The sequence below is a fragment of the Ochlerotatus camptorhynchus genome, unplaced genomic scaffold, assembly GCF_037179485.1.
Source record: "Ochlerotatus camptorhynchus isolate MF236.1 unplaced genomic scaffold, CSIRO-AGI_Acam_v1.1 ptg000434l, whole genome shotgun sequence".
Classification (NCBI taxonomy): Eukaryota; Metazoa; Arthropoda; class Insecta; order Diptera; family Culicidae; genus Ochlerotatus; species Ochlerotatus camptorhynchus.
The window spans coordinates 2,700,405-2,988,762 of record NW_027040920.1 but is presented as its reverse complement, the minus strand read 5'-3'; the positions used below and the strand labels follow the sequence as shown (position 1 = coordinate 2,988,762).

Below are 288,358 nucleotides of genomic sequence, written 5' to 3'. Positions count from 1 at the left end.
GACGGCGAAAAAAATAATTAATACAATTGCAAAATTGCGAAGACAATTACTGTGCACAGTTTTAATTGAATTGTTACAAAGAGATCCGAGACGACGACGACGACGACGACGTAGCAACATAAAGCGAAAGTCTTCTTCTCTAATTTCATAATGCGACCAAGTCAGCAACGTCTCACCACACCAGAGCCACACAATGTTGTATACGAGTAGGTATGTAACACGAACGAGAAGTCAAAACGCGCTTCTAGCAGCCGGGCAAAGACGAAAGACGATCGATAACAAAAACATTGTCTCGCGTGACACACGACGACGATGTCGCACAGTGGGGCAGTGCACCCGTTAGCGTGGTCATAACCTCTAGCGCCAAAGCGGTATGCATTCTTCAACAAAGTTACTCAGTTTATAAAGGGTCAACTTTTGATGTTTTCTGATTAGTTCGTAGTTCTGCCGCATAGGTGGCACTCGAATCTATCTTTTAAACGGAGGGTCCTAGAAGGATGGTTTCGTCGGCAAAGTTGTGCATTTCATAGTTTTGAGAAATGTTGACGAAGACATCAAAGTCCTGTGAGTCACTTAAAGTAAGACATCGGCTTACTAAGAAAACTTATAAAGAAATGGAGAAGGATTAGTAATTTCCATTTAATTCCACTACCTTATTTGCTTATCCTTGACCGATACGAGTATTTCGTCTACAATGTGCAGACCTCTTGAGTGTTTTGTACTAATACTCGACTGAAATAACCATCGCAGCTTACTGAATATGTATTAACCCAGAATCATTTTCACTTAGAAGCTAGCTGAAGGGAAAATGTACCTAGGTTAATATATATTCGGTATGCTGCGATGGTTTCTTCAGTCGAATATTTGTACAAGATACTGCAGGCGCACATAGTAGACAAAATACGCGTATCTGTCAAGGATAAGCAAATAAGGTAGTGGAATTAAATGGAAATTACTAATCCTTCTCTCTTTCTTTATACAGGTATTCCACCAAGCCACCCTTATTCATCAGGATTAAGAAAACTTACTGTAAAAAAGGCGTTTTCATGATTTCTTCAGTATATAGGAGCAAACTAAAAGCCTTATGTACATTATATTGTCGAAATGATAGATGTAGCATACATTGTTGTAAAAATATTTTCAAAATAGCGGAATATAAAATTGTCAATAACCCAAATTAGCACAAAAAGGAGCAAGAATTCTTAACAGTGGTTAGTGTAGACTTAGTTAGATATTTCAATGGACATAGTGCAATAGGAAACATCCGGTATTTTGACATATTCTAATGACGAATCATAAACATGTTTGCTTATGCCCGTTGTGCTATTCATATTGAAATGTCCAACTAGGTCTTCATTAATAACTCTGAATACATTTTTCGATCCAAAAATAGAGTCGAGCGCCACTTATGCGGCAGGAATACGAACTAACAGAAACCACCAAAAGCTGGCTCTTTGTAAACTAAACAACTTTGTCGAAGGCGGCAAATTTGTGAGGTTTTGGCCACGCTACCGGGATCGTGGCTCCAGTGTGCGTCGACAACGATTGTGATGATGACGCGGCGTCGACGCGCGTTGTTGGTATCCGATGATTGCATCGCTAGCAAAATACTGAAATAGTCCACCGTCACAGTGGAGTTGGATATTCGATACGATGGACATTTTCAAGCGCTTATGCTTTTGAAATAATCTCTTTGATCATTTCAGAAATTGCAGTTATCAGATGGATCGATCCGGTTTTGTTTTGCTATGAATTTCAATCATTAAGTAATGAGGAATGCCTACATTCTATTGAGAGGGAGTGTGTAGACGGTTAACTCTTCGAGCACCACACTGAAAATGAAGCCAAAACTGTTTTTTAAATGATGTATCTAGGATTATATTAATCCGTTTTCTAATGTGTTTTATAAGGCCAGCAAACCGGGAAAACCGGGAAATATTCGGGAATTCGAAAAGTAACCGGGAACACCGGGAAAAACCCGGGAATTCGACGAGAGAACCGAGAAAAATAAATTAACCATACCATAGGAATACATTTTACACCAGAATTTCAGAATAAACCTTAATGATCAAATAAATAAACAGAGTGATCCTTTACCAAATGAATGTCTTGCTCTATTTGCTGCAAAATTTTCTTCAGTTTCCCGTCTTATTGCTTTCAGATGTAGATGTAAAGTGCATGGTCCTTGAATGAAAATATTGAAGATACTGGACTTTGGAAACAAATATTTGTAAAGACCGAAACTGAATTTTTCTTTTCCGGGGTTTAATTTTTCGTTGTTCAAAATTCTCATGATATGAATTCCAGAATTAACTTGGATTTCTGCTCTAAATTATCATGAAATTCTTCGGAAATTAAACAGAAAACACTCCGCGTAATAATTACCGTTGAATTATTTTTGGAATTTCCTTGAAACCCTTTCTAAGAATTTAATTGGAATCCTTCTTAGAATGCCCTTGAACCTATTCGGAGACTTTGATTCCTTTGAAAATCTTTTAAAAAATTTATCTGAACTCTATTTAAAACAACAGAAATCTTTCGAAATTTTATTTATATAGGGTTACGGTATGTAATGTGGGTCTAGTCCTTTCATTCGGCCTATCACGCAAATAAATAATTAATTAAGGAATATTACACAAAAAATAAGGAAAATATTGATCACTGATGGTTGATAAATGTGTACCACACACAAATCAATTTATATCACAACATTTCAATACATTTTCAGCTCTCGTAAGTAATAAAACTGGTTGAGAATATCACAATGTTCGGAGTTTTTAGCCGCCATGACTTATAAGGTTAAGATGGGAAGGTTGACTGACGATCATCAAATGGCCTGATTATGGCATTTATTGATTGGAATTACCTGATAATACACACTAGACGTAAAACTTACAGTTGCTGTTTGAATATTTTATGTTTATTTTAATTGTTTAACAACGTTTTCACAAGTAAAACATGGACCCAACTTTAGGGACACATTTCTTTTCTATGTTCCTAACTATGGCCCATGAAATTCATTTGACAGCATATAGCAATAAGAGTAACGTCAACAATGTTGTTTTGCATTTGGATGATAAGGAACGAACAGGAAGGGAGATTTTTTCTGCCAAACCTGTATAATGAACATCACAATGTTCTGATTTAGATATTCTGCGGTCAAAAGACGATAAGCGAAATTTTTAATTTTTAATTTTTAAATTGAGTGATTTAATGTAGTTTTCGTAAAATTTTCTCTAAGAAATGTTTTGAGGAATGAAGAGCATTAAGTTAACAGTGATAGTGATAAAAAAAAATACATCAGAAAACGTTACCAAGAGCGTTTTTTTGAGGATCAAACAAGATAGGACGAAGTTGCATCCATAAATAGACCCAATTTGGGGACAATAGACCCATATTACATACATTTCCCTCGTGAGTTATTGTCTTAAAAAAAGTAAGTTTTTCAACTTTTCGTGGTTTCTGATAGCAAACGACATGATAAGCATATCTAAGCATACCATTTAGCAGTAGAATATCGTTTGCAGGTAAATTCATTGATGAGTTATGATTAAAAACGTAATCGATGGCTGCATATTAGACCGAGGTTAGGGACGTATACCCTACCGTTTGGAGTATTATAATGATTTTTTTTTCTAATTTTGAGCAAATTATTGCCAGAACACTCTTTGAACTCTGTTTCTTGTTTAATCTTGATCATAATTATCTTGGAATTCTTCTTGAAATTCATCTGTAATTTTGCTTACGATCCCCATACAAATCTCCTCAGAATCACGTAGGAATTTTCCTTAAAGTTTTGTTTTTCACAGCTCCTTTTGAAATCTTCTAAAATTACCTTCAATTTAATTTAGAACTTGCAATCTTCTCCACAGAAATCCCTCCAAATTCATCTAACAATTTCTAAGGACTTCATGTCAGAAAATTCTCGAAATCTGCTCAGAACTTCTCCTTCGAAAACTATGCGGGAATCCTTCTCTATATTTGTTCAAGATATTGAAATTTTTCAAAGTCCCAGAACTAAGGAAAAAAAAAATAATTAAATGATTTATTTCAAGCTTGTAATTAACTTTATGAAAGATTATAGATTTTCAGTGAAGTTCCATAAGCTTCTTTACATGAGTACTGAGGAATGGAAGGAATTGCTAAGAACTTCAGTGACGCGTCACAAACAAACTGCGGGAATATAAGAGAAATATGGGGAACTTACTGGAAGCTTTACGAACCTCAAAGCGGTTCTATTAGTTTCCGAAAAACTGCAGGAACTTTTAAGAAGTTCCTAGGATTTTCGAAAAGTTTACCGGAGTCAAGAGAACTTGAGAACTTGAGGAAAATTGTGGAAACTTTAAAGAAGTTCTAAGTACCTCAGAAATGCTAGATCTAGAGATCTTTGGGGAATTTCAGACATCTTAAGGGCAGCTCCCATAAATTTAGTCCAGACTTTTGGAGCAGTTTAAAGATCTATGAGCGTGAGTGTAGAAAAAGCATAGTTCCATGATGTACTGAAAAAATATTGAAACTCTTAAGATGTTTTGATAATTTCAGGGAAGTACAGAGACCTTCAGAAAATTTGAGAAAACTTCAGAAATATTTCAGGAACTTCACAAAAGTCCAGAGAATTTCAGGCAAGTTTAAATATGTTTACAAGAATTCAATTTATTTCAGAGCAGAAAGAGCAGTTTAAATAATGTCAAGGAAAGAAGTTTGGTGGAACTCAGGGAATTTCCTAAGCTCCGAGAGAATTTCTGGAACGCACTAAAAATTATAGGAACACCCGGAAAATGTAAATGGAAATTTCATTAACTTAAAAATTTGCGAAAATTTTGCTAAGTTAATTAGAGAACATCAACAATGTTCCATTAATTTAAAAAAAATGCGAGAAATATTAAGAAATTAAGATATGTTTAGATAGTTTCATCATATTTAGTGAAGTTCCGAGTACTTCGAAGACGTAACTTCAGAAGAATCCCATTCACTTGAGGTAATTTGCAGTGGCTTACAAGAAGTTCCGTGAAATTATGGGATAATCAGAAAATTCTATGATTGATCTGAAAACTTCAGAAGCGTCAAGGAATTATGAATATATATATCAGAAAACTGACCGGAACATTAAACAAATTTAGAGACCTTCAGGTAAGCATAGAAAACTTCAGGGAAATCAAGATAAGTTCAGGGAAAATTAGTGATAAAAGGTAAAGCTCCGTGAGCGTAATGGTAAATTGTGGAAACTTCAAGGCAATTCAAGTAATTTCAGTAAAATTGCGCATTCTTAGCTTTCTTTATTAAAGCCTCTTTAATAAAAAAATAAGTAACTAACTAACTAAAAATACTGAGAAATTCAGGGCACTCCAGAAAACTTTAACAAAATTCAGAGATTTTTTGGGAAGTCTATAGACTATTGAAGAAATTATGAATTAGAGTCGATAATTTAAGGGCTATTCCATGAACTTAAGAAAAATCTTGAGAACTTCAGTAAAAATCATAGAACTGTATCAATTATTTCGTTTTGATTCCATGAACATTTCGGGTACTTGAAGAAGTTCCAGAAATATCAGAAAAATTTCGAAACCTTCACAGAAGTGCAGAGATCTTCAAACCTATTTCGAGAACTTCATAGAAGTCTATAGAATTTAAGTGAAGATCCGCAGGAACTTGTATGAACATTAGCAAAATGCGGGAGCATTTCAAAGAGATTAGTAAGCTCCAAAAGTAGGGCGAATTCCAGGGGGAGTTTAGTTCCATTCGTTTCAGAACATTAGCGGGAGTTATCAGAAGTATTTTGAGCATCAGGCAAAGAACAAAATAACTTCAAGGCAGTTTCACTAACTTCAGGAACATGTTGGGAACTTTAAAGTGGTTCTGAAGATCTTAGAATAGTTCATACCATTCCATTGTAGTTCTTCTCAGCATTAGAATTTAATTTTATTTGAATTTTCCTCGGAATTACCTTGAAAATCTGCCTACATAGGGGAAATGGCTCTAATGTTGGCCTATGGATCTAACATTGGGCCCATCGCTAAAAATCTGCTATTTATCAATTTTTTCTAGATGTACGCGTCATTGGAACGGTACTAATGGATATTTTTGGACTCTATTGAAAATTTAGTCTATTGCTGAATTTATGTATGGGCCCAAATTAGGGGCATTTAGGTCGATATTACATCCAGTTCCTCTACATAATTTTGCATTGTTCATACGCAGATTTTGATGAGTTCTCATTTTAACAAAGTTCTCTTAAATGAAAATTTCTAAAGCTACAACTCAGCTAGAAATGTAGAGTTCACATCGTATTTATCAAATCTAGATCGAGATCTAATGGCTATCATACATTGCAAAATCTAAGTCTCAATTACACTCAAAACAAAAGATATATAAATGTGTTTGAGTTTATTTAACTCGTCGAGCACCAAACTGGAAATGAACTCGACACATTTTCAAAATGATGTATCTCGGATTCTATTTATCCGGGTTCTGCTGTTTTTATATCGTTGGCACGTGCCCTCAACTTTGCATTAATTTGTTGGTCAGGCTATCTGTTTTCGTCATTGCACCGTAAAATCCTTTTTTTTTATTTTCCAAAGGCCAGTACTCTTTCAGAAGTGCAATAACAAATTAGAGTATGTAGTATTCTACTAAATATTTTTTATTAACTTTCAGAAAAAAAAAACACGAGGAGAAACCAATTAGATTTTACTTGCTATAACTTGGTTTGTAAGCCTACTAGACCGTTTGAAGGGAACGATACATCGACTTAAAAAATAGTGGTCACATATCGATACCTGGAGTTATAAGTTATAGTGATTTGATTTTCTGTGTCTAATGCACAGTAATCAATATAATTCATAAAATGGCCTTGTGTGTGAAGTCAATTTCATACAAATATGATTGAATAAGGGTTTCGATTCTTTTATTAAACTTAATTAATTTAACAGTTCTATAAGTGTAAAATACTTACTAGAAACCATTAATTCATTATCCAAAAGTGTGACCTATTTAGTATCTACTTCAAAATCTGCCTAGACTCTCGCCCACTGTGACGTTATCGTATACCAAGCGCACGTGTACTCGTATATGTGCTGGCGGGCTGCTAATGATCTGTCATACATATATGCAAACGTGTAAATAATAACAACTGCATGCATACGAATTACTCTTCTATAGATAATAGCTCGAAGACGGAAAAAAGGCAAAACACTTACCAAGTACAATTGCCGGCATTTAATCGTGATTCAGCCAGCGTCACCGGCGACGACGACGACGACGACGACGTGTGGTTGTGACCTTGCACCTCATTTTTTCTGCTTCTCGTCGTATGCCGGCGGCACGCGTAATCATCCCGGCGACGTCGTCGTCGTCGACGACGTTGTCTCTACACACATGAAATTCTCGACTGGTGGCGGCGGTGTGGTGCTGGGCTAATAATAATCGTAAGCCCGTGTGGAATTCCAGCAACGCGCGCCACCACACCAGTGAAAGCCCTACATTGTGCTATTTTTTTGTGTGCTGGCTGATCGTTGTTTTCATTTTTTCTCCTCTTTCTCTCCTGTTTTTTTTTTTCAGCAGTGCGGTGCTGCTACCCGCGCCCGTCTTGTGCTCGTACCCTATTAGTTGTTTTGTCCGCAACTAATATTGGCCACGGGAACGAAGCTACGCTGGTGGAACCTGGCAGCCACAATGTCGGTGCAGCAGTACTGTCTACGTTGGAACAATCACCAGCCGAACTTCATCTCCGTCTTCTCGACCCTGCTGCACAATGAGAGCCTGGTGGACGTCACACTGGCTGCCGAGGGCCGACAGCTGCAGGCCCACAAGGTGGTACTGTCGGCGTGCAGTTCCTACTTTCAGGTGAGTGATGGTGTTGTTGTTGTTATTGCTATAACCGTATTTTTTTTTTATTATTGCTGCGCAGTCAGTAGAGTTGCAGCGTGGTTTCGTAATAGAGGACTAATGGGCACCAGGAGAGGGCAAATCTGTTGGTACCTACTGCATTATAAATTCTGAACAATCGCACAGTGTCTGTGATGAGTTTGCGGAGAATCACCCAAGCAGGCAATGATGTTTTGAGAGTATATTACCTGGATTTTTTTTGTTAGAGGAATATGTTGGCATCAATGAAGCTAGAAATTTCGAAATTTCGTACTGATACACAAACTACTGAACTCATTTAGATTTGAATTCATTTTCGCATAAGCTTAGTAAATGCAGTAAATTTTCGTATAAAGATGTATAGAAATGCTATTGACATTTGAATCAGTGCTTATGAGGAGTACATCGTTCTGTTACGGTTTGTTTATAGTACATTTTTTAAACCTCAGAATAGAGAATGTTGATGTCAGGTGAAATTGAAATAGCTTATCATGTACGTAGAATATAGCCGTCAGTCTAATCTTACACGGCAGCAAAGTGTAGTATATATCAGCGGAGAAACCTCGAAAGCTACAGTAGTTAGGGGGCTCAGATAGCCTAGTCGGTTCAAGCACGGTAATACCAAATCGGAGACGAAGGGTTGGATTCCTGGTCCGTTCTTGGAAATTTTTCAGGTTGGAAATTTTTCGACTTCACTGGTCATGAGAATCATTTTGTGCTTGCCACACAATATTGCCATAGAAAGCTTTCAATCCATAACTGTGGAAGTGCTTTAATTAACAAACACTAAGTTAAGAGCAGGTGAAGAGAAACAGGGAGATCTCACTACTGGATCTCGAATCTTCGAAATGCATGTGCTCGGGAAATCACCAAAACCTAAAGGGATTTCAAATTCAGGAAATTTCGGTGTACCGAACATTTTCAGAACGCTGACAATATTACTGCCTCTATTCATAAACAGGCGGAAAAGATTGCTAAAATATTGAATTATGAAATGGTTCGAAATCGAAATGGTTAATATGCCATATAAATGAAGAATTCTCGCGTCACTTTTCAAAAGGTCCTAATGGCATCCAACAACACTTGTATCGTTTATTATAGTTTCATATACGATATTTTCGTGATTTAAATGTTCGATTCATGTATGGGCAGATTAAAATTCGGAACAGTAAGAATTCATGAATTATTCACAAAATTCGAGAACTCTTCAAAGTATGAAAACTTTGGAAGCATCGTAAAGTATAGAAATTTTTCACTAATTCATGGTTAATTAATATTCCTAAAGCTTCAGAAATAGCAGAGTGGGGGGCTCGGTGACCTAGTGACAACTGTTTTGCTTATTCAACTGAGCAGAAGAGCGGGGGTTAAATCACAGGCTTCTTTACAGTAGAGGTTGTCCACATTCCATGTGGATAGTTTTTTAGAGGTTTCATACCCTCGTCCTCCTACGTTGTTTATCATCCATACAAATAAAAAAAAAGTGCAATCCGTGAATATTTTCCAACGTCCTTTCCCCTCTAAACTGTCTTTTTCTTCATAATCGCATTTTAAGCTTATTGGTTATCGCATATAACCTTCTAGTGTGTTCTCAACTTAATGTTCTAGGTACATTTCCACAGTTATTGATTGAGAGCTTACGACGCCTGTACCATTGTTGCATTAGTATAATTGTGAGGCGTTGCATTATTTTTTTTAAGTTGAAGAGTTCCACACCAAAACTTAATTATATTTAAATGCAGTTCATGAAATTTTACCATTAACACCATGTGGAATTTATTGAGTGCAGGATTTCCTAAATTTTCTGTAGTACCTGTAATGTTTGGTACGTATTTCTCCAAGTACTGGTTGCTCTTAGAGTATCGAGAGTTTTTACAGTTCCGGGTGGTTTTTGAATTCCCTGTACTCTAGATTAACCTGGAAGCGTCAGAGCTTGCGGAACTCCTGTGACGTTGAGTATACTTAAAAATATATGGAACTCCACAATAAATTCTATGATATCATAATACTGACTCCAGAATTTCTTTTTTTTTTTTTTTCCTCTGTTCGGGACATAACACCACTGCGACCAGTAATTTGATCTATTGTAGTATATCCCGTGTCCTTAGTTTAGTGCATGTCGTATTACTCCATCACTATTGAGAAATGATGAAGTATTCGGTTTTGATACAGTTGTCATTCTTGCCTTCATCGCAAGGAATCGATTCTAACTGAAAGGTTCCGCTATTTATACCCTTCGGAGTTGGAACACCCTCCAAAGGCGCGCCCCTTTGTCAGTCAAAATTGGATTCCTTAACAACAAAAACAAGCTATGACACCGATAATGACCATGCATCAGAACCCTAGTCTTAACCACTTCAAACTAGGGAACAACGATTAGAAGATTAGGAATCACATAGATGAAGACTAACTAACTCATTTTTTCCATTGTTTCAAGATCATCCTCGGTCCAGGCAACCCGAGGACTTATCACTATCAACAAGGCATAAAAAGTAACAAGGACTAAGATGTGTTCCTTTGATTACTGAAAAATCCTGTTCCCTTAGTTTGAAGAAGTTAGGACTAGGAATCGGTGGTAGATCTTACATCCCGTAACGTACCACGAAAAGGTGATCTACCCACGTTACGGGGCAGTAGGTGCATAAGAACGCCTATCAATGGTTGTTGGGTTCTGCCCTGACCGGCGATTTGCGACCTCTGTGCACCTGAACTCCGATTCTTACCTCCACGCGGTGCCCGGTGGGATTGCTGGCGGTGATATTTGCCGTCAGTAATGCGAACAAGAACGGGGGATCATCGTTGTCACCAAAGCACTACTGTCAATTATCGGTAGTGCCCGTGATGACGATGACAGAGCAATAAGGTTATTGCCAACTCTCGAAGTAGCCCGTGATTATCGCTACCTGGGGATGCTAACCGGCTCGGTCTGGTTACGACTTGGCCGTCCTGAATGAACTATATCCACCTTCTCAAGGTGGTTTGTTTAAAAGGACGTTAATAAATGGAAGCACAGCTACGAACCAATGGCTCAATACTAGTTCGACCAGAATTTCTTTCACACCGAAAGTTTTTTTTTTAACGTAGACTACGCTTTATGGGCGTAAATTGAAAATCTAAAATTGCGACCGTCACGAAAAGATGTTAGGTTTTTAATGCTTATAACTTTGTCAAATGAAAAATGTCCAAATCACTTTTTTCATGAAACAAACGTTTTTCCTAACCCAGACGTCATAATCGAGTTCCACTTAGTTGCGCATAGTCCTGCTTGAACCTGTGAAGTTTTAAAGGAGCTCTGCTGTCACGGTTTCGTTCATTTTCGAATCGGATTATGATGAGTAACTATAATGCTTATTATCAAAACATTTAACAGGTAGTGAACCTCTATACTCTGATTTCGTCCTTGAATAACTTTTATAAATTTCAATGATTGTTGTATTAAGTACCTACTTATTGGAAACCAAACGTTTGATATGAGAAAAGTCACTTCTACTTCTACTGCATTTTGAATCAATATCAAGAAAAATACACGAGAAGTTCATTAAACAGCTTGACGTAGTCTACTTCAACCATGCGGAAGTGTCTGGTGCACAACCCCTCCAATTGTTTAAATTTTCATTAACTGGGTGAAATTTTGGTACTGCTTCTAGAACTCCCGTAGGTAGAATACATAAAAGAATTAATATATTTTCGGGCAAAATTAGATTCCTTGATGTTCTAAAACCCCCGTTCCCTCAGAAATTTTGAGATCCCAGATCACAAGCGTAATAGAATTTCACGATCCGGTATTTAAAGTAATTTTTAAAATAATTGACTTTTCGAAATTCTGAAATTTTACGAGATTTTGGAGATTTTTCATGGTTCGAAATGATGCGCATGTTCCCGATTTTCCCAGCTCCTCCACGCATCATACTGTTATCATATGAGCAATAATAAAAGATGAATAAAATAAATAAAACTTTCGCTGATTATTTACTCTTCTGCCAATTTTCGTGCCTATTTGTGAACTTGTTGGTCTTCTCGCGTTGTTCGCTGCTAGTCTCCTAAAAGTCTCCCATGTTATTACTGATATGTTCCACGACATTTCGACGTAATTCCATTCACTTTCTATGATGATCTTGAGTTCTTAGTTGTATATTATAAAACCGTAACACCAGTGCGGAAAATAGACAGTGTCCATCTCCGGGTATTTTCTTAACGGGCATCACTCCATTGTCGTATCGTATGTGCTCCATTTTGCTGCTCTTTCACTTTTTCTTTGTTGACTCCATGATACCGGAAAATATATATATACATTATTATCAATGCTGTCATATAACCACAACGGGATGGCCGTTCAGAATGGTTCAACGGATGTGAAATGAAGTTACATTTAAATTTAACACGATTTAAAGTAGTTCAATGCAACATTCATTTTTTTTATTTATAATAAACACATTTTGCAATATGTTATCTTATCTAATTTCTGGAATTGTTTACTTGTATTTTATACAAATAGTACCAAAGTCCATTATATTGCATCTTCAAGTGATCTTCGCAAGCGCCACATTGTATTCAGGCTCTTTGGAACTGCATGTGGTTAAATATGAAACTCGCCTTTTAAAGTGAATTGTATTTATTCTAAGAGTTCCTTAAGGCTTAATCTCAGAATTAGTTTGGGATTCTAACCAAGATTTCCTTGAATTTTCTCCGAGCTTTTTTTCATTTGTTTAGAAAAAATTTAGCATTTCATTGGGATTTGGAAATTTCTGTATAAACAATCTTCAAATTATTATGGGTTAAAACATTTTCATTATCCGTGATCTTCGTATAAAATTCATATTCCCGATAGCGTTTGAATAAAAACAAGCGGACTCGAGCTTTAAAAAAAAATTAAACATGGATTCGAAGTATCTCGAAACGTGATTTTGCAATCATTTCAACACTTTCGTTTTGACGGGAAATTTTTGAGATTCAAGCCGGAAAAACTGGGAAAACAAACCCTGGAATTTCAACACGAAAATTGGCCACCCTGGTCTTAAGTCGTGTCAGAATCCTTTAAATTTTGTTAAATGCACAATGAGAAATTAGAATTAAAACCAAACATAAACCAAAAATTTACCCCTTATTTAAAAAAAACCTAGCCCCTGATTTGAACTATTAGGAAAGGGGCGTCATTTCTATTGATCCAATGACCAAAATCGTAGCACATTGTAAAAATTTATGCAATTTTTATGTGATACGTGAACAAGAAACAATATTCTGGACTTAACTAGTGTTTCTTGCATAAAAAATATTAAAATTAATTGTGAAAAAAAAGTAAATATGTTTTACGATTTTGTCTTGAAGTGTCGTTGTGTTCATTTCAGAAAAGTTTGCTATTTTTGAAAATTGAAAGCTTATCATAAACATAAGTTTAGTTATCTATTTATTTATTTTTACGAAATATTGTGATATTTTTCCCTAAAACAGCAATACAGTTTCCTACAACTTTGTCTCAGATAACATTTCGATTGGGAAAATATGGAATACGCCATTTTGAAGAATCAGGCGAGATTCAAAATGGCCGAATTCCAGCACAAACTTGGTTCTTTCCTAGCAAAGCATTATGCGAAGTTTCATGAAATTCTGAGAGCTAAAATCTAAAATTTGTTTATTTTTTCGCTTTTTGGCCTAGAACTAGTCTACTGTAAGTAGTTGTCGCTTGGATTCTGGCAATGTTGCCAATATTCTTAGTACACTCGATTTATTTTTTTGTTTTTTAACCCTTTGTCTGTACCTTGGGGTCAATTTGACTCCAGGCCAATACAAAAGGCTGTAACTTTTCTATTTGCCGATGGATTTTACTAATTCTTTTGTTACTAGGTGTGTCCACTTAAGCTCTGTAACACTAGATGAAATCTGCACAAACAATCTTGAAAAAATGTGTGTTGGTAAAATTTGGTTGTAATACTTACGTTGTCTGACCCCAAATTCAAATTGCCGTATCTTAACGAAATTTCATTAGATTTCTGAAATTTTAAATGATTTGTAGAGTAAATTTAGTGGACTTTCTGATTTATTTTTGAAGGCAAACAAATTTAATAATAGAAGGTCTTCAAAACATTGGATAGTCATGAGTCCATGTGTACTGGCGTGCACAGGGTGGGGCAAGGTGGGGCAATTGCTCCACCTTTTATAAACAAGATTTTTATTTCCACGTTTACAAAATTATGATATAAAATAACTTTCTTGATAACTTGATTTGAAGGTAAAATAATATCATTTCATAATATAAGGGCACCTTTTATTGCGTCAATTCCTTTGCGATGGTGCCTTAAAATTGCACCACAAAGGTGTATGAAATGACAAACAGTGGTGCATACAAAAAATTTCTGGTGTAATTTTTTTTTTCAAGGTGGTTCATGCAGGATTAAAAGAAGAGGGTAAATTTAAGGTTGAAAAAACTTACCTTCGTGGTGGTAAATCGAAGAAAAAACTTTTAATTGAATATTTCTGGTGTAAAAATATCATCAAAGTGGTGCATGGAGGGACTAATCAAAATGAATAACTCTAGTGGAAAAATTGAATCACGCTAAAAATTTGGAGGTTCACATTCACATTCACATTTGTGGTGGAAAGTTCGCAGCACTGTCGTGAATGTAAAGGTTTATTCATTTTTCTGGCGCATAATTTGCATCGTTCTGATGAATGCAAGCTTAATTGAAAATTTATGGTGGAAAATTTGCACCATTTGGTGCATGAAGAGGCAAAGCCTGAAAATTGCACCCCAAAGGTGCAAGGTGAAACAAACTTCACTGACAAGTTTTGGTGCACCAATCTGGTGAATCGAGGAGCATGCTTTATTGAAAATTTCTGGTGCAAATGAACAAAATATTTCTGGTGGAAAACTTGCATTGGTATGGTAAATGAAGGCACAAGCTTTATTTAAAATTAAGCTACATTGAAAATTTCTGGTGGAAAATCTGCACCGTTCTGGTGAAAGGATGGGCAAGCTTTTCGGAAAATTTTTGGTCTTTATTTTGCATCCTTTAGCTGAATAGAGAAACAAATTTTAATAATAATTCCTGGTGTAAAATTTGCACCATTTTGATGATTGGAGAGAAGCTGCTTTACTGTAGATTTATGATGAAAAATTTGAAAATAGGGGCAATCTTTATTTAGTGGAAAACCTGCAACATTCTGATGATAGGAGAAGCAACCTATATTGAAAATGTCTGGTGAAAATGGAAAAAGGAAATCTGCACCAATCAGAAGATTGAAGAAACAATTTTTCATTGAACGTTAACGGTGGAAAATTTGCATCGTTCTGGTCAATTGAAATTTTCTGGTTTAAAATTACCTGAGGACAAGTTATTATTGAAAATTTCTAAGGTTTGCAACAATCTGCTGCATGGAAGGGCAAGCTGAATTGAAAATTCCTTATGTAAAAATTGCACAGTTCTGGTGAATGGAGGGGCTAGCTTTATTGAACATTTCCGAGAAGAACCTCAAGGGTATTGAATTCTGAGGACAGTTTCACAAGAAAAGATTTCTGGGGATGATTTCATGAAAATTCTGCGAATGATTTCTAGTGAATCCTGCAGATAGTTCCATGAAAAGAATACCGAGAGAATCAAATTTTGAATGAAATTACAAAGGGTTGTTGATGAAAATTTCAAGGAAATTCCGAGGGTAATTTCAAGCTATAATTCTTCTGAAACATTAGGGGAATTTCAGTTCCAAGGTGTATTGAAAAAAAAAGTTCAAAAATATTCCGAAAGAACCTCAAAGATATTGAATTTTTTAGACAGTTCCAAAATATTTCTGGGGAGAATTCAAAGAAAATTCTGCTGATAATTTCTAGAGCATCCTGCAGATTGTTCCAAGATAATTTTGAAAAGAATACCGCGAAAATCAATGTTTGAGTGAAATTCCAGAAGGATTTTAAGCGAAATTCCAAGCGAATTCCTAGGATAATGTCTAGCACTCTAAAAGAATTTCAGTTCCAATGCGTTCTGAGAAAAAATCATGAAGAGTTCTAAGTTTAATTTCAGTGGACCTCTGAGAAGAATTTCAAAAGAGCTCTTAGGAGAGTTCTAAAAAAATCCGAGAAGAACCTCAAGGATATTGAATTCTGAGGACAGTTCCAAAGGATTTCTGGGGAGTATTCCAAAAAATTCTGTGAATAATTTCTAGTGAATCCTGCAGATAGTTCCAAGATAATTCCAAAAAGAATACCGAGAAAATTAAATTTTGAGTGAAACTCAAAGGGATTTTGAGGAAAATTTCAAGAGAGTACCGATAATTTCTAGCTCATTCCGGGAATAATTTCTGAATAATACTGAGGAAATTTTCCTGAAACTCTTAGGGAATTTTAGCTCCAAGGCGCGTCAAAAAATGTTGTACGCTCACATGGAAAATCCGGAGTTGTCCCATCGTGCTATAGGAAAAATACCGCATATCAATAATTCAAGCGTATCAAAAGTTATAAACAGGTTCAAGGACCGGTTGACATTTGATCACAAGCACGGAGCAGGAAAGAAAAATCGGGTGCAGGAAGACGGGAGGAAAGGTGAAGGATAATTTCACCCGAAATCATAACATTTCAAAACGTGCTGTTGCCAAAAAGGTCGGTGTTTCGCAAAGTTACGTGCAGAAGGTCAAGGCAAGAGCTGGATTAAATGCATTCAAGGTTAAAAACTTCCCAAACCGCGATGAACACAAGCAAACTGTTGCCAAAACCCGCGCTCTGCCAGCTTGACCAGATACAGTGGATTATGAAACATATGTCAAATCTGACTTCCCATAAATACCAGAACAGGTGTTTAAAGCAGAAAAGATAAGTTCCAAGTGGATGATCGTTTCAAGAAAAAGAAAATGTTGAAATTTGCATCAAAATACCTTATTTGGCAGGCTATCTGCACCTGTGGAAAACAGAAGTAACAAAGGGCATCAATGGTGGAATTTACAATGATCCAATATATGTATACTCAGCTAAATACTCTCCAAATTTGGTTTTTATCTGATAAATACGTCGTGTTCGCCCTTTATCATGATTTTTAGTCGTAGGCTAGTTCATCACGTGCACTTCGAAAAAAAGGTACCGCTTCGTTATCCTCTAGAATCTAGATCATCGATTTTTAAGGTGGGGTACGCGTAGCCACACTTAACGAAGAGCACAAACAGGGTAACAAGTGAACCGGGATATAGCTGGGAAATCGAAATCACTGGGAAAATACAGGAAAAGGCCGTAAATTTCGATGACAAATCTGGGAAAAACATGCTTTATCCTCTCTAAAAAAAAGATTCTGGTCCTTGTAATGTTTTCATGGGCCTTGTACTACGCTGCATTTTCAGGATTTTGTCGCTTTGAAGAATTAGCAGCATTTAGAAGGAATTCTAGGGATAACACCAAGGTTACAGGATAAGCGACAAGCGAGTGTTGACTTGGACCCCAAGGCAATTGTGAAAAGAGCTCCAGGTGAAATTTAAGTAGAGTTCTGATCTGAGTAGAATTTTTATGTGGTTCTTAGGAGAGTTCCATGACGATTTTGAGGATGCTTTCAGGTCCAATTCTACTGATTATTCCAAATAAGTTCTCACAAGAATTTCAAGAGAGTTCTGATGAGGGCTCCAAGCAGCGTTGCCAGATTGTTTTAAAGCTTATCGGTATCAATGGTATTAAAAATCGGTATTTATCGGTATTTATCGGTATTTACTATTTAATTAATTATATATTTTTTCCGTTTTTGAAAGCGAAAATTATAACGACGATGACGACTGGGACTTGAGGGGAATTGCTATGTTTAACAGCTTTCTTTGTATTAAAACAGCCTTTGTTTTTTTTTTAATTTTATTTTAAAAATTATCGTTGTCATTAAGTGGTGGTCAAAATTGTGAGAAAAAAGTTTTTTTTTTCAATAAAATATCATTAAATGAAACCAAAACATGGAAAATCAGCCACAACAACGACTAAACTATTGACAATTACGACAAACAATATTTTCACTTGAAAAAGACCAAAATTCATGGCCTAAATGTCCAGCATATTACATCGTAGTTGTTGCAGTTTTTAAGACTAAGAAAGCCGTTAATCAAAGAAAATTTTTAGCTTTTGTACAATGATCGGAAAATTCCGGAAGAAAACTCCGGGAATGTTTGAATTAGCTTCTGAACGGAGCCGAAAAAATATCCAAAGAAAAACGAAAGAAGCTGTCTTGGATGAAGTTCGATGAAAGTTCTAAGACGAGTTGGAAAAATATCCGGGAAACTGTCAAGCCACGAATTGAGAAACTTGTGGCAAAAAATTAAATAAACTATCGGAAAAATCGCATGTAACATCTAAAGGAAGCTAGAAAAGTTTCGGAAACCAGAAGTAAATTTTCAGAGGTAGCCATTTCCAGGGAAAGCCAGAAGAAGCTTGGAAAATCTTCCAGTAGAAGTCGAACAAACTTATGGTCAAACTTCCTGGAGAAGACGAAAGAAACTTCCTGGAGACGCTGTCAGAAACTTCGTAAGGTAGATTTGAAGAAAAATCTGAAGAAAGTCGGAAGCCAGAGCGCTTACGGAACAGTCGAAAGAAACAAGGACATAATTTTGGAAGAAATAGATTTCTGGGGGATGTTCTAATGATCCAGAAAATTTTCCTGATATTCATAAAACATCCCCGAAGACTCCTGAAGTTTTCGGAACATTCCTGAAATGCACTTGGGAATATTCCATAATTCCTCGAAAATCCTTAAAAGTTCTTTTAATTTTCTTGAAATTAGGGGCTGTTTTGGAGTTCCCTGGTCATCCTCGAAGCGCTCGGAATTTTCCTGGTTATAATAAGACTACCGGAATATCTTTAATCATCTTTGAACATCTCTGGACTTTCTTGAAGATCACGAGTTTTTTTAAGTGCTCTCACAATTTTCTTGAATTTATTGTAACATCAGCATTGAAGTTCTCTGATCCTCCCGATTTTTTTTAAATTTTTAAAAGTTATCGACACTGCCATCAAAACCATAGAACTTCCCATAAAATGTTCTCACGATGTTCTTATTTTCATGTAACTTCCATTACGTTTACTAAATTTGCATGAGCCCCTCAGCACATTGCTCGGAACTGCTTTATAACATTCACAAGACAGTGTTCACTCGGCTGTCGACAAAAGCAGGCCACTCTCGATGTGTGCTACGCGATCGTCTGTTTACTCGGCAGCAACCATTGTGTGGTCCTCCTCATTGTTCTTCATCAGCAGTTCTTTCGGTCGATGCGTCGTCGACTTTGGAAAGCAACCGTTTCGTGATGATTGTGTGAGTGCTGACCACGTTTTGCGTCCATTGCTGCAATGGACGCGCTCTGACCCTCGTTGGCGTACAACAATTTACCATACAATGAAACTACTGGAAGCGGATCCAGTTCTGATGGAGGAGGCTTTTTGGATAGCGGAAGATAAAGTGTTTATTGTGTTGTACCTTTTGACTATAGTTTTAAGATGTATTGTATAGTGACCATGAATCCTCGGCTCTGTTAAGTTAATTCGGTTGAGCCTTATCAAATAAATTAATATACAAAAAAAAAAAAAAAACATTCACAAGACGCGACGCGAGACAAGACACAACACTTATCGTTCTTACAACTTTAAAATAAATTAAAATTTACCTTACTGTCGACCGGTTTCGGGCGTGATGCTGCCCATCTACGGGACAATGTCCGACTGATTACTTGGATGTTCATACGTTGTTCCGTACACGTCCAAAAAGAAAAGAAGAGAAGCTACTGGATTCTCAGATTTGTCAGGTTGAAAAGGCAGGATATAATGGGGGGTTTATCTTCATTCATTAATGGTTCAGCAGCATTGGTGATGAATGATGATTCCCAGGCGTTTAGATGTGTAGTTTTTCCGACGGATTTAATGAGTTTTGCACCTTTCCAGTCAATGTTATGGTTTAAGCTAATTGTGTGTACTGCCACAGCTGATTCATTTGATTTTCTGTTGTCTACAGCATGTTTATTTTCCTTTAGGCGGACCTTTACTTAGCGGCGCGTTTGTCCAATATAGACTGAAGGACAATCCTTGCATGGAATTTGATAAATTCCAGACTGTTCATCCGGCGGAACTTTATCTTTCAAATTACACAACAGGTCACGCAAAGTGTTGTCGCTCTTGTGTACTACCTGTAGTCCTTGTCGCTTGAGTGTGGATTTGATTGGATTCGTAATTTTGGGATAGAACGGCAGGCTGATTCTTTTTACTTCCTCTCCCATTGTTTCTAGTGTGGTTATATTTTGTTGGTGCTTCTTTCGTTTGTGTTTTCGGAGAATTTTGTCCACGAACTCCTTTTCATACCCATTCACTTCAGCCGCTTTGTAGATACGCTCTGCAAACTCGTCATCCTCCATGGGTACATTGTAAACACGGTGTGCCATGGAATGAAAAGCGGCTTGCTTTTGAGCTCCAAAGTGGTTGGAATCGGAAGTAATGTAGCGATCGGTGGACGTCGGTTTGCGATAAATACCAAATTTCAGGGTGTCGTCCTCCTTTCTGGTTATCATTAGATCCAAAAAGGGCAATTTCCCATCCACCTCTTTTTCTACCGTGAATTTTATTGAACTGTGCCGGGAGAGTAGACTTACAGTTTGTTCTAAGTAGCGTTCTTTCACTGGTGCAAAAACATCATCTACATAGCGCCTCCAAACACGTGGGAAAAACTTGTGTTTTTCAGCATCGGCTTCAAAGTCACTCATGAAGATGTTCGCCAGGAGAGGCGAAAGTTTGCTGCCCATGCTTAGACCAAACGTTTGTTTGTAAAATTTCCCTCTAAAAGTGAAAAAAATCTGGTTCATGCATACCTCAGCCACAAGCAGATAAGCCTGGATGTGATTGTGTGGCGCTCGACTGCGTTCTAGATGTTGACGCAGGCTTCTTAAAGCGTCGGCGATTGGTACGCTAGGGAATAGAGCTGCAACATCAAACGATACCAAAATCTCACCTCGTCTCAACTTGAACCCTTCTAGCTGCTCAACCAAATCTACCGAATTTTTAACACTTTTTCCATGCGTTACGGGGTAGTTCTTCATTTCATCTACTAGCCACGCTGCCATTTTCTGCTTTATAATTTAAGCAATTTAATTAATTAATTGATCTGTCCTGATGTTGCCTGAGCTTCACTAAAGTTCGTGAAAACCATTGATTTTCCCTGAAGTTCTTTGGACTTGTGAAATTTCCAAAATATTTATGATGTTTCCTTAAGTTCACTGGAGCTCGCTGGACTTTTCTGAAATTCCCGAATTTTCGAATTTTAACAGAAGTGAAACTGTCTTTAATTTATCGAAACATACACATAAGTCTGGACTTTTCTGAAGTGCCTACAGCTAGTTTGGATCCGCGATAAAAATATGATAGCATTCTTGAAGCTCCGGGAAAGTTGAAAAAACTAGCGGGAGAAGATGAAAGAATGATACGAGTGAAGGGTGAAGAAGCTTCCAGGGTAAGGTGGAAGAAAACTCCTGGGAAAATTGGATGAAACTTCAGGAAGTTAATGTTTAAAAAATATTTCTCGATTCCCTAGGAATTACCGGAAAGAGCCATTGACTATTTCTCGATTGATGGGTAGCCAAAAACAGTGAGGAAATGCAAACATTAGTCGAAAAAGTTTCAAGCATAAGGCATCTTTAGAGATGATTGTTTAGAATTTTGAAGGCTCAAAAAATATGAGGTATTCAAAAAGATACAAGTCTCTCACAAAAAATTTCTCCAAGCGCAGACAGGCAATAATAATTTTGATTATTAAAAAAAACGGTATAAATCGGTATAAAATCTTAAAAATCGGTATTCTGAGGAACCTTATCTGTATATCGGTATCTAGTTTGGAAATCGGTATAAATACCGATAAATCGGTATATCTGGCAACGCTGGCTCCAAGACCATTCCGAGGAGAGCTTTAAGGCTATTGAATACTGAAATTTTGAGCACAATTTCATGTGCATTCTACAGAGAATTGCACAGGAAACTCGGAGTAGAATATCAAAGAAAAATAATTGTGAGGATATTTTTCTCAAGGAATTCCGAGAACACTTGAAATTAAAAGAGAATATTAAGGTAAATTTTAAGATGGTTTGTGTTCTGCAAAGATTTTTTAGATTGTACAGGGAGATTTTAGAAGAAACTACAGGGAGGTATCAGAGAGATTCTCATGTGCAATCCTGCAAAGATTTCGAACCCCTTCAACCTAGTGACGTCTTCGATTCAATCGCATTAAGTTTGTTGCCTAATTAGAGCACAACCGGGAAAATTGCCAAAACTCCGGGAGTAAAACGAAACAAAAAAAAAACGGGATATTAATAATTGACATTTGCTGATCACCATGCAAAAAAAAGCGATGTAGAGCTAGGTTGATTTTAGGTGGGATACCTACCGTTGAGAATCGATGCTTTTATATCCATATCAAGCTATTACAGCTCCCAGTTAGTTACCAATGATATTGTTATACTTATAAACACTATAATTTTACACAAGAAGTAACATATTTTTCCTATTGTTCCCCTTGCAGTCCCTGTTCACCGCCAATCCCTGCCAACATCCGATAGTGATACTGAAGGACGTGCAGTACAACGACCTCAAAACGATGGTAGATTTCATGTACTACGGTGAGGTGAACGTGTCTACCGAGCAGCTGCCCCAGGTGCTAAAAACGGCAGAAATGCTCAAAATCAAAGGCCTCGCGGAAATGCCGGACGCTTCCGCGGTGTGTAAGGCCGATCCGAGCAAGCTCGAACATCCGGACCTGGTGGGCGCCGGCCTAGGTCCGGGTGGAACAGGCGGCCCGGAATCGATGTGGGGCAGTGCAGAATCTCAACAGCAGCAAGCCGCCGCCCAGCAGCAGCAACAGCAACAGCAATACCATCAGCAGCTACAAGCCCAACAGCCCCAGCTGCGAAGGACACCCTCTCCCACCACCAACATGTCTCCGGCGGCGCGGCGGAAACGGTTAAGGAAAACCTCGACGGGATCGGGTTCGCTCTCTACCGAACGCATGCAACAGCAACAGCAGCAGCAGCACCACCAGCAGCAGCAGCAGCAGCAACAACAACAGCAGCAGCAGCAACAACAACAGCAACAGCAACAACAGCAGGAAGAGCACGGTACCAATACGGACGGAACGATAAATATCGTTCCCCATCTGCACATACAGCAACAGGTAGACAACATATCGTACAGCACCAGTCACAGTGCGCTGGCGTCACTAGCCGGGGCAGCCGGTGGACCTGGTAACAATATCCGAATAATCAAGGAAAGTCCCAGTTCTGACGTTGACCAGCAGCAACATGAATCGTCGCAGGAAAGTGTGGACGAGTCAGGACACCATATTCCAAGTATCATCGTGAGTAGATCCAAATGAGGACGCGTTTCGTCGGCACGATAGACCCTGCTGTTCAGAGCTAATTGATTTTTTCCCTCTTTTCATTCCATTGCTCTTTGACAGAAAACCGAGGACTTGAGTGGTGTGACGCAAACGATACCGATGGACATTTCCGCGACGTCGAGCAGCGTGGCGGCAGTCAATATCCCCCAATCGCAATCTCAGCACAGTGGTAAGTGTTTTTCTCAGCTCCTATTATCCATTTTTCAATTGCGTTTCTCTTCTATGGAGCTTTCGTTCGTTTTCTCCCTATCTTCCATCCTTGTTTTGATGTACCGATATGCTGACGTGGTGTTGATGTTCCGAAAAGTATCATACAGTCATTTTCATTTTTTCCCCTTCAACTTCATCCCACGGACGGAATATATCCAAATTTTAATGACGCAGGATTTCACAATTATTGATGGGCTTGGCTAAATACTGGCCGGTCTGTGACCAATAACCGTTAAAACGTTTCGAATTTTGCATCGAATTGTCATAAAAATTCAAATTTCACCCCGGAGCTAAAGTCATATCACTGTCACCGAATACGCGCCTAACAATGTCCCGTTTCGTGTGGATATTATTATCTCATTCAGTCATCATTGCGTTTCTGTCATCGATCGTCTTCGCTCGTGTCGCATTTATTAACGGCGACAGTCGGGAAAAAGCGCAAAAAATGCCCAACCCAAGTCCTAGGCAGGACATGGACGGTAGCAGCGGCTATAACCGGACAGACGGTTTGCGACGCCCCGTTCGAACTTTTTGTCCATTATTTACGTCCGAACATTCGCACCAACTCACACTCGCATATAAACGCCAGTTCGATTTCTGTCATTATTTGTTGTGAGGCGGCTGCTTCCAGCATAATTTTTCGTTTCTTCAACTCGTTTTTGTGTGTGTTTCGTTTGGCATGTGCAAAACTGCAGGAATTGTCCTCTTCCTCGGATCTGCAGCACACCGCCCCAGCACATCATTCCGCTTTGTTTCTCCAACTCATTTTTGAATTCATAAAATTTTATTAATAAATATTTTCATTTTTCATTTGCTTTCTCGTGCATAAATAACGAGCTGATTTCGTCATATCTGACTCATCCTTTTGGCCGTCTGTCGTAGTCGTCGAAATTAAACATTCTCGCGGCTCTCTGACCCCCTCATTGATTCGCTTTATTTTATTTTTTACTTCTTCTGCGAAAGCGCACAATCGCGGGATCACACCTGCTACTCTAACCCCTACACAGCACCACACTGATCGACCGACCGACCGACCGGGACAGTAAAATGGGGTGTGATTGATCAGCGTTACGTGATTGGTGCTGCGATTTGCGCACAACCGTTGAGGTCAGGATGTTTTAATGGGCCTATTCAATTTGCATAAAGTTAGGGATTTTATGAAGTCGTGGTTTTATCTATTTCAATATTAAAACAAAAATTATATTATAGCGGAGGCTTATCCGTTTGATTTCTGTCAAAATTTTAAAATTCTTAATTTAATGGAAATAATAAAAACCAAATCCATTCCAGCTTTGAAGATTTGTTTTAAATATGTCCATTCTCCGAACGCTGATTTCAACATTCCTCTCAATATAATGTTATGATTTTCTCTGCTATTCCCTTTAAGTTTTATCCATAATAGTCTCTAAATTCACGCACACGGTTTAGAACTTCCTTTAGGAAGTTTTTGGATTTTACTCTCTACCTATATTTTTCGTATTCTCAAAAAATTCTCGTTTGATCTTGCTTGAATATATCTCCATAATTCTCCTTAAAATTCCTTTCGAATATGCATCAGATTTCTCCTGGAGCTTATCTCAGAATTATCCAGAAATTCCCCTCAGGTTTCTTCTCCCTTGGAATTCTATACAAAATTCCCCTGAAATTCTCCTCAAAACTTCCTTGGGAGTCTCCTGAGGGTTTGTTTGCACCTTTGTTTTTGAAATTCACTTGATGGTCTCCTTAGTACTATTCTGAGGATTCAATCATTGGTTTTTCTCCTGAAATTTCCTTCGAAATGTCTCCAGAATCATCCTGGTGTGCTGCTCAGAATTCTTTCAGAAGTATCATCAAAATTCCTCTTTAACTCTCCTGAAAATGTCACTGGAATCATCCCAGATGCTCGTTGAAATTCTGTCAGAATACTTAAGGATTATTCTAGAAATTCCCTTGAAACTAGCTTCAGCATTAGTTTATAATTCTGCATTTTTTTCAAAGGATTATTCTCAGATATCGATTCTCTCGGAACTATTATCTGTATTCCTTTTTTTCCTCATTCGAGACATAAAAACACTACAACCAGTAATTTGATCTATTGTAGTATATCCCGTGCGCTAAGGTTTAGTGCATGTCGTATTACTCCATCACTATTGCAGGGCTGCTGGCGAGTTACTTTTTAGTGACTTGGTCACTTTTTTTCAATCCAGTCACTAAAAAGTCCCCTTTAAGGCCATGTCACTATTTTCAACTTGTTAAGAGTGAATTTATTTCACGATTGATTCTTCTTGCAGTGTTTAGTATCTGATGGTCCAATCGATTTTGTTCTAATTTTCGAACAATTCGCAATCCAAACAAACAATTCCAAGGCAATCTACGCAACGCAAAACGAAGAAAGCGACGTTGAACAGATTCAATTCTCTCGGCACCGTTGTTGTAGTTTAGGTTCCAAACCGCCGAACAATACTCAAGCGTCGATCGAACAAGCGAACAATATAAAGATTTTAGACAGTAGATATCAGTGAAGTTTTTAGCTATCCTAAAAATGAACCCTAAAGTTCTTGACGCCTTATCAACAACATATGCAATGTGTTGCTTGAATGAAAGCTGCGAATCCAAGATCACACCCAAGTCTTTCACCTGATTCACGCGTTCGATTGTCGAGCCAAGCAGGTCATAGCTAAATATTATCGGTTGTTGTTTTCGTGAGAACGTAATAGCGGAGCATTTGGCTGGGTTCACTACCATTCTGTTTAACCTGCACCAACTAGCGAATACATTCAGTTGACGTTGAAGAAAGTGACAGTCAGCAATGGAGCAGATTCGTAGGAAGATTTTGAGGTCATCTGCATATGATAACCGAGGAGCTTCGATGACCAGATGCACGTCGTTGAAGTACAGTATACAAATTAACGGTCCCATGTGGCTTCCCTGAGGTATACCTGATGTGGCGAAGAAGCTAGCTGATCTGCAATCTCCTATGGCAACATTTAGTAGCCGACCGGTAAGATATGATCGAAACCAACTCAGAAGATTACCGCATACTCCGAGCCTGCCGAGTTTAGCAATCGCAATAGCATGGTTCAACTTGTCGAATGCTGCGGATAGGTCTGACAGTAAACCCATGTTGCGGCCGACAGTAAACCCATGTTGATCAGCACTCAAATACTGCTTGCAATGGGACAGCAACGGTTCCATAATCACTAGCTCGAATAGCTTCGAAACGGCACTTAACGATGTAATTCCTCGATAGTTATCCACAGCTCGTTTCCTTCCTTTTTTGTGGACGGGAAACATGTGCGCAAATTTCCAGCAAGATGGAAATATGCCACCTGAGAGAGACATTCGGAACAGGCGAAGAAGCGGAATTAACAAGCTAGCAATATGTCTCTTCAAAAATACAGATGGAACTCCATCAGGTCCAGGATTGAAGGATGACTTGAGCAGAGTCGCGGCCTTAGAAATCATTTCTGCATTAACATCAATTGCACCCAGCGTTTGATCATTTACTGGAACGTTCCTGGCAGCCAGGTTAATATGGTCGTCAGTTAGTGTCTCATTAGTGAATACACTGGAAAACTTTTCGGAAGAAAGGTGGCATATATCCTGAACAGTGGCTGCAACTTCTCCGTTGAATTCCATAGACGATGGCAGGCTCGTTCACGTAGTTCCAAAAGGATTTCGGGTGTAGCTTAAGTTTGCGCTGGATGCCTCGTTGGAAACTTGAAAAGCATTCACGACTGACTCGCTGGTCCATGTGATTCAGCCTCACATAATGTAGTTTCAGAGGAAGCGTGCTATACTTCGTAAATCTTCTCAATGCTGCTCTCTTGATTGACTTCAACCTACGTAGCTCTCTCGTCTGCCAGGGAGGGTGAGACACTTTGTGGTGAGTTCTTTTCGGGACGTGTCTGTCAATGACATATGCCAAGACATGTGAAAAGGTTTGCGCTGCAGCCTCAACGTCATCTGGATCAAGGATGTTCTCCCATACCATGCTAGACAATACATCTATGATGCTACGGTGGTCAGCTTTACGGAAGTCATAAGAAACCGTAGCAGTATAGTCGCCGAAATCACGCACGAGTTTGTCCTCAACAGTGACAATTAGAGGAGGGTGATGTGGAACCAGCGTAGTTAGTGCACAATGAGCCGAGGAAATTGATGGAGCCCTGTCCTGTGTGCTCACGAAGCAGAGGTCCAAACTACGACCATTTTCATTAACTACATGGTTAATTTGAGAAAGCGTCGCTGCGCTGTAGTTGTCGAGAAGGCTAATAGCTCCTGCGTGAAATGTAGAGCTATCAGGATCTGGATACAGGAATCCGCTATGAGATGGACTCCACGAAACGCCTGGCAGATTGAAGTCACCAAAAATGAATATCTCATCAACTGGAGTGGAACTTTCGACAACTGTGAAAACTGACCGACAGTGAGTATCGATGAGTTCATTGTCGCGGACACGATCAGGTGGAATGTACAGAGCGCATAGAAATAGTGTGCGATCACCCAGATTGATGGCTGTCCAAACCTGCTCCACATTGTTCCATGAATCGTTCTCGATGGCCTTTGCCTCCAACCCGCTACGGACAGCTACAAGGACACCTCCACCAGTAGATTTACGGCTGTTGTTAGGATTCCGATCGCAACGAAAGACCTCGTAGTCAGGACCGAAGACTTGACTGGAAAGCGTTCGATAATCGAGCCACGTTTCGCACAGGACAATAATATCGTAGCAACGATCCGATACAGCTAGGCGGTACTCTTCAACATCAGAATTCATTCCACCGGCGTTTTGGTAGAAGATCACGACGTCCTGCTTGCGGCAAGAAATCGAACGACTGCTCTCCCTGGAAATCACAGATACATCAGGCAATAACTGACCATCATCAAGTCTCATTGGATACTCGCCATAGTGAGTGGGTTGGAAGACCCCCTCTCCGCATCCGACAGCAGGTCCGGAACGACTATGATGAACGAAGGCTGCTGATGGCAGGACTGAGACGGAGGGATTGGGGGCTTCCATGGGGCTTTCTACGGCGCGTTCCGGGTTTCCAGGATTAGGAGTTACAGAGGCATCATCACAATGACTAACATAGTTAGAATTGCTGAAAATTTGATCGGCATCAGGCAGTGAATAGTTAATATATTGATTGTACTTGCTTGTAGAGGCAAGGTGGAAGACTCCTGATTCATATCCAGCCACAGGTCCAGGACGACTATGCTGAACGCTGGCGGGAATCGGCACGTCTGGGCTGGAGTAACCAGGAGCTTCCAAAGAGCGGTCTATTGTGCGTCCCGGAGATGAATTAGGATTGTTCGAACAGTAAAGCGGATGTTGTGAATGAGCAGTATCAGAAGTGCTTCTAAACTGGAAACAGCCGGCAGGTGCTTGAAGCGTTGCACTGGAACACGGAAATGAAAGGAAACGCTGAGAAATTCAGTGAAAACTGCGGCACCATAAGGGAAGTTAACATTTGAAATATATGAGGAGCTTACTGGACGCTTTAAGAACCTCAAAGCGGTTCTATTAGCTTTCGAAAAACTGCACGAACTTTTGAGAAGTTCCTGGAATTTCAAAGAACTTCACCGGAGACAACAGAATTTCTAAGTACCTCAGAAAAGCTAGAGATCTTTGGGGAATTTCAGAGATGTTAAGGGCCGTTCACGTAAGTTTTGTCCAGACTTCTGAAGCAGTTTAAAGATCTATAAGCGTGAGTTTAGAAACATGCAGTATAGTTCCACGATTTGCTGAAAAAAATTGAGAAACTAAAATTTTCCAAAAATTTCAGCGAAGTACACACTAGACATTCAGAGAATTTATGGAAATTTCAGAAATATTTTAGAAACTTCACAGAAGTTCAGAGAATTTTAGGGAAGTTTAAAGGTGTTTACGAGAATTCCATTGATTTCAGAGCAAAACCGAGATCTTCACTAGAATAGAAAGCTCAGGGTAGTCCCGAGAACATCACGACAGATCAGATAGTCGAAATAATTTGGTAGTTGAAGAAATTTAAAGGAAATTGCAGAAACGTTAAAGAAGTTTCGAAAAACTCAGGGAATGACAGCAAACTTCAGCATAAAAATACATATGATCATCCAAAAAATGTGAGAGTATTTTAAGGGGGTTTCAAGACATTTCAAGAACTAAAATTGTAAAAATTCAGGTATATTGATTAAAACGCTTCAATAAGTTAATGAAATTCTTCCTTAGATTCTACACTAATTTTAAATTTTTGCTAAGAATTCACTGAAAATTTCTTCCATGTTTTCTTTAAATTCGCTTGATAGAATTCCCATGCTATTCACCTCAGTATTGTCTTAAATTTTGTTCAGAATTAAATTGGAGTTCTCATCTAAATTCTTCCGAAATTCACTTGAGATATTCCTTAAAATTATCTAAAAATATTTTCGAAATGCACTTGAAATTATCCTCGGGTTCCCTTGGTTTTTCCCACGGAATCCTCTTCACAATCACCACGGAATTTTTCACATTGAGTTCAACCCAACAAGGAGTGCATGCAGAATAAAAGCATATGTCTTTTCAGCTAAAAAAATGACTTTTTCAACCCTTAATAAGCACAAATTGTTCAAACTCTCTTAGAGTTCATTCCAAAACTCCCTATGACATTTTCTCTTAAATACCTTGATGGTATATCTAGAACTTAATTCTAAAATCAGCTCTCTAAAACATATCACCAGAATATACTATGCTATTGAAATATTCCTCAAAATTTCTGAGAGAAACCCTTTGGTAGAATTCCTAGAATTTTCATTGAATTCATTTCAGATTTACTTTTGAATCTCACTCTTTCTCACAGATTTCTCCTCATATTTTGTTTGGCAAACTCTCCTAGACTTGTTTTCCGAATTCCTTCTTGTGGAGTTATCTTCAGATTTAATTGTAATCCTCCTTTTAGCATCCCCCTAACCCCGTAAGCATTCTCCACAAATTTCCAAGGTCTTTTGCTCCGGATTCGTTTTCTCTCACCAACTTCATGAAATTATCCTTAGAATGCCTTCATGAAATTATCCTCTCACTGCTCCTCAGAAATGCCTATGAGTTTTTATTAAAATTAGCCTTGTATTCAAGGGGCCTCATAGTCTAGTCAGTTAAGGCACGGTATTACCAAGCTGGAGGCGGCAGGCTCGATTCCCGGTCCGGTCGAGGGAATCTTTCGGGTTGGAAATTTTCTCCACTTCCCTGGACATAGAGTATCATTGTGCTTGCAACGCAATATACAATTTCATGCATTGGTATTGGCATCGAAAGCTCTCAATTAATAACTGTGGAAGTGCATTTAGAACACTAAGTTGAGAGCACGCAATAAGCTAATATGCGCTAAGCAATAAGCTTGAAATGCGAATAAGAAGAAGAAGAAGAATAAGAAGAAGAAGAAGAATAAGAAGATAGAAATTCAATTCAGGATATTCTTGAAATTCTACTTAAAACTCTTGCAGGCTTTACATGAAAGCTAAAATTCCTCGGAACTTCCTTGAAAGCAGATTGCACTTGATGTTTTTCTCGGATTTTTTTCGTTCAACTCCCTTGGAATGAGCCTTTAAAGCTGTGCAAAGAATTTGACTCCAGACTCTTGGAAATATTTTAAAGTACTATAACTTTGAACTCCAGAATTTCAAAAAACTTGTTAAAATTTAAAATTTGTATTAAATATGCTTATTACAGAACAAAAAAAAAAATATATATTTCAAGTCTCTGAATTTTTAAAATTCATGAACATAAATTCACTCTGGATCTTCAATGAAGTTCAATGTGTAAATAAAAATAACGAGGACAATTAAAATATCCATAGTAAGAAATTTATTAAATTCCTGGAGTAATGATGAGATTCTCTGAGACTTACAGGTATTTTCAGGACACCCTGGATACTACCGTGGGTTTAGTCAAAACTTTCTGTTGAATCTTTCACTTTAAAGATTCATATGGTACATATGTGTTTATGAGATACTAATTGATTTAGTCTAAATCATCAATCATTTATTATTTCTTCTCTTAGGTCACTTTTTAGTCTCTGTTTTTACAAATATATAAGTCATTACTTGGTTACTTATTTCTTCAACATGGTTACTAAAATCACTATTTTTGACAGCGTTGATCGCTATCAGCCCTGCTATTGAGAAATGACGAAGTATTCGATTTTGATACAGTTGTACAGTTGATTACTTAAAAATCCTGTTCCCCTAGTGTGAAGTAGTCAGGACTAGGAATCGGTGGCAGATCTTACATTCCGTAAAGTACCGCGAAAAGGTGATCTACCCACGTTACGATATTACCTTGAAGCTTGTAGCCAGCCCGGACGATCCGACCTAAAACGCGTGCCTTAAGCGCCACTCCACAAGGGAGACCACACGCCCAATGTAAATTTGCCCGGTTGAGACTCTCCTAAGGGCGAGTCCATTAAATTTCCTAGAAAGGATTTACGGATCAGGCAAGCCAACTAACCATCCAAACGGGAAAACCCTATTATCTCCGTAAAATTACAAACACGTTAATCACTCAGAGAGTCGGTGAGAGCTCATTTATACCAAAAAGACCTCTACGAAAGAGAATCTATCCTCATCGGCAGTCTCATCACTTGCCACTAGACGTCGCCCCGATCTGGAAGTGGACTACTCTCCCCAACATTCAAACTCTCAACAAGAGGACGGGACCCGAAAACTACAACGGAGAACGCGAAGTGATGTCGAATGCATTAAATCAATTAAAGCTAGGGAGATGGTGGATCTGGCCACATCTGGTACCAAGATCCAATTACGTAAGGGGCCCAAATACAGGGCTGTTACAACAGGCGCGGATTTCGCGAATTTCGCGATTTTCGCGGATTTGTCGCGGATTTGAATTTTCAGTCGCGAGAATCGCGGAAACAATAAATAATGTCGCGAAAATCACGAAGGGATTGATGTGCTGTCACAAAAATTGTGGAATTCATTGTAACCTTTCCGTCTCGGAATATTTTGCTGTCATCAATTTTGTTGTTCATTTGGCTCTCAATTTTTTACCGGTTCAAACCAAACACCGTGATCTCAATTCAATAGGTCACACCGGATTTACACGGAAATTCCCAGAGGTCTGTCCAATGCAAGTCATTTCCTTTTTTTTCCAAGGTGAACATAGCATTTTTCGTTGTCAAATCATAAACAAATTGTATATATGCGAGTAAATGCCATGTATACCGGATATTCTAGGTTCTCCAAATCGTCCTGGAGTTCAGTTGATTTTTTCTACTATATAAACCATGACTCCAATAATGTCTGTGGTATCGAAATATGTCCAAACAGATTCAAAGTGTCAATGTGGATTGTACCCGACCTATTGCTACGTATACAAGATGTTATAGGTTCTGAAATCATTCTGGAGATCAGATTATTTTTCTACTAGATCACCCAATCTAATTCAATATCTGTAGTATCGAAATATGCCCACACAAATTTGCAGTGTCTATGTGGATCATGCCAACCTTTTTCCGTGTATGCCAAATGTTCTAGGATTTCCAAATCGGTATTTCGATACTACAGATATTATCCTAGTCTTTGTTGATCTAGTAAAACAAATCATCTGAACTGCAGGACGATTTGGAGAACCTAGATCATCTGGTATACGTGGAAATAATTAAACATTATCCATATAGCCACTACGAATCTGTTTGCACATAATTCGATACTGCAGACTGTATCCCAGTCATGGTTGATCTAGTAGAATAAATCATCTGAACTCCAGAACGATTTGGAGAACTTAAAACATATGGTATACATGGCAATAGTTCATGCATGATCCACATAGATTCTGTGCATCTATCTGGAAATATTTCGATACTAAAGACATTGTCCCAATCTCGGTTGATGTAGTAGATCAAATTATCTGAACTCCAGGATGATTTGAAGAACCTTGAACACCTGGATTACTCGGAAATAGATCATGCATGATCCACATTGACACTTTGAATCTTATTGGACATTTTCCGATACTACAGACATTATTGCAGTCTTGTTTGATCTAGTAGAGCAAATCAACTGATGTCCTGGACGATTTGAAAAACCTATAATTTCCGGTATACATACTAATAAGTCGTGCATGATCCACAAAGTCACATATATACGATTCGGTTATGATTTGACAACGAAAAGTGCTAGGTTCATTGGGTTGAAATGCCATGTAGTAGTATACAAATGCTATTTTTAGGCAATAATTTTTTTTTGGCGTGGATTAGTATTTGAAGTCGCGGATTTCTTTTCAAAAATCGCGGATTTCGCGGATCAAATTTATAAAATCTTGTAACAGCCCTGAATAGGACACATCCTAAACCTCATGTACTGGTACCGTCCGACGGCTAAAAAAATATGATTTTCAAGCAAAAGTAAATAGACATTATGGCATGGACCAAAATGTGGATCTGGCCACATCATGATACCTGAAACCGGTTCCGGTAGGGCTCCAAAAAGGACACATGCAAAACCTCATTTACTGGAAGCGTACGATGGCTCAACATTTACGATGTTTCATCCAGAAGTAAATAGACATAATGCCATGGACCAACAGGTGGATCTGGCCAAATCTGGATATCCGGAACCAGTTCCAGCAGGGTCCTGCAAAGGACACTTCCTAACCCTCATGCGATATCGTCCGACGGTTCAAAATTTATGATTTTTTATCCAGAAGTAAACAGATATTGATACCCGGAACCGGTTCCAGCAAGGCAAAAAAAAAACACTTCCGACACCTCATGTACTGGTAAATAGACATCATGCCATGGACTCCGTCAGACGATACCAGTACATGAGGTTTAGGAAGTAGCCCTGCCGAAACCGGTTGGCATGATGACTATTTACTTCTGGATTAAAAATCACAATTTTTGAGCAGTCGGACAGTACCAGTAGGGGAAATAGATGTAATGTCGGTCTAAATGCCCCTAATTTATGCCCATACGTAAATTCAGCAGTCGACTAAATTTTCAATAGCAACCAAAAATATCCATTAGTACCGTCCCAATGACGTGTTCATCTAGATCATGGGCCCAATCTTAGATCCATAGGTCAACATTTGAGCCATTTCCCCTATATGAGTTTTTGTATAGTCACTTTAACGCTCTTGGGTCATTCGTGACTTGTCCGGGGGTGAGATTTAAAATCGTGACTTTGGCGTGAGAGGTATGGATGCTAACCACTAAGCCGCCTAAGTGTTTATGAGGTTTTGGAGATGTCTTTTTGTGCCCTATTGGAAACGGAGCTAAGTAGCCTAGGTGACCAAATTGAAGAAATCTTCGCCATTCTAGGAACCTTCATTTGAGGCCAATAGATCAAGCATCGGTTCAAAAATAGATTTTTGAGAGTGAGTTGCAGTTTGGGTATTTTTTGACTCGCTAATGCACAATGTGTAACTTTTTCCCAATGCCTTTTGGTTTGTTTTTTCCGTCGATCTTGTTTTCCGTGCTGAGCACCAATGCTACCGACGTGCCAGGAAGGCAGCTCCCACACCTGGACCCTACCTATCGACCCATCAACTCATGAACCGGGGACCAACGGCTTTACTTCCCATCCGAAGGAAGGCGTGATCAGAGATGTTATGCCTCAGAACATCCCGGCGGCGCCGACTGGGATTGAACCCAGGCCTGCTGGGGTGAGAGGTAATCACGATTTTTCCCAATGCATTAGGAAGGTTAAACTTGATCAAGTCGAACAGCGAGGATGACCCACAGTACAATGACTTCTCTCGATGATTTATAGGAATTCAAGGCGCGCTCACGCAACCAACATAACCATCGGGTAGGGGAAGACTTCCCCTACCTGATGGTGATATTGATTTGCTTGGGCAATCCTTGAGTTTCTAGAAATCATCGACAGAAGTCACTGTTTACAAAAGCTGTTACGTCCTAATCCCAGCTCTATCTAGATACAGTGGGGGAAATTCGTTTAAACGCAATGTCATTTTTGCGTTTATTTTCAACACAAAAGATCGAGACAAAAAATCAAATATAGTTTGTCATAGCCCATCAGAAGTCTCGTATTTGAGAACACAATTTGATTGGAAGTTCATAATGACTTTTGAAAAAATCCCAAAAAAGGTGATTTTGGGGGGGAAATTCGTTTAAACGCACTTTTAGTTTTATTAATCAAATCGAGTTCACAGTTCAAAAATCAACAATAAACAATAGTTAATACTTCGTTTGCTTTCCGTTTTTCTGAATAGTTTCGAAAATTCTGTTCGGCATTGATTTCACCAGCTTCTGCAGAGTTGTATCAGGTATCAAGCTCCAGGCTTCTCTTATGGCTGACTCAAGTTCACGAACTGTTTTAAACTGCCTTCCGCCTTTGTAAACCTGTCGTGCCAGGATGCCCCACAAGTTCTCGATAGGATTTAGATCCGGACTACGAGCTGGCCAATCCAAAAGACTGATGTCTCGTTCAGAAAACCATTTCAAAGATTGCTTGCTGACATGAATTGCTGCATTATCCTGTTGAAATACGAAATTTTCCGGCATAATGTCTTCAGTAAACGGAATCAAAACATCTTCCAGAAGCTCCAAGTACTTTCCCGAATTCATCCTGGTTGAAATGGTGGCAATAGGGGTCTTTCCATGGATCGAAAAAGCGGCCCAACACATTAGAGTACCACCTCCAAAGTTCCTGCTCAACTTAACCTGCGGAGATTTCCTCAAATCGTGCCAATAATATGCGGTGCAGTCTGGGCCGTCCAAATTGAATTTCTTCTCGTCAGAAAAAATAACATTGTCCCATTCCGTAGTCCAAGACATGTATTTTTTAGCGAAATTCAATCTGGCGCTAATGTGGGCCGGTTGAAGATTGGGTTTTTTTGCTTTTTTGGTGTACTTTAAGTGGCCACTTCCATGTAGAATCTGCCGTACACGCCTCTTAGAAATGGAAAGCCCCATTTCTTGCTTGATTTGCGCAGCAGAGAAGTTTCCAGAGTCTCCCATTTGTATGATTTGGTTTCGGACACGGTTGGTGATCTTCGAATTTCCCTTTGTTTTCTTTTTTACGCCATACGTCTTGCCTTTTTTCAGCAGGTTCCTGATTGCTGCTTCCGATCTGTGGATCACACGTGCAATTTTGCGATTGCTCTCACCGCGACTTTTGAGTTCTCGAACCAGTATTTGCTCCGACTGGCTTAAATACTTTCCTTTACCCATTTTGCCGAAAACAAGCAACAACTACCGCGCAACGCAAATTTAAACTCGTGTTAATGGCGAACGAGGGCTATACAGTGTAAATATGACAGATGCGCAAGATAACAGGAGCATAGGTACGCTCAATGCGGCTTTACGTTAGTGTGCGTTTAAACGAATTTCCCCTCTAAAATCACCTTTATTGGATTTTTTCAGAGACCACAATGAACTTCCGTTCAAATTGTGTTCTCAAATACGAGACTTCTGATGGGCTATGACAAACTATATTTGATTTTTTGTCTCGATCTTTTGTGTTGAAAATAAACGCAAAAATGACATTGCGTTTAAACGAATTTCCCCCACTGTATATACGATTTCAGAAAACAGAAACTAAAGGTAAACATGTAAATGCATCTTCTGTTCGGGAAATGTTCCGTTAACTTTTGAAAACGATAAATGAGTCGACTCGGTATCCAAGTGCATAACTATTCAGGTCTATTACTCTGCCCGTATAGTAGCTCAATTAACGTTTTTCAAAGGCATAGGTAATATTTTCTGGACAAAGGTACCATTACGCAGCTGCTCAGAAAAAAAAACGCTATTCTCCATTCATACTCTATCTGTTCAACTGCTCCCCACTTCACGGTACATCAGGTACCAGCAATAGTCCAAATTTGTCATGTTCCTCTCTTTCTCCACAAATACCCCTTCCAATAACTAAATACTTACCGTGCTCACTGCAGGTTGGGATTGGGACAAAGCCCTCCTCATTCCAGCACATCGTTGAGGGTACAATTTGCATATATGTCACACACATGGCTCCCGCTTTACCAATTATATTTGTGTTTTTTTTTTTTTTTTCGCTGTTGCTGTTAGTCATCCTTGCCCTCCTTGTCCACCCTCTTTCATTCGTTGTCCGTCGTCAGTCCCCTGGTAGGTGGAAAAGCCAAAAATTATCACCGCGGTGCGCGGCCTCTTCATCGGGGGTTTTCGACAACAAGGGACCGGGGCTGGGGGCTCACAAAGAAGCTTAATTTTTGGTCTATGTCCCTTTATTTCAATTGCGCATATTTTGCGGAGGGAGCTTTTTTTTCTCTCGGTGCAATTATTTTTCATCGTGATCATCATTAACGGAGTTGAGGATACACGTATAAAAAAAAAAACTTTGTTGCATGACTATAATAATGAACGTCGTAAAATGTGAGCGGTCCTGTTGTAGGGGCTACGGATTGTCAAGTGTGCACTTTTTTTTCGAGCGTAGGTCTCATACACTGGGGTCGTATAATTTGTATGAAACTTGTGTTAACTCTGGAAAAAAAGGTTATGTTGGTATCATCTGTCGTTACACTTGAGATGGATGGATGGGAAGCGATATAATCTGAGCTGGGTGATTAACGTTAACGAATACTATCCATGCTTTTGTATATTCTGGCATTCGGAGTGCATATCCAGCCCACTATGCTGTGCTGTAAAACAATTGGTTTTCTTGCACTAACGACAGAACTAATTATCGAATTAAGTTCAATCGCATTGAAGTTCTATAGATGCATGGAAACCTTCTTCAACTCCCATCGGACGCAGCCTAATTCGATCGAAAAACCACATACCATCCCATATGAAAACAGCAACGATAAATTCCGATTGTATTCTTCAAGTTTATCTCCATAATAGTGTCCCCATATGATGGCACTGCAGTCACCCTGCGTGGCACCGTTACCCCGAGTCTCTGTTCAGCATCAGCCCATGTCCGAGCCGAACGCTTTCCCCTTGATCGATCCCAAAAGTGTCATTGGATTTTAATAATAAAAATCCGATGACAACAACAGCGAATGGCCATAATATACAGAGTCGGCAGTCGGTAGCAGCAGGGTGAAGGAGAACAAGAACAAGGATGCAGTAAAAGCAGCCGAACACATAAATGAACCAAACGAACGCCGGTCAGTGGCGGCGAGAGGAAGAATAAAATAAATAAAAAAAATAAAACCGAAAAATTAGGGTTGATTGGGTGAAATTGTACGGATTCCCGTTCGCGTTCGGAAGGGAGCGGGGCGGTGTGCGCTCCCGGTCTGGTCCAAGCGTGCAGAGCGGTTTAATGAAAAATCGATTGCATTACACCCGGGAGGGACGGGTGGACGATAAAAGGGTTGGTGAAGTAAAAATAAGCAGTTTTTTTTCTCTCCTCGCTGATGTCACAAAATGTGGCGCTTGGTTTGGGCGTTGGTGTTGTTGGGTGGCGGCTGCGACGTCAATATGGATGGAGGTGGTGGCCTTCTCAGCTTCCACTTGATTATCCTTTTTTTTGTGTGTGTGGCCTTTCGCTAGTCCGTTCGTCGCGTCGCATGTTTTTCATTTAGAGGACAATTCCGATGGCGGTCTTCGTCTGACGGTGGCGGTGATGTAGTGATGATGATGATGATGATGCTGATAATGATGATGATGTTGACATGCTTTGGGCAGTCAGAGGTACAAGTTCCGGGTTCACCTGATTTACGTTTTATGCAAATGGCATCAACAATCTGAATTTTCTAATTTGAATACCTACTCAGTATTGCTCAACAACTTTGTTTAGGAATTTTTTTGGATGTCGTCCTACGACAGTGGTACTGCTCCAATTTGAATACAGAAACAAAAACGAGAAAACATATATTTAAAGAAGGTATTAAAATGTTAATGCACACTTAATCCACGATGTTCAATAATTTCTACAATGTAGGTTGTTTAAAAACGTGGTATTATTTCAAAGAAGGAGACATTCCATTTGAAAAACGATATTGTTTCATAAACACTTTAAAAAAATCTTAAGCCGAATTATTTTTCTCCTTCTTCTCCTTCTTCTTTTTTATTCTTCTTCACATTTCAAGCTTATTGCTTATCGCATATTAGGTTATTAGGTTAGCGTGCTCTCAAGTTAGTGTTCTAGATGCACTTCCACAGTTATTAATTGAGAGCTCGTAAGCCCAGTGTCGCGAAGATTTTTTGAATATTTAATCAATTATAGATTATAACTCTTCATAGGGTATCTAAGCATTTAGTTTTGGTTTTGATTTGCACAGCCGATTGCTCGGCATCAAATTTTACTGAGATCTCAACAAACATGACAAACAAACATGTGATTTCGGCAAAATATGGTTGCGAGGAGCTAGGCTGTGCAAATCTCGGCAAACAAAATTAATAGTGTATGAAATTGTCTCAAGAATTTCCCAGAACGTTTTCAGAAGTTCAGTTCAGAATTTTCTGATTCTCTCTGGCAGTCCCTTGAATGTGTTGTCCATAAAATCCTTCGCTTTATTCTGTATTCTGTATTCTGAAATCCCCTCTAGGATACTCTTAGAATTCACTCTACAATTATCTTAGTATTCCCCATAATTCTCGCGCGAGAATTCATTTAAATTTCTCTTCATAATTTTACATTGGAGTCGCTTTTTCCGCGGGAGTACGGAGGTTGACGACTGAATCGGGAAAACTGGGAGAACCGGACATCAATTTGGAACCGGAAACAGCCGGAAAATCCGGGAAATTGATTGGATCCTTAAAATATATTTGTTTATACCTATGTTAATTAGTTTCTGTTTTTTTTTTTTAATAATTCTACACTCTTATCCAGTCAGCAAGGTTTTACGGGGTTTTTAAAATGCGGAACTGTTCAGTAAAAGTATAAAACAAATCTGTGGAAAATTAAAAAAAAAGTGAAAAATTTATTCTGAACTTGCTCAGACTTACACACTTAGAAATAACTAATTTTACACGTGACGGAATCCATCTTTGACATAAAAGATGAGACGTAATCAAACATGTCATGTAATATTGAGTGCTCCGAGACTGAAAAGTTCGTTGCTGGACGAAAAGTCCGTTTGATTAAGCTATATTTCACGTCTGTTATGGCCCAAATTTATGTCAAAATTGACGCTCGTATATGCCACTCTCAAAGCACCTAAATTTACATTAATGTTTCTAAGTGTGTAGTTTTTTTAACCCCATAATGATAAAAATTAAAATTCAGTGATTTAATAATCAGCAATTGAGAAATCCAGACTCCTGGAAAATAATCTAACTGTGTAAGTTCGGTGAATATTTCTTCAACCTCAGAATTTTAACAAAAATCAAGTCTGAGCTCTAAAATAAATAGCAGGGCTAGGACCAGTGAACCGGAAAACCGGGAAAAAGGGGAAAACGGGCATTCCAAGTAACTGAAAAATGGGTTAAAAACCCGTGAATTTCGATGACAAATCGAGAAGACCCTTGGACTGGACTAAATCTTCAGGATAAAGTCACTTAGAAGAACCAATAAAATAATTTTAGCAATTTTGAGAGATTTTAGAATTAATTCTAGGGATAACACCGAAATACCTATTTCAGAGAAAATTTCCAAACGAGTTTTGGGAAGAATTTTATGAAAGTTCTGACTAGAACTTCAAGTCAATTGTGAGAGTTAACAGGACAATTTTTAAGAAGCTCTCTGGAAAATTCTATGACTTTTTTGAGAGGATTGCAGGATCCGTGAAAAATTCCAAGGAAACCGAGTTTTTAAGGGCTTAGAGTTCTAAAGGAATTATGAGGATAGTTCTGGAATCATCCTCAGAAGATTACTGCTCTGAGCTCAATTTCACAGGGCTTGTAGCGAGCACTTTTTAGTGACTTGGTCACTTTTTTCAAGCAAGTCACTAAAAAGTCTCCTTTTTTAAGATCAAGTCAGTAAAGTCGCTTTTTCTTGTAATCAGTCACTGTTAAAAAAAGTTAAATTGAATTTATTTCAAGATTGATCATTCTTCTTGCAGTGTGTAGGATAGGCCTACATTGATGGATTGGTTTAAAAATCTATAAGCGTGAGCTTAGACAAATTCAGGATAATTCCATGATGTGCTGAAATAAAATCGAGAACCCTTAAGATGATCCGAGAGATTCAGTGGTCTCTGTACCAGAAAAATTATGAAAATTTCAGAAATATTTCAGCAACTTCTCAGAAATTCAGAGAGTTCCAGGGAAGTTTAAAGGTGTTCACGAGAATTATATTTATTTTAAAGCAGAACCGAGATCTTCATTAGAATTGAGAGCTATAGGGAAGCTCCGAGATCATCAAGACAGATCATAGAATTAAAGAGCAGTTAAAAAAATTCAAGGAAATTGTAGAAACCTTAAAGAAGATTCAAGAAAATTTCCGGGAATTCGGTTAGCTCTCAAAAAATTTCTGGAACGCAATAAAAATTATATGAACATCCGAATAATGTGAGAGTATTTCAAGGGTGTTATATCATGGAAATTTCAGGATCTAAATTTTTCGAAAGTTTAGCTAAGTTGATTAGAGAACATCAACGAAGTTCCATTAATTAAAAAAAATGCGAGAACTTTTAGCAATCACCGATATTTTCAAGAAATTCCAGAGAACTTCTAGGAAATTTAGATATTTTTTAGATTGTTTCGTTATATTCAGTGAAGTTCCGAGTACTTTGAGGACGATCAGATAACATCACAAAAATCCCATTAACTTAAAGAGCGGCGCCGGTGGTGTAGTGGTAAGCGTGGTTACCTCTCACCCCAGCAGGTATGGGTTCAATTCCTGTCGGCGCCGCCGGGATGTTCTGAGGCATAACATCTCTGATCACGCCTTCCTTCGGAAGCGAAGTAAAACCGTTGGTCCCCGGTTCATGAGTTGATGGGTCGATAGGTAGGGTCCAGTTGTAGGAGCTGCCTTCCTGGCGTCGGTAGCATTGGTGCTCAGCACGGAAAACAAAATCGACGGAAAACAAATCAAAGGAAAAAAAAATAACTTAAAGAAATTAGCAGCGACTTACAAGGAGTTCCTTGGAATTATGGGATATTCCGAGAATTCTATGGTTGATCTGAAAACTTTAGAAGATTCAAGGAATTATAAATATACATCAGAAAATTTACCGGAATATTTGATAAATTTAGAGAAATTAAGGTAAGCATAGAAAACTTTAGGGCTGGACTTTCCAGGAAAAATTAGTGATTTAAGGCAAAGTTTCGTGAGCGTTTATAAACTTTATAGAACATAACGAACATTGTAGAACTTAAAGGCAATTCAATCGATTCCAGTAAAATTGTGGGTTCTTTTAAAAAGATACTTAAATATTTAGGGCAGTCTGGAGAATTTTAAGGAAATGTAGAAATATTTTGGGCAGTTTTAAAAACATCAACAAATCTTGAGATCTTCAGTGGAGGAGCTTAAAAAAGTTCCCGAAATTTCAGAATAACTTCGAAAACTTCACAGAAGTACAGTGATCTTCAGAAACATTTCGTGAACTTCATAGAAGTCTATGGAACTTAAGGGAAGATCCGAGGCATGGACATTACGGGAGCATTTCACATAAGTTTAGTAAAGCTCCATTAACAAGGGGGATTTCAGGGGAGTTTAGTTCCATTAGATTCACTTAATTAGGGGAAAATTTCAAGAGGTTCCCAAATTTTCAGAGAACTTTAGAAATGTTAAGCAAATATTTAAGTTTTCACATAAGTCCAGAAGTTCACGGAAGCTTAAACATTTTTAGAACAGTTCAAATAAATTCAGGGTAGTACAACAAGCTTCATGAGAATTGTAAACACTTTACACACTTAATTTTTTTCGCCGAGATTCCAACAGAATTCTGCAATATATTTAGCTGAGATTCAGTAAATCAATTGCTGAGACTCAGCTAACAAATAACATTTTGCTGAGATATCAGCTAACAAACAGATATTTTGCAGAGATATCAGCAAAAGTAAATGCCGAAGTAATAGGCTGTTGGAGATTTTAACGAGCTAGATTGAGTGTGTAGAGAAGTTCAGAGAACGTCAAGACAGATATTGATCTTGCTAAATAGTTAAAAAAAACTTCAAGAAATAACAAATATCCTCAGAGCAGCAAATTGTTAAAACTTTAGAGAATATTCATGATCGTTAGGAAAATTGTGCAAACTTTAGGAAGTCCGAAAAAGTTTAGGGAAGTTAAAAACAATACTGGGAAGTATTGCAAGCATCAGGCTAGTTTCTCAAACTACAGAAGAACTTCAAGGCAGTTTCATTAACTTTAGGAATATTTTGGGAACTTTCTAGTTGTTCTGAAGACCTCAGAATAGTCGATTGCATATTCAACGGAGATTTCTCATGCATCATCATTCGCTCGTATTCTCCCGAAACACTCATGGAATTATTTCAGAAATTCACTTGGGACGCTTCTCTGAATTTTCTAAAAAATATCACAAGAATATAGTTAGAATACTTCTCGCAACTATCCTCCGAATCAAATTTTCTTTTAATTTCCCTAGGAATTGCCTTGAAATTCTCCTCACTAAATTCTCCTCCTATCGAATGATACTCAGAATTTTCATTGAATTCATTTCAGATTCCTTTTTTATCTCACTCCTTCCCTTGTAATTCTACTCACGTTGAAAGCTTCCTTAGTATTCATTTTCATTTCTCCTCACAAATTTCTTAAATTTGTTTGGCAATCTCTCCTGGAATTATCTTCCGAATTTTTTTTTTGAAGATCTCCTGGAGTTATTCTCAGATTTAATTGTAATCCTCCTGCTAGCATCCCCTTCAGCTTCTTAGTATTCACCAAAAAATACGAGGAGTAGGGTTTTTGATCTTATTTCCGTCGCACTAAGCACAACCCGCGCTTTACCTCTCTTTTCTGAACGAGTTCAAACAAAAAATGGAACAGTTCTTTCAAAAATGACTTCTAAATTTATTCACCTTTCCATACGTACCGTTAGATTTGAAAAAGAGTCACAAATTGTTGAGATATTGCTTAAAATCTAATACTGCTTCTTGATTCTAAATTCGTTCTACGAGTTTCTATTCCGTCCTAATGCATTGAAACGCCATTAGATTTTCTTCGTCCTACGGATAAACGTAGAAAAAGGGGATTCGCTAGGAGCGCTTCTTTTGTTTTGAGAACAATGAGCGTAAATATTCATACAATGCGCTCTAACAGGATTTATGTTATAGCTAATGAACTAACGCATCGAAACAAACTTATTATTGATTTTTTGCACGGTGAAATCATTGATATTATTGATGTTTTCTGATCGATAGAACGGAAATGGGCGATTACGACGAAGTAGCGCTCTACCCTATTGAATGTTTTTATTTTAAAATGCATTGTTTTATTTTAATATCCTCAGTGAAAAAAAAATTAAATATCTCGAGTAATTATAAGATTCCCTGAGACCTCCAGGTATTTTCAGGAGAAATGAAATTCTCTGAAAATTCCCGGTTTTCAGGTTTTTTTCTGGCGGTTTAAACTTTCTATTGAATTTTCGCTTTAAAGGTTCCTATCGTACATATTTAAGTGTTTATGAGATTCTAGTTGAATATGTCTAAAACATCAAACATTTATTTGGTATGCCATCAGAACGACTTATTATCCTTTAAGTCACTTTATAGTCACTTTTTTACAACTATAAGTCCCTACTTATTTCTTCAACATGGTCAATAAAATCACTATTTCTGACAGCATTGATCGCTTCTAGCCCTGATTTAAATTCTGAGGTGGATTGCATGGGAATTACTAAAGAGAATTGAAGCGAATCAAAAAAATAATATTTGGAAAGATGATTCAGGGAATTCTTAGAAAAAGCTATAAAATTATGAATTTCATGATTTCCCAGAGAGAATCTAAAATTTATAAAACAAGATATGACAGATCATGACAGGGATACCTAAATTAATTAAGTGGAATTAAATGGAAGATAACCTTTTTTGCTGCCTTTTTTTTAGCGTTCCACTAACAACCCAAATTCATTACTTCACTAAAGTTTACGTTATTCTGAATTCTGAAATGAAATCTGTGAAGGGAAATGATTCTAAAGGAAGTGCATGAGAACAATCTACATAATTTTGTGTGAATTTTCAATGTAGTCTAAACATTGTGAAGACTTCGTATGCAATACCAAATTCAAGATCCAAGAAAAAGTGACCAATTCGGATCAATCGCATTCGGTTTTTACAAACTTTAAATGTGTGCAGCATAATCGGGTAAACTTATAAAATACCGCGAATCAAAACGACAAAAAAAAACGGGAAATCGTAAATCGTGATTTGTTGGTCACCATGAAATAGTCATGTCTGAGAGCTTCAAACATTTCAAGATCTTCCAAGAATTATATTTTTCTGTCCGGTATGCACTCCAGAATACTCTGAACATTCTACATTTATCTTCGTATTCTAAATAATTCTCGCAAAACTTTGATTCAATTTATCTTCATAGCTTTCCTTAGGTTTCCCTTCGAATGTTCCTCAGAAATCTCTGGGTAGGTCCTTTTGCATTCAGAAATTACTTTCCTCACAATATCTTGGATTTTTTTTTTGAATTCTCATGAAGCTCTCCTTAGAATTTTAAATTTCTGTAGAATCTCCTGGAACGCTACTAATGCGTAAAATTCTCCTGATTTCTCAACTTTGAATTCCTCTAGGAAATTCTTCTAGATTTTTTTTCTAAACTTTATTTAGGAGATTTTTAGCCTTTAGGCTGGTTCATCTCCATAAATTATCCTAGAAATTTTCTTGAACATATCTGAAATTCTGCAAAGAATTGTTTTTAGATATATTCAGAATTAGATTCTCTTGAAATTATTATCGATAATTTCTGATGAATGTTTGCGTCTTAGTGGAATACCTGTGTAAAGAAATAGAGAAGAATTCATTTAATTCCGATGATTTCTTTAGTCGAGTATTAGTACAAGACACTGAAGAAGTCTGCATATTGTAGACGAAGTACGTGTATCTGTCAAGGATAAGAAAATAAGCTAGTAGAATTAAATGGAAATTACTAATCCTTCTCTATTTCTTTATATTATCGATATTCAATTTAAGCTCTCCTGAGAATTCCCTGGTAGATTTAAATTTAAGAGATTTTCAGCCGTAGGAGAGCGGCCGGGTTGGAATTGTATCCATGTCATCATTAAGTTAGTCTTAGTTAAGTTATTCAATTTGATGACTAATCCGAATTCCTTCAAAATGCTCCCTGAAATCCCTTCACAGTAGCTATGGAACTCCCTGGAATTCTAATCATAGTCACGATAATAGTCTATTCAGATCCACCATGGAATGCATCATTCTCATATCAAATTTTTATTTGCTGGCTACTAACATAAAACCAGGAAATTTTCGAATTATTGACCAGGAAGACCGAGTAAAAACCTGGAATTTTTAAATAGAAACTCAGTTGCCACCCTGTCCCTGTCCTCACATTTGTCACATCTTATACAGCAGCGGCGAAGCACCATTCAGCGATAGCTCTGTTTCCGGGAGCGTAGCTACTAAGGTTTATTACTCTGCCAGTGTTTTTAATTACAGAAGCGTAGTAACGGCCAAACGAAAAAAAGTTAGATACCCGAGTGTGCCATGAAAAATGAAAACTGTATGAAGAACTGCGATTTTTCTAATTCTAATCATCTTATGCTGTCTGTGTTTTGATGTTGCTCCTCTCGGCCTAGACTCACTAATCAAAAAAATGAATTTGACTACATATACCTACATTTGAAATATCGCAGTCTTTAGCACCAATTAGCGGTAATTGGTATACCGATGGTATTAATCAATAAAGAGCATTTGGTTTATTTCGCTTGCCCGTCGCTATGCTCCTTCAACTAATAAAACACAGGTTAATAAACCCAAGCAGCTGCGTACTCGAATCCAGGGCTCGAGATTTTTCAAAAGTTTAAGAAACATTTCCCTATAAACGTATATTTAACCTTTTTCCGTGTAAAATGGAATTCACGTGAAAACTACTGCCATAGTTTCGGGCAGGAAGCTTAAAGCTTCTGTTAAAGTTCCACAACAGTTTAAAGCTCATTGCATTTCTGGAGCTCTTTAAAAATCGCAGAATAATTAACGGAAGACTATCTTACATCTTTCTGTAAAAGATGCTCGAAATATTTAAAAAATCATCGCTTATACAGATAATGCAATATTGTCGGATGACTTTTCAAAGAGGTTTTGAAATCAAAGCCTCAAGTGAGCGCCAAATAACGAATCGATCTGATCCAACCTTCTCCGATTTGCATTAAACTTTTCATAATTGTTTATTATGGTCTATCATTCGGCCATTTTGAATCTCTGCTCATGTTTTCTTTATGGACTTCTGACGGATGAAGAATGGAGGAGGGAGGAATAAATACGATGTCCGATTGTCAAAGCCGGAAGGATTTTTCAGTTTTTCCTGCCCGCTGAGAGTGAGTGTCACGAGTTTTATTAAGGCTGTTGGAGCGACATAATGTATACGTGACTAATTTACTTTCTTAGATGACGTCATGACGAGTACCCATTCGGTAGTCACAATAACATTGAAGAACTTTTCCACTCCAGGGTAATATGTCGCATAATGGCACTCTGTTGGTTCTTCTTGTTTGCGATGTGCAATTTCTGGTAGACCCGTGTGCCGACCCACTTAGAAACTGACGTCACACCAACTCCCGCCAATAGTGACTCAAATTCCGTCGGCTCACAGCCCTAGAACATCGACGGTATAAATCGGAACGACCATTTGTCGAGGATGTAAGAGGTAAATTGCTATCACACCTTCCAAACCGATCCACCACCCGTTGTGTTGCCAAGCAAGCGCCAACGAAGGTCCTACATTTCGATTGGAATCCCCAGTGACTGTGTCGGAGCTTCCACCATCTCCGTCCCGTTGTGTGCAGGACTGTAGGAGGATAATAAACATGCGCTTCTTCGTACTATTTCACAGTTGGTGTTGTCTTGACTCCCCCGTCGTCCCTTCTAGGTGCTTTACCTTCTTGAACTACGGAACCACGTGTGTGGGTGGTTTCGATGTTCTCATCGTTGTTGCATAATGAATGAGTGTGTTCCGAAATTAAATGGTCGATCCTCCGAACTCCATCCTTCCTCTTGCTCTTTCTGACTCTGTTCGGAGTTCACACCGACTGTGAAGCGCACGGACCACTGTTCCCAACCAAATACAGTAAGCCTTTATCTCGCCAGCAGTGAGGGTTTCTACCGGACGACTGGATGCCCGTGCGCATTCCGTGTCCAGTCTATAGCCCCGAGGTGCTGGCATTGGTCAGACTGAATACTATGGCTACAAGCGTTCGTTGGTTGTTTGGTTGGAAAAGTGAATTTGCGCTTTTGTATCTCTGTATCTGCTGCAGTAGTGCAGGTTCAATTGAATCGAGGGTGTGGGTGGAATGCGAGCTCGTGTGCAGAGGATTACTGTCGGAAAGGAAGAAGGGGGTTTTGTAAAAAGCAAATGTACTGCTGATTTGGACGGTTCCGGAGGCGATTGCTGGATGATCGGCTTCGGCGGAGCGAAATGGGAAAGTGTGTGATTGGAGGGAATGGATCAGAGGATTCGGATGAACAAACGTGCTATATTAGATCACCACCTATGTCATTCGTCAACTTTTTTTTTTAACGTTGTTACTAGTCGTATTTTCATGGTTCACTATTTTATTGGCAACGAAAATTGCTCAAAAGAAATAGAACACTACGTTGAGGGTTGTCATAAATACTAAAAGGAATGCGGATGAAGAGAATATGAATAAAGCTCCTTGAGAAATTATGGATAACTCACTGAGAGTTCATTTTTGGACTAATATAAAAAACATGGTTTTTAAAATGATTTATATGAAAAGTTCATAAGCCTTACAGAAAAGGATTTACATATCGCTTGAAAAACCGATTTTCTATCCGAGGCCCGGAAGACTCAGCTCGACGAGCTTGGAAAATGTTTGTGTCATGGTAGGTCATGTTTCTCGTAAAAAAAACCACTGAACCGAATTTGACGCAAGAACCACCAAATAAAATGTACTATAGTCCCAATTAATTTGTTGCAATCAATCAACTGGTTCCGGAGATATGGCCGGAACATGTTCTGGTTAGTATGGACTACGAGAGTAGAGTTTGCCTTATACGTGCCAAACCCATCATGCTATTTTAAATCGCATAATATTTCAATAACAAGGTGGTCATACCTAGTGCCCACAGTCACATTGGCCATATTCGGCCATGTTCCGGGTACCCCCGAGGAAATGGCCAATTTCTGACTAGAACTAAAACTCATCAAAGCAAACTTGCATCAGAATTCTAAAGCAAGATCCTGGTCAAAATGGAACATATCGAGTGTTCCAGACGACATTATTGGTCACATCCACCCCTGAGAGGGTGGCCAGCTTCAAACTAGAATCAAAACTTATCGTGTGAACCATAAAGTTATATGAGAGCTCTATAACAAGCTAATTTCTTGTCATAATTAACAGGGTGTCTGCTGCCTTGAAAAACCTGAAAATACCTGGAAATGCGGGAATCTTCGTACAATGTTCTCTAAACTTCTAAAAAATTCTGAGCTTCTTCGAAGTACTCTGAACTTTATAACATCCATAATTTTTTTTTTCGATCTTACAACATCTATCAACTTCTCTAAACTTTCGGTAAGAACCTGAACCTTTTCCTGAACATATTTACGAAACGAAGATCCCAATGCTACAAAGTTCCCTAAACTGATACGAAGATCCTTAAAGTTCTAAGAAGTTTGATGAACTTCTACGATATTTCCTGAGCTTCTCCGCAATTATTTTGAAATTCTACAAACTTTGCCGAACTTCCACAAAGTTTACCGAAATTTTAGAAAGTACATCGAATTGCTTTCCTGAATACAGTTTCCTGAACTTTAAGGGTTTTCGATGGTTTTCTGCGAAGCTTCCTGAAGTTTTACGAAGTTTCCTGAACTTCTACGGAATTCTCTAAACTTTTTCATTGAACTTTAACTTAGTACCCTGTAATTAGCCAAGCAACACATATGTTTTATAACAGTTTATATAACATTTGTATGACGGGTTTTGGTTGTATAGCAGTTTATTCAACTTTTTTTTTTATTTGTATCCATCGATCTTGTTTTCCGTACTGAGTACCAATGCTAGCGAAGCCAGGGAAGCAGCTCCCACTCCTGGACCCTACCTATCGACCCATCAACTAGTAGTATTAGTCGAGTATTAGTACAAGACACTGAAGAAGTCTGCACATTGTAGACGAAATACGCGTATCTGTCAAGGATAAGCAAATAAGGTAGTGGAATTAAATGGAAATTACTAATCTTTCTCTCTCTGAGATGTTCTCTAAGCCAGTGCTGTAAGCGGTCACTGTAGTCGACGCATTTACTGTGATAATTGACTGCCTTTGCTCCCGACATTTACAAAGAAAGCTATCAAAGTACAGTACTAAAATGTCATATGACAGTCTCTGACATTTATGATTAAAAATGGTTTAATTTACACAAAATTCAGGAATTAGAATGAAATCACACATTGTCATGTGATAGTTATTTGATAATTTTCTTTTCGCTCGAATGTTGTTCTACCGTTTGTGTTGTTTGAGAGAGACGACGGTAGAGCATGAGTGTACCAATACAAACAGACTGTCGCGCACGACAACGAAGCGAGTGTAGTAAAAAACTACAAGGGACAGCCCTATGGGGTTGTTTGCAATGGGGACGTAGGAAATACGTGTTATGTATTGCTGATTGCATCTGAAACTGGACTGTCCCAAAAATGCAAAAAGTGTGATAAAAGTGCACGTTTCCGTCAAATCGTTTTGATGTCTTCGGAGCACTTATTGCTTGCATCATAAGGAATAAGTGCACAGAAGACACCAAGACGATTAGACGTAAACTTGCAGTTTTATCACACTTTTTAATAAGTGAAAATGCGCTTATTAGTCCAATTTGGTGTGAAACGCGCAATAATAAATCTTATTTGTTAACTGCAGAAAGAGCTTGTGTTTTGTGTAGCAATAGGAATTTGAGCGGGGTTATCTCTGTTTATACTCTTCAGTATGACCCGCTTGACATAGATGGCTCATAGCGACTCACGAAGAGCTACTGATTCCGATCAATAGCTGTGCGGCTTCTTCCACCTTCTATGGATGCTCATGTGGGCTGCATCTCGCTGCTTGCAGGCAGCTTTTCGTTGTGTACTGGAGAACACCGCACTCACCACGCGGTGATTGAATAAATATAAATAGGGAAATCTCTTTTCGCAGAAAACGGTGATAATTTGAACTATCATAGCAACAGTTGCACATTCGTGCAATTTTCAATAGTGACATCTTGAAAAATGATAAAGTCTTAGATTTAACAGATGCGTAGAAATATTTCTGATCGATTGGTGATAAAATTATTGAAATTGGTCCAGGGACAGCTGAGTTATTAACGTTCAAAATCTTTCATAATTTTGTTACATGTTCTATTATCGGTTTTCACAAAGTTTACCCCCATATAGAAATCACAGACGTAGTCCTACGTCAAAACGCCCCTGCTCTTAATTTCTACCGATTGCTCTTGATGTCTAAGAAGTTCACTGGTGTGATGTTATGTTTGACAGCCAAATTTCATAATAGTCCATGCAGATCATGATGATTATGGTAGATGATTTCTCTCACGATTCTTTTTGTTAAACCTGTTTTGCTGCGCTTTAGGAGACATATACTAATAGGTATGAATAATACGTACCTGTGAATGTAAGGAATGGTTAAGAAATAACAGAGAGGGAGAGCTATGGAAGCCAAGATAGAAGTTCCTCCAGAAGGAGTAGGTATATTACAAGATTTAGCTAGCTAATTCAAGGAAGAACTGCAAATACGGAGTCCTTTAGTGGAGACTAGCTTCATGAAGTACTTCTTAACGTCTGAACAATGCATTTCTAGGGTTTTTCGATAAACTTTAAATCATGGACATCTCACGACCTGATTTTCGTCTATGTACCATCTAAATTCGCGATTGTAAAATTTTGATCAAAATGATTCGGATCAACTCTGCCGAAGACATCACCGGTTTAAATAAACAGAATCTTACGATACAGCACTACATAATATTTGCATGTGAGATGCTCCCTAGCTGCAGAATTCCGAATTGATCTGTTAACCAACATGAAGCCCTTAACCTCCTGACCTACTTTGCCAGACATTACTGGTCTAAATAGTTAGGATCTTGAGATACAGCAATACAGAATATGTGCATGTGGGATGCTCACTACCGCCGTCTTGCGACAATTTTCAGAAATTTTAAGTCCACCTAACATCAGTTCTTGACCACCTGATTATCTTTGCCGAAAACGTCACCCATTTAATCTGGATCTGGAGATGGCAGAATTCTGATATGATCTGTCCACCTCTCAACAGTCTTTCGTTTCCTGATCAAATTTGCCGAAGATATCACCCGTCTAAATAATCAGGGTCTTGAGATACAGTAGTTCTGAATAATTGCATGCTTACTAGCACCATCTAGTGGCAGAATTCCGGATTCATCTGTCCATCTCTCAGCAGTCTTTCGCCTCCTGATCAACTTTGCTGAAGGTATCATTCGTCTAAATAATCACAGTTTTGCGATACAGCAGTACACAATATTTTCATGTGAGATGGTCACAAGCGCCACCTAGTGGCGTAATTTTGAATTGATTTGTCAACTTTCCAGCAGCCTTTGACTTCCTGATCAATTTGACCGAAAACATTTATAACATATAACATAATATGGATCTGGAGATGTTCACTAGCACCGCCTTCGGCAGAATTCCAAGTTGACGTGTCCACCACTCAGCAGTCTTTCACCGCCTGATCAACTTTGCAGAAGCTATCATCCGTCTAAATAATCAGGGTCTTCAGATACAGCAGTACACAATACTTGCATGCGGGATGCTCACTAGCGCCACGTAGTGGCAGAATTCTCAATTGATCTGTAGACTTCTCAGCATCAGCGCTTGACCTTCTGATCAACTTTGCCAAAAACATTATCCTTCTATATAATCTAGATCTGGAGATAAAGCTTTGCATGTGTCAAGATCTGTCTACCTAGCAGTTTTCGACCTCCTGATCAACTTTGCCCAAGACGTCACACTTATAAATAATCAAGATCTTGAGATACAACAATACATTTTGTTTTCAAAATGGACCATGATTAACGGTTACCATTACGGGGCCAAGAATAGTGCCGGAAACCTTATAGAAATTCAGGAAATATCAGAGAAGCTACTCAGAGGTTACTTAAGAAAAGATAAGTGAGCTTCAGCGAAATCTTTAAGAAGGGATCTCGGAGAGTTCAGAAAGTTCGTTGGTGAACTTCAAAGAAACCTAACAAATCCAAGAGAGGTTCATAGACTCTCGAAACAATTTAAAGAACTCTGTATCAAAAAAGGGTCCAAGTAGGCTCAAAACAGAACTTTATGGAAATTTCAAGGATCTTGGATCCCTTTGAATAACAACTTTCGGTTTTCTGCACTTATCTACAAAACTCAACAAGCTTAATTCTAAGTTCCCAAATCATTTTCTTTTCTTCTTCTGTTCTAAACTCCCACTCCCTTCAACCAAGAAAATCATGCCATTTTTTTAAAAAGTTTTCTGAACCTGTTCTTGATTCTTGATATGTTTTTCTCAAAACTCAGTAAACTTCCGTAAAATTCTGAGGAAGCCACAACAAATTTCCAAAATAGGATAACCTCAGTGAAGTCCATGAAAACCTCTAGTTAAGGGAAGCTCAGAGATGTAAAGGAAAATCATAAAACTCTTCAGGGGACCTTCCAAAAAGACTAGGAATCTCATAAAAAATTATGAGAACTTCAGTGCAGTTCAATGAAAGATCAAAAATACAAGGAGAACTTTACACACGATCAGTAAACTAGACAAGTCAAGATGATTCTGAAAAGTTTAGGGAACCCTTAAAGCAGCTATGATTTCTATTATCAAAAATAATGGAATCTTAGATAAAGTAAAAAGAAAACTTCAAAGAAATTAAGGGAACATCAGAAAAGCTCAGGATACTTTGTAAAAATTTAGAGAAACTCATACATTTAACCAAACCTTAGAGAAATTTAGAAACCTCAGAAGGCTAAGGAAACCTTAGAGAGTTCAGCGAACCTCGAATTAGTTTTGAAAACATGCTCTAAGTAGTACAGGGAACCTTAGAGATGATCAGAGAACCTCACAGAAATTTAGAAAACCTCTAACAAGTCTAGCAAGCTCTTGCACCCTCGAGGAAATCCACAAAAAGTCTGCATCCAATTTTCGAAATTAATAAGCGTTCGCTGGGTACTAGACTGATGCAAAATTTGACTTTTTCGCTCCACAGTGCTTAAATGGTTTCAAATCGGGTCCTGATTAGCCTCCAAAATTTACAACTCATTTGGTTGGAAACAGACTTCGCACAAACCATTTGAAGTTTACATGTAAATTACTATGGGAAATCTCAACTTTTTGTTCATTGCCTTCTAGTCTTTTTCCATATTGAGCTGCGAAACAGTTCGATAGCCATTCTTATAGAAAATTTTCTCAGCTACAACTTTGCTGCAGATCATTTCTATGTAAAACTAGACAGGAAAATGTTATTAATTATTTAAGAGATTGATAAACTTATGACATGATCAAGCAGCTGCTCTGTAGGCAACACTGTATTTTGCAGTGTGACATAGTAGCCATGATTTTTGTGTCCTATTCAACGCCCTAGAAACACCAATGTTGCCTGCTGAGCAGTTGATTGAGCATGATCATAAGACATCATCGCATTGAACCATTGATTACTTTCGATTCTTGCATTTAATAAAAAAGTGGTCTTGAGCAAAGTTGTAGCTGGGAAAATTTCCTACAAGTACAGTTGAAAACTTTTGAAGCATACCGATATGGTGAATTATTAGATAGACATGAACAAAAAATTTGGTTTTACCATAGTAATTCCCATACAAACTTCAAATGGTTTGTGCCATCTTAGTTTCTCACCAAATGGGTTCAAATTTTTAGAGGTTAGTCAGGATCCGATTTGAAATCGTTTAAGTATTGTGGAGCGAAAATTTCAAATTTTGCATCACTCTACTGGGTACCTTGAAGCAATTCTAAGATTTTTTGTTATTCCATTTCAGGATATATTCTTGATCCCACATACAGCACTAGAAGATCGTAAGACGTAATTCCAGATCCAATGCCAGGTGGAATTCCCACGTGAATTACCCAAACAATCCGCTCGAATCAAGCAGAAATTGAACAGATCTGCGTCGGCACTGTCGGCTCGATTTATACGCAGTTGGTTCCACTCGAGTAGAGTGCTTCAAAAGTTGGTTTTTCAGTTGTTGACAGTGTTGCCAGTCTTCTTCAAATGCGCATATGTATCAAATGCGTGCACGGTCAGCTGTTTGACCAAATTCAATTAGCATTTCCCTTTCAGCTCTTTCAGCCAGCACGGAAGTACAAACCACCCAAAAAAGATCCCATTTGGGAAACTAGAAACGATTTTCAATGAGTTTGACCTATCCTACAGTACGCTCTTTCATTCAGTCGGAACGGAAGTTGAACTTTTTCACCAGACAAACTGACTGACCCTTTCCACCCAAGGCCAATAACTTCGACGACTCCGACGTCGACGACGATGATGATGCCGATGATGACCCGTGTGTGTATGTATGTGGATGTGAGGCCTTTTGCTTTTGGCTGACTAGAGTGGCGCAACACTTGGCCCGATTCGAATGTGTACTTCCTCGAACGAAGCACCCAACGGAGGTATTTGGTAGCATAGCTATCGTACCTAGGCGAGACAGACATTTAGATATCAGACCGACGACGACGACGACGACGACCACGACCGATGATGGTGGTGTGAGGTGTTTGCTGGCGCACTTTGGGTACGCGAAAAGGAACCTTGCATTCTAGATCTGAGGATGGGGGCTGGGTAGTAGTGGAGGCCACCCCAAGTGGAAGTACTCGGGAGCTTTAGTAATTGGATTTTTCTAATTATTTCCGATAATTGAATTATTGTACAGCGATAGGGCGAGAAGCCGGAGTCGTCGATACGCGAAGCTAACTAGACAAATAATAGTGTATTTGTTGAAGGAAGGCGAAAATTAAGCATCGATTTTTACTGGCAACGATCGGAAGTGGTGAAACACTGTCGGCGCAGTAACTAATAGTGCAGCTATTGGACGACCGCAGATAATTGCAGCAATTTTTGCTGAGCTGCGATAATTGATGGTTTTCGGAAAGGTGCGGTGTAACGGTGAATTTGGGACCAATTACGATTCGGATGAAATATGCATAATCCTTCAGCTTGATTTGAAGTTTAATTGCCCGTAAAAGTAGACTAGAACTTCCCCCGGTTCTAGTGAGAAAAGAAAAGAAGATTCATTCGCATTCTTATCAAGTGAGTCGTCTAAGTTGGATATGCTCTGGGCGGGGTAATTCTCATAACCGTCAGCCCAAATTTCCACGGTTCCGAGTCATGACGCGTGAATTGCGCACTTGAACACGAGGCAGGCAGGGAGAGAACAAAACATCAAGATTTTCCACTTGACGTGTCTGCCGGCAGGGACGGGACGGTCGGTTGGTTTGCAACACCCGCTCGAACAGTGCGCCGCAAGAAAGCGTAAAAATTGAAAAGAAAAGCAGCCGTTATGAATGATGAGTGTGTACGTTGTTCGTTGGCGAAATCAGATTCTCCCTTGGGCGTCATTATCCCGGATTTTGTTTTGGTTCGTGTCGTGAAGGACGTTCACCTGCGAGCGAGGTCGTTTCCTTTTCAATGGGTAATTGCATAGGGGTTTCTATTTTGTGACTAATTCGTTACTCGTTTCACCGCAAATAAAGGATAAGATAATAGAAGCTGGAAATTGCATTGTCAAGAGTTCACGAATTCATTTATTTTAAATAACTTGAGGTGTCCAACAATAGTCAACGAAGAACCAACATGCCAAATGGTGAAATTACTCTGTCATCCAGAGGATGTCCGTGTAATTACCGCAATATGCGTTCGGAGGACGACCGCAACCCCTTCCCCACCGCCTTTGTACCAATCATCATCACCATCTGCATTGGAGCATATAAAAAATGCAAAACCCCTGGCGAAAGCGCGACCCGGACCTGAGTCCCGGAGCCTATATCTTTGTGTGCTCACTCGCATGAGCTACCATCAACATAAATTGAAGCATAATAACCTTCACACCATGACCACAGGGAGTCAGCCATCCAATCGACCACCCATCCTACTGCCCACTACTACTCATCAGTGCGACGATCATCATCATCATCATGACGGTGACGTCGACGACAAATAACAACCCACCAAAGACCATGAAGTGGTATAGGTAATGATAGGAGCTATTTGCTAGTTTCGTAGTATGTGCCATAGACTGGTTCTCGGAAAATTGAGTCAAGAAAATCATTGAATGAAAAGGTTGTATATACAGGGTGTGGACTACCTGGGAAAACCTTGAAAATCAGGGAATTTCATTCAAATTCAGGGAAATATTTCTTACTAATAAGTATGGCTGACTTCGCTAGTTTCAAACAACTTCATTACTCGGTGTGGGTTTTCATTTAAAATTTAAAATAGAGTTGCGAACTTGTGGTTGTTCAATGCTGCATGTTGCAATCCATTTCCGTAGACGCTAGACGTTGTTAGTTGTTGCAACATTTAAGCTGCTAATGGGTGTGTGCGTCTCTTAATAGCTATTACACCTAATTGCGTCTGACAAAATTTAACCTTCGAGTAGATTGGTGCGTCTGCTCGATCCAGCTGTGTCCAACAAAAATCAATCCCTTGAGCGCGTTGGATCGCCTTTGCGTGAATGCAAGAATGGTTAAGAGTTAAGCTAAATTTAGACAAGGCAAATCATTGATCAACTCAGTTGAATTCAATTGGCTTGAAGAGTTGAGTCTGGTTCAACTTTTTTCAATACGAGTGAGTTGATCAAGTCAGTTGAGTTGTATGGTTTCAACTGAGTTGATCAATTGACTTGGCTTGCCGAAACCCAGCTTTTAGGGAAGACGATGATTTTTTGAATACTTTTAGCTATTGTTCCTTATTGTGTTATTAGCAGCTTGGTTGGCTCAGAGAATAAACTAAATAAGAATTTAGGATAATTGTCTTGCTTAAGAGGATTTTTTGATTGCTTGGAGTAGCAGTTTTATGATTGAATAATGATTCAAATATACGTAGACAAGCATTGCCTTGACAGCATAGACGGGCTTTATTGAGTATTCTAGGTCTTAATTAACCACTTCATTCGAGCAGATAAAATGACGTTTACTACCACTCGAACTTTGAAATGAAACATTATTTTGAGATTTTTTCTTCGAGAACCTCGAAAATAATAGCCAACATTTGTGCGTTTCACAAAAAAATAGAAATTAGTTGGTCCAGTTTTGTGAAATCGCTGGTAGAAAGTCACACCAAAACTGCTTGACAAAGTGGTCAATTGGAAACCTGGTTAGCTCGTAAAATTAGCTTTTCAGTGAAGTTTTAGTATAGTAATGTTGCTACTATTGCAATTTAGATTGAATTAATTTACCGAATTTTGGAGGTGAAAGTGCTGTTCTTACGTTTTCCCACTGGAGGAATCCGATTGAGCAGATTTTAGAATGAATTCTAGAGATAACATCAAAGTATTTCAGAGAATATTTTCTAGGGAGCTTTGGGAAAATCTCTAAGAGAGTTTCTATTAGAACTTCCAGGATTCGGGAAAAATACCACGGGAAGCGAATTGTGAGGGTATAATTCCAAAATAGTTTTGCGATGATCTATATAGAAAGTCTGGGGCTAATTCCAAGCTCATTTCGAATGGAATTGTTAGATAATTTTAATGAGAATTCCATGCGATTAACAGAAGAATTTAGAAGTGAACTCCAAGAGAATTCTGAGCAAAATTTGAAGACAATTCTCGGCGGTAGAATTTCCCCTGCGCGATTGCGTTGGCAGCAAGGATTCTGTATTTTCGAAACCATGAAAAGAAAATGAACCCTCCGCAGAATCGCTTCATTTCGAGCAATATCATTTTCGTGTAAGTAATTGTGTTTCTTGTTATCGAGTGACGATGAACATTTCTGCTGTCAAACATGGCTTGACTATCGCTTGGTTCGTTCGTCAAGTGCATCAGCTCATTTCATTTGAAGCAAATACTTGTTTCAATTGACCACTTTGTCAAGCAGTTTTGGCGTGACTTTCTACCAACGATTTAACAAAACTGGACCAACTAATTTCTATTTTGTTATGAAACGCACAAATGTTGGCTACTTCTCTTTAAATAATGTTTTATTTAAAAGTTCAAGTGGTAGTAAACGTCATTTTAACTGCTCGAATGAAGTGGTTAATTGACGCAATGAATGACTAGAAAACTGCTTCCTTCGTTTTTTCCACTTTCTCTTCATTTCGGGGCTCATTTGACTTGTCACGCGTCACGTCGTCAGGCATCAAAATATAGTATTCCGATAGTATCCGGATAGTATCGGCCGATAGGGAGGCATCCGGATAACATGTGGTTATAAAATGTTATTTGATATTCTTCTTCTTCTTCTTCGCATTTCAAGCTTATTGCATATCGCATATAAGCTTATTGCGTGCTCTCAAACTCAGTGTTCTAGATGCACTTCCATAGTTATTCGTTGAGAGCTTTCGATGCCTGTACCATTTTTGCATTGGTATAATTGTGTGGCAAGTCCAATCATACTTCTATGCCCAGGGAAGTCGAGAAATTTTCCAACCCGAAAAAATCCTAGACCGGACCGGGAGTTGAACCCAGCCACCTCCAGCATGATCTTGCTTTGTAGCTGCGCCTTTACCGACTGAGCTAAGGGAGACTGATATTAAACGAACATTAAATTAACGAAGCCATTCTGGAGTCCAAGATGGCGTCTATCGGGTTCGGGAAAGGTCTCAAATACGCTACAATATGGGTATTTTCGGAACGGGGATGACGCGAAGGTGTCGAAAATCGATGTCCGATGTCATTCTGGAATTCAATTTTTTTTCCTTCACACAGAGATTATTTTACTGGGGTCAGTAATTTTTTACTGGGTTTTCAAACAGCTGAAAAAGTCAGTAAACTGAAAATAACGGTCACACGTAATGCAACGAGCAATTTTAACATATTTTATTTTTATCATCAAATAAATGTAATAAGAACACAGTCTGTATAAATTTCAAGAAAAAATCACTTTTATACAATTTTTTTAAGTTTACTGACTTTTTCAGCTGTTCAAAAACCCAGTAAAAAATTACCGAACAGGGAGGCCGTGATTTTGTGTGTTGGATTTGTTTTCCGTCGATCTTGTTTTCCGTTCTGAGCACCAATGCTACCGATGCACCGAGGCAGCTCCCACACCTGGACCCTACATATCGACCCATCAACTCATGAACCGGGGACCAACGGCTTTACTTCCCTTCCGCGAAGGAAGGCGTGATCAGAGATGTTATGCCTCAGAACATACCGGCGGCGCCGACTGGGATTGAACCCAGGCCTGCTGGGGTGAGAGATAATCACGCTTACCACTACATCACCGGCGCCGCTAGGAATCCAATTTGGCGGCCATCGGGTGTCAAATACCCTACAGTATGGGTATTTTCGGAACGGTGACAATGCGTAAAAGCGAAAATCGATATCTGTTGCCATTTTGGAGTTCAATATGGCGGCTATCGGGTTTCAAAAAAGTTTCAAATACCCTACAATATGGGTATTTTCGGAACGTGGACGACGCGTAGATGCCAAAAACGATATTCGGTGACATTTTGAAATCCAAGATGACAACCAGCGGTTTTCCGAAAACGTGTCAAATATGGATATTTTCGAAACGGGGACGACGCATACAGTGTATCTCAAAATTGATTGTACACCCTAGAAGATTTTTTTAAACATGATGAATAGACGTATTTTTTAAATCGTGGTTGGTGATTGAACACATGGTTATTGATTTATTGTTATAATTTTGGTCCTTATTGGAGTAGCCTGTATGAAGTTCGGTTTATTGTAGTAAAACGCTCGATTTTCAACTTCTTACCTAGTGGATGAATTTTAGTAAAATTAGTGGCAGATGAATGATCTAAATTACGACTAAAAACGAGCAAAATTTCAAGAAGTTATGTTCATTTTATTTGAAGAAAATTAGTTTTTTATAGAGAAAAAGGCCTTTTTCTTTAAATTGCTCTAACTTTTTGTAAACTCAACCAAATGTGCCCAATACTGAGCCAATAATTGATAAATGTATGCTGAGTCAGCTGCCAAAAATTCAGAGGCGTATCTACTTGTGCTTTAAGAGCCGTTTTTCTAAGATTTAAGTACTGCTGTACGATCAATTTTGAGATTCACTGTAGATGCCGAAAACCCGACTCCATTATTGGATTACATTGGCGACCATCGGGTTTTACAAAAAGTTTCAAATACCCTAAGATCTGGGTATTTTCGGAACAGGGACGACGCGTAGATGCTGAAAATCGATATTCGACGCCATTTGTAGGGTATTTGACACTTCTTCTGAAATAGTAAGTCACTCTTTTGAATTTTAAGATCGCATCGAACATGGATTTCCGTCCTCTAGATGCCACACCGATTCCAAAAATACTCACAATGATCGGTATTTAAAAGTATTTCACACTTTTTCTCAACCAAAGCCACAATTTTAGATTATAAAATGGCGTCAAACATCGGTTTCCGACCTCTAGGCGTTACTGGGATTTCGAAAATACGCACGATGATGGGTATTTGACAGTATTTCCAACCAGGCATGAAAAATCATTTGCATTCATTTTGTGCATTCATTTAAATTCATTTGCCCCTAACTTTTTTCATCAACAGAATTCCGCAAAATGATGTATGGAGCTTTAGTAGGTTTTGTTATTAGCTACAACTTTTGTCAACAACTCAAATCCGTATCTCTTATGTATGACGAACCAGAGCGAACAGAAGACACTACTGTTTTCAGTGAATGTATTTTATATTCACTGAAAAACAGTAACAAGTTCTGCCCGCTCTAATTCGTGATGCATAAGAGATACAGATTTGAGTTTTGGGAAAAAGTTGTAGCTAATAACAAAATGCTGTTGATGAAAAAAGTTAGAGGCAAATGAATGTAAATGATTGCATGAAATGAATGTAATTGATTTTCCATGCCTGTTTCCAAACTCTTTCTGAAATCGGAAGTCTCCATCTTTCATTCCCTCTACGGCATCCCGATTACAAAATACCTATATTTATGGGTATTTGACAGTATTTCCCGCTTTGCCTGAAATTGGAAGCCGCCACCTTGGTTGAAATCCAATGGCGTCGAATATCGATTTTCATTCTCTAGATATCATCCCGATCCCAAAAATACCTATATTGATGGATGTTTGACAGTATTTCCCACTTTGTCTTAAATCGGAAACTGCCTTAAATGAACCGAGTGAACAATCAACAAAAGTCAGAAAAACTGCGTGAATTTGGATCGAAGAACTTCTCTTCAATGCGATAGTAAGTTCATTTGACAATGAAAGACGAAATGAACACGGGTCAAAACAAACAGCATGAAACTGATCGGATGTGGATCTGCTCGAAGAGAATTTCAGTTGAAAGTGATTGTTGACAGCTTCGCCGTCACTTGACGATTTTCGATTGAAAGTGACTTTGTTGGGCCCTGGTGGCAGGGAAGAGGGATTACAAGTTTAGCTCACAAAAGCTTATAGGCTCTTTTCAATTGTTGGTCGAGAATTTGAGAGGAATTGCATGGGAATTCTACGGAGAATTTCAAGCAAATTTAAATAAATCGAAGCTCCATTCTTAGAAAGAGTGTAAAATTCGGAGTGAATCTAAGGACGAATTTTAAGAAATTGTGCGAAAACTCAAAACTTGATAACTTAAAACAAATGTATACATATAGGGGAAATGGCTCTAATGTTGGCCTATGGATCTAAGATTGGGCCCACCGCCAAAAACCGGCTATTTATTAATTTTATCTATATGAACGCGTCATTGGGCCGGTGCTAATGGCTATTTTTGGTCGCTATTGAAAATTTAGTCGATTGCTGAATTTATGTATAGGCCCAAATTAGGGGCACTTAGGCCATTTCCCCTATATAACTCAAAAACGAAAAAAAAACATCGCTGATTTTTTTAAATGTTGTGTAAGAATGTCTATATTTTCAAGGAACAATATAAAACATATTGCGCCCTTTGCGGCGCCGGTGGTGTAGTGGTAAGCGAAGGGAAGTAAAGTGTTGGTTCCCGGTTTATGAGTTTGATGGGTCGATAGGTAGGGTCCAGGTGTGTAGGGTGTCCATCCAACCGGGAAAATCGGGAAATCCGGGAAAAAAACCGGGAATTCGGATTTGCCGGGAAAAATGCGGGAAAAACCCAAATAGCACAGGGAAAGATAATGTATACTCATCCTAAGTAACAATTTTGGTTTTATCATAGTCTTGTAGGTCATAATTTGGTCTTCAAGAATCATTTAAACCCTTATAAAACATGCATTTTTACATGGAATCAATATATTTTTTTTTAATATGCATAATTATATTCATTTGTTTACACTTCTGTTAAAAAATTTCACTGAGGTATAGTATCAAAATTCCTCAAAATTACAAAACAAATCTTTTCTTTTCTTTCATTTGTTGGAGCATGTGGAGCTACCAAGATAGCAAGTATTTTTTCTCTCTTTAGGTTTTTATTGGATGAACATGTTTTGAATAATTTTGCTCCGAGTAAAGTAATGTTAATATAGAGCCTTACCGAGACATACCTTGTCACGAAGCTACTTGAAGATAGAGAAGCAAATTCATGCCAATTAAAAAAAAAGTCCGATCTCAAACTCCTTGCATACCCGATCATGCTTGGCTTGCAAATAATCGACACCGTACACAATCAACGACCTTAAAAAAAATCATGAGATGATTGGTCCAGAGATAAATTAAAAATAATTTCTGCGCTTTGTGCTAATCAGGTACACAAGAATAGTCAGGATATCGTAGAATACCTTGTACAATAAAAAGATCTGAATCCATACCTCTCACGCTGAAGTCAATGTACTTGATTATCTTAGAGATAAATCATCCAGCTCAAACCTAGGGGTAATCATCATTATCATTAACTTAAATCTAACCGGGATAAGTCACGAATGATCCATGAGTGTTAAAGTTACTATTATGTATTGTATAATATATAATAATATAATATATAAATTTAAAAAAAGAATAAAGATCTTAACAATCAGGAATTTTGGAAAACCTAATATTCCAAACTACAAAAGCAACATTTTCGATTTCAATGTAGTCTCTAAGTCCATTCTAAGCCTATCAGGCCTCTTCAAAACCATGATAAAACCAAAATTGTTACTTGGGCGATTATATTACGGGGCTTCCCAAGATTTACCCATTCTATCATTAAGTCGAATCATCGTATTGATGATCTTAAATTATATTTCGAACGGAGACTCAAAATGCTCAAAAGTGGAAATCGAACAAGATATGTATTAACCTGTAAAATATCTCAAATACAATTTAAATATTTTTCTAACACATCTTTGCTAACTTCAACTCCTTGAAGATTTTAAGAATTTTTGATGCTTCATATTGATTTATGCTTTTTTCAACATACCAAAACAATAGTTAGGCTAAATTTTTGCAGGAGACCCTTTGATTGTATACAACATATTAATGCAAATCTTATCTCATATTTTTCTGCAAAATTGACGTATTGTAGAGCAATTTTTAGTTTAAGGCAGCGGTGATTTTTGGTTGTTTTTTTTTAAATAACCGGGAAAAAACCGGGAGTTGGAAAATTGGATTTGAATGGACACCCTGGGTGTCGGAGTTGCCTCCTTGGCGTTGGTAGCATTGGTGCTCAGCACGGAAAACAAGATCGACGGAAAACAAATATTGCGTCCTCTGTCTACAAACCACTAAACCCATAAAAAACAAATACAATCAATGTTTTCCGTACAAAATCCCAATATCATTATATTTTGGCTGTAAAGTCTAAAGCCTGTGAAGTCGGAGCAGTGGTTCAAAAGTTATGAATTTTTGAAAGAAGTCGTTCTTGAAAAAAAAAAGATTTTTCGCACCACCCTAACATGGAAATGGTCACCCTAATGACAAAAAAAATACGGGTCTAATATATTGCAATAAGGAACAAAAATACATTTTTTTTTAAGGAATTCTGAGCACCACTATATCGTTTTTGAATAAGGAAAATCCCCAAAGGCTTGGTAGTCATAATATTGAAGTAATTGAAACGCATAAGCCTTAAAACACGAACAAGTCTTAAAATTCAAAACAGTGTTTAAACGTAAGATCAGCGAAAAACATGAAAACATAGAAGATAAAACAGCCTTAAGCAGGTTTTTTGGCTTACATACGAGTTAGGAATGGTAGGATTGACCTAGATTATTTGTGGCTACAGAAGGGGTTCTAAAAATAGCATAAACAGTCTTACGCTCACCAACCAGTCTACCCTCCAATGTGTGCCTCCAAATGTGTGTGACATTTCGATAGCGGGGCGGTGGCCATCAGGAAGCGTAAACCGGGTAACGCCGGCATTGGCGGCAATGGTAGTTGGTGACATTTTCCTTGCCATGTTATACCCAAATACGAAATTTTCTCCACCCTCGCGACCAGTGTCGGTTAGTGGGTCGAAAAAATGAAATTGCTAACGCCCCCCTCCTCGTCGTCGTCTCCCTAGAGGGAGATTGTAGGACATTAATGCCACCACCTAACCTCTTCCCTACTACTGTGTGGTCTTCACTGACTGGACATGTGCGATGAGGCGGATGGGTAGTCTGCAGAATTCAATAAAATAATGATTATAATATAAAATTCGCAAACTGCGAATGCGTACTTTGTTCAGAAATAACGACGGAAAAAAGCTAATGGGATTGGGGAGCCATTTTTTAAATGTTTCACTGGATCGTTGAAATTATATTTAAATGAGGGCGAAGGGACGAGGATTGAATTATGTTCGCGAAAAGTTAGCATTTTTTTTGTGGCAATTCGTTTTTATTTTTACTATTGATTTCACAGTTCAAAGCTGAAATTTATTGAAATAAGATTCTAGAAAAAAAAAATGTATGATAATTACCGTCTAGTAGAATGTTGCCGGAAATGAGTTGATAGACGAATGTAGATTTTGTCAATGGTCAACCCATATGGATTTTCGTCAATTTGAAGATAATAACACTATCAATTGACATCTACTTTCATATTACGTGATCAAACTACGGGCTAAGATCATGAAAAATGTCAAAACAACATCAAGTCAGTTTGTCCCATTAAGCACAGTAATCGCATATCAATCCCAACCTAATTCAATCGTTCAAACCGCACAAGAACTGGGCTTCTCGGAGGCTTCAACTTCGCGAGTCTTGCGTCGAGACTTGGGTCTGCACCCATACAAGATCCAATTTACCCAGGAGCTCAAGCTTAACGATCATAGACAGCGCCGTGTGTTCGTTGATTGGGTTTTGGAGCAGTTGGAAACAGACCCCGATTTTGTCGGAAAAATCTTCTTCAGCGACGAGGCCCATTTCTGGATGAACGGGTATGTCAACAAGCAGAATTGTCGAATTTGGGACAAGGTCAATCCACTCGAGGGCCACCAAGTGGCAATGCATCCCCAGAAAGTCACTGTTTAGTGTGCATTTTGGGCCGTCAACGGAGAGCGCTACAGGTCGATGATTACCGACTTCTTTTGGCCTAAAGTGGACGATATGGATGTGAACGATATGGGGTTCCAACAGGACGGCGCAACGAAAATTGGACCTCTCTGAAGCACGCCACATACATAATGGAATTGATAGGCCTTTCAATCGAAAATTAAATCTCGTCAATATCTCACACACAGTGTTCACTCGGCTGTCGACAAAAGCAGGCCACTCTCGATGTGTGCTATGCGATCGTCTGTTTACTCGGCAGCAACCATTGTGTGGTCCTCCTCATTGTTCTTCATCAGTAGTTCTTTCGGTCGATGCGTCGTCGACTTTGGAAAGCAACCGTTTCGTGATGAGTGTGTGAGTGCTGACCACGTTTTGCGTCCATTGCTGCAATGGACGCGCTCTGACCCTCGTTGGCGTACAACAATTTGCCACACAATGAAACTACTGGAAGCGGCTCCAGTTCTGATTGAGGAGGCTTTTTGGATAGCGGAAGATAAAGTGTTTATTGCGTTGTACCTTTTGACTATAGTTTTAAGATGTATTGTATAGTGACCAAGAATCCTCGGCTCTGTTAAGTTAATTCGGTTGAGCCTTATCAAATAAATTAATAAACAAAAAAAAAATATCTCACACACAGTTTGTTTTATTCAACAACAAGATAGGAAACGCTTAATGGAAAACCCTTTAGTATGGAACGGCCTTTGCCTTATCCACAAGTAGTCTGTTGTTGGCAATAGTTAACAACCGCTGTCCAATTGGAGTAGGACGACTATTAGCTGACAAACATTTCGATTACGTTTGCAAGGGGCTCATCGAGTGTGAATTGGGACTTCAAGTGCGTATCTTTCCGATGATCGGATCGCGAAAACCGGCATAGCATTTATCGTCTTTCAGTTTGGAACCTAAACTCGGCACGGCTTTAGTAGTAGCATACTGTAAACCTGATCTAGCGTAACAATATTGATTGGAGAGGCATATACCTACCTATATCCATACCCAATTAAAAAGCCTAGGAAAAGTCTTCAAGAACTCTGCACCATACCACCATATTTAAAAAAAAAAGAAAGCATCAGCAGGTAGAGAGAGAAAAAAACACTGCATCCAAATATGATAGACCGAGAGCAGTGCGGAACCAACGACGGCGAAGAAGGGATGAATGGAGGCAGCCCATTCGGAAAATCGATTGCCCAACATCAATCAATGTCATCATCAAAAGCGTGTGTAATAGTAGAAGGTTGAAGGAAGAAGGAAGTCTACCCCACTCACTCGTAGCGTTGGTCGAGCCCCCATCCACAGCCCCGTAGTCAGTTGGCGACTAACGAGCGGAAAGCAAAATCACGCTCCCCCTCACCAACCAGTGGGCCTCTGACTGACTGTCAGAATCCGTTTGTGGCTGTTACTACTAGGGGACGACGGGGTAAGACGGCCACGCTAAGCTTGAAGTAAATTTGATCTATAACAGTATAAAATTAACACGATTAATTTAGTAAATATTGATCTTTATAGTACGCTGATAGTCCAATATTTTCAGAAAATTTCCTATTCATTTGATGATGTTTTAGAGAAAAAAAATGCAGGGTAAGGTTGGCCACATGTAATATCACGTGATCCTGGGCATATAAAAGGTTACTGTCTTCGGCAAAATTGCACAGGAGGTCAAGGCGGATTGGTTAGAGAACAGTAGCACAGAATTTTGTCATTCCTATATAAAATATATCTTGAGATCTTTTCGAATCAGAAAGTTCCTGTCTTCGGGAAAGTTGATCAGTTGATCAGTTCTAATTTGTGGGCTGATTAGCTCAGAATTCAGAACGGTCTGCGTGTGGACTTCACGTAGATGACGTAGATTCACGTCCTGACTTTGTAGATGGTGAGGATTTCATGTTATAGCTTATAGATGCAGGAAGTTCACATGTACACTGGCGCCGCGTAGTGAGATTATTCCAAATTTATCTGTGCACCATCACCGTTTGGAATGCCTTGATCATCTTACATTATAAGTCGGAAACAGTAGGTTCTTAGAAATTCAGAATCTAGATTTATGAATTGACTGCTTTTACGGATGTTCCGGGGCCTCCGTATTCCAACCCTGAAGAATAACACATCTCATCTAAAGGTGACTGTTTTACCCCGACACAAGTTAAACTGTAACAGTTTATGTAATACTCAATAAATTAAAGAAAACTGTATATTTGTCACTGGAGGTACATCGAACAAGCTTGTGTTTTCCTTATAGTGATGGTTATTCCGAGAGTCGAAGTGACTTTTGTCACTAGTGAAGTGAGAAAGGTCACGTCGTGGTGACGTGACTCTCCATTTGATTTGCACAGAGAGTCACGTCACCACGACGTGACTTTTCTCACTTCACTAGTGACAAATGTCACTTCGACTCTCGGAATAACCCCCATTAACTTTACTTTTACATCATAAATTATATAATAGCTCTCAAACAATAAATGCCGTAAACACAAATTACCCCCGGTAATCTGCCTGTTTTTATTCTGAATACTTTTTAGTTCAAACCCCGGTAATCTACACACCGTGCAACTAAAAATTGCTCAAAGGTTATTTAGCATATAGAAAGGGGAAATGCGAAATGGATCGATGCAATACGGAACTTAGGATCAAAACAACACAGCAAATAAGGCTACCAGAAACTCACTTAACTGATGTTCATAGGGTTACTAGAAGTCCAAATTAAAAATTGACCCCGCTAATATGCACGAAGCGCTTCATTACTTTAAGAGTTGATTGTTTCAACAATCTAAAGGGGTTGGCCGTCTTACCCCGTCGTCTCGTACTACTGGTACCTCCACTGTTGGTAAGAAGCATCACAAGTTCCCACCCGCAAGGGATGGGAGACTGCTTCCTCGGAATTGATTGAGTTGGGACTGGAAGACGTACAAAAAGAAAGTCACTGAGCGCAGGAGGAATAAAGAGAGGAACGCGTTGCAGGATATTTCCTTTACTTCGTTCAATTCAAACAAATAGATCTGGGTGAAAGTTGGTTTTGGGGAAGCAAAAAGCTTGCTCGTGAATGATAGAGGAGCTTGGTTGGTTAATGGGTGGTATTCTCTCTTTTTTTTTTACAATTTGATGGAATAAGTTTTTTTCTTCTTCTTCTCCGGAGTCGTTGGTGGAAAGGACGGCACTGCGCTCATGTCTTCGTTCCGGTGCTAGTCAAATTGGATGGTGGCTGATGTGGCACGTGGAAAGGTGATGGGATGAGGATCAGGATTGTTGTGTTTGGTTCGAGTGGTGGATGACGAGGCCAAATGAAAAAAAAAAAAGTAAATAGATGGGCAAAAGGAGGAAAGTATTCTGATTTGACTTTGACTTGCTGTGAGGGTAGGGGAGGGGTATGCAGATAATAATAAATCAAGGGTGATACACACACATAGAATTGGCGTGCGATTCTAATGAACGGGACGCAATTACGATCCAGGGAGTTGATCCGTAGACGAAATTCAAGGTAGTTAACAACTAAAAGGACGTCGTTAGAAGATGAAACAGTCTACTTTGAACACCTGTGAAAATTTTTGATCATGTTGTTTAAGTTGATAGAGGCACATTCAATACATAGAATTCGCTTCATCCGATTTACACACACATAAAGGTTGAACTTGAACACGAAAAAATCCGGACTCATTAAAAACGCTGCCAGTAATGCATTTTTGTTTTGAAAAATTGCTCAAAATTTAACTGAATCAAGCTAAGCGTGTATAGAATCACAGCAGGCATTGGTTGTCAGGATAAGTTCATTTGTTTACATCATGGCTTCACCGGACCAAGCACGTTGCGATTCGATCCTGCACTGTCGACTCGAAAAACGCGATCTATCCGCTCCTGGCAGTTTTCGATCAAATTCCTGGATAGGAATTGTATACCACATGAATGTAGAATCAAAAGAAGTTGAAATTCCCCAAAAAGTTCCTTGTTCGGCAAGCAATCTGCAGTTGTGGGCTGAAAAGCGAAACTTTCGTTACTTCTGTGACCACGAACCAACAAATTTACCAAGAGGAGTGCCTACGGAAGAGACTACTGCCTTTTCTGGAGCAGCATGAGGTGGATTTCCAAAAATAGGGTAACATAAAGTTTAAAAGTGCTATAACTTTGTAAGGAATGATTATAGCCACATACTGTCTTCAGCAAAAATATATAGTTTCACTTTGTTTACATTGGTGTAGAACATTATTTGCTCGAAGAATTATTATTTAAGCAGTTCTGTAACTTTTCCCAAGAAACTATCCTTCTATCTCTTAAAGGGAAAAAATAAAATTTTCATTTTTTTCATAGAAGGCCATGATAATGTTTTGAAATTGTAGGGTTGCGAGTAATACTTATGTGAGCAATTTCTTCGAAGACATTTTTTTGATTAAGTCAATAGTTTATACACAATTCAATTAGGTTCGTGATTTTGCCATCTCCGACCACTGTGCATTGGAAGACATTTCTGAAGAATGTAGGAATTTTTTATTCGGAGAAATATGGAAGAACCCTCCAGGCCATGTTGGAAGAAACTTCTGAGAGACTTTGGAAGAAACTTTCGAAAACCTACACACTTAGAAATACCTAATCTTACACGTGACGGAATCCATCTTCGACATAAAGGATGAGACGTAAACAAACATGCCATGTAAAATTAGGTGCTCTGAAACTGAAAAGCTTGAAAGTACGTTTGATTTAGCTGAATTTCGCGTCTATTTGGACTCAATTATATGTCAAAATTGACGCTCGTATGTGTCAGTCTCAGAGCACCTAAATTTACATAAATTTTTCGAAGTGTGTAGTATTTATTTTAATGAATATGAATCGAATTACTAGGCAATAAATAACAGGGCTGGTAGCGAGTCACTTTTTGCAAGTCAGTCACTAAAAAGTCTCCTTTTTTTTAAGGACAAGTCACTAAATTCACTTTTTCTTGTAATCAGTCACTATTTTCCACTTTTTTTAGTGAGAATTTATTTCAAGATTGTCCATTATTCTTGCAGTGTGTAGAAGCTGATAGTCCAATCAATGCCTAGATTTTGTTCTAATTTTTGTTCAATTCGAAGGTGTAGTGCATATATAAAGCTTTTTGACGTTTAGTCGTCTTTCTCTATCTACTCATTTGACTAAATGAAATTCTATGAGTTTTCCAGATTTTTCCAGAACTTTAACGGGTAATTCACAGGTCTACAATAAGAATGCTGTTTTTCTAAATGCGTTAAAAATAGGGTTAACTACCCCATTTCCGGCCTATTAAGCACAACCCACACTTAGTCTTTCTTAATCTAGCGCAGTTTAGCACCAAACGGAATGTTATTATTACTGATGGCTTCCAAATTTATTTACCTTTCCGTACGTACCCGTAAGATTTAATAAAGAGAAACCAATCGTTGAGATATTGTCAAAAGTCTAACACTACTTCTTGACGCCAAACTCGGCCTACGGATTCTAAACTCGGCCTAAGGCATTGAAACGCCAATGAATTCACTTCGGCCTATCGGATGAAGATAAAAATTGATTCGGTCGAAGCGCTTCTTTTGTTTTTGGGAATAGTGGGTGCAAGCCTTTATATCACGCGTTCTCATTGATTTCGTTCCGTAGCTTATTAACTAAAGTATCGTACCAAACGCATAATTTACATGTTAACTCTGAAATCATGGATTTATTTGAAGTTTTCTGTTCGATAGGCCCAAAATGGGCGATTAGACTGAAGTAGTTCTCTACCCTATGCATTTTTTTTTGCAAACAACAACAACGACTAGCACAAACGTTTTTAAGATATGACAATCAGTTTTAAACAAACATCTTTACAATCAAATCCAATAAATGTTGAAGTTTAACAGTTACTTAATTTTTAGCAAGTCTATGATCTCCAAATTTTCAATGTCTTGAAGTTTCGCATTCCATGTACATGTTCAAGATATAGAAAATTTTCAAAGTGCCAGGATTAAGGAAAACAAAAAATATTTATTTCAAGTTTATAATCAACTTTATGAAAGATTAGAGATCTTCAGTGAAGTCACATTAACTTCACAACAATTGCAACAACTTTACAGAAGTTCTGAGAAATGAAAGGAAATGCTGATAACTTCGGTGAAGCACTTAGACCTTCGGTGAAGCTTCACAAACAAATTGCGACAAAATAAAAGAAGTTAATATCCTGAAAATATGGGGAACTACTGGAAGCTTTGAGAACCTCAAAGCGGTTTCAATAGCTTCCGACAAACTGCAGGAACTTTTAAGAAGTTTCTAAAATTTCAGAGAATTTCACCGGTGTGTTCGTTTGACAGGAATATAGAGAACTTGAAGAAAGTTGTAGAAACTTTAAAGAAGTTCTAAGTACCTCAGAAAAGCTAGATCTAGAGATCTTTGGGGAACTTCAGAGATCTTAAGGGCAATTCCCGTATAGACTTTTGGAGCAGTTTAAAGATCGATAAGCGTGAGTTTAGATAAAGTCAGGATAGTTCCATGATGTGCATTAAAAAAAATCGAGAACCCTTACGATGTTCCGAGAATTTCAGGGAAGTACAGACACGTTCAGAGAATTTAGGAAAACTTCAGAAACATTTTGGGAACTACACAGAAGTCCGGAGAATTTCAGGGCAGTTCAAAGGTGTTTTCGAGAATTCTATTTATTTCAGAGCAGAACCCTAGTAGCACACTTGTCACATATCGGTTGTAGAAACTTCTTTACGACTTATTTCAGTCATAAACAAGTTGCTGCAACTTTTATTAACGAAAAAGTGCTACTCGGGAACCGAGAACATCAAGACGAATCAGAGAATCAAAGAGCAGTTCAAATAATTTCAAGGAAATTGCAGAAATCTTAAAGAAGTTTCGAGCGACTCAGGGAATTTCCGAAAACTTCAGCAAAGCTCCGAGAGAATTTCTGGAACGCAATATAAATTATATCAGCATTCAGAAAATGTGAGAGTATTTTAAGGGTGTTAGGGTTACGGTATGTAATGTGGGTCTAGTCCTTTCATTCGGCCTATCACGCAAATAAATAATTAATTAAGGAATATTACACAAAAAATAAGGAAAATATTGATCACTGATGGTTGATAAATGTGTACCACACACAAATCAATTTATATCACAACATTTCAATACATTTTCAGCTCTCGTAAGTAATAAAACTGGTTGAGAATATCACAATGTTCGGAGTTTTTAGCCGCCATGACTTATAAGGTTAAGATGGGAAGGTTGACTGACGATCATCAAATGGCCTGATTATGGCATTTATTGATTGGAATTACCTGATAATACACACTAGACGTAAAACTTACAGTTGCTGTTTGAATATTTTATGTTTATTTTAATTGTTTAACAACGTTTTCACAAGTAAAACATGGACCCAACTTTAGGGACACATTTCTTTTCTATGTTCCTAACTATGGCCCATGAAATTCATTTGACAGCATATAGCAATAAGAGTAACGTCAACAATGTTGTTTTGCATTTGGATGATAAGGAACGAACAGGAAGGGAGATTTTTTCTGCCAAACCTGTATAATGAACATCACAATGTTCTGATTTAGATATTCTGCGGTCAAAAGACGATAAGCGAAATTTTTAATTTTTAATTTTTAAATTGAGTGATTTAATGTAGTTTTCGTAAAATTTTCTCTAAGAAATGTTTTGAGGAATGAAGAGCATTAAGTTAACAGTGATAGTGATAAAAAAAAATACATCAGAAAACGTTACCAAGAGCGTTTTTTTGAGGATCAAACAAGATAGGACGAAGTTGCATCCATAAATAGACCCAATTTGGGGACAATAGACCCATATTACATACATTTCCCTCGTGAGTTATTGTCTTAAAAAAAGTAAGTTTTTCAACTTTTCGTGGTTTCTGATAGCAAACGACATGATAAGCATATCTAAGCATACCATTTAGCAGTAGAATATCGTTTGCAGGTAAATTCATTGATGAGTTATGATTAAAAACGTAATCGATGGCTGCATATTAGACCGAGGTTAGGGACGTATACCCTATATCATGGAAATTTCTAGTATACTTCAGAAATTTGCGAATTTAGTTAAGTTGATTAGAGAACATCAACGAAGTTCCATTAATTAAAAATAAAACCTGAGAACATTTAGCAAGCTCCGATATCTTCAAGATCGATCTACGATCAGGTAACTTCAGAACAATTCCATTTACTTAAGGAAATTTGCAGCGACTTACAAGGAGTTCCGTGGAATTATGGGATATTTCGAGATTTCTCTAATTGATGCGAAATTTCATATCATAAAATTTGCCGGAACATTAAACAAATTTTTGGCAGAAACAAGGGTTTAGAGGAAATCGGAAGCTAAACTCAAGTCGCCTCCAAGAAAGAGTTAGAAGAACTCATAAACTATGTTCCTATTAACACTTTAATGCAATCATTAAATTATTGGATGGTTCTCGGGTTTGGACATTTGAGCCTAACAAATAAAGTATTTCAATTAAAAAGAATTTCACGTAAGCATAGAAAACTTCAGGCATGGCCAGATAAGTTTAGAGAAAATTTGTGATTTAATGCAAAATTCCGTGACCGTTTATATATTTTTTATTTATTTAAGGAAAATTGTGGAAACTTCAAGGCAGTTCAATTAATTTCAGTAAAATTTCGAGTTCTTATAAAAAAATACTGATAAATTCATGGCAGTCTGGAGAAATTCAGAATCCTTTTGAGCAGTTTTTTGGCCTCCCTTAGCTCAATCGGTAAAGGTGCAGCTACAAAGCAAGACCAGGCTGGAGGTGGCTGGGTTCGATTCCCGGTGCGATCTACGAATTTTTCGGGTTGGAAAATTTCTCGACTTCGCTGGGAATAGAGTATGATTGAAATGCCACACAAATACACTAATGCAAAAATGGTTCAGGCATCGAAAGCTCTCAATTAATAACTGTTGAAGTGCATCTAGAACACTAAGTTGAAAGCAAGCAATAAGCTAATATGCGATAAGCAATAAGCTTGGAATGCAAACAATAAGAAGAAGTAGTTATGGATTAGTGTTAATAATTTAAGGGCAAATCTTGAGAAGCTCAGTGAAAAAAAAAATCAGAAAAACATCGAAAACTTCACAGAAGTGAGTAGAGATCTTCAGAAACATTTCGAGAACTTCATTGAAGTCTATGGTACTTAAGGGAAGATCCAACAACTTCATGAACATTAGAAAAATGCGGGAGCATTTCAAAGAAGTTTAGTAAGCTCCAAAAATAGGGGGAATTCCAGAGGGAGTTCAGTTTCATTAGTTGCAAACAATTAGTGGGGAATTTTAGGAAGTTCCAAGATTTTCAGAGAACTTCAGAGATGTTAAAAAAAACTATTGAGTTCAGAAGTTCACGGAAGCTTAAACATTGTTTGGAGAGTTCAATTAAATTCAGGGCAGTACAACAAGCTTCATGAGAACTGCATACATTTTAGAGTAGTTTCGAGAACTTCAGGAAAGATCAGAGAACCTCAGAGCAGTTCCGTTAACATTAGACTAATTCTATAAAATTTAAAGAAGATTAGAGAACTTCAGCGAATTGTTAAGACTTTAGAGAAGATCCATTATCGTTAGAAAAATTGAGGAAACTCTAGGAAGTCTGAAACAGTTCAGGGAAGTTTAAAAATTTGATGAGAAGTATTGTGAGCATCTGCTAGTTTCTCAAATTACAAAAGAACTTCAAGGCAGTTTCATTAACGTTCAAGTAGTTCTGAAGTCCGCAGTATAATCCTATCCTATAGACTACTCAGTTTTAGTTTTATCACGACGTTTTAAATCTAATGTCAACGTTTGCAAGTATATTTGGGTGTTTTCAGCCCGTTTTGGTGTTTTCAAGTTATTTCAGAAAACTTTTGAAGGATTAGTTAACTGCTGAAAGACGAATATGTGCACACTTTTTTGTTTTGTAAAAAACTGTAGCAGAGCCAGTATTTACCAATAAAAATTGGTGGAGTTATGTACAAGACACGGCCGTATGTTTGACGTAGACTACGTTGAGCTGTTTAGTGAACTTATCTTGCATTTTCCTTGATATTGTTTTAAAATAAAGTAGAAGTAATCTATTATTTCGATCCGTTGTACATACTTTAGGTTTATGGCAGGGGAAAAGTTGGCTTCGGCAATACCTTAGCCTATTATCGTCAGGGGGGTCTTTGTTTACCCCCCTGACGATAATAGGTTAAGGTATTGCCGAAGCCAACTTTTCCCCTAACAAAATAAATGATTCATTTCAATTTCGTAATTAACTTTATGAAAGAATAGAGATCTTCATTGTAGCCCCATTAACTTTACAACAATTGTAGGAACTTTGGAGAAGGAAATGCTGAGAATTTCAGTGAAGCTCTATAAACAACCTGCAGGAACATAAGGGAAGTTACCACGCTGAAATATGGGAAACTTACTGGAAGCTGTAAGAACCTCAAAGCGGTTCTTTTAGCATCCGCGAACTTTTTTGAAGTTCCTAGAATTTCAGAGAACTTCACAGGTGTCAAACGAACTTGATAAATTTAAGAAAACTTGAGGGATATTGTGATTTTTTTTAAGAAGTTCTAAGCACCTCAGAAAAGCTGGATCTAGAAATCTTTAGGGAATTTCAGATCTTAAGAGCAGTTCCCGTAACTATAGTTAAGACTTTTGGAGTAGTTTAAAATCTATAATCGTAAATTTAGATAAATTCAAGATAGTTCCATGATGTACTGAAAACAAATCGAGAACCCTTCAGATGTTCCGAGAATTTCAGAACATGAAGTACAGAGACCTTCAGAGAATTTATGAAAACTTCAGAAATATTTCAGAAACTTTACAGAAGTCCAGAGAATTTCAGGGAAATTTAAAAGTGTTTACGGGAATTCTATTCATTTCCGAGCAGAATCGAGATCTTCAATGGAACTAAGAGCATCATGGAAGCTTCGAGAACATCAAGACAGGGTCAGAGAATCAAAGGGCAGTTCAAATAATTTCAAGGAAATATTAGAAACCTTACCGAAGTTTCGAGAAACTTGAATTTCCGAAAACTTCGACAAAGCTCTGAGAGAATTCCTGGAACGTGATACACATTTTATGAACATCCGGCAAACGTGAGAGTATTTTAAGGTTCTTATATCATGGAGATTTCAAGAACTTAAAAAAATGCGAAAATTTAGCTAAGTTGATTAGAGAACATCAACGAAGTTTCATTAATAATAAAAAAAAAGCGAGAGCTTTTAGCAAGCAGCGATATCTTCAAGAAATTCCAGAGAACTAAATTTAGATATTCTTAGATAGTTTAATGATATTCAGCGAAGTTCCGAATACTTCGAGGATGATCAGATAGCTTCAGAATAATTCCATTAAATTCCAGATATGTATGTATGTATGTAAGGTAGCCACCATCCCTTCAAAGATCTTGTCTTGTATGCAGCTCCACTTAATAGCAAGATCAATTTGAGCTACCGATTTGAATTCACAATATCGCTGTATGAAGGGCCAAAAACGGAGGTGCGGACCCGTAAGCAGAGACACTTACACGAAATCCACGGGAATTTAAGAATCTCCTTCCAACGATACGATCCAACATATCGAATAACACAATTCGCAATACTTATTAAGCTTCCTACAGGATGGTTTGTTAAGAAGGGCGCGTCAATCTCACTGAAACTGTTGGAGTAGAATTCACACCACCACAATCGAATCGGTAGGATAAAGAAAATGATAGTGTTTACTCCCTCCTAGACTCCGGTTGTCATACCACTCCATCGTCCAGTTTCAGGTCAAATGATACCCTGATGCTCCCTCCCAACCCAGTATTTATTTATATGAAGTAAATATATGTAATGGAGAAATGAAATATATCCGAACATAACAATATGAAATAATGAAAATACATTTATGTGGATAAAATAGCTGATATTCTGCAATTCAATTAATAACTGTTTTACATATAATAAGATACAGCTTTATGTCTCCTCAGCTCACAGCATAAGGTGGATGTAACACTGAAATCTCAAGGTTATATTAAGTAAATACATATTTTTAGCTCGAATCATGCTTGATACTCTCCTTACAATAATGAAAAAAGTGTAATGTTTAGCTAACAAAACAAAAAATAAAAAACGAATCTCATCTAAATGATGTCATGCATGACGAGAAATAACCTGTATAATAAATATTTTGCATATAATGTAATACCCCGTTCACATTACAGCCTATACCACGTAACATAGGCCGTCTTGCAATGAGCACTCATACATAGGATTTCCAGAGAAAACTAGATGTATGAGTGCTCATTGCAAGACAGCGTATATCACATGATATACACTGTAATGTGAACGGGGTATAATGTTGTCGCTTCCTCTGCTTCATCAGCTTAATTTTAATTTCGATGAGTAATGCGATACAAAATAAATTTATAAATATTGAAATAAACATGAATAATTGATATCGATACGTTCAATGTATCAGATATGTTTGGGATTTTTTTTCTGAATGGATGGATTATTCTTGATGAATGTAAAAGTAAAAAATGTAATGTGTATAAAATATAAAGTGAAATACAATGTATGATAATAAATAAGGATGACAATTTAAAAACCTTATTTTTTTTGTGATTCATCTTCCCTTAACTAATTATATTTTAATGGTACTTATGCATACAAATTATACATGTGCCATAGATTGATACTGTACCCCATGCGACGTATGAATATTAGAAGTAATGAGTGGAAAAAAAGAAAAATCTAGGTTATCTATGATTGTAAATATTGAACACTCTACAAAAGTATAGTGATATGTTAAGTTAATCTGTAATGCAATGGCTGTATTAAAGAATAATTGAAATTATCTATCATGATGTAATGCGTTTTTTTTTTCAGCTGTTGGTTAATATGTAAGCAACTAATTAATTAGTAAATTCTGCACTAATATAAATTCATGTAATGTATAAGATATTATATTATAATAATATGTATTCTTGAATTAATTGTACTATCAGACAGGCTGTATGCCACAAAATAATTTAATAAGAGTATCATACTACTTATATTTATACGTTGCATGAATATTACTCGATTGATGCCCGTGAAAATCATATTACAATTTGATCTTTTAAATTTTGATGATCTGAAAAAAATAATTTTAATTCTGTTTGAAAACATAATAATATGAAGAATAAAATTAAATTTATTGATGTAATACTACATGCAGTAAAATATCATTCCTTGAAAATACATTACACGAAAACTTATATTTACTTCCAAGATCCCGGTGGATAAAAAATAATATAATGATATAAGATGTATAATATAAACGAAGAAAATAATATCACAAAATAGTCAATTCTAGTAATATAAAAAAATAGGTAATAAAATAATATTATAGGATGTTATAAAAAAAAAAAACAATATATGAAAAAGCATTCCTTGTATCCATTGCATACTGACGGGAAATAACTACAATTAATTAGAAGTTAATTTGTTGATATGTTCAACGTCAGGCCTCCAACTATAAGCATGAATATAATAACGTCAGTAATGACCTGAAAAATATTGACCGCTTCTTCTAAAAACAAGTACTGTAATAAAACAATAAAAAATTTTGTAACAATTGAGCTAAAAAAAATAAACTAATGTAAAAAAATAATGGTATCACTAATGAAAATAAATTACCTGAAATGTACAAGCATGTCTAAAACAAATGTAATAAATGATAAAAACTACTTTATATGAACATACATTGGTGGCCCTTAAATCATACAAACCAAAATACGAAAATCGACCCATTGTGCCAATCCAATAGTAACACAATACATCAAATATGACAAACAGGTGGTAAACTTTATGCAAACGTCAAACTTAAAAATACCTAAAAAAAATTTCCACAGTAAAAATAAATGTGAGTTTTTTTTTATCTGATGATTAACTCTGTTGTTTTCCATTCACTTAAGCTAATTTTTATGGATGATGATGATGACATGGAACTACCACTCACTGTAGCATGATAACTGGCCACAGACTGTGGACCATCCTCACTGCTCGACCTGATCAAGTCCAACAACCTCCAATTGCACTCCACCCGCCACTACATGAAAGGCCAAAAACGATTTGGGTGAATCCGTGGGCAACATCGCCAACGCGCATCCATGGGACAAACGATAATCTCCCTCCAACAACAGGATCACACAACCGGCCATAAAACAGGCCTTCCAACAAAGGGACGTGAGTGGAGAGAAGAACCCGCCCTCCCCTCACGAAACTCCACAAACAGGGAGTCGGCATCTCCACTCCCCCCATCCACCTCGCCTAAATCGGGTGCCCTGGTGAACCCTACCGTACCCAGCATATAATGTTTCATATAATAATGGAATGAATGTTAAGAGAAAAATAAAGGAAAGATCTCACCGGATATGTTGCAAAGGGATCCATGACATCACGATGTTTTCGAAGAGCTCCCATAGATATGCTGCCGCTACTTCTTCAACCGGTGTTAAAAACAGCACTCTCGCCTTTCCTTCCTCACACAGCAGCGGAAACCCTAAAAAACCCCGAAACTCACACTAGCTGCTCCAACTGGAGGGATCTCAGCAGAGAAAAAATGAACTGCATCCACTTTCCATCACCAATCACTCGCGACACAATGGCTTTAGTTCGCCAGCACAGTCTGTAAAACGCAGCGCCAGCACCTCACCGGCAGAATAAACTCGCGAGTGACCGAAAACAAACGCCATGGCACCCTTCGATTGTATTACTGAAACACAACCTCACACACAAACACGATGACGACAACGTTTAGCAAGCGCCTTTCGTCCGGGAGGCGGAACGCCAGCACACAGCAAGCGAAGGAGAGAAGAAAAATAAAATGCACAGACAGCTCGAGTTGAACAGCTAACGTTGACAGACAAACGCGAACTCAATTCCATTAAATTCCAGATATTAAGAAAAACTTCGGAAACTTTACAGAAGGACATTGGTCTTCAGAAACATTACTTCATAGAAATCTATGGAGCTTAAGATGAGATTCGTGAACTTCAGGAAATTTTATGAACATTAGCAAAATGCGAGAGCATTAGAATGAAGTTCAGTAAACTCCGAAAATTTGAGGAATTCACGAAAATTAGTAGGGAATTTAAAGCAGTTCCCAGATTTGCAGATAAATTTAGAGACGTAAAAAAAATTGAGGTCTTCGCGTAAGTTCAGATGTTCACTGAAGCATTTTTTTAAATTAAATTCAGCGCAGTACAACAAGCTTCATGAGAACTGCAAAAACTTTAGAGAAGTTTTGAGAATTTCAGAAAAGAACAGAGAACCTCAGAGCAGTTTCGTCAACATTAGAGAAGTCACAAAAATTTTAAAGAAGTTTAGAGAACTTCAGCGAATTGTTAAACCTTTAAAGAAGATCCATGGTCGTAAGAAAACTTGAGGAAACTTTAGAAAGTCCTATAAAGTTCAAAATTTGAGGAGAAGTTTTGCAAGCATCAGGCTAGTTTATCAAACTACAAAAGAACTTCAAGGCAGCTTCATTAACTTCAGAAAAAATTGTGATTCTGAAGACCTCCAAATAGTCCATTCTCCATATTCAACGGAGATTTCCCCAAAACCTCGATGAAGCTATCTTCAGAATTATTTTTTTTAGTTTTTCTCGGAATTACCTTGAAATTCTCCACAATTAGAAATCCTTTGGAAAGATTCTCCGAATATTCATTGAATTCATTTCAGATTTCTTTTTGAATCTCACTCCTTCTCTTGGAATTCTACTCACATTGACATTCATTGGCATTTCTCATCAGAAATTGCTTAGATTTCTTCTCATAATTTGTTTGGCAAACCCTCCTGAATTTATTTTCCGAATTCCTTTGAAGATGTTCTGGAGTTATTCTCACATTTAATTGTAATCCTCCTTTTAGTATTTTCATACAATTTCCAATGACTTGTGCTCCGTATTCATTTTTTTCCCACAAACTTTATGGAATTATCCTTAGAATGCGCTTCGAATTTTCCGGTGAAGTTCACACTAGTTGTGCTCCTCAGAAATTCCTAAGATTTTTCATTAAAATTTACGTTTGACTCAATTCAGGGTTTCTTGTAATTCTACTCAAAACTAAGGCTTCACATGAAATCTAAAATTCCTCAGAACTACCTCGAAAGCCGATTGTATTTGCTTTTCTGAATGATTTTTTGTTCCATAGCTCCCTTGGAATGAAGTCCTTAGAAATTATAATAAAATTCCTCGAGTCTTTAAAACTGCGCATGGAATTTGACTCCATATTCTTGAAAATTTATTGAAGTAGTTTAGCTGTTAAGTCCAGAACTAGATCAAATTAATTTTTTTTTAGAAAATGTGCATGTTCCAAAACCAAAAAAAAACATGATTTGTTACTGAAGATTAATCCACTGTGAATCTTTAAAGTTCAAAGTGTGAATGAAAATAACGAGAAAAATCAAATGGTTGTTATTATTTTCTTTAAAATATCCTTAGTAATTTTTTTTTAGTTCTTTGAGACTTCCAGGTAGTTTAAGGAAACAAAATTTCCTGAGGATTCCTGGTTTGGTTATAAACTTTCTATTGAATCTTTCGCTTGAAAGGTTCATATCGTACATAAGTTTATGAGATAATAATTGAATAAGTTTATTTGATGCGCCTTCTCTTAGGTCACTATTTTTACAACTACATGTAAGTCACTTTTTGGTCACTTATTTATTCAACATGGTCACTAAAATCACTTTTGCTGACAGATCATTGAACACTTGTTTTTTTTTGCTGAAAATTATAAACCGGGGAATTTTTTAAATTTGTTCCGGGAAAACCCGGGAATTTAGAAATGAATATTCACTAGCCACTCTGTATATTTTATGCAGTCTTCTTGACCTGTGTCTTCGCTCAAATACTTCCAAAACGCACGGACGTCTCACGCTGACGCTTCATCGTTGTAACTTTTGATTCTGAATCAGCCTTGCTTGACCGACACTCCGCCGAACCGTCTTTACCCCTTGATTGCTTTTCAGAATGTGCCACACCTCGTTGCTCAGAGAAATTGTGCTGCTGTAGGCTTAGAAGTGCTAAAATGATAACTGTAAAAGTATTCAAAAAAACTTTAAGCTGAAAGCAGACAGTTCCAGCAGCAAAGTCAACATCATCAAATCAATCATTTGAATTCGCTTCACCTCATTTCTATCGATTTTGTGTGTTTCTTAGATGTCATAACTGTGGCCCAGATCAACTAGCAACGTGAGTTGAATTTTTCGGATGGCTCGATCAGTCTTTCTATTAATTTCAGTTGTTAGTTCAGTGTGTTTGACTAAATGTTAATCGTACCCTACTTCATAAAAAAAAACGTGTCACGCATCCTTTTACCTCTCGACGCCCGTCGCAAAAACTCGTCGAAATATACTAGAACCATAAAATGCAATGCAAACAACCTGATACACCAAACTTCCTGCAATTAACAGCAATTTTCCGAATGAAACTCTATCATAATTAATTCCCCCATCCAAAGATTCATGCAATAGAAACCGGCACAAACAGTGCGCAAAAAAAAAAACCATTTAGCCAACCGACCAACCAACCGATGGCGCTTCAAAGCATTCACTCACTTGTAATCGCTTCCATCACGATCATCATCACCATCGCGCGCCAATGCTCATCATCAGCAGAGCACACATATCGCACCCAGTGGGCCATCGACCGACGTTAGCACGCGCCGGCCGTCGTCGGTGTCGTTGTCATCTGGTTCTCTCCGATCGGGGACCAATCGTTTTTTTCCCTTCTTCTGGTGTCCTTTTAGATAGCCTAGTTGAATCGAACGATGAAATACGAACCAAAAAAAAACGCAGCTCCTGCTCCACCTGGGCGCGCGTGGTTGTAAAAGCGCGAAAGGATGAGAACTACCTCCCCCACAATATACACCAACCCCACTTCTCCCCCTTCCAGCAGGGAATGGGGGTTCAATCCACGATCTGGGTGTATCGACGAGAGACAGAAAGAGAGAGAGAGAAAAAGAGAGAGCTCGGTTTTTATTTGTTTTTTTATTTGATTTTTTTTTCGGATGGTCCTTTTCCCGATCCGTGGACACTAGAGGGAGACAGACAGAGAGAAGAGGAGAGTAATGCAACCAGAAGGCAACACGCGATAGAAAGGAACGTAAAATCGATTAATTAATCAAAAAGTTGGATGGTGCCGGGAAAATCGAAGCAATTTTAATTTTCCCAATTTTCATTAGTTTTTTTGTTGTTGGTATGTGCGTGCATGAATGTGCTGCACTGCCCTGCCCTGCAGCACTGCACACACTATTTTCGGTAATTACGTACGGCACATTTTCGCGATCGATGATGAGATTTTTTTTTGTTTTTCCGCATTGGCAAACACAGAACGCACATGCAGTTAATGAAAAATGCAACCAATGTGGCCTATCTCTTGGCCCCTTCAGAGCCCCGCTAGTACTCACCGGTTCTCGCATCATGCAAATCAGAGCGACAATTAGGCCAATCGGAGAGACAGAGACAGAGAGACAGAAGAGACAGAGATGATGAAGATACGACAGAGGCTAGAAGAATGAATTCCCATCCGAATCAAATGCAATCGATCGTATGCCTTGATTTAGGTTATTTCCCTCTTTTGGTTCAGTAAAATAGAGAAACTAGTACTCAATAGCATTGGTTTTTAAACTATACCTCCTGCATTCCTTAGAAGAAAAATTGCATAAAACCACCCCCCACACACAAAAGATCAATGAAAAAACGAATAATAATCAAGCTCTCTTGTTCCTTCTTTTCCGTTCCCAGGTGGGCAATGGACTGTAATCGATACGAATTATTCGAGGTTCGGTATCACGTCGTGTCAGACAAACTTAGGACTCCAGCAGCAGCATGCACAGGCACAGGCTCAGGCACAGCAGCATGCGGCCGCCGCCCAGCAGCAGCACCATCAGCAGCAACAGCAAGCCGCCCAGGCAGCGCAAGCAGCGGCGGCAGCTAGTCAGCAAGCCCAAGCCCAGCAGCAGGCGGCGGCGGCAGCTGCGGCCCAGCATCATCAAGCGCAGCAACAGCAACAACAGGGTGATAGCCAGTCGCTGAGCAATAATGGCGGCAGTGGCGGCAACAACAACAGCAACAGCAGTAATCCCCTATCGAATGCCTCGACGAACAACTCCAACGCCCCGACGCCGCAGCCCACGACGCCAGTACAAATCTACCAGCATCCGTTCTCGCCGCAGATCATCTCCGTCAATCCGAACAACATGGTCAACAGCTACAGCTCGTCCAACATTTCGACGCCAACGTCACCGCAGGGCGGTAATGAATCGGCGGCTGCTGCGGCCGCCATGGTCCAAAGTGTCTACAGCCATGGTGCGAATGCAAATCAAACAACCATCGGGGCGACCAGTGCGAGTGGGACGACGACAATTCAACCGGTTAAACGGAAACGGTCCGTCAACCCGCAAGGCGACGAAAACTTCCTGCGAGCACTCGAAGCCGTTCGGTTCGGTGGCATTGGTTTCTGCAAGGCCGCTCGTCTGTACGGCGTAAACAACCGAACCCTATGGTTAGAATACAAGAAACGAGGTTACCCCATCAGCAGGCCGAGCATAAAAAGTAGGATAAAGCTCGAGCCGAACATTTCACCGCCACCCTCGACCACCCCCACTGGCGATGAGAACGCCTCGATGGAACATTACGACACCTCGCTTTCGTCCCCGGCGCTTAATATGTCCCTGCAGCAGCATCAACAACAGCAACAGCAACAACAGCAGCAACAGCAGCAGCAAGCTCAACAGCAGGCCGCCCAACAGCAGCAGGCAGCTCAGCAGCAACAACAGCAACAGCAAGCCCAGCAGCAGCAAACTCAACACCAAACGTCGAACGAGAACGCAGCAACGGCGGCGGCAGCCGCTGCAGCTGCAGCCGCAGTGGCCGCATCGTCCGCTGCTGCTCCGCTGATGTGTCCCCCGCATGCGCACCCGATGGGAGTGATGGGTTTCCTGGACACGCGGCACGTAGACTTCACGACGGCAGCCGCCGGGATACACCAGATGTCCCGGCAGAGGTATCCGGATACGACGACGGTGAACATGAACACCGGAGCGGTCAATTTGCAGGGCTTAAATTTTAACTCGATGTAAGGTGACGAGGGTGCTTCGAAGGGGCGCTGGGGGAGGAGGGCGAAAACAACGGTGGACGTTGATGGTTTGAGAAATACGGGGCTGTGCGTAGTGCGGTTGAAGGAATGATGAGATTTGGTTTCCTAAGCGCGGGTTGGAGTAACCATACCGAGAACGTCAGAAATCTGCTTTTTCCGAAAGAAATTATCAGGTAGCTTAACAAGCTTCCCCAGCGATGTTCTCTGAATGGGGCTTAGAAGTTTCCTAAATTCGATTTTCACTCAGTTTTTTTTCATTATTGTATTTTTCACACCCTTAGCAAAAGAAAATGCACATTCTATCTGACCAAAGTTGTACGTAAGCCGGTTGAAATTTAAAATGTATGAGGCGTTTATTTTTTTTATGGAAATTAAAAACTGTTAAGTTTCTTTATCGTTGACCACTTCGGTAGTGACGGAGAATCTGTTCGTCACTCGGAAGTAATAAATAAACAGTTATACACAGCACTAAAGGTCATTCCTCAATTTGCCCAATAAGAAACATTACTTTAACTGCCCTTTAACTGTCCCGCAATGTGGGTAGATCACCTTTTTGTGGTACGTTACGGTATGTAAGATCTACCACCGATTCGTCCTGACTACTTCAAACAACTTGGGGAACAGGATTTTTCAGTAATCAAAGGAACACGTCTTAGTCCTTGTTACTTTGTATGCCTTGTTGATAGTGATAAGTCCTCGAGTTGCTTGAACCGAGCATGATCTTGGAACAAGAAAAACATGAGTTAGTCTTCATCTATGTGATTCCTAATATTCTATTCGTTGTTCCCTAGTTTGAAGTGATTAAGACTAGAGTTCTGATGCATGGTCGTTATCGGTGTTAATTTTGCTGTCGAAGAATCGAATTTTGACTGATAAAGGGGTGCTCTTACTCTTCGAACGGTTAGATCAATTAGAATCGATTCCATGCGATGAAGGCAAGAATGACAACTGTTTCAAAACCGAATACTTCATCATTTCTCAATAGAGATGGAGTAAGACGACGTGCAGTAAACTAAGGATTTATCAATAAATCAAACTAGTGGTTTTATGTCCCGAATAGAGGAAAAAACGTCACTAAGGACATCGGTTTACGTCAGACTGGTTGCTGTTGTGGTACTTAATTGTTATTCAGAATCTTCTAGCATTGATCACTTCTCCCGACGTATCAAGACATTTTGAAAATTTCACATGATTAGCTTCACGCAAATCGGTTAAAATTATACCTAAGTATCACACATTGTCGCAAAAGGCACTAAGGATGAACAGTGAACCGGGAAATCGGGAAAAGCGGTAAAATGCCGGGAATTCGAATTTAGCTGACAAATCGGGAAAAATGTGCTTCGTCTTCTCTCCGAAAAAAAAAATGAGTTTTTGAACCTTGATAAAATTTAAAAACCTTTGGACTGAACTAGATATTCAGGGTATACTTGGAAGAATTTTTAAGATAATGTAAGAATTTTTTCCAACGCAATTTTTAACAAATTTTAGATTTTCTGCCACGGGTAGTTTTTAGAATTAGTTCTAGAGATAACACCGAGGTATTTCAGAGAAAATGTCTTAAGGAATTTTGGGATGAACTCTAGGACAGTTTTGACTAGCACTTCAAGTCAATTGTGTGAGTTTGGAGTATTTTTTTTTTCAAGTAGCTCTTTGGAAAATTCCATGGCGGTTGTCGGGGAATCGAATTTGGAGGGAACAATTTCAAAGGAATTGTGCGAGGGAGGTTTATGGTAATTTCGAGGGTAATTTCAACTGCATCTCAAAAGGAATTTCTAGATAATTTTAAGGAGAATTCCATGTGAATTTTCAGAAAAGTTCAAATGATAACGCCTAGATAATCCTGAGCAAAATTTGATGATACAGTATGCGTCAGAAAATAATGAGACACAAACATTTTCAATTTCATTCGAGCTTAGTAGGGCTGAGAACTACTTCGGCCTAATCGCCCATTTTGGGCCTATCGAACAGAAAACTTCAAATAAATCCATGATTTAAGAGTAACATGTCAATTATGCGTTTGGTTCGTTACTTTGATTAATAAGCTACCAAGTCAATGAGAACGCGTGATATGAAGGTTTGCACCCATTATTCCCAAAAACAAAAGAAGCGCTCCGACCGAATCAATTTTTATCTTCATCCGATAGGCCGAAGTGAATTCATTGGCGTTTCAATGCGTTAGGCCGAGTTTAGAATCCGTAGGCCGAGTTTGGCGTCAAGAAATAGTGTTAGACTTTTGACAATATCTCAACGATTGGTTTCTCTTTATTAAAACTTACGGTACGTACGGAAAGGTAAATAAATTTGGAAGCCATCAGTAATAATAACGTTCCGTTTGGTGCTAAGCTGCGCTAAATTAAGAAAGACTAAGTGTGGGTTGTGCTTAATAGGCCGGACATGGGGTAGTTAACCCTATCTTTATTATCATCTGTATTAACAAAAAATGATCGTTAAAGATTACGCTTCATTTTCATTCAATATGCCTGCCATTTGCATGTATGGCCGCTTCCAGACGGCGCCTGAAGCTATTGCAGACCTTTAAAATATAATCACATTACATTTCTCTCCAATGCTTTGTTATGGAAGTCCGCATAGAGTTCAAGTTCGGATGAGGTACTTCAATGTTCACCCAGACACTGAAATCCAGACGATTTAAGTCAGATGAGCTAAGTGGCCACATCTCTTTGGACCAGAATATATGTTTTCTTTGACGTGTGGGCACGGGCTCCGTCGTGCTGGAATACAACATTCGCATCTTTGCCGTAGGTAGATGTAATCCAAGGCAAAACATGATCCTTAAGAATTCCTAAGTACACATCCGTTTTCACTCTCACGCCTTCTTGGATGAGAACAGAGTCTATTTTTTTTTGCCATCAGACGCAACTAACCCGAACTGGATCTGGATGCTTGGTGCGAAACGTGAATTTGATGTTCTCAGGTACATCGGATGCTTTCTTCGAACTTATATACCAGTTGGTGCGACTGTTGGACACGCTATCGACACTGAACATCTTCTCGTCCGTGAAGAGAATGACGGTGGATCTCTTCTTCAGTACACTGAGTAGTTTCTTGATTCACTCCACTCTAGCTGCTTCAATTCTGTCAGTAATCAGGTATCTTTTAACTTGAGCTCTGAATTTTCCTTTTAAGTCATATTTCACCACCGTCTTCGTTCTTACCGTTGTCATTTTCCTAATGCTCCGAACGGGATTGCGAGTCACTTCCAGGTTTTCTTAGAACTATTGGGAGTCCAATTGATGCCTTGACTGTAATCTGAGAATTGCATTCTTGCGTTGATTTTTTCACAAAATCTTCCCTTATCCACACAAATACAAATACACTAATCTGTTTGTAAACAATAACTGCCATCTGGAGCCAAATTTTGCAAAACTAGGTTAAACGGCTTGAGCAGTAAGATAGTATTAGTGAGATTCTCAAAAGTTTCTGATGCATACTGTAGTTCTGAGGGGAATTTCATGTGAATTTTTAGAAAATGTTTAAAATCAAAATCTAATTACGAATTTCATGTATTTTTTTAGTGTTCTGCAGAGAATTTCTGGACTATTATAAAGAAATTTTCAAGGGACTTTCAGAGAGAATCTTAAATTTATGTTAGAAGCAGCGAATCCAAACACATAAAGCAATCAACGATTCAGACAAAACGGTTGCTACGACTACTATGACAAACTCGCTCGGTAACATAGCTCGATCGGAGCGGTAGAAGGATAATGATATATTGCTTGCCTGCTTTGTTGCAATATACACGGATGAGGACATAGCTTGATCTGAATCGAGAAAAGACATAACAAAAAAAAATCCCATTAACACACGTGTATCATCTTCGGCTTTACTTCGTGAAGCAGCTTGCCAACAATTTGCTCGTTTCCTTCTACCGCCCCGAGTGAGTTGTGTCGCACGAGCTGCTTGTCATGAAAAAAAGGAAGAAAATTATATCATTAAGCTGGGTTTAGACTAGGCAAGTCAAATGATCAACGCAGTTGAATTTAATTGGCTAGTTCAACTTTTTTCAATTCAAGTGAATTGATCAAGTCAGTTGAATGGCATGGTTTACACGTTCAATTCGCGTTCAATTCAACTGACTTGATCAATTGACTTGCGCTGGCTAAACCCAGCTTTATTGTTTTCCATTTCTGACATAGCGTTATCATTCGGTTCGTTGATCGCTTGTCATTTTGTCATTTGGAGATACTTTTGATTCCTTGGTTAGAAGAATTCTGTGAAGGGAAATGATTTTAATGGAATTGCTTGGGAACATTCAAATAAAATCCTACAAAGTTTTGAGCGAATTTTTATGGACAAAGTTGTGAAGGCGGCGAACGCAGATGGTACAGAAAAAATGTAATGACCATTTAACCTAATGATCTCTTCGGCTCAATCGCATTTCATTTTATGCTGAATTTAAAAGTATATCGCATAACCGGGAATATTTGCAAAATTCCGGGGAAAAAACTGGGAAATTGCTAATTGGGATTTGCTGGTCACTTAACTGTGACTAAACAAACTAAAATGTGAGCAAGTCATTCAGCTGCATGACATCCTTGGATGGCACATTTGGTTTGTGGTGTTCCATAAGGCTGAGTTCCAGTCCAGTAGACCGAATGTCATTAACCCACTTAGCGGTTATAAAATTTGAATTTTTAGTACGACTACTTTTAGGTCTGAGAATCTCAAGAAATTTACAAAATCTCTGTTTTTTAGGGTACCCTGAAGAATAACTTGTTGGTATCATGATTAAGAGTTGGTTTTAGTCACGTTTTGTCTACAGTCAATATTTTATTTTATGTTTTCCTGTAATTATCGTAAATATAGCTTGACCGCTACCGCTTTTGCTTACTGAATAGAAGATCGTGGGTTTATTCCCAAGCTCCTCCAAAATAAAATAAAAATACCCATCTTCTACCCATCGATCCAACTCCGTAGCATCTATGGGAGCGTCGTTTGGGGGGCTCGAGAGATGTCATTACTGAGATCCTATTTGTTTAGGTACAATCTAAAAAAACACAATTGAAGCAGTTACGTCTGTTTGTCTGTGATTATTCCATAGGTATTTCTAGATAGAGCTGGAATTATGACGTAACAGCTTTTGTAAACAATGACTTCTCTCGATGATTTCTAGGAATTCAAGTCACGTCCACGCAAACCAACATAACCATCGGAGAGGGGAAGTCTTCCCCTATCCGATGATGAAGTTGATTTGCGTCGGCGAGCCTCTAGAAATCATCGAGATAAGTAAGTGTTTACAAAAGCTGTTACGCCCTGATTCCAGCTCTATCTGAATTTGTTGTAATTGTATGTCAATTAAAATTAAGGGAGCATGAGTGGTGACTGGGTGACCTACCGTTAATTTTCCGGGGAAAGTTGGAAGACACTTCCGAGAGAAAACCGAGCAATCCCACAGGTGAAGTCAGGAAAACTTTCCGGCGAAAGTCAGATAGACTTCTCAATGAAACTTACGGAGGAAATGGGCGAAATTGAAAGAAAAATTAAGAAAGCAAGCTAACAAATAAATGTGGGGGAGTTGAAGAAGAAACTTCTGGTCAGAGTCAGAAGGAATTTTGCGAGACAACTTTGGAAAACTTTCTCGTGCAAGTCGGGAGACACTTCCAATAAAGGGAGTCAGAAGGACTTCAGGTGCTAGTTCGAACGAAACTTCTGGAGGAAGTTGGTAGCTCGAAAGAAACTTCTGGAGAAAGTTGGAAGACACTTCCGAGGGAAGCTGGAAGGGTTCCTGAGATATTTGTTTTTCCTTTGATTTGTTTTCCGTCGATCTTGTTTTCCGTGCTGAGCACCAATGCTACCGACGCCAGGGAGGCAGCTCCCACACCTGGACCCTACCTATCGACTCATTAACTCATGAACCGGGGACCAACGGCTTCACTTCCCTTCCGAATGAAGGCTTGATCAGAGATGTTATGCCTCAGAACATCCCGGCGGCGCCGACTGGGATTGAACCCAGGCCTGCTGGGAGGTTTCTGAGATATGTCGGATGAAACTTTCGGGATAAATCCGGAGAATCTTCCAGCAAAAGTTGACAGAAATTTCCAGGGAAAGTTCTGAACACTACTGCGAGAAGACGTTGGAATCTTCCGGGTGAAGTCACAACGGCGAAGTTTGAGTTTCCGGCAAAAGTCAGAAAGATTTCTCCAAGACTCTCCCGAATTTTCGGAAATAGCTCCAGGTGGAAGTAGTAGACTTTCTCTACAAGAAATAAATAGGATAATTCATCTAGTGGGAGCCAGAAGTAATATTTCTACAAAAACTTCCCGCATCTGGACCCTACTTATGGACCCATCACCTCATGGACCGGGAACCAATGTTGAGAGGCATTTACGTTTATTCTACACCACCGGCGCCGCTATGCTATGGTAAAAAGCGAGGTTACGCGATGCCACTGCCGTGAGAGGCATGATTGCTAACCACTTCACTGGGTCTGTTCCCCTTGAATTAAATTACCGGGAACGACAATTCCAGGAGCACCAGATATCGTGCCAGAATGATGTTTAGATGAAATTTTAGGAGAAAGACGGAATAATCTACCGGGAGAAGTCTGAAGAATCTTCCGGGGGAAGCCAACATATGGAAAATGAGTGGCTAAAAACTATTGAATTCAAGGTGTTTTTTGTTACTTCATACGTGAAGCTTACGATTTTCAGAGTTGGTTGGAAGCGCTATCTAACATGTAGCTTTAGTGTGATAATTTATTAGCTAGAGAAAGGTCTGAACAGGGTGGGTTGATCATTCCGCCAGAGTTCGGCAGTATGAAAATTTAATAGAAGTTGTGATTGAGTGAAGGGCCCTTAATGCGACAGTACTAGTCAAACGCACACTTCTTTACCTAACTCATACATGAATGGATGAGGAGACTTGAAGTATTTCTTAAAATCTACAGGCAAAAAACTTCGCGTTTGACATGCTCATATACTAGCTGCGGCTGTGGAATAGTTCTAGCGACGTTTCATCACTCCCTAAAGTCCCAAGTTGCATTCATGTATGAGTTAGGTAAAGAAGTGTGCGTTTGATTAGTACTGTCGCATTAATGGCCCTTCGCTCTTCAAATTCTATTAAATTTTCGTACTGCCGTACTCTAGCGGAACTATCAACCTACCCTCTTCAGACCTTTCTCTAGATAATAAATAATAACACTTAAGTAAGATAGCATTTCCAACCAACTCTGAGAACTATTGAATGCTGCATGGATCGGTCAAGCACATCACATACCTCTTCACTGGATTATCATATTCCGCGATACCCGAGAATTCCTGGGAACAGCCATTAGAAACTTGAAAGAAATTTCAACCTCCCTGCGTAGACAGTTGTTTATACTTTATCAATTGTACAGGGGTTACTCAAAATAACTAGGATAGGCAAATTTTTGGTCAACTTTGGAGTGTTGTAACTTCGTCAAATATCATCCGATTTTAAATCTTTCAAAAGCATTTGACATGAAAACTAATATTGTTCTACGGTGTAGCCACAACAATAATCCTGGTCATCGGATACCGGAGATATTCCAGGTTTCCGGAGGGCTTGTCTAACTTGCTAAATTTTTGGTGAAATTTATATATGATGCTGGTGAAATATATATATTTCTAGTAAATACAACGAAAGAAGAACCATTTCTAAAGCGAATCATATAACTAAAATCGGTCTATAATCAACCGAGATATGGCCATTTCCCTGGAATCGGTTCTGGTGGAGGGTTCTGAATGCGGGCAGATCATTTAATCACTCAAAACATGCCGTGCGACAGCTCTTTCTTCATGGTTTCTCGTCAATAGACTTTCTATAAACTTTAAATGCATCATTGACCACATTGGCCACTCTCGGAACATCCAGTATGCCCCCGGGGGAACCTGGAGCAGGGGACAATTGCATTTCTACACCAAAACATGCCGTGCGACAGCTCATTCTTCATGGTTTTTCAAGAATAGGCTTTCCATTAACTTCAAATGAATCATTGACCACATTGGCCGCTCTTGGAATCACGGGATACCCCCGAGGGATCCTGTAGCAGGGGTCAATTGCGTTTTTACACCAAAACATGCCGTGCGACAGCTTTTTCTGCAAGCTTTTTCATGAATAGGCTTTTGATAGACTTTAAATGGATTAGTGACCACATTGGCCGCTCTCGCGACCTCCGGTATGCCCCCGGGGGAACCTGGAGCAGAGGATAATTGCATTTTTACACCAAAACATGCCGTGCGACAGCTCATTCTTCATGGTTTTTCATGAATAGGCATTCATTAAACTTCAAATGGATCAGTGACCACCTTGGCAGCTCTCGGAATCACGGGATACTCCCGAGGGAACCTATAGTAGGGGACAATTTCGTTTTAACTCAAAAACGTGCCGTGCGACAGCTCTTTCTTCATGGATTTTCATGAATATTCTTTCTATAGACTTAAAGTGAATCATTGACCACATTGGCCGCTATCGGAACCACTGAGATGCCCCGAGAGAACCTGTAGCAGGGGACAATTTCGTTTGAACTCAAAAACGTGCCGTGCGACAGCTGTTTCTTCATGGATTTTCATGAGTATGCTTTCTATAGAATTGAAGTGTATCATTGACCACATTGACCTTTCCTGGGATGACCACATTGACTGGAATGCCCTGGGGGGAACCTGTAGTAGGATGCAATCACATTTTTACCCAAAACAATGCCATTGGGGAGCTCATTCTGGAACCAGAAGATGCCCCAGGATAACATGTAAGAGGAAAATTGTATTTTCACTTCACAATGCCGTTTGACAGCTCAAACTATCTGAAGTCTTGAAATGGACCATTGACTACTAGCAGACCGTAGACTCTTACCAACGCAAACAATTACATATTTAAATTTCGGCAGAATGATTCATTAGACCTAAGGGCGTTCGACCAAGTGGTATTTGGTCTAATAACCCATCACCATGGCATCACATCAGTTCACACTGGTCAAACATCAACGTTGGCGAAAAAGTCGATACCCATTTGGCACTGCCGTTTTGCATAATGGTCATTTGTCAGAAACGGGAAAATTGTATTGCCTTTATGGAATACTACTGCTTGTTTGTATTATGACCTGCTCTTCTAAAAATTAGAATCAGCAGCGCATGTTTAAATGAAAAACCCATTAGGGAAGATCCAGAGAATGACGTAGCATTTTGGGGTAACCAGCCTTGTAGAAAAATACGCTACAAGGGGGAGGGTGTCCAAAGCTTGTGCTTCATAAAACGGAAATAAACTGTGAAGCTTCTTCCCTTGTAGCGCATTTTTCTGCATGACTGCTAAAATGCTACGTAATTCCTGGACTAATTAAATTTAAAATAAAATTATATCTATTTATCGATACATATAAAGTTTCTTCCACATTTATGCCAATGGAAGAGGAGCCGAGCCATCTCCACTCACGAATTATACATAGGAAATTTAGGAACAATTTTCCACACTCTGGGATTAAGCAAACATTTTCAAGATCTTTTTTTTTTCGAGAAGAGACATTGAAGGCATTACAAAATGTTGTACTAATTTGTTTTAAAGATTATTTATTTTTTAGAAAAATATCGAAATTGGATTCTAAGTGTTAAGAACAAATTAAGGTTTTGGACCTTGGAAAAATTATACAAATTATACGGGATTTTTTGGAACATTTCTTTCAAATTGCCTCTCGTAATGCTCGAACAAAGTGGAGTATGCTTTTCTAATTAGTAATTTTGCTCAAAGTTTGTTTGTTGTACTCGAACCAACTCATCCTTCCTTTACGTCGCGCTCGCAACAGCTATCAGCTTCTTTTCGAAAAAAACGTTGACTCAAACTCCGCGTCGTATCGCATATTTCCGTCCCGATTATCTTCAAGGTTCACCCTCGAAACCGGTCAAGTGATATTGATAGCAGATCGTTAGGCAAAACTCACCCAAAAAAAAAAAGAAAACAAAAAAAGGAAATCCTGTGTGGTGAGAGAGTAAATAAGCAAATCCGTGAAACCGTGTAATAAGAAAACTCATAACGATCCATGAACGTTCGCATATTTAAAGCACTACACACTATGTACTAACTAGTTGGTACCACTAGAGACACTACTGAGCGGAAGCATCATCATTCAATTGCGACTGTTTTTAGAGAGAAAAAGAGGCAGCACCAAATCAGAGAGCAAGAACTTCGGAACAATTTTTCGTTACATGTAGAAATCGAACCGCAGAAAGATTCACTGTAGTATATATATGCCATATTCATCATCGTATGTATGTACATGTCGCAGCAGGAAGGAAACGGAAGGAAGAGAAGATCACTTGTTTTTTTTTCTCAAAAATAACTGCCTATATCTGAAACCAGGTAAATAGATTCTCGGTCTGTGAGAGCAATACTTTATCAACCAAAAAATACAAGTGTTGAAGTTCTTTTTTCATATACCATTTGACTCAGATTCATAACGAGAAACTAGAGCTTGACATGAGAAGTACTGTAAGCCCAGTGATGACCTGACTGCAACAAATGTTCGTCGGTTTCTTTTTCTTCAATCACACGTGCGTTCTGTCTCTTTGCGGAGAGGTTAAGGTGTTTCGTTGATCGCAACTAACTTGTCTTGCAATGTCACAAGGCATTATTCTTTTTACAGTAAAACTCTTTAACACTGCTTACCGGTTACACATTGGAGCAGGTCTTGAATGTTACAAATGTGCAATAAATGAGATTATTTCGACTGTTTATCAATTTGAGACTTCCGAACAAGTTCTTGTTTAGTATTTTTTTTTTAAATAAAAATTGTTAACTTTTTTCTAATGCCAACGAAGCACCCTACTTCTCAACCATCCTATCAGAAGTTGCATGTGAACCAAACTCGCATTGATAATTTTAAGGCTCGATCAAGTTCCGTTTCACTTCAAAATAAATTATCACATTCATACACTGACCACTTAAACACAGTAAAAAAAAAACAAACAAATCTACTTTTGTACATTTCCAAAATCACCGATAGAATATGGTGAGTGAGCGACAGGGAGGGACCCCCATTTTAAAAGATCGCATTCTACTGTGGTGTCAGACCGAGTAGCCAATCTGCCAATGCGAGGGTCCAATCAAAAATCATAGTTGTTTCCTTTGTTTTGTATTTTTCTTTTTCTAGCAGCAATTTACCACGGATTGGAAAAAAAACAAGTGTAAAAAGCAAAATTAGATTCCATGAGCTGGTTTTACACGACAGCAAATCAGAATTTCAAAGAGCGAAATTGATTAATAACCAGTAAAGTAATAGAGAAAAAAAAGGGGATGGTGTGCAATTTCTATACCTACACACCGCCCCTCCCTCAAAAAATTATGCAACTGTAGTGAAAACTAGTATTTTTGTTAACTCTTTTTTAGCAATTTAAATACATGTGTATATTTAACTAAATTAAATAAAAGCTAAAGTAAATCAGAAAACCTTTAATGTCAATGGAGACAAACGATGTATTTGGGAAGTGAAACGAAATACTAAGTGGTGAAATAGGACAAGATAATGCGGAGAAAAAAAAGTTAAACTATAGCTTTTAAGGCGAAAATATCAATAGCTGAAAGGAAGAAACCCAGGAAAAAAAACTGAGCAAAAGAAAACATTGCAAATATAATGGAAATTATTAAAAGTGGTAATGAAAGTACTTTAAGAAATGTATAGTAAACAATATCTTCTTAAATAAGATTAAAATATTAAATCAAGAAAACGCGAAATGACACACATACAGAGAGACACATTGTAAACTTACTTAAAAGAAGAACATTTGAGCAAATCTTGAATAAACAAAATTTCAACACACTGAAACACCCAAATGGAAAAGCAAGTATTTACTTATGTGAATAATAAAATTAATTTAAAGAAAATCTAATAAAAATACAATGAAAATCACTTGCCACGTGTGTATGTAACACAGTACGGAAAAAGAACGGAAAGAAGTTAACTAGCCGGATTCCTGCAGCTGGTTCTGCGGGGGAGGATGACGCTTCAGATGGACTTGGTTCTCTTAAGGTTCAATACTCAATGCGGAAACCACAAGGCTCACATGATGATGGTGTTGACGATGTTAATGTAGGCGGGGAAATGGCGCTGGATGAAGGTGGAAAAGAATCAGCTGATCATTAACGAACCTATTACCTCGCATGGCGGCTTAAGATCCGGTACAACCCAGTTCGGCGTAATCCACGCTAAAATTAGATACTTTTTAACACCTCCCACCCCCATCGTGGACTACACTGGACGTTTCCGGAACGCCTTCCCCACCCCCTTTAAGTCTGCGTAGACTTGTATAATTATGATTATTATTTTTTTTTAAATCGTTGTATTGTCGTTGTCGTTGTATATCAAGTTATATAATTTTAATTAGACTTTTGCAGAATATACAGGGTGTTCGGTTCCTTCGTGCAAATAGTTTAAGGAGTGATAGAAGATCACGTTGGAAGAAAAAAAAAATGTTGATCAAATTTTAAAGATTACAGAGCTATTGAACTTTTTCTATTTCGGTCTATGCTTGCCATAAATTGGCTCTAACTCAAAAAATATGCGACTTAGCACAAAATTATCGCCTCCATTGGACAATTTCCTACTGCATTTAGTTACATTTTAGAGATAAAAGTTTTTCTACGTGTTTTTCCTTATTATTTAAAAGATACGTAATAAAGTGTATCGTTTTGTCTGACCAAAAGATGCCTCTCAAAGGGCTCTACCCTTCTCTCATTGACACTAACTTTCTATCTCGTTTAGTTTTATTGCAATTTTGTTCTAAACACATCATGTTGAGTCGTTAATTAACGGTTGCATAAAACACGAATTCAACCCCACCGCGCATACACTCAAAATAATCTACACGTTGAAGCTACGTGAAAAATCACGTAAGCTCTCAGTTTTTCCTCTCCTCTCAGTTTTATGTGGCTCACGTAGAATGTATGTGAAGTCCCTTGAATTTCACATGGAGTTCCTTTTTAACACACCTACATAATCAATGAAATGTACGTGATTTTCACATAACACTGAGTCTATGTACGTTTCACGTAAAGCTTATGTGATTTCCACATCTAAAAAACGAGTGGTACGTAGGTACACTCAGAGCGTTGCAAATCATGGCGTCATCATGGTACCCTTTGTACGGTATTTTTTAAAGATAGCGGCAAGATGTAAGTATAAAATTATGGATTATTTTTTTTTCTCTTTGACAAAAACAAACTGACTGTTTCATCGTGCTCAACAGAATGATTTCAAGCTGTCCAGCAGTTTCTTTCGCTAAGGAAAAAAGTACCTCGGCCCATCCCCATGATCGTCCAGATTGTTTGTGCTTCGTATCTATTTATTTAACTGATTCCATCAACAGGCTTCAATAAGCCCCAATGATGTTAAGTAATACAAAAAACAACATGATTGTCTGTGCTTAAAACTTAAACATTTCACTGCTATTCACGGTTACCTGTGCCCGAAAATATCGAGGTGAAACTACGGCGAAGCGTCTGACGTGGTACGTGAAAATCGAACACTGAGGCAACTCTGTTGAAAACTCGCTGCAGTCCGTTTATTGCTCCATTCATTCCGTAGTTCGTGCGACGAAAGGGAAGTCTCAGCATAAGACTGTTTCTTAGTGCACGTGGTCGTACATTCAAATCGATTTTTTCGAGGATAGTAGGACAATCGATTCTCCCTTGCAATGTATCGGCAACAAGTAAAGCCCTTGCAGCGTCTCTTCGGGTCGAAAGAGTTTCCAAACCAATCAGCTGACATCGGTTTTCATAGCTAGGCAAACGGAAAGGATCTCTCCAAGGCAATCGCCGAAGGGCGAAGCGTAAGAATCGGTGTTGGACTGATTCGACTCTTTCAACACCATTGTTGTAGCTTGGATTCCAAACTGCTGAGCAATATTCAAGGACTGATCGGACCAGTGAGGAGTACAATTACTTCAGGCAATAAATATCAGTAAAGTTTTTGGTTATTCTAAAGATAAAGCCTAGTGTTCTGGAAGCTTTATCAACGAAATACGAAATATGCTGCTTATATGTGAGTTGCGAATCCAAAATGACTCCCAAATCCTTCACGTGGCTCACTCGTTCAATTGCTGAACCCAATAGGTTGTAGTTGAAGATGATTGGTTCTTTTATCCGAGAAAAGGAGATTACTGAGCATTTCGCCGGGTTAACTTCCATTCGGTTCAAGGTGCACCAGTCAGCAAAAGCATGAAGCTGGCGTTGAAGAAAGTGACAGTCGGCAATGGAACGAATCCGAAGGTAGATTTTTAGATCGTCAGCATACGATAGTCGAGGTCCGTCAAGCAGATAATTCACATCGTTGAAGTAGAGCAGGAAGATCAAAGGTCCAAGGTGGCTACCCTGGGGTATCCCCGATGTAGCAGGATAAGTATCAGATCGGTAATCGCCTATGGCAACCATCAGTTGGCGACCGGTTACATACGATCGAAACCATTGTAATAGGTTACCATTGATCCCAAGTCTGTCTAGTTTAGCAATAGCAATAGCATGGTTTAGCTTATCGAACGCTGCTGACAGATCGGTATAAATCACATCCGTTTGAGCTCGGTCAACCATGCTATCAGTTACATAAGATGTGAGGCATAGCAGATTGGTGGTGGTGGAACGACCTGACATGAATCCATGCTGATCATCACTCAAAACATGCTTGCAGTGAGAAAGTAGCGGTTCCATTATGACTAGTTCAAAAAGCTTCGATACGGTGCTCAGTGAGGTAATTCCACGATAGTTGTTGACATCTCGTTTGTTTCCTTTTTTGTGAACAGGAAACATGTGAGCAAACTTCCAGCAAGAAGGAAAAATACCACAGCGAAGCGATAATTGGAACACGTGACAGAGCGGAGTCAATAGACTATCGATATTCTTCTTGAGAAAAACGGACGGGATTCCATCGGGTCCAGGGTTGCAAAATAGTCATATCGTTGATGTCGATGCCATTTAATGTATCGCCGTGCATTGGAACGTTGCTTGCTGCGAGGTTAACATATTCGTCAGATAGGCTCTCGTCAGTGAAAACATCGGCAAATTTGAGAGAGAAGAGTCGGCAAATCTCCTGATTTGTGGATCCCACTTCGCCATTGAACACCATGGACGATGGAAGACCGGATTCCTTTCGCTGCTCGTTTACATAGTTCCAAAAGGATTTCGGATGTGATCTCATCGTGCGCTGAATTCCCTGCTGATATCGCGAATAGCTTTGGCGACTGATCCGTTTGAATTGATGGTTTAGTCGAACATAATAGCATTTTAATTGGAACGTACGGTACTTGGTGTATTTGCGTAGTGCAGCTCTTTTAGTAGATTTCAGTCTACGGAGCTCCTTAGTCTGCCATGGATGATGAGCTGTTTTCTGGTGACTTATCTTCGGGACATGTCTGTCGATAGTATACGCCAAAATGTGTGAAAACGTTCTTGCGGCTACCTCAACATCGTGATGATCGTGGATGTTTTCCCAGTCCAAGCTGGAGAGCAAGTCTGAGATGCTGCGGTAATCTGCTTTTCGAAAATCGTAGGAAACAGCAACGGGCGTTTCGTCGAAATCGTGAAGTAACTTGCTCTCCACAGTCACAATCAAAGGAAGGTGATGTGGAGTTGGTTTCACTAGAGGAGCGGGTGCACAGGAGATGAATGGAGCGACATCCTGAGAACTGACGAAACAAAGGTCCAAGCTGCGGTTGTTCTCGTTGACTACATGATTGATTTGCGATAACGTAGACGTACTGTAGCTATCAAGAAGCATAGTGGCTCCACAATGGAACACTGATCGTTCTGGATCCGGATACAGAAAACCGCTATGGGATGGTTGCCACGAGATACCAGGTAAATTGTAGTCTCCCAAGACAATAACCTCGTCAATAGCAGTTGCGCTTTCCAAGACAGCTTGAATTGAACGACAATGGGCGTCGATGAAATCTATATCTCGAGCTCGGTTTGGAGGTATGTAGACCACACATACAAACAACGTGCGATCCGCTAGGTCCACAGCTGCCCAGACCTGCTCTACGCTGTTCCACAGATCATTTTCAATTGCTCTGGCATTCAATTCAGAACCGACAGCCAAGAGGACACCACCTCCCGTTGATTTTCGGCTGTTGCGGGGGTTACGATCACAACGGAAAACCTCGTATTCAGATCCAAACACTTGATTGGAGATCGTACGGGAGTCGAGCCAAGTCTCTGTGAGAGCAATAATATTATAGCATCGGTCAGATACGGATATACGATAGTCTTCAACGTTCGAGTTCATCCCGCCTACGTTCTGATAGTAAATAGTGACGTCCTGGTTAGTACTAGCAACACGTTGAGAATCTGTGTACACCTCGCCTGAGAGGGAACTTTTGGGCATCCTAATTTCACTTCTGATAACAGCATTAGGGCAGCTTCGATGATCAAAGGCAGCAGAAGGTGGGGCTGCATCGGAGAATCCAGTGGTGCAACCCGCACTTCGAGTGTTAGAGAGTACCGATACAGTGCTGAAATTCGGAATGGCGTCAGGCGGTGAATGTTCAGAGTTATCATTGTATCGAATATTAAAGAAAAAAAATCTGATTTAGCGAATTTAGCATATATGAATAAATTAAAGGAATATTATTATATTTTACTACTATGAATACGGTAAAGATTTAATTTACATATTGAGGAAATATTTGTATGACACTGTTCATACATAAATATTGATTCTAGAATCCTCCAATACCGACCAAATCACGTAGCTTCTATGTGATAATCCTGTGACGGTTAAGCTTCATGAAATGAGTGCCACTACATGAGAATCACGTAGCTCTTATGTGAAAAGTACGATGGAAAAAAATCTACGTTTGTTTTCACGTAGCATGGACGTAAACATTATTCTTAGTGTAGCGAACTTGATCGCCGGGTGGAGGGATGGTCTGATAAGTGTGAACAAGAAATTTACGAAAGAAACAAAGATTTTAAATGAACTGATCGAGAAAAATCCCAATCGTTTTCAATTTTCATCTTGTATTCAATTGAAGCGTCAGTGCAGTGTTGGTCATGTCAAACTTAGGGAAAATGGATGTAATTTCGACCTAAATTCCCCTAATTTGAGCCCATACATAAATTCAGCAATCGACTAAATTTTCAATAGCGACCAAAAATATCCCCAATAATACCGTCCCAATGACGCGTTCATCTAGATAAAATTGATAAATACCAGATTTTTAGCGATGGGCTAGATCCATAGGTCAATATTAGAGCCATTTCCCCTACATAAATTGATATTTATGGAGAACTTCGAGATTAGGGCGTAATTGCTTTTGTAAACATACACCTCATTTGCTAATTCTCGCGAATTAATGCTCAATCTAAAAAACTAATAACACAAACAGGTGGCGGAATGGTTCCTCTATCATATGGTATAGTTTGTTCGTGAGACTGTTCTTTTATTCGCAATTTGTTCTTCTCGTTTGTTAGTTGGCTTCCACAAAACTTACGTTCAGATCAGTCATATTTTTGGTTCTACCAAGGTTTTACAGTACTTTTGTGAAAACACGATACGATGGAAATCCAATATGATAAAACATCGACTCATTAGTTTTATTTAATCAAAACAGTTTTTAAACTATTTTCTCCAGAAAATATTCGATAGTATATATGTCTTTCGACTCCTGAGAGTGACAGATACATGTTTTCAATAAAACCAAAATCGACCGCGTTACGAAAAGTGGTTAGGTTTTGACCATTTCTCTGTCAATAGCGGATGTATTTTAAAACCGGCTTGCCTGATCCGTAAATCCTTTGTAGGAAATTTAATGGACTCGCCTTTAGGAGAGTCTCAACCGGGAAAATTTACATTGGGCGTGTGATCTCCCTTGTGGAGTGTAAGCCACACTTTTAGAGACGGATCGCCCGGGATGGCTACAGACGCTCATGTGGGCTGCTCGCGGGCACCCTTTCGTTGTGTACTGGAGAACAATATTCAACGCCACGCGCCGAGAGCACTGTTGCTGCTGCCAGGGTTACTTCCACTCACTTGCTATAAAAAAATGTTTTTCAGAATTATGAAACCATGAGATGGTATAGTGATAATTAGTACTTGTAAGTTACAAGATGAGGACGTGAAGTATGTGTTTGACACATAAAATCTGTCAATATTGCTTTCAGTGCGTCACAATCAGCAATTTTACGACTCGTGAGTGCTCACTCTGAGTGAACACTCACGAATCATAAGATCGCTTATTGTGACGCTCTGAAAGCAAAATTGGCAGGTTTTATGAGTCAAACACATACTTTAAACCCTCGTCTCGTTACTTAAAAGTACAGCATATCATTATATCATCTAATGATTGCATAATTCCGAAAAATATGTTTTTATAGCAAGTGAGTGGAAGCAGCCCTGGCTGCTGCTGCTGCTGCTGATGATGACGATAGACCGGACACCACAACACATGGCGAATGAATAAGCACCGTTCGGTGAGACCGGATGGAATTCGATTTTGTAATCTGTGTTAGGGAAAGCGCTGTTTGGAGGCAATCGGTTATAATTTTGATCACGATTGCAACAGTTGGACATTGTGTAATTTTCAATAGTGACCTATTGAAAATTGATAAATTGTTCATTTAAGCAGATTCGTAGAAAAATTTCCAATCGATTGGCTTGTTTAGAATTAAAATTTATCAACTATTGACAGAGTTATAAGTGGTAAAACCCTGACCACTTTTCGTGGCGTAAACCTTCCGAAGACCAAATTACAGATTTTTTGTTCAAATCGGTAATTGAATCTTACATTTCTGTATGAACATTGAATACTACCCTCCCTCTGTTTGTTATTGATACTTCCAAAGTTGCAGAATGAAAACTTCCCGAATTCCGCCTACCGAAAGCAATCGAAGAAGATTGACATGTGGAAAATGAGAGAATACTTAAATCTTAAAGATTATAGGAATTGGAAAATTTTCAAGAACTGAGGTTTCGATAGATACTAAATTTTGGCCATTCTAATATTCTGAAGGAAATTTTGATTTTGATTAGAATTCAAACCAATTTTTAAGGAGACGTTTATGGTTTTCTGATAAATATTTATTAAAAAAAATCTTGAACAAATACATATCTAATTCTGAGGATAAATAGAAGGAAAACTATGCAGAAAATCAAAAAAATCGAACTCTGAAGAGTTTATAGCTCCGATTCTCTGGAGAAGAATTTTTTTATGAGGATTTCTAGGAATTTCTGGATAGTATTATAAGGGAATTCTAAGCATAGTTTAATCGAAATTTTTAGGCAATTCTAATGAGAGTTTCAAAAGAATTCCGAGAAGAGTTCCAAGAGAACTTGGAAGAACATTCCAAGAAAGTCCTGAAGAAAATTTCTTTGATTTGTTTTGCCCCTAATCCTAGATAATACAATAAAACATACCATGCACTAATGCGATCGTCTTTAATTTTGCTTTCCAGTTGCCGAAATGGCTAAGATTGCACTCGGTTTGACGCCCGGCCAGTCGAGTACCAGCGGAACATCAAGCCTTTCCGCCAGCCTGGAATCATCCTCCTCGGTCGGTATGGCCTCGGCTGCCAAACGTGGTCGCCTGCTGATCCGGCAGCAGCGGATAAAGAAAGAAAGCGACTCATCTTCGTCCGGTCAGCAGTACGGTTCTGATCTGGACACCCCGGACGGAACGACCATGTACTCACAAAACTTACTCTCGGTCCCGACGCATCACCGGTTCGAAAGGCAAATCTCGGAACCGATCATTCCGACGTCACCGGCCGTAGCGTCTCCGGAGGTGCGAACAGCGGCCAGTGACCGTCCCCACGGTGGCCATCATCTGTCCGTGTCGTCCCATCAGCCATATCTCGTAAAACAACACTCCCACCCACTGTTGCCTAGCCAAATGTCGAGTTCGCACGGAACGCACCAGGCGTTCCAGACCATCTCGTCATACTCACTGCAACGTCAGCTCTCTCATCCGATGACCACCGTACAAAGCCCAACTCCGCTGACCCTGGTTACCAGCAGCAGCGGTTCGACCCACTATCTGACGCCGTCCTCGTCGTTGAAGACCGACTCAGATGAAGAACCTTCTACACCTGCGTCCACAATTCCACAGATCCACCTTCAAACCGATCGCACGTCGAGTCCAACAGTAGTTCTCGTTCCCGACATCGAATCCATGCAACATCATCCCCACCATCTAGCAAGTGCCGGTACCAGTACTGGTGGTAGTAGTGCCCTTACCACAACGATCACAACCACCTCCAGTACTACCAGCTCATCCACCGCAGCAGCGCCACTAGCGGACCTGAGTTCCACGAGTTCGAGCTCGATTCGCGCCAAAGGCGAAGAGCTCTCGCGATCTGCCTCGTCACCTCTGGTAAGTGTCAAGTCGGATAATTATAATTGTTATGACCTTATGAACGTTCATCTTTCAGACAAGCAGCAGATCGACCGAAATTCCCGGCCTGGACAGCCAACGTTCGAGTCACTGTCCGGTGGTTCGGGAGGGCCCGGCACTCGGGTGCAACTTCTGTTGGAACACGATCGATGCCCATGGGCGAATATTGCGGCGCAAAACGAAGTACCACTGCCCCGAGTGCCAGACAAACTTGTGCATTGTTCCCTGCTTCCAGGAGTATCACGAACGGCAGTCAGCGGAAAATCCCGCCCCCACCAGCAACGACAACGGTGGCGGAGGTGGGGGCAGTGGGAGCGGAAGTAGTGGCAAATCCGGACTGAGAAACTATCCCAAGTCCGGTTCGATGTAAGCAAGGGACGTTTTGTGCTTCTTTTTTTGTGTGGGTGGATTGTACGCGCAAAGTATCCGTACTTTTGGGATACTTTGGCGGAATTGTGTCATTCTCTTTGTTGTTCATTGTTGTTTATCGAGTAAGAACTGGACACTAACACACACACACAGATATACAGATGGACTGTAATAGGAACTAACGAAATTTTAAAACCAACTTGGATCGCTCCCCCGATCACGCGTGCACACGCCCATTACGGTGCTGCTGCTGCTGTGGTCGTAATCTACTTTTTGTCGGTGGAGTGACCGTTGGAATTTTTGTCACATTTGTACAAGCCCTCCCGCGGGAATGCTACCAGGCCTGTTCACTGATGAAACTGCCTGGAGAAGCACGATCGCAGTTAGAAGAAGCGAAGGAGGCAAAGCAAGCAGATTTTTGTAGCAAACGAATCACATTTTGAATCTTGAAAACAAACAAGACAACCTGAGCCTTAATCAATCACTGCTTTTTGGTGAAAACGAGATCAAGCGACAGTTTTATTGAAAACAAAAAAACAGAGAGTTCTATAATGAGTGTAGGTAGGATTACTAACTGATTGTAACTTTGTAGAGTGCTGCTAGTACGATTGACGATTGAACTAGATTTCACGAATGACTTGGCTGAGCCAAATGTACCTAATCGGTAAATTTAACAAAAGGTACTGATTTTTCTGCTTCTTACAGGTGAGATTATGGGCAGCAATTATTACACATTGTTCGGTAGCTACAATGCCAGCTACATTGACGCGGTTTCTAATGGTGACGCACTCGCGGAAGCTAATATTAGAAGTGGTTTCAGGCTAAATAACGAAAAAATAAACAGATTTTATGTTTATAAATCAAAATGTTATCGATGGCGTCACGTCGTTTTTAACTGATAAAAACACTACTTTTTCAACAAGCGGCATCGGTGGCATTTGCCACCAAAAAATACGGAAGGGCAAGAAGATTGCGCCATTGTCCCTCGAACTTTCACAAAGTTTCATTATCTTTACTGCTTGAAAACCTTCTCAACTTCGTTGAAGGTCCATCAACTTCTTCCAAGTTTCATAATTATCATTTTTACACGTTCTCTCAATTCGTCCAAGATCTTAAAACATCTATGTCGTTCTCCAAAGTGCAGAAATGACCCTGAACCTTTCCTATAAATTTCGAAACTATGATCCCAAAACTTCCAGTAAGTTCATAAGCCAAACCTTGTAGTTATAAAAAGTATGCTGAACGTCTTGAATACATCTTCAGCTATTAAAAAATTCCCTAACCTCTACAAACTTGAAAGAATTTCTAAGAACTTCCTTGAACTTTAAAAAAAACATATGCAATTCTTTTGACAAAGTTCTTACAAGTCCTATGAAGTTCTCTTCACTCCTGCAAAGTTCTCGTAACTTTTTAGAATTTCGTTGGTTTGTGTAGACGTTCCTTGAGTTCCTAGATTCGAACTCTTTCTAGAATTGTCGAATATTATTGAGTGCGTCAAGTTAGGAACCGTGTCAAATATGGTGCCTTCACGGTGCCTAATTATTTGTTTTTAGGTTCTGAGGTTCTCTAGAAAATGGCTGGCTATCCCTACCGCATAGCCCAGAGTGGCTTAACACCAGACAGAGTACGTTCAATGTGAGCAGCAGATGATCAAACCATATATCTTTGTTAGATGGCAACATTTTTGTACTGTTTAACGTTCGCCGATAAAGTGTTGAGCGAAATTGTGTTCTGCCCCATGTTTTTTATTGATTCAATAACCATAAAAATCATTACTCTTGTTTATTGAATTTTCAGCTTTCTAAAGTCAGCCTTTGTGCGACACACAAATACAAAACAATAAAACAAATACCAGCACTAACTGTTGTTGTAGCCGAAAGGAAATATATACTAACTAAATCTATATTAAATTAATGGAAAGTACCTGACATTTAGGAGAATGAAAACAAAACGAGCCACAGACATATTTGAAGGAAATACCACCCCGAGCGTAAAGTGCTCGAGGATGAATAGAGGAGAAAGCTATATATTTTTGAAACCCTTTGTCACAGATCGTCCGAAATCCGGAAAGAGCTAAAACGCGACGGGAAACGTAACATCCCAGAAGCTAATTTAATTTGACCAGACCTAGACAGGTTAGCGTGTAAATCGTAGTCTGTAAACGATATCCTAGTTTTAGATAACACATCAATTAACACGTCCACAAACCGAGCGAAAAAAAAACCAGTCAACATTATTTGGGATGGGTGATGGCTCGCGCAACAAAGAAAGTTGGTTTCACTACTTAAAACGGTTATCGAAACAATTGGAAACGCATTTTGTCCGCTGTAGACACGCATGTTTTGGAAGCAAAACATTGTCGTTCTATAGCGAATTTGGTGGAAAGATGCTCGTACTTGGTTAGGAGGAGCTTTTTACGAGCAAGTTCTATTTTTTTTGGGAACAGAAAAAAGATAATTTGAAGAAAACTTAACTAACAGTTAGTCTGTAAAGATTAGTAAAATTGAATGTATAAACATATTGTATGGAAATGAACTAATTGTAAAATTATGGAACAAACTGCACGTTCGAAAAAAAGGAAATAATGCTACAGAAAATGAAACGATATATTACTAAAATAAATGGTTTACATAGAAAACAAAACTGAATCTTAACAAGGCCGAAATTTCCCTAAAAATGCTTTCGGATTTCATCAAACGATAACCGGTAGATTTGAACAGTTAATACCTTTTTTTTTATCTCACATAAACTTTCTCCATTACAGTTTCACAATCTTCGTATGCCGCGTTACGTCCTAAAATAGAAATAGTCCATCGAAAAATACCACTTTATCAGTTACCTAAAATCTATCGACAGTTACTGCTTCTGAAAACTCCCGCACAGGGAAAGTAGCTCCTCGTTTCGGAACATTAAACTGTACGCGCACCTAGGTACCTTGTAGATGGGAGAAAATTGTCTCTAAGACCTACGGACTCAACTTGAGAATACGCCTACATCCGGTTCCGTTTACCTGCTTCTAGCTCTACACGGTAAATCTACAATTGGACTAACCTACTACACTATCAACCTACTAATAAAGTCTACACACCGGTAGGAAGAAGTACAAGTCTAAAAACGTTATCCATCATCTATCTAGTCTAGTTTTTTGTTTGTTTTATTATTCAAGAGTACGTGTCGTGAGAGTGTGGCGGCTGCCAATGTTTTGAAAGGCCTCATCGGCCCCTATCAGGGGCCTGAGTAACGGCCATGTGGTTGATGATATCATCAGCCCTTGTCTTTCTGCTTCAAACAACCTTTCCACCATCTGTACGTCAAGCAGGGGCCTTACCACTTCGCATTTCACGGGCCCACATCTGGTGATCTACTTAGAGTACAAAGTTCAAAATGAATCTACATGTTTGCTGCAGAGAAGCAAGCATCGTGTTCACTTTTCAGATCTGTTGCAGTATGTCTTCTGGATGGCAAGACAGGTGCCAGGTTAAAAAACGCGAAGTGGAGGTATTCTGTGATGTAGAGATACCAGCGACCCGGCTCCTATCGTTGCGAGAAACGGATTTATTTAATTTTAATTTTGTGGAGCTTGAGCTTGAAGCCAAGCATTTCACTGAGAACACCGGACAGCGCGGACAGAATGACCACCTTGACCGTGGTGTAGAGGTACGGATTGGCGCTCAGGCCGGATATTTTGAAGGGAGATTCCAGTTCCTGTGAGGGAGAAGAAATAAAGAGGGGGTTGTAATTAGATATTATTTTGTGTGTGTATGTGTGTCAGTGTTGGGAAAAGAACACACTTGATTTTTGTCGACAGAAATTAACAAGCAAGCAACTGCTGATGATATTTCAAGCTGTGATACCGTAGCCTACGAATATAAAGCTACCAAAACTCACCAGCTACAATTCTCACCAAACCGTGGGGAGTTTCAGTTTTATGATTTTTGTTTTACATCCGAACGCGACCCGAAACCACCGTCACTGCTGGCAGCAGTAGCTTCGTGTCTGCCATCGGTGAAGAGTAAAAAGAGATAGCAAACTATTCGTTCTCTTTCTAAGAAAACGATGTGCAACGGAATCTTTTTTGTGTCGAGTCAACTCTCAGCTTGATTTTTGCATGTTGTGCTTAGTCTCGCAATTTGAGTATTTTGCCAACAATTGTGATAAACCTAAATAGAAAGAATAGTAGCTTCCATAATGTTTCCTTTTTCTTGTTTCAGAATGCGAAAAGATGGTCTTAAGATGACTAATTGTGATGGATTACTACCTTCTCTGGTTAGCTTGGTAAGTACAATTTTCGTCAATTGTTATATGAAAGCTTTTGAGTACTTAATTAGTACTTACCACCAAACACTCAACATTTGTTCAACACAAGGGGCAATCAACTCTGCACACTGTGCCGAAACACATCGTAGTACACTGATCGGCACGTTAGGGCACTCGTTGATAAGTATGAGATAGAATATAATATAACATGGCATTACTGCTTGGAGTTGACATTTTGACAAGCTTTGCGAAGGTAGTAAACGTTTGTTTACTTCAAAGTAAAGGGGAAGTTTTTTTTCAGATAATTTTTATTTTTATTTTCCAGCGAGAGTATCCTCAATCATAATAACAGATTGCACAACCGGAAGGATTCATGTTTTGGGTCAGAATAGGCCTGCTTACGTATTAACCCCAGATGGCAATAGGATACAGAATCCAGTTCCAATTGCAGCATTGATGTACGGTGTCAACAACAACCCGGTACAGAACGATCCCGCTATTCTGCAGATGCAACTGTAACCGCAGTAGTTTCTCCCGCAGAACCACTCCATTCTATGGACTGAACGATCTCGGAGATTCTATTGACTGTGGAGGCTGGTGGCATCAGTAGATCTTGTATTAGCTACATTAAGAAGGATGCTGCTAACAGAATTGTGAAGGTAACAACACCGGAGGTTACGGAGCCAATCTGAATCGCAATATTTATAAACGCGATCGAAACCGCCAGCAGGGGATAAGTATGCAATTCCGGCAAAACTAAGTAAGTATGGAAGTTATGAAGGAACAACAAGCAAATACAAAGAGAAGGTACTAATCAAACGATGGCAACCGGTATCAAGATCCTGGACCAGCATTTGCATGCTGCTGGAAATTATTTGATGGACGATGAGGATAAACGAATTAAAAGTAAAAAGTTAAGAGCCATGAGAAAGAAGAAGAGCAGCACTATTTATGTTTGTGTTGTTAATGAACAACCTCAGTGATTTCCTGGGTCTCCTGTTTATTTATTAGGGTGTTCAAAAGTTCAAAACCATGGACGCAGTCGATTGACTCTCCCACCAAAACATGTTTGGTAAATTTAGATGAATTCAGTGCTCAAAAGATAAGGCTAACACTAGGAAGCAACTGAAGGTCTACTGCTGCTTCTACTATCGCCAGTGGGAATTTTAGGTCGAATCCTTCTTGATTTCTATTTTATAGCATTGTCCGAGTACCATGACGATAATGTAGAGGTACATTCTCCACTTGCCCGGTGGGTCATAAGTACAGGTTTCGGCGAACGTCTACCAGAATGAGACACGGCAAAGAAATTTCTTGTCCTGGATGGACAGCTTCTGCCATCACTCACCCTTCTCCTTCTCGTGGAGGAGTAGAACTTAATGGTTGGCAACGGTCAGCGTATGCTGGCTAACAGTTCCAGCAGTGGCCGACTATCTCGCGTTTACCAATCTTATCACTCGTTTGGCATCGTTAAAGCAAGAGGAATGAATGTTGTACAAAGAAAAACTCATATTCGTGTTATTTGATGCACGTTTTACTTTTTAACAGGACAGGCATAGTGATTACCCTCGTATATACTATGCAATATACACAGATATAACTCGTTTAACCATCCATAAGAGCTTGTCAAAGTCATAACTGCAGGGTTGCCAAACTCATGGGATACTGAGATCGACAGCTTGATTGTAAAACTTCGGCACACTCGGTCCAATGCTTGCCTCAGCTTTCGGCACAGATAAAGTTCTCGGTACAGATTGAGGTGTGTAGAGTTGAATACCCCTTTGTTCAACACTTGTTTTAAGATCCCTTATTTATCAGCCATTTCATAGCAAAACGATGTAGTGATTCTCAGAATTTCGTAAAAATAGGTAGTTTTGTTCCTTATCGCAAAATATTAGACCCGTATTTTTTTTTATTTTGTCATTATTTGTCATGTTAAGGTGGTCCAAAAAATCAAACTTTTAAACTTGATTTCAAAGATCAAAATATCAAAAGAAAGGTAATTAAAAATACTTTTTAGAAAAAATATAATTATATTAAAAAAAGAGGATTTTGTATTGAGCAACATTGATTGTATTTGTTTTTATGGTTTTCATGGTTTGTAGACAGAGGGCGTAGTATGTTCTTATATTTTTCATTGAAAATTTAGGCTTTTTTACGCAACACATCAGCCTTTTTTTTCGTTTTTGAGTTATTTTTTTTAAGTTACCAAGTTTTGGATTTTCGCTCGATACTCCTATGTGATTAGAGTCCAGTGGTACTCAGGCCCATTTTTAAAATAGCTGTATCTTTGTTCGATGGTCATATTTTAAGTTGAATTTTGCGTATTTCCCAAACATTTTGGCCATAAATTCGAATGCAAAAAGAAATTCAAGTTGCAGTAGTTGCTTCATATGATTCTGTGACACTACCCCGAATGTCACTACCCCGAATGTCACTACCCCGAACGCCGTTACCCCGAAAGCTACTACCCCGAATGTCCTACTACCCCGAATGGCCATTACCCCGAATACCCTACTACCCCGAATGACCATAACCCCGAAATTAAGACAAACGGAAGAACAACATGCGATTAAAAGGATAAGGATTGTGCTACATTTCCCCGAATGCCATATCCACAAAAAAAAAAAGTTAGGAATTTTTCAACCTTGGCAATTTTCTTACTATATATTGAGCATAGTGAGCAGATTGCAACCCACCTTAAATTTCAAACCATGCAAATGGAAGATTTAATATGAGATTAACCCAACTACCAATTAATTTGCTTCGAGTAGCTAGAAACCCATTCCCAAAGCACAGGATGCTCACTATGCCCCTCTTTTCCCTATATTAATGTATTGAGCCGTTTAAAGCATTTTCATTTTTATATATAGAATAATAATCCAAAACCAGTATGCTTGTTTTCAGTTCATTTATTATTCATCATTATTTGATTTGTTTCTTGGAACACCGTTGAGAAATTCTTCTTTTTTTTTAGACATGAGCAGTTCTTTGGAGTTTTGAGGTTTTCATACTTTTAAACACTGGAATGTAATTGTAGAAGGAGAAAAAGTAATTTAATAAACAGTAATTGGAATTTTTTCCTTCTTTTGATCATGAGCTATTCTTTCAAACTTAATTGGACCAGAACATGATTAAAAATAATAATAAGTAATTTTAGAAAATAAATGGATATTTTTTCTTCTTTTCATGAACTATGGTTCAATTTAATACGAAAGAACAGCTCATGAAGAAATTAAGGGAAAAGAAATCTTTATTGGATATTTCTCCTTCTTTTGAATATGAGCAGTTCTTTCAGAAGGAAAATGGGAATATTCTCATCTTAGAATATTCGATTATGAAGGAATATTATTATATTTTCAATCCATTTGTTGAAGTGTCACTAAAGAGGGAAACTTCAATGCAGAACATGTGAATCTCATACACCCAGATCGCTGTGTGAAGGATTATAATGCCTTTGGAAAAAAATCTGCTTGTTTTTACTGCTAATAATACCAGTTACACTGATTCTATAACATTCCCCAGAAAACCATTCCCCAGAAAAGATGATGAAATTAGTAATTTATCACTTTTTTTGTCATTTTATATTGTTATATATTCAAAGAAGGGAATATTTCCTTCTTTATCGTATATCCAAATAATTTATTATTTCCTTTTGTTATATTTCCAAAGAAGGGAATATTCCCTTCTTTATCATATATTTAACGAATTAATGATGTTCTCTTTTATACATACACACTTAGAAAAAATCATGTAAATTTAGGTGCTCTGAGACTGACATATACGAGCGTCAATTTTGACATAAAATTGAGTCATAATAGACGTGAAATTCAGCTCAATCAAACGTACTTTTCTTCGAGTAACAAACTATTCAGTCTCAGAGCACTTAATTTTACAAGACATGTTTGTTTACGTCTTATCCTTTGTGTCAAAGGTGGATTCCGTCACGTGTAAAATTAGGTTTTTCTAAGTGTGTATGCAAAGAAGGAAATATTCCCTTCTTTATCGTATATCCAAAGAATTAATTATTTCCTTTTCTTATATTTTCAAACAAGGGAAAACCCTTTGATCCATTAAGGTCTCCTAAAACCCCTTGACCCATTAAGAAGTTTTTCTCTTCTTTTTATATATGCGAAGGAAGATTCCAGGAGTGACTATAATAAACAAAAATACAGCTTACAGCTTTTGGAAATGGATTCGGGGGTAATGGGCATTCGGGGTTGTGTACTATTCGGGGTAACGGCGTTCGGGGTAGTGTACCGTTCGGGGTAACGGCGTTCGGGGTAGTGACATTCGGTGTAGTGTCACAGAACCGCTTCATATATGTCCAAGCACCACGTGGCCATCACTGGACTAGACTATCATGCGTTGTGACCATGTTACAGTCGCTTTAAATCAAAGAAGACTGGATCTGATGATTGCTTGAGTTTAAGATATTCCATCACTCCTAAAAGCCAGATAGCCTCCGAAATAGCAGAGCTCATTGCTACATACTCCGCTTCACTTGACGATGTGGCTACGGTTACCGGTTTCTTACTTAACCACGACACAGCGTTTCCGAATACTGTAAATAAGTAACCACTGATCGATTTCCTGTCCTTCGCGTCCAATGCCCAGTCAGCGTCAGCGTATCCGACTAAGGGTTCCGTCGATTCGTCACGTATATACTGCAGATGCTTTGCTTTCGATCTTTTCAGATAGTGTACCTAACGTTTGATATCGGCCCGGAAATCCTCCTGGATTTTTTCCTGGATGGACAGCTTTTGCCATCAGTCACCCTTCTCCTTCTCGCGGAGGGGCTAATCTTCGAGTGTCATTTCCTTGAAGCGGATGATCGGCAACCGATGAATATTATCTTGGGATTAAGTTTCACGACCCTTTTCCGTCCTTGACTTGAAAATGTAAACAGATAATCTCAAAAATCATAAGTGCAGGGTTGCCAAACGCATCGGTTACTGAAAATGATAGCTTGTTTGCCACACTGCGGCACGTTCGGCACAACGCTTGACCTAGTTTTCGGCACAGATAAAGTACTTGGCACAGTTTGGGATGTGCAGAGTTGAACACCCCTTGGAAATTCCATACATACATACATTTATATGTACAACATCACATTTAAGATAAGACATAATCAACAAAAGTACGCCACAATACTTGGTTTGCGGCTACCGCTCTCCATCCTCGGTCATGCTCAATGCTCGCTAGGTCACGCTCTACCTGGTCCGCCCATCGTGCTATATGCGCTCCACGCCTTCTTGTGCCAACCGGATCAGTAGCGAACACCAACTTTGCAGGGTTGTAGTCCGGCATTCTTGCAACATGTCCTGCCCACCGCATCCTTCCGGCTTTGGCCACCTTCTGGATGCTGGGTTCGCCGTAGAGTGCAGCGAGCTCGTGGTTCATTCTTCGCCGCCACTCACCGCACACCGCCGAAGATCGTTCTTAGCACACGTCGCTCGAAAACTCCGAGTGCTTGCAGGTCCTCCTCGAGCATAGTCCATGTCTCGTGTCCATAGAGGACCACCGGTCTTATTAGCGTTTTGTACATGGTACATTTGGTGCGGGGGTGAATCTTTTTTGACCGTAGTGTCTTCTGGAGCCCGTAGTAGGCACGACTTCCACTGATGATGCGCCTTCGTATTTCACGACTCACATTGTTGTCAGCCGTCAGTAAGGATCCAAGGTTAACGAATTCCTCCACTACCTCGAAAGTATCCCCGTCTATCGTGACATTACTTCCTAGACGAATCCTGTCATGTTCGGTTCCGCCTACTAGCATGTACTTTGTTTTTGACGCACTCACCACTAGTCCGACCTTTGCTGCTTCGTGTTTCAGGCGGGTGTATAGTTCTGCCGCCGTTCCAAATGTTCTTGCGATAATGTCCATGTCGTTCGCAAAGCACACAAATTGACCGGATTTCGTGATAATCGTACCCCGGCTGTTGAGCCCGGCTCTTCGCATTACACCTTCTAGAGCGATGTTCACCCGAAATCTTTGCTCAGTTTTACACACCGTCCATCGTTGCTTTGATCAGTCTAATCAGCTTCCCAGGAAAGCCGTTCTCGTCCATGATTTTCCATAGCTCTGTGCGGTCGATACTGTCGTATGCCGCCTTAAAGTCGATGAACAAATGATGCGTTGGGACCTGGTATTCATGACATTTCTGGAGGATTTGCCGTACGGTGAAGATCTGGTCCGTTGTCGACCGGCCGTCGATGAAGCCGACTTGATAACTTCCCACGAACTCGGTCATTTTAGGTGATAGACGACGGAAGATGATCTGGGATAGCACTTTGTAGGCGGCATTCAAAATGGCAATCGTTCTGAAGTTCTCACATTCCAAATGGTCGCCTTTCTTGTGAATGGGGCAGATTACCCCTCCTTCCACTCCTCCGGTAGCTGTTCTGTTTCCCAGGTTCTGACTATCATCCGGTGCAGGCAGGTGGCCAACTTTTCTGGACCCATCTTGATGAGTTAGGCTGCGATACCATCCTTACCAGCTGCTTTGTTGTTTTTGAGCTGCTGAATGGCATCCTTAACTTCCCTCAGCGTGGGAGTTGGATCAGTTCCGTCCTTTGCTGCACTGACGTAGTCGTTTCCTCAATTGCGCTGGTCTCCCGTGCCTACGTTTTCCTCGCCATTCAGGTGCGCCTCGAACTGCTGCTTCCACCTTTCAATCAGCTTACGTCCGTCCGTCAAGAGGCTCCCGTCCTTATCCTTGCACATTTCGGCTCGCGAAACGAAGCCGTTGCGGGATGCGTTGAGTTTGTGGTAGAACTTCCGTGTTTCTTGGGAACGGCACAGCAGTTCCATTTCCTCGCACTTCACTCCTTTTCTCCCGAAAGATGTCTGCTGTTTCCGCTTCTGTTTATACCGTTCCACGTTCTGTCGGGTTCCATGCTGCTGCATTATCGCCCTCGCTGCATTCTTCTCCTGCAAAATCACTATGCACTCCTCGTCGAACTATTCATTCCGTCGACTTATTTCCACGTACCCGATGGTGCTCTCGGCTGCGTCGGTGATGGCTGCTTTTACTGTACTCCAGCAGTCCTCTAGAAGGGGCACATCGAGCTCGCCCTCCTCTGGCAACGCTGCCTCGAGATTCTGCGCTTATGCTAAGGCGACATCCGGTTGCTTCAGTCGCTCTAGGTTGTACCGTGGCGGGCGTCGGTACCGTACATTGTTGATGACGGAAAGTTTTGGGGGCAGTTTGACCATCACCAGGTAGTGGTCAGAGTCGATGTTAGCGCCACGATAGGTCCTGACGTCGATAATGTCGGAGAAGTGCCGTCCATCAATCAGAACGTAGTCGATTTGCGATTCCGTCTGCTGTGGTGATCTCCAGGTGTAACGATAAGGGAGGCTGTGTTGGAAAAAGGTGCTACGTATGGCCATGTTCTTGGAGGCAGCGAAATCGATGAGTCGTAGGCCGTTCCCGTTCGTCAGCTGGTGGGCGCTGAACTTTCCAATCGTCGGTCTGAATTCCTCCTCCTGGCCTACCTGAGCGTTTAGGGCTCCTATGATGATCTTGACGTCGTGGCTTGAGCAGCGATCGTACTCGCGGTCGAGCCATAGACGTAACTCTAAGACTAGTAGGTCCTGAAGAAACGTGCTCAACTTTTTGGCTCAGCTCTGGTACTATCTTCGGTCCCAAGCTAATCGATTTACCCCTCGAAACATAGGAAAATCCAATAATCCCTCATTTTATCTGTCAAACTTTCAAAGCGAATCAAAACAAACATTGTGTAGTACAGAATTTTGACTAGAATGGAGACGTTAATCAATTGGCTTGGGATCAATAGGCTAGTCAAGTAGTGAGCCAATTTAAAATCGTTAGTTTCGTATTGATTGTTGGTCGAGCTGCGCGTAAAATGCGTCCTTGCCATCATCAGTGCTTCCGGAATGAAGGCTGTGCACGTTGATTATGCTAAAGATGAAGAATCGGCCCTTGATCCTCAACCTGCACATTCTTTCGTCGATCGGCCACCAACCGATCAGGCGCTTCTGCATTTCGCCCATCACGATGAAAGCTGTGCCCAGCTCGCGTGTGTTGCCGCAACTCTGGTAGATGGTATGATTACCTCTAAACGTTCGCACCATGGATCCTGTCCAACACACCTCCTGCAGCGCTACGATGCCGAATCCGCGGTCCTTCAGTAGATTGGCGAGTATTCGGGAGCTTCCGATGAAATTGAGAGATCGACAGTTCCACGTGCCGAGTTTCCAATCGCAAGTCCTATTTCGTCGCTGGGGTCATTTCCGTTGGTCTCGGTTCGTATTCCTCTGTTGCTGATTTTCCGTTGCAATGCTTTTTTACGTCTGGCTCGCAGGGCCTGACACCAACCCCCTAACTTTCCGGAGGACCAGGGTGCACAGTTGTGCTTAGAGTCCTTCACTGGCACTCGGACGTAGATCAGCCGCCCCTAACATGGGGAACAGACGCTTGCCGAAGCAAACCTCCCCTTTCCCTGTCAGCCTATGACCAAAGTTCCCACCGGGGTTGGTTACCCGATCTTCCCTAAGGTTGCTCACAGTTCCCGGCCGGTACCACGGGGAGGTAGGTATAGGAGTTGCTGGAAATAGTGATCTAGGCTAGTGATCTCAATGGGATCTGTATTGCGCATTACCCAGCATTTACCGGCCTTGGAAATTCCAGTATGCGCTAAATTATGAGGGCACGTGCAATACATGGAAACGGTGTGTTGTACTCGTCGCCAGAATTAACGTAAAGGGAGCGGGACATTTCGCCGAAGGACGTTTTGCCGAAGGTCATTTCGCCGAATGGATAATTTCGCCGAATGGGTTATTTCGCCGAAGAGCAAGCCATTTTCTACGGTTTAGATTTTTTCTCAAAGCTCAGTAAATTTTGAAATCAGTCTCGAAAAAATATTAAGAAGGTTCGATTTTTTCAACTTGGCAAGCTTTCAAATGTAATACTTCTTTCTTTTGAACATGAGCAGTTCTTTTGAGTTGTACTGATTTCAGAAATTTTGAAATAATATATATTTTTGATTTATAGAAATGCTTCCTTCTTTTAAACATGAGCAGTTCGTTCGAGTTGTACTGATTTCGGAATTTTTTAAACAATCAATGTGTTAACATTTTTAGAAATGTTTCCTTCATGACCAGCTCTTTCGAGTTATACTGATTTCGTTATTTTCTAAATAATCAATATTTTTGATTTATAGGAAGAATTCTTTTAAACAAGTCCAGTTCTTTCGAGTTGTGACCCATTCGGCGAAATGTTCGTCGACAAAACGTCCTTCGGTGAAACGTCCTTGTTCGAAATGTAACAGCCCCTACCTACAGATGTGTGTAATTTAAGTATTTTAAGCAAAAGTTAGCTACATTTTGGAGGCCGTGTGAGATATAAATCGTCAGTGTTGCCAAATTCACTATAGGTTCTCTTTAATGTTTTTTAAACACTGAACTCGCCGTAGAATGAATTGTTAACCTCAAATTTTGGCACAAGAAGTATGGCGCATGGTGAGCGGTATGTTGATTGCTTGCCGATTACAATTAAAATTCCTCGAACAAGCAGCACCCTGAAGTCATCATCTTACCTTGAGTAGGTCTGCAGCCAGCTTGAGAACATTGTTGGAGATCATCAACTCCTCCTTCTTGTTTGGCTTTTGTTCAATCTGAAAAAAATAATGCACATAAGGCAATTCCGATTTTTGTCTACAAAGCCCCAAAGATCTTACTTGTACGTAGAGATTAATCTGTTCGGTGATCAGCACCGATACGCTTTTGTACTTTTTGTTGATTTTCGTACCGAGCGTCATGAACCGCAACAGGAAGGTCCCGAATGCGCATGACCAAACCAGCGCCTCCAGATTGAATTGCGAGTGCAGATGAACCGAATCCTGAAACATCAAGCGTTAGAACAGTTTTCCATGATTTACTAAGCTATGACACAAACCTTCAACCACTCGACGCTCAGGAACGCCAACAGCAGCAGCGTTATGAGAAATGCAGCCGAAACGATCACGTCGACCGAATTCTGCGGCCCACGTCGTTTCAGATAGGATCGCACGCACAACCAGGTTTTGATGTTCCGCACCTTGTTCAGTCGGAAGTGCGGAATGCTGGACTTTTGCGCCCTCCGTGAGGAAGTTAAATGTGAGAATAGCTTAGCATAGAGGAATCTCTGCTTAAAAGTACGTTCGGCAACGGCGAGCAGGAAAAACACCAAATAGGTTAGGCATATCCGGAGCGTGAAACCTAAAAATAGAACCGTTTTCTCCCAAGTCGATTCCCCGAAGGCAAACCGCAGAATCGCGATGCATGAAAATGAGGCCTTTTCCAGCAGCAGCACCGGCATGTCCAGGAAGTTAATCTCGGTTGTGCTGGACGAATCGACGGTGGCTTCGCACAGGCGGCAGAATGCCGGTATCAACGAAAGGATGATGCTAAGTACGACGCCGATGTAGACGTAGTCACACGTTTCCGGCATGGCTTCAACACGTTCGATGATGGCGGACGAAATGTCCAGGACGGACATTTCCGCCTTCTTCGCTTCCCGAGCGTCCCAGATCGTGCAGCTGACTGTTTCGCAAAAGGGTTTAGTTAGGTACATTCGAGAAATAAATTAGCTGCCTACCTCTATCGCTGGAACCGCAAGACGGATTCAGAATGATCGTCGGAGCGTCCTCCAGGTCGTAGTCATCATCTGAACGTTCGTTTTGATCGTCAGAATGGTTGAGATCTGAACTGTAACTACAATCTTCACCTGGGGATAAAGTATAGATGTTATTGGTTGTCGGAAATTGGGATGTTATGATTGATATATAATCCCCACCGGACACCGACTCTTGACAGACGACCCAACCTTACTGATGCTCTACCGATAATAAGACAATCGTTTGATAGGTTACCTCAAGTAATAGTTAGTAACGAAAAAAGGAAGGTGAAACGAATAATGCATGGTATGGAAGAATGAAGGTAAGCCCGTAATTCCATAAACATAAAAACATAAAGTAAAAAATTAGTCAGTGTTAGAATAAAAATACTCACTATCGGTGTTGGCAAAATGTATACCACAGTTGTAATCCGTACCTTCTGACAAATGCTGATGGTGCAGGTGATGATGGTGAAGATGGTGATGGTGATGAAGATGGTGACTAGACTCAGTGTGATGCAGGTCGAAATCGTTTTCCTCGTCGGTGTCACCACTGGACTCTAACTTCTCATCGAACCCACTGCCTTTTGATTCGCCAGCGGCATTCACCGAACCGTGATGAGTTTCGTCTTCGTCCAGCAGTAGAAGCGGGGATTTGCTACTGTCATCGTGCCGTTGAAGTTCAATACCAGACTCGGATGAAAGATGCCTTCTGGGTTTCCCTAGCTGATGTGATGTCGTCGGTGGTAAAGTGCAGGACTGCTCTTGACTAGTAGGAGTATTGCGAAGAGTATCGGTGTCACTGTCGGATCGGGCTTCTTTCTCGATCTGGGGGATCCCGTTGATCCACGTGTTGGTGTACGGTAGTTTCTTGTTGTAGTATACTTTGGCGGGTCCGCCTGCGTTTGAGCTATCCTCTCCGCCGGAACTTTTCCCATTCAGGCTTTCGAAGCCGTCGTCATCGATGGGTGCTTCCGGTGGGTTCAAAGTTAAGTTGCCGTTGGTCCGTGCATTTCCATTAGCAGCGGAAACCTGAGGGTCCCAGTTTACGTTGCGTCTACGTAGGGAACAACCCGGCTGGGGTTGGTCTAGTGTTGATGGTTTACTGCAGTTTGTGATGCATTCTATCGGGTGATGGATTATAACTTCCGGAGTAGGGGTTGACACGTTACGAAAGCTGGAATGGTACAGATAGGGAAGTTGAATTATTAATATGGGCATGCAGATTATTAATTTCACATACAAACAGACATAGCAAATCGATATAGTGGTGTTTAGAATTTCGTAAACATTGGTAGTTTTGTTCCTCATCGCAAAATATTAGACGTAATATTTTTTTTATTTTTCCTTGAAAATTTAGGCTTTTTAACACAATATAGGAGAAATGGCTCGAATATTGGCCTATGGATCTAAGATTGGACCCATCGCTAGAAATCTGCTATTTATCAATTTTATCTAGATGAGCGCGTCATTGGGTCGCTATTGAAAATTTAGTCGATTGCTGAATTTATGTATGGGCCTAAATTAGGGGCATTCAAGCCGACATTACATCAACTTCCCCTATATAAAAAAAATCAGCAATTTGTTTGTTTCGCTTTCGAGCAATATTTTCTTGAAGTTATCATGTTTTGGGTTTTCGCTTAATACTCCTATGCAGAATGGTTGCATAACACTGTGAATTTACTCTCTATTGCAAAACAAACAAAACAACGAATATGAAATCATGCAATTAAGTGGAATAATTACCGTTAATTTCATTGTATTTAATATATAATTTTCAGTTTTGAGCTGTAGGTTACGGCCTGCTTCAAGAAAGTGTATTTTCTGATTATTTGATCTGCCCAAAATCTCAAAAATCAAATTGTGTATATCCTTTTAGACTTCACTTTTGCTAATATTCAACCTTCTTGATGAACACCTGTCACTGCCGTGCCATGACGTTTGTCCTTATCCTCACTTATCGACAGGCCCGTCAGTGGTCAATGGTGTTATGACCAACGGTGATGGCAACATTCCCCATCCCGTAGCTCTGGTCGGAACCAGGGATCTGCCCAGATATACTCCTCAACTCCATCACCGCTAGCTTGGCAACTGCACGTCGGTACGAACCTTTTGCTGTTCTCACCAGTGCTCGACGTACTCTCCCATCGATGCCTCGAATAACCTTCTCCACAACTTCACGGGTCCAGTTCTTCGATTCTTCCCGTCCACCACGTACACCAGTTCTCTTTCTTGGATAGGCTCTTGCTCCCCGTTCCACTTGGTACGGTGATTGGTGGTGGGTATGTACTCCTTCAGCCACCTTTGCCACGCCCACAGCATATCAGCCAGCTCCTGGAACGGCTTGCAGTTATCCCGCAACGCTTGGTTGAGCCAAATTGGTCAGCACGCGAGCTTCTTCACGCTCCCCATCAGACATACCGCGGAGGAAGTGATTCAGCGAGAGGGATTCGACATTTGCTGATTCCTATGGTATATGTGTGAGTGGCCGAGATTTCACCATGTCCTCAGCTTCAGTCAGCACAGTGAGTAGGATTTCATTCGTCAATTTTCTGCCATCATGCAAAGCCTTCAGTGCGTCCTTAGCCGATCTCATTGGCCGCTCCTAAATACTGCCCATGTGTGGCGCTGAAGGAGGATTGAAGATCCAACGTGTCCTCTTGCACCAATTCCTTGCTGGCCGCTTGCAAATTTGTGCCGTTGTCTGAAAAGAACTCCAGTGGTGCACTTCTCCTGCAGATGAATCGCCTGGTTGCCATTACACATGGCTACTGGACTGCCCGGGGTCGCTAGGCACGTGAACAAGCAGTTCCATCTCTTCGCTGATCATCGTCCAAAGGTGACGATTACCGAACCGAAATAGTCGTAGCTGAGGAGTGAGACGTTGTACAAGTAGAGGTGCCATCCTGGGAATTGCTGGTTGGCGCTGCCTGAGTTCGTACACCACGGTCTCACGGTTTGCGTGGTCGAACTTGACATGATAGTGAAGAAGAAGTTTGTTGGTGACGTCGTAGCTCTTCGGAAGCACAATGGGGAACCGCTGCTCGAAGGCGATGAAATCTGTATGGGCCGACCGCCCTTCCATCCGGATTACTCCGAATTGATCCAGAAACGGGGACAATGTGTACAGTGAACTGGATCGTTTAATGTTGAGCCACTTATCCTGCGGCAGCTCACGGTTCTTTAGCAACGTCTTGACTTCATCTGAAAATCCATCTTGCTGCGAAGCTTTCCACAGATAGTTCTCCTCTTGTCGATGTTCGTCGCTCTACAAGGGAATCTTGATTGCCGACAACGAAATTGTGACTTGAATCGTTTCGATGTGCAGCTTCTTCACCTTTCTGCGGGCAGTTCTAAATGAATCGGAACACGCAAGCCACGCATCGCACCAAATTACTCCAACGCGAAAAACGAGTAGTATCTACTAGATGCTGAGAGAACTAAATTCCGTGGAAAAATTATACGGCCGGGACTCTTCTTTCACATTTGGGTCCGTTGTTTCCCCACTTGGTTAGCACGTCTGCTATGTTGTTCTTCGGGGGGACCCAGCGCAATTCGATTGGATTCGTGAGGCTTAGTATTTCTCCGATCCGAAAGGCCACGAACTGTTTGTACTTCCTGTGGTCTGAGCAAATCCAGGAATGTACCGTTGCGGAATGGATGTGCCGTTTCACCTGTACCGAGTGATTGGCCTTCACAGCAACAGACAGTCTTGCACCAAGTACCGCAGCTAGAAGCTCCATCCTAGGGATCGTCATGTACTGTAGAGGGGTTACCTTGGACTTCGCCGACACCAGTTGTCCATTCAGCAGAATCCGGAAATACGCGACGCACCCGTAAGCATCTTCACTTGCGTCCGCAAAAACGTGAAGCTCAAGATTCTGGTAATCAGACGGCTTTGCACCGAGAAAATAACAACGAAGAATTGTCATTGCCTGCACTTGTGGCAACAGCGCGATCCAATTTAACCACTTCCTTGCCGATTTGTCGTCGATAGTCTCGTCCCACGGACATCCGTTCCGCCAGAGGTCTGGAGGATCATTTTTCCGAAAACAGTATACAGCGTCCACAAGCTCATGACGACGCTCAACAGGATTCGTTTGGAATGCAGCTTTCCATCCGTCAAAAACGATTGCAAGTCATCGCGCAGAACGGTGGTGAACACGAAAACATCTTTTGCTGTGTTCAACGACATCCCCAGAACTCTTTCCATGCCGTTGTTCTTTTTTTTTAACTAGTTCGTTTATTTACTAGGCTCAGTCGTGTGTGACACTTTGCGGAGCCAAAATCAGTAATGTTTGATTTACATTTTAAATAGCAGTATTTCTAGGTTAGTATTGGGTACCAATTACTCGTGGCGGGCTCGAGGTTAATGGGTAACAATTTCAATTGGAAGGATCTAGGTAGGAAACTGGTTTCTGAAGCCTCCTTCAGATACTACTCTCGGACGGTTGACCAAATCCTGACTGGGCAGGGGCAAGTAGCACAGGAACAGGAGGATAATAAGACTGGGACACAATGGCGGGAAATTGTTTGGAAAGGAGGGGATAGTCACATCAAACTCTAACATCAGACAAACAAAGGAATTCGTAGATCGCTTGCATGTAGGGAAGATCACGTGTTCCCAATACATCTCTTACTTCACGGAAGGGTTGTCTACCTCGGGCCACTAGGGTATCCAATAGTCGTGCTCTGGAGGCGTCATTACCCGGGCAATACCAAACTGCGTGATCGATGTCATCATAACCGGTTCTGCACCTACATATATTGCTGTCAACGAGGTTTATTCTATAGAGATGTGCGTCTAGCGAGTAGTGGTTGGACATAAGTCTTGACATCACTCGAATGAAGCCCCGACTTACATCCAGACCTTTGAACCACGCTCTCGAAGAAACATTTGGAATAATGGAATGTAACCACCGCCCAAGAGAATTATTTGTCCAATCGTTTTGCCAACTTAAAAGAGAACTCTGACGCACTAATGGGAAAAATTCATCATGTGAAATTCTTCTATCATAAATCTCGCCTTGTTGTGCGCCCACCTTTGCGAGAGAGTCTGCCTTCTCATTGCCTGGGATTGAGCAATGTGAGGGGACCCATACAAAGGTAATCATATATGATCTTTCGACCAGCAAACTCATCTGCTCCCTTACCTTTGAAAGGAAATAAGATGAGTGCCTACCTTGTTTCATCGACCGAATAGCCTCAATCGAACTGAGACTATCCGAGAACATGAAGTAATGGTCTATGGGCATATCGGAAATCATCCCCAATGCGAAGTTAATTGCTGCTAGCTCAGCAACATAAACGGAACAAGGTTCCTGAAGTTTCCGAAAGGCGGTTGAGTATTCATTGAAGACGCCGAAGCCAGTGGATCCATCAATGCGTGATCCATCAGTGAAAAATCTTCTATTGCAATTGACTTGTTGGTACTTTTCAGCAAAAATGTGGGGAATTGAGATAGGTCGAAGTTGATCTGGAACTCCTTGAATAGCCTGTTTCATGGAGAGATCGTAGTCAATGGGGGAACTGTAGTTAGTAAAGCATACACGAGAGGGGGTATAGCAAGGAAGGCTAATATCCGATGACATATAATTAAGATAGATTCGCACGAATCTAGACTGGATGCTCAATTCGAGCATTTCTTCGAAGTTTTCAATCACAAGGTTGTTACTGACACTACATTTAATCAATATTCTTAATGAGAGCTCCCAGAATCGGTTCTGCAGGGGTTTTACGCCCGCTAGGACCTCTAGGCTCATATTGTGTGTTGAATGCATACAGCCAAGGGCAATACGTAAACAACGATATTGAATACGTTCCAATTTGATTAGGTGGCTTTTTCTTGCCGAGTGGAAGCAAAAAGAGCCGTACTCAAGAACTGAAAGAATAGTCGTTTTATATAGTTTAATGAGGTCTTCCGGGTGAGCACCCCACCATGTCCCGGAAATTGATCGTAGAAAGTTGATCCTTTGTTGACACTTTTGTTTCAAATACGTAATGTGGGTACCCCAAGTGCATTTTGAATCAAACCAGACTCCAAGGTATTTGAAGGTTAAAGATTGGGTAATGTCTCTGCCCAAAATATTTAGACGCAGTTGGGCTGGAAACCGCTTCCTTGTAAACACTACCAATTCAGTTTTTTGCGGTGAAAACTCGATCCCTAAATTTCTTGCCCAGAGAGACAGATTATTTAGGGAATTTTGCAATGGTCTTTGCAAGATTTCTGCACGTGGACCTCTCATGGAAACCACGGCATCATCTGCAAGCTGTCTAAGCGTGCATTGATTATCTAAGCAGTTATCAATATCTTTGACATAGAAATTATAAAGTAAGGGACTTAAACATGAACCTTGGGGTAAGCCCATGTAGCTAATTCTAGAAGTTGTCAGTTGACCTAGATTGAAGGTCATTTGTTTTTCTGACAGCAAATTATACAAAAAATTATTCAAAATACCGGGTAATCCACTACTGTGCAAATTGTCTGACAGTATGTCTATGGAAACCGAATCAAATGCGCCCTTAATATCCAAAAAGACTGAAGCCAATTGCTCCTTGTGCGCAAAGGCCAGTTGAATATCAGATGAAAGCATCGCTAGACAATCGTTTGTTCCTTTACTCTTCCGGAAACCAAATTGCGTATTTGAAAGTAGATTGTTTGATTCAACCCAATGGTCAAGTCTTAATAGGATCATTTTTTCTAATAATTTCCTCAGGCATGATAACATAGAGATCGGACGGTAAGAATTGTGATCAGACGCTGGTTTCCCAGGCTTTTGAATAGCTATTACTTTAACCTGTCTCCATGCTGGTGGAACTATATTGAATTCCATAAATGAATTATATAGGTTAAGTAATCGTCTTTTAGCGATATCGGGGAGGTTTTTTAGAAGGTCAAATTTGATCATATCGCTTCCCGGAGCAGAGTTATTTGATGAAAGAAGTGCCATTGAAAATTCCAGCATTGTGAATGGTTCATCCAGAGAACCGTTACTTCGGGATGTATCCCGTAAAGTTGGTTGTGCTGGAACAGAATCTGGACAAACCTTTTTAGCGAAGTCGAATATCCATTGGGAGGAGTATTCTTCACTCTCATTGGAAGATGAGCGGTTTCGCATATAGCGAGCCTTTTTCCAAAGCGTTGTCATCGAGGTTTCTCTAGAAAGTCCCTCGATAAAAGTACGCCAGTAATTTCGTTTCTTTGCTTTTAGTAAGTTTTTAAGCTTTTTTTCAAGCTTTAGATACTTTTCAAAAAGCTCAGATCTTTCATGTCTACGATAATCTTTAAAGGCATCGGATTTCTCAAGATACAACTTTGTGCATTCGTCATCCCATCCAGGGGTGGCGGGTCTTCTTTTGAGCGATGCACTTGGAACACGTCGTTTCTGAGCTTCTAATGCTCTTTTGAAGATTAGCTCGGTAAAGAAACGATACTCTTCCAGTGGTGGTAGAGGATCGGTAGAATCAATACCAAGAGTTACCGCCGATACAAATTTTTGCCAATCAATGTTCCTCGTGAGGTCAAAAGGTACTTGAATTGACTGATCTGTTTTTAGACGACCACTTTTGATTGAAATAATAATTGGCAAGTGATCACTACCATGGGGATCATTGATAACCTTCCACAGACAATCTAATGATAGTGAGTTAGAGCACAAAGAAATGTCAAGACGGCTCTCTCGAGCAGGAGGGTTTGCTATACGTGTTGCTTCACCAGTGTTCAAGATAGTCAAGTTGAAATCGTCGCACAAATCATAGAAAATACCCGCTCTATTGTCATCGTATGATTCGCCCCAACCAGTACCGTGTGAGTTCATATCGCCCAGTATTAGAACTGGAGATGGAAGGATATTAACTGAACTCCAAAGCTGACAGCGGTTTATGGAAGTCCTTGGAGGGACATATACAGAAGCTATGCAAAGATCTTTGTTCTTCACATTTATTTGGCAAGCGACAATTTCAATGCCTGAGATTATTGGGATTGAGATTTTATAGAAGGGGTAGCACTTTTTGATCCCCAAAAGTACGCCACCGTATGAATCATCTCGGTCCAGGCGGATAATGTTAAAATCGTGGAAGTTTAGTTCATCTTCAGAAGAAAGCCAAGTTTCACAGAGTGCAAATATATCACAATCAGAATTGTGAATCAAATACTTGAACGAGTCTAATTTAGGTATTAAACTACGACAGTTCCATTGTAATAAAGTGATCATATCTTGATCCTCACTCGACGAATTATCCATCGAAAGATATGAATTCACCAATGAGGGGCCATGATGCAGTCAATTGCTTGAAGTAGTTTCCGACTATAGGAACAAGCAGGTCAATAAGCCCTCGAAGTGGCGATTCGTCGGGAAAGCCGAGGGCATTCAAAATATTATCCACAATGTCCTTAAATTTAATCTTTCCTCGCTTGGACGGGAGAGTTTTCTTTGAATTGCGAGTAGACGTGGTGTTTATTTTTGGTAACCTCTTACGATTACCTTTATTAGGTAGCGGCGGGGTGGAAAAGCTGCAGCAAGGATCAGATGGAGCAGCAATTACCGATTTGTTCGGGTTTTTCAATGAATCCCCGCTACCTTCAGATTTTTGCATGCTTTTGAGAGTGGTTTTATTTTTTTTCCGGCGCACTCCCGGGGAGCTAGTCGGCTTCCTTTTACCGGGGGCGTGTACCTCCGGAGACTCACTCTCATCTGCTATGTCAGAGTCCAGTTCATCGGAAGACAAAATCTCAAAAGTGTTTTCATTTTGAGCGGCTGATGCCAACGAAGCAGAGGATCCATTTTGCAACTTAACCATTTCTGCAAACGTCAGCTTGGAGCGTTCTTTTATTGAACGCTTCACATTGTTGGTACGCTTCTTGTACGCGGGGCAGTCCTGCAAAGCATGAAGAGGTTCTTTGCCACAGTAAGCACATTTAGTTGCTTCCTGTTGGCAAGCACCGTCCATGTGGTCTTGGCTACATTTGCCACAACGGGGCTTGTTGTCACAAAAAGCAGCTGTGTGTCCCAACTTTTTGCAGTTGGTACAATTATATACCCTTGGTACAAAAAGTCGCACCGGGAAAAAAACATTTTCAATTTCTAAGAACTTTGGGAGAACCGATCCAGCGAAAGACACCTGTAGTGAGCCTGAAGGGGAGTAAGTCTTTTGCCCATCTACCGTGGTCGCTGAATACAATATCCTGCAACCCAGAACGTCCACGGTAGATGTAGCAGCATTTTGAAGGCGCCCCATACCTTCCATGACGTCATTACACGTCAGGCTCACTGCAGAGACCACGCCGTCTATCTCCACATCTCGAGATGGGATGTAGACGTAATACTCTTTGTTATAAGCCTCGTCGTCAGCAATATCATTTGCGATATTATATGTAGGCGCAGTTATACGCAGTTTGTTCCGATTGACCTGATGAAATTCGGTCCCCGGGAAACGACGCGTCAATATTCTTTTAATCCCTAAGAAGTTAAGGGCTTTCTCTTTCTGCCGAAAATAGACAACCCAAGGCGATGCAGAGGACGCCTGATAATGGCGCTTTCTAAGTTTATCATTGGGAGGCTTACTGCCCCCCTTTGAACCATCCATTAGAAATTAAAAATTGTCGTCAAAAAGTAATTATTATTTTACTTTTTTTTTTATTAACGAACCACCCTATGTGGAACGATTCTACTGGGGGAGAGACAGACGATCCACAAGCAAACAGTCAGAGGAATGGGAATACAAAAACAGATACGTGCTACTATTTGCCCTTACCGTTTCTACTGCTATACTGTTGCTACTCTGCCACAATAGATGCCGGTCGTACACACCGTCCGTGCGGCGGCTCACTGCTTTCTGCTGGTTATTGTTTCCAGTCGTACACACCGTCCGTGTGGTTGTCGTTTGCCGATGTGTATTACACGGCTCTTGCTGCTGACTATGGCTCCGATAAAATCAGTTTGATATCTTCGAGCGGGTTAAAGATGGACAGTCCGATCGTAGGCTTCGCCAGGATCGGCTGCTTCCTTATGTAATGCGCGAGTCACCTGAGGCACAAAAACTGCTTCCAGAAAAAAAAAAACTTTTCGCGGTGAAAACACTTTTAAAGCTATGCCATGTGACGAGACAACAGGCCTTGATGTTGCTCATTCGCAAGCAGAACGAGGAATGATGCCGTTGTTCTTGTCGCAAAGGATGTGGATCATTTGGAAATCCGTTTGCTCACCGAAGTGCTGTAGGAGCTCTAGGCTGTTCGAAACCTCGGTTGTCCGCTTGATGGCCTTGCCTACCGTGAATGTTGAATCCAGGTAATCGTTGACATAGTGCTTGTCGACTATTGTCTCAACAGCATCAGGAAACTGATCGACAAACTCCTTTGCGTTTCGGTTATTTATGTACTGGGCAGAACACGACGAGCAGGTTGAGCCGAAGGTGGCAACATCTGTTCGGCCGGAATAGAAACATCTGTGCTGACTTGTCCTTCGCTCGTATTATGAACTGGTGGTACATCTCCGCAATATCACCCCCGAAAGCGACAGGGCGTTTACGGAAGGGACATAATACTTATGGGATACTGGAGAGAAGATCGGGACCCTTCAACAATTTGGAGTTTAGTGACGTTCCTTGGACAGATGCCGCTGCGTACCAGACCAACCCGGACATTTCCCGGCTTTTTGGGGTTCAATTCAACATTTAGAGAGCGATACCAGACCTTACCTGGTTCGGCTTCCGTTAATTCCTTAGACGTAACGAGGTGAGCGTAACCTACGTCAATAGTCGTCAACCTTCTTCTTTACGCTTTGATGCAACTCCGAATTTCTTGACAATTTTCGCTCCGGAGTTTTCATGCGTTTCAGCGCCATCGGGAAGATTTCTGGAAGTTGCGAATTGTCGTTCTTCCACAAAAGACCCGTCTTGAAGCGCGCGCCGACACGGATGGCTAATTTCTTCAGCAGCTCTCTGGCCCTGTGGTCTCCAGCAGATTCTGGAAGCACCGTGATAGACATACCGGACTCATCCAAAGTGAAATGCGTTCTAAGAATTTCTTGCAGGTCCTGATCTGCCAGCACTCCGTTTACGTGATGGCCAGTGAAACTCGCTGATGGTTCGTCGTTACCTTGAGGGTCGTATATTGATTAACCAGGTTTGCCGATACGAGACTCAAGTGGTGCGTATACATGCAGATGTTTGAGCCCGATGAGAACTTTGGGAGGGCCGTCCAGACAATCGGCTATGGGTAGACTGCAAAGATGCATGAACCGATCCGCCACTTCCACGAACCATATCTTCTGCTCCGGCAGTTGCAACTTTTGAACTGTATGACGTTGCGTAGTAGGAACTTCTCCTTGGACCCTTTGGCGGAAATCTACACATCAACGGACCTTGAATCTCGTTCTAGCCGGCTCATACCCGCTTGACGAGTATTGGCTTCCAGGTACCGCTTAGCTTCATGTGATCCACAACGCTGCTCTTCATCAGGTAATACGCCGAGTCCTCGTCCAAGAAGGCAATAACGTGCATGGTGCGCTTACCTTTGTAGAGCTTGTTCGGAACTACTCGGAAAATAACGGGATGCTGTTTCGAGTTCTGCACGTGGTAGTTTGGTGGTGACGAACCTTGCAATCACCGACGTTGCAGTGTCCTTAAAATCGGTAACGCGGTTGTCCGTGCTCGTTGAAACACACTTGACACAACTTCCACTTCTCCACAATCTTTAGTTTTGTCTCCCCATGCTAGCCTCCGGAAATCCTCACAATAACGAATGCGGTGGTCTGTGCGGTTGCACCTTCGGCATGGTTTGCCGTTTTTGGTTTGACCTTCACTTTTATGTTCTCCTGTTGGCTGGTTCGACGACTGCTCGATGGTGCGTGTTCAAAGAAAGTGAAGGTCAAATCGAAAACCGTAAACCATGCCATTAATGGGACCACAAACATTTTTGAAACCTTTGTTTATTTAGTGAATTTCCAATAAATTGTAATACTGAAACATAGGATTTCGTAAGTAATGTTAATGAAATCATGTAATTTCATTGGTTAGGCTACTGCAAAGCTGATCAACGGAATTTGAATTAATTTCATTGTATTTAATAAATAATTTTTCAGTTTTGAGCTGTAAGCTTCAAGAAAGTGTATTTTTCTGATTATTTGATCTTGACATTAGTAGACTATTCAACGGAGAAAAACCCAGAACATCAGTTCTATTAACCATATTTATTACCAGTTGCCTAAAATGATCAATACAAAAAAATATTTATGTTGTTTTCTATCGAGATAACCTACACGATAATCCTTACACACTAAGATTTTTTTTACAGTATACTGCAATGTTTTACCGAATATGAAAAAGCCAAATATTCGGTAATTTTTTGATTTAAAATTTGTTCGGTAACTTTTTCTTCACTCTTGAGCTATCAACATTTACTGAACTGCTATTTGCTTTTTTCTCAAGGAAGTGTTACTGCTACATAAAGCTACCACAAATTTAAACAGCACTTTTCAGTGGTCATTATTACCTGCACATTTTCTACCTTGTTCGACTCTTATTCCTCTTCGATCCTTGTTTAGACCCTACCCGTGGTAATCCTACTTGGATATCGATTTGTAAAATTCCTCTTCGATCCTTCAGATTCTTGTAGTAATCTGCTTGGAAGTCGACGCAAAAGAAAAGGGCAACCTCTTGATCCCCCTTCTGATGAAACTTATTTGTGTAATCAATTTGATATGCTCACGGATGATGAAAATGATCCATCATCCAGGCAAAATTCCAGTAAACTTTCCCGGCTTTGTGCCAAAAAGGAAAAGGTCCCCCTATTGTGATAACCACCACTTCCGATTTCCATGCTCTTCGCACGGAACTTTTGAACTTTGTTAAATTCAAGTTTTCACTTCAAATTGGCCGTCGGGGTGAATGTCGTGTATTGACTGAAACCTTGGACGGATTCAAACGTCTTCTTAAGTATCTTGTGGCAGGTGCCATATTATAAAAATCAAAATGTAAAAAGTTGTACATTAATTGAAATTTTTCAAACACCATCGAATTACCGCTTGACGCATGAAGCGTTCGCAAAAAGTTCACTCACCGAAATGTTCATTAGATGGTAAATGAGTTCTCTGTACCATTTCGGGCGCCAAAGCGTTATTCGATAGCCAAACGAAGAGTCTAAGCAAACCACGCGTAAACGCACGGACATCGAGCTGCACAATTCTGCTTTCAGGATTTGTTTACCCGTCCCATCCTTTCATGCACTTCGGGTGGGAGGCGAATTGGCATATGCGTTAACTTGATAGAATGAGAATGCTTTCCTTCGTATTTTTTACAAAAAAACTAGTATGCGTGAAGGCGATTTTTTGAACTTCGTGAAAATCAACTTCGTTGATTTCACGTAATTTCCGGCGACGAAGATTGCAATTCTTGCGCCTAATCTGAGAACCTTCAGACTTGATTCTTTCACTTCGTTCTGGTTTGTGGAAGAGGCTTGAGCGGTCCGAGTTTCAGTTATCGCGCCGTGGTGTGAATTTAAAGGTGAATTAGTAAACGTGAAATTGTCTTTAAGTTTGTTAATTTAGATTTTCTTTATAAATTCCCTCGATTAGTTCGTTAGTTTTCGAAATCAAAGCAGAAAGTGCTTAGTGCGTTAGTTCGGCGGTTAGGAGTGTGCGAAGGTGTTTTGAAATCGAGGTAATTTTGTGTGCATAACTTTGTTCAGTGTGCAGATGTTGAATGCCAAGCGACGGAATTTCTCTTTGGCAGATTTGTGGCGAGTTGCGAAGCTCGTCACACCACCCACATCAGTCAGCGACCGTTTTCGACCCCTTTTTTCAGCTTCGAAGAACACCCGGTGGTACCAGAGGCCGGAAAAGGGCAGCAAAAAGGTTTCCGCGCCCTAGGCACAGCGAGCAGCAACCCACTGGTTTCGAACCGGTGACCTCCCTCTCCAGCGGCAACCACTTTCCGCAGTTTCCCGTCGACGGTGACGACCATCGATGCGACGGCCTTACCCCGTCTAGGTAGAAGACCACAACTCAGCGTGTGAGGCGTAGTTGGAAAACACATCGGCTATGTGCAGTTCGCAGTAGCATCGTTTCGGAGTCCGTAGGAGTATCGCGTGTGGTACACGTGGGTCCAACCGGCATCATCGAGCAACCGCCAATTCCTCCACGCAAGTAGCGAGTCAAAACGTGAGTAACATGCATGTTAACAAAATTCCCATGCGCATGGTGAGTTAAAGCCTCTAGCACAGCATAACCGCTATCGTGCCCGCTGTTCGTTCAGCCGTTACCCATTCCGATCCGCGCAAGCGTCGGTAACGCCAAACAACTTTTTGTAGCACACACAAAATGAACACCATTTGTCGCACAGCACACTAAATAAATACCGCCAGAAGAAGAAAGAAGAAAAGGATAGCTAACTAGAGGGAATGAATTTGAGATACGCCTAGAATAATAAATTGTCGATAACGTAGGAGTACGAAAATAAACCATGATGAACAAGAGGTAGTTTGAATATGAATAGGATGCGTTTTCAATAAACCAACACACTACAGATAAAAAGTTTTTGTTCATCATTTCCCAAAGTGATCTAGAAAAGCGAATGTAAGGCTTTTTCACGTTTCCGGTCGTTTTCTTGTGAAGTTTTTGCAGGGTTTTACTGGGGGAGTTGGCCCCGAAACCAACCAGGATATCTCTCTATTCGAACGGGATCCGTTCGAAGTGTTGTGTCAAGTCTGCCCGTGATGATAAAATCCGCGAGAGCAATTCATCGGTGGCAGAAATCGTTTTCGTGAATGCTTCATTCTTTTTATTGATTCTTTCACGACCATAGGTCGTGGGCATTCCCGTCCTTACCGTAATCGATCAACAGCCAACTTGCTTCCCGCTCATTCATTTGGGAAAAACAGAACCTTCCCTGAAAGGTCTCATACGGTCGGGCAACCCTAGTCTCGGTAGATGGTCTCCCTCGGGAGTGGCGCTTAAGCCATTTTTACTAAAAACGGGAAACTCGTAAGGCTGTCGGATTACAATCTTAATGAGAAGCAGCACCAATTGTAAACCTACGACACCAACACTGAACGTCTATTCAAGGTTGTCTTGAAAGGTCTACCCAGTGGTGAATTCCTGGTTCAGATCAAAGATGAATTGACAAAATTACTTGGGAGTTGAACCAATCCAAGAAGGGTTTTTGATCTAAGTTCCGTCCTACTAAGCACAACCCACGCTTGTCTCTCTTTCTTGAACGGGTTTTAACAATAAATGAAATGTTTCTATCAAAGATGACTTCTAAAATTATTCCCCACACGTTGTTGAGATATTGTTAAAAATCTAACACTGCTTCTTGATTCCAAATACGAATTTCAATTCCGTCCAAACGCTTTGAAACGCCATTGGATTTTCTTCGTCCTACGGATGAGGGTAGAAAAAGCGAGTTCGCTAGGAGCGCTTCTTTTGTTTTGAGAACAATGAGTGTAAATATTCACGCAATACGCTCTAATAGGCTTTGTGTTGTAGCTTGTGAACTAACGCATCGGTACAAACATATTACTGATTTGTGCCCGGTGAAATCATTGATTAGTCTGATGTTTTCTGCGCTCTACCCTAATTAAAATGAAATCCTGTCCTGGCGATTCACCGAGCTATTAATTTTGTCCCGCTAGATTGCATTCATGGAACTGCAAACACTTACCTCGAATCAAGAAAAACCGAATCATCTTCAATATCGTCCGCCACCGTCATATCCGGTCCGCCATTTTCTTTACATTCATCGTTATCCTTAATTTCGGCCGAAACCACTGCCATTCCATTCGGGACTTTCTTCGGCGAAGCCTTGCCCACCTCCTCCTTTTTCATTTCTTTCCTGATCTCATCTATCCGCGTGCCGTCCACCTTCCTACCGGCCAGTTGATTGCTCAAAGCTTCACTGCTGGTACTGCTACTGGTGCTGCAGGCACCCTGCTTTTTAGCGGTCCTCGCCGGAGAACCCGTTGGAGATCGGGACGTGCCTCCATAAAATACCTTCGCCTTCATCGGTCGATCTGGATCGTCGTTGCCAGGTCCACTGGCGGTGGTATTGGTGGCGGCTGTAGTCGACTCCCCCGATCCCGGCTGCTGCTGGGAAGCTCGGGCTCGCCGTTTCCTTCGTATTCGCTCGCGCTTTTTCAACGTGGAATGTGAGTGACATTTCTTCATCTTCAGACAAAGACTGTTGTTGTTCGAGGCGGTGGCAACGATTTGCGAATGGATTACGCTCAACAACAGGCTCAGCGCCATCGGGATCAAGAAGTCCGATATCGAAACGATATGCTCTTCCTGATCGGCATCGGTTTTGTTCACATTGTAGCTGTAGATTCCGAGGTTGATCATCTGCAGCAGGTACAGGGTAAGCAGTAGAACGAATACCCTCGGCGAGGTCTGCTGGACCCACCATTTGGCATAGATTGGCAGGAGGATAAGCCGTAAGGCGGCAAGATAGATCACAGTAAGGATGGAAAGTTTGGACTTGGCCTTGGGAAAGGTTGATCCACGCACCAAATCCACATCGATCAGTTCGGTTTTGAGTTTGGTGTTTTTAAGGGGGAGATGATTGATGCCGGCTAAAATCTTCTGCTCGATCGTTTTCTCCCATTGTTGCTTGTCGTATGTGCCGATCTTTTTCTGGTACCATGCTACCAGCTCATCCAGGCGCATACTTTACGGCGTCAGCGGTTGAGGCAACCTGTGAAGAAGGGAGCGAAGAAAATTGACGATGAAAAATGTTGTTTTGATGAGAAATGCTTTTCAGTCGCTAATTAGTTGGCCAACGACTTTTGAACGATCGCTGCCAACAGCTATTTTTAGCCGTTTTATTGAATGAGAATGTTACTAACCCTTTAGGGCACTGAGCAATTTGTGCTACCAAAATAAACAAGTAAGCAATCGAAGGTCAGTGGAAGATATGGAATTCGGGTAGCTACTGCAAATGTCAACAAACGTGACTGTATGATAACAAAGCAAAATAATATTTCCCGCCCTGCTCGTTTTAAAGTCTAGATCGTGTGGCTGACCGACCAGTACTAAATAATAGTTCGTCTGACCAAAATAGAAGCGAAACGAGAAATATCATTTCGGCTTGGCGGCGACAGTTTGGCTCCTCCGTGGATATAAAACCATGACTGAATGTCAAGTTGAGCTGATGGTTATATGTACCTACTTTAGTGGATAATGCTCGGGACGGTACGAGCGTGCGTATGCACGAAGTCAGCTGAGATGTAGCTTTTAGCGAGTTTCGAGCAACCAGACATCGAAAGGGAAAGTAATTTCCATGCTGAGGATGATGTTACGTGTCTCGACTTTAGGGGGTATATCTTTGTTGGTGAAAAACCGGTCTATACAAAGGTTAGCTTCAGTCGAATTACAGCATGTTATGTATGGAACGGATGGTTGGACTGGGTAGAATGTAGAATCATGTAAGCGTGGAGAATTGTACAGTCAAGTATTGTTATTACTGATTAAAAACATAATAATTTTGAACTTCGTGGAAGTCGATATTCGCCCCAGCTTTGCCAGATTGTTTTAAAGCTTATCGGTATCGAAGATATGAAAAAATCGGTATTTATCGGTATTTACTATTATATATGTTTGCCGTTTTGGAAAGCAATTTTTTTAACAATAGTGACGACTGGGACTTGAGGGGAATTGCTTTGTTTAACGGCTTTCTCAGTCTGAAAACACTCTTTAAATTTTTAATTTAATTTTCAAAATTATCGTTGTCCTCAAATGGTGATCGAAATTGTGACCAAGTAGTTTTTTCAATTAAATATCATTAAATGAAACCAAAATATGGAAAATCAGCCAAAACAACGACCAAACTATTGACAATAACGACAAACAATATTTTCCCTTGAAAAAAGCTACAACCCATGGCCGAAATGTCGGGCAGATTACATCGTAGTCGTAGCAGTGTTTAAGACTGAGAAAGCCGTTAATCAAAGCAAAATTTTAGTTTTTGAACTATGATCGGAAAATTCCGGAAGAAAATTCCGCGGAATCTTTGAATTAGCTTCTGAATGGAGCTGAAAAAACATCAAAAGAAAGACGAAAGAAGCTCTCTTGCATGAAGTTCGGGAAAAGCTTGAAAAACACCCAGGAAACTTCCAAGACTAAATTTAAATAAACTATCGGAAAAAAATCGGATGTCACATCCAAAGGAAGCCAGCAAGTTTCGGAAACCCGAAGTAGATTTCCAGAAGTAGCCATTTCCATGAAAATTAAGAAGCTCGGAAAAACCTTCCAATAGAAGTCGAACAAAAAACCATTGGCTTATGGTCAAACTTCCAGAAGAAGACGAAATAAATTTCTGAAATAATTAATTGAACTTCCTGGAAAAGACGAAAGAAACTTCCTGGAGACGCTGGCATAAACTTCCTAAGGTAGATTGGAAGAAACATCTGAAGATAATTGGAAGCCAGAGCGCTTACGGAGCAGTCGAAAGAAACAAGAACATACTTCCGGAAGATAGAGATCGCTGGGGTATGTTCTAATGATCCAGAAAATTTTCCTGATATTCATAAAACATCCCTGAAGACTTCGCAATTTCCCTGAATTTTTCGGAACATTCCTGAAATGCACTTAGAAGTATTCAATAATTGCTCGAAGTTCCTTAAAAGTTCTTGTAATTATCCTGAAATTAGGGGCTGTTTTGGAGTTCTCTGGTCATCCTCGAAGCGCTCGGAATTTCCCTGATTATAATGAGAATTCCAGAATATCTTTAATCCTCTTTGAAGGTCTGATCTTCCCGTTTTTTTTAATTTTTTAAAGTTATCGACACTGCCATTAAAAAGCATAGAACTTCCCATAAAATGTTCTCACAATGTTCTAATGTAACTTCCCTTACGTTTCCTAAATTTGCATGAGCCTCTCAGGACATTGCTGCAGTTTTTGGAAATTGCCTGAGTTTTTCGGAACTCCTTTATAATTTCAGCAATTTTATTGAAATCTATTGATCTATCCTGATGTTCTCTGAGCTTCACTAACAAGTTCTTTGAACTTGTGAAGTTTCCAAAATATTTATGATGTTTCCCTAAGTTCACTGGAGTTCACTGGACTTTTCTGAAATTTCCAGGTTTTCGAATTTTAACAGAAGTTTATGAAACTGTCTTTGATTATTCGAAACTTACACAAAAGTCTGGACTTTTCTGAAGCTTCAGAACTTCTTAACTGTTCCTGCAGCTAGTGTGGATCCGCAATAAAAATAAGTTCCGGGAAAATTGAAAAAAACTGGCGGGAGAAGATGAAAGAATCATTCGAGCGAAGGCTGAAGAAGCTTCCAAGGTAAGGTGGAAGAAAATTCCAGGGAAAGTTGGATAAGCTTCAGGAAGTTAATAAAATGAATGAAAACGTACGGAAGCTAAATAATGCTTAAAAAATAATTCTCGATTCCCTAGGAACTACCGGAAAGAGCCATCGATTTTTTCTCGATTTTCTCGATGGGTAGCCAATCAAAAGGAGGAAATGCAAACATTAGTCGAAAGAGTATCAAGGCATCTTTAGAGATGATTTTTTAGAATTTTGAAGGCTCAAAAAATATGAGTCAGATACAAGTCTCTCACAAAAATTTTCTCCGAAATTCGAACGCGGGCAGGCAGTCATAATTTTGATTATTTAAAAAAAAAAACCGGTATAAATCGGTATAAAATTTTAAAAATCGGTTTTCTGTGGAACCTTATCTGTATATCGGTATCTAGTTCGGAAATCGGTATAAATACCGATAAATCGGTACATCTGGCAACGCTGGTTCGCCCGCCTAAAGTGTGTAGGGGAAAGTGGGGCAATAAGGCCAATCGTACAATTTGGTCACCCGCTTAAAAATCAACTTATTGAACATATTTTACAAAAAATCTGTTACAGGCTTAATGCTTGAAGCCTACTTCAACTCTAGAGCCTACTAGAAGCCTACTTTTCTCTAGAGCAAATATTCGAAAAATGTTAGACTAGCTCAAATTGTCAAAACTGTTTTAAGATTTCTGAATCAGAAAATAAGGTATATTAGTAGTATTTTATAACTTATCGGTGATATTCATTCAGCAGCTTAATAAATGGTCATTGGATTTTTATATGACACGATGTTTTTCTAGTTTTTAATAAACATTAAAGATTTTCTTAACAAAACAAAACGTTCATTCGGGACAATATGGGCACTACTGAAATTTCAACTAAATTTTTCAATTTTGCATTATTCCTTTCATAAATGTGACTGTATCATATGAAATCATGTTTTGAAGCAGCCGCTTTGGTAAAAAATCAGTCATTCACAAGACTGAAAAAATATAGCCCTAAATAGGCAGTACTTCTTAAAATTAATTTATACTACAGAAAATAATTGCTTCTTTTAAATCTGTTTTATGCCAAAACAGTTCATTGTTTACCCTTCACAAAGCCTCAAGAGAGCAGAATATTCTGGGTGCTCATTTTACCCCAACGGTTTAATTTCGCTTACAACACGAACATTTTTTAAATTTTCTTGCATAACATTCATCAGCTTACTTTTAATATTCAATTTGTATTTATTATGTAAATAAGGCTTGACTATCCATTTGGTTAACCTTTGCGTGCCTAACGTCTGAATTTGCATAGATTTCAAAATTCAATTAGCTCTAAAAACATAATTTATCAGTCTTTTTCTTCACAAAAAATTGCATTTTATCGGGAATCTATTGAAGTTTTTGAATCTATCTGAAAATATTTGGATGAATACATAGTTCCGGAGTTATTCCGGTTCCCGTTGGGGTCACTTTTGGTCGGCATTCGGCTTTACTGTTCTGTAATAAGTATACACACGATGAACATCATGTTTTTTCTCTCATATGATGTAATTGGACCAATGGCAGCTATATCGACGGTCCACGATCACATTGGGCATCCTGGAAATGTTCTGGTGCCCCGGGGAAGTGGCCAATTCTCAACAAGAACCTAAACCCATCATGCGACATATCAAACTTCATGATTTTACAAATCTTGGCCGGTAACGGCCTTATTGAGAGTCCATGGTCACACTAGCCCTCCCAGGAATGTTCTAGTGCCCCCGGGGAAGTGGCCAATTCTCAACAAGAACCAAAACCCATCGTTCGACATATCAAACTTCATCATTTGACAAATTTTGGGCAGTAATCGCCTTATTGAGAGTCCATGGTCACACTAGCCCTCCCAGACATGTTCTGGTTGGGGCATGAAGTAGTTCGCCTCCTCGTGGTGTGCCCTGGAAACGCTAATTATCGAACCCAAGGGAGAGATATTGCGGCTAAACGAACTACCGCAGAGAAGCCCTGCACAAACCCTCGTTGTGCAAAGGCAGGAGTGACGCCGGGTTCTTAGTGCTTAGCACAAGCAGCTGGTAAGCGGTCACATCTGTCCTAAGCTACCCTGTTGGACAGTTGGCTGGCTATCACGTCTGCTTAGAACCGAGGCGAACAACGAACAGCGAACAACAAGAGGAGGTTGAGAAGCCCTGCACAAACCCTCGTTGTGCAAAGGCAGGAGTGACGCCGGGTTCTTAGAGTGCTTAGCACACGCAGCTGGTAAGCGGTCACATCTGTCCTGAATGGGCCCTGGACAGTTGGCTGGCTATCACGTCTGCTCTAGAACCCAGGCGAACAACGAACAGCGAGCAACAAGAGGAAGGCCCTGCACAGCTGCTCACTGTGCAGTAGCGAGTGTCACGTCGGACACAACACCTAGTGATGCGCCATAGCGCAATCGGCCCCCTCCCATGACGTAATGCTTTCGGGCGGTTCCGGGGAGGGCAAGGGCCTAGAGCACAGGGTAAGGTTTAGTGGGTCGGGAGAGCTACTTCTCCCATCCCCACACCCTGAGTTTTCTTCTCAGGTGTCTGGGAGCAGATTCCCCCCTGTATAAAAAAAAAAAAGACATGTTCTGGTGCCCCCGGGGAAGTGGCCAATTCTCAACAATAGCCAAAACCCATCATGCGACATATCAAACTTCATGATTTGACAAATTTTGGCAAGTAATGGCCTTATTGAGAGTCCATGGTCACACTAGCCCTCCCGGGAATGTTCCGGTGCCCCCGGGGAAGTTGCCAATTCTCAACAAGAACTAAAACCCATCGTGCGACACATTTCCGGGATGCCCAATGTGATCGTGGACCGTCGATATAGCTGCCATTGGTCCAATTACATCATTTGAGAGAAAAAAACATGATGTTCATCGTGTGTATACTTATTACAGAACAGTAAAGCCGAATGTCAACCGAAAGGGACCCCAACGAGAACCGGAATAACTCCGGAACCATGTATTAATCCAAATATTTTCAGATGGATTCAAAAACTTCAATAGATTCCCGACAAAATGCAATTTATTGTGAAGAAAAAGATTGAGAAATTATGTTTTTAGAGCTAATTGAATTTTGAAATCTATGCAAATTCAGACGTTAGGCACGCAAAGGTTAAACATCATTCGAATTTACCACTGAATTTCGTATGATTAGTAATGATTTTCTTAAGGTGTCCAAACTGCCCCACTTCCCTAGCTATGTATTCCCAGTGAATTGAAATAATTTGTTTATTTTTTCGCAGCTCATATTTGCATAACAATAGGTGAATGTGATGAAGGCATTGATAATAATTAAAATTCATCGCTTAACAACACAACACTCCAAGTGTTTTATTCTGAAACCATTTCACCCACAGTGATATTTATGTACTATTAATAAGCTCAACAGTAGTAGTAGGCAATAACAGAAAAGAAAAACAACTTACGATAAAAAGAATATCACATATTGACTAGCAGCGGCGCATGTGTTGTTTACTAAAGCGCGGAAACGGGCATAGCAAATTGAACAGAGTTGTGTTTTTCTACGTCATAAATAAATGTATTTTTTATCTTTGCTTTCTCGTACGCTACACAAATTTGTTGTGCTAGAAATATGATAAGGCAAAAGAGCAGTTAGCGGTGACTGTTAAATCAAAACCCTAAGTAGAACCGAGTTAAGGTGGTGGTGCACAATGTCTGCAATGAATGGCGCGACGGAACTAAATTCAGGCACGTTCATGAGCAACGTTTATTAGTCTTTGTACCCCTCAGATGGACTCGGTTTGATGATAAGAATGTTTGTTGATGTTGCCGATCTGTAGCTATAATTACGAATAAGATTTATTGTCGAGTTTATAGATACAGTGCCTTCCTGTTTTTGGCGACACCTGGTTTAGTCTACTCCAGATTTTGGCGACACCCGTTTTGGCAACAATTTCTTCTCGATTTTTTTTTTCTTTATTAAAGAGACTTTCAGCACAGAACAGAAGGGGAAGTGCAAACAAATCGGTGAATCAAAAGGTCATCGTTTTTATGCTCAACAAGCGATGTATTGTGGTAGCATTCCACACGGGCTTTCTATGTGCACTCACACTATCATAGAATGCTGCCTATCTTAACTGCAGGCAGAAGATGCCTTCTACCGCTAGGTGCGCTAGTGTTTGCAAATGACAAGTGGAGCCACTTTCTGATCCGAAGTTCCACTCCTGTGCTTTCAGCCTTGGGCTGGTTTGTCTAAATTTCTTCCCGATTATGGCAACAGCATTTCAAATTAGGGTGGGTGAGCCAGTAGTGGAGGTATTAAGCCAATTTATTAATTAAACAATAAACAGTCGAGTATTAGTACAAGACACTGAAGAAGTCTGCACATTGTAGACGAAATACGCGTATCTGTCAAGGATAAGCAAATAAGGTAGTGGAGTTAAATGGAAATTATTAATCCTTCTCTCTCTCATTATACTGGTATTTCACTAAGACGCCCACATTCATCAGGAATAATTATACGATGTACACACAATTGTTATACCACAGACAAACAGACATAACACTCGCAAGATGTTCATCGAATAAGCATTTAACGGTTAATTTAAATGTATCGTAGTTGGTAGTACCGACACTTGCGGTGCGCTTAGTCAATTCCCTTGCGTTTGACGTTTACACACTACCGCCATCTGTTTAGCGTACTACCCACCACAGTGTACTCAACAGATGGCGGTAATGTTTTAGCAACTATGTTTTACAGTGAGAAATAATTAATGTTTTATGTCTGTTTGTCTGTGGTTATACGTCAATCTATAGCTTTCAACCTCTATTTTGATAGAAAAATATTACACTGTAATAAAATTGCATACAATTTTAGAAAACCTCATCCTCCATTAATAGGAACACTGTTCCAGTAGTTGTGGTAGTTGCTAACGTTGGTTCCCATAACAGTGGAATGCGTTGAACACTACTGCAACTATAGGTGCAAAGGAGTGAAAATCTTAAGGGAAATTAATGATTTTCCGTCATTTTTGGGCTAATTTTAAGTTTGAAATATGCAAATATGCTTTATTTTAGGACAGCTACCGATGAAAAATAATCTTATCCGGGTCCTCCTCACTATTCCGGCACAACCTACATACCGCAACTATAGGTACACCACAATTACTGGAACACCTACCCTAAACGCATGAGTCACATGAAATAAATTCAACCCACTCTGTTGGTCAATGCGCAGTAGCTCTGGCGGAATATGAAGGAGTACATTTATATTTCTGCTGAGATATGATTTGTTTGCGAGTTTGATAAAAACTTCTTTCATACACTTTATTACTCAACAAAGTTAAACATAAAAAATACTACACGGCGAATGAGAACGATCCAAATTTGAGTTTAGTTCACTCATAATCGCCAAAAGTGCAGGAACTCAGCGATGAGTAAATTTGCCTCATGTTTTCCCAGGATTTTCCAGGGAAAAATTCCCGAATTTGAGAAAAGTAAAGATTGAATTCACTCAGTCTATTGGTACTACTCCGAGACTGAATAAAATTTTCGTCAATTTCCTCATTTTCCGGCAGATTTTTTAGGTTTTTCACAGGAAACCATGAGACAAATTTTACTCATCGCTGAGTTCCTGCACTTTTGGCGATTATGAGTGAACTAAACTCAAATTTGGGTCGTTCTTATTCGCCATGTAAACATTGCTCTTGAAGGAGCGATTAGGCTATAAGGCCAGGGTTAAAAATATGGAAGGAGTAGGAGGCTAAAATTTGTTTAAATGTGGATTATTACGCCAGATGACAGCAGGCTGACCGGAAGCCGATAGTGATTAGGTCGAAGGTGATTCCGAAAGCGGCCAATGGTCCATTTATAGCGAGATTTAAAGTCTATCGAAAGCCTATTTATGACAAACCACGAAGAAAGAGCTGTCGCACGCAGTGCTGATAAAAATCATTCCTTCTACACTCAACTTAGCTGAAAATGAAGACAACATTAATAGATAGACCAACTACTTGTATGAATTTGAATTTTGACATAAACACATTCTCTTGATCAAGGCAACCTATGAGTATCGAAGTCAACATTTGTTTTTGTTCATTCGTGGCTGGATGTTTATTATCGCCTGTGTTGTTGTCAATATCAATATTCATCTTCATCATGGTGGGGATGATTTCGAGGATCAAATGCAAAATGATTATTTTCATATTACACAAATATAGTGCTGATAATAATGATAATATGGAGGTTTTAGGCTCTGGAGTCGATAATATTAATAATAATCATTTTGCCCAAAATGAATTTGATTATTTTGCTTTTGAGGATCGTTTCTGATTTTGACAATTTTGGGTTGGATAATCAAGCAGTGGTGAATATCAACAAACGAGTATTCGTTGATATACAGTCAGGAATCCTTATTGCCGGGGTAACGGGGGCGTGAATAAGGAACCGCGAACAAGGATACCCACAGCTTATGGGATTTTCACTAATGGGGGCTGTGGTGGATTATCTCATTTATTTCAATATATAAAGCTATACTGTCTTCGACAAAGTTGTTGTACTGGGATAGATCAACAAGCCTGTGTCATTGGATTCAGGTTTAGTTGGGAACTAGGCCGCTAGAGACGCTTCACTTTTATGTTACTTATGACGGGTGCCATAATATATGGAAGTTGGGTCCAACAAAAAATATTTCGTGATACTGGCCATACAGAAACTTGATGTCTTCAGCAATGTTGTTCAGGTGACCAAGTTCTTTCGAATGGTGGCCATATTAGCACCGACGAACCGACGTGACTGCTCGTAGAAGCTGCATTCAAATTCTTTCCCAAAGCGTCATATTTAAAATACGTTAAACACTACCGACATCTACTCATCCCATCGCGTCATATCGTGAGCAAGGACACGAACACACTTAAAATTTATATTGACTTGGTTTGCGTCTCACCTTGTTTGATATTTCTGATCGCCCGTTTGACAGATCGAATCGCTCATTTGACAAATCGAATCGCTCATTTGACAAATCAAATTGTGGACAAACGAAACGCTCCAGTGGCATGTCGGTTCGTCGGTGATATTAGTTTAAAACTCTCTCACTACACAGCGCTAGTGTGCATATGAGCTTCGTACACAGCAAAAAAAAATGTAATATCGATCAACGTAATTCAAGCTGATGTATGAAATAATGATGTAATAGCAAAAAGCAGATACAATATTACATCAATGGATGTAATTTTGTTCGCAAAATCGATGTACATCGTACAATGTGATATTACACAACCGATGGATTGACCTGGTTGCAGCAGTTTGGATGTAATATTCAACATCTTTTTTTGCTGTGTATATAAGCTGGCCATATAGAAGGTTAAAGAAAAAACTGTCAAATACCCTACAATAAGGGTATTTCTGGAAAGAGGACGATGTTTAGAGGCCGGAAATCGATGCCAGACGCCATCTTGGAAACCAAGATGGCGGTCATGAGTTCAAGAAAAACTGTCAAATACCCTACAATATGGGTATTTCCGGAAAGGGGACAACGTGTAGAGGTCGTAAATCTATGCCAGTTTGGACTCCAAGATGGCGACTATTGGTTCAAGAAAAACTGTCAAATACTTTACAATATAAGCATTTTCAGAAAGGAGACGACTTGTAGACGCCGGAAATCAATGCCAGACGGCATTTTGGAATCCAACAGGGCGACCATCAGTTCAAGAAAAACTGTCAAATACTCTACAATATGGGTATTTCCGGATAGGAGACGACGTGTATAGGCTGTAAATCGATGCCAGACGCCATTTTGTAATCCAAGATGGCAACAATCGGTTCAAGAAAAACTGTCAAATACCAAAATATGGGTATTTCCGGAAAGGGAACGACGTGTAAAGGCCAGAAATCGATCCCATATGATCGTTAATTTTTGTTTTAAGTTTTCAGTATTGTCTTGACCAAGTGTTCAACTGCGCCTCAAAGATCTTATGTCTCAGAGCATCTGAAAACAATGCCGGGATCGAAAGCGGACAAAAATGGGTTCTCAATCATGTTTTGTTCTAACGCGAAAATTTCAAGCTAAACTCCCAAGTAACATTGCAAGTTTTATCGAGGTTTTAAAGCATGCTACAAGTGTAAATCATGGTCTACAGAACCCCAATAAAACCAAAATTGTTTCTTGGGCTATGTCAAGAGAAGCTACAGGTTTATTCTGGAAACAGCCGAGAATGAAGGCCTGGAACGGACGCGTTCGTTTTTGCTGTCAAGATGTTTTCTCGTGATTCCCCGTTCTGAAGTGCATTTAATGAAGAACAATCCCCAGTTTAGTTTTCGAGAAGTGGTAACGGAACCAACGGTTATGGCTCAGGTAAGGCCGGTACTTTTCCGAGACCTCTTCCATCCCGACAATTTGTGACGTTGCGAACAATTTCGGCCTGAGAACCCTTTCACATCGGGAAGCAGCCGACCAACGGAAACATGGATGCCATCTCGAGAGCGGCAGAAGAACCCAGTTTACGGACAGTCAACTAAATTGGTGAGTTCGTTCCAGTTTAATATTTTTTTGCCATATACTTAGGTAGGGTAGGATGGTCTAGGACGCGCCCTGGGGTGAATTCTGCCACGTGGAATCCCGGAACTGGTAGTGAGAGTGCGGCGAGGAGCCACGTGGGGCCGTTTTGGTCTCGCCTATGTATTTATAAACATTACTTACATTGGCTTTCCTTCGAGTACGGGCAAGGTAATCAACGAGCAAAGACCTATCTCTAAATGTTTTAATGTTTGCAAATTTACAGAATTTTTAGTTTCGTGTTTCGCGATCGCGAAGCAAAATGGGTATCGTCCAGTAAAAGTTCGAATGGTGTTGGAATATTGGTTCTTCGAAATGGCAAAGAGTATTATTTTCTCGCTTTCCAAGCGGCAGTACAGGCAAAGGTGTTATATCCTAGACAAAAAGTGAGATCCAAAATCACTGTTGTCGTCATCGCCGTCGTCTTCGTGATAGTGTAGGTTTTTTTTTTTTTTTTTTCCTTGATTGCGCCGATCTTGTTTTCCGTGCTGAGCACCAATGCTACCGACGCCAGGGAGGCAGCTACCACGCCTGGATCCTACCTATCGATCCATCAACTCATGAACCGGGGACCAACGGCTTTACTTCCCTTCCGAAGGAAGGCGTGATCAGAGATGTTATGCCTCAGAACATCCCGGCGGCGCCGACTGGGATTGAACCCAGGCCTTCTGGGGTGAGAGGTAATCACGCTTACCACTACACCACCGGCGCCGCTGATAGTGTTGGTTGAACCATACGTATATTTCAAATAATCAACCGTTATTTCAATATCCGTTTATTCAAAAACGATCGTCGTTCATAGTGATTTTACTCTGCTTACTGAGCAGAAAATCATGGGTTCAATCCCAGACATCTTTACAATAAAGAGTTGATAATATTGGTTCGTTTTCTCATAGCTCCGCATTCGTGTATTTATCAAACTGCGATTGTATCAAAGCAATCATCACATCACTTATCAAGGTGAATCCTGGTCCAAAGAACCCCACCTTACTAACAAAACCTCCCTCCTGTGACCTTTGTGAGGACGCAGAGGTAAACACGGCCCCCATAACAACAAAGGTCACTTTAACTTTCTTTCCCATCTCCCACCTGGTTGCAAAGACGTGGCCGGCGTCATCATTGATCTTTAATATAAGGAGTCACTGAAACTTTTAGGGGAAATGGATGCAATGTCGGCAAAAATGACCCTAATTTGGGCCCATACATAAATTCAGCAATCGATTAAATTTTCAATAGCGATCAAAAATATCCATTAGTACCGTCCCAATGACGCGTTCATCTACACAGCAAAAAAAAATGTAATATCGATCAACGTAATTCAAGCTGATGTATGAAATAATGATGTAATAGCAAAACGCAGATATAATATTACATCAATGGATGTAATTTTGTTCGCAAAATCGATGTACATCGTACAATGTGATATTACACAACCGATGGATTGACCTGGTTGCAGCAGTTTCGATGTAATATTCAACAACTTTTTTTGCTGTGTAGATAAAACTGATAAAAAGCAGATTTTTAGCTATGGGCCTAATCTTAAACCCATATGCCAACATTAGAGCCATTTCCCCTACAATGAGAATTTTAGGTCACTCCTAACCCCATTCACTGTGCAATTTCACTGATTCTGGCCAATCACGGAGTAGCAACCATTGATTTGTGGAGTCAGTCTAAGCCGTCTAAGCATGTCTGATGCAGAGAAGCAAGCTACTGATTTAATTTTCAGATCTGTATGACAAGGTTGCAAATACTCATTTCAGCTAAAAAAATGTTTTTTTTTTTTAAATTATGAAATATATTGGATAATCCAAAGCTATGTTGATCATTATAACATTAAATTTTGAATAACAAATGATAAGACAATCTTATTAAAATGTCGCAATAATACCTCTGACCAAGGAAAAATGATTTATATAATTTTCATAAAAGTTGACGATACAAATACCAATGAGGAAAGGAATTCCGCATTTCCTTTTCCCAAGTCCTTTTCCTCTCCTTCCCTTCCCTTCTTCTCTTTTCAGAGAGCGAGTAATGGCGCTATAACCATATGCCATATAGGGCTAGGACAAGAGTTAGTGCTCAGGTCCCAACCGCTAGAAGAAAATGGTAGCGAGCAAGGGCGCTATAACCTAGGCGAATACAGCATTCCCTCCGTATAGGTTACGTCCGCACACCGCTCTCTGTTGTCCTTCGACTGAGGTCGGCTGGATCGATTGAGGGATGGCAGTGGGTTGGCGGTGCCGTCCACGCTTGTACGGAGGGAGGACTGTACGCTCGAACACAAGGGGTAAATACCTGTGTTCCATCCCAGGAGATCGGACAACCAAGGAGTGTACATTAACTTTCTTAGCTCTGTCACTCCCAACGATTTATATAGCCTATTTTCAAATCCTGCATACGGAGCGGTTGGTACGGTATGTCCCCGCTCATTGATTACCTGTGGATTAAATGTTAACCACTGTCTATACTTATTAAGTAGACATGGTAAACATTCACTTCCACAAAAAATAAATAAACGCTACACAGTAGGCCTGGCCGCTTTATTGTTTGTTTCACATCCTTGATGTGCAGCAGGCATTAATAATGACAAGAAAAATGATAGATGTATTTCTATCATTTTCCAGGATTCTTTCAAGTACTGGCTGTGTATGTGTAGACTAGACTAGACTAGACTAGGAAACAGCCGAGAATGAAGGCCTTTCCCTAACGGATAGACGAAGGAAGTTCAGCATCAAGAATTGTTTCGACTGCTTGGATGTAGTTCTAAAGGATATAAGAGCACGTTGGTAAACTGCTGGAAGAAAATTCTTAAGTCGTATTTCGCTATGCAATGAAGACGACAACGAGGATTTGCAGATAATGTCCGAAATTCAACAAATTCACTGAAAGTTTGGTGCACCGGGGATAAAACACAGTGAAATCAACGAAATCATAAGAGTTGAACCGGCTACAGTAGATGAAATTGTTAGCAAACTGGACCCATCTACAATGAATATGGATTATATTTTCATCCCACCACGGCAGAAATCGAGTTTTACCACCTAGTAAATTGGTTTTTCGTAAAATTGAACATATTTGTAATTCTGTGGCGAACGTTTCAGCTCAATTGATCATAAGTTAACAAAATTACATCATGTCAAAGTTGACCATTTTGTATAGAAATCGGCATGCACTGTTATTATATTTAACACAACTGTATATAGATTGGCGTCCTATACAACCATGTCTCCATTATCACCAGCATGATACAATCTTTCCTATGTGAATTCACTTAATTTCCTCTTGCATCTTAGTGTAAATCGCACTTGTTTAAATGAAGTTCTGTCTGACCCTTATAGACTCGGAATCTATTGAACCGATCGGCGTGAAAATTAGTATACAAGACTTTTTGGAGCAGGGAAAGGTTCGAGAACCTTCCCCCTCTGTAAGGGTGGGCCCTCAGTGGGCCAGAAATTAAATCTAGCAGGAAAAAAATAATACCGCTCTGGGATAGCATCCAATTGAGTTGACGTCTTCAGTAAAGTTTCTTGGTTTAATTAGGACTACAATTTGGTAGATAAAAATAGTTCAAGTTTCGGCCGCAAAGATGGCACAGCGATACATTTTTTTATTTAGCAAGACAGAGGTTTGCTGTATTTGGTAAAGTTGTAGAACATAGAATTTTATGAAAAACTGCGGAAGACATAAAAGCTATTATACTTTGATCATTCTTTCATAAGAATACTTTTATCATTTTTCCTCGATCGGTACTAATCAATTCAAGCTTTTTTTTCCGATCAATGTTCCGATCGGTGGTCAACCGTTCCTCGAACCGCTTAATCACTCGCGGCACCGTGGAATTCGCGATTCCCAACGTTTTAGCGATGGAACGATGCGAGAGATCCTTGTTCTCGTGATGAATGCGCAAGATTTTATCACGCACGAGCTGTTGTTTCGACTCCATTTCCGCGAGTTTTCACAGGACTTTAAAACTTGCAGGATGTAAATTATGCACTATGAACTAAATCCACCCAAATTTTCATTAAATTCTACCCAACGGTTAAAAAGTTAGAGCAATTTCATAGTGTGGCAATTTCATCGTGGACACCCTTTATTATTTTTTAAATACTGAAAAATATTTACTACATGAAATTTGTAAAAAATACTTTGTTTTCTGAATTGATCTTCTAAAAGTTGCTCAAGTGAGCGTAAAATGTCATCAATTATTTAAAATTTACATCGAATAGACTATAACACTAGTTTACAAAAAAACATAAAAAGTGTGAACTTTAGTGGTTGACCAACGTTTCTAATGCAAAATCCTACGCTGAATTCAATGCCGTGGTCAGAAAAAATTAAAGTAGAGCCATTTTTGAGAAATACAAAAATTTTGATTTTTTGAATTTTGGACAAAAGTACGATTACTAAAATGTCAATATCTTTGGAACTAGTGCACCAATTTTAAATCTTTTTTTATTAAAATGAAGCTAAATAAATTTGCTATCGTTCACTAGAATATAAGGTCTTAATTCAAAATTTAATTTTGAAGTCATTTAAAAATTTACAGCATTTTTTTTATTTTTCCTGCGAATTTTCCATAAAAATCTTGTTTTAATCAACATTTTCAATGGGATAAAAAGATTCAAAAAATCATTCCATAATTTATTCTTAAAGTCCATTCAAAACCGGAGAAAATGAGCCTTTAATGGATGAAATCGGTTGAAAATTGTCGAAGTTATGAGCATTTTTGTAAAATCATGGAAATTGAATGTTCCAAGATTGGCCGTTGTCCCGCTCCTAGGTTCATGCACCACTTCCAGTAAGCCTTTCTGCGGACGTGTACGCATACGGTGCATTTCACTAACACTACCAGCTGTCACGCAAAATTAAGGGGGTATTCCCGATCTTTTTTTTCAAAAAATCAATTTTTTTTTTCACGTTTTTTTGTACTTTAGACTATATACTTTCATCCCCCCAAGCCGTTTTCCGATCAGCGAATTCGGTGTCCAGGCATAGCTGACTAATGGTAAGAACCCCCAAATGGTTTTAACTAAAGTCAAAACTTTAAACGCGTTTTTCTCGAAACCACATTTTTTTATCGGGCGAAGATTTTTCTCAGAAACTATAAGAGATATTGACTTGAATCTTTGCGCATTTTGTTCCTTATTAAATTCTTTGGAGCTTCTCCCACTTTCAGTCAAAAATATTAACATTTAACATTGTTTGAAGCACCTTAAAGCTGCAAAAAAGCGGGCTAAAAATCGACTGTTTTTTCATATGGCCGCCATTTTGTTAATTTGCAAGATTTTTTGCTGCCAACGGGAGAAGCTCCAGAGAATCTTATGCAGATTATAATTTCATCACGAAATCTGTTTCAGATGAAGCCGTTCCAGAGAAAAGTCTTCGCCCGTCCAGGCGTTTGCGGCGAACAGGGGTCTGTTTGCCACCATTTTGTGACGTCAATAATGTCTTTTTTTATGTCGAAAAAAATTTATTTGTAAACTTTAATGTTCAATAAACAAGAATCCCAAAGAGTTAGGCGCATTACTATTCATTTTCCTTGGAAAAAAATTAATTGAAAAACAGGCCGAAAAAAGGCAAAAGATTGGGAATACCCCCTTAAATGGGATATTTTCAACAATATAATTTACGCTAGTGTTTGTGAGACCGCTCGGCGAGAACCTAACGCAACCAACTCAATTAGACAGCTTTCTTTCTTTAACATTGCTTAACGATGTATACGACAAAACGTGAATTCAAGTGTAAAAATGATCCCCAAAAGTTTTGTTACGCGTGTGGCAACTATATATTTACAAAATCGGTATAATTTCACAATTGGTAAAGACAACGTTAAAAATGATCCTCTTGTGGTAAAAGAACGCATAATACTTCCACCACTACATATAAAACTTGGGCTATTCAAAAATTTCGTTAAAGCGTTGCAAAAAGAAGAGCCGGCATTCCAGTACTTGAAATCAGTATTTCCAAATTTATCTGACGCAAAGATAAAGGAAGGTGTATTTGTTGGCCCACCGATCAAAAAACTGCTCAATGATTCCGCATTCAATACGGTTTTGACACCAGATGAGGAAGAAGCGTGGAAATCGTTCCAGCGTGTTGTCACAACCTTTTTAGGAAATTTCAGAAGCCCAGATTTTGAGGAAGCCGTCGATGAATTGCTCAAAAATTATGAGAAAATAGGTATAAATCAAAAATATTGTGTTTGTTACATATAATTAATTTCAAATCCTTTTATTTCACTGAACACAGGTGTGAATATGTCTTTGAAGATACATTTCCTACATTCTCACATGGATTTTTTCCAGGAAAATCTTGGTGACTAGAGTGATGAGCACGGCGAACGTTTTCACCAACAAATGAAGATGATGGAACGTCGTTACCAAGGGTTTTGGGATGAAGCAATGATGGGTGACTATTGTTGGTTTCTGATTCGAGAAACAAGTTCAAAACATCGAAGACAAAGTCATTCGATTCTCAATCATTTTTAATAAAACCTAAATAAATTTCTTTTGTATCAACTCGGTTTTAAATCCTGATATGCCTTAATCAAATTGATATGTAGAGAAAAGAATGTTCCATGAAAACTTTACATGTGATTTGGATGCTTACAACGACACCTAGGGGGCTGTCCATAAACTACGTAGACAGTTTAGGGGGGGGGGGGGGGGTTGACAATTATCCACGGCCCATACAAATTTTAAAAATGTTGTATGGACAATTGTCTACGAAGGGTAAGGGGGGGGGGGGGTCAAAAATCCCAAAAAACTGTCTACGTAGTTTATGAACAGGCCCTAGAGAAGGAACTCTAAAGCTGTTGAATTTCAGCAACATTTTTAAGCGTTTTACAAAAATGCTCATAACTTCGACAATTTCCAACCAATTTCATCCATTAAAGGCTCATTTTCTCCGGTTTTGAATGGACTTTAAGAATAAATTATGGAATGATTTTTTGAATCTTTTTATCCCATTAAAAATGTTGATTAAAACAAGATTTTTATGGAAAATCCGCAGCAAAAATAAAAAAAAATGCTGAAAATTTTTAAATGACTTCAAAATTAAATTTTTAATTAAGACATAATATTCTAGTGAACGATAGCAAATTTATTTAGCTTCATTTTAATAAAAAAAGATTTAAAGTTGGTGCACTAGTTCCAAAGATATTGACATTTTAGTAATCGTACTTTTGTCCAAAATTCAAAAAATCAAAATTTTTGTATATCTCAAAAATGGCTCTACTTTAATTTTTTCTGACCACGGCATTGAATTCAGCGTAGGATTTTGCATTGGAAATGATCATCACCTTACCGAGTTCAAAAATGCTGTAAACTAGTGTAATTAATCAAAATGTCCCAGAGATATATTGTGATGTATGTGAGATATTTGGATTTGAATCAAACAATATATTTTATTTAAACAAATGCAGCTTACATTTTTCTGTTATGTAAAATAAGGTGGGTCAAGTTTGAATAGCTCCCCAGCAGCTGTGCCAAATTGAAATGAATTTGGTTAAGATTTGTATTTGTGGGAGATCTTTAAAATTTGTGTAGTAATACCAACAATCAATACGAAACTAACGATTTTAAATTGGCTCACCACTTTAGTAGCCTATTGGTCCCAAGCAAACGATTAACGTACCCTATTCTAGTTGAAATTCTATTACTACACTATGTTTGTTTTGATTCGCTATGAAAGTTTGACAGATAACATCAGGGGTGTGTGGATTCATGCAGAACATGCAGGGGTGAGTGAAATAGCTTGGGACTGCTTGGGACCGTTGTTCTGGTACTGAGTGAGCCAAAAATAATAATGATTTTCTTCGGGACCCAGTGGTCTTAGAGTTACCTCTATGGTAATACAGTCATTCCATGGCGAAATTTCGTAAAAATTGATAGTTTTTTTGCTTATCGCAAAATATTAGGCCGGTATTTTTTTTTCAATTTTGTCAGCGAGTCGATTTCAAAGATTAAAATATCCAAGGAAAGGTAATTAAAAATAATGTTAAATGGGATTTTGCATTGAAAAACATTGATTGTTTTTGTTTTTATGGTCTTTATGGTTTGTAGACAGAGATTGCAATATGTTTTTATATTTTTCCTTAAAAATGTAGGCTTTTTACACAACATATGAAAAAATCAGCGATGTGTTTTTTTTCGTTTTTGAGTTATATTTTTTGAAGTTAGCAAGATTTGCTCAATACTCCTACGCGGCTAGACTGCCATGCGTCGTGACTATGTAACGGTCGCTATACATTAATGAAGATGCATAAAACATTCACCTGTCTGAAAAGGGCATATGACCAAAATGTAAACACATCGTTTGATACCATTATAAAGCACCGATAAATAACTACCAGTCGTATAATAATGTTCCGCATTGTCGATAAAAATCATTAAAAATAACTTCATTTTCAAAACGGCCGAACAATTAAATTTTTGGAATTCATAGGCCAAAATACTAAAACGGCCAAACATACATTGTTTCGTTCCATTAAGTTCCATCTAGTAACGAACGATGATTAAAAAATTTCAAATCAAATGTAGGCCTTACTGCTTGAGGCAGGGCCGGTGATTTGTTTTGCATTTATTTGACGTTAAGAAAAGGCTTAAAAAATGGCCTTCCATTTCTGATGACAAGCACAACGGCTTTTAAATATAGACCTAACCATTGAAAGATTCACAAAAAGGTTTTTAATTTATAAAATTAAATTGTTATTCATTTTTTTTTGGCTTTTAGAAAACTTTTCGCATAGTTTGAATGTTGTGTACTGAGATACAGTTGTTATTTTGAACAATATAAATGCCTAAAATACTTCTATTTGCTTATATAAGAATGAAATAGTGGTTGACAAATTTACTAGAGTCGGTGTATAATGAGTCACGCCAAGAGAAAAACAGTTGAACTCGCATCACGGTTTTCGAAACATTCACTTTCTTTTCACTTGGCAACAGAGGACTTCTACATCAACTTCAAATGACTTCTAGCGAGAATAAAAAATAGCGGCTGTAGTAAATCGTTATATCAGTGATTTTGTCAAATTATCTTACCAAAAAATAGTAGAAATTCGCACTACTGATCATTACCAAACGTATCCCATGGCATTTTAATGCTCACTGCGTGTTTATGATCATTTTTTCGATTATATTTTATATTTTATTGCAATACCTTTCGTGGACCTTTCAAAGCATCGTAATGTTTGTTTACTTTGCACGATAGGTAGCCGGTTTCACAGTTCAATAGGTAGACTTGGCTTCGCTCTTGGCGTGAGTCATTATACACCGACTCTAAAATTTACAAGCCATTTTCTGGTTTGTTTACATGTTTACATAGGCTCTTTTCAAATTTTACGCGAGAATTCAAATAATTAATTTTGAAACTGGATTGCATTTATAGCGTGTTATTATGATTGCATCGTTTGTTATGACACTATTTTGATGACATTTAATCTACGTTGTGTTGGAATAAATTGCAGGTCATGCTAACTTAGAATCACATCATTCAAAACAAAGACGGCCGTGTCTGAGATCTTTGCACCCTTCTTATACATTGCAATAAATTTTCTTTGGTATAGGGTTTTAATAGTACGATGTATAGGGCAATTCTCGATTAATTTTTGAATAGGTCCTATCTCCTTTCATCGATACGTACAATCTTTAATTCACTGTTTGTGTTTTCAGTTTGTTGCACTGATTGTATGTAGGTACAAACAAGCGCCCGCCGCCCACACCGAACATCTGATTTTGACAGATCGATGAACGTCGACCTTGGTTCAGTGTTGGTGGCATGCTGCCGTTCGTGAATGGAGTTCATGCGCATTACCGTGGCCGTACGGGAAAGGGAAGCACTATGTAGCACATGCTTGCTTGCCACATCTCGTCCATAAGTCAAAGTGAGAAAGAGCAACGTAAACAAAAGTCTCGGTCCTTACCGACAGGGGCACGAAGCCGGCCGAACTTGTTTTCTTTCTGTCTGACGGTGGCCTAGGCTGCCTCGTAAGAAATTTACCCATTTTTCCCGTTCTTCTTCCGTATGTTCATCGGACTGGTTTGAGTTTTATTTTTCTTCCATTTTGGCCAAACCAAATTGCATTGCAACATTCAGGTTGTGTGTTTGTGTTTTGATGTGATTATCAGTATTTTTATAGAGGAACACATAAATCAATGCAGTCGTGTTCCGGGGTTTTCATGCAATGATTCCATGTGCAATGCGCAGTTGGAAGCTTTCAGGTCTTATCTATTATGAATTGTTAGTTTACTGGGCAAACACAAAGTAAATACGTAAAACTTTTTATCGATTTTTATATAGTACACTGTAGACGTAAAAATCCCCTTACGTACCTTCTTAAGAAAGATGTAAACTAGTTTGAACGATCCCAAGGTGAAATCTTCAGCTCTGGGTAATATTTTTCCTGATGTGGCAGGAACTATTTTCAGTCTTCCTTAAGAATGATTGCACTCTGGATCTCGGCAAAAGAATTCACACACGGCATTGTCAACGTAACAATTGTACTCTGAATTTTCTATCGACACAATTTATGTGCGATTCAATCGATTTTCATGTTACAGCAATTTGGTTATGATGGAATTAATTTAATTTCAGCCAAATATCAACCTTTCCCGAGAGATCACTGAAAATCGACTGGACGAACCAAACCCGATGACAACTGAGCTGACGTTTGTCTTGACGTCAAATGAGAGAACTCGCGTAGCAACAAGAAATTGATGTATTCATGAATGAATGGAATTAATTCATACATAATTCACTGAGTTACGTTCATATATTACGTAGCGCACAAAAAGTAGACTTTGGAACACCGCCACCTCTTTTTCCTAAACATAATGCATTGCTTGTAGCACGATATCAGGCTTCCTCCTACCATATCTTGCGTTTCGTAATATCTGAACAAGCCCTGATAGGGTTGGTTTACTTGAACCCTCGTGACTGACATTGGTATACTACTGGCATACCACTGGCATTGGCATACTATACTTTAACAGTGCTGCCAATGCAACTTCGACTTAATTTCATTTGGTGAAATAGTCATTTCGAAAGGGGCTTTTGAGACAGTGGAGTAGAAGTACGTACTCGTAACTCTTGTATTAAATCAATAATTTGAGAAAAATAATGATTTTTCGAATAGCTATATAGGGTAAATGGATGTAATGTCCGCCTATATGCCACTAATTTGGGTTGATGTATATATTATGTCACGCTCCAAGGGGGGAGGGGAGGGGTCTAAGATTTTGTAACAAGCAATGCATTAGGTATAGGAAAAACGTCACGAAAGGGGGGGAGAGGGTAATTTTTCGCTCGATTTAGCGTGACATAATTAATGCATGGGCCTGGGCCCATACATAAATTCAGCAATCGACTAAATTTTCAATATCGACCAAAACTATCCATTAGTACCGTCCCAATGACGCTTTCATCTAGATAAAATTGATAAATAGCATATTTTAAGCGATGGGCCCAATCTTAGATCCATAGGTCCATAGATCGAACATCACCTATAAAGGATTGGTTGCAATCGAATGTTCAAGTATTGGAATACCAGCATGGTTGATTTCTACGAAATTAGTCGCTAGTTAAAGAAATACGGCATTTTATTTTGTAAAGCCTGGTTAAAACCAAATCTGGACGCGGATTTAGATGTAACGCTGACTTTTGACTGTACACTGCCACACAATTATGGATCACTCGAGGGATCACTTCCACTTGATAAACACGCTAAACTTACTGATCCGTAATAATTTTAGCTGATCTTTAATTGTGGGGTAGGGTAACTGGTGAAAATTTCAACGCGTTTAAAAGTTATAGATCATGGAACTTGAAATAAAAAAAATATTCTGGTCAAACATCTTCTAGGCTTTTAATGTTTTTTGCGAGCGGTTTACTGGCTCTCAATAATATTCCAGATGTACTTTCATAGTAATTAGTTGAGAGTTTTCTATGCCAACCAACTCTAAAAATCTTCAGTCTTCTTTAGTTCATTTTCAGTTCCTCGATGATGAGTCATTTTTAGATTCACTTTTTTGAGCATTCGTTCAGGCTGGGTTTATTGATTTATTTTTTCAGCCCTTCGATGATGGAAAATCTTTGGATTTAAATCATAATTATTAACTTTTTTTCAACCTTCGTTCAGGCTAGATCTATTGAATTAAAATATTTGAGCTTATGTTCAGCTCGTCGATGATGGTACATCTTTAGATTAACTTATTTTTCAGCATTCGTTTAGGTTGAGTTTATTGATGCCTTGAGGAGTTGAGGGTTTGTAACCTTTAATCGCGCTTGTCTCTTTAATTACGGCCAAAATCTCGATTTGAGGGGTGTTTAAGTGTTCGAAATCTTTAAACGCGTTTATCTCCTTAATTAAGCCCTAAATTTAAATCGAGTCAATGAAGGGTGGAAGTTTTTGCGCGTGAATCTTCGAAATCTTAGTTCAGTATTTTTTGTATATAGAAATAACGACGCGATAAAGTTAACCTTTTTTTTTAATATGTATATATAGAGGAAATGGCTCTAATGTTGGCTTATAGATCTAAGATTGGGCCCATCACTAAAAATCTGCTATTTATCAATTTTAACTCGATGAAAGCGTCACGGTACTAATGGATATTTTTGGTCGCTATTGAAAATTTGGTCGATTGCTGAATTTATGTATGGGCCCAAATTAGGGGCAATTAAGCCGACATTACATCCATTTCCCCTTCATCGATTTTTTAAATGGTGAACATGGAAGAGCGATTGATTTTAAACTTATGAAACATTAGAAGGTCAGCTAATTACAAATCATTCGAATGAGATACACTCCAATTATTTGTTTCAATTTAATTCAATATTTACCAAATAATGTCTCAAAAATTAATTAAAGAGCTCGGCTAGCTTGGTGGATGCCACTTTTGCTTACTGATTAGAAGATCGTCTGTTTAAGACGTGTTGATCAGCAATCCATATCAAATCCTTCTTAAGAGCAGTTATTGTCGTCGTCTGAGAGGTCGTCGCCGGGACCGAAATCTAGTAACAGCATCTTGAACAGGAACTTAATCGTATTTTTTTTGGTTATAGATTTAACTGAATCGGAAATATTTTTATATGAGATAAAGCGTATTGAAATTCCGTTGGAGGAACAAGTAGGGGAATTTACGTATTCTCGGCAACTTAAGAAGCGACCGTCTTTCGATAGCCTTTTTTTAAGAAACGCACACATATGCAGTATTGATTTGCTTACAATCTTTTGCAGCCAGCTGCTCTTACAATTTCAGTCGAATGAATTGTTAAAAACTGTTTTGAAACGCTTTTACAAAGCTCCAATCTTCTCTAGTGAGATCGACTATTGTGGGCAACATCTTTTTATTCGGCAAACTTTCTATTTGAGCTAAATGTTAAACAGCTGTGCTTTCATCGGAAACTCGAAATCAGCAGCATTTTGTAGTACGTGTGTTTTATTTCAAGAAAACCTTGCTAGATTGCTTTTTCTCCGTGGTGGATTACATTTCAACAAATTGAAGCTGAAAGTCTAAAGAATCGTTTGAATACATTCAGCGAAGTGTTTTCGAAAGAGAATCCAGTGAAATTAGCGTTTCAATTTGGGTTGCCGAAAATAGTCTGTCATGCCGAAGCCGTTATTTCCCCTACGTTAAAGAAATAATATTTGAGTTTTTTTTAAAGACGTTTTGATCGGAAATATATATTAAATCCTTCTCAAGAAAAGTTTTTATCGTAGCAACAGCAAGTTGAACTTGGTCGTAACTGTTTTGTGGCATAAGGAGCTCGGTGGCCTTGTGGAGACCGATTTTGCTTGCTGAGCAAAAAATCATAAGTTCACATCATAGAGTTATACTTTTAATCGGATTTCTTTCATAATATTACGCTTTATGTAAAGAAATTTGATTTTAAGGCCGGGTACGTAAAACAAGTAACATTTGAGTTTTAGGAAAGACGTGTTGATCGGAAATCCATATCAAATCCTTCTCAAGAGCAGTTTTTGTCGTCGTCGTTCATGAAGTCGCCGCTGGGATCGAAACCTAGTATCAACAAGTTGAACGGAAACTTGATCGTAGTTGTTTTGTAATATAAGAGCTCGGTGGCCTAGTGGCGACCGATTTTGCTTACTGAGCAGAAGACCATGGATTCAATCCCACGCTCCTTCGCGCTTTTGAATCGATAGGATATCAATTCAGCACATCGCTTACCAATCCCTCCCAACCCTTTTATCCAACATCCCAGTGATTTCTCGTGGAAGTGTAAAGCGAGTATTACGTCAACATATTCCTACCCATTCCTTTCTTGACCAGAAATCGGACGTGGCCGGCACTTGCCTAGCTTTAGATCACCAGTATTTACACATTGAGGATGATTGCTAGTCCCAAGCAACGTCTATTAGTTCTCTGTGTAATTACAGCTGATCTGGCAATAACAGAGTTTCATCCACGGGCGGTCAATCATGCTCATAATCTCGCTCATAATTAGCAAGCAGTCAATAATTTGCAGTTTTATGAGCAGATATAAGTATCAGTTAATACACATGTAAATTATATGCAATCCCGGTAAAAGTTACGTGAAAAATAAAAAGCACATATGTTTTCAAGTAAATCGGACTTGAAGATTTTTCAGAGTGTACATGTTTATATTATGTGATAGCAAGCACAATGATAGGTGTCCGGCCATTTGGCCGAATGACGTTTGGCCAAACACTTGAGAAGGATTAATTTATTTTCGAATAACTCTAAATTTCTGATTAGAAATACAAAATATAGAAATGGACACATTTTTACGATCTAGGACATGAAGAATGTTTCATGATCCTTGACTTTTCTCAATTCCAAAATTTTACGTTATACTGAAGATTATAAAATGTTTCATTTGATTGTGTACAATTAAGTTTTCTACACTTTTTTGAATGTTTACTCAAAATTACAAAAATTTAAATTACCGTGTATATTTTTCCTAGAAATTGGGGAAATGTCGGCTTCGGCAATACGTAAACCTATTATCGTCATGGGGTAAACAAAGTCCTAGAGCACTCAAATTTGGCCAATAGATGTTCTGAAGCAAAATGCATCCACCAATGCCAAAATTGAGCTCTTAAGGACTTTGTTTACCCCCTGACGATAATAGAATAAGGTATTGCTGAAGTCGTCATTTATCCTACTTAATTTATTTTTGCAACTTTGTCTCAGACGTCATTTCGATCTGAAGTGACGGTTTTGTCCTACAATTAATGAAAAGATCCAAAATGGCGGAATTAAAGCACAAATGTAAATGATTGCCTATAACAAACAATTATGCAAAGTTTCATTTAATTAAGAAGGTCGAGTTTGAGCGATTGGCGTGCTGCTCATTGTTGATTAATGATTCATAACCTAGAGCATTTCCAGCTCAAAACGCAAAAAAAGCCATTTTGACCCGACCCTACCCGATTTGAATGAAGCATTGCACAGTATGGGTTGCTACCCAAGATTGCATTTAACAATTGAAAAAGGCCCATCAATATTTGTAAACAAATGGTTTGTAAGGCCTTTCATTGCAAAGCGTACACGGAGGCAAAATAACGTAAGAATTCCATTTAAGAATTTTATCCACAAGAAATCGATAGGAATTTAACCGAACCATGGAGACGTTGAGATTACGGGTCCTGTGTCTGGACCACTCGTCTGTCAACGCTTGGGAAAATGGAATGGGTAAAGGCGTATAATATACTAGACTAAAATCTTTCACAAGTCACACTTATGAATTGCATATGTCTCGTTCTTAAGTCAAGCCTTATGACATTCTTAAGCCTATTTGCATCAGTGTAGGCCGTCCACGCAAACGAACGGCATCATCAGGTAGAGCAAAGTTTCAAAATAGATCCAGTCGAACAAAAGCTGAAAGAAGTGACTACTGAATACGCTTCCTATCTCAAGAACAAATGGCTTAAGCGCCACCTCCGAAGAGGACCACTCGTCAAGGTTTGATTTTCCCGGAAAGAAACTCAACCTCAGGGCGGGTTTATGTTTTTCTTCATGTCTTCCTCAGATTTTACCTCCTTGGGATGCTTCCGTAGTGCCTGCTTCATAATAGCCCAGTATTTTTCGATGGGCCTTAGTTCCTGGGGGGGTGGGGGTTCATGTCATTGAGTACGAAAGTGACCCCGTTGGCTTCGTACCATTCCAGGACAACATTTGAATAGTGGCACAAACCTAGATCCGGCCAGAAGATCGTAGGGCCCTCATGTTGCTTCAACAGAGGAAGCAGACGCTTCAGTAGACACTCCTTGAGGTAGATCTCCCCGTTACAGTCCCGGTAGTCACGAACGGCGCACTCCGTTTGCCACATTAGCAGACAGCTCGATTGCCAAATTATATATTTCTTGGTAAACTTTGAAAGTTTCTGCTTCCTTACTTCCTCCGGAACATCAAATTTGTGCTGGGCGGTGAAGAACAGTAGCTCCGGAAGCTGCCGGAAGTCCGCCTTGACGTAAGTCTCATCATCGTTAGCATCTGGGTGTATAGTTTCCGGGCCCGAGACTTTCCCACTGTATTTTGCCGTTAGTCACGATTTGGAGATTTCTGCACTTTGTACGTATGCAGTCCCTCCTGGTCCTTGGCTATCTAAACGAAAGACTTGGACAGATTCAACTGTTTGGCCACATCCCTGACCGAAGCATTGGGATTCCGCTTAAACGCTTTCACGACACGCTTGTGATCCTGATCACTAATAGAACATCCATTCTGACCGCATTTCTCCTTCCGTTCGATGCTCAGAGTTTCGAGTAACGTTTAATCATACGACTTACCTTACTGTACGATTTCGAGTTGTTTTCCGATGTCCCGATGAGAGAGTTGAGGATTTTTCAGGTGCTTGCGCAAAATAAATTCGCGACGGTGCTTTTAGGGTGACACCATTTTGTTCACCTTTCGAAAAACTGACAGCGATAAAAATACAGTGTTAACAATACACTCTAAACTACTTGTACCTAAATTTTCAAGAGAAAATACCCAATTGGTAATTTTCAACAGCGTTTTTTCCGTGATGCAATTTGATGTGGGACATCCTTTATGTGAAGAATCTAGCCAACCAAAATTAAAATTACGGGGAAAGCATTAATTTTACGAAACCAACATTTATTGCAGGGCCAAATAACGGAAATCATTTTATGTTTTATTAGTGTTCCAAACCTAGGTTTATTCCGAGGGGGACGACTCTATCTACGATGCAGGAAATATAGTGCTTTGCTGTGGCTAGCTGCGCGTACGCTGAGTAGATAGAAAGAAGATTTATCACGATATTGAAGATTTCCTGCAAAAAGATGATGCGCGATGCAAGTAGATGCGAGAAATGAAAGAAGATTTTTCGAAGATTTATTCGCTAGTGTGAGATTTTTTGAGCATCTAGAATTGAGATTTTGATGTGTCGCCCCCCTCGGTTTATTCATACTACTTGTTCCTTTCCCATTTGTTTGTTTGTCTGCTAGCTCTCCCTAAGCGTGTGTGCGGTTTTCTGAGCTAGTTCTAGCGATTGCTAGCCTATCCTGTTATTTGTATTCGAGCTCATGTGTTTGTGTGCGTGGAGTTTCGTTTACTCACGGTACCATCCAGTGTCGTCGCTATTTCAACCTAGGTTTCAAAAGTATCGGCAAAGTATAGCATCCCTTTGTAGGAGTGAGGTTGACAAAGTACCAAATGGTGTTGCGCATTGCACCCCGGATTGGATTGGTGCAGAAGTTCCCAATTTAAACCTTCGAGTTGGTAGTAAAACTAGCGCCGATGAGATGCCGGGTGTGTTTTGTAGAACAACTTCAAAATAGAAAAAAAATCGGCAAGTCTGATATTTGCACACATGTAAGAATAGGTTTTTACCATTTGCCACCTCGATTGAAATAATCGGTCGGGGTTTTTTTAATTCTTTATTAATGAGATTTTTAGCCTATGGCTAGTTCATCTCCGGGACTAATCGGTCTGGGATCTAGAGCAACTGATTTAAAGTTTTGTTATGCATTTAATCTACACTGAGGCAAATAGACCTAAGAATTTCATAAGGCTCGACTTATGAATAACATCTATGAAATTCATTCATTCGAGACTTATGAATGATTTTCGGGTAGCATACACTGAGGCAAATAGACCTAAGAATTTGATAAGGCTCGACTTATGAACAACATATGTGAATTTCATAAGCGTGACTTATGAATGATTTTCGGGTAACATGAGGTAGCTCTTATACGCCTTCAACCATTTCATTTTCCCAAGCGTTGAAAGACGAGTGGTCATCACACGGGCCCCCTAACCTCAACGTGCATTTGCCGGTTCCAGTCTGCTCCGATTTATTATTTTTTCGTCAACATTATTTTTCATAAGGCAAATGAATGAAATTCACACTCATTTCTTATGGCTAAAATTCACAAGTGTTTCTTATGGAATTCTTACGCTCTTTTACCTGCGTGTATGGTTTTACAGTGGTAGCTTTGAACATCCAAGACATTCCCTCTTATTCTGCGAGTCATGTGACTCTCTCTCTCTCACCGGTGAGGTGACAATAGTCACCTCGTGTGAGGTGACTCTCCATTTGATTTACATGGAGAGTCACCTCACACGAGGTGACAATTGTCACCTCACCGGTGACAGAGAGTCACGTGACTCGCAGAATAAGGGGGATTGTTAGTAAGAGCCTTCATTCTCCCATTTGATTAAAAAAGGGACAGCAGATTGGTGGAAAATAATTAAAACAGAAGAGTAGTGAAACCGAGTTAAGTAGGGAAGTCGGAGGATAAGTAGACTTTTGTATTCAAGTAACAATTTTACGCTAATGTTTATTTGCGCTTAAATGTGCATTTAAATAACAAATATAGTTGAATGATCTGTTGTTCGGATTTGCTATAGTAATTAATGAAGTTTATTTAACTGCAATTGTTCAATCCGTAATAGTTTTGTATTGTCAATAGTCCCTATATGCCTTCATAGACGGCTAAGTAAACTTCAAAACACTTTTCTTAAAAAATCCAAGAAGAAATATTTTAAAACCTTCACAGCTCGGCATTTTATTTGGCTGAATCTCAGTGAAAAACTTGCCGAGATTCAGCTAACAAATGGGAATTTTGCCGAGATCTCAGTTATCAAACATAAATTTTGTTGAATCTCGGCAAGTTTTTCTCTGGCATCTAGCAAAATAAAATGCCGAGCTGCTCGGTGGTGCCCATCTCGGCAACACAATCTAAGTGTGTAGGATCAATACTAACTTCCTGTGAATGAAAAACGGAGGTACATGAAAGTTGCAAAAAAGTGCCGTCAAACATAGCGTGCCCCATTCTAACCCAAATGTTACATTGTGCAAACTTACCCGAAAAAAAAACTTTTCCGAATTTCGAGCAAACAGGATCAAGTGCGTCCATTTTCATACGGGAAATCTTCAAGAGTAAAGAAAAACTCTATCATTGAAACGCTTATCAACGGCAGCTGTATTTTGTTTACTTTGTTTGCTTAAATTTACGCGTCTCACATGGTACAATTTTAATTTTAAAAATAATATAGAAAACTAAAAGAAAAACTACGAAATATCGCCGACAGTACATTCGATGCTGATGATGCTGAAAGCCAAAGAGTCCAATTCATGTCATAATAAATAGCGGCATTCCAAAACCTTACAACAGAGAGAAAACGTATCTGCCTCTAAACAATTCACTGTCAGAACAAATAATAATAACTTAACGACGTCTATCTTGAGCTGCTGCTGCTGCTGCTGGTGGTGGGTCTTGTCAAGATTTCATATTTACACGGTGCCCGGAAGGAAGTCACGGTTGGTAACGAACGGAAGGGTGCATTTTATCGTCACTGGTGCGAAATAGTCGATGTATGAGAGAGAAAAAGAAATGAGATGAATTTCTGGACTATTTCCTTTTAATCGCTCGTCTGTTTAGTTTATTTGTTTCGATTTGCTCGTTTGAAAGAAAGAAAAAAAAAGTTACGATCCGGCCCTAGCTAGTACGTAGTTCGATTATATTGGTGGTAGATTCTTCTCCGGCGAGTTCCAAGTGTTGTAGGATGACTTAAGATTAAGTTTCGCATCTTTTGTTTTACATCAGTACAATATGTCTACTAAAAATGCATGGTTTCAATTTTTACAAGTTTCTGTTTTTTTTTGTTTTCTCATTTAATTTCTTTTTAACATTTTTTGTATAACTATCTATATTACGAAAATTTCTACTAGACTTATTCCGTTTCAAATACTAACAAAAAGTGAGTTTCTGGTGCTCGCTATTGAACGATTGTTTACTTGATTGAAGGTCGAGTGCTTGCAACATGTGATTTTTTTTCTTCTAATGAAAAATTGCTTCATCCAAACTGCTTACGATATTCGAGAAATAGTTTATTCCCCTTTTTATACAAATTTTGCGTCATAACAAATTATTCCAAGTTTACTTCTTGCGACTAAACTAACCTATAAATAAAAAAAAATGTCTTGCGACAGTTCCATCTGTCAAAGAGCTGGCTGGAGCAGTAAAATAACAAATGAAAGTTTTACAAATGGGTCCCCTAGTTCTGTTTGGGATGCTGAACTGGCGGCGGTGGGGTTGGTTTGAAGCACTGTAGTAGGAACGCCGTGTAGACGATGAATCCCATGGCAGTCGCGATGCATCCGTACATCAGAATGTTGAGTTCCGGTTGGCGGAAGCGGTTCTTCCGCAGCCACTCCAGTACGTCTTGCTCGTCGTACATGTCGCCACGGAAGATGCTCGGGAACCGCTTACGGAAGTACACGATGGCTGGCAGCTTGGTAACTCCCCATTTGCGGGCGTACCGGGGATCTCCCATTTTGACGAAGGTGATGTCCAGGTTGTCAGTTTCGCTGTCAATCAGCTCGAGCTTCTCGAGAACGGCTTCACTCTCGGCCTGGTCTTCTTCGACTGCGTGAGAGAAAGAAGAGAAGCAAAACACATGAGTATGATTTGAACAACGATTCAGAATCTAGGTATCGTCCTTACAGAAAAAGACGGCCAGAAATTCGTTTTCGTCCAGAAGTTTGTTCAGCATCTTTCTGTTGACCTCCTCAATCTCGTTCTTGATTTCGAAAACATCCTGCGATGTCAACCAGTTCATAACGCGCTGGTGATCATGCATGTCTCCATCGTACAACATTGGGTTTTGTTTCCTGAGATTGAAAAAAAAAAACATATTTTAACATGATGATCATTTTAAGTTTGACGCCATTTCGAATTATTACCTGTAGTAAACCAACGAAGGGATGGAGGTGATGCCGTACTTGTGAGCAGCGTTCAAGCTGGCGACCTTCACAAAGTCAATACCGTACTGATCAACTTCACCGTCGATCATCTCCAACTCTTCCAGGATTTCTTCGCATTCCTGGCAATCTTCGTCATCTATTCGATGGAAATTTCCAGAAGTAAGCATATGACAGCTATGTTATAATATTCGAGTTCAACTCACAGTAGAATACACAAAGCAGCGGTGACTGTTCCATCAATCTGTCCAGCATACGTTCGTTAACTTCCTCAATTTCGTCAGCCAGCTCACGGTTGTCGTCGTCGATGAGCCACTCCAGAACCGACTGTTCACTTTGCAGGTCTCCTTCGTAGAGCAGCGGATTACCGTTTCTGCAATAAAGCTCATTTTCAATTAGGTAAAAGTTGCTTATCGAAACGAAGCCAACCTGAAGTAGACCAGAGCCGGGAAGGTCTTGATCGAGTAGCGCTTAGCCAACTGCGGATCCTGAATCTTGACCATGTGGATGCCGAACACGTCCAGTTCGTCGTCGATCACTTCCAACCCTTCGAGAATCTGATCGCAAATGTTGCAATTGATCTTGTCTGAAAGTGAGTTGTTGGTGAGGGATGAGAGAGGTGAAAATGATTGCTTCGGTCGGAATTGAAGCGGGCAAATGAACAGGTGCGGTATCACAGGTGGCTGGCCACAACATCTAGAACACTGGCTTAGCGGAGTGGGCCCAGTCGGTGATGCTTTTCGCATGCAGAGGTAGTCCACAAGACAGCCGTGCGGCATTCTAGCGATGGATGACCCGTGGTTAGCGGTGTGCAATGGTGAAAGCAATCGTGCGTTGTTTGTTCGAAGTGTTCGTAACAGAGAAGTTCCACGCCAAATGACGTATCTAAAAATCTCGACCTTCTCCGATTTGCATGGAACTTGCCGTAATCATTAGCCATAACAAACAATTACGCAATGTTTCATACAACTCGGAGGAAGTCGATTCGAAAATTCATTTTTTATTTCGCTATTTTGACAGGAACTACTCAACAGTGGAAGCTTCCCATGTTGTTTTTAGAATGATATGTACAAGCTGAGTGGTGACTGTACCTAGTCTTTAACTCCACAGCAGGGTTTTGAGAAAGGGTCCTCATTCGATAAAGAATAACAAGCGAAAGGACTCTTGATTCGCCATTATAATGTATGAGCTATGAACAGGGTTTTATGTTTGGCAATATTTGAAAGTTTGACATATTGACGTTGCCCGAATGAACGTGTGACCGAATGGACGTTTGGCCAAAAAATGTAATTCATCGTATTGATATATGTTTGTTGTTTTGATCATGATTTCAATACAGGACTTAAATAATATATAAACTTATTTTATATTTATACAATGAAAATAAAAGAACACACTGAAATATCTAACTTTACACGTGGCGAAATTCATCATGACTGAGTTCGCTAGTTTATAACAACTTAACTACTCGTGTAGTTTGAGGATGGTTGTTCATTTAAAATTTTAAATACAGTTGCGAACTTGTAGTTGTCCAATACTTGATGTTGCATGTTTGCAAGTTGAGCAAATATTGCAAATATAAATGGATATTTCGATGATTTTAGGCCTAATGTAAATTCAGCTCCCACTCGGTGTTGGCACATTCCTGAGTTGAACTGAGGTAAAAATCTATTTCCGTAGACGCTAGACGCTGTTAGTTGTTGCAAAATTTAAGCTGCTAATGAGTATGTGCGTCTCTTAAAAGATGTTACACCCAATTGCATCTGACAAAATTTAACCTTAGAGTAGATTGGTGCGTCTGCTCGATCCAACTGTGTCCAACAAAAATCATTTGAGCGCCTTTGAGTGAATGCAAGAATGGTTAAGAGTTAAGCTGAGTTTAGACAAGGCAAGTCATTGATCAACTCAGTTGAATGCAATTGGCTTGAAGAGTTGGTGGTTCAACTTTTTTTTTTTCAATTCGCGAGAGTTGATAATGATTCAAATATACGTAGATAAGCATTGCCTTGACAGCATAGAGTGGCTTTATTGAGTATTCTAGGTCTTCATTGGAAACCTGGCTAGCTCGTAAAATCAGCTTCTCAGTGGAGTTTTAGTATTGTAATGTTGCTGCTATTGCAATTGAGATGGAATTAACTTACAGAATTTTGGTGGTGGAAGCGCTGCTTTTACGATTTCCCGCCAGTAAATTAGCTTTTGGTTAAGCGTATTATCCGGAATAATTTTCTTGCGTAGCTGGGTCTCAATATGTGCTCAAGGCAAAAATAATGGGATTAAAAATAAGTGCTTCGCATGTAAAATGCAGAATGATCTCCTGGGAATTTGAAGTCACCGGCAAAATACCGAAAGATGACAAATCTGGAAAAATACAAATGTTCGAAAACAATAAAATTTCAAGATCCTTGGACAGGACTAGATTTTCAGGATAAACTCACTTTGAAGAACTATTAAGAGAATTAGTTTTTTTTTTCAATACACATTTGAGCAGATTTTAGAATGAATTCTAGAGATAACATCAAGGTATTTCAAGGAATATTTTTTAGAGAACTTTAGTAAAATCCCTAAGAGAGTTTTTACTAGAACTCCCAATAGTGAAGAGGATTTCAGGATTCGTGAAAAATATCAAGAGAAGCGAATTTTGAGGGTACGACCCCGAAGTCCAAGATAATTCAGAGCAAAATTTGAAGACAATTTTCGATGGTGTTCACAGGGTAGGGGGATCACAAGTTATGCTCATAAAGCTAATAGGCAATTTTCAATTGTTGGTCGAGAATCTGAGGTGAATTGCATGGGAACTCGACGGAAAATTTCAAGCAAATTTAAAAATGGAAGCTGCAGTAAATTCTTAGAAAGAGTTTGAAAATCGAAGAAAATCTATGCACGAATTTTAAGATTTTTTTAGAGTGTTCTACAGAGAATTTCTGGACTGAAAATTTAACATTTATTGTAAAAAAACTGAAAAGAACTCTCAATCAAATAAACCCAACAAACAATTGAGAGCTCTTATAAAATACCTGAGTTGATCAAACGTTGAATAAAAGCTTTCAGAGTTGAACAAGAATGTGGTTGTATTGCCATTTGATTAAAAGTTTTAAAAGCTGTTGGAGCACTCTTAAATGATTGTTTACGTTCGGTTTAACTATATGCTTTATAAGACCTACGATAACTTTTATTTACCTTAGTTAAACCGATTGACAAGAGCTATATAGAACGTGGAATAAACGCATCAAAACAAACCATTGGGAGCTCTTATAAAACACCTGAGTTGATCAAACATTGAATAATAGGTTCCAGAGTTGTACAAGAATGTAGTTTTATTGCCATTTGGTTAAAAGCTTCAAAAGCTGCTTGGAGCACTCTTAAATGATTGTTTACGTTCGACCAACCACCAACCACAATTTTGTTGCTAAAAATAGCACAGGTGATAGGCACGTTTATATGACCATAAGGTAATGATTATTCGACTGCAAGAGAAGTCACTCAAGATGAGCTTCATATACTTATCTCATATGATCAAAATATGTATTCAAGAATAGAGCAGATGGAAACAGAAGCGTCTGGCAATCCGGGATCATGAGTTCGAATCTTGCTTCGAGAAACCCTCGGTGGAGTAGAGGTAAATTATATATAGGTGTTATTAATAAATGCAAACATTAATTTAAGACATATATCATATAATCAACGATAACATTTCTAGATAAATTCTCTCAATTAATGATTAGAGAGATTAATTGAAAGTATATCAATCAAAGATTAAACAGATGCTTGTTACTACTTCCTCCATGATCACACAATGTGAATTATGGCATAATTACATATTTTTTCAATGTGCACAAATAAATTAAATTAATAAAAACTGTACAAGCAATTATTTTGGCGTACCACGACAGTTGTTAAACTAATTTTAATCTGTGAATATTGTGAGTACTTACACAACGGTTATTAAGGAGTCATTGAAAAGTGCTATAAACGCTTTTCACTGCTTGCTGTATAGTGATTATTTAGGAGTCATAAAAGAGTGTAACAAACGCCTCTCAGGTTTCCTCTCTACTAAATTTCAAAACAGCTGTCAGGATGTGTCTACAAACGTTGTATAAGAGCTTTCACCAAAACAATAAAGCTTGACTTTAAATATGTATCTATAAACGTTGTATAAAAGTTGCTTCTACTCCTATACCGCGTATACATACAGGGTGCGTGACGAATTTTTGCAGTAAATTTCAAATAGTAATTTCTCATGCTTGTGCATCATGATTTAGATATATTTGGCAGCACTGGATAGCTTATACTGTTAGGTGTAAGATTTAAACAAACAATGTTGAGTAAACGTAAAGATGTCGAAACAAGAGAGCAATCTGTCAGCCGTTGTCGCTTTGTTGCGCGCCGGAGTATGCATGAAAGAAATAATTCGGTCGGTAAATGTGTCTGAAAGAACAGTGTATAATATTAAAAAATGCTTGGGAAAGTGATGACGGAGCACCTGCTCATACTGCTAATAAAGCACAGAAATGGCTTACGGAAAATATTTCGTAAATTTGGGAGGAAGAAATTTGGCCCCCAAGCAGTCCCGATATCAATCCGTTGGATTATTTTGTATAGGGCGTCGTCCAACGGGATACCAATAGAACCCCTCACACCACACTTAAATCGCTAAAAGCTAAAATCAAGACAGTGATGACATCTATCGATCGAAACATTTTAAAACGTGCATACTGCAGTTTCCGGAAGCGTCTAACTACAGTCGTCGAAAGGGAAGGCAATTTTTTTGAATAAATTTACTTACAACTTCCATATGTTGCGAAAGAAAATAAATCGCACAAAATTCATTGCTAGAATAACTAACTGGTGTATTTTTTCTCAAATATGCCATTTACTGCAAAAATTCGTCAAGCACCCTGTATAATGCTGTAGTTGAACAGGTTCTCCAAACCAGTGTAAACAAGAGTTTTACAGAAGTTGTAATAAACAAATTGTACAGTCATTATTCAGCATGCAGTTGAATAAAATCACAATGGAAGCGTTTCTTCAACAAGAAATTGATTTTGGGTAAACGTTTTACTGAATACAGTTGCAGTTGTATAAAGGGTGATACGGTCAAAATTTGGTCAAGGGAAAACGCGTGTAAATCGGTGAAATCGTTTATTTAAAAAATCAAATTAAATTTCTTTTTCAAGTTCAATTAGTATAAAATTTAGAAAAAATATTCAGTTAGGCTTCCGCTTTTCCAAATCCGAATTGCCGGGCCTTACGCTTGACCCCTGCCATCAGATTTTGTACAGCCACCTTGTCCACCTTCTTCGCCGCAGAAAGCCAGTTAGCCTTGAACTGCTGCTCGCCCTTAGCAGTTTTTTTGGTCTTCTTTAGGTTCCGCTTGACAATAGCCCAGTATTTCTCAATTGGGCGGAGATCTGGCGTGTTGGAAGGGTTCTTGTCGTTGGAAACCACCTGCACGTTGTTGGCGGCGTACCACTCCATGGCCTTTTTACCGTAATGGCAAGATGCCAAATCCGGCCAAAACAATACGGAACAACCGTGTTTCTTCAGGAAAGGCAGCAGACGTTTATTCAAACACTCTTTAACGTAAATTTCTTGGTTGACAGTCCCAGAAGCTATGAAAATGCTGCTTTTCAAGCCACAGGTACAGATGGCTTGCCAAACCAGATATTTCTTTGCGAACTTTGACAGTTTCATGTGCTTGAAAACATCTGCTACCTTTCCCCTTCCTTTTGCCGTATAAAACTCCTGTCCCGGAAGCTGCTTGTAGTCGGCTTTGACGTAGGTTTCGTCGTCCATTACCACGCAGTCAAACTTCGTCAGCATCGTCGTGTACAGCCTCCGGGATCGCGCTTTGGCCGTCGTATTTTGTTTATCATCGCGATTTGGAGTCACTACCTTCTTGTAAGTCGATAGTCCGGCTCGTTTTTTGGCTCGATGCACGGTTGTAGACGATACACCCAGCTTATTTACGGCATCTCGGAGAGAGAGGTTAGGGTTTTGCTTGAAACTACCGGCAACTCTCTTTGTCGTCTCAGCGGCTTCCGGTTTTCGATTTCCCCCCGATCCAGACTTCCTGGCTGTCGACAAACGTTCCCCAAACACTTTAATTACATTTGTAACGGTTGATTTGGCAACTTTTAGCGATTTTGCCAACTTTGCGTGCGAATAGCTCGGATTTTCGCGATGCGCGAGCAAAATTTTGATACGCTGCTCTTCTTGCTTGGACGGCATTTTGACAACTGAAGAGTGAATTCCAAAATCAAAATAGGAGCAACATTCTACACACACACACCTTCAAAATGAGGGGTGTTCAGGTTTTTAAATGCAAAATTGAAAGAAATACGTCAAGTTGATATTGACCAAATTTTGACCGTATCACCCTTTAGGTTCTCCAAACCAGTGTAAACTAGGGTTTTTTTTTATAAAAGTTGTGGTGAACACATTGTGCAATTATTATTCAACATGCAGCTGAACAAAATCAAAACGAAAGCGTTTCTTCAACTGGAAATTGTTACTTGGGAAAGCCTGTAAAGCTTTGAGCGAAGACTTCGAACGTGTGGCAGAACCACATTCAAGATCCAGCAAAGGTGCTGCTGTCTTAGAAATAACACATTTAACCTTGGCCTGAGTCGCATTCAGTTTTATGCTTAATTCAAATGTATATCGCTAAACCAGAAGAATTTCCATAATTCCGGGAGAAAACAGGAAAATCTGAGATTTGCGCAAACAGTCAGAAAAGAACTTCTAATGGTGAGAAAATAGCCATGCGAGGGACCTCTTCTTGTATCAGTGAGTAAATCGAGGTAAGAAACGGATCATGAACTTGCTGCAAACTTTAAGCGATTAAACAAGCTTTTTTTTGTAGATTTATATCGAGATGGTTGCAGTTTCCTTCAAACGTCGCTTTCAATTATAATAACATCCCGGTTATTGCTTGAACTGCATACCTGGCGTTTACCACGTTTAAAATGTGCGCTTGGGTTTGGTGCTACTAAATTTTCTGCGATTAACCCTTATAAAAATACCATAAACGAACGATAAACCAAATGATTGAACTATTCCACAAATGGTTTGGATGATACCCCGAACACGTCGTTAAGCAAATTAACCATAACATTTTATTAGGGAAAGCACTCGCTATTGAGATACAGCCAAGGGGTAACTCACTCTCCAACCTTGTGTTTAACACTGCAAAAACACAGTTCGACACAATCCAAAAACACTTCCACCAAAATTTTCTATTAATTCTGGCACCACTTCCATGGCTGTTTACATTCGATTTTTATGTTTATAAACAGTAGTTTAGCGTCTACGACAAATGTGGCACTCTTTACTCTTATTAGCAAATCATATAAGCAACTGATATGCGTAAATCATTATGGATTGTTCCTTACCTTTTCACTCTAGTGAAAAAGCCTAAAAGCTATTTTTCTGCCCAGGCTCTGTGCATGAAAATTTTACTTTTAATAATTTACAATCTAATTATAGAACCAGTGGACTGAATTATTTTACACCAGCAGAACCTTGAATAAAACAAAACCCGTCCGTCTGCGTCCGTCCATCCGCCTTGATATTTTTTTTCGAAATGGAAGAGGTAAGCTTCGATTCAGGTGGTATCTGTACATATGTGTAGACCTGCGGAGAAGGACACGGAGTTTACTACGGTCGAAAATGTGGATGGTGCATTCAGCAGTTGGTCTTGGAATGGAACATTGCTTAATATCAGGAAATCATACGCCCTCTGGTTGCTGTCATCGGGTCGACTCAACCCATCAAGTGATCGGCTACAGTCAGGATCTTATGGGAATTTTCGTTCCGGTGAAAGGATAGTACAAAGTCCGCCATGTATGACACACAGTCTGACGTTTGCTATTGAATTTTCACCATAGGAGTAAAGAGCTATAGAGACACCGTGAACGCCAATAAACAACTACGATCGCAGGGGGATCTGTCATTTTCAGAGTTGTGGAAGTCATGGTTGCCAATAAACATTGTATGGTTACCGCTTGACGTTCTGACAGCTCGTTCGTCACAGAAACACCCTGAAACACCATCTGACACCTAAAAACACACAAGAAATACAATCAGCACAGTCACAAGGTGGCAGAGTGAGTTACCCCTTGACGCTTACTCATGTTTTCAGATTTTTGTGATTTATGTTATGTTTATTGGTAAACCGTGGTTTTACGTATCATTGAGTATATTCATACTCAAATTTGGATAAAATAAACGTGAATGTTTTTACCCAACAGTGCACTATGAGCTGTTTACTTAATTTTAGGTACTTTTTACATTGTATTTGGTACTTATTTCTTACCGTATACTCCCGTCAAATCATAATATACGCGTGTATCACCGGTATATTCCAACTACTCTCACCTATAGGTATGAAATCTATCTCTCCGTTGACTCTTTCTCCTCTCAAATATAAGAGGCGAGCTCCCGTATTTGCAGTCCCGAGAGCAGCACCAGTATTTTGTGTACCACTCTGAGATTTTAGCCCATCCCTGTTTTTGGCAACACGCGATTTCTGTCTCATTTGCATTCTATAAAATGTATTGAACGCTAGTTCATGATAAAATGTCCAGAAAGCACTAATATATATCTGAGGAAAGTAATAGCTGATGGACTTGTGTTGCCAAAAACGGGTAGGCATTGCACCTGGAAAATTGCTGGACAATCATGGAATGTCAGGGAGTTTTGTTTTCTTAATTGAGTCGAGACCCTGAATGCCATTTTAGTCACGTTGCACAGTAGTCCTACATCAGAGGACTGGCAACCTCATATCAATCCTATACGTTTGACAGTAGGCAAGATCACGGGCCTTATTTAAATACTGCCCGCCTGACGTATACATGAAGGAAGGGACGCAAAATCGTGTTGTAAGCAGAAAGACAAGAGCAGATGAAAGCATCAAAAACATGGCCGCCAGCGAGGCCCCTGTCCTACATACTTAGAAATTACCACTGACTTCGGTATTTTTTACCGAAATCTCAACAGCTCGATAACAGATTAGTAACATTTGGGCAATTAAATTCAACACGGCAAATGAGAACGACCCAAATTTGAGTTTAGTTCACTCATAATCGCCAAAAGTGCAGGAACTCAGCGATGAGTAAAATTTGTCATTTTCAGTTTGCTCTCACTGATAGCAGAAATATTTTTCAATTTGATGTCACAGGAAGATTTGTTTGCTCTCAATTGTGATATTTTAACCGTTAAAAAGACCAAAACGACAGCAACCTGAGCAATCATTATCAGAGAAATCACAACATCAAACTTTTAGAAAAAATCTATATCTTAACGTTCTCATTTTAGCTTAATTTTATAGAATTGAATTAGACTGGACCTGTAAAATGTTGGTTTTAGCTGTAATTTTGTTTGTTTAAAATTTCTCATGGAAGTTGTCTTTACGAAACTGTTTGAGCTTGTTAAAATATAATTTTTTGATGGAGAAAGCGAATTGATATTTCTTAAAGATCATGAGATATTAATAAGTCAGCTGGGGCAACTACACATAAGTTTTCGAATGTTTTTAAATAGCGAGGGACAAGAGGGGAGCTCATTGAAATACATAGCGTTATAAATCAATTTGACTAAGTTTATTTTTTAAACTTTAAAAAAGGGATACGGACAAAATGTGTGTCTTAAAAGGTTATTAAAATCATGAAAAATTTTAAATAAAAAGTAAGTGCTAATTTTTTTTTTCAAGAACACCTTAAGTGATTTCCGAAAATAACTCTAAAACGAGAACGTAAAGATATAGAATAAATGCTTCTGTCACAAAGTTGCTGGATCTTTTAGGCACAGCAACTTCACCAAAGATACCAAATGTCTAAATATTGAAACAAAAGTACTAGCACATTTTATTTTAATTTGTCGTTAGGGTGGCCTTCTGCCTGTGACTTTATTATTTCTGATTTTTCATGAAAGGTTTTTCCGAGAGATTTTTAAAGCTTATTAATGCATGTTTAAAAAAAAAGCGTCTGTATTTTTTTTAAAATAAAAAAGCACCCAATTATATAGTAAAAAATGGACAGATTCGAATTAAAATCACCAGTTTAAAATATAGAACATTTGAAAAGGGCGTATTTTGTAAAGTAAATCCTTAAAATCGCGTGATTTTTAAGAGACATCAATTTACTTTATTCGAAAAAAAAAAATGTGTACTTGAACCCAATAGTTTTTTCAAAACGCTTTTCACGAGAAGTTCACGAGTAGTTTTTTCAGGTACACCCTAATTAAATTCTGATAAATTGCTCTAAAGTGACAATGTTAAGAGATAGGTAAAACTGTTTTTCTAGAAATTGCTTGAATTGAACTCAGCTACAACTTTGCTTAACAACATAGGGTAAATGATGGCTACGGCACTATGCAAATGAAAACAAAATTTGTTATAAAATTTGTCAATCGCGTAAATTATGCTTTCAGTTTCATGTTAATATAAAATTTTTATTTCGATTTGCTGTCATTTTGATGCTGGAATTTGCTCGGGAACTCCAGCATCAAAATGACAGCAAAACGATATCAAATTTCGATATCAACGTCAAACTGAAATCATAATTTTATTTCAGTTTACGCAATTGACACATTTTATAACATGTTTTGCACATTTGCACTTTAAAAATGTGTTGTTGTTTACATTACCTTAGCAGAACATCAAGTTGAATACTCGTTTTGTTAACAACAGAAAAATGTACATCAATTTGAGTTTTCAGTCTCCTCTCACTTAAAGCAGAATTAGTTTTCAATGTGTTATCAGACCTTACTCGGGTTTGCTCGAGAAGGCTATCTCAAGAGCAAATTTTCATTACGTCGTAAGTAACATGCGCACCAATCCGAGAAAAATAAAGTTTTGTTTTGATGACCGAAAAGTTATTCCTATTTCCAAGTAAACACATATAATCTCATAGTGATAGCAATGTTTAACATATTAAGCAGGGTTTTAATCATACAAATGCAAATCGCTAGCTTTCATGCTAAAAATACTGGTTTTTGAGTCAAAAGTTATTATACGTCGTTTGGTGGCCCCTATTGTTACTTAAGTTAAAGTGTATTTACCAGGATATTCGGGAGAATTATCAATTACGTCTCCTTACGTGCAGCCCATTCATCATTTTAGGACTACCGAAATCATCTTAGCAACAAACAGTTCGATTTATTCACTTTAATAATGAGAAAGCGAAACGACGAACGTACACTTTTCACGGGTTTCTCAGCGCTGTTACTTAAGTCAAACGGCATCTCCATAGAAATTGGGTGACTTAAGTAACATCGAAAACTATTTTGATCGGAAGGTGATTACGTCAAAAAGCAATTTGACTGGCAAATAAATTTAAAAATGGGATTTGATCCTATATTCGGACAGTATATAGTGTAATAGCAGGAGAATCGATTGACACTGATAGCTCGACTTTGTTTACCTTTGTTACATTCGACGTAATGAAAATTTGCTCTTGATCTGAGGTAGAGTCGGTGTATAATGAGTCACGCCAAGAGTGAAGCCAAGTCTACCTATTGAACTGTCAAACCGGCTACCTATCATGCAAAGTAAACAAACATTACGATGCTATGAAAGGTCCACGAAAGGTATAGCAATAAAATATAAAATAAAATTGAAGAAATGATCATAAACACGCAGTGAGCATTAAATTGTCATGGGATACGTTTGTTAATGATCAGTAATGAAAATTTCTACTGTTGTTTGATAAGAGAATTTGACAAAATCACTGATATAATGATTCACTACAGTCGCAATTTTTTGTTCTCGCTAGAAGTCATTTGAAGTTGATGTAGAAGTCCTCTGTTGCCAAGTGAAAAGAAAGGGAATCCTTCGAAAACCGTGATGCGAGTTCAACTGTTCTGTTTCAACTGGCGTGACTCATTATACATCGACTCTAATCTGAGGCCCCCATACTGATCTATCAATAGATTGATTCGTTGAATTTGAACACTGAAGTTGGCTAGAGAATCCCATGCTCCATCAATTCTCTGTGCACTGGGCAGTTCCTCTAGTGTTGATCACGGATCTTTCGTACAGTCGAGTCGTTTAAATTGGTCTCAAATGAAATACGTCACCTTCCCACCTCATAAAACACAATCATCGTCAGCTTCTCCAGTCAGTTTTTAAACTTGAATTTTAAATCACAATCAACAGTTAGCATAGCGCAGCAAACTGTTCGGAGATCATGCATTCATGCACATTGATACAACAAACACACCAAAAACCGATCGGGATATGGCTTTCGTTAGAATGCAGCGTTCAGAGATTGGATAGAGGAAAAGAAAAAAACAACTGCCGAAGACTTTCATTCAGTGGTTAAAACCGGTGGAAAAATCGCTCTCTCTCTATATCGCTATAATGTAATGAAGGTTCGTATGAAATGGGTCATCCACTTTCAGGGTTCAGGCACTTTTGGATTGTGTGGCAAGCGATAACAAATAGGGTATAGAACAAAAACGTTACATAAATCGTAGTTGGATGTTGGTTATTGTTACATGGAAGATAAGAGAAATATTACGATCGCTTTTTTATTTTTAACATGAGGTAAACCGTATTTAGGACGAAGGAAGTCGGCAGTGCTTTCGCATACACTTTTGTTTTAGGGTAGAAGTAGAAGAGCCGCGAACAGCTTGCAGCAAAGTAGTTGCGGACAGCATATTGTTTAGGCACAGACAAGAAGGGGTTTTACATTAAAATAGTAGCAGACATGTAACATTCAGATTGAGGTGGATTTGGTTTTTTGATTCTGGTTTGGTTTGACTCTGAAGATACCTGATGTGCCCGCCCGAGACATTTCCTTTCGCTTGCGAACGTTTTCAGCTGAACAAAAACTTCGGCAGTAAGAGGGTGATTGGTGTTTATCTTGTTGTTTGAACCGGTTGAACCAAAACGAGCGGTACACGGATAGACAGAAATTCAGTTGTTTGTTTTGTACAATTGGTAGTTTGTGTGATTTTTTTTTCGGAAGGGATATTGGAAGTAAAGAGATAAGATATTAACGCGTGATACAATGTGAATCATTTTGGAGCTGTGCTGGTGTGCTGTAACAATATATATATATGGGGCATGCAATCGTGACGTGGGGAATATCGTGACGAACTTACAGAAGTAGACGGCAAGGTATTGAGTATCTTCAACCATGGCTTCCAGCATCACTCGGGTGATAAGTTCGATGCGATCTTCGGTTTTCTGCGTGATAAGCCATTGGAGCACTTCTTCCTCCTCATCCAGGGAACCTATAGAAGGGAAACGGTTAGCCATCGTTGATTTGAGGTTATGAACACCATACCTTCGAATACATTGGGAATATTATCTTCAAAATAGACCAAAACTGGATAATCGGTGATTCCGTAGTGTTCTGCAATCGAGAAGTCGTCCGTCTTGACGAACATGATTCCATGCCGGTCGCAATCGTCGTCGATGTTTTCCAGGGATTCAAGAACACTCGAACACTGTTCACAGTTGTCAGCGTCTACAATGCAGAAAGGACTTTGAAAGTTTGCGCAGTTTGACAAAGAAAAGTCTCAACAGAAACAAGGAAACGAGGTCACACCGCTCCAAAAACAGAGCAAGGGTTAGAATTGCAAATCAAATCAAAGTAGATGCGCAAATGAGTTGTTTGACTTCGATGATGGGTGGATAGGGTAAGACAAGCTAGAGAGTTTTTTTTCGGTATACAGGTCGAGGAAGGTCAAGCGGATCCGTTAATACCATCAGACGGCGCTCCAGTCGATGATTCTGCGTCTTCGGCTTCGTCCTGCGCTTCGGCAGAGGTATCGGCATTCAGGAATCCTCTGCGCTCTTTAGTACGCTCTTTGGCCTTCCGCATTTTGCGCGCGAGCTTAGAACTGCAGATGTCACAAGTCGTCTTGTTCCCTACAGTATTTGTTAGTTGTTGTAGTGCCGCAGATGTACGTTTGTGCAATTGTGCAATAATATGTGTGTGTCATTGTGCAACGTTGGTGTAGTTAAAAATTAACCGAAACAAGTTACATTTGTTTTATAGAGTTTACTACAGTGTGCGATAGCGTTCGAAAATCTACTTACAGAAGTAAACAGCTAACGCGCTGGAGTCTTCGATGAGGGCGAGCAATTTCGATCCTTCCAGGTCCTCGATGACGTCACCACCGGGATTTTTCTGCGTCATCAACCAGTTGAGGATTTCGTCTTCGTTGTTCAGGTCACCCGCGTAGATCACCGGATCCTTGGAGCCGAGCTTGAAGAACACGATTCCGGGCAGGGCATAGACACCCAGTTCCTTGGCCATCTGTTTGTCGTCGATCTTGACAAAGTTGATTCCGGCACCGTCGGCTTCGTCGTCGATGTGTTCGATTTCTGCGAGCACCCGGGGGCATTGCTTGCAGTCTTCGCTGTCTGATGAGAGGGGAATGTTTTTTTTTTGGTTAGAGATGTATCGTCCAAAGGAGTACGACATAACGTGGGATAGCTTGCAACACTTACAGTCGATGACATTTCAGTTTTGTTTATGGTATAGCTTAAATTACATAAGAAAGAACTTTAAAAATATGATTTTTTTACTATATGATGGCGACATTATGTTTGGTCCTCTAAACCACTTATTAGGGAATTAAGTGTAAAAATATAGTGCATTTTTAGAAACGATTTCATTTGCGTTAACTTTGCGCTATCTGAAGAACGCATCATTTGGAAATTTAATGTTTTTAACTTGTCAAGCACCTTTTTAATTAAAAATGTTTTACAACTATCCGGGATCAACCCGAATTCTCGGTAAAGTAGGAAATGCCACTATCTATCGACATAATTTTACACTTTACTTAACGTATATTACTGTAAATTGATAGTACTAAGTATATATGGTGTTAAGACACCAAATAAGCCCTCAGGTAAACTCTACTGGCCTAAAGGAGGATCCGGAATGACCGATAAAGTGACCACAATATAAAAATTGTCCTAGAACCTTTCGATTTTTTCTATGATGTTCAGAATCAAGAGATCAAAGCGTATTTTATATGGAAACTATATATTGGGGTATAGTGGCCATATTCTGGTTCTCCGTATAATCTGGATTGACCGATAAAGTGGCCACATTATAAAAATGATCCTAGAGCCTTGGGATTTTTTCTATGTTGTTCAGAATCAAGAGATCAATGCGTATTTCATATGGAAACTATATTTTGTGGTATAGTGGCTATATTCTAGTTCTCCGGATAATCTGGATTGACCGATAAAGTGGCCACATATAAAAATTGTCCTAGAACCTTGTCGATCGATAGTGGCGTTTCCTACTTTACCGGGAATTCGGGTTGATCCCGACCCTCTATCTCGGCACGCAAAAGTCTCCGGTCAATAAGACCATCACCAATCGATTCAGCAGATTTTTTCCTTTATCATGTACGATGTACGATGACTGCCCAGACAACCAGAAGTCGCATAACAATGTACAGAGAGTATCGGAAATAACTACAGTTTAAGTCAACATAGCATAGAAGTATGACATACATCGCATTGTGTTTAAGTTAAATCGTATAAAATGCAAATTTGCGACTTATATGCGATGAATCATTTTTCCATCGTACTGTACCACAAATTAAATCGGATTACATCGTAAGACTTTTCAAATTGAATTTGTTATGACAGATTTAACCGTATATGATGCCAAATCAACTCGTTTAATAAGAAATTGAAATTTGCACTATATGGCCTCCACTTTTGTAGGTATAAGCCCTTTTTTTGCATTCTATACGATTTGATTGTTTGTATATATGTTTGTATATCACAGAAACAACTTTGAATATACGTGCATTCTGGTTGTCTGGGTGAAACCGTTTGGCAGCCGAGATATTCAATTTAGTCGCAGTTTTGTCAATTTTTGCCCACTGTGCAGTGGTTCTCAATTTTTTATCTATGGTGACCCTACAGAATTCCATAATTCCTACCCTTATATTGAATACCGATGTTGTAAAGCCAACATCACATTCAGAACTCCAAAACGTCAAAAGCACTGTAAAACAATTATGGAAAGCACCTCAAAACTCGACTCTAGGCCAACTTGCAACGCCAAAATGAGCTTACCACCCAAAAAATCCGTTAAAATTTGAAAAATACCCTCAGATAGCTTTTTTTAAAGCATCATGAAAACTCTCCAAATAATTTTAAATGGCTGAAATAAAATTTGAAACGTCATAAAGCCAAAAAAAAAAAATACAAATAATGAGTTCTACGAACATTTCAATACTCGGACTAAAGTGCGATTCCAGACGAGTTCGCAAATCCATTAAGTTTCGTATTTTTTAATTTGGCTGAAGAGTTTCAGAAACGTTCCTCATGACCAAAAATGCAATTTTGCATCTTCAGATCACTATTTTAAATCGAGTCTTAATTTTGAAAAGGGCCTAAGAAAAATATTAGGCTTATCTTCAAAAAACTGTTACTCGAAAAAAAATTGTTCAATCGGTTTGGGACCTAGGGTAATGTTTTTTTTTATATCTTTATTAAGGAGACTTTCAGCCGTTGGCTGGCTCGTCTCCGCCTAGGGTAATGTTGTAGGGAACATCTGTAACTATTGAAAAAAAAAAAAAAATTGCACTCAAAAAAAAAAATCACTATTTTAAAAAAAATTAAAATAAAAACTTTTTCTACTTGACATGTGATGTGTGATGGTTGCACGGATGTGTTTTCCAATGAACATTTTCAGAAAATTACGTCACGTTGCACTGCGGAAAATATGCCTGATGAAGCTTCCTCGAATTCGCTGAAGGACGACATAGCTGGACTGAAGGAAATGGTCAATGCCCTTTCTGCAAAAGTTCTGCCGCACTTAGCTTTGTTACTTTCAAAGTTGGAGTGAGCAAGAATCTCAGGGACGTGGCCTTAGTAAAAAAGACATGGCCTGAAAACATTTAAAGGGTGATACGGTCAAAATTTGGTCAATATCAAATTGACGTATTTCTTTCAATTTTGCATTTAAAAAACCTGAACACCCCTCATTTTGAAGGTGTGTGTGTGTAGAATGTTGCTCCTATTTTGATTTTGGAATTCACTCTTCAGTTGTCAAAATGCCGTCCAAGCAAGAAGAGCAGCGTATCAAAATTTTGCTCGCGCATCGCGAAAATCCGAGCTACTCGCACGCAAAGTTGGCAAAATCGCTAAAAGTTGCCAAATCAACCGTTAAAAATGTAATTAAAGTGTTTGGGGAACGTTTGTCGACAGCCAGGAAGTCTGGATCGGGGGGAAATCGAAAACCGGAAGCCGCTGAGACGACAAAGAGAGTTGCCGGTAGTTTCAAGCGAAACCCTAACCTCTCTCTCCGAAAGGCCGCAAATAAGCTGGGTGTATCGTCTACAACCGTGCATCGAGCCAAAAAACGAGCCGGACTATCGACTTACAAGAAGGTAGTGGCTCCAAATCGCGATGATAAACAAAATACGACGGCCAAAGCGCGATCCCGGAGGCTGTACACGACGATGTTGCCGAAGTTTGACTGCGTGGTAATGGACGACGAAACCTACGTCAAAGCCGACTACAAGCAGCTTCCGGGACAGGAGTTTTATACGGCAAAAGGAAGGGGAAAGGTAGCAGATGTTTTCAAGCACATGAAACTGTCAAAGTTCGCAAAGAAATATCTGGTTTGGCAAGCCATCTGTACCTGTGGCTTGAAAAGCAGCATTTTCATAGCTTCCGGGACTGTCAACCAAGAAATTTACGTGAAAGAGTGTTTGAATAAACGTCTGCTGCCTTTCCTGAAGAAACACGGTTGTTCCGTACTGTTTTGGCCGGATTTGGCATCTTGCCATTACGGTAAAAAGGCCATGGAGTGGTACGCCGCCAACAACGTGCAGGTGGTTCCCAAGGACAAGAACCCTCCCAACACACCAGAGCTCCGCCCAATTGAGAAATACTGGGCTATTGTCAAGCGGAACCTAAAGAAGACCAAAAAAACTGCTAAGGGCGAGCAGCAGTTCAAGGCAAACTGGCTTTCTGCGGCGAAGAAGGTGGACAAGGTGGCTGTACAAAATCTGATGGCAGGGGTCAAGCGTAAGGCCCGGCAATTCGGATTTGGAAAAGCGGAAGTCTAACTGAATATTTTTCCTGAATTTTATACTAATTGAACTTGAAAAAGAAATTTAATTTGATTTTGTAAATAAACGATTTCACCGATTTACACGCGTTTTCCCTTGACCAAATTTTGACCGTATCACCCTTTACTTCCACGAATTTGAGATCAACTCAAACAACGTCGAGTCATTCGAATCGGTGCGAAGCCTCCTGCAGACATCAGTGATCAATAGGATTAGAACCAATAGATTCTCCGCTGATCATCTCTTTCGCTGAAGTCAACCCAGAACGCACTGCCTATAGCAGCATGGAAGTCCCTAGTTCTCCCGACTCAGTCGTGCATGCTGTTAGTTCCTGCCTCCAAAGTCGTTCTGAACCTGTGGTCGAGGAAGGTGTCGCGGTCTTCAAAAATCCTCTCACAAGCAAGTTTCTCGCTTGGAACAGAATTTCGTTGGTTGATCGTTCTTTGGCTTCTAGGATAATACAGTTTCGTTCAAACACTACCGAAAACGAGTTTGTCAATTCCGAATCAAACTTCAGTACGCTTCATCTGGAACATTTGGAAGCAAATTATGCTTCCGACTCAGTCAAGTTTGCCGTTAGTTCCCGCCGACTTAGTCGTCCCGGCCCTCAAATCTGAAGCGGAGACGGGATCCTCCTACCTGTGATCACAGGTTTGGAAACCGACAACAGATACTCCTTCGATCACTTCGGCAAGTTGATCAGCTTCATACCGGGACGCACCAGCTTGAGAATTCCGGAAGCCCCTGTTGCCCCCACCACAATCGTGTCTCTTCTGACAGCGTTCAGCAGCTCTGTGTTTGGGTCTGGTGAAGGGGTCCACTAGTTCAGGCAAGTACGCTCTCAGTAACATCCCGAGCAAAGTCTGAGATCAAATTGAAATCTAAATTTGAAGTTGTGATTTCGCTGATAATGATTACTCAGGTTGCTGTCGTTTTTTGTCATTTTAACGATTAAAATATCAAATTTGAGAGCGAAAAAATCTTCCTGTGACATCGCATTGAAAGCTATTTCTGCTATCAGTGAGAGCAAACTGAAAACTCAATTTGATATCCATTTTTCCTGTTGATAACAAAACAAGTATTCAATTTGATGTTATGCTAAGGCAATGAAAACAAACCAGCAACAACATTTTTTGAAGAGCAAATGTACAGTAAAATGAAAACCAAAATTTGGCATCAAATTTCCCGAGTTAAGTCCAGCATCAAAATAACAGCATATTGAAATCAAGTTTTGATATCAACATAAAACTGAAATCATAATTTGTGCCGTCTGGTGAGTGAATTCTGTGGTGAACTTTTTTCCACAAAATAGGTCTTGTTCAATTCAACAACTTTGTTCAAGACGGAAAACTTCTATCTAAAGGGTGTATTCGATATGTATTCATTGCACACACATATTTACTCGCCAAAATTAAACCGATTATCAGATTTTCTTGAAATTTTCAGGGAATGAAAAACTACTAATGAGTTATAATTTACAAAATTTGTTTTCGAAATGGGAGACGAAATTGAATATTCAATTTCGTCTCCCATTTCGAATGCCCACACCTTCCATTTCACTCCACTCCAAATTTTGTACAACCGATTTTCCCGGTGTTCTTGTTGTTTTTAACCAAAGTTTTCTTCAACTCTAGCACTGTTTTAATAGTTTTGGGATGTTTGTAAGGTTCCGTCTTCATAATTTCTCAGAATTTTTCATTTGGGCGAAGTACCGGTAAATTTCGTGGGCTCATATATTTTGGCACAAAATTGACTCCGTTAGCTCGGTACCACCGTAGAGGTAACTCTAAGACCAGAAAGTCCCGAAGAAACGAGCTCAACTTTTTGGCTCAGCTCTGGTACTCTCTTCGGTCCCAAGCTAGTCGGTTCACCCCTCGAAACATAGGGAAAACCAATAACCCCTCATTTTATCTGTCAAACTTTCATAGCGAATCAAAACAAACATTGCGTAGTACTAGAATTTCGACTAGAATAGGGTACGTTAATCGTTTGCTTGGGACCAATAGGCTAGTCAAGTGGTGAGCCAATTTAAAATCGTTAGTTTCGTATTGATTGTTGGTACCACTCCAATACGTTTCGAGCATGGTGGCAGGATGCTAGATCAGGCCAAAACAGAGTTGATCCTTTGTGCTTCCTTATGAATGGCAGGAGACACTTCTTAAGGCACTCTTCCGTGTAAATCGTACCGTTGATTGTTCCGGAAGTGATGAAGGGAGCGCTTATTTCACCACATCGGCAAATCGCCTGCCAGATCAGGAACTTCTTTGCACATTTCGATAATTTCTTCTTTCGAACATCCTCCGGAACATCGAACTTAGACTTGGCAACGAAATATTCTTGCCCAGGAAGTTGACGGAAGTCAGCCTTGACGTAAGTTTCGTCATCCATCACGATGCAACACGATTTGGTGAGATGCTCCGGTTCTTATCACAGGAGAAAATTGTATTTGCAATTCCAAGCTTTTTAGCGATCCATCGGTGGGACGCCTCTGGATTTTGATTGTAAGTGCACAACATTTTTTCACGAACAATTCTTGTTTCGACGACATGCCTGGAACTACTGCATGAATAACTATGAAACTTGACAGATGTAAACAATGCACTATGCACTATGAATAAAATTTACTCAAACTCTCATTTACTTTCACGGTTCAAAAGTTACAGAAGATTTTCGGTGTGTAATCTTTATCGAATACACCCTTTAGTCCATAATGGCGTCGCGTACCTCATTTGTTTACCTGTGCACCAAACTTTGTTTACCACCATATATTAGTTTTTGTTTTATTTTTCAATGCTCCATGAATTCGAGGGACATATTCACAATTACTATATTAATCACTACCTTGGGGGCGACCCCGGTGTAGTGGTTAACATCCATGCCTCTCACGCCAAAGTCACGAGTTCAAATCTCACCCCCGGACAAGTCACGAATAACCCAAGATGGTTAAAGTGACTATAAAAAAAAAATTAAAAAAATCACTACCTAACGTAACATTTGAAGGGTTTATCATCTTGTGTAAACAAAACTTGTATGGCCCTTTTCGCGCTAATCGAAGTAGGAGGAATTGCAAAACTTAACTAATTCTCGTTCTTATCACAAGGCTAAATCTTTCGACTGAAGTGCAGAGAAGAATATCCGTCAAACACTTTCGAAAACATTTTTTGATACAACACAGTGTCAAAATCTAGAGAAAATTCATGAAGTCCCTTGGGTAGCAAACTTGAATTAATCAACTTTTTATTCATCAGTACCACACTATCAGAATAAGCCAGTGGAAGCTCATAAGTTTTGACAGGCGCACTGGCGCAACCATCGGTAATTGAGAGATTTACAACTGACAAGAGAGTGAGAGCGAGCTTTTGCGCTCTCTTTCTCCATTACTCCCTTTACCTGGAATCATATATCCAAGTGCACAGCGATAAATGCACGCTTTAGGCACCCATACATCATAATTGTTCTTCTAATTTAAACTCACACATTCAAACCGGTCTGCAAGTATGATACACGTCCAAAGCGTACCAGACTTAGGGTTACCATATCAAAAACTTGAAAAGGAGGACATTTCATTTGAGGCTTGGAGATTAAGGAGGACAATGATTCCTTTTCTTAACATTAAATGAGGACAATGAGTTTTTATCAAACATTTTAATAATATGTGCGCTATCACAAAATTCGTGATTTGCAAAGGTTCAATTGAGATTGTTTATAACTTGTAGTCTTTATCAATTCAATTCATCTTCTCGTTATACTTCTGAAAATGCATCAAACTAGCCTTCATAATTCATTTTTGATACTTGGAAATGATCTATTTAGTCTAGCTGATTTGGATTGGAGGCAAACCAGCCTCAGGCTGAAAGCCTCCTAAATAAAGATAAATCAATCAATCAATCAATCTAGCTGATTTGCATGAAAACTACAGATTTACAGCCTTACCATCCCATCTTTTATCATGTCATCGCTGATTGAAACCAACATGGAACATTTAAGCAACCTGTTAATTTTACCATTTATTCAGCACATGACTCTAAGGCTGCTGCCATAGTTGGAGCGAAGAGGCTCGCTTAGCGTTTTATACAAAAGAATTCCAATTATGTTCAAAGTGTTTTTATGTTACTTCATACGCGAAGTTAACGATTTTCAGAGTTGGTTGGAAATGCTAACATGAAGCTTTAGTGTGATGATTTATTAGCTAGAGAATGATCTTTAGAAAAGGGTAGGTGGATAGTTCTGTTAGAGAAGCGAAGGGCCTTTAATGAACAACAGCTATAATGTGACCATAAAATGTATAAAAATCTAAACACATTTTTTTAAATTATTTACACCTGTGTCGTGCACAGGTTGCACATGTGGACGTGACAAAAATGAGTCCATCTGAGGGAAAACAATTCAAAATGAATGTCACTCCAGCGCTATCTAGCGCGTGAATTCTGAACTAAATTCTCTATCTTAGAATATGTCTAGTCCATGTGTTCAGTTATGGTAAACAATTAAAAATTAATATCACACCAGTGACACTTTGTGAGTGAATTCTGAACTAAACTCTTTACCGTAGGATTCAAACAGTTGTTGCAGATGTTCCCTACGACGTTGCCGAAGGTACCAAACCGATTGGACAAACATTTTTCGAGCAACAGTTTTCTGAAGATAAGCTTAGCATTTATCTATACGCCCTTTTCAAAATTAAGGCTCGATTTAAAATAGTGATCTGAAGATGCAAAATGGCATTTTTGGTAATGAGGAAAGTTTCTGAAAATTTTCAGCCAAATAAAAAAATACGAAACTCTTATGGATTTGGGAATTTGCCTGGAATTTCTCTGTACAGTCAACTGTCCACATCTCGATGTTCTATACATCGATATTTATGTGACCACTTTTTCAATATGTCTTGATTATCCCGGTCCTTTCAAACGGTCTAGTAAGCAATTAATGTTCTATTTCTCGATCTCTTCATATCTCGATGGTCCCTTCAATACTGTATCTGGCAACGATGCCTATCGCGCAAAGAAAACAAACATTACCCAAGTAACCAACAACCACTAATTCGCCTTTTTGCAATATAAGGCTGATACACGGCTAACATATAAGTCGCATATTAGCCTTATATTGCGAATTAGCGGGCTTGTTGGTTACTTGGGTACAATCGAGGGGGGCGACTCTATATAAGATGCAGGAATTTTTTTGCTTTGCTGTTATGAGATGCACTCGCGCTTAATAGATAGAAATAAGATTGATTATGATTTTAAAGATTTCCTGCAAAAAGGTGGAGAGCGATGCGAGTAGATGGATTTAAATGCAAGAGATGAAAAAAGATTTTTCGTAGATTGATTCGCTGGTGTGAGATTTTTCGACAGTTTAAAATCGAGATTCAGATGTGTCACACCCCTCGGGTACAATGCTATGTAAGCTCCATGAAAGATTTTGCAATACAATATAAAAAATAATCGAAGAAAGGATCATAAAGGGAAGATGCATCAAATGACTGCCGCAGCAGATTGAGCCTAATCAAGACCATCTCCCGTCCCCACCGCTCTAACAACCGGAAAATTCGTTTCCGCGTGGTGAGAGCAACCATTGATAATAGGTCCGAAATCACATGTATTGCCTCGGAGAAACTAACAAAAACATTAGCGCCGGTTTACAATAACTACGTCCGGATCGTATCTTGTCTCCTGTCTTCCACTCCAGCAGACGCTGCCTGTGTTGAAGCAGGTCTCCTCCCTTTCCGGTACCGTCTACACATCAACATCGCCACGAAAGCCACTGCATTTTCTGCAAAAACCTCCGGATCTCAAAGGGTCTTTCTCCTCGAGTAGGGGAATAGAGTCCTCCGCACGGCCGCCAACACCGACCTCCCCCCAGTGGCCAAAGTCCATTGGCATGGAGAGATAAGTTGGCACTCTCCGCGTATTATATTGGACAATCGAATTAAAGAACGTTTCAGAGCAGGGGATACGTCGATAGTACTCCGTCTATCAGTGGTGGAGTTACTTGGAACCAACTATGCCAATCACACTCACCGATACACAGACGGCTCACGGTCAAGAAACGAAGTTGGAATCGGATTATTCGGAGAAAACATCAACGAAAGCAGCAGTCTTCCCCCGCAATGCTCGGTATTCTCGGCTGAGGCTGCCGCTATCTTCCGAGCTGCAACAATACCGGCCAACAAGCCCATCCTGATTCTTACGGACTCGCACAGTGTCATCCAAGCTCTGGCTTCGGAAACACCAAAACATCCCTGGATCCAGGCGATCATAAAATATGCACCACAGAACACGGTCTACTCATGGATACCCGGACATTGCGGAGTTCCTGGGAATGAATCAGCAGATCAACTTGCCGGAATAGGGCCTTCGGGTCTAGCCCAACAAACATTGCATGTTGAATAAGAGCTTATTCTGGCAAAAATAAGCTTCTTCAGCTTAAAAATTGCTTATTCAGGTTTTGATCAAGTCAAATTGTCTGTTGGGAGGTTTCACCGACAAGGTACCATTGCAGGATTTACAACGGTGGATCGAAAAAACCTCCCGAGAAGCGTGGGAAGCTGAGTGGTACCAGTCCAGGACCACTTTCATCCGAAAGATCAAGGCGACAACCCAAGCCTGGAGTGAAATGGACAGCTTGAGAGACCAACGGGTTATATCGTGGCTGCGAACGGGGCACACCAAGCTGTACTACAACTACAGTGGGCTTCCGTTCCGGAGAAGCTGTGTCATCTGCGGCGTTCCCTACACAGTGGAACACATCCTGTGTAACTGTCCAGAGTTCCAGGATCTTCGGGTTTCCTTCGATCTCACCTCCAGCATCAGGGACCTGCTAGGGGACGACACTCCGGCATCTGCAGCTCTCTTCACATTCCTCAAAGAAGCAAATTTATTCCATCTAGTATAGCAGATTCTCTTTCGGCCGTCGGGACATCTTAGCTGGATGGTAGCCCCCTTTTGGACCCATTCAGCTGAGCTCTGTTTTGTTCGGATCTTTGTTAGTAGTCAGTACCTTGTCATTTTCTGTTTGTATGTTTTCTTTTGGCTGTCGGGACGGTTCCGCACGGGATGAGCCTTTGGACCTCGTCACGGTGCCGTCTTGTTCAGTTTAATTTTAAATTTTCTTTTTAACTTCCTATGAAGAGCCAGGAAGGCTGTACACAGCCTTAGCAGGCGGTGGGATGCCACATGGAATGAGCCGTCGGCCCTCGTGACTGTGTCCACCCGCAGAATAGCAGCATACAACCAAACAACAATGTTAGTAAAATAAAAACACTCTGTCAAACAAAAACTCCGTTTCCTGAGGTTCTCCTTCTGAGACATCCCCATGACAAAGAGATGAACTAGCCTATGGCTAATAATCTCTTAAATAAAGAAGAAAAAAATGACGTAGCATTTTAAAGTCACTAGCCATGTCTAAAAATACGTTCTGTTACGCAACGCTACGCTAATTGGCGCTTCATGAAACTTAAACAAACGTTAAACGTTTGTTTGCGTTTGATGAAACACCAACTTTGAACTCCCTCCACCATATTCATTTATGCAGGTTCCCAAACATGCAGTGAGCTTTACATTATCATGAGATACGTTTGGTAATGATCAGTAATGAGAATGTGTAATATTTGTTGTTAAATTAAAAAAAAAATCACTGATATAATGATTTAATACAGCCAGTGCTGCAAAATCTCGACAATACACGGTGATATTGGCAATATAGTTTTGGTCACTCATTTGAGCTAACAGCCATCGTCAAGGCAAACCATGTCAATTGTCAATGATAATGCTGTCAGTGACGAACATGTGTAGATTTTTTGAAAATGGAACATGTAACAAAATTATGAAAATTTTTGAACGTTAATAACTCTGCTGCCCCTGGACTAATTTCAATAATTTTATCATCAATCGACCAGAAATATTTTTACACATCTTAAGACTTTATCATTTTTCAAAATTTCAATGTTGAAAATTGCACGACCGTGCAACTGTTGCTATGATAATTAAAATTATCACCGATTTTCTGCTAAAAGCGATTTTCCTAACACAGATTTCAAAGTTGAATTCTATCCGGTCTCACCAAACGGTGTTCATTCGATCACCGCGTGGTGGTGTTTTCCAGTACCCAACGAAAGGATCCCACAAGCAGCTAGCTATAAAGACTGCCCGCAATTCAGTTTCAATTCAGTTCCAATCACCGTGTGTGGTGGTGTCCGGTCGTCGGTATCAGCAGCAGCGCTTTCGGCGCTTGGCGTTCATCATTGTTCTCCAGTACACAACGAAAGGCTGTCTGCAAGCAGCTAGCTGCAACCCACATGAGCATCCATAGAAGGAGGAAGAAGCCGCACCGCTATTGATCGGAATCAGTAGCTCTTCGTGAGTCGCTGTGGGCCATCTATGTCAAGCGCGTCATACTAAAGAGTATAAACAGAGAGAACCTTGCTCAAATTCTTATTCCTACACAAAACACAAGCTCCTGTTGCAGTTAACAAATATGATTTATGATATGAGACCACCTAGTCCTACGTCACCATTGCGTACAACCCCATAAGGCTGTCCCTTGTAGTTTTTATCAACTAAATTTGTAACGAAATTAAATAAGTTGAGCAACACATGGAGCCGTGAACAAGCATCTACGTCCTGAACTGCTTCGATAACAATAATGTGACACAAAATGCACGAAATTACAATTTTTGTTACCATTGTTACCATTTATTATTGACGAAAAAATGAGTGAGATTTTGACGAAGGATTTTTTTGAGGATCAAGTCTTAGAGAAACCTCAGCACTTAATACAGTCGTTAATTTGCTTTATCGCTTTCGCTAGAAGTCAATTAAAATTGTTGCAGAAGTCCCATGTTGCCATGAGCAAGGTAAAGGAATTTTTGGAAGACCGTGAAGAGAGTTTCACTGATTTTCTTTTGACATGACTCTTATACGAAGACTCCAGTTCGAACCACTTTATCACTGCTTACATATACTAGGTTAGTTACTCCGCTCCTGTCATGTTTTAAGTGACGTTATCAGAATCGGTGAAATAAACATTTCATTGGCAATATATACATCAATTATCAAAGTTTTCTAATGAAAATTATACATCTGTGGTTCTAAAAATCAGATACAGTTCATACGGTATCCGTGGAGATGATTTTCTGAGCCTTAGCAAATTCCTGTCGAAGAAACAGCTTTCAACCCCTGTTCCCACCTCGTAGGATCTCATCGGGAGACCCCGAAACACCCCGAAGGGATCGGGTCCGATGCTCAAGAGCTTGTATTGGATGTTCGATGCCAGGGAAAGATAACTGCTGCCGGGATACGAAGCTATCAGGATCCTCTACAATATCAAATGCAATTTTTAAGAGCACCTTGATTTCCGGGTTTGCCACCACGTGCCAAAACCCGGATGAATTCAAATCCCGTCTGGCACGTCGAAAATCCGAGAACTGTGAAAAAAGACTCCCTTCTGCACTATTTACTTTAACGATTTTAATGCCGTCACATGTAAACCGTGCACTCTATTGCAAAATGCTGCAAGCAATATCAAAACCGAACATCCCCACATCCATTCTACTTACAAAAGAACACAGCCAAATAGTCGGACGCCTGCCGAATCTTGTGGAACATCTTCCGATTAACCTTCTCGATGTGGTCGGTCATCTCCATGTTGTGCGGATTGGTCAACCAATCCAGCAGTTCCTCCTCGTCGTCGATGTCACCGTCGTAGTTGATGGCCTTACCCTTGCGGAAGTACGTCACCCCGGGTGGATTACGGAAGCCGTACTTCTTCGCCATCAGCTTATCGGAGCACTTGACCAGCACGATTCCATACTCGGCGGCTTCGTCGTCGATCAGCTCGATGTGACGCAGTACCTTCGGACTGTTTTCGTCGTCTTCCAAGTCTGTTTTTGAAAGGGGGGGAGATTAGCATGGATTATCGAGGATGAAAAGAGTTTTGCTAGGCTTACAGAAGACTACAGCTAGGAAGTCCTTGGTTTCGATCAACTCGAACAACTCGTCGCGCTCGACTTCGTCGATACTTTCGTCGGTGGTTTGGTCGGAGATCCAGTCTATCACGTCGTACTCGTTCATGAGGTCACCTGCAACGGGATTGGAAAGGAATGATTCGCGGTTTCTTCTGTTCTCCGGTGTAGTAGGGGTGGACCAAAGTTGAACGGTACTCACATCTTGCAGTGGGCTAATTGTTGTCACGTTCCCTAGATATTCGCGAAAAAATGAAGTTTGTAACCAAGCAATACGTTCGGATTGGGAATGGCGAAGAGAAAGAAATCCGCACAGGAATTGGTTTCCGTTTGAAGTGAATCAAAACTTTATTAAATTTAAAGTTTCAAAAATTATAGAAAAAATAAATAGTATGGCAATAACAGTAGAAATAGAACTGTTTAAACTTATTTCTTGCATCTCCTTCTTTAATGTTGAACTGAAACGTATGTTTCGTATGACCTCGTCTCGTGCTTTTTCGCCTAGATTTTTTTTTTAAGAAACTTAACCTCTAGTTTATCATTATTCAGAACGGCTCACTTCTGAGTAAGAAATATTTCAAGTCTGTGGTCATGTGTTGCTTTGAAAGTTTTCCTCCTAAACTGACTGTTTACATTATCGACATGTGTTTGTTAAGTGGTGTTACTCAGCTGTTCGCTTGCTGTATGATAGAATTCGTTCGACAGCTTTCTGGTGAGCTTTAAAATACTATTGTTCATTATGACGGGTTGCGCGTCTCGCCTCCCTAATTGTTTTTGAAAGTTTGATCTGTCCTACTTAGTTTGAGTTATGTCGTTTCGATTCCTTCATTTTGTATATTTTCCGGTGATCCCTATTGTCATTGTGGCGAATGACAAGCACTAGAAAAATGTTCAAAAAATAGCTTGTTTTGCTTTCGAACCGACCAATTAGGTGGAAGAAATACGAAATTAAGGAATGAATCGGTTTAAATTGGTTTCGCCGTTTGATTGTGGTGGATGCTTGGAGGTTTTGGCGGCATCCTGCCGATGGCAGTCGATTATGTTTACATACGTATTAAAGCTGCCTCTCTCTGTTTAGCGCTCTTCGTTCGATTACAAATCTAATCAACAAGATAGCTAACAAATCAACCTAATAAATACTAACTTTTTTCTTCTCAAAGTCGAAGAGGCTCAACTGAACAATACCTGTACGCCAATGGTTTCTATTTACATACGATTATACCGTTCATCACCGTCTGGATTGGGCGGGCAGTAATGTGAGCATTTTGTATACACAATAGAAAATTTGCGCAACTACAACTACTCTTACTTGACACCAAAATTGTTTTGGTTTCTGTTTTGCATTCAAAAGAGATCTGTATACATTTCAACATTCGTCCATTGCTTAGTTGGTGCGTTGAATTGTACCAATCAGCATTATTGCTTATTTTTGTTTGCGTTTCTCGAAGATACCTCGCCAGCTACTAGCAATGTGTGAGTGCTGCGGGAGTGTGCGTGTGTGCATAGTGCGCGTGCGTCGTAGTGTTAGTACAAGCGGCGATTGCGGACCGTCCAAATGCGGAAACGGTGCGCGTGCTAGACTCTATCATTTGTAGTAAAAAAAATTCCTTAACTAAAAAGAAACTCCTCCGCTTGCAGTCATTCAAGTCCATCCCTATAAGCTAGTGTGTATAGTTTTATCTGCGCTGTACTACTCTTACAAAAGAACAAAAATAAAAATCAACTCAAAAATGAAAAGTTAGTGCTTAATTTTTCCGTTTGCTTAGTGTGTACTTTGCTCTCGTTTATAAATATACTCTTTTGTAAATAACAAACTTGCAGTCTATTCAAGAGATTGAACAAAATAAAACAGTAGTAGACTATCGACGAATAAATAGTTAATATCTCTGCCGAAAATGTGCGAGGTTTGAATATGCATCGATTGCGATTCACATTGCGTCTTTTTCTGCGTGCATGTGTGCGTGCGAGCGTGTGTGAGTGAGCTACTGGTTAGCCTACTGCGCTATCTTTTGTTCATGGCGTGTGTGTGTGTGTGTGTGAGTGTTGTGTATAATCTTTCGATTGCTTTTCGAAAGAGGTTTTCTTCTTCTTTCCTTTGCTTAAATGTTAGTTACGGCTAAAGCTACTGAAATATCTCGACCTTCTTCTTTGATAGTTTTTTTTTTAAATATTCTCTAGTTGGTTTTTGCATTCTACTCTAACTATTATCGCTTTTGATTTGCGCTCTCAGTTTAAGAAATATTTCTCTGTCTCTTTCTCTCTGATTGTGATTGTTGGGATGTCATTTTGTCAACGACTACCAATATTTTCTCTCACTCTCTCTCTCTCTTTTTACTTAGGCGCATCTGAGGAAGGGAAGATAAAGAGATAGTTTCTTTTAGATATCTGTATGTCGGCAACGGACATTGGTTTTGCTCTGGGACAGTTGTTGTTGATGATGTTGTTGTTGGTCTGCGCTCACACAGGATTTGAGAGTAGCATTCAGAGAAGCGTTTTTTTATCTGAACATATTTTTCTTTTGGAAAGGTGCATGCCAAAACGGGTGATTTTGGTTGATGGTTTTATGTCAGAGATTGGTTTTTCTGGGGATCTGCTCTCAAAGACGTGTTCGCATCGCACGTCATCCATTTGACAGGTTTTTGTTTTGTTTTGTTTTGGTTGGTTGGTTTGTTCATGCGTAACAAGGTTCACAAATACGAGATAGATGGTTCTTATGGGGGGCCTTTGGAAAGGTACTCTGTGTTTGTTCTATAAATGGCGAGATTAATGGACGAGAGATGGGGTTTTGATGCTTTCAAGTTTCAGTTTACCACCAGCCTAGTTTGCCGAACAGTCCATCATTGTCGTCGTCGTCGTCGTTGTCATCCTTTTTACCTTTGCCCTTGAGTTTGGGCTTCCCTTTCACCTTGACATCGATCTGGCTCTTGGATTGGGCGGCTTTCTTTTCCTTGCCGGCAGCGGCAGCGGCATCGGCAACATCCGACAGCTTCTTCTGCTTGAAGGCAAACTGACTCTCGGCTTCCTCGCTGTCGCGGCGGCTGATCTTCTGGGCGGCCATCTGCGTTACGCGGGTATTCTTCTCGACCTTGGCCGGGCAGCAACGGAACGAATCGTCCTCCTTGGTGGACTTTTTGTTTTTCTTGGTTACACGACCGGCGTGACCCAATCCAACGTAGAAACATTCGTCATCTGTGTGTATACAAAAAACATTTTGTCAGATTTAGTTTTGGAACGGTTTGTTTTGTTTTTATTTTTGGATAGTACAAAAAAAATTGGCACTGAACTAGTAAGGGTAGTGAAAAAAAAAAGATAAATACATTCAAACTTTGTTGCAATTTGCAGTTCTTAGAAGGACAAACGGTAGATATATCTTTTGTTTTGTTTTCAGGTATGCAAGGTTAGTACAAATTTTTATTAATGTATCATTCTCACTTTAGTTTGCTCTTCTGTATTATGCAACTAGTAGAAGTAGAACTCCAGGATGCAAAAAATACACTTAGTGAGACAGATTTTCCGAGTTCTTGCGATGGGTTTATTAGTGAAAGTTTTTTTTTGCGCTATTTTTGGAGTTACCATTCAAAACATCATTCCGCGTTTGCCAGTGTACATTGTTATGGTGAGAGAAGGCTCTGCAAACAATGCATCACAGGCAAGTTTTTTTTTGTTCTTTCTTACGAGCAGCTAATTTATGAATTAACTGACAAAATGTTTTTTGTAAACCAAACCGAATATTTAGAGATATATTTTTTTTCAGTGTATTCTATTGTCATTGCTTTTTACAATTGTGCTTCCCTAGGGCGGCATTTTTTGACTGTACAAAATTTAGCATTGAGCGATCGAGGCAGGGAGTCATTGAGCGAGAGAGTGAGAGTAAAATCTGAGAGAATGAGCGACGCAAGAAACTAATAGCAGTAGACAGTGAAAGAGAATGAGAGAGATAGAGAGAGGAAATAAGTGAGCAGTAGAAGCTCTGCAATTTTTCACATGGCTAGAGTCAAACCAAAACAAACTAGCTAAAGAACTATTTTGCGCTGCATTGTTGCCGTGGAGGTCGTTCTCTTTTTCCTGGGATCCGGTCCGGCCGGTGCCAATCTCTTTTTCTCTCCCTCGCATCTCATGACATCCTCATCGGCCCCAATGCAGCTCAAAATAATGTCAAGTTCGCCTAAAAATACAACTAGATTAAATGTTTTCTGTTTTCATTGCTACTGCGATTGCCATACTGTTTTCATATTTCTTTAAAAGTTTCTGCGGTTCAAAGCAAACTTTGATCATCATCGTTTCAGTTTTCAAAACATTGTGTCAGCTAAAATCATAATTCTTTTCAAATCTCAAGAGGAAACCTTCGGGTAAACGGCTTTCCGATATTTGCAACATCTACTTGAAAAAGAGAGGACGGGGTCGGAGGGGGTGGTCTAGCTAGGATTAGGCGGATTGGGTTGTAATCGATAACAGCAATTATTATTAAGGAGCCTTCAGGGATAGATTGACATGCAACAACGAATGTGATCGTACGATCTCACTCACACTCACACAGCAAAAACGAACAATAGATACAACAGAAACAGATTCGTGTGACTTTCTTTGGTGGCGTGGTTGTGTTGGTGAGTAAAAACAAAAACAGAAACATATGCAAAATGTGATCGTTTCAAGGTTGGATCCGTGCAGGCGATTGTTTAAGTAGGAAGTATTTGCACTCAAAATGATCACCATCTTGTGTGGTTGGTGGTGTCAGCTACAATCATTAGCGTAGAGAAAGGGTCGGAAAGTTGGTGGCATATTTACAAACTACAGGAAAAGTAAAGAAGAAAACATACGCTTCTAGCATGGCGGCTAATCTAAATTTGGAATGTCCCACAGGTCTATGCCCAAAATTGATTTGAGTGGAGATAGGAGAGTTTTGATAGAATTACATACAGAGAAAAAGAGAGCGAGAATGTGTGCCAGATATATACAATCGAAAGACCCCTTGCTGCCGTGGAGGGGTCCCGCTCTATGGATTAGGCATTGGTGGGTTTTTAGTGAAGATACAGTTCTTATTTACACGGACAGTTGCGTGTCGTTAGGACAGTTTCAGTGGGAAATGTACCTTCATCATCGGACTTCCTTAGGTCCGTCGTTTTGGGTTTGACCGGTTCGGCTTTCTGGAGCTCAGGCTTTTTCAGGGGCTTGAACGATGGCGGTTGGGGCTTTTGAGCTTTGCTTTCTTTGGTCTTTTTGGGCGGTTCAGATTTGGCAGTTTTGGATGGCTTGGTGGTGGTGGTGGTGGTGGTGGTGGTGATGGGTTGTAGCTTGGGAATTGGTTTGAGTTTACTATGTTTAGACCTGCTCTTATCAATCCTATCTTCTCTATCGATGTATTCGGGAACTTCGTTTTTCTTGGATCGCTTAGGTTTCGGTAATTTGTTATCTGGAAAATGTCGGTAATGAAAGTGTGATTCTCAAGACAGAACATCTAACAACGAAACGGGAAGGAATGTAGTACTATTCATTCCCCCATTCACTAGGAAACGAGTATCGTCGAACAACGAAGAAGACCAATCAAGCCGAATTTCGGGCAAGCGTTCGTGCAGTGTGTCTTGGCGCGCGTTGCGAGATCTATTCTAGAACAATAGTGGTTAGGAAGCCTACAGACTACGGAAACACGTGCAGACACGTGACCGGTAAGTTCCATTTGAACGACACCAATAATTGCTTCTACATATTCGAATGCGGCCACATCCTATGGATGCAAGTGCGTGCACGTGAGCCTACATTTAGGGAAGGGGCACTCTATCATTATCGAGTGCGCACTACTGGTTGAGTACTGGTATGAGTGAGACAATTTTGAGGCTCTACAAAAGGCATTTCCACTAATGGCATATAGCTGCTCTAAAGAGAAACAGAAAGTGCGACAGAGAAAGAGCTACAACATCCTACGGAGGTTACCTAATGGCATGGGATTGTATTGTAGACTGGTGATAGGGGTTCCTGGTGGCGGTTTTAGGATGGATTTCTCCGGCACCCCCGATCGGGCCCGGGCTTCCGCTTGAAGGCTCGCTATTCGTGCCTCTTCTTCCGGGTCAGAGAAAACGACCATCTTGCGTTCTTTGATCTGACCGCCACTGTATTTCAGTTTGATATCATACTTTCCTGGGAATTTGTATGGAATGGTTTGTCATAGGTTCGGAGGTTCACAGAGGGGAAGACAGATAGCGACAATGTGTGTGTGTGTTTGTGTGTTTGTGGTGGATTGATGATAGAGTGTGCATGAAAGAATAAGAGAAAAAGCATTTGAAGCTCGGATCTTCGAATATGGTTTGATAGGCTTGATGATCAATGGAATGTTTCTGAGACATGGGAAACCGTATACAGCGTTGCGTGGGGTCAGGACTTAACAATAATCAAAGCACGGGGAGAAGCCATATGGTACGATAGGAGGAGGGTTGGGGGGCGCACAATTTTCAGGAAACAGGGGGCAAAGGGGTACGCCACTTGATTGGTTTCGAGTACGGGATCTGGAATACGATGGGTTCAAAACTTGTTCATATGGATCAGAACGATGCGAAAATAAAGTCAAAAATATCGATCAACTTAAAGAAGAGAAAACGGTTAAAACTAATTACACCAAGAGAGCTTACTTTTGTGATCAATTAGCCACTGCAAGATGCGCTTTTCGTTTTTGAGATTACCTGTATCGGGTAGGGAAATAGAAGAGAAGAAAAATATACACACAATTGAGGTTAGGATTTGTCTACTGTACACAGTCATTGGATTCGTGGAAAATGTCGTCTTCAAAGGGGCACAACATCTGCTAGACATGTAAACTGAAAAGATCGCACGTACCATCATACATAATTGGGACGCCAGTCTCATAGTAGACCAGAGCCGGGAACGAGAAGATACCGATCTCGTGCGCCAGCTTCTCATCGTTGGCCTTGACGAACTGAATGTTGTGCTTGTCCGTATCATCATCGATGGTCTCCAACTTCTCCAGGATCTTCGGGCACGTCTCGCATTCGTCGTCATCTAAAACAAGCCAAGCATTCATTCAACAACAGCCTCCTAACTTAAGTCAATTGCAAACTACTCACAGAACAGCACAGCCAGATGTTCCACCTCGTTAACGAGCACCTGCAGGGTCTTACGGTCAACCGACTCGATCACCTCCGGCTTCGATTCGTACTGCTGCAGAACCCATTCCAGGATCTCCTCCTCGTTCATTAGATCCCCGCTGTAGATGGTACGGAACTTGTGGCGGTAGAACACCAAAGCCGGCAGCTGCTCCAAATCGTACTCCTTGTCGACGTCATCGTCCGAAGTCTTCACGAAATCGATGTCCTTCTCTTCGCACTCGTCGTCAATGTTCTCCAGTTCGTTGATGATCTTCAGTGACTTCTTGTCTTCGTCATTATCTAAACCCCAAAATACCAATCAATCAAATCCACCTCGAAACAAAATCAAACCCAAATTCAACTCACAGAAGAAGACAACGATGTGCTCGTTTTCGGAAAGAATCTTCTCCAGCATCTTGATGTTAACTTCCTCGATCCGTCCGGGAATCTCCAGCGTTTCCTCGTCGGTCAGCCAGGCCAGCACCTCGTCTTCGTCGTTCAAATCCCCGGAGTACATCAGCGGGTCCTTGTTGCGGAAGAACACCAACGCCGGCACGGTCTTGATGTTGTACTTCTTCGCGGTGGACATGTCCTCGGTCGTAACAAAGATGATACCAGCTTCGTCCAGCTCGTCGTCAATGTTCTCCAGGTCGTCCAAAATCTTGTCGCACTTCTCACCCTCCTCGCAGGCACCGCTAAAGTACACGCACACGTATTCGTGCTCTTCGATCAGGTCCTGCAGAATCTCGTCGGTGACCTCCTCGATGGTGGCCGAATATTTCTGAAGCTTGAGCCACTCGAGGACCTCCTCTTCGTTCATCAGGTCACCCTCGTAGACGGCGGGGATTTGGTTCTCGAAGTATACGAGCGCCGGCAGGTGGTCCAGACCGTACTCGCGGGCTTCCTCGGCATTGTCCAGACGGGCAATGATGATATCCTCCTTCTCCAGCTCGTCGTCGATGTTCTCCAGCTCGTTCAGGACCCGGATGTCTTGCTTGTCATCCTTGTCGTCTGCCGGAAGGGTGGGATAAAGAAAGGGAAACAGAGTGTCAATGTTTGTTACGATAGCATTATCATATAGGGATAGTGGAAATTCGCGATTTCGCGGAAGCCACGAATTGCGCGAAATTTCCTATGTTCGGTGAACTACCGCGAAAATTGTTAAAAATGATGAAATTCAATCAAGAACTCTTTTCTTTTGTAGCAATATGCAAGGCAGTTAAGTTTTTTTTCGAAGATGTTAATGAAGTATATTAAGGCTGATTCAAAGGAGTAGCCAGTAGAGTAGCGGGTTAGCGCAAATTTTTAATATAATAGCAGCCCCAGGTAAAGTATTGAATAAAGCAATAAATTTTTTAATTGACCTTCTTCGATTTTTGTTTGTTAGGGCCAATGATTTGCATTTTTGCTAAAATTCAACCATTTTGGATACCGTAATATTTTCAAAATGGTGTTCTTTAAATTTTTCAATGATTTTTTGCATGGAGACGGCATTTCTGATTGAAATGATGCCTGAGACATAATTGTACTGAAAAGAAATGTTTTTTTCTGGGAAAATAAAAACAACGAATGTTAAAATCCTTAATACTTCAAAATGTCTTCGTCCGATTTTTTTAAAAGATCATGTAAAATGAAAACTTTTGGAATGTTCAAAGACATAGACACTTACAAATTTACATAAATCATAGAACAAGAACTTGTGGTCATTGGTATTTGACATTTTTCACAGAAAATGATTTAAAATGTCTCAAACGTCGTTTTTTGCGTTTCATTCAAAAAACGATGTTTGAGACATTTTAAATCATTTTCTGTGAAAAATGTCAAAAACCAATGACCACAATTTCTTGTTCTATGATTATAAAAAATCGTTTAAAAAAGTTTATTTCTTACAAACAAGCACAGTTCTTTTGAATAATAATGTTTTCATGGTTTATTAACTGGTTATTAAGATCTCAGTTTCTAAACTTTTCCTTCGTCATTCGTCATTGCTCGTTCTTTCAAATAATCAAAAAATGTATCGATTTTGATGATTAGTCATTTAATATTTAACGTAACGGTGTCCTAACTAAGTCTGTGAAGCATTCTTTCCACTATTTATCATCTAGCCAAATGGGCTTCGCAACAAAATGAACCACCAGTCGACTTTTTGTCTCTCTTTGAATCATTCGGCGCTTTTTTTCCATTCAACCTTTTATCCCCCTTCTCATCATTCGGTCTTTTGTCCATTCGAACTTCTGTCCCTCTTCTCATTATTCGACCTTTTGTCCTTCTTTGAATCATTTGACCTTTTGTCCATTCAACTTTTTGTCATTCGATATTTTGTCGATTAAACCTTTAATTTTGTCCCTTTTTGAATCGTTCGACCTTTTTTTTCCTCTTTGAATCATTCAAACCTTTGTCAATTCGACCACAGACAAACAGACGTAACACTTTGAATTTTTTTCTTCTTGAAAACATAGTATCTCAAAACATAGGATCTCAGTAACGACATCTCTCGGGTTTCTCGCGGAAAACAAGCTTGCTAACTCACAAACAAATTGCATAAAAGTTCTATAGAATGTATAGAAACGTCAAAGTGATTCGATGCCAGCGCTGCGGCGAGTAGTTCGTGGAACTGATAAAATTCAAATCAACTGTTAAATGCGTGAACGAAGATACACAGTGAAGTGTTACGTCTGTTTGTCTGTGATTCGACATTTTGTCCATTCATTCTTTTGTCCAGTCGATCTTTTGTCCTTCTTCTCTTGATTCGACCTTTTGTCCATTAGAATTTTTGTACCTTCGACCTTTTTTCATTCGACGTTTTGTAATTTGACTTTTTGTCCTTTTGGCATTTTGTCATGCGATCAATTATTTTGAAACTATCCTTAGAATCAAATACCATTGAAAATTTCTTGAAATTATTATCAGGTAGGGTAAATTACGGCTTCGGCAATACCTTATTCTATTAACAACGTCCTTGAGAGCTCAATTTTGGCATGTGGATACATTGTCTTTCAGAGCATCTATTGGCCAAATTTGAGTGCTCTAGGACTTTGTTTACCCCCTGAAGATAATAGGTTAAGCCAACATTTCGCCTATCTCTTTCGCATTTTCATTACAAATTGACCAACAGCTGAGTACTGGGCCTAATTCATATGGAGACATTTCTTTCTCTTCGACGAAATGCATGTCCGGAATTTAGCGGCAGGAATTCTTGAAATAATCGTCATCTTCTCATAATTGAATTTTCCTCAGAATAGCCAACGCATTCAACTCTGAACTCGCCTTTAAATTCATCCGGGGCTTTTCTCACAATTGCCTTATTGGAGCTCTTTCGTCCAGAGTGCAGTTTCGAACCCTCTCGGATACGGTTGTGTTTTAAGTTTGCTCTCTGTTTTGAGCGTGCGTTCGCTTTCATAGTTTTCGGCTGCATTTGGCTGATTAGCGCTGGCACTCTGCCTCCCGGACGGTTATACGACGGTGTGTTTGCAAGTCTCAGAAGAGATGTCGCTACCTGCGTTGTTTGTTTTTTCTCCCGGACCAGAAATTTGCGGCATCGCGAGTGATAGTTTTCAATTTATTTACGCGTTGTAAGGTGCGTGAAAGAGCTCAGTACGGTCGGTGTTGATGTTGGTTCGCTGGCAACTATTTTTTCAAAAAATTATGTATTTTCGACCGAAATTGAAATTCGAAAGTGTACCAAAAGTGCTTCTGAACGTGTTTCGCAGTTGGGTGTGGTGAAATTCGTGCATTCATGGGTGATTTTCAGTGGAATTTCCTTGTCACAAAATTGCTGACCGAGTTCTTTTTTTTTCGCCGTTCGGTGACGACGGGTTTCCTTTAGCGAGAGTGACATTTATTGGATCCATTTATTTGCACGAGTGTGTTTTATGTTATCAGCGGTGTGTAAGTTTGCTTGCTAAAAATCAATCGCGCACCAAAGGCACGAAGCTTTTTAGCAGAGTTTTAGCAAAAATGTGAATGATTTACCATAAGACCAGTTCCAGGCCACATAAGATAAAAAAGTCTGACCTTCTCCGTGACCTTCTGCATGAAACTTTGCAAAATTATGTGTTATGGGCAATCATCCGCATTTTTTCAAAAATTCAATCATATTGGACCTAGTAAAAAATTTCAAAATGGCGTCTTTGACATTCTTCAATACATTGTAGCACTAAAACGTTACTTCTGATCAAAATGACGTCTGAGACAAGTTGTTTTGAAAAGTACAGTTATTCTGGGAAAAATTTACGCGGTAATTTTTTTAAGTAATTTTGGGTAAAAAAAATAAAAAAATAACAACTGAAATATCTCAAAAAGTATGTTTTAAATATTTATTATTTATTTTTGAAATAAAACTCATGAAAAGTGCTAACTTTAGTAGTATTTAAAACCATGATCACTTGAAAATTTACAAAAATCCTAGTACATAAAATTTTGGTAATATTTTTAAACTTCTTGTTAATGTGTAATTTTTGCTCAGATAACGATCTAGAGCGTCTCAAATATTATTGAAAGTGTAGAAATAACATAAAAAAGCGTACTAGCAAAAAGGTCGACTATTTGAGAAAAAGTTATTGTTTTACGATTTTGGTCAATTTTAAGGTGTCTATGGTATTAAATGTTTCAAAAATTTGCATTTGTTATAAGCTTCAAGAAAAAAAAACATACTCTTTGAAACTTTAGAGTTGCTAACACTCAGATTCATGTCAAAAGTGACAATTTCGTGCTACAATTTATTGGAAAACAACAAAGACGCCATTTTGAAAAAAATAAAAAAAAATACAAGACCGAAAATGGCTGTTTTTTATATGTGATTGATACACACAATTATTCAAAGATTCATGTAAATCGGTGAAGGTTGCATCAGATCGTCATTCTTCATTTAACGTGGAACTGCTCTTGAGTGCTACACGAGGTCGATTTTGAACCTCGTTTGCTCATGGACTGTATTTACCCGTAACATTATTATCGAAGCCGTAATTTACCCTCTGTTTAATTTTTTTTACTTATGATAAACAATTTAGACTTTCAAATGAATTGAACCGATCTCCAAAATTCAACTGACAGCCTGTGATTTTTTTTTCTTTTTTGGTGCATTTGACCCACCGTGTGTTTCAGAAAATTGGACCCGTAGATTTGGTTTAAAATATGGTTAAAATAGTTCTCAGACTTCAATTAACTAATCTTGAAAAAATCTCGTGATTATCGTAAATGTTAAACAATTCGGGCGTTTATGGGTTAACAGAAGGTTGAGAGTAATTAATTAATTATTGATTTTAATTATCATCTCATTATAACCTCATCATTTCAAGAGCACACATATCAGCTCTCACAAAACATACACCAATGAAACTGTAACTTAATGTTTGCTGCGGGGCAGAACACAAGGAGTTGCAATTTCATGAGCGATGTCACATCAGTGCCCGAGATTTGTGCTCTAGAAAACTTGACGTGATAGGCTAAATCAGCCATCATGACGGCCATTGTTGGACGCTTCAATGAATCACCTTAAATGACCACAGTTTAGGATCTTAAAATCACGGATTTTCAATTTTTATAAGATCTAATCAAACTGTCATCGAAATCTTTTAAGAATGCTCGTTAAAGAGGAAGGTTCGGGATAGTCCCTTCCGAAACCTCCTATTGGTAAGAAATGTTCGCCTCTAACGAATGTTTTATCAAACCTAAAATTTCTACTCACAGAAGATGATTGCAACGTGGTCGTAGGTGCGCATCAGCTTGTCCTTCATCTCGTCGGTGATTTCCGGAATCTCCGAATGTCTCTTCTGGTGCACCAACCAGCCCAACAGCTCCTCCTCCCGCATCAGATCTCCTTCGTACATGTGTGGGATGCCGCGCTCGAAGAGGATCTGTTGAATTAAGGTTTTAAATTATACCCAGTTCTACCGGTTTTCCCCGCGTCCCGAAAACCTACCATAGTGGGCAGTTCTTCGATGCCCCACTCCTTGGCCTCGTTGTCGTCGTCGATCTTGACGAAGGCGATGTCGTTCTGATCGCACTCGTCGTCAATGTTCTCCAGCTCGGCCAGCACCTTCTGCGAGGCCTTGGAGTCCTTGTCGTAGAACAGGACGGCCACGTGCGGCATCTTTTCGATGATCATGTCCAGCATCTCGTCGGTGACGTCCTCGATCTCGTCCGAGCTGGTCTGGCGCTCGAGCCACTCGAGCACTTCCTCCTCGTTCTCCATGTCTCCTTCGTACACGGTCGGGATGCCCTGCTCGAAGTAGACCAACGTGGGGAACTTGGTGACGCCGTAGTCCAAGGCCTCCTCCGTATCGTCCATCTTGACGAAGTTGATACCCAGTTGATCGCACTCGTCGTCGATGTTCTCCAGCTCGTTCAGGATCTTCTCCGACTTCTTGTCGTTGTTGTCATCTGTAGGGGGAGGAAAATAATGAGTTCGGTAGGTTCAAGCTTGAGGTTTGGGAAAGGAGGACTTACAGAACATAACGGCAACGGATTTGCCCTCCTTGATCAGTTTGTCCAGCATTTCGTCGGTGACGTCTTCGATTTCGTCCTTCTCCAGCTGGGAAAGCAGCCATTTCAGGATTTCATCCTCGTCGCTGAGGTCATCGTCGTAGACGTTGGGAATCTCCTTCTCGAAATAGACGATGGCTGGGATCTAGAACGAATGGTTTCGGTTTACTTATTGCATCGGTTAGCTTTATAATTAGCATCTGTGTCGGTACGTATGCATTGTATTATATCTAGGCCCGGTATCTTCCTGATTGTTCTATTCTAGCAGCGCAGCATCCTTAATTATGACCGGCAGCAACGGCCGAAGCCGAAGCTGCCGCTAGCTTTAATGAGATCGGAATGCACCCGCAGTCAGAAGGTATGCAACAACAAAATATGAGCCACGCGATGCAAACACCATCACCCCTTCCGTGTACGCATGTGTGCACTGTCGAACGACCTGCGACGCCACCGTGCCGCGGCCGTAGCATAGGAAGCCGATAGAATTAAAAATAAAACCCCAAACGCAACAAGTGCGGTTGGTGAAACCAAGATCTAAATATAGCGGACATTGAAGACCAGCATGTTTCTAATTAACTCGTGGCACTCGGCACTCGGCGGCGATCGAGAGCAGCGTGTGTAGGCACGTGGAATGGGAGAGGGGATCAGTTGTAGGAACAGTGCCGTCGGTATTTGGTAGATGAGTTTGCCCCAAGAATAAATTTTAACTCCCTGCCATAATTGTAACCGATCATTTAGATTTGAAGATTGTTGCACTATTAGCAATTGCTACTTTTTAGGACCTCAACATCGTTTGAATTTTGTAGCATCAACATCTTTTTCCGTTGTTATATATCTTCTTGTTAAACCTTTTTCGGCACCATTAATTATATTAGAGCTAGAACTTATGGACATTTTTAGGAATTTTGAGAGTCCCTATGCACAGGCGAATATGCCACCTATCGTTATGTTTAAAACTCAATCCAATATTTCCATGCAGTCAATACTCAAAAACAGCGTTTCTCAATCTAGGGCCTCGTGTTCACTCGGCTGTCGACAGAAGCAGGCCATACTCTCGGTGTGTGTCACGCGATCGTCTGCTTACTCGGTAGCAACTATTGTGTGATCCTCGTTATTGTTCTTCATCAGCAGTTCTTTCGGTCGATGCGACATCGACTTTGGAAAGCAACCATTTCGTGATGAGTGTGTGAGTGATGACCACGTTTTGATCACGTTTTGATCACGTCCATTGCTGCAATAGAAGCGATACTGCCATACAATGAAACCACTGGAAGCGGATCCCGTTCTGATGGAGGAGGCTTATTGGACAGCGGAAGATAAAGTGCTTTTGACTATAGTTTTACAATATTTTGTATAGTAAATAAGAATCCTCGGCTCGGTAAAGTTAATTCGATTGAGCCTTATCAAATAAATTAATAAACAAGACAATCTAGGGCCTGTCTTTGAGTGGATCGCAGGTAGGCATTCAATAAAATCATGTTGGAATAATTAAAATTAAATCTGAGCTGATATATGAACCTATTTCTATCTTTTCAGTAAAACGGCCTGAAAATTTGCTAAGAACAAGTTTTCAACTAAATTTAATATACAAAACCCTTCAAATTTTCTTATAATAATTTTAACATTATAGTAAAGTCAATTAATCATAGCCTTTGGGGTAGGTTGAATATTTTGTTGTTGATTCCTTTGAATATCCGTAGATATTTTGTTGTTTCAAAATCTTTTAGATATTTCATTTCTATGTTTTGTAATTTTTGCTGTTTTTGATATTTTATACGATTTAGGACGGTTCTTTAGATTTTAAGACCGGTTTTAATGTTTTGAAATTCAATTTGTTTGGTTGTTTGCCATTTTGGCGATTAAAATTTATTTATATGTGATTCTAGGCCACTATGATATTTTTTACGTTTCTATAGTAATTTTGCCTTTTTTGGCTGTTGAATGGTGAGGTCTTTCCATGTTATCAACGTATCTATATTTCATTTAAATAGCTATATGCTGGCCTTGACGGATCGCAAATCACAATGGTTCGTTGTAACGTCAGGGGCTCGATGGCCAAGTGACGACCGTTTATGCTTACTAGGTAATTCAAGGCTGGTAGGTTTAATAGGTTGCGTTGGTAGGTCTAGTGACTTTTTTTTTTAAAGGAATAAGTCTGAGGGACTTCGAGAACCAATTTGTAGGGGTGACGGACTTCGAGTCCTAATTCATACGGCTTCTCAGAGCCTTCTTTTTAGCAGCTCATATTTTTTTTCTAAAGCGAGTACAATGCCAATGCTGGATATTGAAAAGTAAACAACTTATTTAATGTTTTAGACTAATGATCCATTCAGTCTAATGCCGTCTGGCCTAGACGGAATAGGTAACTAAACTTTGTACTCTAAATAATTTCATATTGATACTATTCAACATTGATTTCAGTTCTTACTCCTAATAATTTGAATCGATTAGTTGCTGCTCAGTACCATTCTAAATCGCCTAATATGTGATCGGACGGCAATGACAACCCGATAAACTATATGATTTCTGGACTGGGCAGGGCCAAGTAGCACAGAAACAGGTGGATAATAAGAAAGGGACATAATGGATGGAAAACGTATGAAAATGAGGTGATGGTCACATCAAACTCTAACATGAGACAAGCAAAGGAATTTGTAGATCGCCTGCATGTACGGAAGATCATGGGTTCCCAATACATCTCTTACTTCACGGAAGTGTTGTCTACTTCGGGCCACTAGCGTATCCAGCAATCGTGCTCTGGAGGCGTTATTACGCGGACAATGCCTAACTGCGTGATCGATGTCATCATAAACGGTTCTGCACCTACATATATTGCTGTCAAGGAGGTTTATTCTGTAGAGATGTGCGTCTAGCGAGTAGTGGTTGGACACAAGTCTTGACATCACGCGAATGAATCCCCGACTTACATCCAGACCTTTGAACCACACTCTCGAAGAAACATGGAATGTAACCACCGTCCAAGAGAATTACTTGTCCAATCATTTTGCCAACTTAGAAGAGAACTCTGACGTACTAATGGGAAACATTTATCATGTGAAATTCTTCTATCATAAATCTCGCCTTGTTGTGCGCCCACCTTTGCGAGAGAGTCTGTCTTCTAATTGCCTGGGATTGAGCAATGTGAGGGGACCCATATAAAGGTAATCCTATATGATCTTTCGACCAGCAAACTCATCTACTCACTTACCTTTGAAAGGAAATAAGATGAATGCCTATCTTGTTTCATCGACCGAATAGCCTCAATCGAACTGAGACTATCCGAGAAGATGAAGTAATGGTATGTGGGCATGTCGGAAATCATCCCCAATGCGGTTGAGTATTCATTGAAGACATGGAAGCCAGTGGATCAATCAATGCATGATCCATCAGTGAAAAATCTTCAATTGACTTGTTGGTACTTTTCAGAAAAAAATACGGGGATAGATAGGTCGAAGTTGATCCGGAACTCCTTGAATAGCCTGTTTCATGGAGAGATCATAGTCAATGGGGGATCTATAGTTAGTAAAAACGTACACGACGGAAGGCTAATATTCGATGACATATAGTTAAGGTAGATTCGCACGAATCTAGACTGGGTGTTCAATTCAAGTATTGCTTCGAAGTTTTCAATCACAAGGTTGTTACTGACACTACATTTGATCAATACTCTTAATGAGAGCTCCCAGAAACGGTTCTGCGGAGATTTTACGCCCACTAGAACCTCTAGGCTCATATTGTGTGTTGAATGTGGCAAGGGCAATACGTAAACCACGATATTGAATACGTTCCAATTTCGATTAGGTGGCTTTTTCTTGCCGAGAGGAAGCAAAAAGATCCATACTCAAGAACTGAAAGAATAGTTGTTTTATATAGTTTAATGAGGTCTTCCGGGTGAGCACCCCGCTAATGTCCCTGAAATTGATCGAGGAAAGTTGATCCTTTGTTGAAACTTTTGTTTTAAATACGTAATATGAGTACCCCAAGTGCGTTTTGAATCACACCAGACTCCAAGGTATTTGAAGGTTAAAGATTGACTAATGTCTCTGCAAAAAAGATTTAGCCGCAGTTGGGTTGGAAGCCGCTTCCTTGTAAACACTAGCAATTCAGGTTTTTGCGGTGAAAACTCGACCCAAAAGGACAGATTATCTACGGAATCACGGCATCGTCTGCAAGCTGTCTAAGCGTGCATGGATTATCTAAGCAGCTATCAATATCTTTGACAAAGAAATTATAAAGTAAGGGACTTAAACTTAAACCTTGGGGTAAGCCCATGTAACTAATTCTAGAAGTTGTCAGTCGACCTAGATTGAAGGTCATTTGTTTTTCTGACAGCAAGTTATACAAGAAATTATTTAAAATACCGGGTAATCAACTACTGTGCAGACTGAAACTGAATCAAATGCGACCTTAATATCCAAAAAGACTGAAGCTAATTTCTCTTTGTGCGCAAAGGTTAGTTGAATATCAGATGAAAGCAACGTAAATCCCAAATAACGAGTTTTCTTTGTACGAAGTAAATTCCAAATAACGAGTTTTTTTTTGCGATTATGGGAATCTGGGAAAAACTGTGAAATATCCCACAATATGGGTATCTTTGGAATCGCAGTGGCATGTAGGAACCGGAAATCCATGCCTGACACCATTTTAAAATCCAAGATGGCAGCATCCGGTTCACGAAAAACTGGAAAATACTGTCAATATCCCTCAATATGGGTGTTTTTGGAATCAGGGTGACGTGTAGGAACTGGAAATCTATGTCTGACGACATTTTGAAATCCAAGATGGCGGCATCCGGTTCATGAAAACTGGAAAATACTTTCAATACCCCACAATATGGGTATTTTACAGTTTTTCATGAACCGGATGCCGCTATCTTGAATTTCAAAATGGCGTCAGACATAGATTTCCAGTTCCTACACGTCACCCTGATTCCAAAAATACCCATATTGTGGGGTATTGACATTATTTTGCAGGTTTTCTGTAACCGGATGCCGCCATCTGGGATTTCAAAATGGCGTCAGACAAAGATTTCCAGTTCCTACACGTCACCCTAATTTCAAAAATACCCATATTTTGGGGTATTGACAGTATTTTCCAGTTTTTCATGAACTGGATGCCGCCATCTTGAATTTAAAAATGGAGTCAGACATCGATTTCCGGTCCCTACACGTCTCTCCGATTCCAAAAATACCAATATTGTGAGGTATTTGACAATATTTTCAAAAACCTCTTTTTACGAAGCAAATCCCAAATAACAAGGTTTTTTTTACGCGATAATTCGATATACGAACCCCCGGTTTGGTTCGTAAATGGAGGTTCCAGTGTATACATTCTTGGGAAAAGTTATAGCTGAGCTAAATTAAAGCAACTTTATTAAAGAAAATTTTTTTGTATTAAGAGATTGACGGATTTAGAGCTATTTTTTTTTAATTGAGTTAGGGTCCCAACAAACAATTTGAGTTGATCAACAGCTGATTAAGCTATTTTTTAGCTGAAGAAGCTTGCTTTTGCCTGAATAAGCTCTTATTCAACATTCAATGTTTGTTGGGGTGCCTCAAAAAAATCGAGGGGGGCGACACATCTAAATCTCAATTATAGATGCTCGAAAAATCTCACACCAGCGAATCAATCTTCTAAAAATCTTCTTTCATTTCTCGCATCTACTTGCATCGCGCATCATCTTTTTGCAGGAAATCTCCAAAATTGTGATAAATCTTCTTTCTATCTACTCAGCTAGCCACAGCCGAGCACAACAAAATACAATTTTTCCTGCATCGTAGATAGAGTCGTCCCCCTCGAAAAAAATAGTTGTTTTGCTCTAGTTTTCTTATTTTAAATTTCTCAGCAAAGGCGTCTTTAAATAACTTTTAGATCTTTAGAAGGCGCAAATTTTTACTCAACAAAGCTTGTATATCTTTCGCCGATCAAGAGTTATTCACGTTTTTCTACAAAAAATATGCCCTTTTCAAATGTTAATATCTCTGGTTGGGACAAACAAAAAAAAGTTTATTTACGGTATTTGAAAGGGCTTATGTTATTCTCAATAATGTGAAAAAATTTGAGGTATGCTATTTTTTAAACTCGTATTAAATAAATTTGATTTTTTTCATATGTTTTACTATAATTGGGTATATCTTTTTTATTAGAAGAGATACATACCACAACTTTTACTATGAAACGTACATCTTAAAGAGCTTTAAAATTCTCTAGCAGATGACTTTCATGAGAAATTTCATTGTCATTGTCACCACCCTAGAATTCATTGTCATAAAAATGAGGGCCTAACTATAAGGAACAACTTTGTAGAAGAGACTTTTAGACTAAAGTTTCAATTTCAGACTCAAAACATATCATTCCAACGAAATCTGCATTCTGGACCACTGTGCAATGGTCAAGTATTGATAGGATATTTTTTTTCTAATAATTTCCTCAGGTAAGTTATGATTTGTTGAAAAATATTGAATGCGACATTTTTAATTTTTTTGGCATGGTTTAAAGTGGTTGAATTTGAGCTTAAATGTTAATGATCGGCCATAACAAATAATTTAGCAAAGTTTTATGCAAATAGGAGAAGGTATAGTCTAAAAGCAGTAGTATTTATTGTTATCGTGGCGTTTTTATGAAATTGTTTTTTTGGTGGTTTGAAGCTGGTTTTTCGCTTCAGGCTGTTTTTTCGGGTTTCAGGCCAGTTGAGGATTTTTTTTTTCTTTTCAGTATTGGTGGGTTGTGACTTTAAAGTATTTCTCAAAGTGGGTCGCATCCAATTAAAGTTTCATGAGGATGAAATGCTCCCCAAAAATATGAAATGCCCCATTAAAAATTCTAAAATGTTCCATAAACATTTCTGTTTTATTGGCGCATTTCATATTTTTGGGGAGCATTTAATCTTTTCTTGAAGCGTAGATTTAATGTCCTGCCCGTGACTTTTTAAGTTAATAAAGTTTATGGAACATTTCATCTTTTATATTGGAAAATTTCACATGTTTTATTGAAGTTATATAGTAAATATTTCAAGTAGGAAAGTAATAGTATTATTAGTAAATATTTCAAAAAAGTGCTTAAACCTAAATAACTCAAAATATAGTTGTTTAATATTTATAATTTGTTTTTAGCCTTGTAGATAATATACACAAACAGCCGTTGTCGTGGTAGATTTTTCAAGTAAAATTTACGGCTCGAAAAAAAAAAAAAATTCTAAAAACATTGAAGAAAAATATTAAAAATTCAAAAAGATCAGTTTTTTCTTCGTGCAAAAATTCACAGTTAAATTTTTTTTAGTCATAATGAAAAACAAATTGAAACCTCGGTCCTTGAGTCCTACTTTTATTCCATGATGAATAACAAAAGATATTTTTGCACGTAAATTTTCTTTAAAAGATTAGAAAAATGTGATTTTTTAAGATTTTTTATACCTTTTTCCAATACTTTTAGAAACATCAAAACGTATTTTTTTTGGGTGTTTATCTTCCCCTTAAATAAATGCAATCTTCTGACATATTGAAAATCTTGGACCCTTAAAATTGACAAAAATCGTTAAACATGAACATTTAGTCAAATGCTTATGCAATATTATTAATTTTTGCTCAGACATTGATTTAAAAGGCCAGAAATAATGTGTTCTGTGCAATAAAAAGTACTAAGGAAAAGTTAAAAATATATACCAAAAGTTTTTTGGTAAGTTTTAAATGTTCTAGGATACGTGGCGCTGGTGGTTTAGTGGTAAGCGTGATTGCTTCACACCCAAAAGACCTGGTTTCAATCCCAGTCTGCGCCGCTGGGATTTTCTGACGCATAACATCTCTGATCACGCCTTCCTTCAGAAGACAAGTAAGCCGTTTGTCCCCGGTCCATGAGTTAATGGAGGCCAATAGGTATGGTCCAGGAGTGGGAGCTGCCTCCCTGGTGTTGGTAGCATTGGTACCCAGTACAGAAAACAAGATCGACGGAAAACAAATCAAACAAAAAAAAAAGGGCCTAGATTATTACAAAATTTGAAAACTTTATATTTTCACTGAGCTTTTTTTAAATAAAACAAAATCGTTAATATTGAACAAGGACATTTTGACCTATTTATGTTTTTATCACTTTTTTGTATTGATTTTTATTACTTCTCGTGTGTATATTTTTCTTGATAGACTTTATTTTTCTCTACACAACTATGTATCAGACGTCATTTTGATTAGGCCATTTGAACAGGCCATTTTGAAAAATATTGCAGGATCCAGAATGGCCGATTTTTAGCACAAATTTGACAATCAAACAATTATGCAAATTCAAAGTGTTTTTATGTTACTTCATACGCGAAGTTTGCGATTTTCACAGTTGGTTGGAAATGCTATCTAACGTGTAGCTTTAGTGTGATAATTTATTAGCTAGAGAATGCTGATGATGGTACAGTGCGCAACAACCACCCTACTGCTTTCTCTCTTAGCTGACCAAGTTGGTTATGACGAAAGGAGCAACACAATAGTTGGATAAAGAAGAATTGCATTATAACACACCATCAACTGGAAATGCTTTTGGCAACGTGGGAATTTATGTAGTGATGAAACGTCGCTAGATCTATTCCACTGCCGCAGACAGTATATGAGCAAAGGCGGGCGCACACTTTTTTGCCTGTAGATTTTAAGACATACTTCAAATCTCCGCGTACGAATTAGGCAAAGAAGTGTGCGTTTGACTTTGAATTGTCGCATTAATGGCCCTCCAACCAACTCTGAATTATCCAAAGTTTCATGAAAATCGAAGAATCAACACGATTGAAGTGCATCCGCTTTGAAATTATTTTTTGCTGCGTTTACTAATAAACAATGAGATTCATTGCAATGACCTTTAGCAGATTTGTTACAAGCTCACTTTCCTCAAGGAATAAAGCCTGACCGATACCGAACCTGCAGCAAAGAAAAGCGTTCATCTGGTGTTAATATCACTACTCACATCATCGATTCCGTACTCCTTGGACACCTTCGGATCATCGATCTTGACAAACTGGATTCCGTGCTTGGCGCAGTCGTCATCGATGTTCTCCAGCTCTTGCAGCACATTTTCCGATTCTTCGTCTCCATCGTCGTCTGTATGGGGGGAAAGAAAATAAACGAAATCCTTAATGCTCGTTTGGGCGATCCAGGCCCACGACCCTTCCGGGAGGAACACCTACAGAACAACACGACCAGATTGTCAATGTTGGCAATCAGGGTCTTGAGCGTCTTGGCGTTGACTTCCTCGATTACGTCATCTTCGTCGCCGGTGGCCTTGTTCTCGACGAGCCACTCCAGCACATCTTCCTCCCGCTGAAGTTCATCTGCAGTGGAAAAGACTTGTTGAAAGAAAAGACCTGCGGGCGAGATCACACAGCACTTACGCTCGTAGACAATTGGAGTCTGGTGTCGGTAGTACACTAGCTTTGGCAGTGGTCCCAGATTGTACTCTTCGGCCAGTTCCTCGTCGTGGATCTTGACGAAACCGATGTCCAACTCGTCGGCTTCATCGTCAATGTTCTCCAGCTCCTGCAGCGCCTTGATGCACTTTTTGCATTCGGGCTGATCTGTGAGAATTGTTGAGGGTGGAGGGATCGAAGTGTTGATTAGCTTAGTTCCTATTGCTGTTTTTCGAAACAAGCTTTCCGTTGGTTCACTCCAAGCGGGTTTGGGTTAGGGTGGTATGGTGTTGTCAATCAAAAGGTGCTTGATCAATACAGTAGCGGAGACAGGGAGAAGGGGGTGACACAAGCAAAAACACACACGGTGAAGACTCGATGTGGACAGACTTGAGGGAACATCTTGGATCTAAGCTTCGTAGCCATCCGTCCTTGGTGTGTCTACGTTGGCTTCGATTCGACAGTTTCTATTCGCTTCTGGCATTGTTGTTGTCGTTGACGACTACACGCACACACACACATACTGACTAAATGCATATTCACAAGAGTACAAGAAGAATGGGGGGTTGTGATCTCGATGGGGGTGCAGGTATTTCAAGCGTTTGGATGTGTGCGAACGCTGTGGTTTATATTAAAAATAGCCTCGGCCCCACAGTACTGATGTGATGTAATTTATGCGGAGTGCAAATTGGCGGTGCTCATCGGCTATTTAGCCTCTACCATCCGTGTGTCTCTGGGTGCTGTTAGTACCGTGGTAGTGGTAAGTGCGGCCACCTCATCGAGGGGGTGCGTGACAGAAATTCACTCTGCAAACAGGTTGTTTCGCATCAACGAGCGTGAAAACAAGGGGAAATATAATTTCGAAAATTTTCAGTGAAAGTTGTGTTTGACTACGTTTCCTTATTCTAGGACTATCGCAGCCCGGTTTGCTAGAACATTACGGCGGGTGTCAGAGGTCGGTTCATTTACCGGACCGATGCTAAATTTACGTCGGTATGAATATTTTCCCATGTCACCCAGGTCTCGGTAATAGAGTCGAAATAATGGACCAGCTAGCGGAATATCTGTGTTTTATTTTTTTTGCTCGAAGAAAGGAAAAATTACCGCCTACCAGAAGCGTGTAAAAATAGACATCTTCCCATTAAAAAATGAACTGACTTTCTCGCGGCGGCCACGGACGGTCCGACCAACCAACGACGCTCAGGCATAGCTCCCATAGCTTGCGAATCGGTTTCAACTTACACGTTCACGAGAACCGACTCAGGAGAAATATATGTGGGTATAATTCGCTACTGGTGGCAAAGAGGGACTTGGCAATCGAGAAAATTTTCATCGCAATCTACTGTTTTATTGATTTTGAAAATAACAAACAATCGGAGTTGATTGTTTAGCGTTTTGCATTGCAAACATCTAAGATGTAAACCGTCGGCATTATGTAACTGAGTTAGCGAGGAAGCGATTATCGTTGAAAATGAACCTTTTCAAGAGTTTCGAAATATGCTTATGTTTGATGATTAAATAGAACTAAACGATTTTAACGACTCTATTCTCAATATTTTCGACGAGAATGTTAACTTTAAACGATTCCATCATTGGATCAGTGCTGCTAATTCTCATATTCAATTGAAAAATAAAATAGACCAATATTAGAACTGCTGTCGAAGAGAATACATTCAATGGGATGTCGCTTGAAATCATTCAATTGAATGTATCCTTCGGAAGGCGCTCCGATGCAAACTGGAGCAAACTTGACGTCAATTAGACCTCCATTAGACATTGACCCAAAGTAACTTGTCCGCCACGAATTCGAAATTGGATCGGTATCGTTTTAAAATCGAAGAGGTTTTTATTCTTTGCCTGCAACTCGATCGCTTTCATCGTTGCCGTAGGAAGCAAGCAATTTGATAATGATGCAGGATGCAATTAAGAATACTGCCATGTTTTGCTTCGGGAATGAAAGTTTGTAAATGGTGGCTTGCTAATTTCGTGAAAGCACTGCACAGTGGGGATTTTTGCAACAAAAAGGCTTGAAGCTGTCTGCCGCTGAAACCACACATTGTAACATATGACTTTCTCTGGGAAAAATGTCAAGAAATTTATTCTGCATATTTTGAATCGGCGCACGCTGTGATAAGTGCAGCCTCTTTTGCCCCAAAATCCCATATTTTCTGTAGTTTTTTTCTTCCCATTATGATACTTCATTGATTCAAATTTTCAGTACCTTTTATCAGAAGTAGCCAATATGTCTTCTAGTAGTCAGCTTTTGCCTTTCAAAAACTATTGAAAACATATATAGGAGAGCATGGGGTCAAATAAACCAGATTTTTTAATAAAATATAAAAGTTTTCCGAATTTAAACTCAATATTCATTTTAAACTCAATATTAAAAATTTAAATATGAGAAGCACAAAACACTCAGAAAGTGGATTAAAATAGTCTAAAGGACAAAACTGATTCAGGTGCATGTTTTGAGCGTATTTTTCCCCGGTATCTCATATCAAAACAATTCACTTTATTTGAAAGATTTCTGCCGCTGAAATACTAACACGAGATTTAGGTTTTCTTGAAGTAAAAAGGAATCTAAGCATCCAATGTGCTTGTTTGCATACTGTGTACGAACAAATAAATATATGTTTAGAACCTGATTTACCCCAAAATCTTCTATCAATTGAAAGCATTTGGACTGGTTTATTGGCATAAATAGACAATATCTCTCTTTTGAAATTTACAAATATACCATTTAGAAACCAGGAAGGGAACTTTGATTAACTATTGGAAACATTCACAGGAGAATGAGGCGTCAAATAAGCCATGTGTCAAATATAGAAGTTTGCTCATTTTGATGGCATATTTAAAAAAAAATATGTACGCTGTACAAAATACTCAGTAAATAGGTTGCAATAGTCTAAAAGACCAAAATTGACCAAGTTTAAGTATAAAATTTGTTTTGCACCGATACCCTTGTTACTTGCTTTATCAGTTTTTTTCCTTTAGACTATTGTAATTGTTTTGGGCATCTCATATTTAAATTTTTAATATTGAGTTTAAATTCGGATTTTTTTAAATTTTTTTTTAAATCTGGTTTATTTGACGCCATGCTCCCCTATAAATATTTTCAATAGTTTTTAAAAAGCACAAACTGACTACTAGAAGACATATTGGCTACTTTTGATAAAAGGTACTGAAAATTTGAATCAATGAAGTATCATAATGGGAAAAAACTACAGAAAATATGGGATTTTGGGGCAAAATAGGCTCCAAACATGCACTTATCACAGCGTGCGTCAAATAAAAATATGAAAAATAAATTTCTTGACATTTTTCCCAAAGAAAGTCATATGCTACAATGTGTGGTTTCAGCGGCAGACAATTTCAAGCCTTTTTGTTACAAAAATCCCCACTGTGCACTGGATGCGGATTCCGTCAGACCGTTTTAAAGAATTTAATGCCATTTCGATATTTTGTTTGTTTTTCTGTCATATCTCAAAAACGGTAAGAGACGCCACTCTTATGTTTTCACCAGTGAAAGATAAGAAGATTTCAGCAGAGGAAAAAATCGTGTTCCTGATTTTCCTCCATTTCCTCTAGAATATATTTTTCATGGATAATAATGGATGCTGAGATAATTATATTATCAAATCACTAAAAAAAATTCTACGATACTTGGTGCATGAGTAATGATTTTTCAAAGTATGTGAACTTCGGAAAACTCAGAGAAGTTGAACCAAAATTTTCTGGATCGTTAGTGTTTTGGTCATAACTCAAAACCGGTAAGAGACATCACTCTGAAATATTCACCAATGAGAACAGCATTGTTGAAGTATTGTGGCATGGAAAAATCATTAGAAAAATTGTCAATACCCTGACAATGATGTTTCCTGATTGTCCTTTCGATTTAGATCCTCTGTGAAAATGTTCGCGGAAACATTTTTTTTCAGATTATATTTCTTATGAATTGCTGATGTAATTTCCTTATAATTTTACTACACGATGTTCTTTCTTCGGAGCTTAGTTCATGAGTTTTGATAGTTCATGATGAACAGGAAAGTCCATTAACTTCAACTAATCATTTCCGGGAAAATTTACCACCCTTAATTTTATGATTTATTTTTCGTTCATAGAACCGTAAAATCTACCTGTGGTCAACATTTAATAAAGTTCCGAAACCCTTGTTCCGTTAATAAAAAAATCCTCTTTTCCTATTCAACAAATCGATTGGTGATGGTTTCATCCAGATCCAGATGACGGGAAGTGGCCTATTTTCCCCCATTTCCCCTAAAGTCACCCTTGATCTGTGTAAATCCTCGTAACTGTATAGAAAGCTATTGTAGTATGTAAAACATAATATCAAACTACACTTGTCTGGAATGAAAATATTAGGAGGCTGGAGTGCCTCTAGCTTAAATTCCCTCCTATTCTGTATTAAAATGAACCGCAAAAAAACTAATTTGACTCTCGGAAAATGAAGGTATTTAACACTTCTCTTTCGATAAAAGATGTGGTAAGTCAAAACTGCGAGGTCGTATTGAATGGCCCACTTTTCTTGAATTTACCATTCTACTGCTTGAAAGTTAAACCTAAAGGAACTTACTGCATGACAATCACTAAAATGTTTAAGAAATTATACGCAAAATATAAACACAGATTTAGAAAATTGAGAAGCGCAGGCCGATTTTCAGACAAAACTCATCTCACCTCAACTCACCTCACCTCAAATCAGCTCACCTCACCACATCATACCTCTATTTAACTCAACTCACCTCACCACATCATACCTCTATTTAACTCAACTCACCTCACCTTACCTCACTTAACCTCATCCAAATTCACCTAATCTTACCTCACTTCACCTCACCTCACCTCAGCTCACTTTACCTCATCTCATCTCATCTTACCTCACCTCACATCATCTTATATCATCGCACCCCATCTCAATTTATCTCATCTCATCTCACCTTATATCTACTCATCTCACCTCGTCTCACTTAATCTTACTTCTCCACACCTCAATTCTCTACACCTCACTTCTCCACACCTTACTTCTCCACACCTCAATTCTCCACACCTCACTTCTCCACACCTCACTTCTCCACACCTCACTTCTCCACACCTCATTTCTCCACACCTCACTTCTCCACACCTCACTTCTCCACACCTCACTTCTCCACACCTCACTTCTCCACACCTCACTTGTCCACACCTCACTTCTCCACATCTCACTTCTCCACACCTTACTTCTCCACACGTCACTTCTCTACACCTTACTTCTCCACACCTTATTTCTTAGCACGTCATCTCACGCAACTCCACTCCACCTCACCTCAATTCTTTCAACCTCACCTCATCTCACTTTCATCTCATATCACCTTACCACAACTCACCTCATGTCACTTCACCTCACCTAAATTCACCTCAGATCACCTTAACTCACCTCAATTAACCTGACCTCACCTTACTTCTCCTAATCTTACCTCAATTCAGCGCACCTCAATTCAATACTCTGTGGACATTTTCGAGTCCCTTAGGCCCGGTGCCCACATGTGTGGCGGCGGTGTGACATCATACTACATGTCAAAATATCACGTCAATGTCTTGTGGCGTGGGGCGAACGTCGATATGATGTTTTGACGTGCTAGCAGATGCCACAAACACCACAACAGTGGGCGTCTGGCCTTAGAGTTGGCATGGTATTCACTCAAGAATGGTCCAGGAATCTTACTCATAGATGTCTTGGAATTCTCCAGAAAAGTCACTTAAAATTCTGTCCAACTTTAATATAATTATTTTTCTATAAATTCCATGAAATTCTCACCAGGATTTTCATGGAATGCTCTTCCAAGTTTTTTTGGAACATTTCTCGGGATTCCCATGATGGTTTAGTGGTGAAATATTATAATATTTCATAGTCACACGAATAGCAGAAAATAATTAAAGATTTTAAATGACAAGAACCATACCAACTTGATTTTTTTTGGACTATCCTTAGATTTGCTTCTTAGAGTTCTCCCCTGAAATGCCATGAAATGCTCCTAACAATTTCCATCTTTTTCAGAATTCCGTTAGAGTTATCATCAGAATTCGATTCTCTTGGATTTCTTCTCAGTATTCTTCTTTATTTATCTGAATACCTGATCAATTCTCATCAGAAGACTTTCTAATTCTAATTCTAATCACAATCAAAATTCCCTTTAGAATATTGGGATGTCCATGATTCTATATCTAACCAAGCCACAGTATTTTGAAACTTTTCAAAAATCCAAGAATCTTTAAGATTTAAGTATTTTGTATTTCTTTTAAAAAGTTCATTATATCATGAATGAAGTATTGAAATTGGGTTGTTTCATTATATCACTTTTCCCTGTATCACACTAGTTTGTCCAAAAATCCTGTAAATTTCTTTAAAACTGATTGGTATAAACAAAAAAGATACAGTAGTGACTTTTAGCTGGTTTTAGCTGGTTCTATTGTTCTTAGTATTTAGTGTGGTGTAGGGACATTAGGTTAAAAGTGAGAGATTGATATAAGTATTTCTTGGAAATGTATCAATAACGTTGAAGTATGACTCAAGAGCCACCCAGGGTTGCCGTAAATGATTCTAAAGTATGATTTGGCATCACAGATAGAGTAAACCCACGTAAAGCACACTCTCTCGGTATCGTATCAAGATGGCTACTTCGAATGTTCAGTCATGTTGGAGTATGAGTCAAGAACCAGCCAGGGTTGCTGTGAATGTTTGAAATTCAGACAGTAGATGGCAACACTGCTCAAATAGAATCAATTTAACACGGTATCATTTAAAGGTAGCGACTTCAATTGTTTACAAAAGTTAGAATATGAGTCACGTAGGAAAATACTCAATCACTTCAGGAAGTTCGGAATCACTTTCGAAAAAGACTGGATCGCTTCATAACATTTCAGAACCACTGCAGACAGTACTGAATCATTTCAGAAAGTACTGAATCACTTCAGGAAAGTTTGGGAATTCTTCGGAAAGTACTGAATCACTTCAGAAATGTTTTCAATCACTTCGAAAAGTCCTACATAACCTCAGAATTGTTTTGAATCACTCGGGAAAGTACTGAACCACTTCCGAAAAGTTTGGAATTGCTTCAGAATTCTCTGAATAACTTCATAAAAGTTTGGAATCACGTTGGAAAGTACTGGATCTTTTCATAACATTTCGGAATCACTTCAGACTTCACTTTAAAAATACTGAATCAGTTCATAAAAATATTGGAATCACTTCAGATAGTACTGCATCACTTCAGTAAAGTTTGAAATCACTTCTGCAAGTTTGGAATCGCTTCGAAAAGAACTAAATCATTTTAGAAAATGTTTGAAAACGCTTTAGAATGTACTGAATCATTTAAAAAATATCAAAAATATCGGAATCACTTTAGATAATACTGAATCATTTCAGAAAATTTTGCAATTATTTTGTAAAGTACTGAATCATTCCAGAGAGTTTGTTATCACTTTTGCAAGTAAATCATTTCGTTGAACAAATGTCTCGTTCGTTTTTTCCGCTGTCATTTTTTGCTCCATTATCATTGGCTGCTGATTTGGTAAAAACGACTGCAGTGAAAAACTCGCCAGGACCGAATTTCCAACAAATGCTGGCGTCACAAGGAAGAAGCAATTCAAACAAACAATTCGGATCTCTTATTACACGTCACCATGGCTATTTGGTTCAAAGAAATGGTTTTGCATTTAGGTGATGCATTTTGATCCAGCTTAGGAAACACGAGAAGGCTGGCTAATGACAGAGCATTCGGGTGAGAGCCTTCCTTTTTATTTGTTTACATTATTGTTTCAATCAGTATTTATAAAAACTTCACCAAATAAGGGTAATACAATTTAAATTGAGCAGCTCGGCTAGCTTGGTGGCTGCCACTTTTGCTTAGTAGGTAAGCAGAAGATCGTGGAATTAGCCCCTCCAAAACAAAACGATTACTATGATCGCATCGCCTGCATAAGCGAATTCTGACCAATCTCCTACTCAACTATCGAACTCCGTAGCATCTATGGGGGAATCAGTGAGTCGCTGGCCTTCCGTTAAGTAGATGTCTGACATCAACAATATCCTTCCTTTCCCCGTAACGGAGAGTATGGGCGTTGCCGGAAAATGTAAATGTTATGCTTTCCCTGTTCTGAACTTTGATTCGAGAGCTATTCAATCCCAAATAGTTTTCCTGAAGCAATCAGAATAAGAACGTTAAAGTAGGTACATGACAGTTGCCAGTACGCAATCTACGAATTACTCCGTTACAAACGTAACGCAACGCAACTTTTGTCAGTAAATCACTTCTTAAAAGTTTGGCATCACTTCAGAAATTACTAAATAATTTCTGAAATGGTTGGAATCACTGAACCACTTAAGAAAAGTTCGAAAATACTTCGAAAATCAATGAATCAATTCATAAGTAAGTGAATCAATGCTTCTCAAAGTTGTTCAAATTTTTTTTGAAGTGGTATTTTCCTAAATAATTCTGAATTTTTCTGAAATGATTCAGCATTTTCCGAAGTAATTCCGAACTTTGCGAAGGTGATTCAGTTCTTTCTAACGTGATTCCGAATTTTCAAAAGAGATTAGAACATATTCTACCAGGATGTGTCCACTTTAACTGTAACTGAACAAAAATGAAATGTTACCCTAAAATATTATTGAAGATTTAGAAAATGTTGCCAATTTCATTCAGTGTATCTCATGTTTGAGCGAAGCGATCCTTAAATTTTAGAAAAAAAAAATACAGCTTTAAAAGCACAATTTAAAGAGATGCGTTTCTGAACTTCTGGTTGCTGAATCATCATAAATTTATCAATTATTGGTACAGTGTTGGGCTTATTTGGTTGCTTTTATTAAGAGTAAGAGCTATTTGAGAAAACGCCTTTCCTTGAAAAACCATAATATCTTGAAATAAAATGAACAAACCTTTTTGAAATTTTGCTCATTTTTAGTCATTACAAAGATCATTCATATTCCACTAATTTTACAAAAAATCGTCCACTAGGTCAAAAGTTAAAAATCGTGCGTTTTACTAAAATAAAGCTAACTTCATACACGTTATTCCAATAAAGTCCAAAACCAAAACGATAAATCAATAAAAATATGTTTTATCATCAGCCAAGATTAAAAAAAAAACATATATCTATTCAGAATGTTTAAAAAAATGTTCCACTAGGGTGTACGCTTAATTTTGCGATACACTGTATAAGAATTGATCAAGAGCTTACACGCAGGCAAAAGAACGTAAGAATTCCATAAGAAACACTTATGAAATTTAGTCACAAAAAATCAGTATTAATTTCATGGATTTGCTTTATGAAAAAAATAATAAATCGTAGCAGACTAGAACCGAACCATGGACGTTGAGATTATGGGACCCGTGTGTTGACCACCCGTATTTCAACGCTTGGGAAAATAAAAGGTTAGACGAAAATCATTCATAAGTCACGCTTATGAAATTCATATATGTCGTTCATAATTCGAGCCTTATGAAATTATTATATTTATTTGCCTCAGTGTATGATTTGAGTAGCTCAAAATGATATGGTGAGCGACTATGTTGCGAGAGGTTACAATTATCAACAACACTACACAACAACTGCTCACCAACACATTTTGAGCTACTCAAATCAGATACTCTCGATTAATTCTTATAGTAAATTTAGGGCACTTTCCAAATTTGTAATCATATTCAGGGGCTACTTTTGATTTTTTTTGCTGGTGTAGTACAAACACTGTAAAAAAAACAGTCAAAAACCGTTGTTTCGTCACGTAGAATGTGTATTAAGTATTTTTCGAAATGATTGCGAACTTTTCTGAAGTGAATTCTGAAGTACTTCTAAAGTGAATCCAATCTTTTAAGAAATGTTTCAGTACTTTCAGAAGTGATCTAGATTAATTGTTCATTCATACTCCAATTTTGTAGAACATTCGAAGTCGTCATCTTAAAGAAATACCATTATCATGAGCTCTATTTGAATTTACTTGAGCAATGTTGCCTTCTACCTGTCTAATTGCTTACCATTCATGGCCACTCTGGTTGGCTCTTTACTCATACTCCAACTTTTCTGAATCCTTGAAATCATTACCTTGGAACGATACCGATACATTGAGTTTAATTTGTATCTACCCGAGCAGTGTTGCCAGCTAAAGGCAGAAATATCTTCTTCTTCTTGTTGTTATTGCTTATCGCATGTTAGCTTATTGTATGCTCTCAACTTAGTGATGCATTTCCAAAGTTATTAATTGAGAGGTTTCGGTGTCTGTACCATTTTTGCATTAGTATAATTATGTGGCAGTACAATCATACACTCAAAAAATTCCACCCGTATGATCGAAGTGTTGAAACACTTGATTTTTCAAATGTACAATCACATTTATTTAAAGAGTATTGCACCATGGTTCACCATGTTCTACACGTTGATTTCTAGTGTTTCAAACTTTGACATATTGATAATCTTTCTCTTGAATTGATACAAATGTATTGCACATTGAATCACACTAAACCGATGGATTTGAAATGATTTGCGTTTTAATACAATGTGAATTGCTTGTTCTACAAGGTAAGCATCGAAAATATGAGTTGTGACTTCATCCTTATCAACCAGCTTCATACTATATATGAGAACAACCGTGGTTCAGTGAGATCGAACGTAGACAACGGCAGCAGTACATCCCAACAACAGGCTAGGATCAATTCCCAAATCAGACCCATTAAAAAGGGCATGTGTTAGCTGTGCCTCTGGCAGCTTTGTTTATATATTTGTCGATTCTATTTTGGAGTCGGTAAAGTTGAAGTCGATAAAGTAGAATATTGTATAACATAGACAAAGGCACATAGACTTCAAGTGTGTCACAATTCGAACCAATAGTGTTGAGACATTGTTCACAGCATAAGATTCACACATGAAATGGATGTGTTTCACAATAAGCGTAAAATTAAGTGTGAGACGCATGATGATGACATGTGGATTTTTTTAATGTACTCTATGCCAAAGGAAGTCGAGAAATTGTTCAACCCGAAACATTTCTAGAACGAACCGGGAATCGAACCTCCAGTATGGTCTTGCTTTGCAGCTGCATCTTTATCGACTGAGCTAAGGGAGGCCCAGGCACAAATATGAGTCATTCATGATCGCCCTGGATGGCTTTCGATGCCCACTTAAACTTTGGGGACCATTACTAGACTAACATTTGAAAGGGGCGGAAGAGCCAAAATGTAAACAAACCATATTTTGGCACATATAGAGAGAACAGTTCACAAACTACTCGATAAACACGAAAAAGTAGAAGAAAATATCACTTCATATCATCAAAAACGTTTCTTCTTATATGGCGTATTTCCAACTTTCAACTCGATGATGCAACTGGTTGTTACGCCTTGCACCAGAACAACGAATTGTATTGTTTTAATATGCCAAACGTATTGATTCTGTAGTATCTAGTCACGCCCGATTCATTTGAAACGCATCCGATTGATATTTCACGTGTAAACAACGAACAAAAAGAAGACCAAAAAATCTCCGGGCGTAATTCCACTCTCACAAAATTTGCGAACGAAGAGCCAAGGCGGAACAACAAACAAAAAATCCCGATGGTGTACTTCCACGGCGTATCACCAGTGTTGGCAGTTCAAAGGATGGAAAATCTGGGGGGTAACAACATGTAAGAAATTATCAGGGCGTATGATGTTTTCTTCTCAATTTCACGACAAAGAAATTTTTTTTGAGTTTTAAGTGATGCATGATGATAGATTACACTATTAACTATATGTCAAGCTTATAAAATCATCCAGAAAATGGAAAGTCGTGAAATAGGATTAATTTTTAGGTCATCAAAATTCGGAAGCGATTTTCTCGATATGGTAATTTTGGAGTTCCGCCCTTTTCAAATGTCAGTCTAGATTAGATGTCGCTATCATGAAACGAAACCGATACATCGAGCTTTATTTAATTCTTCTCGAGCAGTGTTGCCATCGACCGGTAGAATTTAAAATCATTCATGGCAACCCTGGATGGCCATTGACTCATACTCCAACTTAGATGAACATTCGAAGTCATTACCGTGAAATGATTGTGATATAGTGAACTCTCTTTGATTTAACTCGAGTCGTGTTGCCATCTAATGGCAGAAATAGTTCCAATGCTTCAAAATTGAGGAAATTTTGGATGTCGGTTCCATTTGATTTGCAGATTACGAATATGCATTCATCTCAATACCCCTGAAGGACTCAATTGGAAAAATTTGTTGCTCTTATGCTTTCATCTACAACAATCATATAGGGTAGAGCGCTACTTCGTCGTAATCGCCCATTCCCGTTCTATCGATCAGAAAAGATCAATAATATCAATCGGTCCGCGGGCCGTACGTGGTCTCTGGATATCATCAATGATGTAACTCTAGTCCAATTTAGTTAATCATTATGAGTTTTAGCCCAGAATGAATGAGAAATTAAAAAAAAAATACAGCTTGAAACATGTTTATTGAACAAAGATACAGCCTTTTAAAAAAGCAAGATTAGAAAGGATGGACAGGTTTTCTATTCAGAATCTGAAAGGGCTTCAGTTCAACGATATTTTTTTCGTTCCCATTTACTTCCATCTCGATTTTTAATGATTTAAAGCAAAATAACCACTTCACTGTTTGACACAAAATTAACAAATTGACAGCTCGCTCCCATACAAAGTCCCAACGAGGGGTGCTAAGATGGTGCTTTTTGGCTCATGTAATCGCACTCATATAAAATAGTTCCAGTGCTTCAAAAGTGATGAAATTTTGCATGTCGGTTCCATTTGAATTGCAGATTACGAATATGCATTCATCTCAATACTCCTAAAGAACTCAATTGGAAAAGTTTGATCAGCTGTTGTAGTGCATTCTCCAGTGGTTTTGTTACTCTTATTCTTTCATTTACAACAATCACATAAAGATAAAGTTGTCCCAAAAAAGTTGCTCCATTGCTCTAAATCCTAAGTAGGATTTTTCCACAGTGCTGCCTTTCGCTTACTCAAATAAATAGGTACATAAAAACACCCTAACTACGTCGCGCCTGGTAAATATAATCAGCACTTCTTTCTAGCCAAATAGCATAAACTTATTTGGTTATTCAACTTCACGATGAAAACAATTTCCCACATTCAACCTCCCAACTAAATCCCTATCCAAACAACAACAAACTTGCGGTCGAGCTTCGTAAATCGTTGCGTAGCATCACGTCCAGCAGGTGGGTGGCTGTCAAAAGGGGTAAGCCCGTGCTCGATTCGGGACGGTCAACCCTTCGTAACTTGCTGCTGCCAGAATTGACGGAAGGTGGGTGTAAATTTATGAATATTTACGGGGAACACGTCGTGTGATACCATTGTCGTCGTTGGTTGGTTGGTTGGTTGGTTGGTTGGTGGAACGTTTTGGATTTTGACGGCCGCCACGGTCAGACCGATATTTTGCGAAGGTTAGGATTTTTTACGACTTTCTCATGACCATGGTCGGGCCGGGAGATCTGTGTGGGTGGATAAGTTTTCCACCGAGGTGCGCATGTGTGTGTGTGTGTGTGTGTCGGTTGGTTGGCGGTTAGTGTCATATAATAATGTTCGTTTTAATCGATTTGCTCTGGATTCTCGGAGGGCTGAGGTAGTTTTCCTCTCTCCCTTCATTGGGTTAACGATCTTTTTTGGAACGAGGAGAAATTTTTCGATGCAGCCGATGACGATCCATGGGATGACGTATGAATGTGCGATGAGTAATTCAGTTCGACAGTGGGCGAGTGTCGATCGGAAGCGATGAATGGAAAGCGCGAATGGTTTTATTTTTTTTACTTACGACACACGCTAGAAAGGTGAATAATAGGATGTTTATGTTGAAAGACGATACACAAAACATAAAGATGTCTGGTTGTTATAAAGTGAAAAGAATAATTGAGCTGTAGTTACTGTAAACAGAGCTAGCGGTAAGCACGGAGGTACAAATAAAACGAACAAAGGACGACAGCATAATAATTAACGAAAGTTATTGCTGAATTGAGATTTCACGGATGCTTCGGCCGGATTGGAAACGAAAAATACGATTTTTGAAGGTAAACATGTAGGAAACAGGAGTTTGTGGACAATCTGTTGTTTTTATTTAAACGGTTTGAAACAGACAACAAAGAACGGAAAAAAGGGAAACATAATGGAATGCAAACTCGGTTCAATTTGGTTGAGTTTTGGCAGGAGATTGGGGATGAACGCAATTTTTTTTAAAGGTTGTTGGGTGGTGCAAAACTTGTACACTTACTGTTGTTTCCGGGTGGACAGTTTTCGTGATTTGTGCCTACGAGATTGGTTTAGATGGTTTTGTTTTTATATATTTGCAAACATTATCAACATTCAAGTTTTGTTTGTATACATAGCACACAGTGTATATCGTGTGGAAAGCGTTTGGTAAATAAGTTAGAGAAAAAGAGAAAAGAAAAAATAAGGTAAAAAATGATCCAATACACTAAAATAAACAGTGCTAGTACGAGCCTAATCATACTTTGCCTTTATACAGATTAATCACAAATCAGTGAAAGGGTGAAATTCTGGGTTAGATAGACTATTCTACTGTTCGTGACAAGGTGATCAAAAAAAAAAGAGAGAAGATCTAAAAAAATCTACAGTGTACTATACATCAAAGAGAACAGTGAGAAAGTGTGAAAGATGATTCCCAGTCTGGAATTTACAGCTCTTGGCTAGCGCTGAAAGACAGATAAACCGGCTAGGGCTGGTGCTGCCGGCAGGGCGATCGACAACTTACAGAAGAGGACGGCTACGTAGTCGGAATCCTCGATGATCTTGGCGAGGATTTTGGAGTTCACTTCCTCGATCCGGTCTGGCAGATCCATTGCTTCGAGTGACGTGAGGAAGTCCAGCACGCCAGCTTCGTCCATCAGGTCACCTTCGTAGATGATGGGTTCTTTTTCTCTGTCGAATTCAAGCATGGGGGACATTTAGAACAAAACAATAAAATTGCATTTTATAGTTGCAACAATGAGGCTTACCTGAAGTAGGTGAGGGCGGGGAATTTATTGATGCCATACTGTTTCGCTAGTCGTTTGTCGTTTACTTTGACGAAATCGACACCGAACGAGTCAGTGTCATCGTCGATGTGCTCGAGTTCGGCTAATACTGTGTCGCATGTCGTACAACTTCGGGCGTCTGTCGGAGATTTGGTTCGGAAGAGAATTTGTGATTATTAGACCGGCTTAAGCACATTTCACTAGGCATTTTAACCGATGATTATAGAGAGCTAGATTCACTGAACTGCGGGATTTTTAAGTGATTTGTTTTATTTTGTAACCTTCATATTGTTTTGTACTGGCATTGCATTGCGCAATTCGTAATTGCCATATCCTTACGGTTATCGCACACTACTTAATATACACTCAAGCGCTTGGTTCTCCTGCTACAAATTATGATTCTTCATGAAATCTTACGTTGCACCTACTGGATCTTTGTTTGTTCGAGACATTGACCTTTTGTAATATAATGACTAGCTGGACTATAACTACTGCAGGGTGTGTACTACCTTGAATATGGAAATACCTGGAAAACCGGGAATCTTCAGGGAATTTTATTTTTCCAGAAAAACATGAAATTCTCATGGAATTTTGAAATTTTTTATTTCAATTCCTAAAAATTAGAATAGAATTTATTAAATTACGCCAAGGAACCTTTTCAAGAAATTCATAACATTTTGAAATACAACCAACTGTATCTTCTTCGTTATTCCACTGTTGCTCTTTGAATAAGATAATTCTGGAGTGGTTTATCTTCAGAAACAACATTCATTCAGAAATTAAAATTGTTTTTATAGGGTTCTGAATTATGTTACATCATTATTATTATTATTATTAGTTCATCTGACTTGGTAGTCTCAATAAAACACTTAAATCTAAAAGTAATTACTCATTAAAAATTGGCTGGCAGCAAACGATGACGAAATCTGGGGACATTGATGTCAAAGTCAAATAGGTCAGATAGGGCAAATGGCTCTAATGTTGACGTATGGATCTATGATTGGGCCCATCGCTAAAAATCTGCTATTTATCAATTTTATCTAGATGAACGCGTCATTGGGACGGTACCAATGGATATTTTTGGTCGATATTTAAAATTTAGTCGATTGCTGAATTTATGTATGGGCCCAAATTAGGGGCATTTAGGCCGGCATTACATCTATTTCCCCTACTTCGTTGAATTGATGAATCATGGCACAAAGGAACTGTTTGTAGCATAGTTGGTTGTTTACTTCTTCATGTAGCAAAGCTCTCGAACGGAGTGTTCGGGTAGGAGCATACAGATTAATTTTGGCCAGAAACTCAGGAATATCATATTCTGCGAGCAAGACTTTAGCAACGAAGATGGCCTGCGATACATTTCGTCGCTCAGCAAGAGTATCCAAACCAAGCAAATTATAGCCGTCAGCATACGTTGGTAAATCCTGCGAGTCACTCAAAGGAAGATAGCGCAGTACGTTTAACAGCTTCAAATCGTGCACTCTTGGTAGGGATTCCGGACAACACACAGGAATTCCAGTAGTGAGCGTACCACTGAACAGTAAAAGGTTGTAAAACACAGAGGATCACGGAATTCCTGAGAGATCTTGAAAATGAATCCAAGCTGACGATTTGCTTTGTGGATCGTGGTTGAGAATGGCGCGTGTATGTGACACCGAGGTCTTTAACGTGATCGACATGTTGAAGTGCAGGCCCAGCTACGTTATAAAGGGTGTCCCACATCAAATTGCATCACGACAAAAAACGCTGTAAAAAATTACCCATTGGGTATTTTGTCTTGAAAATTTGTCTAGAAGTAGTTTAGAGTGTATTGTTTACACTGTATTTTTATCGCTACCAGTTTTTCAAAAGAAAAAATGGCGTCACCCGAAAAGCAACGTCGCGAATTTATTTTGCGCAAGCACCTGGAAAATTCTCAACTCTCTCATCGGGATATCGGAAAACAACTCGGAATCGTGCAGTCAACGGACTTCCGGCAACATCCGGGGCTACTGTTCTTCACCGTCCAGCACAAGTTTGATGTTCCGGAGGAAGTTAGGAAGCTGTAACTTTCAAAGTTTGTCAAGAAATAGGGGAATTTACGTATTTTCGTCAATCTAAGCAGCGTCTGCACTTCTACTAGCATTTTCTCAGCGTCACGCACATATATGATGTGTCTGTTTGTTTACATTCATCTGCTGCTTGCTTTTCTATCCATTCCAATCGACAGAATTTTTCAAAACGTTTTGAAAGCGTTTTTACAACGCTCCAAACTTCTCAGGTGAGTGTGACTATTGTCGGCAGCCTCTTTTTCTTCGGCAACCTTCCCATTAGAACTGCGTGTTAACCAGCTGTTCTATTATCGGCAACTCGAAATCAACCCCATTTTGTAGTGCGTATGCTTTATTTGAAGAAAAATGTAGCATTACTGGATTGCTCGATCGTTCAAATATAATCAGATTGAAGCTGAAAGGCTAAACAATCGTTTGGACACATTCAGGGAAGTGCGTTGATGGGAAAACATAGTGAAATTAACGTTTAAATTTTGGTTGCCGAAAACAGTCAATGGGTGCCGAAGCCAACATTTACCCTACATGATTTGGCAAGCGATCTGCTCATGTGGCAAACGGAGTGCGCCGTTCGTGACTACCGGGACTGTAAACGGGGAGATCTACCTCAAGGCGTATCTACAGAAGCGCCTGCTTTCTCTGTTGAAGCACCACGAGGAGCAGTACATCCATTTTTTTTTCAAACTAGCAGAACGTCGTGCACAACTCTATCAAACGCAGCTTTAAGATCAGTGTAGATGGCATCCACTTGAAGTTTCTTGCATACATTTTTCATACAGAACGACGTAAAGCTGACGAGATTCGTTTCCACGGAGCGGCCAGGAAAGAGGCCATTTCTGTTTTCGATACTGAGTCATTCAATAAGACGCTCAAGAAGTGCCTAGCAAATAGGCTGCATTTGTCCTAAGTTGTCAATGCGACGTCATTGCCGAGAAACATTTTTGACGGTAGACCAGTTTCCTTCCTCTTCGTATTCACAAACGACCAGAATCCAGTCTTCCAGTACGAATTACATACCTCTTGTAAAGAAGCTTGCCTAGTGGCGATAATCATTGCTGGCAATTGAAAAATTTCGTTTGGTAAGGGTACATCGTCGATGAGTGAGAACCAGGCCTCTACATTTTCGAAGCTCTAAAATGAACTCGAGTTTTGATTCTCTCATACAAACGTGTTCAACGGGGGGAGAGGTAGCTTATCGATTCTTCCGGTTCGTCTCCTAGCATCGTGCTATAAGGTACCAGGCGATAACCAGGGTAGTTGATCGATAGTTCGATGACGTCATTTCGTTGACGTCTGCAATGGGAAATTCTCATAGCAGGCGTTGACGATGGGACGTTGTCGTGTTGTTGAATAGCAACTATCGTGGTAACTCACCGATTACCTGTCGATCTGCCAAATTTGGAAAGACGTCTGCATTGAATTGTCTCATATAATAATATTCCGCCCACTATATCACAAGAAATTGCGAGTAGCTGAGTGGGATGGAGATAAGTTAAGCATTGGGTACAGGACCAAGTCTCCCCTGGGTGGTGCCAAAAGATGAGCGCAATAGAATCATCAAGTTGCCATAAGGCACGGAATGAGACTATTGCATGGCTGGGTAGTCAAAATCTTCCATTCGTTAGTCATTTCAGGTGGATTAGAACAGGTTTAGGTGGGCGTTGGCCAGATTTGGATTTTTCAGATGTAATCCTGGATAGGACCCTGTCATTGAACGTCGCGTGAAAGTGGAACTTAATGAAGGCCTAAGTACTTTTTCGTAGTTTTTAGTTTTCGGATTTGAAAGATCGTCGGTTACAGTGGCCTGCTTACTGAGCAGAAAAACGCGGTCCCAGGTCCTTACATATCAAAGAGATTTATGGTAAAATCGCTTGTGTATCGTGTATTTTGCGAAACTCGTTGTTGTCGTTGGTTCCGGGTTTGAATGGATACACAAATTTGAGCAACGGTATTATGTGATATGAGGGGCTCGGTGGCCTTAGAGCAACCGTTTTTGCTTACTGAGCAGAACATCATGAGTCTAATCTCAGGCCCATCCACATTCAAGATTCGTCAATCGTTTTATTTGTTAATATGACTACATGGTAATAACAGCAACTCGGTGATTAAAAAGGTGCTCGTCTGCCTAGTGGCAAAGGGCCTGTTCATAAACTACGTAGACAGTTTTTTGGGATTATTGACCCCCCTCCCCCTGCGTAGACAATTGTCCATACAAAAAAAATTAAAATTTGTATGGGCCGTGGATAATTGTCAACCCCCCCCCCTCTAAACTGTCTACGTAGTTTATGTACAGCCTCAAACGTTTTTGCTTACTGAGCAGAAGACCGTGGGTTTAGTCCCAAGCTCCTTCGCGTTATATGATCGTTAGGACATCAATTCAGCTTATCGTTTACCAAAACGAACCCTGCTGCAAACCCAACCCTCTTATCCAACATCCCAGTGATTCCTCGTGGAAGTGCAGAGGTGTTCTCGGCTTCCATCAAAGCGAGTGTCATGTCAACACAATCCTTCCCATTCCTTTCTTGACCTGTGTTCGGGCGCGGCCGGCGCTGGTATTGCCTAATTTAAGATCACCAGTTTTTACACATTGAGGATGATTGCTAGTCCCAAGCATCGTCTATTGGTTCTCTGTGTAATTACAGCTGATCTGACAGTAACAGAGTAGCAACCGTGGGCGGTCAATCAAGCTCAAGCTCAAGCTCAAGCTCAAGCTCTCATACAAACGTGTTCAACGCTTCATTTCTATAACGCCTAGCTAAACTATCAGCAAGAAGCGAAAATGCAAAAGAAGCACGCTTAGAAGGAAAGAGTGGCTGTGGATCTTCTCGTCGTTGCTTTGCTCATCGCTTTCAATGTAAGTAACGTCGATTTTCTAGTCAAACGAAATTTCATTATGGCTTTCAATCCCTTTCATGAACACTCTATCACCGCTCTTTCAATTTGTTTAAAATGCGCTATGTCCCGTTTTCGGTAATTTGGTTTTGATAAATATGTGGTTGGAAGATAAATCATACATATTACGTGTAATCTTCAAGTGTTTTCACGTGAGAAATGCTTCAAATATATATTTTAATTTTCCGTCATATACCTACGCCGTGAAACCTCTGTTGATGTGTTTCATGAAAGACGATTTACCCAATCTTGAAAAAAAGACCAATGGAGCGACGGGAGAAAGAGAGAAAAGCGATTGAACATTTGTTTGTGCACGCCGACTGAGGTTCTAGAATGATGCGAAGCTGTTCGACTTTAACAGAAAAAGAAAGCCAGCAGTTTCTTCGTCGCATCGATTTGGTCGATTGAAGCTGATTTTGTGACGCCTTGGTGAGAGCGCGGAGAGCTCTAGCTCGCACTCGTTTTAGGTTGCGGAGAGTAGCGTTAGACCAAGGTGGTTTTCTTGGAAGTAGGCACTTCGCTACTGAAGCACTAACACAGTCGCGCACAAGGCAATTATAGCGAGCGACTGCTGTATCTATATCAAGGTCATTCAATACGTTCCAGTCGATCCGGGCCAAGGAACGCCTCAGCAAACGGAAATCGGTCTTCCGGAAATTGAGAAGTTTGGCAGTCGAGGTTCCATCAAAACTAATTTGAGATCCGTTCGCGATAGATATGTATATCCAAAGCAGTGTGGAAATTGTTAAGACGAACGATGACGTCAGGCGCTTCAGCGACGAGACTGGAACAAGGGGGGAAAGTTTATCTATAGAGGTAACTCTAAGACCAGAAGGTCCCGAAGAAACGTGCTTAACTTTTTGGCTCAGCTCTGGTACCAACAATCAATACGAAACTAACGATTTTAAATTGGCTCACTACTTCACCAGCCTATTGGTCCCAAGCAAACGATGAACGTCTCCCATTCTAGTCGAAATTCTAGTACTACACTATGTTTGTTTTGATTCGCTATGAAAGTGTGACAGATAAAATGAGGGGTTAGTGGATTTTCCTATGTTTCGAGGGGTGAATCGATAAGCTTGGGACCGAAGAGAGTACCAGAGCTGAGCCGAAAAGTTGAGTACGTTTCTTCGGTCCCAAGCTATTCGATGCACCTCTCGAAACATAGGAAAATCCACGAACCCCTCATATTATCTGTCAAACTTTCATAGCGAATCAAAACAAACATATTTCGACTAGATTGGGGTACGTTAATCGATTTGCTTGGGACCAATGGGCTGCCCAAGTAACAATTTTAGTTTTATGAAGGTTCTGTAGACCATGATTTAGACTTGTAGAATGCTATAAAACCTCTATAAAACTGGGAATGTTACTTGGGTAGTCAAGTAGTGAGCCAAATTAAAATCGTTAGTTTCCACCGGTTAGTTTATCTGGCTCAGTCCATGAAAAGCAGTGCCATCTACAAGCAAGTAGCTGGCAGGAGTAGTTGAAGATGCAGTCGGATCTGGAAACGCATGACCCACGAAATTAGTGGATTACCATCTCACAACAAATATGGAACAATTGTTGAAAAATAGAAAAAAAAAAAAAAACTGAAAATGGTCTAGCAAAAGATGAGTAAAAGAAGTAAGGGTCTACCATAAGAGAGAAGCGGACTCAAAATAAACTGCCTTGACCAGTGCTGCACAATCTCGACAGTACACGGTGATATTGACAATTCTGCTTTGGTCACTCATTTGAGCTAACAGTCATAGTCAAGGCAAACCATGTCAATTGTCAATGACAATGGTGTCAGTGACGAACATGTGCAGATTTGTTTATTAGCTAAATTTGTAACGAAATTAAATGACTTGAGCTAAAGAATTACATGGATCCATTTTAATGAACAAGTATCTACGTCCTGAGCTACTTGGATAACAATAATGTGACACAGAATGTACTAAATTACACTTTTTGTTACCAGGTGAATCTTTGTCATTGACGAAAAAATGAATGAGATTTTGACGAAGGTTTTTTTGAGGATCAAGTCTGTCAGTGACTATGTGACGAACAATTTTGTCAATATCGCGCGAAAGTCTGTCAATGACAATGACAAATCTCAGCACTGGCCTTGACAATGCCTATGCAATACTAGACTCCCAAGTGAAATCAGTGGTTCAGAACCAACTGCTAAACATTAAAACACACTTAAAATTTCAAAATGCAAGCTGCTTCTATTTCGCAATGATTAATCTTTTTATGAAGATAACTTAATAACCTTTGAAAAAATTTAAAACGTTTATATTATTGATTTAATGTGATACTTGTTGATAATTATAGTCGATCATAGTTAACGTAAACCTTGTAATTGAACTAATTGAACTTTTTCTTCTTTTTTTATTTGTGTCGCCCGAAAAGGACGGTTTTGGTTTGATGCACATGGCAAGCAAATCACCCGGCTGTTGGTCCTAGGCAAAAGTGTAGCCTTGATATTAGGCGGATCTCCACTTTACGATGAACAACACGCACTATATCGTGACGCCACTTATCACAGGTTCGTATTCTTCTGGCAGCGGTGGGCGAGACGGCTAATACATAGGTGTAACAGTCGGAAGAAGTGTTAGTTTGTTTACTTAAATGAACCATGCCCATTTTGTTATGGCATGTTTGCTATAAGAAATGCGCCTCGTGTTTATTAGCGAATTTCACATCAAAGATTGATTAATTGAGTAGGAAATCAGTTTGACACGGCATTTGTGACCAGCATACACCTTCCGGTAGTATGAAACAGGTCAAAAACTGTTCAAATCCGCAGATAAAATTTTTGTTTTGAATTTCTGTATAGCAAAATAGTGAACTTTTCGTGAACATTAACGGCAAAGAACTCACCAACACTGGGAGACTGTGAGTTCCTGCACACCTGTCATAAAACCGTCTCGAGCGGTGGGTTTGATGCACGGTACAGGGTTGTTCGATCTTTGTCGTGGTTGGGGAACTCTGAGATCTGTAAGCACTTTCGCCACGAATGCGGCTAGACTGTTCTCCCGCTGAGTTGAGTTGGAATATTTTTGTTATTGCCTCTGTCCTATTCGTAGTGAGAGCCTGGTTGGAAAATGAACATTGTGAGTTGTATCTCTCAAATACTGCTACTGAGTTTTCATTGATGCGAAAACTTGCAACATTGGTTTGATGTTCTTCGGCATGACGATGACGCGCTTGATGAAGATGGCCGACAGTGGTGTTTCTCACGATAAGCAACTGTACCCGAACAGTGGTGGGGTGGCTTTATCACTACTTCTTTAGCTAGAGGGCTCTTGCAGGCAGCCTTTTTTTCCTCTGTTCGGAACCAAACACTACTGCGACCAGTAAATTGATCTATTGTAGTATATCCCGTGTCCTTAGTTTAGTGCATGTCGTATTACTCTATTACTATTGAGAAAGGATGAAGTATTCGATATTTTTACAGTTGTCATTCTTGCATTTATCGCAAGGATCCGACTCTAATTGAAAGGTCCCGCTATTTATACCCTTCGGAGTGTTGAAACACCCTCCAAAGGCACGCCCCTTTGTCAGTCAAAATTGGATTCCTTAGCAACAAAATTAAGGTATGACACCGATGATGACCATGCATTAGAACCCTAGTCTTAACCACCTCAAACTAGGGAACAACGAATAGAAGATTAGGAATCACATAGATGAAGACAACTACCTAATTTTTTTTCTTGTTTCAAGATCATCCTCGGTAGACAAAGCCGAGTCTTGTCACTATCAACAAGGCATAAAAAGTAACAAGGACTAAGATGTGTTCCTTGGATTACTGAAAAATCCTGTTCCCCTCGTTTGAAGTAGTCAGGACTAGGAATCGGTGGTAGATCTTACATCCCGTAACGTACCACGAAAAGGTGATCTACCCAAGTTACGGGGTGTGTTGGGCCTTGGTGTTGAGCGATCGATGTGAACACGTCCGATGAAATTTTGATGCTACCAATTTTAGTTAAATTTCTTAGCTGTGTAACTATGTTCTTAATTTGTACTATATGCCACAAAATTGCTGAATGAAGCCTCCATCGAATGGCATATTGCATGACATATTTCACATTAATGCTTTGGAGAAATATGCGTTCAAAACCTGACCCTTTTCGTAACATGTTCATTTTTCTTACTCACAAAGTGTACTCCCATATAGAAAACAAAGATGTATTCCTACGTCAAAATCACTTCTGGGCTGGGAAGTTCATCTACAACAGGAATGGTAACGAAAAGTTGTCCTCAAGGAGGAGTCCTCTCACCACTAATGTGATCTTTAGTGGTACATGATCTTCTAAGAAGCCTAGCGGCGAAAGGTTTCGAAGTTGTGGGCTTTGCGGATGATATAGTCATCGTAGTAAGAGAAAAGTGTGGCGCTATCATTTCAGAAAGAATGCAACAGGCTCTAAAGTTAACCCAATCTTGGTGTATTGAGGAGGGCCTAAACATTAATCTGTCAAAAGTGGTAATCGTTACTTTTACTAGAAAGAGGAAGTTCAACCTAAAGGAGTTTAGCTTGTAGGATAACAGATCCATCTTAGTGAACAGGTCAAATACCTAGGAGTTATATTGGATGCCAAGTTGAATTAGAATGCTCAGCTTAATTCTGTGATCAACAAAGCAACCAGTGCCCTGCGGTTGTGCTCCAAAACTGTTGGTAGAAAATGGGGTTTGAAACCAACAATGACAATGTGGATTTACACATCAGTAATCCGTCCAAAAGTAACTTATGCTTTGGAACACCAGCAGGTGCAGGAATCTTTGGCCCTGGGATCAACATTTCAGTGGTGATGGGACATTGTTCAACAGTGTTTCAAGCGGAAACCATGGCCATACTTGAATGTGTAAGTGTTTGCGTAAGAAGAAAATATGGATGTGCAAATATTTGTATGTTTTCTGACAGTTAAGCAGCAAACAAATGTACATCATAGATTGTCTGGGAATGTATTCTCTTGTTGCGACAGTTGTGCCAACAAAACTCAGTAAACTTGTATTGGGTTGCTGGACACTGTGGCATTGAAGGGAATGAAAGGGCAGATGATCTCGCAAAATTACGTTTCAATTCACAGTTTATTGGCCCAGAACCATACTGTGGAATATCAAACTGTACGGTGAAAATGGAACTCAAACGCTGGGGAAGAACAAAGGGTGATGGCCAACTGGATGGCCGTCACGAAGTGCAACCAGTGTATCACATACCAAAAAGCTCTTGGAGCTCAATAAACGAGCTCTTAGTATATACGCTGGCCTAGTAACTGGGCACTACCCGAGTAGATATGCTTTGAAGAACATTGATCGGGTTCAGAATAATATCTGCCGTTTCTGTACCATAGAACGTGCAACCTCGGAGCATCTGCTCTGCAGTTTTGGTGCATTACACAGGTGTAGATCTAAATTTCTTGGTACACAGATAAAAATTCTGAATTTTAATTGTGATGTAAACATTCATTCACGTAAACTTAAATTTAATTTCACGCAACCGAGCAACTTGTAAACAATGTTGTTTACAAAAATGGGCTTTTGTATACAATATTTGCTACATTGCATGAAATGTGTCGGAACTTTACATGATATATAATGTAAACTTTTATGATATGTGACGCTCCACTTATGTGCATCATATTGAACAGAAATGTACACTACTTTTCGAACTGTGTAGTGTTATCTTACAACCTAGTGAAATTTAGTCTGCTAATCTTGGAAAAGTAGTTGGTTTCATAAACCAGTTGCTATTCATCTTTGACATTCAAACCTACTGGATAGGGTGATTGGAATTATTACAAAATGAATTTTTTTTCACGGCGATTTAACATCAATGCAAGTGAATTTCACAGAATTAGAAATCTATAAATGAAACTGTATTTCGAAGAATTTTATTCTGGATGTTTATTGATTGCTTTCAATTGATGAGACAGAATTTGTTGACATTTAAACTTAAAAACATCATCTAACGATAACGATTGGACACGACAATATTGGACGCCATTCCTCCAGGAGTTCAAATAAAAATCCAAAGTAGGTGATATCACAGCTCCGATAGTTTAAGTTATCGAAGACCAATCTCAAATTAAGAGGATTTATTAATAAGGACAAGTTTTTCCAATACTTTTTGACTAATTACGCATTGAGATGCCAAACAGTCCTTGCTGTATATAGTTCAATTAATTCCATGAAAACATTCTATAGGCAATCTCTGAAAACCCTCTGATTCTATGACGTGATCGTTGGAAATTGCAACGAATGATTCTTCATGTTCAAGTCTTACTTGCTTAGAAAATATAAAATGTGGAGTTTGGTTCAATCTGACAAAAATTCAAACATATGAAACCAATTTTCTGTGCAAGCTCAAAAATAGTTTCAAATTGCTCATATTTATTAAAGTTACATCTGGAAATGTAACATTCTCCTCCATTATTGTAAGAAAGACAAGTTATTTTTTTTTATTAATTTAGGCATAAACAAATTTCAGCTTAATCTAAGTTTTGGCGCAAATCCAGATCACATCCAAATTCGATCAAATTATGCACAGTTGTTGGGGACCTCAATATGTACAGATCAAAAGAGCATTGGGGAGAAGGAGATCGTAAACTTGACGCACCCTATTGTACATTTCATAAATATTAAACCGCTAAACCCGCTCCCCCGTACATCAATAATTTTCCACCAGCAGGCCCACGTGGTACAAATCAGTTGCACCACTCCGTGACACAAATGGTTCAAGGCCGAGTCACCATCACCGCAGTTCTATGGACAACGGGGTTTCCCCCCGTACAAAGTTTTACTAAATTTAACCGACTGCTCTGACTCTCTCTGGTCTCTAGTTGAGAAACGTGTTACTCACGAGTCCGACTAAAGCGCATACTCATACAGTCAAACGTCTCGATAGTAGCCGTGCATTTAGTTTTCCTCGTGTCAGGAGATGATTTCGGCTTCTTATGACCTGAATTTTCCGGCCCCGTCACCATCATGATCGCTCGAGAAGACAGGCTTAGTCTGCCGTAGGACCGTTCACACACTGCAGTTGCATCCCTAGATTTGTGGGACTCGTCAGTTAATTTGTTTGCAGCGAACTGTGGCAGTTGAAGAAGCATCGCCGTGACACAACCACACATGCAGGCGTGTGGGGATTTCAAAATAACTCAACTGAAAGGAAGACAACGGTCAGTCGCAGACCCTTGATCGTCTCATCTCTGACTTTGGCTGGCGTTTATTTTTAAAATGACACGAACTACATTCCAACGACTTTATTGTTTTCGAGAGCACACAAACCGCGTGGGGTGACTTTATGTAGTAGAACCTTTGCAGGTGGGTTCTGTGCTAGGATAGTAATTTTATTCTCTTCATTAAGATGGCATGGCAACGAGGAAATTGGTACAAAGTACCAGGCTGCTCCTTGCCTTGATATATTCACCTAGAAACTAAACATTCATTCAATGTTTGAATCCTTGGCCAGGTTTTGTCTCGTGGCGCTTCTTGGCCGCAAGCGATCCCGAAAATTTAATAATTCTTTTTTGGCACCATCCTCTGTACCATTACTAAATCTTGGGTTGACCATTCACATCATTGGATTGCCGAGTGCTGCAGTTAGTCATAACCGCCATCTTTCGCCGCCTTTGGCTGGGATGGGGAGTGGAAAACGCCAACCCGCGAAGAGGATGATTTCCATTATTTCCATCCTAAAAATAGACGCACATGAACAATTTTTCCACGTCAGACCATATGCGTCAGCCTATTGAATTACAAATGGGTACTGCAAAGTGTGGAAAGCCAATAGTGTTCCCGTTTGCAGCATGGAGAGATTATTCCATTTTTCATCACTGGCCATCGTGAATGTGTATAGGTACTTCAAACGAACCGTTGAAAACAAGCACCGATGCTCGTTTGATCCAGCTGTCAGTTGGGTCGATTCGTTCATTAGTCGATTTTAACGATCCTAAGTCGAACTGGCTATCGTTATTTGGAAATATGAACCACTCGATTTTTGACTGCAGGGTAACCGGCCATAAGGTGTATACAATATCCCCTCGAGATTCTACGGAAAACCATTAGTGTAACGAGGTCAAGAAATCATTCTCGAAATAACTGCCATCATTTTTATTTTTGCGTGCCGCAAACGGGGAATAGTATTTTTGAATTCAGGAAGTGGTATGATCTGCAATAGAAATTGAAATTGACGTGGCCGTTTTTATCACTCGAAGCGAAAACGAAATCCGAGAGACGCTTCACCAAATTGTCGTGTCCCGCACTCACGTTGAGGTTTCGTTCGTTGGCGTTGGTTGAGAATAGTAATTTTCTTTTGTTATTTTTAATTTCATGAAATCAGATGATGGGACGTTGTCAAAAAGTGTGTGAAGGAGAAAAAAGTCGCTAACGTTTTTGAACAATGACGTGAGCTTCCTATAGTTAAACGAAACCGCAAAGAAGTTTGACGGACTCGTGACGGATTTTGTCGCCTTCTTGGGCGCCATTTGTCGTCTGATTAGACGGTAATATATTGAAAAGCTTCGTAAACATGACAGCGAAAGTGTTCTTGCATGGAGATACGCTTCGGTTCAAGAATCATCTTCTTCTTTTGGCTTTATTACGTCCCTACTGGGACTTTACGCTGGCCCTCAACTTACTGTTCTTTGAGCACTTCCACAGTTGTTAATTGAGAACTTAGCACTGTATCATTTTTTTGCATTCGTATAATTGTGTGGCAGTAAAATCATACTGTATGGGCCAGGGTAGTTGAGAAATGTTTCAACCAGAAGTCGTACAACAATGTACATACAGTATCGTACAGTTTAAGTCAACATCGTATATAAGGATGGCATACATCGCATTATGATTAAGTTAAATCGTATAGAATGCAAATTTCCGGCTTATATGAGATGAATATTGTATCACAAATTAAATCGGATTACAAATTTGCACGTATATAGCCTCCAATTTTGTACGTATAGGGATTTTTTTTGCATTATATACGAGTTAAGAACGCAGTGTTCCAGAAACCATTCGAATCTCATACACAAGGATCAATCAAATCAAAACCTTTCATCAACATCAATTAGCAGCAGCATTAGTCTCCTTTGAGGAGCAGTCACAATCGTCATTTTCATAGTCAGCAAATTCATCGAAATACACTGAGCAGTATAGCAACAAACCAAAAAAACTGCAACGCGCTTCAACAACATGCAACCGGACAGCGATTCCATTTCACTACATACATAGTACATGGTAGAGGTAACATCTAAGGCACATTTCTCCAGTGAGGCCTCTGTAACTTCTTGCAAATAAAATAAAATTCATTACTGTTTTGGACTTGGTAGAGGTAACATCTAGTTAGTTCCTTTTTAAAAAACGTATCACCAGGCCATGAGGTTTTAACTTACGATTTGTTTGTTTGTATATGTTTGTATATCACAGAAACAACTTTGGATATACGTGCATTCTGGTTGTCTGGGCAGGAATCGAACCCAGCCGCCTCCAGCATAGTCTTGTTTTGAAGCTGCGGCTTTACTGACTGTGCTAAGGCAGGACTAAAGAGATGTTTTAAATTTCCCTCCAATTAATAAGAGATCTCTGAATGCTTAAATGAGAGTGCGGTAAAGTGCGGCGATCTGAATATAATAATTTATTCTTAAAGCGGCGCATTGTGATACATTCACACTTATGCTCTCAGAGATCTCTATATTACTCTCTTACTTCAATAAATCGAGTTAACAAGAAATTGTGCGACAAACTGGATTGAGTTTTTAAGGACAGAAAAATCTAACTATGTTTGACTATATTGTTGTCACTTGAGTTAATGTCTAGAATATATTTATGTCCTAACTAGGAAAACCAGCTTTCGATCCGAGACCCTCCAAAATTACATATACCATTTGACTCAGCTCGACGAGATTGGAAAATGTCTGCGTGTGTGTACGTGTGTAACAAAATATTAGGACTCGTGTTTCTCGGCATCCACTGCACCGAATTTAACGCAACAACTTTCAAATAAAATATGTCATAGTCTCATAAAACGCTATTGATTATTTTTGGAATCGGCCATCTGGTTTTTTAGAACTAAGCCGTCTATCTCGACCTTGGCTGAACCGAATTGGACGCAACAATCACTGGTCTGATTGAACGCCTATGAATGTTTTTGGTTAACTGGTTCCGGAGATATGGCCGGAAAATTTTCCAGATTGTATGGGCCATGAGACTAAAGCTGGATAGAAACGAATAAAACCTATCATGTGGCACTACAAGTTCTAGTAAATAAACTAGTTCAATTGAAGTAATTTGAAGTACCCAGGAGCACACTGGCCACATCTGGATATGTTCCAGATACCCCCAGGGAAGTGACCAGTTTCTGACTAGGGACATAATACCTCTAATCAAATGAGAGTTCAAAAACCAGTTCGATGGAAGTCATTTGGAGTGCCCAGGACCACATTTTTTACGTCCGGATATGTTCCGGATACTTCCAGGGAAGTTGCCAGTTTCAGTCCAGAATCAAAATCCAACATGCGATACCTCAAATCACATGAACATTCAAAAACTAGTTCAATGGAAGTAATTTGGCCACATTCGGATATATACCAGTGGTCAGATGTTGACTAGGGTCACATGAGAATTTATTTATTACATCACATTGTATGACCGCTTTGCAAGAATTTCTATTAGTAAGAAGGGTCAGATCTTACCATAAATGGTTTAATTCAGTTTTTTTTAATTCTACTGGCAGGGTGAAAGCTTATTTCAGTGACATCTATGAATATGGACTGAACGTCTCTGCCGAGATTCTCTACGGGCTCTCCTGAAGAGAAAGTAGACACGGAACGGGAGAGCATGGCATTTGGCAACTTGCTGGCAGCGTTGCCAACCTTCCAGATTTATCTGGAATCTTCCAGACTTTTGATGATATGTCCAGATTATCCCAGAGTTCTCAATTCACCTTGGTTCACAATGTTAAAAAAGGAGGCATCAAATGATTTGACCGCTCACGGAACATTTTCAAATATTATTCCTCGGGATTCGGGAAAAATTTACGTGGATGAGCAAAAACTTAGGGAGCTGATAAATCTTAACCTTTTGCAAAGTTTTCTTGATGCATCAAGCAATGTGGTTATCTTTTGCCTCAACAAAATGCGGTACTGAACTGGCATTTCCTCAACTAAGAAAATTCTTCCGTGAACCGACTGTGTGGAGAATTCAAAAGAAAATTCAATATAAATTGAACAAAATCTTCAAACAGACAACATTTTTCAACATTATATAAAATTCTGGTTACAAATAATCATGTTCGGCTTAACACCAATGATAATGACTTGTACTTTAACACCAATTATAATGGCTCCTCGATTATCCAATATATTATTTCAAAGTACCAAACGTATAACATTGTTCTATTAAGAACAATAACCTTGAAAAACAAAATAACATGTATTAAAAACATCGTCATTATCAAGGACATCCACACAAATCCAGACTGTTTATTCTACAATAGCCAGATTTTTCATCAAATCACTTGGCATCCCTGTTTGCTGGTAGCCAGTTTTCACTCTCTCCTCTCCTCAAATGTAAACAACGACTTTAAACGTCGCTTTGTCACGAATCAAAACACATAAACGCGAACTAACTCCACCATCTGATAGAGCAACTTTGCTCTACCAGATCCTAGAGTTGGTTTTTTGGGGTGACTCCCCGCATAAACAATAACCATAAGAAGCGTCTAACCACCGATTTGGGTTAACATCCATACTTTATGTGGTATGGTCGTCCCATCTATGATATCGTTAGTGTATGATACCCGTTTATTGGGGTCTTGCTTCGCGGGAAATCGGAGAGCTAAGCCATTAGTCACATGTTTGTATAGAAATATGTATTGATTGATTTTATAAAATATTATACTATTTGGCTTTTTTACGATTTCAATGACGCAAATGCATCAAACTTGTGTCATTTGACAAATTTCCATTCGTCCAAACATGCCTTCGACCAAAGAGGGTATCATCATCCCTCGTTTTTAGTTTTATTCCACTTTTTGCCAAAAGTTTGAGTCCATTCGGCCAAACGTTCATTCGGCCATACGTCCATGCGGCATTCATCCAAACGTCCATTCGGCCAGACGTAAATTCGGGAAAACTTCCATTCGGCAGACGTCAATTCGGCCAAAGGTCCATTAGAACAATCGTACATTCGCCCAAACGTCCATTTAGCCAAACGTTAATTCGGCCAATCATGATCTTTAACTTATGATTTATAACTTTATTTAAATGAGCCGTGATGAATTTACTGTTCATACAGTTGCACCTTTCGTCAAAAGTTTGATGTAGTTATGGGTAAAAAGTTCCCTAATTTCATGCCAATTTTTGAGAACTTTAATCATTAGAAATTTATAAATGACCCATGATGATGAAATAGACAAGATGGAACCATTTTTGCCCAGATATTTTCATAACTTGGTGTATGTTTAAAGTGATGAAGTGATTTTCTAGGACTGCAAGTTTTACGATGCATATGTTTGTTTAAAATAAGGATACGATTTGCAGTAATTTGTTAATGCTTAATAGCGTTTGGAACTCGACTCAAACTACTTCCCAACAATTTCAAAATTTCTGTGTTCGAGTTTGTAACTTTTAGAAGATAACATTATTTCCAATATACAGTCAATCCAGCATTATGGGTCACCCACAATTATGGGCCACTTTCAAGAGCAACTTTTCATTAAGTCGAAAGTAACATTCGCACCGATCCGAGAAAAATAAAGTTTTGTTTAGATGAGCGAAAAGTTATTCCTATTTCCAATTAAACACATGTTTAACATAGTAAGCAGGGTTTTAATCATTCCAAGCAGATCGCTAGCTTTAATGCTAATAAACACTGGTTTTTTAGTCAAAAGTTATGATACGTCGTTTGGTGACCGCCTAATGTTACTTAAGGTTCAATTTACTTTAATTTTTTTTCGAAAAATTGAAAAGCAGTTTTTTTTCGACGCATTAGTTCAGATTGAAAAATGCTCGCACTATTCGATTTCTTTTGCTATTCTACACAAAATGACGCGAGCTTTTAGCAATCTGAAATAATGCGTCGAAAAAAACTGCTTTTGAATTTTTCGAAAATGCATCAAAGTAAATTGAACCTTAAGTCAAAGTGTATTTACCAGGATATCCGGGAGAATTATCAATCTCGTCTTTTTACGTGCAACCCATTCATCATTTTAGGACCACCGAAACCATCTTAGCAACAAACAGTTCGATTTATTCACTTTAATAATGAGAAAGCGAAACGACGAACGTACACTTTTCACAGGTTTATTTGCGCTGTTACTTACGACAAACGGCATCTCCATAGAAATTGGGTGACTTTAGTAACATCGAAACATATTTTGATCGGAAGGTGATTACGTCAAAAAGCAATTTGACTGGTAAATAAATTTATAAATGGTATGTGATCCTATATTCGTATAGTATATAGTGTAATAGCAGGAGCATCGATTGACACTGATAGCTTGACTTTGTTTACCTTTGTTACTTTCGACGTAATGAAAATTTGCTCTTGATTTGATTAACACGCAGAACTGACTGACCCGTAATAGTGACTACCCGTGCAAAGTTGGAGATCAAATTGAAATCAGAATTTGCTGTTATGATGTTATTTATTTCAAATACTCAATTTGATCTCATTTTGGTTGACTTAACGGTTAACACAGCAAAAATAAGAGCAACATTTTACACTGTTGAATCAAATGGAAAACTAATCCTGCTTTCAATGAAATCAATTTGATTGCCGATTTTGCATTCATAATGTTTAACTGAATACGGGCCTGGCGTTTATGGTTAGCATCCATGCTTTTCACGCTGAAAGACTTGATCTCAAATCTCTCCTCGGTTTAGTCACGAATGATCTATTTTAAATGTTAAACAAAACAAATAAACAATAATCGTTAGTTCAACAACAGATGAACTTAAATCAAATTTTAAACAAGAAATTAACTGCAGAACTTAGTTGACTGCATAATTAAATCACAATATGAAATCAGACTTCTATCGCGACAGTTGAAATCAAAATGAGTTTTCATTATGATAGCAAACTTAAATATCAATTTGCTTTCATTTTGTAACCCAACTTTGCTCGGGTAGCTGGCCTATAAAGGGTTTATTCGATAGAAATGGCACACCGAAAATCTTCTGTAACTTTTGAACCGTATGAGTAAAAACCTGTTAATTGGGTTCTTTAATTTTGAAAAATACATCGTTTTTTATATATCATCTGAAAGAGCTTCGTTTTCTGAGCACAGCGATATTTTTTTTCGAACCCACAAACTTTCATCTCGATTTTTAAATCAAGATTTAAAGCAAAATAACAACTTCACTGTTTGACACTAAACTGACAAACTGACAGCTCGCTCCCATACAAAGTGACACCGAGGGGCGATAATGAGCTGATTTTTGCAAATGTAATCGTTCTTATTTAAAATAGTTCCAGTGTACCAAAATTGATGAAATTTTGGGTTTGGGTTCCATTTTTAATGCAGATTACGAATATGCATTTACCTCAATACCCTTAAAGAACTCAATTTGGGTAAATCATATTCATAGTGTATTGTTTACATCTGTCAAATTTCATAGTTATTCATACAGCAGTTCCAGTCATGTCGTCAAAACAAGAAATTGTCCGTGAAAAAATGTTGTACAATTACAATCAAAATTCAGAGGCGTTCCACCGATGGATCGCTAAAAAGCTTGGAATTGCAAATACAACTGTGTTCCGTGTGATAAAAACCTTCAAGGAGTGTCTGAGTGCCCGAAACAAGGAAGGGAGTGGTCGTAAAAGTGGTCCAATGGACAGTAAAATGGCCAGGAAAGCGGTGCAACAGTTCAAGAACCGTCCAAGCATGTCAATTCGAGATGTCGCTAAAAAGTCCAAGGTGTCAGTCGGTTTTGCGCAGAAAACCATGAAGCGTGCTGGGTTACAAGTTGCAAAAGCCCCAAAACCGGAATGAAAAGCAAAACATCACCGCGAAAACCCGCGCCCGGAAACTTTACAGGAAGTTGCTCACCAAATCGTGTTGCATCGTGATGGATGACAAAACTTACGTCAAGGTCGACTTCCGTCAACTTCCTGGGCAAGAATATTTCGTTGCCAAGTCTAAGTTCGATGTTCCGGAGGATGTTCGAAAGAAGAAATTATCGAAGCGCTCCCTTCATCACTTCCGGAACAATCAACGGTGCGATTTACACGGAAGAGTGCCTTAAGAAGTGTCTCTTGCCATTCATATGGAAACACAAAGAATCAACTCTGTTTTGGCCTGATCTAGCATCCTGCCACCATGCTCGAAACGTGTAGGAGTAGTACCGAGCTAACGGAGTCAATTTTGTGCCAAAATATATGATCCCACCAAATTCACCGGTACTTCACCCAAATGAAAAATTCTGGGCAATTATGAAGACGGAACTTCGCAAACATCCCACAACTATTAAAAAAGAGCTGGAGTTGAAGAAAATTTGGGTAGAAACAGCAAAAACACTGGGAAAATATCGATTGTACACAATTTGATGGGTGGAGTGAAAAGGAAGTAATTTTTCATTCCCTGAAAATTTCAAGAATATCCGATAATCGGTTTGAATTTGGTCCAACATTTTTGTTCGTGAAAAACTTGTAATTGCTTATGATCATTATGCAGCAACAAGCACCGGATTCGCAACTCTAAACAACCCTAGCCCAGATACCAAAGTTCATGTTTGTTTTGAATTTGTGTGTGGGTTCACCATGAAATCCATCAAGTTCCTCCAATTTTCCTCCAGCCTAGGCCAATTTTGCGCGCCGAATTATCCCGGGTGAACATTAATCTTACCGACCAGCGGCTGTCAGTGAGCCGGTTTTCCGTTCCACCTGCCTGTATGCGGAGTGGCCATCTTGCTGCCCCTCGCCATGTGCGTGTCTGGTAAAACACCCACGACACGCAATATAGCTCCGAAACGATCTACACCCGTGTGTCGCATCTGGTTTTGTCTTAACCCGAGTTGCTCTAAATAAGAGTAAAGAATTTCACCCCCAGTGCCCCCCGCCACATCCGAGTCAGTCCGCCTCATGCTGCATCCCTAGGTACGTGCGGTGGTGGTTGTGGTGTCTGTAGGTACTGGTGACGACTTGAACTACGACGGCGAACACCCAACTGGTCGGTCGGATGTCGGTTCGTGTCCGCGTCTCTCTGTAGTGCTCTTGGGTCAGTCGTGGGCAACTGCCTGACCGTTGTCGAGCTGTGCGTGTGTGTCGTGCTTCGAGTTGTATTTCAGCATCCTGAATTTTAAGGTGGTTTATTTTTGTACACTTTGTTCTGATTGTCGTATAGTACATAGGGAACCAGACAGCGAGCGGGAGACAGACGGACAGAAGCTATGTAGATGGGGACGGTAATTTAGCAAAACCCGAAGCCAAGAGGCCTCGATGTTGCGCGTACAATACGGCACTGTTCTCGGGAAGCGATCTGCCACTGGTTCAACCCGATTTCAAGATTTTATTCAAAATTGTGCAATCCACTTTGGGTACTGCTGACTGCACTTGGCATGTCGTTGAATCCGGGTTCATGTCCGTTTGAAGCTAACACGGTAAAAGAGTCCTTCTGAGGGTTATGGCGAATGTTTCCCAACACTTTTGGACACCTTGCCAGCTGTCAATTTGCTTGTTCTTCTTTCCAATCACCGTTCATTCACTTTCTGCACACTGTTTCATTCTCTCGGCTAGCCTTCTCTTTTCTTCACCGCTCGGTTTTTCACGATTATTTTTAAAAATAATTTAGCTCTCTATAATTCCGGTTGCGCAATGCCTTTTCTTCTTGAGATATTCATTAGGGAAAACTTAATGCTACGGTCATTTCCATTGTACGTTTTGCATCACTTTGAAACACAATTTGCTTCTAGTTGCTTCTGCCATTCACCATTGAACACTTCCCTACATGGGATAATCGTTTGCAGTTTTTTCCTTTTTTGGCACTTTTTTCCGTTTCCGTACGAATGCAAAACACATGGACCGTAGACCACTGTTGTCCAGTGGTTATCCGGAAGACGCGAGGAGACACTTACACCAATACACCGCGACGTAATCCTTATCCTCTAGTAACCGTTCCAACTGTTTGGCCGAAACTTCCTCGATCGTGGCGTCCGGGACGGCCGGGGCAGCCTTTTTTGCACAGTCTACATTGCTCACTAATAAACTACTCACAACCAACAGACAGCACAGCAAGGCACTGGGTGCCCGCACTAAGTTCCTGATCCGCGAGAAGATCATCTCTGTTCTGGGCTGTTTGGCGGGACTTTTTTCAAGTTCCGCTCCCGTCAGAGGTCCGCTCGTAACTGAGCGCGGTCCGCGATGGAAAAGGTTGCAAATTTTCGCTTAAAAATACACTCGGCCCGAGGAAGACCCCCAGCGCTACGTTTGCGAATGGTCCCGAAGACGACGACGACGACGACCTGTCACGGTTTCGATCGAGTTTTCCCCGGGAGTGGTGGGTGGTGGAAAATTGATGGTGTTTTCTCTTTTCCACCCACTGGGCTACAGTCGGGAGGATTGGCGTGCACGCGGTTTTGTAGATGCGCGCGCGTCTTCGATTTGCGTTTATTTATAGGCGAGTTGATGTTTACTTGCGAAAAGTCATGTTTCGGGTGTTGGAGCTACGCCAACCGGGACTGTACGGTGGCGATATCTCTGAGGTGGATAGGGAATCTTTTCGGAACGGATTCGTACGAAGTACGATTAAAGATTGTAGCTTATTTTAGTGTTAATATATTATTAAAACTTATGCTGTACTGGTTAGTGCCTTTTGTTATTTTATTCATACTAAATGAAAGGTAGATTGATTCTTTGCTAAATATAAACAGTAATGATTCGATTTTTCCAGGGCCCATTTTTTTAATCTTTTCTAATGTTCTACGAAATCTATGAGCTTTTCAGTGGTCTTATTGCACCAAACCTTAAACATCCATCTTGAAGATGAATGAGAAATATCCTTTATTTTATTACAGTGATAATCCGATTTTTCAAAATTTTTATATAACTGCAAATCCAAATCTTTCCCATTTATTTTAAAGATTAATGTTTAAGGTATAGTTTGGTGCCATAAGTCCACTAAAAAATCGCAGAGGTTTAATAGAACATCTGGAAATATTTTCAAAATGGGGCTTACAAAATTGAGTCATTGCTTTATTAGCTACAATTTATTTTCTTTACATTAGGCCGGAACAAATCTCAAGTTTTCCTTTTGTCACCCCCCCCCCTTCAAAATTTTGGAATATCTCAAAGGGGGAAAAAAACTTACAGTGTATTATATATTTTTCCAGTATCGCAAATCCATTCGGGTATGGATTAGACTGCCAGCGAAAATGGTAATTTTTAATTTCGCTAACAAACCATATACAAAATGTTTATTGCCTCGAAAAATGACCCTATGCAAAATTTGAGCTCAATCGGACATGATTTAGGGGTGGCGCAAACGCGTCAAAGTTTGACTTTTTTCACTCTCGAAAATCTCCCAAAAAATTAAATATTTTTTTTGATGCCAAATGTCTTAAAAATGCATGAAACGTCGAGATTTGGTGTTATCTCGAATTTTTTTTTCAAGAATCGATTTTCTGGGAAGATTGATGAGTCGGCTTCTAAAACTGTTCACAATTGTCTCCAACCTGCTTATATATCGAATTAAACCACCATTTAGGATCCTAATACGACATAATTCACTAGGGTGGTCCAATTATTCTTCATTAGGGTGGTCCAAAAATTCAAAAATATATGAAAAACCACAACTTTTTATCAGAAATTCCTAAAATCAATTGTAAAAATATCTTGAATTGCGTTAATCTGTTTTTTTTGGGAATCATCAGTTTTACACAAGAGGAACATTTGCCTGAAAAGATGAAAAAATACTTGTTTTATACTTTGCCATATATTTGCTTATTAGCTACACCAAATCAGATTTCCTGGTACTCTTATAATTTTTTCGATGATCTTCAACTAATTGTAAAATGCACTGCTTTTGATCTTCATCCGTTGATAGTTTTGAATTGTATGTTTTAATCAGTGCTAAACCACGCTCTGCATTATCATTAACTACTTCCAAACATTGAACCCGTCTTTTGGCATTTTTAAATTCGATGGAACTACTCCACTGCTCCATATCGACATTCAGCAACGACTTTGGAATTTGGAGAGCTTTGAATAAGTTTTTAATACCACTGCTGCCTTGTACAAACGAGTGTAGTTCAATCGTTGAAATATCGTTGGATTCAACAATGGATCTGGCTGTAATGTTTTTATGAGTATCTGTAAAAAAAAATCATTAGAAAATTAAATGCAAATGTATCAATTAAAGCATTTACCTGATAGAAGTAAAGCTTCGATGACCTTTTTCTTAATCGGGAGGTCTACATTTTCGTCGAACAGACATAGTCCGATAAGGCTGTTGTCCAAATATTGCAAGTGAGTTAAAATTCCTTTATGTACTGCTTTCGCAACGTCTTCATCAACAGTTTCATATTCCTTCAATATTTTTAACAGGTTCAGATCGTTGTTGGGTGCCATCGCAGCACACGGAGAAAGAAACCAACTTTTCAAATAAATTTTTACAATGAACACACACAATCGAGCTAGTTGATTTTTAGTTTTATCTGGTAAAGCAAATTCATGCCGAAGAATAGACATTTTCAAAGAATAAATGATTTTGGCCATCCACCTTGCATTGTGGAACGCATCAGGAGCTCTTATTTGTAATTTTCATCGATTTTTCCACCCAAATATAAAATGACAAGTTGTATAACCTCTCGGTAATCACCACGGTGGTGTTGCTCTCTAATTTGTCATAAAACTCCAATAACGCCAATCTTTCTATTTCCGAAATAGCTATTTAAAAAAAATCATCATCCATACCTGAGTGGTATGAAGTCTTTTCCAAAATGTGCCATTTTGATTGGAATTCCTTAAAAATCTCAACATTTGGAGACTTTGACGTTTCAAATTTCAGAATTTTAAAAGCTTTGCCAAGTTGCAGTTCATGTATGTGGTGTCTACAAGGGAGGCCTATAAGCTGCCTCTTAAACAATTTGTCCAGGTACTGACACGCACCTTTTTTTCTACCGGTGTTTGATGCAGTAGTATCAAAAGATGTAAACATAATTCTGAAAACAAACGATAAAATAGTTAGAATTCTGAGGTGAACATACAAGATTTAAAATCATACCTGTCCGCAAGCCCCCATTCGACCGCTTCTGCTTGTTGTGCCCCCGTAGAGTTTTCGATGGGTGGAACAGACAATAATTTTCTAATGCCTTCGCCTGATACAACTATGGCCAAGCGCTCGGTTTTTGGTAGAGCTTTGGATGGTAATATATGTTAGGTACCAGCTTAGAATCCCAATGTACTGTTAAATTTATATCTGGCTTAAACGACGCTTTTAAATCATGTTGCATTTGTAAGCGAATTCTTGCTCTGGCGATTCTGACAGATTCCTTGTTCAACAATAATGATGAAACATCGTGCCCTAAAGCTTTGGCGATCGATGATATTAGAAACACAGCATTTCGATCACTCACTTTACAGCGGTCCAATGCAGCAGCTAGCTCAACTGTAACAACTCGTATCAGTTGCGATTTACGTGTCAAAGCTGGTTTTGAAGAACCTAGAACGTTCAAAATATATTAATATGGATGGTAATAGGTGTATAATGTAAAAGAAAAAAAAAACATTAGTAAAACATCACAACGTACCTGTTTTTGGAGAAGCTCTTTCGGATGTACTAGGCGTGTACACTGACCCAGCCTGGCTGTCGTTTTGTGATGATGTTTCAATTGAGGTTGCACTACAAATTTGATCCGGTCTTTGGCTTGACCCTTCTTCCTCAAAATCGCTACACGAAATGGTTTCATTGGTAGGGAGAACCTCAGTTTCTTCATCAAGATGAGCTTCCCAACTAACATTTTCAGCTTTGTAAGCCAACTTTTCCAGCGTTGTGCTGTAAAGTAGCTGAAAAGAAGCTGCAGATACAGCTACAAGCAAAAGCTAGCAAAATAGTTTTGGAGAGCGTTTACTCAACTTTCTTACAACCATTATTCAATTTGTCAGTCGCACTGAATAACATCAACCAATAAACGCTAATGTCACTTCTATACACTCACTAATCAACTTTCAACTTGTAGCTGCAAAACAAAGCTAACAAAGTGAATATATAACTTATTTTATGGCTTCTAAACAACCAACCACTCTTGCTGAATAACATAAACATCAAAAGTGCTTTTTCAACAACTAAACAACCTGTACTCAGCTAATTAACTGTGTTAGAGCAACTTCGGAAGCATTGTCACAGTCAACTAGGTTTATTTTTAGACGTGTGCAGTTTTACAGCTTTTACTATGCTCTTTTATAACTAGTCGAGAAAAGTGATTCGTTTGCACTATTATAAAGCCTCTACTCAGCGATCTTGTTGTAGAACGGAATGTTGATTTGTTTGCATAAGTTTAAAGTGTTGGCGTAGCATAGTTGGTAGTGTCAAGGTTTGCCAATGAGGTCGTCTCGAGTTCGATTCCAGGTTCCAGTGCAGGGTAAATAATTTGGTGATGATTTGTAATTAATTTCGATTAATTTGATTCACAGCAAAATAAACTCAATAAATTCCTTCATAAGAAAGCGTAAACAGTATTTAACCCGGCTTCAAGAGAAAGCTGTGTAGTGATTATTGGATAACCGGGAAAAGGTTGAATAAGCGCCTTTCAAGTTCACACACAACTAAACAGCAGGATAACAGCTGTATAGAAGCGTTAATGGATATGCAATAAGAGCTTCTCCCGACCGTTCCAACAGCCATGAGTAGCTGACTAAGTTCGCCAGATTTGCTTGTATAGAGGTTGAGTAAAGGTTTCCTCATATCGTATAACGTTTGAATACAGCTTGAGGCTGTATAAATTAAATGAGTAAAGCGTTTACATTGTGAAAATTGTTAGTTGGGTTGTTCCCGCTGTTTTTGCAAATATTGCATCGCCTGCTTTTCTTCACGGGTTTTAGCCTTAAAATTCTTCCGGATATCAAACAAACTCCGCAATGATCCATGAAATGTGTTCCTTTTTTCGACGTCTTTCTTAGCCATTCTAAGTTTGTATTTTAATAAGGCTTTCCAGGTATTGAAAAATAGCAACAGTTTTTTCTCTATGCTTATGTCATTTACCAAATGTGTTAAGTTTTTTTTTCTTCCAAGCATCCTTTAATTCCTTTATTGTTAGGAAGGCACTAAGCTTACAACTTTTTTTTTCAGCACGCAAATGAAACATATATTTACGAAAAACTTCACTATACGTCGGCAAGTTAACAGAATTGCCGAACGACGGCAGATATTCTCTATTTAACAAACTGTCGTACTATTCTCTATCAGTTCTCTGCTTGTTGTCTTCTTCAAACGCACTACTGATTGAACATACATCCTCAGATCGCATCCTTTTTTATACTTAAGCATAGGTAGAAAAAACCAAGGTAGAAAAGTTTACGTAGAAATAAGTACTTGAGACCGTTGCTTGTCTGTAGGAGAACACTGTTAGTGTGTGTTTTTTAATTAATACCCAAAAGGAAGCCAGATAAACAATATGCTTTATGCGGGTACTTTTTGGCACCTCTATAGGGTAGGAATTTAAAAGAAACACATATAAAGGGTTGTCCCGTATTAGGTGGATATGTTAAAAAGTCATTATACTTTCGTCAGTTTGTACTGTAAACTAAACAGCACTAACGGTTGTCCTGTACAATTTTCGGAATTATTCTACGATTTATGTCTGTCTATGTTTCTATTTTACGTGGTCTCAGATACTAAAAAGTAATATCATCAAATGTTTTGAAGTTTGGATTCTTAAAAATTCAAAAACACAACATGATGATATTTGATGGATGGACCACCCTAATGAAGAATAATTGGACCACCCTAGTAAATTATTTCGTCCCAGAAAGTCGATTTTTGAAAAAAAAAATCGAGATAACACCAAATCTCGACGTTTTATGCATTTTTAAGACAATTTTGATTACCGAAATTTTATGTACCCCCCCCCCCCCCCTTTGGGAGATTTTTGAGAGTGAAAAAAGTCAAACTTTGACGCGTTTGCGCCACCCCTAAATCATGTCCGATTGAGCTCAAATTTTTGGTTTGTTTTTTCCATCGATCTTGTTTTCCGTGCTGAGCACCAATGCTACCGACGTGCCAGGAAAGCAGCTCCCACACCTGGACCCTACCTATCGACCCATCAACTCATGAACCGGGGACCAACGGCTTTACTTCCCATCCGAAGGAAGGCGTGATCAGAGATGTTATGCCTCAGAACATCCCGGCGGCGCCGACTGGGATTGAACCCAGGCCTGCTGGGGTGAGAGGTAATCACGCTTACCACTACACCACCGGCGCCGTTGAGCTCAAATTTTGCATAGGGTCATTTTTCGAGGCAATAAACATTTTGTATATGGTTTGTTAGCGAAATTTGATGGTCAAATTTTTCCCATACATTCATTGGCAGTCTATTGGATACTCGCTTTACTAGATTTTATTATGTTGTAGAACATCACCTTGTTCTATTACAGAATTCTTCCATCAATTTTTACTAGACCGGTACGGCAAAACAGGTCTTTGAAATCTGATCAGCCGGTTTCAGTTGTTGAAAACGGATTTCAACGAACATCATTCCTAATTTTGTTTGGCAACTCACTAGGTAAGCCGTCTTCAATCTGATCGATCCCTCTTGTTCGTTGCGCACATCTTCGTCTTGTTCCAGTCGGGTCGCTACCAAGAATCATTTTCATTGGGTCGTTATCCGACATTGTTACGATGTGCCCAGCCCACCGTAGTCGCCAGATTTTTGCATTCGATCTAAATTTCTTAACTTACAAACCTGCTGCAATGATACCTAATGGTTCAATTCTTTTCTACAGTGATTCAACAATTTCCGAGCTAAATCCAATCTTTTCAAAATTGGTTTAAAATTTTTAGAAGTGAGACAAAATCAGAAACGATTCAGGAAATTCCTAACTGAGGTGACACTTTTCTAAGCAGGTTCAAAACTGAGTCTGAACTTGTTTGAAGTGAGTTCAAACTTTCGACTAAGTCATCAACATGTTTCTAACTGAGTCTAAACTATTCTGTTATGTTATTCAATCCTTTTTAAAGTTGTCAAAGCTTTCCTAAAGTGATCCAACATATCCCGCACCTAAGCTTGAAAGAATTGGTTTCGCATTTTCTGAAGTGAGGCGACATTAGCTGTTTTAATCCCTTTCCTAAATGAATCCAAGGTTTCCTGCATTGATTCATCTTTTTCCGAACTGAAACCAAACTTGTCAGAGCGGGTTTGACATTATCCTTAGTGAGCTCCAGATTTTTCTTAACTGCTTTGGCATTTGGCAAGGCCACAATCTTGCTTAGGTCATCTAGCTTTCCTAAAAGTGTAGAAAGTTTTCCGAAGTGAACCGACACTTTTTTTTTAGCTTTAATTTTCCAAATGGAGTCCAAAATTTTCTGAAGTGGTTCAATACTTTCCTTAGGGAGTCCAAACTTTTCTGTTGAGTGATTGAATTATATTTAATGTTAGTCTGAGCTTTCCTGCAATGATTTAATTAACTTTTAACGTAGATTCCGCTCCCTTAGACCCCTTCCTCGTTCTTGTGAGATTCACATCCTTTGAAAATTAGGCTGAGATTTTAAAGAATGGACCTTCGTGTGTTCATACCTGATGGTAGATTTTTTAAGCAAGCACAATTGTTGAAAAAACTGGGATTATATCCACAAAAGTACGTATTTTTATAGAAATTTGGGTTTCTTGATAAGCCAAGTTGGATTTTGGCTCCATCTTTTGAAAAACAGGATTGGATGTTATAGAAAAGACCTTTCGGAGTTCATACGTGATGGTAGATTTTTTTTGTTGCCAGGTTGGATTTCGGTTCAATCGTTTGAAATTTGTGCTTGGATTTTATAGAATGGAACTTGCTGAATACCGGATGGACGAACCTGGTTAATATTCACAAAAGAAGGTATTTTCATAGAAAATTGATTTTTCTGTTTTGCCGAACTGAATTTTGGCTCCTATCTTTGAAAAATAGGCTTGTATTTTATACAATAGAAGTTGCTGAATCCATACGTGAGGGTTGCATTTCTTCAATTTTTGTGAATACCGGGTTTAAATTCACAAAAGTACGTATTTTAATAAAAACTTTGAATTTCTGTTCTGCCAAGTTGAATTTCGGCTCCGATCTTTGAAAATAGACTTGGATTTTATAGAATGGACCTTGCTGAATCCATACATGATTGTACATTTTTTGAAGCATTGGGACCGAAGAGAGTACCAGAGCTGAGCCAAAAAGTTGAGCACGTTTCTTCGGTACCTTCTGGTCTTAAAGTTACCTCTATGATAGAACCATTCATGATTAAGTAGGGTTACGGGATGAAATGTCAGCCCAACATGCCCAATAGACTGATGCAAAATTTGACTTTTTCGCTCCACAGTGCTTAAATGGTTTCAAATCGGGTCGTGATTAGCCTCCAAAAGTTACAACTCATTTGGTTAGACACAGACTTCGCACAAACCATTTGAAGTTTACATGAAAATTACTATGGGAAATCTCAACTTTTTGTTCATTACCTTCTAGTCTTTTTCCATATTGTGCAGCAAAACAGCTCGATAGCTATTCTTATAGAAAATTTTCTCAGCTACAACTTTGCTCAAGATCGTTTCTATGTAAAACAAGACAGGGAATAGTTATTAATTATTTAAGAGATTGGTAAACTTATGACATGATCAAGCAGCTGCTCTGTAGGCAACACTGTATTTTGCAGTGTGACATAGTAGCCATAATTTTTGTGTCCTATTCAACGCCCCAGAAACACCAATGTTGCCTGCTGAGCAGTTGATTGAGCATGATCATAAGACCTCAGCGCATTGAACAATTGATAACTTTCGATCCTTGCATTTAATCAAAAAGTGGTTTTGAGCAAAGTTGTAGCTGGGAAAATTTCCTACAAGTAAAATTGAAAGCTTTTGAAGCAGAGCGATATGGTGAATTATTAGATAGACATGAACAAAAATCTTGGTTTTACCATAGTAATTCTCATACAAACTTCAAATGGTTTGTGCCATCTCAGTTTCTCACCAAAAGGGTTCAAATTTTGAGAGATTAGTCAGGATCCGATTTGGAATCGTTTAAGTATTGTGGAGCGAAAATTTCAAATTTTGCATCACTCTAATGCCCAAGTAACACACAAAACGTCTTTTAAAATATGAATTTGATAAGATTGTTATATAAACGTAACATAAGTGATTCAGTCAACATCCCCCGTTTTATAAGAACTCTGTAAATGTTTTCTTGATACTTCCTAGATTTTAAGATTCTCCAAAATAATATATCTTGGTTTTAATCTTTGAAAGTTCTACAACAGTGGATCAGTACAACTGTTAATACCACTACATAAAAAAGTTGAATGCAAAATCAATCCTGAATTTATGAAGTTCTTAAAGAGAGTCTGTACGTTCCAAATTGGCAGTATCATATGGGATTTTTCAGTGGTTTGACATAAAGACAGTTGAAAATCCTCTTTTATGACATATGAAAGCAGTTAAGTTGATATTATCGTGTTCAAATACTTAATTCTATACATTTATACAATTGAAAAGTACAGGTTGTTATAAAGGAGTTGAAAATACTTTTAAATAACACTCTGGTGAATAAAGTCTGGAACGCGCAAAAATTGGTCAGCTTCAAATTGGTGTATTTCTGTTAAAATGCATAAAAAAAACCTGAAATGCTGCATTTGGAAGTTGAGTGTATATACAATGGTTGCTATGATGAGTTTTTACCGTTTGCTCTTCAGTTTTCAAAATGACGTCCAAGGAAGTGGTTTAGCGTGTCAACATTTTGCTCGCGCAACAAGAGAATCTGACGTTTTCACACGCCAAGTTGGCAAAATTGTCGCCTGGAAGCGACGGCAATCGTAATCCGGACGTGGCAGCGACGACGAAGAAGGTGGCGGTGAATAATAAGCGGAATCCTAACCTCTCCATCCGGGACGTCGTTGGCAAGCTCAATGTCTCCCATACTACTGTGCAGCGGGCCAAGAAACCAGCCGGATTGTCGACGTTTAAGAAGGTGAAGGTGGCGAACCGAGATTACAAACAAAACACGTTGGCAAAGCAGCGGTCCCGAAAGCTGTATACGAATCTGCTCACAAAGTTCGACTGTGTCGTCATGGACGACGAAACTTATGTGAAGGCGGATTTCAAGCAGCTTCCGGGACAGGAGTTTTATACCGCATCAGGAAAAGGGAAGGTGGCTGAAATTTTCAAAACCATCAAACTATCGAAGTTCCCGAAAAAATATCTCGTCTGGCAGGCCATATGCACGTGTGGTCTAAAAAGCGGCATTTTCATTACTACGGGAACCATCAATCAAGAGATCTACGTCCAGGAGTGCCTGGAAAAGCAGCTGCTACCATTCCTAAAGCAACATAATATACCTGTGCTGTTCTGGCCGGACTTGGCGAGCTGCCACTATGTCAAAAAGGCAATCGAGTGGTACGATGCGAACAACGTGATTGTGGTACCCAAAGACCACAACCCTCCCAACAGCCCAGAACTCCACCCTATCGAACGATATTGGGCCTTGGTCAAACGGAATCTAAAAAAAAAACTAATAAATCCATGGAAAACAAACGTCATTTTAAATCTAATTGGCGTTCGGCGGCGAATAAGGTCGATGAGACCACTGTGCAAAATTCAATGGAAGGGGTTAAGCGGAAGGCACGGCAGTTCGGATTTGGCAAACCAAAAGAATAAACGAATATTTTTTCCTTTAAATATATGAATTGAACTGCCAAAAGAAAAATAAGAAGATTTTTGTGATAAGAATTTTTAATGAAAGAAACGATTTTTTTGTCGACCACTTTTTGCGCGTTCCAGTCTTTACGTTGATGGATCTGCTGCCCTACAAAACGTCTTTATGACGAACCGAAGGCGTATTGCTTGAGAGTATGACGTTTATGTCATTGGCGAGAACATGATAGATACTAAGAAGAGGTTTATTATTCATCAGAGTAAATCTAGTTAGGAAGCTACAAATCTACCGAGCAAAGGACCCATGGTTGTATCCCATGCCCGGCTGCCTTATTTTTTTTCGATTATTTTTTTTTTGTAACTAAAATTGATTGGTTATTATAATGTTTTCCAAAACATATTATATGTGTTGAAATACCAATTTTCGTATCACCCTAAGCATATGGTACACCCTAAGCGAGTTGGTAAGGAAAGAGCTACAATAGATTCTACTGCAAACTGTTGTACAATAGAATATGCGCTATCTTTTACTGCGCAACTGTTTAGCTGAACTACGTGCCGTATATGCCTATACGGACAGCCGGAGAGTGTAGAAGAGTTCGGATATTGCGTAAATCGCTACCGGACTATACTCTGTATATAGATATTAATGACTAGATTTTATGTCAATAAATTATCTTTGGAATCGAAACGAAGAGTATTATTAATGTACAATCTATTCGATTAGTTCACGGACCTCAACAATAAGACCAGTATTTAGTTTTATAAGCTGCACCTTTTAAGTTGTATGATTTTGTATGTGAGTTGTTATAAAGGAGTTGAAAATAATTTTTAAATACTTTCTGTCTCCTAAGCTGGCGCTGCTGCTGTTTTACAAGACATCTTTATGACGAACTTACTGCGTTTTGCCCGAGAATTTGTTTTTCCTTTCTTTGATGAGAACATGGTAGTTACTAAGAAAGGTGTTATTATCATTAGGAGTTGGTGTATTGAGTAAGCTACGAACAAAGCACGCCAAGGAACAGTGTTCGAATCCCGTGCTTGGCTTAGCTTAGGGAGTATTAAAAAAAAAAAAATGCTGGTCATTATGATGTTTTCCAAAACATGTAATGTGACCAATTTTTAGTTTTATAAGGCTCCAACTCTTGCGCTTTTTACGCTGTAAAGAAGTATGAAATGAAGTAATATAAATTATTAACCCTCTGTCTGTATCTAGGGGTCAAGGCAATTTTTGCAATCTTGATTATTCATCAAAACAATTTTTTCTCTGACATTTTTGCATGCTACAGTCTTCTTGATATGCCTGCCTCTTACTTGAGACATATTTCGAATTTTCCGTTTTTTTTCCGTTGTGAAGGATTTTTGCAATGAATCTAGCTTTATTTTAGAGGTACGCTAATGCACCATTCAAATTGAAGGAATGTGAGCAAGAGGGAAACAGTTGTGTGAAAACAAACCATCCCTGTGTGCTTGATAGAGAAAGACGATTAAACGTCAAAAAGGTCTATTGACGGATGTGAGTAGATCCTACTCAAGTTTGGGTTGTGGAGTTAATCCTGCAGTCAATAAAGGCGAACATTGATACACCCAACCGGTGGATGTAAGATTCGCTTACAATTATATGGGATTCATCATCAGAGGATGTAGGTGGAGACCGCATGAACCGAGGATGCGATATACCTAGCTACGGTCCAATGCAAGAAAATTGGAGACCGAAAAATGTAGAGTGTGTAGAGTGTAAATTAATTATGTCGAAAAAAAAAATAGGAAAAACGTTGTCGACTGGACTCGAACAACGAACGTTGCGATTATCAGACCTGTGCTTTCTCCACTGATCTCTCCATGCTTCTGAATAAGGACAGCCTAAAAGCAAACAAGAAGCGCTCATTTCCTCTCACACTCGACTTCGTATGCTTTTTCTGCTGGAGAGATTCGAGGCAAGTGTGTGCGTCATTCTACCATGTTATACATAAAAATCAAGGCAAATGCTTGCTTGTATATGTGAAAGCACAGACAGAACACGAAATAAAAAAGGCAAAAAACCATTACATCGCCTGCAAGGTCAACTTCTAACATTCGCTGCGATGTTCATGAACAGAGGATGATAGGAAATGGAACTAACATTCATTGTTATAGATTTTTGGTTTGCGTGTACTAATTGTATAAAACACATGTAAATGCTTAATGATTGTTAATCAACAAATTTAATGTTGCATTGAAATACTTTAAATCGTGTTAAATTTAAATGTTCCCTCATTTCACATCCGTTGAACCATTGCTAATGATGTATATATTAGACCTGTTCATTTTAACAGAAATGTTCGGGATGCACCGTGATTACTGTTCGTCATGTAAATTTGAACTTCTGTGCAAATTTTCAGCTAAATGATAGTTACACTTGCCATTGATAAAAAAAACACGTCTACTGAGGATTCATATTTCTAAAAAAAATCATCTTTCAATCAAACAGTCATCGGTCGTCATTGAAAAGCAATGCAACTATGTTCTGTCAATCTAATTTAAACTTTTAGTGGCTCTGCTGTCTTGTGAATTTTAGCTATAACGGACTCTTTTCTGATTTTTATCTCTCAATCTATGGAATCTACATGAAAACTATGTTGCAACGAAATTTCTAGAACAGTATAAGAAACATTATGCCGTAGACTACACATTTTTATATCATACTAGCTGAGTGTGCCCGGTCTTGCTCGGGATTCAATATTAGCTTGAGTTTATGCGCCGATTTAAAAAAAAAGCATGCTATATTGTACGTAGCCCCCCCCCCCCTATTATCTAAGGGGCTACCCCCTATGATTATCTCCTTATACCCCCACACTCGCCCCCACATGCCTAATTTGGTTCCATTTGCTTGATTAGTTCTCGAGTTATGCAGAAATTTCTGTTTCATTTGTTATTCGAACCATCATAAGAACCTTCCACGGCCCCAAAAACCCCTGTATACAAATTTTCACGCCAATCGGTTCAGTAGTTTCCGAGTCTATAAGGGTCAGACAGACAGACAGACAGACAGACAGACAGACACAGACAGACAGAAATTCATTTTTATATATATATAGATTGGCGGAAAGTTCGTAGAACATTAAGCTTTGCTATGAAAGTTGTTACAGCAGTTTTCGTTGTTTCAGTCTCGAGATACAAATATTATAAGCCGTAAATTACCTTAAAAACATAAAATTAACTTGAAGCACCTCTAAATTAAATTATCACCGATTTTACTAAAAATTTGCACAGAAGTTCAAATTAACATGACGAACAGTAATCAAGGTTGACCCGATGCATCCCGAATATTTCTGTTAGCATGAACAGGTCTAGTATACATGTATATTTTTTCCGGAACCATGGAGTCAACAAAGTAAAAGTGAAAAAAGTGCTGCAAAATGAAGCACATGCGATACGACAATGGAGTGATGCTCGTTAAGAAAATACCCGGAGACATTGTCTATTTTACGCAATGGTGTTACGATTTTATAGCTAGGAACTCTACGATTTCACAAATAGGCCCGACAGTTGGTGAGTTCATTTAAAATTTTAAATTTTTATTATACAGGGGAAATGCAAGTAATGTCGGCCTAAGTGTCCCTAATTTGGGTCCATACATAAATTCAGCAATCGACTAAATTTTCAATAGCAACCAAAAATATCCATTAGTAGCGTCCCAATAACGTCTAGATACAATTGATAAATAGCAGATTTTTAGCGATGGGCCCAATCTTAGATCCATAGGCCAACATTAGATAAATTTCCCCTATACAAAACAATGCTGGGATTGTAAGGGACCATAGGGTACCCGATCGAAGAGATTTGGACGGGGAGAGGAGGAATGCCAACTCCCTGTGTTAACATTTCGTGGATAAAAGTCGGACTCTTCTCCCCACTTATTGGGGCATTTTCCTGTTTGGGGGCTCGTCTTTTTGACCAATTGTGCGATCATGTTCCTGAAAGGAGATTATTTACTGTCCCGTAGATGCGTATAGGCGACTTTGCCTATCGATCCACCCAATCCGTTTTTGGTCCTTCATGTTGCGACATGTTGAGGACAATCAGAGGTTATTAAGCTTGATCAAGAAAATCAAAGAAGAGCTCACTACTATCGGACTTAGTTTCCCTGCTACAATGGGTGATAGACTATCGTGCATCATGCAATCAATAAAGCCCTCTAGTAAAAGTATGGACGCCCCGTAGCGTGGGTAGATCACCTTTTCGTGGTACGTTACGGGATGTAAGATCTAGCACCGATTTCTAGTCTTGACTACTTCAAACTAGGGGAACAGGATTTTTCAGTAATCCAAGGAGCACATCTTAGTTACTTTTTATGCCTTGTTGATAGTGATAAGTCCTCGGGTTGCCTGAACCGATGATGATCTTGAAACAAGGAAAAATGAGTTAGTTAGTCTTCATCTATGTGATTCCTAATCTTTTATTCGTTGTTCCCTAGTTTGAGGTGGTTAAGACTAGGGTTCTGATGCATGGTCACTATCGGTGTCATTCCTTAATTTTGTTACTAAGGAATCCAATTTTGACTGACAAAGGGGCGCGCCTTTGGAGGGTGTTCCAACACTTCGAAGGGTATACATAGCGGGACCTGTCAATTTGCAATGAAGGCAAGAATAAAAACTGTATCAAAACCGAATACTTTATCATTTCTCAATAGTGATGAAGTAATACGACATGCACTAAACTAAGGACACGGTTTATACTACAATAAATCAAATTACTGGTCGCAGTAGTTTTATGTCCCGAACAGAGGGAAAAAAGTATGGACGTCTGCTAAAAGTTGTTCCTATCGAACTGTCAAAAAGTACTGCTTTGCTCGATTGGAACAATTTTTTTAGTTTTATACCCCGTTCACATTACAGCCTATATCACGTAATATAGGCTGTCTTGCAATGAGCACTCATACATAAAATTTCCAGTGAAAACTAGATGTATGAGTGCTCATTGCAAGACTGCCAATATTACATGATATAAGCCATAGTCTGTACGGGGTATTAGCCGTCGAAACAAACTACTACACAAAGAATACTCTAGCAAAGTGTATCCTGTATTCGGAAAAACAAAAGTACCCAACAGTTCAGTTATTTTATTTTAGTATTTAGAAGAACAAAAGATAGCGGTGCCGGTGGTGTACTGGTAAGCGTGATTGCCTCTCACCCCAAAAGGCCTGGGTTCAATCCCAGTCGATGCCGCCGGAATTTTCTGAGGCATAAAATCTTTGATCACGCCTTCCTTCGGAAGGGAAGTAAAGCCGTTGGTCCCCGGTTTATGAGTTGATTGGTCGATAGGTGGTAGGGTCCAGGTGTTTGGAGCTGCCTTCCTGGCGTCGGTAGTATTGGTATTTAGTACGGAAAATAAGATCGACGGAAAAAAACCTAACAGCTAAAAAGCTGTGAGTGTGTTAGTGAGCAGGTGTTGCCGATACAAGATTTTTAATTGTCAGATCTATCAGTTCAACTGTAAACAGTTCCTGGTTAAACTTTTCGGTTAACAAAAAAAGAGAGATGAACTAGCCTATGGCTAAAAATCTCTTAAATAAAGAATTAAAAAAAAGAAAGGTAAACAAAAAAAAAATCAGCTGATCCCAGTTATCACATGGAATGCCTTGTTTCGTTCACCTCGTACCTCCATATTGTTTAAGGTGGTGACTTTTTGGGCTTAGCTTTGGTTTTCATTTAGGAACTATTTTTTTTTTCTTTCTTTATTTAGGAGATTTTTAACCATTTAGGAACTACTCGATAGGTTTTGGTGTTGAAAATGGAGCGTCATAAGCGCCCCCAGAGATGTTGATCTCTGTGAAGGGGGCGCTGAACGCAGATAGCAATTTCACACTAGTTCAACACTTTTTTAGGTCATGTAGGATTCTATTTTGCTTATGATAAGTGACGTTATGTGACGCTTTAAATTTTACGTATTCTGTTCAGTTTTCATTCCAACGGGAAATGTTACACCAAGATTTGCATTAGTACATACATAGAATTTCAAATTCAAATGACCTTCGGGATAAATCCAGACAAGGGGCTGTCCCAAATCCACGTGAACGCTTTCACACTTTTAAGACATTCGTGACTTGTCCGGGGATGAGATTTGAACTCGTGACTTTGGCGTGATCGATTTTTACCAGTATCCCGGGACCGTCCCCTTTTTTGAGAGATTTTAGACGTTGTATCAATTAATGAATTGTTTTCATTATCGAAACTCCTTCTTTTGAATCGTTATAACCGTCATACTAAAAATCATCTAACGCACTGTGCTGGACAAGCTGTATGAAATCCAATTAACCCACACAAAAAAATTATCTCGGTGCATCACAAGCTCGAAGCTTCAATCAATGTTGCGTTATTATGTATAGTTACAAGTTACATCATTGAAAAACGCGACACAAAAATCGATTTCTTCACCTCATCGGCATATAAAATATAAAATTGTATATAAATAACCAAATATGTGGTAATCGCTCCAATCATCTGCAAATGGAAATAGAATTCAGTTATTGCGCTCTTTCCCACTGACATAGAAAACAATTACCCCGCACAGCATGTTGCAATCGATGAAGAAAAATCCCATCGCTGAGAACTTGAACATCTTGTTGGCCGTCTGAAAGGGTGTCGTTATCTTGATGATTTCCTGTCACAAAAAAAGCGTTATTTCTATGAGCAATGCGGGATTTCGAAAGGAAACATCACTCTATACCTCGGAGGTCATGTGACGTGATCCGCGAAGTTGAAGGTCGGCGACGAGGTCGTTTGCCACTTTTGAATGGTTGGAAATGTTTTCGCAGAGCAGGACAATGGTCAGCAGCACGGAAAGGTTCATGGCGATGGTGTTGAAGCAGACCATCAGGGACCAGATGGTGAATCCGTTCTTGCCGGTGAACCAGTACAGGATGGTGTAGCTGTAGTACAGTTGAATGGTGGTGATGATGAAGATCGACGTAAAGGTGATTAAGAACAGCAAACCGAAGTACTTGTCGAGTAGTTTGCAGATGTCGTGCAGGTCGTTGTAGCGATATAGGATCTTGGGTAGCCAGTAGTATTTGTTGTGACTGACATCGTGGAATTCAACTACGTGGAGGTTTTGTTTCGAGGTTCGTATGAAGCAGGTCGAGGCACGGAGCTTCATCGGGGCCTTTCTGTGATCAGGGACGTTATTCTGTTCCATGAGCAGAAGTTCGTTCAATATTTTGAAACGAGAGTTAACGTAAAGCAGAAGCAGAACAGCCTTGGTGACTGCTATGACATTGACTAAGTGAGGAAAGATGGTTATCAGCCAGTAGTCGAAGGTAACGTAGCCATTGAGCACAGTAACGTAGCAATCGAAGGTGGTCATCCCGATCAGAAACATGATGATCCCTGTGATAATACCGATGTTCCAGCGAACTTGAACCGTGTAGTTGGGATGGATTGCATCCTTGTTCAACTCATCTTCGAATTTCTTCAAAGAACGAATAATCTCCGCGAAGATTTTGACCTTGAACGCCGGCGAGATCAGCAGCGTTGTCAACATGATGGCATTGCTGATTAGTTGAAAATAGTTTGAAATACGAGAAATCCGATCGTTTCCATAGACCCTGGTGGCGATCGAGATGACGAGTGAAGTCCAGTACAGCGTGATGAAGGTTCCGATCCCACAGCACAGTGGCTTCGACAACTTGATCCGGGAGGTCTTCATATCGTACGGAATGAGGCCCAGAATGCGGTAGAATTTGGTGTTCATCTGAACGATTGAGGTGATTGTGGTGGTTGATGTCTTTTCCTTCATGTTTCGCCAGGTTTTGATGTTCATTCGTGGAACGTTTGCTAACTGTGGTAACAGCAGCTGCAAGCATTGGTCTTTTATAGAATGCTCCATTAGCGCTATGCTGAATAATTTAGTAACGATATAGAAACATGCAATGCATTAACTATTAGGAAATGGTTTACTTCGTTCTGATTTCATTTTGCGTCATTTAATAGAACGAATAAAAACGATGAATGATTACACTCATTTCGACGACAAATTTAGGAAAAAATCTGACGGCCTTATCAACAGTTTGTCTTATTTGTATTAACGTTCATTGATTGACAAATATTCCAGCAAGTTCATTATCATTAAACTGATATTCAACTAGAAGTTGCTAGACAAACACATTGATATGGGTTTAATTGCGTGCTGTAAATATGTACTAGAGTTGTAAGAATTCTTCCTCTGTGCTCCAATGACTGTAATTTGTGGTTGATAATGATAAGCGTAAGTGGCAGCTGTATGGACGACTGTTTGCATTTTTTGCTCAAAATGCGTTTAAGAATTGAAAAAAAGGAATTGGTCATCTGAACAACTTTGTTCCATACGGCAACTTACTGTACGGCCATGATCACCAGATATTCTGTGTTGAACCCAAATGTCATATATTATAGCGGCGTAGTTCCCAATTAAACCTATATCCAATGGCATAAGCATGTTGATCTAACCCAGTTCAACAATTTCGTTGAAATTAAACGGTTACATATACGCAAAATCGGCCAAAAAATCGATTTTTCAAAAATGGTCAAATTCGATTCGTATTTGTAAACACGTGTTAGTGTTAGCACAGACAAACAGACGTAACACTTTGAAAAAGTTTTTCTTGAAAACATAGTATCTCAAAACATAGGACCTCAGTAACGACATCTCTCTGGCTTCTCGTGGAAAACAAGATTGCTCGCTAACTCGCAAACAATATTGCATAAAAGTTCTATAGAATGTATAGAAACGTCAAAGTAATTCGATGTTAGCGCTGCGGCGAGTAGTTCGCGGAACTGATAATATTCAAATCAACCGTTAAATGCGTGAACGAAGATACACAATGAAGAGTTACGGCTGTTTGTCTATGGTATTAGTATTAATAAATACGTATTCGCATTAGTAAACACGTTACTGTTTGCGAACTGTAAAACTGGGTGCTGCCTCAAAAATGGCAGCAGACGTTTTTGGAGGCATTCATTTTTTGTAAATTCCACAATTGATGGTGCCCTTTGTGACGAATATTTTACTTCTTTTTCCACAGATGCAGATTTGCCAAATAAGGCATTTTGATGCAAATTTCGACATTTTCTTTTTCTTGAAACGATCATCCACTTGCAACTTATCTTTTTTGGTGTAAAACTTCTGTCCTGGTATTTTTTGGAAGTCAGCTTTGACGTATGTTTCATCATCAATCACACAGCAACTGTATCTGGTCAACATTTCTGTGTAGAGTTTCCTTGTGTGGGGTTTGGCAACAGATTGCTGGCGTTCATCGCGGTTTGGGATGTTTTGAACCTTGAATGCATTTAATCCAGTTCTTGTCTTTACCTTCTGCACGTACCTTTGCGAAACACCAACCTTTTTGGCAACATCACGTGTTGAAATGTTGGGATTTCGGGTGAAATTACCCTTCACCTTTCCCTACGCCTTCCTACATGCTGCTCCCGGTTTCCTTCCTGCTCCTTGCTTTTGATGCATTGTCAACGAACCTGTCCTTGAACCTGTTTGTAACTCTTGATACGGTTGAATTATTGATATGCAGTATTTTTCCTAAAGCACGACAGCTCTGAATTTTCCATGTGAACGTACAACATTTTTTCACACTTCCTTCTTCTTCTTCTTATTCTTCTTCTTTATATTCTTCTTCTTCTTCTTCTTCTTCTCCTTCTTCTTCTTCATTCCTTTATTTAAAGTCGGTATCTGTTCCTCAATCTAGTGCCAATCACCGACGGACATCGATTGCCATCCATTGACGGCAATCGAATGTGCAGGAAGTCAGCTTCCACACCTGCGTAGGATATCGCACCCATTCATCAACACACATGGGCTACAAAATGGTGAGTAGACAACCTGGAAGGAGCGGAATACCTAGCCCTGGTCCTCACAAGTTCCTACTTCACGCCTCCCCGAGTCATATGATAACAAAAGACTACCAGCTAAAACATGGACACAGCTGGGTGGCGTAGCCTGGGCAATGTTGCCAGTCCGGTGAAGAGGCGCAACGCGAACACTGGCGTGATAACCATAGTACGGTGATAGAGGAAATGCTTCACCAAACCCGAGCGTCTGTTCACCATGGAGGTGCGGTTCAAAACGGCGCCTGTTCTCCATGTTAGGAGCGGCTGATAACCGTCCTAGTGCCAGCGTGGGACTCTAAACAGAGCTATGCACGATGGTCCCCCGGCGAGACAGGGGGTTGGGGCAGGCCCAACAAGCTGCCATGGAAAAAACATTAAGTTGCAAATACTGAAGAAAGAAACTCGGATCGGAACAATCGACACAGACCTACGCGACGAAATAAGGACTACGATTGGAAACTCGGAACATGAAACTGCAAATCGCTCGGCTTCCCGGGCTGCGATAGGTTAATCTATGACGAACTTCAACCACGCAGCATCGAAGTCGTAGCACTGCAGGAACTTTGCTGTACGGGACAAAAGGTAGCTGTGGCACCACCAACGAGCTGGGAACCGGCCCAACTAACAATTTTCACAACGTAAACACTTTACTCATTTCATTTATACAGCCTCAAGCTGTATTCAAACGGTATACGATATGAAGAAACCTTTACTCAACCTCTATACAAGCAAATCTGGCGAACTTACTCAGCTACTTATGGCTGTAGGAACGGTCGGGAGAAGCTCTTATTGCATATCCATTAACGCTTCTATCAGCTGTTATCCTGCTGTTTAGTTGTGTGTGAACTTGAAAGGCGCTTATTCAACCACTTCCCGGTTATCCAATAATCACTACACAGCTTTCTCTTGAAGCCGGGTTAAATACTGTTTACGCTTTTTTATGAAGGAATTTATTGAGTTTATTATGCTGTGAATCAAATTAATCGAAATTAGTTACAAATAATCACCAAATTATTTACCCTGCACCGGAGGAACCTGGAATCGAACTCGAGACGACCTCATTGGCAAACCTTGACACTACCAACTGTGCTACGCCAACACTTTGAACTGATGTAAACAAATCAACATTCCCTTCTACAACAAAATCGCTGAGTGGAGGCTTTATAATAGTGCACACTGCACTCTGCTCTCGACTAGTTATAAAAGAGCAGAGTAAAAGCTGTAAAACTGCACACGTCTAAAAATAAACCTAGTTGACTGTGAAAATGCTTCCGAAGTTGCTCTAACACAGTTTATAAGCTGAGTACAGGTTGTGTAGTTGTTGAAAAAAAAAAAAAATAAGAGATGAACTAGCCTCAGGCTAAAAATCTCTGTAATAAAGAAAAAAAAAAAAAAAAAAAAAAAAGTTGTTGAAAAAGCACTTTTGATGTTTATGTTATTCAGCAAGAGTGGTTGGTTGTGTAGAAGCCATCAAATGAGTAACATATTCACTTTGCTAGCTTTGTTTTGCCGCTACAAGTTGAAAGTTGATTAGTGTGTGTATAGAAGTGACATTAGCGTTTATTGGCTGATGTTATTCAGTGCGACTAACAAATTGAATAATGGTTGTGAGAAAGTTGAGTAAACGCTCTCCAAAACTATTTAGCTAGCTTTTGCTTGTAGCTGTATCGGCAGCTTCTTTTCAGCTACTTTACAGTACAACGCTGGAAAAGTTGGCTTACAAAGCTGAAAATGTTAGTTGGGCGGCTTTGTAGTGCTGGGTAAGATGCGCCAACGCGTGATTGGTTGGCAGCCAATCAACGTGAGGATGTGCAAGTTGAGGATTAAGGGCCGTTTCTTCAACTACAGCATCATCAACGTGCACTACCCACACGAAGGGAGACCCGACGACGAAAAAGAAGCGTTCTATGCGCAGCTGGAGCAGGTATACGACGACTGTTCGCAACGGGTCGTCAAAATCGTCATCGGCGACATGAACGCTCAGGTAGGACGGGAGGCAATTTATAGACCGGCAATCGGGCCAAACAGCCTGTATGCCGTATCGAACGACAACGGCCAACGTTGCGTGAACTTTGCAGCCTTTCGGGGTATGGTAGTTCGAAGTACCTTTTTCCCCCGCAAGGATATCCACAAAGCCACCTGGAGATCACTTGACCAACACACAGAAAACCAAATCGACCACGTTCTAATAGACGGAAAATTCTTCTCCGACATTATCAACGTTCGCACGTACCGCTGTGCGAACATAGATTCGGACCACTACGTAGTAGGCAGTACTGCTGCAGTGGCACTAGGTACTGCAATCCCGGACCGAAAAAATGACTGGTTCGGCGAATGCAAATTTCCGGATAAACTGACGCGATTGGTCAAGGCGACGATGGATTGAGTGATGTGCGTTGTTCGAGTATCAGGGACACTCTTGAGTCCCTTTGAATCTCGAAGGGGGTTACGGCAAAGTGATGAACTTTCGTGTCTGCTATTCAACATTGCATTAGAAGGTGCGATCAGAAGAGCTGGGATAGACACGAGTGGCACGATCTTCAGGAAGTCCATCCAGCTTCTTGGCTTCGCCGATGACATCGATGCGTACCATGAAACTTTGAGACGATGACGGAAACGGACATCAGACTGAAGGCTGAAACTAGGCGGATTGGACTTGCCATCAACGCATCAAAGACAAAATACATGAAAGGAAGAGGATCTAGGGAAGATAATGTTAGCCCCCCAGCCCGAGTTCAGATTGACGGTGACGAAATCGAGGTGGTCGATGAGTTCGTGTATTTGGGCTCACTGGTGACCGCCGAAAATGATACCAGCAGAGAAACTCAAAGACGCATTATGGCAGGGAGTCGTGACTACTGTGGACTCTGGAGGACGCTCCGGTCGAATAAAATTCGCCACCGCACGAAGTTGACTGTCTACAAGACGCTGATTAGACCGCTGGTCCTCTACGGCCACGAGACCTGGACTATGCTCGTGGAGGACAAACGCGCCCTTGGTGTTTTCGAACGGAAGGTGTTGCGTACCATCTACGGTGGAGTGGCCGCATCGAAACAGACAATAACGCAATTTACAGGATGTAAACAATACACTACAAAGAGAAACTATCGTATGCGTAATAATTTTTGCACCATTGAGCAATGTTAAAATTAAAAAAAATCTCAAAAGTTTCGTTTTCGAGTTTTTTTTATTTATTTAAAGGGGGGATGTTTCTCAGAGTCTTAAACTACGTTAATCATCCATCGAATTTCAACTTGCTGTAATTACGGCCTTCACACGCTTCCGGAATGCACGGCAGGTTCTAATAATGTAGTCTGGATTTATTTCTCTCCAGGTACGGGCCAATGTTTGCCTGAGGCTTGCTGTACTCGGGTTGCGTTTAGAACAGGGCTTGGCCTTCATGACGCGGATTAAGGTCAGGGCTGGATGGCGGCCACATATCCTTCACCCAGAACGGAAGATGTTCCTGCAACCACTTCTGAGTGCGGTTCGAGGTGTGGCACGGAGCCCCATCTTGTTGAAATACAACATTTGACTTCGGATTGTACTGTTCTTTGATCCACGGAAGAACATACTTACTTAAAATCCCGATGTAGACCTCCGTGTTGACCTTTTCGCTTTCTGGAATGAACATCGGGTCCATTTTTTTGCCATCGGAAGCCATCAATCCAAACACCATAACGCTAGCAGGATGCTTGGTCCAGGCATGGCAAATCACTTACATTAATTTCGTGCATTAATTTACATTCATTTGCCTCTAACTTTTTCCATCAACAGAATTCCGTTAAATGATGTATGAAACTTTTGTAGGTTTTGATATTTACTACAACTTTTGGCGATAACTTAAATCTGTACCTCTTATGCATGACGAACTAGAGCGGGCAGAACTTGTTACTATTTTTCAGTGAAAGTTATTAAAGTTCTGTTCGCCCCGGTTCATCATGCATAAGATATACAGATTTGAGTTATTGTAAAAGGTTGTAGCCAATGACAAAACCTACAAAAGCTTCATACATCATTTCATGTAATTCTGTTGATGAAAAAAGTTAGAGGCAAATGAATGTAAATGAATGCACGAAATAAATGTAAATAATTTGCCAAGCCTGGCTTGGTCAGATACACGTTCTTGTGCTCGTTGGCCAAGTCTTTTACCGGAAAAGAACTTATATACCGATCGGTTCTGGAATTTGATACGGGATCGACGGTAAACATGCTCTCGTCGGTGAGCAGGATTACCTGATTTTTTCGCTTAAGGAAGTTCAAGATTTTCTTGCATCGTTCAACTCGTAGCTCCCGGATGCGGTTGGTAATCATGTGAGTTTTTTTTCCGTGCCCTCGACTTCGCCCCGCAATCCTCCTTAACGATCTTCCGTGCCGTAAAGTCGCTGAACCCGTGTTCCTTTGCCATTTTCCTTATTGAACGCACTGGATTCACCCGAATCTTACTTTTGATCGCTGCTATCAAAAGTATGATTCGGGTGAATCCAGTGCGTTCAATAAGGACCCTCGGAGCCCGAACTGACATCGGACGACCTGTGGCGACCTTCGCGGATAGTTGTCCTTGCTTTTCTCGGTTTAAAACCCTTTTGACGGTCCACCGGGACACTACCACGGCGATTGAAATATCTTTTTGCGACATTTGCGTGTGGGACAAATCACGAATACGCTGCCACTTGGTCATGGTGCAACTGTCAAACTAAGTAAATCATTTCCTTTTATACACAGCCTACTACGGTATGAGCTATAGGTTACGTGCATGCAAAGAAAACCAAGGCATTGTATGCACAGGTGAAACGGGAACCTTATTTGTACGATGGTGCAAACATTATCACGCATACGGTATGTCATTGTTTGGTTAATTTCCGCCAAGTAGGAATAAATATACAGCCAGTTGTAATAATTTCGTGTTCGCCCTTTAGCCTATTGGTATCAAGTACATATATAAGAATACCCCATTCTAGTCGAAATTCTAGTACTACACTATGTTTGTTTTGATTCGCTATGAAAGTTTTGGGGTTCGTGGATTTTCCTATTTTTCGTTGATTGACGAACGCATCAAACCGATACAAGCTAATCGCACACTATTACACAAGTTTTGCACTTGAGCTCAATTATTCCAATGAGCTGGATGTTCGACGGAATTTTAGGTACGTGTTTAGTAAAAATAACCCACGGACCATGGCGGCGGATCTCACGACGGTAAGTGCAGCTTTTCAATTTCCCTGGACCGATTTGTGTCTGCGTCTGGTTGTTTTTCATTTATGTGAGGTGTATGTATTGAGCTGCTAGGAATGCTACGATGTCCACGCTGCAGCGAACAAGTCCGAGGTCGAACCGCCCAAAGTGCAGCGTCGAATGATTGTGCAGCTTTGGCTTGTGTCGTTAGGGATCAACTTTCTGATGACTGTGTTAGGGGTGTTATATTTTCCATTGTTAACTATTTAAATATTCAACAATTATAATGTTCGACATACCACATAAATCTTATGACACTGGTGAATCGATCGACATAGAAATCATCAAAAACCATTGATTATTGGCCAAGTTATTAGCATTTAAAGTCTAGCCAATTTTCGTTATATTTTCCTGAATGGCATCCTTCCCGAAAGACATAGTCCTACGTAAAAACGCTCTTCCACGTCTCTTTCGAAAGAAAGTGTTGTCTCCTAACACCGTGTGTTTTACTCGCAGAAATTTGAATAGCACCCGATCCCTGCCTGAAAGTAGACATGAGGAATTTCAAATGATTATTCCTTTATTTTACATCAGAAATATGGTCTCAATAGAGTGTTAAACTGTTATTCATACAGTAAAACATCTAAAAATTTTACGAAAAGTGAACTCGTTTTATTCTTTCGCGATATCTGCCGTTGAAAGCTTAATTTGTTGTCCATGATTTTAACACCTGTGTGATGTTTTGCACCAAATACATTTTTAAATTATCAGTATGTCAATATACGACATCATGATGAGGAAATGTTTGTGAAACCTCCAGATGAAATCAAGCCCAATCCGTTACCCGTAAAAATCATCTGAGGAAAAGTTATCTTTGTTTTTCTACAAGTGGGCATTTCACCCAAGGGTTGCATAAGGGCTACTCGAGCAGAGAATGAAAACAAAATGAAAACTAATTTTGATATTTTGATATAAGCGTTCGGGATAACATATTTTGCCTACCGTATGGTCGAGTTAACAGTAATCATAACAAAAATGTGATCTAAATGGTATATGAAGGATATCAAAAAGATAACAAATCATGTTTTTTTGATAACAAATCCATGTATGCGTTTTGATATCAGTAATTTCGTTAATTGTAAACAAAATAAGTTATCAATATGTTATTACAACTATGGTAGGAAAACAAAAATATAAAAAATAAACTAAACTAGTTATTATTTTGATGTCATGAAATCAAATTTAGTAATCTGAATGTTTTGAAATCTATTGGTTTTTTCAAGATTCAAAATCAAAAAATGTTATTAATAAGTTTTAATCTATTCAAAATAAAAACAAACCTATATTTCAATCAGTTCTATTGATATCTATCTTATTTATATCGATTAGTAAATTGAATTCGCAGGTAGATTAATATCAATAAATGTTGTAAAATATAACTGTACAAATCATAATTCCAGCTGAGCATTGCATTAGGTCCTAAGTAACATTGACAGATTCTCTTCGTCGACTTTCCCTTTGTATCTCCACGGCCATGTAAAGACATTCCCAGGTATTTTCAGCAGACAGATCTGTAAAAGAAGCTTTTATCTTGTAACTAGTACGACAAACACAACAAAGAAACGGTTTTGTACTCAAGTTATTAACGAAAGAGAATGTCGACGAAGATAATCGATCAATGTTACTTAAGACCTAATGCAATGTTCAGCTTGAATTGTCTTTGTAATGTTCATAAAAAAATAGCAAGCATGCTGATTTACACGTAAAAAAAATAACAAAATGTAGATTTCAGTGATAAATTTGGAAGCTCATTTAAAAAACTATCAAATTTTACATAGGGGAAATGATGGCTTCGGCATGCCAGACTATTTTCGGCAACCAAAATTGAAACACTATTTTCACTGGATTTTCTTACGAAAACACTTCGCTGAATGCATGCAAACGATTCTTTATACTTTCAGCTTCAATTTGACTATAGTTTTACCACTGAGAAAAAGCAATCTAGCAAGGTTTTCTTGAAATGAAACACACGCACTACAAATTGTAGCTAATTTCGAGTTGCCGATAATAGAACAGCAGATTTACATGCAGTTCAAATGGAATGGTTGCCGAAGAAAAACTGGTTGCCGACAATACTCGCTCTCACTAGAGAAGATTTGAGCTTTGTAAAAGCGTTTCAAAACAGTTTTTGACAATTCTTTCGACTGAAATTGTTAGAGCAGCTGGCAGCAAAAGATTGCAAACAAACCAATACTGCATATGTGTGCGTTCCTTAGAGAAAAAGGCTATAGAAAGAAGGTCGCTCCTTAGGTTGCCGATAATACGTAAATTCCCCTAGTTGAAGATGCTAATTTCAAATAACAGACTGTAGTGGTAATTTTTATACGATAGATGGAGTAGATGAAAGCATAGAGTTGATAGTTCCGTTAGAGTACGGCAGTGTGAAGATTGTATATAGATATTAGACAAGCGAGCTAGGACAACTTTTAAGGAAGGTACAAATCGGTTTTTTCATCTCTCTTTACCAAACTCCCCCTTTGGAGAGGGATGGTGAGGGGTGTCCCCCCCCCCCCGCCACCACTGGCAAAAACACTGCCGTACTCTAACGGAACTATCAACTCTATGCTTTCATCTACTCCATCTATCGTATAAAAATTACCACTACAGTCTGTTATTTGAAATTAGCATCTTCAACTATGTAAATCGTTGACTTCACGTAGAAGTAATACTAAAAACATATAGTCAAAGTATCAAATTTTGTTTTTAATCATATTTTATAGAAATATCAAAAAAAATATCAAAATATAAACTCACTGAAATTAAAAAATAGTATATCAAAATATGTTAGCAATATGATTTCAGGAACATAATTTGATCTCATTTTGATATTATTTTGATATCCGACTTTGCTCGGGTATTTTTCCCTGCAGGTACGCGTGTTGGGGTTCGTA

General features: G+C 39.4%; 4 protein-coding genes and 1 pseudogene across 11 annotated transcripts in view; 2 read left to right on the top strand and 3 right to left on the bottom strand.

The window, feature by feature from the left end:
* LOC135711678 (putative uncharacterized protein DDB_G0271606) overlaps window positions 1–87,463 on the top strand; it is a 110,815-nt gene extending 23,352 nt beyond the window's left edge. The window contains exons 2-5 of one of the 2 annotated variants that reach the window (XM_065234599.1): window positions 7,561–7,842; window positions 22,356–23,186; window positions 23,289–23,397; window positions 85,651–87,463. In XM_065234599.1, coding sequence (XP_065090671.1) covers window positions 7,672–7,842; window positions 22,356–23,186; window positions 23,289–23,397; window positions 85,651–86,987 — 2,448 coding nt within the window. In that variant the 5' untranslated portion in view covers window positions 7,561–7,671 and the 3' untranslated portion in view covers window positions 86,988–87,463. Of the gene's footprint in view, window positions 1–7,557; window positions 7,843–22,355; window positions 23,187–23,288; window positions 23,398–85,650 lie in introns of both variants that reach the window. The other variant, XM_065234598.1, reaches the window with a different exon arrangement.
* An 18,956-nt stretch (window positions 87,464–106,419) lies between these two features.
* LOC135711623 (uncharacterized) lies at window positions 106,420–108,050 on the top strand (annotated as a pseudogene).
* A 2,379-nt stretch (window positions 108,051–110,429) lies between these two features.
* On the bottom strand, window positions 110,430–161,052 carry phtf (putative homeodomain transcription factor). 3 transcript variants are annotated; one of them, XM_065234588.1, is made up of 8 exons: window positions 160,742–161,052; window positions 138,255–139,283; window positions 122,993–123,774; window positions 122,580–122,708; window positions 121,899–122,524; window positions 121,681–121,842; window positions 121,540–121,617; window positions 110,430–111,423 (listed from the first exon to the last, which is right to left on the bottom strand). In XM_065234588.1, exons 2-8 carry the CDS (start codon window positions 139,253–139,255, stop codon window positions 111,274–111,276), a joined length of 2,928 nt encoding a protein of 975 aa, XP_065090660.1. In that variant the 5' UTR covers window positions 139,256–139,283; window positions 160,742–161,052; the 3' UTR covers window positions 110,430–111,273. The 3 variants fall into 3 exon arrangements, with proteins under 3 accessions (XP_065090660.1, XP_065090661.1, XP_065090663.1); XM_065234589.1 differs by having other exon boundaries at window positions 123,035–123,774; XM_065234591.1 differs by having other exon boundaries at window positions 123,287–123,774.
* An 8,763-nt stretch (window positions 161,053–169,815) lies between these two features.
* On the bottom strand, window positions 169,816–259,917 carry hlk (hulk). Of its 5 annotated transcripts, XM_065234572.1 has the most exons (24): window positions 259,630–259,917; window positions 237,612–237,768; window positions 237,368–237,534; window positions 236,867–236,902; window positions 222,577–222,759; window positions 222,373–222,516; window positions 222,153–222,286; window positions 213,180–213,360; window positions 212,653–213,113; window positions 212,419–212,587; window positions 207,099–207,743; window positions 206,712–207,032; window positions 206,464–206,646; window positions 199,624–199,755; window positions 199,234–199,557; window positions 185,668–185,994; window positions 185,332–185,496; window positions 184,910–185,092; window positions 184,725–184,856; window positions 172,050–172,206; window positions 171,827–171,993; window positions 171,603–171,759; window positions 171,364–171,530; window positions 169,816–171,285 (listed from the first exon to the last, which is right to left on the bottom strand). In XM_065234572.1, the coding sequence occupies exons 1-24, from the start codon at window positions 259,832–259,834 to the stop codon at window positions 170,915–170,917; spliced, it is 5,268 nt and encodes a 1,755-aa protein (XP_065090644.1). In that variant the 5' UTR covers window positions 259,835–259,917; the 3' UTR covers window positions 169,816–170,914. The 5 variants fall into 5 exon arrangements, with proteins under 5 accessions (XP_065090644.1, XP_065090645.1, XP_065090648.1 ...); XM_065234573.1 differs by lacking the exon at window positions 236,867–236,902; XM_065234576.1 differs by lacking the exons at window positions 185,332–185,496; window positions 236,867–236,902 and adding an exon at window positions 184,393–184,482.
* A 16,832-nt stretch (window positions 259,918–276,749) lies between these two features.
* On the bottom strand, window positions 276,750–280,053 carry LOC135711622 (gustatory and pheromone receptor 32a-like). Its single transcript, XM_065234491.1, has 4 exons — window positions 279,979–280,053; window positions 277,084–278,208; window positions 276,919–277,017; window positions 276,750–276,857 (listed from the first exon to the last, which is right to left on the bottom strand). Exons 1-4 carry the CDS (start codon window positions 280,051–280,053, stop codon window positions 276,750–276,752), a joined length of 1,407 nt encoding a protein of 468 aa, XP_065090563.1.
* Window positions 280,054–288,358: the final 8,305 nt, after the last annotated feature.

Excerpts from the sequence above, each read along its gene's own strand:
- phtf (XM_065234588.1), bottom strand. The coding sequence starts at position 139,255 with ATGCGCCTGGATGAGCTGGTAGCATGGTACCAGAAAAAGATCGGCACA. Across the intron at positions 121,843-121,898 it reads TGAGCGTCGAGTGGTTGAAG|GATTCGGTTCATCTGCACTC; the intron begins GTTTGTGTCATA and ends TTGATGTTTCAG. Across the intron at positions 111,424-121,539 it reads TGGCTGCAGACCTACTCAAG|GAACTGGAATCTCCCTTCAA; the intron begins GTAAGATGATGA and ends TCTCCCTCACAG.
- hlk (XM_065234572.1), bottom strand. The coding sequence starts at position 259,834 with ATGATCTTCTCGCGGATCAGGAACTTAGTGCGGGCACCCAGTGCCTTG. Across the intron at positions 237,769-259,629 it reads TTACGTCGCGGTGTATTGGT|ACGCCCGAAGTTGTACGACA; the intron begins GTAAGTGTCTCC and ends AATCTCCGACAG. Across the intron at positions 212,588-212,652 it reads TCGAAGAACTGCCCACTATG|ATCCTCTTCGAGCGCGGCAT; the intron begins GTAGGTTTTCGG and ends TTAATTCAACAG.
- LOC135711622 (XM_065234491.1), bottom strand. The coding sequence starts at position 280,053 with ATGAAGAAGAAGAAGGAGAAGAAGAAGAAGAAGAAGAAGAATATAAAG. Across the intron at positions 277,018-277,083 it reads CACGTCACATGACCTCCGAG|GAAATCATCAAGATAACGAC; the intron begins GTATAGAGTGAT and ends TTTTTGTGACAG. Across the intron at positions 276,858-276,918 it reads ATTGCAACATGCTGTGCGGG|ATGATTGGAGCGATTACCAC; the intron begins GTAATTGTTTTC and ends TTCCATTTGCAG.